The 285455-nt window shown below is 53.3% G+C and overlaps 1 protein-coding gene, 1 long non-coding RNA gene and 2 other non-coding genes across 9 annotated transcripts in view; 1 reads left to right on the forward strand and 3 right to left on the reverse strand.

Annotated features, from left to right (window-relative positions):
* Nucleotides 1-4219: 4219 nt before the first annotated feature.
* LOC132343885 (uncharacterized) lies at nucleotides 4220-127585 on the reverse strand. Of its 2 annotated transcripts, XR_009492895.1 has the most exons (5): nucleotides 126643-127585; nucleotides 97984-98138; nucleotides 95486-95764; nucleotides 36037-36147; nucleotides 4220-5416 (listed from the first exon to the last, which is right to left on the reverse strand). It is a non-coding gene; the product is annotated as an uncharacterized lncRNA (long non-coding RNA). The 2 variants fall into 2 exon arrangements; XR_009492896.1 differs by lacking the exon at nucleotides 95486-95764 and having other exon boundaries at nucleotides 126643-127569.
* On the forward strand, nucleotides 41176-41247 carry TRNAS-GGA (transfer RNA serine (anticodon GGA)). Its single transcript has one exon. It is a non-coding gene; the product is annotated as a tRNA-Ser (tRNA).
* Nucleotides 47700-47772, reverse strand: TRNAE-CUC (transfer RNA glutamic acid (anticodon CUC)). Its single transcript has one exon. It is a non-coding gene; the product is annotated as a tRNA-Glu (tRNA).
* A 26067-nt stretch (nucleotides 127586-153652) lies between the features above and the next one.
* The window catches only part of SDK1 (sidekick cell adhesion molecule 1), a 746454-nt gene continuing 614651 nt past the window's right edge, over nucleotides 153653-285455 (reverse strand). The window contains exons 18-45 of one of the 5 annotated variants that reach the window (XM_024985294.2): nucleotides 279001-279116; nucleotides 276610-276802; nucleotides 272134-272232; nucleotides 266667-266858; nucleotides 264058-264179; nucleotides 243458-243567; nucleotides 242394-242544; nucleotides 241598-241835; nucleotides 235550-235665; nucleotides 234147-234336; nucleotides 232205-232303; nucleotides 222606-222800; nucleotides 221101-221302; nucleotides 217242-217345; nucleotides 214934-215004; nucleotides 204255-204390; nucleotides 203026-203085; nucleotides 200968-201069; nucleotides 193539-193654; nucleotides 191495-191681; nucleotides 189660-189797; nucleotides 185279-185440; nucleotides 184475-184600; nucleotides 172887-173051; nucleotides 169822-169959; nucleotides 166980-167100; nucleotides 166526-166655; nucleotides 153653-157216 (exon numbers count right to left, since the gene is read on the reverse strand). In XM_024985294.2, the coding sequence (XP_024841062.1) occupies nucleotides 156971-157216; nucleotides 166526-166655; nucleotides 166980-167100; nucleotides 169822-169959; nucleotides 172887-173051; nucleotides 184475-184600; nucleotides 185279-185440; nucleotides 189660-189797; nucleotides 191495-191681; nucleotides 193539-193654; nucleotides 200968-201069; nucleotides 203026-203085; nucleotides 204255-204390; nucleotides 214934-215004; nucleotides 217242-217345; nucleotides 221101-221302; nucleotides 222606-222800; nucleotides 232205-232303; nucleotides 234147-234336; nucleotides 235550-235665; nucleotides 241598-241835; nucleotides 242394-242544; nucleotides 243458-243567; nucleotides 264058-264179; nucleotides 266667-266858; nucleotides 272134-272232; nucleotides 276610-276802; nucleotides 279001-279116 (4025 nt within the window). In that variant the 3' untranslated portion in view covers nucleotides 153653-156970. Of the gene's footprint in view, nucleotides 157217-157801; nucleotides 159618-166525; nucleotides 166656-166979; nucleotides 167101-169821; nucleotides 169960-170863; nucleotides 171083-172886; nucleotides 173052-184474; nucleotides 184601-185278; nucleotides 185441-189659; nucleotides 189798-191494; nucleotides 191682-193538; nucleotides 193655-200967; nucleotides 201070-203025; nucleotides 203086-204254; nucleotides 204391-214933; nucleotides 215005-217241; nucleotides 217346-221100; nucleotides 221303-222605; nucleotides 222801-232204; nucleotides 232304-234146; nucleotides 234337-235549; nucleotides 235666-241597; nucleotides 241836-242393; nucleotides 242545-243457; nucleotides 243568-264057; nucleotides 264180-264276; nucleotides 264483-266666; nucleotides 266859-272133; nucleotides 272233-276609; nucleotides 276803-279000; nucleotides 279117-285455 lie in introns of those variants that run through there. The other 4 variants (XM_059881629.1, XM_059881630.1, XM_059881632.1 and 1 more) reach the window with 4 other exon arrangements.

Genomic DNA, 285455 nt, shown 5'->3' on the forward strand with positions numbered 1-285455 from the left:
AATGCAAGTATCCCCAGGCTTCCTAACTGCTGCTTGCAACAGCCATGTAGCCATCAATGTGGTCCTCCCAGCAACCCTTGGACCCATTTTAAAGATCAGCAAATAGAGGCTCCAGAAAGGAGAACCAGGACTCAGGCTGCAGATGGGATCGTTTTTTCCACTGATGACAGCCCTCGCCCCCATAGCCCAAACTTGTTATGGGTTAAAGAGGCAGCAAGTGTGAGGTTTCAGTCAACTGTGGAGTCCCCCAGGGAATCGTGAGGAGTCCTTATTAAAATACGCGTGTCTGGGGCTTCCCTGGTGGTCCAGTGGCTAAGACTCTGTGGTCCCAATGCAGGGCGCCTGGGTTTGATCCCTGGACAGGGAACTAGATCCCAGATGCTGCAACTGAAGATTCCGTATGCTGCAACTAAGACCTGGTGTGGTCAAATACATAAATATTTAAAAAAAAAAAAAACAAAATGTGTTTACATCACACCTCATCTCGGAAAGAACACACACGCTTTGGCAGCCTCGCCTTCCTCAGTGGCACCGATGGTTGATTTTAAAACAAGACTCTTGGGGAGGCTAACTGCAGGGGATCCACAAGTCTCACCGCCCGCCAGCAGGGTGGGGAGGCCCAACTGTGCCCGGCGGTCCCCAGGATCCAACAGGAAGACTCGGTGTCCCTGCCGCGCATGACTTGTCCCCCTGCCAGCAGAGCGGAGGAACTGGCGGCATCCCAGATACCGCTCGTCCTGAGTACTGCCGTGAAGGTCTTGCAAGACACGGGGCCAGCGTGTTAATTTCAGGGCCCCAGACGTGGAGGCAGTTCTGCTGCTGCGGGAGCCACAAGGCCACGCGTGCTGCCCGTGACGCTAGTTCACTGTCACGGCAGACAGCTTCTCTGAAGCCTCTGTTTTTAAAGACTCCACGGTCCCTCGTCACCAAACCGTAATTTGCTCAGAATTTTTAAACTTTATTTTTGGCTCAGTTTCCTCTGGCAGTGTTTCACTCCCTCAAATCTGGAGAAAATCCAGGAACAATTTCAATATCAAGATATATTAGTATATCTATCTCTGGAATGTCCTGTATTCTTCATTTTTTTTCTGGTTTTAGAAATAAAAAGTCTACTACACACACACACTTAATAATCCAGGTTCCTGTACTTTGCAGAAGCAGTCTGATCATGCAGTAATAAACGGAGTTTGGTAACTGAACACGTGAGAACGTATTACAGGGTATAGGGTTGGAATTCTAACATTTAATGCAGTTAGAGACAAGCTCTAAAACAATAACACTCAGTCATACTGAGTGAAGGAAGTCAGACAGAGAAGGAGAAATATCGTAGGACATCCCTTGTAAGTGGAATCTAAAAAGAAAGGTTACAAATGAACTTACAAAATGGAAAGAGACTCACAGATTTAGAAAATGAACTTATGGCTGCAGGGAGGAAGGAGAGTTAGGGAGTTTGGGAAGGTCGTGTACACACTGCTAGATTTTAAATGGATAACCAACAAAGACCTCCTGTATAGCACAGGGAACCCTGCTCGATGTTCTATGCCAGCCTAGATGGGCGGGGGATTTGGGAAAGAACGGGTATATGCATATATATGGCCAAGTCCCTTCGCTGTTCACCTGCAGCTACCACAATATTGTTAACTGGCTATACCCCAATTAAAAAAAAAATAAAGCAACGACACTCAAAATGTTGTCTGTGGCCCACTCGTGGTCTGCCCAGTGTTTCCTGGTCCATGGCAAGAAAGCACAGAAATCGGAAATAAGTCTTTAGAAACCTCTTTAGCAACCTGACCTTCTAATGGCATCCAGAAATGGTTTCTGTAGGCCTGTCATCTGTTAATATTTTATAAAACTCAGTGGGAAGAAGACTCAAGTCTGGCCCTTCAGCACATGTAGAACTCACAGAAGACTGTTTTGTATATGACGTCAGCTCTACCTTACACCCGGTTTTAGAGAACTACCAGTTTTCTCATGGCCGTTGGGAAACTACCATACATGGGTAGGGGGACTTCCCTGGGGGTCCGGTGGCTCAGACTCCGTGCTCCCAAGTGCGGGGGGCCGGGGTTCAACCCCTGGTTGGGGAACTACATCTGACATGCCGCAACTAAGAGTTTGCATGCTGCAAGACCCAACGCAGCCAAATCAATCAATCAATCAATATTGAAAATAGAAGGGTGGGTATACAGCAGAAAAGAAAATCAATAGCAGCTCTATATACAAATAACACCTCCTTAGAAAATAGAAGATCCGTACGCTTATGGCTGATTCATGCTGATGCAGGGCACAAACCACCAGCATTGTAAAGCAATGAGCCTCCAATTAAATAAATAAACGAAAAAAACAGAGGATCCCTTTTACAATGGAAGACGAAACTTCCCAGGAGTAAACTAAAAAATGTGCAAAGTCTTTAGGACAGATTATTCTCCTTTTAAGAACTGGAAGACATGAGGAATTTTCTTGATGAAACTGAGGTGTTGTAGCTGATGAAGAAGGACCCTGACCACTTTGCAATAGACTGGAAGAAGAGGGTCCAAGAACTCAGCTTTTTGAAGACACAGGAAAACATGTCTGCCTCTCTGAATCTGCCTAGTCCAGATATATCATGTAATAGGGCTCCTGCACGGCTTTCTTTCCTGTCTGGCCTCTCTAGCTTGGCTCATAATGTTTGCAAGGTCATCCATAGTGTGGCGTGCATCACGCCACTCCATTCCCTTCTATGGGTGATTAATATTCCATTGTGTGGCTAGGCCACATATAGTTTATCCATTCATCTGCTGGTAGACACTTGGGTTGTGTCTACTTTTGGGCTATTGTCAGTAATGCGGCAATGAGCTTGCATGAACAAACATCTGATTCTCCGTTTTCAATTCTTTGGGGTAAACAGCTAGGAGTGGAACTGCGGGGTCATATGGTAGCTCCGTTTTAACTTTTGGAGGAACTGACAGGCTGTCGGCACCACGTCACTCTACGTTCCACTGGCAGCGTGCGAGGGTCCCGGTCCCTGCCCGTGCTCACCGGCGCCTCTTACCGCCCGCCAACACAAGGATATCGCCCTAGTAGGTGGCCCTAGCTTACTGATGCCGAGCATGTTTTCTGTGCTTGTTGGCTATTTCTGTATCTTCCCCGGAGAAAAAATTTCCTGTAGGTGTTAAGAAAACTATTAGCAAAATTTAATAAAATATTGATCAACTATTCTAATAGGAAGAAAAGCAGTTGGACTTTGTTTTCTGTTAGAATCACCTGGAGAGTTGAAAAAAAAAAATCCCTGATATGCAGGTTGTAGCCAACACAGATTACATCAAGGTCATTTTTTAAAAGCTCGGCGGATGGTTTCAACATGCAGTTGGTCTTAAGGACCAGGGTTCTTGAGCGGAGCATCTCAGACTTTACCGTGTCTGTGAATCCCCTGTGGATCTGGTTTAAATACAGATTCTGGTCCAGAGAGTCTGGGGTGGGGCCTGAGGCTCTGTATTTGTAACAGACTCCTAGGTGCTGCTGCTGCCGCCCAGATGGGGACAGCATCGTGAGCAGCAAAACCCTGCCAGAGATGCTGATGTTAGAGCCCTTGCACCACAGTTTAAACGTCAAGATGGACTGCTGTGTCAGGCCAGCAGCACCAGCATTGGCCATCTGCTAGAAATGCAGACTCCCAGGCCCCACCCCAGGCCACTGCCAAGGAATCTGTACTTTGCATGATCCTGGGTTGGTTGCCAAGCACGTGGCCCTGGGATAAGCCCTGGTCCAGGGCAGCTCCTGCCTTGGCCCCGCGCTCTCTCCCGCTTGTGGAGTAGGGGACAGGCGGTGGGTGTCACCACTGTACAGCAGCATTGAGCAAGTCCTTCTCCAGAGCTCTGACCTTCCTCGGATCAAATGCTCTGATTATGAGGGTGATTGTGCGGTTCCGGCCAAGCTGGCCGCACCTCTGATCATCTCAGAGTGCCCTGGTGCCCTGGAGATGGCACTGCAGGATGGGAATTGAACAGAACCAAGCTGAGAAAAACCCGCAGCGGCTCCTCCCCGACTTTTTGCCGATCGGCCTGTCTGTTACTGCCAGGACTGACCTGGGGCTCTCCCAGGGGGTCCTCCCCTGCCCTCTGGCTTCCAGGATAAATGGGGGGTGTGAGCCAGGCCAGCACCCCTCCCCAAGTGATCCTCTAACAGGACAGCTTGGAGAGACACTGGTGGGAGGGTCACGTATATTGGCTGGAACCGGAGAGCGTTCATTCAATTACTGGACCAGCCTTTATTGATTGATTGCTGTGTGACAGGCAGCTGGCTAAGTGCTGGGGACACAGCTCCAGGGCGAGGAAAACAGTTGGTGATAAAGCATCACCCAAACGCATGGAAACCATGAACAAGCACTACCGAGGAGAGCCACCCTGTGCTCGGGATGGACGGAAGGTGGAGTTCTGACCTTGCCTGGGTGGAGGGACCTCCGGGGTAACCAGGAGTAGAACGCCCTGAGAAGGGGGATGGGCAAGCAGCAAGCAAAGAGGCTGTGAAACAGAAGGCAGAGCTCTGCCTGTGTGCAAACCACAGACTCCTTAGACTTTCCCCTTCTCCCTGGTGACAGTCTTGGCCAATCCAAGCTGGAGTTACGGGCCACTGTGTCACTCAGAAAGTGCCGTGAGCTCTTCTGTTGGGATGACCCCAAACTCCCGGGCAGCACCTGCCTTTGAGACAACAGCACGCACTCCCCAAGGGTGTGTCTCAAGCAAGACGGGGCCCCGGGTCATCCCCAGAAGCAGCAGCTGGGCTCTCGTCTGCAAAGAGCCCCTGGTCTTCCTGCAAAGACTGGAAGCCAAGGAGAAGAAAAAGAAACTGAGCATCGTGGTTTACAGAACAGCCAACGAGGACCCGAAGGGTGGGGGGCTGTAACGAGGGCCCGGAGGGTGGGGGGCTGCTGGGGGTGGTTCAGAGGAAAGAGGGTGCTGAGAATGGGGTGGCCTCGTGGGGTGGGCAAGGTGGGGACACAGCGCAGACAAGAGGACTTGGGGGGGTGCGACTGACCCTGGAGGGGGGCTGGCGTGCTTTGTCTCAAGGGCACACGCCTGGACAGGTGCAGCTCGGATGGGAACCCAGGTATGACTGACGGCAGGGACCCCGTGCCACCCAGAACCCAACTGCTCAGTGGTAAGCACGTCACATTTGCCAAGATGGCGGGCTTGAAGGTGGTTGCTCCAAAGGGCTCTCGTAGACGGGAAGGGGCTTGGTGTTGGAAAACGTGGTAGGGCTCCCACTACACCCTTTCTTCCAGGACTCTGGTCTTCCTGCTCATGGAAGGTGTCCTCCAGGGGCTGCTCAAACATACCCGCTGATGGGGCTCCCCACCCCAAAGGGCCTCCAGTTCTTTTTTCCAGAGACGTTTGCTTGCTTAAGTCCTTGATCCTGAGCCAGCATCTATTTCTCAGTTTTTCTAAAAAAAAAAAAAAAAAATGATGAACAGGGTGGAGCTGAGAGGAGACGCGTGAGATCTCAAGACCTTCTTCCTGCTTGTCGTCGACCCATTCGTCACAACTCTGCATCTGGTCCATGAGCCTTCTCTTGAGTCTGTGTCTCTCAAACCCCCTCAGCCCATGGTGTCGAAACCCACCCAGAGAGGCAGCCAGAGCACCTCTGTCAAATGTTCGGCTGAAACCCAGAGACATAACATCTTCAGTCTTATCCTCCCAGGAAGGAGAATGCCCTTGCTCCAGTATGAATGGTCTCTGTGGATCCAAGCACTTTCCCAGGGACCAGCTATCCCTGCCTTCTTCTCCCAGAGCCTACGAGAATGTAGAAAATTTTTAAAAATTGTATTTATTTGGTTTTGGCTGCGCTGGGCCTTCTGGCTTTTTCTCTAGTTGTGGAGACTGGGGACTACTTTCCGTCACGGTGTGTGGGCTTCTCATCGCGGCGACTTCTCTTATCACGCAGCTCGGGCTCAAGGGCACACAGACTCAGTAGTTCCTCCGTGGCACGTGGGATCCTCCGGTGTCAGGGACTGAACCCACTGCATTGGCAGGTGGATTCTTTACCACCGAGCCACCAGAGAAGCCCAGAGTGTAGAATCTTTGCCCAGCCAGCCACCCAGCTGTGCAGCTTCCAGAACGTGCGTGTGCTTGCCTTTTTGTTTTTTCGCCAAGCTGGCCATCTGTACGCCTCTCCTCTCCGGGCGCCTCCCCAGTCCTCGGGGCTCTCTGAGGGTGCGGACTGCGCCTCCCACGGCCACTGCCTTGTTCCCCAGAGCCCAGCAAAGAGGAGGTGCTGGGTCACGGCGCTGTCTGCGCCAGACTGACTGGCTGCTGCCGAGTCTCGTTCCCCAGTTCTGTCCTGTCTGTGAGCGTCCTGATCTCCCAGATCCCCACCTGTCTGCTGCTGTTGAGATACATACACACCTATATATATAAAACAATTCTGTGAATGAATTAATGGTCTTTAAAAATATTTATTTATTTACTTGGCTGCGTTGAGTCTTAGTGTGGCCCTCGGCTCTTTTGTTGAGGGGCGTGGACTCTCTAGCTGTGGCTCGTGGGCTTAGTTGCTCCTTGGCATATGGGACCTTAGTTCCCCGACCAGGGACTGAACCCGAGTCCCCTGAACTGCAAGGTGGATTCTTAACCGTTGGACCACCAGGGACGTCCCTGTTACTACTGAAAAAAAAAACAAAACAAAAGCATATTCTCTCTCATAACCAGACGACACATGCCAAGCAACACATAGGGTCCTAAAAACAACCAAACAAAAATAATTCATAATTCAGTACTCAGAGGTGATGATGGCCAACAGTTTCTTCTTGACTCTGTCTGTGATCAGATTTCCAACTGCTGGTAGACTATTTCCATCAGGAAACATCTCAAGTCCTTCCTGACCCCAATCAACCTCGGCTTCTTCCCCACTCACACTGCTCCTGAGTTCCCCAGGTGGGTACAGAGCAGCCCCACGCACCACATCACCCGGGAGAGAAAGCCTGTATTATCTCCCTTTCGACCCTCCACATCCCATTATTCACTGAGACTTGCCCAGTCTAGCTCCCTGGAATGCGGTTTTGCATCATCACCCTAGTTTCCCTGGTCTCCAGAGCAGTGCCTTATCGCTGCTCATCTGAATGACTGCAACATTCTTATGGGTCTCCTAACTTTTAATCTCTCCCACCGGAGCAATCTGATCTCTACATGGCCGCTGAGACAAGACCCAGATTATCTTTCTGCTCAAAACCCTTCAGTGACACCCCATTTTCCACAGAAAGCTTCAGGATGACATTCAGAGCTCCACATCCTTTGGTACAGATCTCTATCTTCATCCCCATCTTCTACTCAAATGTCACCTCCTCCAGGAAGCCTCCTCTGATCTGGAGGCTCAAAAGGAAAACAGCCCCCTTTGGCTGCTCCCCCACGGTGCTCTGGTTGGGCGCAGTTAGCAGGTCTTAGCAGTCATCATGTGGCTTATCTGTGTATATCTTGCTTTCCTTCTAGATCTTCATTTATCTCCGTGTGACCTGAGAGAATCACAGTGCTTTTCAGGTTGGCTTCAACACAGGATTCTTCTGGGCACAGAAACTCTTAATTTTTTAAAGGAAAAATTAACTTAAAATTTATCTACTTAGAGACTTCCCTGGTGGTTCAGCAGCTAAGACTCTGCACTCCCAATGCAGGGGCCCAGGTCCCACCCCTGGTCAGGGAACTAGATCCCACATGCCCCAGCTGAGGCCTGGCACAGCCAAATAAATAAATGAAAATATTTTAAAAATGTATATACTTAAAAATTTAAAATATATGTTTCCCAGCTGTCCATTTTCTCTGATCTCACTTGAGGTACTGCCAATCCCTTTCCCGTTGGATGCAGTTTGGTGGAGGGAGGGTGGGGTGGGGAGTACAACCAGGAGTCTGCCATCCTCAAGCCCAAGGGTGTCTAGACCCTCAGGAGACCCAACCAGATGCGTCTTCCCCTGTAAACGGAATCTGGGGCAAAAGAAGAAAGAGGCCAGAAACGAGTGGAGTTCTCCCCCACCCTCCCCTGCTCCTCCTGAGGGACCTTCCATCTTAGGGTCAGGCCCCCACCCCTTGTGGGTTAGGTCACACTCAGATATTTCTGCAGATTTCGAAATGGAGCTCCCAGGACTCTGAAGGGCTCTGCCAGCCTCCTGTTTCCTGTCCGACAGCACGTGAAGCCGTTTCAGATTTCGCCGCGGTACTTGCAGTTCTGCTGGAGACCCGCTTCATCACTTGTTAAACATCCTGGACCTCTGAGCTGGCAAGGCTCACCCGCTGGCGATCTGGGCACAAGCAACTACCTACGGTTTACGGTTCAGCCGGGTGGAGAGATCTTTCGTGGTGGGGAAATGTGGGCACATGCACCCATTAATTCTTATTTTATTTGAGACACTGAAAGGGTAAATTTCTCTCTGGAACTACTCAAGAGTAAGCAAGCAAATCTCCAAAGTGGGACTTTTTGAAGGCAGATTTATAGACACGTGTGTTCTCTCTCGTCGTCCCAACCTATAGCTTTGCTTCCAGGAAAGGGTGTGTTTTGTTTTCAGAGACCGGTGACTGTTTGTTAACCCGCTGCTCCCTCGAGAAGGAGAATCATCAAGCCATGGTGCTGCAGTCATCCATAACTTTGTGTATGTTTCTTGCTTCTTAACTCTTGAGCTGCCTTGGTCCCTGCTCATTTCCAAGTCTGGTTCTTCAGATTCCTAGTGGTCCAGCGAGTGCTGGATCAGTTACAGATGAGTTTGCAGGCAGCAGCAAAAAGTGAAAGTGTTAGTCGCTCAGTTGTGTCCGACTCTTTGTGACGCCACGGACTGTAGCCCTCGAGGCTCCTTTGTCATGGGATTTCTCAGGCAAGAATACCGTAGTGGGTTGCCATTTCCTCTCCAGGGCATCTTCCTGACCCAGGGATCCAACCCGGGTCTCCTGCTTTGGCAGATTCTTTACTGTCTGAGCCGCCAGTGGCCTAAATGTTGGCAATAGACAGCCCATGTTTGGTCTGTGGCTCCACAGTCACCAATGTGCCAGACTCTTCCTCTGCTCCAGCCTTCCTCAGCATGTGGCCTCCATCCCCAAGGTCACATGCGGCCACAACTGCTGCTGCGGCACAAGCCATCACAATGACATTCCACAGAGCAGAGACAAGGAAGGGAGGAAGGTTGAAAGGACATTGCCAGCATGGCCAACCTCTTAAAATCTTTCCCAGAATTCCAACCCAGCTAGTTTCCGTTTCTATCTTATTTTCCATAACATGACCGTCCCCAGTTTTAAGGGAAGCTAAGAAGTGTAGTTTACTGGGACACATTCCTACCCTGCAAACCAGGCTTCTGCTAGGAAGGAAGAGGTGGAGAGCGGCTGTTGGGTGGGCAAGTCTTGCTCTCTGTCTAGTTTCCAACACCCTCCTTTCGTCTACATTAGTTTGAGTTACTTTCTGTGGCTTTCAACCAAAGAAGGCCCACACTATGTTTTTCTGATAAAAACAATGCATTCAGATTTATTGTGGGAAAAAGGGAAAACACAGGAAAAAGTGGAAGATCAAAGTCATTTGTGATCCCAGTGTGTGTGTGTCAGTCGCTCAGTCGTGCCCGACTCTTTGTGACCCCGTGGACTGGAGCCCGCCAGGCTGCTCTGTCCATGGGATTCTCCAGGCAAGCATACTGGAATGGGTTGCCATGCCCTCCTCCAGGGCATCTTCCCGACACAGGGATTGAATCCCACTACTCAAGAGATAAATACCATTAATAATTGCTGTTGTCCAGTCGCTAAGTTGCGTCCAACTCTTGGCAACCCCATGAACTGCAGCATACTGGACTCCCCTGTCCTCCACTATCTCCCAGAGTTTGCTCAAATTCATGTCCATTGACTCAGTGATGCTCTCTAACCATCTCATCTAAACATCTCTGCCACCCTCTTCTTTTGCCTTCAGTCTTTCCCAGCATCAGGGTCTTTTCCCATGAGTTGGCTCTTCTCATTAGGTGGTCAAAGTATGGGTGTTTCAGCTTCAACATCAGTCCTTCCAATGAACATTCAGGGTTGATTTCCTATAGAATTGACTGGTTTGATCTCCTTGCAGTCCAAGGGACTCTCAAGAGTTTTCTCCAACACCACAGTTCGAAATCATCAATTCTTTGGCGCTCAGCCTTCTTTACGGTCCAGCACTCACATCCGTATAAGAAAGAAGAAAGAAAGAAAGAAAGCGCTAAGTCGTGTCCGACTCTTGTGACCCCATGGACTGTAGCCTGCCAGGTTCCTCTGTCCATGGGATTCTCCAGGCAAGAATACGGAAGTGGGTTGCCATTTCCTTCTCCAAGGGAACTTCCCAACCCAGGAATTGAACCCAGGTCTCCTGCATTGTGGGCAGATGCTTTATGGACTGAGCTACATACATGACTACTGGGAAAACCGTAGCTTTGACTATATGGATCTTTACTGGCAAAGTGATGTTTCTGCTTTTGAATATGCTATTTTTGTCATAACTTCTCTTCCAAGGAGCAAGTGTCTTTCAATTTCATGGCTTCGGTCACTATAAATTCACCCTTGTAAAGTGCACGGTTTGGTAGTTTTTATTACATTTGCAAAGTTGTTTGGTTTGGCAACCAAAAGTTGCCTCTGTTTGGTTCCAGAGCATTTTTCATCACCTCCAGAACAAACTCCAGACCCGTTCAAGGAGTCACTCTGCATTCTGCCCCTTCCCCCACACTCTATAAGCGGTTTTATGCGTCTATGGAGTTGCCTGTTCTGGGTATTTCATTTCACATAAATGGAACTGTACGCTGCGTGACCTTTCGTGTCTGGCTTCTCCCACTTGGCATCACGCCTGCAGCTTTTACCCACAACACAGCATATGTCAGGATTTCATTTCCTCCCTTGGCTGGATCATGTCTTATCATGTACATACACCGCCTTTAGTCCATACGCTGTTAGGAGTGGAACTATGTGCTCCAGAAAAAGAAACCAAGTCCTAGCCTCTACTTCCTAGAAATGTGACCTTATTTGGAAATAGCTGCTTGCTGCTAAGTCGCTTCAGTCGTGTCCGACTCTGTGCGTCCCCATAGACGGCAGCCCACCAGGCTCCCCCGTCCCTGGGATTCTCCAGGCAAGAACACTGGAGTGGGTTGCCATTTCCTTCTCCAATGCACGAAAGTGAAAAGTGAAAGTGAAGTCGCTCAGTCGCTTCCAACTCCCCATGGACTGCAGCGCACCAGGATCCTCCGTCCATGGGATTCTCCAGGCAAGTGTATTGGAGTGGGGTGCCATCATCGCTGCCAAATAATTAGTTAAAACAAGGTCATCCTGGAGTGAGCCTTTAATCCACGATGACCCATGTCCTTATACATGGAAAGAAGGTGGCCATGTGACGACACAGGCAGAGAGTGGTGGGAGGCAGCTACAAGCCAAGAGATGCCAAGGGCTGCCAGCAAAACCAGAAGCCCCAAGAGGCAGGCAACGGTTCCCCCACAGGTTTCAGCCCTGCCGACACCTGGATTTCAGACTTCTGGCCTCCAGGGCTGCGAGACGGCGCGTTCCTATCGTTTTAAGTCATTTGCTTTGCCGTAATTTGTTTCAGTAACCCTAAGAAATCAAAACACCCATTCCTCATGCAATGGTTATTTGGATGGTTTCCACGGTACGGCTGTCATGAATCATGCTGCTACGGACGTTCGCAGGCAGCTTTTCGTGTGGACACGTGTTTTCAATTCTCTGGGCTTTACACCTTGGAGTGGAATTGCTGAGTCATACGGTAACTTCAGTTTAACTTTCTGTGTGCGCGGCAAAAGGCACACAACATAAAAAAAATCTCTCATTCGAATCATTTTAAAGCGCGCACTTGGGTGGCGTGAAGTAATTCACAATACTGCGCAACCGTCGCCGCCATGGGGTTCCAGAACTCGGTCAACGCCTGCCAGGCCTGAAACCCCGCCCCACGATGTACTCACTTCGCCTCCCCCCTCCCCTGGGCCGCCCAGCCTCTGGAAAGCAGGCATCTCCTTTCTGTCCCCATGGATCTGCTACTGTGGGTATTTCACGGACGTGCGATCGTGCCATGCGTGTCCTTTGGGACCTGGCTTCTCTCATTTAGCATTACGTTTTCAAGTTCAACCACATTCTAGCATGTATCAGCACTCGATTCCTTTTATGGAGGAGAAACATCGACTGTGTGACAAACAAGCTCATCTAGAGAAGGACTCCGGCTTCCAAGGGGGAGAGTGGGAGGGGGAGGGAGGGGCTGGGAGGCTGGGCTGAGCAGATGCAAACTCGAGTACACAGGAGGGACGAGCAGCGAGGACCTACTGTGGAGCACCAGGAGCTCAAGTCAGCACCCTGCAACAAACCGTAATGGAAATGAATATGTGTCTATAACTGAGTCACCTTGCTGTACAGCAGAAATGAACATGGCATTATAAATCAACTACACGTCAATCAAATAAAACAACCTACTGTACGGGCATGTCACATTTGGTTTGCCCACTCACCAACTGAGGGACACGGGTTGCTCCCACCCTTTGGCTGTGGCCAATAAGGCTGCAATGGAGATTACTACACACGATTCCATTTGATTCCTGTTTCCAGTTCTTTGGGGTGTATACTCAGGAGTGGAACTGCTGGGTTGTGTGGTCATTCTATATAAAGGCGTCTGCAGCCTTAGAAGAGGGGTTCCCAGGTGGCACGGTGGTAAAAGAATCTGCCTGCCAATGCAGGAGATGTGGGTTCAATCCCTGGGTCAGGCAGATCCCCTGGAGGAGGAAATGGCAACCCACTCCAGTATTCTTTCCTGGAGAATCCCATGGACAGAGGAGCCTGGAGGGCTACAGTCCATAAGTCCATGGCGCTGCAAAGAATTGGGCACTTCTGAGCACGCACGCAACCTTAGAAGACGGTTCTCACCAGAATTCAGCTACGCTGGCACCCCAATCTGGGACCTCCAGCCTCTGCTGCTGCTGCTAAGTCGCTTCAGTCGTGTCCGACTCTGTGCGACCCCATAGACGGCAGCCCACCAGGCTCCGCCATCCCTGGGATTCTCCAGGCAAGAACACTGGAGTGGGTTGCCATTTCCTTCTCCAACCTCTAGAACCTGGAAAAATAAATTCGTGATGTTTACAAGGCACCCCGTCCACGGTGCTTTGTTAAAGCGGCATGAATGGAGTAAGACAGCTTTGCCTGCCTTTGAACTTGATCTGAATGGGCTCTGGCCACACACAGGCGCTAACTTTGCTCAGTGTGGTGGGTGTGAGGGCCACACCTGTTGCAGGAGGGGGCTTTGTTCACTCTCACTGCTGTATCGCACACGCCACGTGCTGCTTCCCCATCCACCGTTGGCAGACATTTGTTTCCAGCTTTCGCCTGTTACGAGCAGAGCCGCAGTGACGCGCTTGGACGTGTTTCTGGGGGGCCCACGCCCTTCCTCTGCTTGGGAATGAGGGAGCTGGCTGGGGCACAGGAGCCATGTGTGACTAGCTCCTGCGGATGCTCCCAAACGGATCTCCCAAGCAGCTTGGGAGAGAGTTTACTTTTGCGCAATCTGGTATCGCACTGAGACCTTTCTTGGTGTGTCTTGGATGGTCAGTGCCGTGAAGCACCGTTCCATATGCCTGTGTGCGCGTGATCCGTCGCTAAGTCCGACTCTGTGTGACTGTAGCCCGCCAGGCTCCTCTGTCCATGGGATTCTCCAGGCAAGAGTACTGGAGTGGGTGGCCATTTCCTTCTTCAGGGGAATCTTCCCAACCCAGGGACTGAACCCACGTCTCCTGTTTCTCCTGCACTGGCAGGCGGGTTGTTGCCTGCTGAGCCCCCGGGAAGCCCCCCGTATGCCTGCTGCCCGGTGAATATTTGCGCGACGCTCGCTGTAAGGCTGAGAGGCTGGTGTCCTCGGGTCCGTGACCCAGACGGGGACGTCTGAACGGGAGGCCAGCGCCTGTCTGGGGGAGAGTGGCCAGGAAGCGCCAGATCCCGGGTCTGTTCAGATGACACACGGAGCTCTCGGCCCCCGGCCTGTAGAGGAGCCTTGGTTCTGGGTGAGGACACCTTTCTCTTCCCCCTCAGACTGGAGGAAGAGCGCCCGGACTCAGATGGGCGGCTGACAGAATCACGATGGGCGACGCAGGGGTTAAGAGGGCGCTTCGAGGCTGGCTTGGCCTGCGGTGGCGCGCCCGCTGATGTGAGCGGCCGCTGGTATTTTTGTGGGAAAGCGCAGCTGAGTTCCACGCCAGGGACTCGTCTCTGCTCCCAATGAAAACAGTACAACTTGAGCAAGGGCAGATCCTGGAAGTGATGACAAACTTGTTGCAAGAGACTCACTCTGTTTGCAGAAACCAGACCCACAGGCGAGTGTAGGGGAGGCAGGAGGTCTGTGTGCTGGGGCTCAGGTTTCCACTTCTCCCAGCAGTTGGAATCCATTCTCCCCTCCGTTTTAGTTCTGGGTCCCCAGAAACAAATTCTGAGATCAGAGTGTGTGTGCAGGGTGTTCCCGTGGGTCATCGTCCAGGGCAAGTCTGTAAGGGAGACCCAGAAGCCAACGCGGGGCAGGACTTCTGGGCTGCATTTGGCAATTTGGTTTTTAAAATGGCAACCCACTCCAGCACTCTTGCCTAGAAAACCCCATGGACGGAGGAGCCTGGTAGGCTATAGTCCATGAAGTCGCAAAGAGTCAGACACGACTGAGTGACTTCACTCACTTTTGGTTTTTAAAAAACAGTTACTATAAAGATATTGGCATATTCTTTTCTCTTTTTTTGACCAGATGGCATGTGAGATCTTAGTTTCCTGATCAGGGAGTGAACCTGCGTCCCTTGGATTGGAAGTACAGTGTCTTAACCACTGAACCATTGGGGAAGTCCCAGCATTGGCACTTTGAAAGCATCACTGGCCTCTTGTTTTCCAGAGGAAACCCAAACGCTGCAAGCAACCAATATCAGTTCAGATCGGTTCAGTCACTCAGTCGAGTCCGATTTTTTGCGACCCCATGGACTGCAGCACACTAGGCTTCCCTGTCCATCACCAACTCCCAGAGCTTACTCAAACTCATGTCCATCAAGTGGGTGATGCCATCCAAGCATCTTATCTTCTGTTGTCCCCTTCTCCTCCTGCCCTCAATCTTTTCCAGCATCAAGGTCTTTTCCAATGAGTTGACTCTTCGTATCAAGTGGCCAAAATATTGGAGCTTAAACTTCAGTATCAGTCATTCCAATGAATATTCAGGGTTGATTTCCTTTAGGTTGGACTGGTTGGATCTCCTTGCAGTCCAAGGGACTCTCAAGAGTCTTCTCCGACACCACAGTTCAAAAGCATCAATTCTTTGGTGCTCAGCTCTCTTTATGGTCCAAATCTCACATCCCTACATGACTACTGGAAAAACCACAGCTTTGACTAGACGGACCTTTGTTGGCAAGTAATGTCTCTGCTTTTTAATATGCTATCTACGTTGGTCATAACTTTTCTTCCAAGGAGCAAGCGTCTTTTAATTTCATGGCTGCAGTCACCACCTGCAGTGATTTTGGAGCCCAGAAAATAAAGTCTGTCACTTTTTCCATTGTTTTCTCATCTAATTGCCATGATCTTAGTTTTCTGAATGTTGAGTTTTAAGCCAACTTTTTCACTCTCCTCTTTCATTTTCATCAAGAGGCTCTAAATTTAGTTCTTCGCTTTCTATACCCTTGAACAATTCATCACCGCCTTGGGGCCTGATGAAGGTGATTTGTGATTCCAGCGGGACGGGCAGCCTCGCATCCCCCCTCTGAACTGGAGATGCCCGGGGAAAGCGGGGAGGTCAGCGTCTGGACCCCAGGTCCCTGAGCTCCCCCACATTCCCATGGTTCTTCCCAGCAAGGGATGCTTGGCTCTGGAACGCCTGCCCTGGGGCCATTCAGCCTGTGCGTGCAGACGGCAGGGGGTCTTCATCCTCCAGGTGAGCCCTCAGCCAAGCGCTGATGGGTGTGGGGCTCTGAAAGCCCAGCTCCCTTGCCTGTCGGGACAAACCTCGAGGTGTAACCTGCATTCCAGGGGCCTGGGACTCCACCTCAAAGTCCTGCCCTCGCTTGGCGGCTCTGTCTCCCTCGTGGATCTCCCGGGAGCCACATAAATGACCAGCACACAAACCCTCATCTCAGGGAAGCAAGGATTCCTGGTTCCCAAACCCTGTCCTATGCACCAACCCGTCGTTGACACGACCCGTCCAAGGATGCTGGCTTCCCCCAGTAATAGTGCGACGCCCATGACCCGGGCAGCCCTGGAGTGAACGTCGCACCTGGAGGCGCTGATGCCGGAACTCGGAGCTTTCCTCTGCCTCTCCTCCTCCAAAGCCCTTCCCTGCCCAATGCACACCTGGGGGTCTCTGCTGTGACACTCGTGTGTTGGTCTCGTGTGTACAGAAAGCGTACAGTGCACGAGTCGATTTCCCAGAGACCCCATCCACATCAGCTCTCTAATGCAGGAAGCGAAGAGGAGCTAAAAAGCCTCCTGATGAGGGTGAAAGAGGGGAGTGAAAAAGCTGGCTTAAAATTCAACATTCATAAAAATGAAGTTCATGGCATCCAGTCCCATCACTTCATGGCAAATAAAGGGGAAACAAAGGAAACACTGACAGACTTTATTTTCTTGGGCTGCAAAATCACTGCAGATGGTGACTGAAGGCATGAAATTAAAAAAAAAAAAGATGCTTGCTCCTTGGAAAAAAAGCTATGGCAAACCTAGACAGTTTACTTAAAAAACAGACATCACTTTGCCGACAAAGGTCTGTATAGTCAAAGCTGTGGTTTTTCCAGTATTCGTGTATGGATGTGAGAGTTGGACCATAAAGAAGGCTGAGCGTTGAAGAATTGATGCTTTTGAACTGTGGTGCTGGAGAAGACTCTTGAGAGTCCTTTGGACTGCAAGGAGATCCATCCAGTCCATCCTAAAGGAAATCAGTTCTGAATATTCAATAGAGGGACTGGTGATGAAGTTGAAGCTCCAATACTTTGGCCACCTGATGCAAAGAGCCAACTCATTGGAAAAGACCCTGATGCTGAGAAAGATTGAAGGCAGAAGGAGAAGGGGATGACAGAGGACAGAGGATGAGATGGTTGGATGATATCACCGACTCAGTGGACGTGAGTTTGACAAAGTCTGGGAGATAGTGAAGGGCAGGGAAGCCTGGTATGCTGCAGTCCATGGGGTTGCAAAGAGTCAGACACGACTTAGCAGTCAAACAACCACCACCACATCATCACCTGCAGGTCAAGCTCCAGAACCTCACCAGCACCCCAGGACAGTCCCCGAGTGCCCCTTAGGTCACCACCAGGCACCTAAGCCATCCTGGCTCCTGACACCACAGCTGATCTCTGCCTGCTGTTCGCCTTTGGTATGAATGAAATCCCCCAGGACACTCTTCTGTGGCTGCCTTCATGTACCTAACGTTACTTTGAGCAGATTTTTCTGTATCCTGGTTCGTTTGCATTGCTGTCTGGTATCCACCCTGCAGATACACACTTTATTCATTTTTTCCATTTCTAATAGGCATTGGACCTCTTTCTGGTCTTGGCTCTCGGAAAGGGCATGCCCATGAATGTTCTAAACGTTTCCAGGCACACGTATGTTCGTGTGTGGTTGGGCACACGCCTAGTGGAATTGCTGGGTCATGGGTATTTGTATGTCCAGTTTGGGTAGGTGCTGCTAAAAACTTTCCAATGTGGGGGTGTATCAATTCACACTCCTCCTGTCCTTCACCGTCACCCCCCACTGCCCCCGCCAGGGTAGTGCAATTTCTGTTTTTTCCACAACCTCACTAATGCTTGGTATTTGGAACTTCCACTTTGCAACCCAACCAGAATGGATGGGGTCTTCCATTGCAGTTTCCTCCCCGCTCAGGGCCGCTGCTGGTCCTTACACCTGCTCTGGGTGAATCTGAAGGAGGACACACCCCAGCCGGAAGACACGTCACATCCATCTGTTGAGACCGTGTGATGGGCTGACTTTGTCAGACTGTGAAATCGTACTGCCCTCTGCTGGACAACCGCTGAAATTTGCAGAACAAGTCTTAGCTGCCCTGGGACAGAAGAGGCCGCCTCTCAGGTGGGTGCCCTTGGGCAGTTCACGCTCAGGACAATCGTCCTGGTGACCCTGGCCACTCTCCACTTCCGTTCACACACACTGGAGGCGGTGGTGAGGACTGGCTGGAGGAGGCTCCATGAAGTCTCTCAAGGTGATGGCTCAGGAGCTGAATCTGGTCTGCAGTTATATTTTCTCTGACTTACAGTGTCCAAAAAAAAAAAAAAAACCAAACTGAGCCAATATTTTAAAATTTGGGAGAATTTATGCAAAAATATGAAAAATCAGAGCAACTAGAAAAATTGGGCCATCACCCTCAAATTACGACAAAGAGGCTACACAGGTCTCCGGCCTTAGCCTTGGTTTCCACCGTGCCCTGCTGTTCCCAGCGCCAAGCCTCTGTCAGTGGCAGCAACAAGACCAAAACAGCGAACCAGCGGTGTCAGGCCCCACCGCCTCCAAGCGTTGTCCCTTATTTATGGCAACTGCCTGGCTGCTCGGGGGATGTAAGTTTGTGATCACTCATTTTGACATTGATAAGGAAATAAAAAAAACCATCCCAAGGGACATCCCTGGTGGTCCAGTGGTTAAGACTGTGCCTCCAATGCAGGGAGGTGGGGGGCACAGGTTCCATCTCTGGTTGGGAAACTAAGATCCTGCATGTTCTGTGGTGAGGTCAAAAAATTAAAAAACAAAAACTATCCCAAGCTGATCATTATAACGTGAGATAAAATGACCCCCATCTTCTGTTTGCTGGAGTGAAAAAAAGTCCCGCCTGACAAGGTTTCAGTGGAACTGGGGGGTCATAAGACCGGAGTTTATTGGCAGCTCTGCCCGAAGAGGCTGACGCTTTATGACCTGGTGGCCAAGAAATGAAGCATCAGGAGGCGGGGGCAGAATAAGCAGGTGAGGGGTGAGCAGACAGCACCTAGAACTTTCTCAGCAAAGCTCTGGCGTCCCAGGAATCGGGGCTGGGGGCAGCAGCCTAGCAAGTTAGGGGGCCGAGACTGAAAATTCCACATCTTTATGTTACACAGTTGAACCAACTAGTTTATCTATTCACATATTATCAGTATATAGCTGCTCCTGCTGCTGAGTCACTTCAGTCGTGTCTGACTCTGTGCGACCCCATAGACGGCAGCCCACCAGGCCCTGCTGTCCCTGGGATTCTCCAGGCAAGAACACTGGAGTGAGTTGCCATTTCCTCCTCCAATGCATGAAGGTGAAAAGTGAAAGTGAAGTCGCTCAGTGGTGTCCGACCCTCAGCGACCTCATGGACTGCAGCCTACCAGGCTCCTCCGTCCATGGGATTTTCCAGGCAAGAGTACTGGAGTGGGGTGCCATTGCCTTCTCCCAGCAATCTTGTTTAATCCAGAGGCTAAATCAACTACTATTTTTTGGCCTGGTGCTGCAACCTGCCATTGGTGTTTTAATTTGCTGTGTTCATCATCTTGAATGAATGAATGAAAACTGGTACTTTTTTTGTTTATATTTTTGGTGGCACATGGGATCTTAGTTCCCCCCATCAGGGATCAAACCTGTGGCCCCTGTATTGCAATCATGGAGTCTCAACCACTGAACCACCAGGGAAGTCCCTAAATCAGCTACCTCTGAAGTAGCTGTCATTTCCGTTCCACGTGAGAGATCATAAAACGAGCCGTGTTTCGCGGGCACTTACTATGTGCCGGGTCCCATCACCTCGTTTGTTCTTCACAGGGACGTCTCTGCCCCAGTGCGGACGCTACCGTCCGCTCTGCCCCGGACACTTCCTTCGTAGACCGGCAGACTGAAGTTCAGAGGGGCTTTGTCAGTTCACCCTAAGACCGCCCTGGATGGGAGGGGCTGGGTTCGAACCCAGATCCCCTACTCAGATACCGTCTGACTCAGAAGCAGAACCTCTCCCTGCTGGCGCCAGATAAAAATCTAGGTTGGAAACCAGAGCTCTGTGATCATCACAGAAGTGACAGCATGCTTTCTCTGCCTGTGGGACATCTTTCTCGGAAATGTGGGTCTTTTTGATCTTTGATGGTGTGAGCTTTGAGGCCCCATGTGCTAGAAGCCACTGGGGTGCTACCCCACCTTCCTCTTACAGGGGTGGTCCCCCGTCAGGGAGGGGCTTACTAACACTCTGGACAGGGTCACTTGGCTCATCTGTGGGGTCGGAATTGGGAGCTTGGTTCCCGACACATGCATTTCTTTACTCCCCGCTCCAGCATCTCATGTTGAGTCTAAGAGTTTCCCAATCCAGCACTTTTCTCTCTCTCTTTTTTTAATTAAAAAAATCTTATTTATTGTTTATTTTCATGTTTGGCTGTGCGAGGTCTTTGCTGCTGCGTGGGCTTTTCTCTCACTGTGGCGAGCTCTGCTGTGGTGCGCGGGCTTCTCATCGTGGTGGCCTCTCTCGTTGCAGACCACGGACTCTAGGCCGAGCAGGCTTTAGTAGCTGTGGCACACAGGCCTAACTGCCCTGAGTTAGGGCTTAGACCCGGGTTCCCTGTGCTGGCAGGTGGATTCTTCTCCACGTACCAGCGGGGAGTCCCCAGAATACTGCTCTTTAGACGGAGGGACGCAGTTGACGTCCTCGCCAGCAGGACATGGTCTGCCCCTCCCGTGGAGAGGCCTTCGTCACACTGAGATGCCAGTGGCCTTCCTCTCCCCACCCACGTGGCTCGCCCGCCCCGGGGCCCCTCAGCTCCCGTTTGATTCCAGCCGCGGGAGGCAGCCCCCACCTGCACACTGGCTCCACCAGACTCACTCCCGTCCCCCGCCTCGGCTCAGCGGGGGGAGGTGGGGTACACAGAGGTGCTCTCTGCCCTGGCGGGGGTGTGGGAAGGGTCAGGGGAGAGCTGTGTGTCCCATGCTGGGCAGACCCAGAGCATCCTGAAGACAGAGAACAGAAGGGCAGGAGGCGGCGGCGGGCAGGAAGGTGCTCTGGTTTCTGGGGAGTCAGATAAGGGCCCAAGGCCCCTCCTGGCCCCTCCGACCCTTCAGGGGCTCAGGCTTCTGGGCTGAGCCCCCTGACATTTTGCTACTGCACTCTTTATTTGCATGGGAGCCTTCCGTGAAGACAGCTGCGGGGAGATCAAACAGAAGCTTTTCCAAGGCCACATAAAAGGTGATTATTTGCATCGTGTGTGAGTTGCCATCCATGACAATGAGAAACTCCCCTCTGAGAAGAGGAAGGTTGAGACTGGAGCCCTCGGGAGGGAAGGGGCTGCTGAGTGTGCAGAATCCTTCCGACGGGCCGAGGTCAAAACATGTTGGATGTGTTTACCTGTTTCGTCATTAGCAACAGCACCACCACCACTTGTTTATACGTAACTTGTCTTATGTGTGGACCCAACCCTCGGGGCCCAGCGTGTAGGCAGAGATGGACACTCACGTAGGGTACAGATGCCAGAAGAGCCGACCCTGCTGGGGAGGCAGGGTTTAGAATGTTCTGGAAACCAGGTGACGTTTGTATGAGGTCTTAGAGGATGTGGGAGATTTTCCCAATTGGACGAGGGAGAGGCTGGCGTTTGTGATGGAGGGACAGCACACGCAAAGGCCCTGAGGCGGGAAAGTGAGGGGCTTGGGGAGCAGAAAGCTCACCTGGGCGTAGCGGGGGGCTGACACCGGCTGTGAATAGCCTCAGACGCACGGCGGAGGGCCCCGTCCTGCTCTTTTCCTCATATTTCCATAGAAAGGCGGGTACTGGAACTTCCCTGGGGGTCCAGTGGTTAAGAATTCACCTTCCAGTACAGGCGACGTGGGTTCAATCCCTGGTCCGAGAACTAAGATTCCACACGCTGCAGAGCAGCTAAGCCCGAGCACCACAAGGGCAAGAGGGCGGAGTGCTGCGGCGAAGGTCCCGCACGCTGCGACTAAGACCCAACGCAGCCATAAAACGGAAGGAGGGCTGTTCATCTCTAGGAGGGCCAAACATCTCACAGGGTGTCATTCTCTGTGCCCCCTCACAGAAGGAGGATTGTCTTCTGATGTGTAGGCAGAGCTGAAAGTGAGAGATTTACCGCCCTGGACGTGAAGATAGATTATCTGGGGTTGGCTTCTGCTGACCTAGGTGGCACAGTGGTGAAAAACCCGCCTGCCAATGCGGGAGACGCAGGACACATGGGTTCGATCCTTGGGTTGGGGAGCTCCCCTGGAGGAGGAAATAGCAACCCACTCCAGTATTCTTGCCTGGAGAATCCCATGGACAGAGGAGGCTGGCAGGCTGCAGCCCGTGCGGTCGCAGAGAGTCAGACACGACTGCGTGACTGAGCATGCCGAACCCACCATGTTTTCACTCTCAGTCGCACGGAACGTGCGATTTCTTTTTCAGCGATGTCCTTCCATCTCCGACAACGCTCTGAAAGTGTCAAAGCGATCTTAGACATGGCATAATTTTATCTGCCTGCTGCATATTCCAGAGGCTTCAGGAAAGCAAGTATATGCTGTGGATTGTGGTGAAGAGGTACGGCTTTTCACTTAAGGATTCGAGAGGGGCCTGGACCGGACATAACGGGGTGGGGGGCGGGGGGGTGGCTCTTTAACTCGGGATGGTTCCCTCCTGCCCCAGAGTCCATACAAGCACAGGCCACAGGGAGCAGGCGGAGTGGGCGCCGATTCCCTCCTGGCACCTTTTGGGGACATCACCTCGGTGCTGCCTCCGGTTCAAAGCAAACCAGGGAATTTCTCTCCTGAACAAAACAGAAGGAATCTCGCTCCTAAAATGGAGAAGTAGAGTCTTTTAAAAATGTTTTTACTTTTCGTTTTTTTTTTTTATTTGGTTGCACCAGGTCTCAGTTTTGGCACACAGGATCCCTTAGTTGCGGCACGTGGGATCCAGTTCCCTGACCATGGATGGAGCCCGGGCCCCTGCATTGGGAACACAGAGACTTAGCCACTGGACCACCAGGGACGTCCCTAAAGTAGAGTCTTAAGTGTTTAAAATCTGAGTGAGGCTGCCAGGCGAGGTGCACGGGTGGTGCTCATGCTGAAGACTCCTGGGAGCCCCTTGGGCAGCAAGGAGTCAATCCTAAAGGGAATTAACTCTGAATGTCACCCTGCTTATTTAACTTACATGCACAGTCCATCATGCAAAATGTCAGACTGGATGAAGCACACACACGCTGGAATCAAGATTGCCGGGAGAAATATCAGTAACTTCAGATATGCAGATGATACCACCCTTATGGCAGGAAGTGAAGAAGAACTAAAGAGACTCTTGATGAAAGTGAAAGATGAGAGTGAAAAAGTTGGCTTAAAGCTCAACATTCAGAAAACTAAGATCATGGCATCTGGTCCCATCACTTCATGGCAAATAAATGGGAAAACAATGGAAATGGTGAGAGACTAATTTTTGGGGCTCCAAAATCACTGCAAATGGTGACTGCAGCCATGAAATTAAGACGCTTGTTCCTTGGAAGAAAAGCTATGACCAACCTAGACAGCATACTAAAAAGCAGAGACATTACTTTGCCAACAAAGGTCCGTCTAGTCTAAGCTATGGTTTTTCTAGTAGTCATGTATGGATGTGAGAGTTGGGACTATAAAGAAAGCTGAGTGCCAAAGAACTGATGCTTTTGAACTGTAGTGCTGGAGAAGACTCTTGAGAGTCTCTTGGACTGCAAGGAGATCCAACCAGTCCATCCTAAAGGAAATCAGTCCTGAATATCCATTGGAAGGACTGATGCTGAAGATGAAACTCCAGTACTTTGGCCACCTGATTAGAAGAACTGACTCCTTGGAAAAGCCTGGATGCTGGGAAAAATTGAATACAGGAGGAAAAGGCGACGACAGAGGATGAGATGGTTGGATGGCGTCACCGACTCAGTGGACATGAGTTTGAGCAAGCTCTGGGAGTTGGTGATGGGCAGGGAAGCTTGGCGTGCTGCAGTCCACAGGGTTGCAAAGAGTCATACACGACTTAGTGACTGAACAACAACAAAATGAATGAGTAAATAAGCCTAGACTTCCAAACCTGCTCAGGTTCAAGGGGAAGGACAGGGTCCCCATTACTCCAGGGGAGGAATGTCAAGCTGATGTTTTAAGAAGAGCATTTGGGATGGGAGATATGGCTACGGACACGTTTGGAGAACACAACCTGTGCCAGGCTGGAGGGAGGTGGTGACACTCGGGCGTCCAGAGACTCGGAAGGCCCCTCTGCCAATCCCAGCAAGGCCCTGTGTCCATGACTATGCCCAGGAAAGGCAGGAGAAGGAGTGTGGTCTGTGGTCCAAACCGCAGCTCATCAGCTTATTCTTGGAGTGACACTGGACCTGCATCCCTAACACCCGGCAGGTGTGCAGTGTCCCCCCAGACGGAGCGGACAGTCAGGGTGGTTGGGCTGCTTGTCAGCGTCACCACGACTAGTTCCAGGTGGTTGGCCTGCTGCCAAGCCCTCGAGCTGTGTGTGTGTGGTCTGACCCGAGGCGCACCACCTTGCAATAAGGGCTGACCCTGTTTGGTGCCGACTTGTGTGTTGGGATGACATAGAAGCTTGGCCGAAAAGCATATTCGTGTTTTTCTGTATGATGTTACAGAAACTCAAACAAAGTTTTTGGCCACCCCAGTATTTCCAGAAAGGAGGAAAATTTAGGACAGTTCAACAACCCAGAAGACTTGTGCTTGTTGAGACAAAGGCTTGGATCCAGTGAGCTACTGAGGGGGTGGCGGCTGGGGGAACAACGCCTGATGGTGGGACTTAGCATCAGACCAGCTCCTGGGCGGGGGTGGGCGGACTGTGTGCTCACAAACCCACCAACAGGGGACTTACAGAGGCAGCCTCTGGGTTTGGGGAAATCCCTGTACTTGTCTCTGAGGAAGCACTGTGTGCTCGTAACATTTCCATCTTTGGTTACTTTCCACCCTAACCCCCAGTGGATCCTTGTGTTCAGTGGGTGGTGGTGGGGGTGAGGGGGATGTGACTGTGCTCCACCCTGTAAGCAGGGCTTCCCTGGTGGCTCAGACGGTAAAGAAGCTGCCTGCAGTGCAGGAGACCTGGGTTCGATCCCTGGGTCGGGAAGATCCCCTGGAGAAGGGAATGGCAACCTACTCCAGTATTCTTGCCTGGAGAATTCCACGGACAGAGGAGCCTGACGGGCTACAGTTCATGAGGTTGCAAAGGGTCGGACACGACTCAGCACGAAAGCATGCAGTACAGAGAGATGCCCCATCCTGGCCCCCACCCAGAGGCTACACGGCTGACTCTATATTCTCCCAGGCCTAGAGGGGGCAGAGGAGATGGGGTGACAGGACCCCTCCTTCCTGGGGCTGCGGAGCTGAGCCAAGCTTTTGCTAACACTCAACACCATGCTCCTGACTAGCACCCCACACAACGTTCTGTGCTGGTATTTTCCCATCTGTAAAATCTCTTTCCCTCCCCTAACTACCTCCCGGGGATATAAAATGCCTGCAGAGTGCTTTCATGTTCGTCAGACAAAAAGAGCAAAAAAAAAAAAAAAGCACGACCGAAATAGAAAAGATTATTAAGACTGTAAGACTGTAAAAATGGTGGTCAGGGAATTGGGAATTACAGTGTGATGGGACAGCACACGGCAGTGAATGTTTTAGAAATAAAACACATACATGATAAAAGCATTATCAGAGCGGACTAATTATAGAACGGAGCTTATTAAGGGAATCAAGGAGAATCTATGCTGAGAGAAAAATGAGGAGAAATTGGTGAGCAGAGAACGTGGAAAACGGGCTGGGAGGGGAATATTTATGCTCGTCTTCTACACGAGCAGCATCTGCGATGTGACGGCTGCGAGGCGTAGGAATCGTTTGAGTAGGGAAAAGTGCTCATCACGGAACACGAATGATTTATCCCTTTTCTTTTTCTGGCTGCCCCAAGCAGGCGGCATGTGGGATTGTGGTTCTCCAACCGGGGATCGAACCTGTGACTCCTGCCGTGCAAGAGTGGGGTCCTGACCACTGAACCGCCAGGTAGGTCCCCGAAGGATTGACTACGCACTTCTTCAAACCAAAGGCGGTGCCACTGAGCTGTGACCGACGTGGACAGAAATCCGTCCTTTCTTGGTGTGCGGTCCTGTGAACTCGGACGGATAGATGGAGTCATGGAACCTCGCCCAGAATGCAGATCTAGAACATTCCGCCACTTCCGGAAGTCTGGGCTCCACGCCCTCTCCCGCACCCACGGTCCTCTCCCGTGTCAGTCGCCGGCATCCCCCTGGGGAAGGTTCTGCTCGTGGCCCGGACTAACTTCTTGACGACCAAGTTCAGGGGACACATGGGAGACGTTTAGTCGGTGGCAAGCGGTGTGGAGGAGGGGCGATGGAGGCGCAGGTGTGGGTGGGGGTCCAGGGGAAATGGCGGAGCACAGACCTGGGGGTCTCAGTCATCTCAGGGTGGGGGGCCAGCTCGTTTTCTCAGAGGGAGGGGCCTGGGGCGTTGGATGAGGGTCTTAGGGGCGCGGTGAGAACCAGGAAGGGTCAGGAGGAAGAGGAGGGAGGTTGGAACCTGTCTGCTGGCTCCCTTTACTGCCTTTGAGATGCTGGCATCACGGAGCCGGGGCAGACGGGGAAGGGGACGTGGTCAGAGGCCTGCAGGGGCGGGTGCCCAGGCGGTGGCGAGGGCCAAGACTGAGAGCCTCGAGGGCCGGGTTAGCTGTCCCCACCCGACCCCTGGCCGCCAGGGGCCTTGCAAGTGCAGCGGAAACAGGACTCGGCTCTTCAGACGCGCCCGACCACGGCCCTTGTTGGCTGTTCCAGATCTCCTTGAGCAAACAGTCCCGCCAACGGCTCCCTCCGCACCTGTCCCGTGGCCCCTGGGGGCGAGCGGACGTGGGCGCCCGGCTCTGACAAGGACGCATCCAGGGTTTTCTGTCTCCAGATCCGAGGGTCATCCTCCACTCTGGGACGGCTCAGGCGAGGCTGAGCGGTGAAGCCAGCCTTGGGCCTTCGTGTTCTGATGAATCTAGATTCCTGCCCATCCATCATTTTCTGAACCGTCAGGGGGGCTCCCACACCTGGAAGATCTGTTTTTCCTCCACGGTGTTGGAAGTGGGGAAAAAAATCACCCTGGCATCTGGTGTTGGCTCGCAGACTGCCAGGAGGATAAACCATGAGATACAGAGTGAATGATGGTCTGAGGATGGAGGCTGGGAACTCAGACGACCAAGCATCCCAGGATGATCTGTGGAGTTCTGGCGCGGGACTTGGTGAGAGATGAGGGTTGCTGTCGTGACTACAAAGCTTGAGAGCGGCTGGCTTCATGGGGGAACCAGGCAGCTTAGGAGCAGAAGTACTGAGTGGGGCCGGAGTCAGAATTAGATGCTGCCCTGCAGAGGCAATGCCTCGCACTCGAGTGACACAGCGCTGACCCCGGGGCAACGTGAGTATTAGGGAGACGGTGGGAGGCGCTGAGCCGGCCGGGCAGACAGACACGGGTGGCACTGGAGGACACAGTGGAGCGTCAGGACCTGGGGACCGGATTTCACCCGCGGGGCCCGTCTCAGTGGCGACGAGGGTGCAGCGTGACGTCGTCCTGGAGGAAACGGCTGCATCTTCTGGGGGCCCCACCTTGGCCGGCTGCTGTGGTGATCAGTGATCTCGAGGAGCGCTTTCGTATGCAAACCCACGCAGACGGTCCCGGATGAGGAGGAACGGGTCCATTTAAACTGAAAGCTCCAGGCTTTACTTCTTGTTGTGCTGGCGGCTCTGCACCAGGACCCCGCCCTCGCTGAGGGCTGGCGCATGCGCTCTGCCCGTGGGGGCGCGTGAACCAAGGTGTTGCGGTAAAGGGCGTTTCTCCAGAGAAGCCATGTCGGGCCAAGGCAGTGCGCGTCCTCGGCGGGGCTGTGGGGACCTGCTGGAGCTCGGCTTCGAGTCCTGGGGGTCCCGTCTGCGGAGGCGCCCCTGGGCCGCTGGAACAGCCGCCTTCCCACCCGCCCACCCACCCCCTCCCCCTGGCTGGCTTCTCCTGGGAGAAAGTCCTTGGTGTGTCCTCCCGGCTCGCGCCCTTGGCCCCAGAAGGCTGGCCTTTCCCAGCGCCCAGCCTGGGCCTTGCGTCTCCACGTACAGGCCCCGCCTTGGCGATCTCAGCTGCACTCAGATCAGACGTCTGTCCGGCCGGGGTTCTGTCCAATGCTGCTCCCGCGACCACCCCCACCGGGGCCTGTGCCCCCTGCCCGCGGCCTTCACCCCGCCCCCACCTGGCCTCTCTCCTGGGTCACTGCCACCCCTGGGCACCGTCCCTTTCCAGGCAGGTCTCTGTGACGCGGTCAGGATGGCCTCCCGTCCCGCTCTGCAGAGACAGTCCCCCAGGCGGCCGGGCGGCCAGGCGGCTCAGGAACCCAAGGTCGAGGTAGAGCTGCCCCTTTGAGGCTCGTTCGAGCCAGGGCAGATCCAAGGCGCCAAACCAACAAGCCCAACAGAGCGACTCCCTGCAAGTCAGACTTGGCGACAACCTAACTTTCCCAGCCTGCAGGTGTCTGCCAGGATACAGCGGTTTTAACTGCTTCTCACAGCCCGATGACTTAAGCTAGGAGCCGCTTTCTGTTCAGTTTAAAGCTGATTATTTCGTTTATCTGTAATTCAAAATATTAAACACATTCAGTAGCTGTCACAGATTCAAGAATCCTGTGCTATTTGTCCAAGGTAAGAAATACAGTATCACACAGGAGGATGGTCAACTTCACCTTCTAATTACAAACAGCTTGTGCTCAATGTAAGAGAGAAAAAAATCAAAACCAAACAAACAACCCACAGAAAACACACAGATTAAATATCTGGCTTTATGCTTTCTGCTACCCAGAGACAACCACTACTACTAATATGGTGATATTGACATTGTGGTTTAAAAATATGTACACACCCCCCCCCACACACACACATCAGTTATATGTACTTACAGGTTGCCCATGATTTACAGATAATTATACCATTATATATTCGTGTAAAACTACAAAATGTGCACCTTGACAAAATCAGAGGCATACTCATGAACATACTTGGGTGTCTTTTTCTCTCTTTGTGATGTATTATGAACCTTTCTGCATAACAAATTTTCTTCCTCAACATCATTTTCTTTTTTAGGAAACCTATTATGTGATGTGTCCAATTGTTTCCCACAGGCAGATTTTCTCGTGCATCCTTTCTATCCCCGGGCGCGTTCCTAATGCCTGTCTCACCTGATTCTCACAGCAGCTGGTAAGGAAGTCTCATCGTTTTGTAGGAGAGCCAGTCCAGCGCCCACTGGCCACGGTGGGTCGTGATAAGTGGTGAGCGTGTCTGAGCAGCCTCAGGGGAACTGGGACAAGCCCGCAGGGGCTGGAGCTGGGGTGGGCGCCGCTGCGGCCGTGGTGAGGATTCTGGACTGCGGCTCAAGAACAATGGAAGCCGTGGACTGTTGTAAGCTGGGGAGCTGGAACGATGGAGTGGGAAAGGCGTGTGCGGACCGTGGCCGGCCAGGAGGCTGCTGCGTCGGGTCAGGAGGGAGAGAAAGAACAGCCCGGGCCGGGACATGGCCCCCGACTCGCCAACACAGACGCCAAAGCACAGAGCATTTACGTTATCTCTGATGCCCGGAACTGTGTGTAAAGGCCGTGGTTCATCTCTCTAACGTTTGGGGACAGTCTGACTTCTGCTTGGATGTTGCGTGGCTGGATTTGACATTTCCCAGGGTGAAAGTTCATGAGACATGAAAAGTTAAATGCAGGAGATTGAATAATAGTCACATATTTCCTCTTGGGCTGTTAATAATAAATGAACGGTTTTAAAAAATTAAAGACCTTGCCGAGGTCACGCCCCTCGGAAGTGGCTGAGCCAGGCTGTGGACCTGGGGCCCTGCCCCTGGAGGCTTCTCCGCAAACTGTCCTCTTGACCGTGACATTTGCTAAATTAATCACAGAGTCTGTCGCCACCGCCAGAAGCCTGCATGCGCTCCAATTAGCGAGCATAGATTTAAAGGTGCCGAGCTCATCCAGCTGGCGTGGGGGTGATGCTGAAATGCAGGTGGACCATGTTTCCGAGTGACTGACCAAGGCCTCCTTTTTTTCTTTTTTCTCACTGGGGTGAAGCCCGCATAACACAGAGTAGACTTTTCCAACGTGTATGATCCCATGGCATTTGGAACATCCACAGCGTTGTCCAGCCCTCCCCTGTGATTTCAAACCGTCACTGGCGTTTTCTCATGCCTGATGTCTCCTTCGACCTTGCCTGTAGTGCCTCAAAGAAAGACTGCAAAGCAGAAACGTAGAGAGAGAGAAAGAGCCACGGCTGTGGTGTGGAGGTTTCTGTCCCCGCAAAATTGTGTGTTGAAACCCTAACCCCCAAGGTGATGGTACTGGGAGGTGAGGCCTTTGTGGGGAGGGGTCAAGGGTGGAGTCCTCATGGATGAGATTAGTGTTATTTTTTCTTTTTTTATTTATTCATTTGGCTGCACTGGGTCTTCATTACATCATGGGGTGGGGGGCGGGGGGGCAGACTTCTGTTGTGGTGCAGACTCTCGAGTTATGGCGTGCAGGCTTGTTTGCTCTGAGGTCAGTGGGAACTTAGTTTCCTGACTAAGGATCGAACCCATGCCCCTACATTGTAAGGCAGATTCTTGACCACTGGACCACCAGGGAAGCCCACGGGGATTAGTGTTCTTCTAAAAGGGACCCCACAGAGCTCGCCTGGCCCTTTCTACTACGTGCGGACTCAGCAAGGAGGCCCCAGCAGTGAACCAGGAAGTGGTCCTCACCATGATGCAACCAAGCTGGCCTTGCCCTTGGACTTCCAGCCTCTAGAACTGGGAGAAATAAACGCCACCCAGGCTGAGGGATCTTGTTATCACAGCCTGAACAGACTAAGATAAGTCATCTCATGGCTTTAGATTTCAGAAGCCTGGGCCTCAAAGGCTGAGAAAGTTCTCTCATATGCAGATAGAGATGGGGGAGAACAGGATGAAAAGGATTTAAAAAAAGCATTCCACACGTAAGACCAGAAAGGCTTCCCTGGTTCCCTGGCTGGGGAGAGTCAGCGTGGCGGGTGGGGGTGAGTGATCTAGGCAGGGTGGGGGTGGGGTGGGGGCGGAGGACATGTGAGGGGCTTCACGGAGCAGAACGTGACCAGCACGGCCGGCTTCTGGAGGCAGAATCTCCACCGCCGGTTTTTATTACTTCTCCTTCAGTCTCTGACTCATCAGAACCCTTGGCACTGGAGTCATCCCATGATGCAGAATTCTACTTGATCTCGTGGCTTGGCCAAGAGGGCCGGCCTGAGTGGGGTGAGCCAGGACTCCTGACTGGTGGCCCACAGGGTCAGCGGAGCTGCGAGGGGTCAGCCTAGACCAGCGAAGGCTGTGACCAGCCCGTGGCTGTGAGCATCTGGAGGCCAACACCCTGCAGGAAGATAAAGCTGGTGATCCAGGAGGACTAGTGCAGGGGGACGCAGTGGAGTGGCACGCACACATTCACCCACACACACTCACACACATATGTCGTCATCATCTGTTCTAGCTGGCCTCTATCTCCCACTCCTTCTGCCGCAGTCTGACCTCTGTGGCACCCCCACTTCTGTGCACTCAGTGACAACCCTAAAGGACATCCTCCTATAATGAGTCCAAACGCCCATGGGTCACCCTATCGAGTGAGCTACTGCATGCCAGGGCCCTTGCCTGGTCAGTGTGGGCAGTGCCATCTGTGTTTTCCGACCAATGATTTGAGCACCTTATTGCTTTCTGCCCTCATATTTCACAATCACACTCTCATAAATCCTGTACTGCTAACCCTAGTGCTAAGAAGAGCGTGGCGATGAGAGAAAGCACTGGGTGTGTGGAAAGTGGCGAGCTCTTCCATAGGTGGGCTCAACGGGGAATGAAAGAAAATGAAAGAACACGCAAAACGGTTGGACTGTAACACCGAGGTTGTCTCGACGGGGCCGCCCCCTTCAGTTCTGCGGTTATGCTCACAATTATGGTTTATTATAGCAAGAGGATATCGATGAAAATAGCAAAGGTAAGAGAATTGTGGGACAGAGTCCGTGAGCAGGCTTCCCACTGTCTTTTCCCGGTGGAACGGAACGGACGATTCTTAGTTCTCCTGATAATGATGTGCGATGACGCACATGACTTGGTGTCAGCCGGGGAGCCCGCCCGGGCCTTGCCTTCCAGGCGTGCTGCTGGGGGTCAGGCGCATAAGGATGGACTGTCCGTGTGGCTGACCTTAGTTGTTCAGTCTTCAGCCCCTCTAGAGGTCAAACAGGTGTGGTTCGGCCCAAGACCGCTTTCATGAGCCACACTGTCGGCATTAACAATCTGGTGTGGCCCACAGCCCCCACGGAACTCTTATCAGGCCGGAAATACCTTGACCTTCAAGGTTATCTCCCTGGAGCTGGTCGAGATCAGCCCTTTCCTCGGAAAGTGCAGGATATGGACAACTCAGTCCTGCTGGGTTGTCATTCAAGATGCAGCACATGGAAAAACTGGACAGCTACATGTGAAGGAATGAAACTAGAACATTCTCCAACACCACACACAAAAATGAACGCAGAATGGATTGATGACCTGAACGTAAGACCGGATACTATAAAACTCTTATCAGAGGAGAACATAGGCAGAACACTCTTTGACATAAATCACAGCAGTATCTTTTTTGAATTCACCTCCTAGAGGAATAAAAGTAAAAACAAAAAACAAATGGGACCTAATTAAACTTAAAAGCTTTTGCACAGCAATGGAAACCATAAACAAAATGAAACACAAGCCACGGAACGGGTGAAAATATCTGCAAACTTTACAATCAACAGGGGATCGATTTCCAAAGTATACAAGCGGCTCATGCAGCTCTATGTCAAAAAAACAAGCAACCCAATTGGAAAATGGGTGTAAGATCTAAATAGACATTTCTCCAAAGAAGACATACAGATAAGCCAAAAAGCACGTGAAAAGATGGTCAACGTCGCTAATTATTAGAGAAATGCAAACCAAGACCACAGTGAGGCGTCACCCCACGCCAGTCAGAATGGCCACCACCTAAATGTCTACAAACAACCAATGCTGGAGAGGGCGTGGAGCAAAGGGGGCCTCCAGCACTGAGGGTGGGAATGCAAATTGGTACGGCCGCTGTGGAGAACACGCTGGAAGTCTCTTAAAATAGAGTTACCATGTGACCCAGCAGTCACTCCTGGGCACATATTTGGGAAAAAACTATAATTCAAAAGGATACATGCGCTCCAGTATTCATAGCAGCACTATTGACAATAGCCAGAACATGGAAGAATCTTAAATGTCCATCGACAGAAGACTGGACAAAGAAGATGTTTTATATACACACACACACGCACACACACAGTGGAAAATTACTCAGCCGTAAAAAACAACGAAATAATGCCATTTGCATCAACATGGATGGACCTAGAGGTTATCATACTGAGTGAAGTCAGACAAAGAAAGACATATGCGACATCACTCGTGCGTGGAATCTAATTTAAAAAAATGATAGAGGTGAACTTAAACACAGACTCACAAATTTCAAAAACAAACTTATTATTACCAAAGGGGAAGTGTTGGCGGGAGGAATACATTAGGAGGTTTGGATTAACATACGCACACTACTGTATATAAAATAAATAACCAACAGGGACCTGCTGGATAGCACAGGGAACTCTAATCAATATTCCGTAGTGACCGTATGTGGAGTGGATATATGATCACCGAATCACTTTGCCACACACCGGAAATGAACACAACGTTGTCAATCAACTATATTCCAATACAATTACCAAAAAAGCAAAGTCCTTGATTTCAGTTTTGGATTTAAGATGTCCTTTTGAAAGAAGGCATGGGGAGTTTAGATCAACAGAGGGGAAACTATTTTTGCTCAGTGTCTTTTGTTTTTTTAACCTCGTTGCCAATTGTGGGGTTTCCTTTCAGTTTTAAGTGAAGCCTTTTCAATAGAAGTGTAAATAATAATTACTTCCTCTCTATTCCTCTGACTCTGAACAGATATCAGGGGGTGACTTTGTGGCAAGGCCTCAGCTGACTGCAGAGGCGGCTGCTCCCTTCTGGAGCTGCTAGAGGTTCGGTGAGCACGGGGGCGAGGTGACCACCCTCGGCAGACGAGGCGACTATTCCCTAAAAGGCAGTGGGAGGAGGTTTTACCTCCCTTCACCTTTTCGTCTTGGCTCAGTGGACAAAGCTGGGAGAACTGGATATATTTACACAGAATGGAGAAAATAAATATTTCTTTATCCACACCCAGTGATGCAGATAAGCTTGCTCCCTCTCAAAAACAGACCTGACGTATAGTTTATTTCTGTGATGGAAATACTCTCATCACCGTCAATTTCAAGTTACTGATGGTTTGGTGACCAGCTCACAAAATTCCTGAGTGTGTAGCAGTTGGTTCTAGAGTAAGAGATGGCACATTTACAACATACCCCAGTATCTCTATCTTCCATTTACACCTGTCTAGTCACTCAGTTGTGCCCAACTCTTCTACGACCCCAGGGAACAGCCCACCAGGCTACTCTGCCCATGAGATTTCCCAGGCAAGGATACTGGAAGGGCTATCTATCTGTCTTTTATTTATCATCCATCTTTATCATTCATTCATCTATCTCTGTCTTCACTCTATCTACCTACTTAGCCATTACCCATCTGCATCTACCGATCTATCTTCATCATCTGTGGATCTGTCTAGAAAGATAGAAGTGTCTCAGAAACCCCAGGCACCCCACTTCCAAGCTGTTTGAGTCTTTCCAATCCAGACATGTGAAGAGAACCTTTGGGATGACCCCAGCTCCAGCTGGAAACATTACATTACTGTACAATCAGTGTGACAAGTGTCACCAAAGCTACATTCATGAAGTGCCACCAGGAGCCCAGAGGAGGACGTCAAGAGGGGCTTCCTGGAGAAGGGGGCACATCACTTGCGAGGAAAGGACCCACCTGGTCATGCTCTCTGCCTGAGGACGTGGTGTGTGAGATTTGCCAGTGAACAGGGATGGAGTTAATCTCATGTCATAAAGAGCTTGTGCCCTGATGCTTTGAAGGACTTTTTGAAATATCAAGAAACATAAAGAAAAATGTAACCAGTACAATGCCCTATTTGTCAGAATACAGGATTTAAACCATTAAAATGTTGTCATTTTTATTTCAAATCACTATTTTTTAATATTTAAAGGAGCTAGAATAATATAATAAAGATGAAGTACCCTTTACATCCATCCCCAGTTTCAAGCTCCTTTCTCTCTCCCCAGGAGCAATATTATCATAAATTTCAGATGTATTTGTCTACTCTATTTAAAATAATTTTTCATCATGTTTCAGTGAATATATATCTCTGTATCATATCACTGGGTAGCATTTTATGCATTTAAAACTTCTACAGAAGTTCTCTGTTATGCATCACATAACATCCTAAAGCTTGATTTTTTTATTCCACATTATGCCTTCTAAGATATAGCCATCCTGATAAATGTATTAGTGTATTAATTTTAAGAATGCTGTAGTGCATTCTCCCGCTCAATGACTGTTTCATGATTATTTATACATTTTCCTATTGATGGACATTTAGGTTGCTTCCACTTTCTGGCTCTTCCCAACAACGTTGCAAGAAGCTCTGTTTACACATCTCCAGAGAGAAAACCGCACACATTTTTGGATTGCAGACTACCAGCATCCCACCAAATAATACCGCCCTGCTCTCCACAGCGGCTGAATCAGTTTCCACGCCCACCAGCACTTAACACATCTTCATATTAAACCCTCGGTATTGTCTGGCTTAGTGCTCTGCTGATGAGATGTGTGAAGCGGCATCTCATTGCCGGAACCGGTTTGGGTTACTCAGGAGAGCTGATCACATGCATCTCTTCCCGACTCTGGGTTCGGTGACGTCACAACGTTAGCTTGAAATGAACCAGGACGGGAGTATTTACACCATGGACAGTGGCGAACGTGGCAACTCAGGATTGCCCCTGCTCCCCCTGCAGAGAAGGTGTTAAACACTGACAGACACGTCACTGCTTACTCACATCAGCCCTACGGTCCACCCGGCTCCTCCACCTTCACTCACAGGCCCCAGGTGGGTCTCACATCACCAGGCGGATGTGGTTCTTACCGTTTGTGGCTGTGAGTCTTACACGGGGTGGTCAAGGAAACTGCTGCTACCGTGGAATTAACACCATCTTAGCTGTTCCAGGATGAAGCGGGCACCAGGCGAGAGGTTTTCCTGAAAGCAAAAAAGCAAAAAAAAAAAAAAAAGAACACGTGCATGTCAATGGTTTCTTGATTGAGAGGGCGTGCAAATACATATTTAAATATAGGAATACATTCTATTTGTATGATTTTTGGGCAAAATGTCTATTCAACTCTTTTAAGTATCTTCAGTTGGGTTATAGCAGGTCCCTATATAGTCTGGATACAAGTTACCAGGTGTATGATTTGCAAATCTCTCAGTCTGTGGCTTGCCTTTTTTCTTTCTTAATGATGTCTTCCCAAGAGCAAAAGTTTTTAATTTTGATGAAGCCTAACTTACCACCTTTTTTTTTTTTAAAAAAAGGATTGTGATATTGCTGTTACATCTAAGAAATTTCTGCCTACTCCAAAGTCAGACACACACTGAAGAGTGTTTTTCTTTGGCCGTTTCTAGGATCTCGCTCTTACATTTAAGTCTCTGACCCATTTTGGGTTAAAGTTTGTATACAGTGTGAGCCAAGGATAACATCATTTTTTCCCCGCATGCCACTTGTTCTGGCACCAGTAATTGAAAAGGCAATCTCTCCCTCTGGCACCTTTGCAGTGAATCAATGGACTATGCATATGCGAGCCTATTTCTGAATTCATTTCTTCTGTCTATATGTGTATCTTTTCAGTGGGCTTTTAAATATTCCTGGAGGTCAGTTCCGTCGCTCAGTCGTGTCGACTCTTTGTGACCCCATGGACTGCAGCACGCCAGGCCTCCCTGTCCATCACCAACTCCCGGAGCTTGTTCAAACTCATGTCCATCGAGGCAGTGATGCCATCCAACCATTGCATCCTCTGTCATCCCCTTCTCCTCCCACCTTCAATCTTTCCCAGGAAAGACTTTCCAATGAGTCTTTTCCAATGAGTCACCTCTTCTCATCAGGTGGCCAAAGTGGAGATATCACTTTAAAAAAAATGTATTTCTGTGGCTGCTCACTACCAAGCCTGCTTTTCTTGGGCATCTGGTCCAAGCCCTTCTAAGGGTCGGGTCAGGTGAGGTGCACCCCAGTGTGCAGGGATGCCCTCTGAAAGTCTCTCAGTTATTCTTCCCCTGCCCCCACCCATTCCCCAGGCCCCGTGTATACACAGGAACTTCTGTTTAAGAATGCGTTCCTGCCCCACTGCACAGTTTCCTAGGAATCTTAGGCCTGGGCCCGGCCAGGAACCCATTTGTTATCTCTCTGTGGAGCCTTCCTGAGCCCCTGATGGCCCCAAAGTTTCCCCCCAAATTCCAGGGACACCAGCCTAAGACCCTCTGCTCTGCTTATAACGGAGGAAGGAGATTCACCACCAAGTCACATGGTGTGTGTTTACACCCATCATAATCTCATTAAAACTTATTTTCTCTTGTTTTGGCGGCATGCGGGATCTTAGTTCACCAACTAGGGATCGAATCTGTGCCCCCTGCGGTGGAAGTTTAGAGTTCCCACCAGTGGGCCTCCAGAGAAGTCCCTATAATCCCATTTTAATGACATTCTATCTCCCAATAGTTGGGTCTTCACTCTCAGCCCCCAGTGGCTAAGAGAATGTCAGATACCCTCATACCTTCAGGCACCCTGCCCCACGCAGCCCACGTCTACTGGGGAGACACGTGTAGACAGGCAAACATGTGGCCAACACATCATGGAGAGGGCGGCTGTAGAGATCCAGGCATGATGAAGAGGGGGCCCAGAGAGACACCTGCAACCCTCGGAGCTGTCGCTGCTCCACTGCTGAGTCATGTCTGGCTCATTGCCACCCCATGGACCGCAGCCTGCCAGGCTCCCCTGTCTTTCACCACCTCCCAGAGTTTGCTCAAACTCAACGTCCATTGAGTCCATGATGCCATCCAACCATCTCACAGCATTTGAGTGGGTTCGGTCAAAAGATGGGAAAAAGCAGGGAAAGAACCCCAGGGAGGGGAAGCAGAATTGGCAAACCTCCCCAGGTGTAGACCTGCAGAGTATCACCAGTGGGTTAGGAATTCGGGTCAAACTGCAAAGCCCAAAGTGGGAGAAGAGGGAGGCTGAGGCCAGAGGGCTTGCATCCACTCCGTGACTTCACCCCACTTAAAAACTTTAACAATTGTGGTAAAACACGTCTTAACCGATTCTAAGCATAAGGGTCAGTGGAGTTAAGCGCATTCATGGTATTGTGCAGCCGGCACCAGCCTTCTTCTCTACAAGACTCTATCCTGTAACAGAATCACATGGATTTGTCTTCTCGTGACTGACAGTTCACTTAGCAGAGTGTCCTCAAGGTCCGTCCGTGCTGAAACAGGTGTCAGTGTTACCGAGCCGGGTTTGTTTTGCCCACTCACAGCAGGTCAAACCGCTGAGACACCCAGGTCCGCAGCATAGAGCGGGGTTATTGGCAAGGCAGCCAAGCGAGGAGATGGAAAACAAATGTCAAGCCTCCCTTCCCCATGGCAAGGGGCTGGGGGGTTTATGGGATGAGGAATAAAGAAGCAGGGTGGTTCACAGGCGTGGGAGAGATGGTGGCCAACTGCGTGGTCACGGTCCTCGGCCAGCCGGTGGCGTCTTCCTTACACATCTGGCCAGATGTGTTCTCTGTCGCTGCTCAGAGTCCTGACCCCACCCCTGCCAAGCCCCCCCGCCCTGTATGAACACTCTCCATCCACCTCCTGCAACCTCGGACCAGGACCGCATGTCAGACAGATGGACGATAAAAGGATGCAGATGAAAAGTCAGGGAGAACGAACTTAATCCTGAGCCTTTCCGCTGAGATCTGGGTCCTCCTGTCTCCTTTCTGTGTCTCTTTCTCTCAGTGCGCCCGTGTGAGCGCTTACCTCCCTTTCATCGGGTCAGAGGGCGGCGGGTGTTCTCGATGAGCTCATGGGCCGTTATAGGGATCAGATGAGATTAGGGATGAGCAAGCACTCGAGGCTGAAGTGCTCTGCCAATGTAGAGGATTATTATTAGTCTCCCATTGATTTCTTAATACAGGGAAAAAAAAAAAAACAAAAACCTTCTCCCGTGGGGTTTCCATGGCAAAGAGATGACTGTGCCTCTCATGTTTCCAGCCCCACCGCCCCTTCTCTGCTGGATCCAAAGTTCTGGCCTGGAAATTAAACCGCCCTGTGATTTATCACTGATTAGACCTCGCCATAAATCAGAGGTTTCACATCTTTTCTGAATCAGGTGCATACATTAGTTTTACTGGGCTCATTGTAGGTTTTAAAGACTTTTTTTTAAAAAGATGAGGGTTTTTTTTTTTTTGATTGTGGATCATTTTTTAGAAGTCTTTATTGAGTTTATCGGAATACTGCTTCTGTTTCATTTTTTTTTTTTTTAAATTTTGGCCCAGAGGCAACCAGGGATCGAATCTGCACGTCCTGCATTGGAGGGCAAAGTCTTCATCACTGGAGTGCCAGGGAAGTCTCGAAAAATTATCTTTAGTTGGCAATGTACAGAAACAGGAAAAATGAATTCAGGTTTCTGATTTTTGGGGAAAAGTCAGAAGACTTGGCTGACTTTCCTGGTGGCTCAGTGTAAACAATCTGCTTGCCAATGTAGGAGACCTGGGTTTGATCCCTGGGTCAGGAAGATCCCCTGGAGAAAGAAATGGGAACCCACTCAGTGTTCTTGCCTGGAGAATCCCATGGACAGAGAAGCCTGGCAGGCTACCGTCCACGGGGTTGCAGAGTCCAACACGACTGAGCAACTAACACATCCACTTTTTTGCAACCTACAAAAGTGCTCCTGCAGGAGCTCTGGGATCCAGGTGTGAGGCTGTAAAAGCTCAGTGCAATCCTAGATGGAGGAGAGGATTTTGAGAGGGAAAGCTCGTACCTGGCAAAGGAGCTGCTGACGAGGGTCCCAGCTACAGAGCCAGAAGCAGCTCTGTACCCCTGAGAACTCAGCCTCAGCCCCATATGGCTTGGTCCTGGCATGGCACCATATGCCAAGGGAGCTGGAGCCAGACCCAGAGTTAGGCCCGCCCACAGCTCAGGTGTCAGGCATACAGACCCGGGTCCTGCCTGTGGGCCCTGAAGCACCCGTGAACTGGCTCCAGCCCCTCTTGGCTGTGGTCTGGGAACCCCTGGAGGTAAGTCCAGTCAGTCTGTACAAAGTCAGACTGTAGATCCTGAAAGTACCCTCTAACTAGGCTCCAGAAACAGAAAAAAACACTAAAATTCAAGTGGAACCATGACAGATCCCTAACAGCTGAAACAATCTTAAGAAGAAAGAACAAAGCTGGAGGCATCGCAGTTCCTTTTTTTGGCCACACCTTGAGACTTTCAGGATCTTAATTCCCTGAGCAGGGGCTGGACCCCGGACTTCAGCAGCCAAAGTGCAGAGTCCTAACTACTAGACTGCCATGAAACTCCGAGCATCACACTTACTGATTTAAAACTTGACAGTAAATCTATAGCAGTCACACAGCATGGTACTGGCATAAAAACTGGGCTTCCCAGCTAGCGCAGCGGTAACGGATCCGCCTGTCGATACAGGAGACGCAGGAGACAGGGGTTCAATCCTCAGCCTGGGAAGATGCCCTGGATGAGGAAATGGCAACTTGCTCCAGTACTCTTGCCTGAAGAATCTCATGGACAGAGGAGCCTGGCGGGCTGGGGTCCAAAGGGTCTCGAAGGGTTGGACAGGACTGAGCGATGAAGCACGCATGCCAATGGAGGAGACACGGGGGTCTATCCCGGGTCTGGGAAGAACCCACACGCTGAGCGGCGGCGAAGCCCGGGCGCCACAACTACTGAGCCTGCGCTCTAGAGCCCGGGAGCCGCAACTGCGGGAGCCCGAGCGCCCAGAGCCGGTGCTCCGCAACAAAGGAAGCCGCTGCGGCGAGAAGCCCGCGCACCGCAACCAGAGAGGAGCCCCCACCTTCTGCAACGAGAGCAGAGAGCACACGCAGCTAAGACGACTCAGCACAGTCAGACAAATAAACAAGTAAAAATTATATAAAATGTATACAATGCGATATGTCAATTATATGTCAATAACTCTGGAAAATATTTTTTAAATCTTGAATTCAGTAGGGGCTATCTATACCCAGGGCTTCCCTGGTGGCTCAGAGGTTAAAGCTTCTGCCTGGAATGCTGGAGACCCAGGTTCGATCCCTGGGTCGGGAAGATCCCCTGGAGAAGGAAATGGCAACCCACTCCAGTACTCTTGCCTGGAGAATCCCATGGAGGGAGGAGCCTGGTGGGCTACAGTCCATGGGGTCCCAAAGAGTGGGACACGACTGAGCGACTTCACTTTCACTTTCACTTATCTATACCCAGGGTGATGAGTAAAACATTGATTCCGGACAAAAATCAAAACAAATCTTTAAAAAATTTTTGTTGTTTTAGTAACTTTCCTCTGCCTCCCAGTAAAAATTTGGCTAGCCCACAAATTTTGGGTTCATTTTTACAGGACAGGCATTCCCAGGTCAGTTTAGAAGCAAAAAACAATCTCAAATCAACTTGTCTGACTTGAGACATTATCAAAACTCCAAGCCTGTTTTAGCGTTGACTCTCCCTTCTGGGTTGGACTGTGCTGGGCTGGAAGCCTGCATTTAATAGTACTATGCCAATTTTCTGTTTCTTCTTGTGTCAGTTTTGGTGAGGTGTGGTGGTGTTCTATGTATTTGCCAATGTCACCTAAATTCTCAAGTGTATAACTTTGCTCCCATTAGCAAATTTGCTCTTATTTTTACTGTCTAAATATCTGTAGAAATGTTATCTTATTCACCCTTAATGTTTATTTATTCATTCTCTTTTCTTGCCAGAGAACCACTAATCTTACTCTACTGATTTTATCTTTTCAAAGATAGGACTTTTGGCTTTTTTATCCTCCCTGTTGTATATTTTTAAAAAATTAATTTCTTTTCTTTAATATTTCCTTCTTGTCTTCTTATTTTAGTTTATTTTGCAGCTTACTTTTTTTAAGTTCTTGAGATGATGGGTAATTTTTGGTCTCACTGAATTTTGATCTTCCTTTTTAATTTTGGACTAACGAGCAGATTTTAAAGTTATGTTATGAATTAGCTTATTGTTAAAATTATGTTATGAATTAACTTAAAGTAAAATTTCCATCTTATTCCACATATAGCTTAAAATGCATAGTAATTACCTGTTTTCTTAACGTTAACTAGAAGCCGTCTTTTTGTTATCTCTTTAATTGCAAACTTTCTGTGTCATTTGTCTCGGGTCATTTGTTTTAAATACACGTAGCGGCTACTATCTGATACGTTCTAAACAGTTTTTCCTCTTAATAGGAGAACTTTACAGGTTTTTACTTGTTGCTATTACCAATATGTTTTAATATTAATACATTCTCCCCATCTTAATTTATGTTTTATTTCCTGTCTTTTGAAGATTGACCATATCATGTTTATTATTTTTCCTCCAGTGGTTTGAAATTAAGAAGTTATACATATAATTCTATTTTTGCAATAACTTTTAAAATTTAAAACATGTCCAGAGTTAATCAGATTTTTAATTTTCTCTTCAGCAAGACAAGACTTTTCACATAATTTTACTCCTCTTATTTCCTACCAGCCTCCTTCTCTTCTTGCTAACACACCTTTCCCAAGTGGGATTCTTTAGGTGTTTTCAGCTTAAAGTTTTCAATGACACGTTTAAGACTGTTATGCCTCCTGAATTGTCAGACCTAATTTTTTGTCCCCTCCATTCTCTCAGCTGTCTACACGTGGAGCTCGTGAGATGACTGTTGGAGTGATTTAATTTTTTCTCGTATAGTTACTTGCATCTTGTGCTGCCTTCTTAAATTCATTATTTTTGTTTTAGTGGAGCAAATCCTTAACAAATTTGTTCAAAAGAGATTTATGGATGGTCAATGCTTTCAGTTCTGGTATGTCTGAAGTGTCTTGATTTTGATCTCACACTGAAGTCCTGCTTTTGGACTGCGTCTGAAATGCTGGATTCAGGGTAGTTTTATCCTCAGACTGTTCAGGTTGCTGCCCCTTTGTCTTGTCTATCCACTGTTGCCAATGAGAGGGCAGAACCTAATTTTATTCCTGCTCTTTCTCTTGTCTGCTTTGTAATCTTTTTGGACTTTCTCTTCACTCCATGGTTTTGCTTCTCTGTTTCATGCATTCTGATCAACTTACGGTGAACCTGTTCAACCCCAATACTTGTGTCTTTTAACTCTGGATAATTTTATTAATTTTTTTCCTCTCCTCCATTCTTTAATTCTCTACTTATGAAATTCATGTTAGATGGCTTTGGAATGGTTCAATTATTCAGGAAATAATCCATTTTTAGCTTTTTTTCCTTTTTTTTTGGGTGGGGGGGACTCACAGGGCATGTGGGATCTTAGTTTCCTGACCAGGGATTGAACCTGAGTCCCCCTGAAGTGGAAGCATGGTGATTTACCACTGGACCTCCAGGGACGTCAGGAAATAATCTATTTTTAGTTCTATCAATCTCCTACTCATTTGTTGAGTTTAAAATTTTCAGTATCATATTCAAAATTTCTAAGACCTCAAATTATTAAAAAAAAATCATGCACCCCATTTCTGCCATAATATCATTATACACTACTTTTCTGGAGCAACAAAATACTTTGTGAAAAAACAGAAACCCCGTCAGTGTTACCTAGTATTTTAAATGACTTGAGAAGTATGCATTCACAGTTGACCTTGACCTTGGTCAAGAACAGAAAGAACTGCAGAAAGTAGTGCATCTGGAAGTCATACTGTTGAAGACAGAATTAGCCCCGTCAAGGGTAAGATTATCCATCTTGAGATTCTTTGTAAACCAAAGCAACACGGACTCACTGTGGTCCCAAAAGAGGAACAAGCAAGCTGAGTAGACGCTGAAACGCTTTAGGAACTCTGCCACTGCGATTGTGACTTGTCATACAGCCTGATCTGTAAACCTAAATTTAGACTGTTCCTTGTTACAAAACCAGGACATTCCATTTCTGTTCAAAAAGGAATGAAGCAGAAGTCAATTCAGCTGCTTTTAATTCATGAAACAGATTTAAATTCAGCCAAGGAAATAAAGATGTCAATTACAGCATTATTTATAATAGCACAAATTGGAAACAACCCAAATGGTCAAAAAGAAGGAAAAAAGAAAATAAATCATAATCAACGTATATTATGTAGATGTTAAAAACAAAAGCTGTGAAGATTCAGTGACAAGATGGCAAATATGTTCAGTTCAGTTCAGTTCAGTCGCTCAGTCGTGTCCGACTCTTTGCCACCCCATGAATCGCAGCACGCCAGGCCTCCCTGTCCATCGCCAACTCCCGGAGTTCACTCAAACTCTCGTCCATCGAGTCGGTGATCCCATCTAGCCATCTCACCCTCTGTCGTCCCCTTTTCCTCCTGCCCCCAAATATGTTATATAAGGTTAAATGAAAAACAGGACAAAAACTTGTAGGCCTGCTTCTCTTACAAATAAGCGTATGTAAAATATACTTGAACATAGGAAAATGTAAAAGAAATGCTATTTGTGGTAATGAACCGGGATGCTTTTTTCCCATTGTACTTTATTTATTTTTTATTGTTATTTTCTTCTTTCCCATTATGGTTTATTACAGGACACTGAATATAGTTCTTTCGATATAAGTAGGACCTTGTTGTTTATGCGATGCTTTTTAGTGGGGGAATTTTTCTTTCTTCCTTTCTTCTGATCTTAGTTTCATTTAAAGTTGTTCTTTATTGGAGTGCAGTTGCTTTACAGTGTGTGCTAGTCTCTCTTGTGCACACAGTCGGCCCTCCCTCTGGGACCTCCCCTCCCACGCTCCCCAACTCCCAATCCCAGCCCCTCTGCGTCATCGCAGAGCACCGAGCTGAGCTCCCTGTGTGTTGTAAGTTCTATAACCTGTTGCTCAGTCGCTCAGTTGTGTCTGACTCTTTGCAATCCCATGGACCGCAGCACACCAGGCTTCCCTTCCTTCACTGTCTCTCGGAGTTTGCTCAAACTCATGTCCATCGAGTGGATGATGCCGTCCAACCATCTCCTCTTCTGTGGCCCCCTTCTCCTCCTGCCCTCAGTCTTTGCCAACACCAGGGTCTTGTCCAGTGAGTCAGCTCTCCGCATCAGGTGGCCAAAGTATTGTAACTTGAGATCACTTTTAAAATACTTACTTAGGCAAATGTTTGGCAGAGAGAAGGACTGTGAGGGAGAAGTCAGCGGGTGCAGCCAGGTGCCCTGGGCTCTCATCCCAGCTGTCCTGTGGGCTCAGAACATCCTTCAACGACATCCCCAGCTTTCCTGTTGCTTTTGGGCTACTGCTTTTGTTGTCTTTTCTCCCTCCATAGATCATGTTCTGTGTGCTTTCTAATCTTCAGAAAATCTTCTAGTTGGAGAGGGAAGGACAGGGAGGTTGGGGTTAGCAGATACGAACTATTATATAGAGAACGGATGAACAGTAAGGTCCTGCTGCATAGCACAGGGAACTAGATCTGATATCCTATGATAAACCATAAAGGAGACTTCCCCGGAGGTCCAGTGGTTGAGAATCTGCCTTGCAATGCAGTCGGCACCGGTTCGATCCCTGGCTGGGAACTAGGATCCCACATCCCATGGAGCAGCTGAGCCCACGCGCGCCAGAGCCCGTACACTAGAGAGTCCACCTTCCACAACGCAAGAGCCCATGTGATGCAAATAAAACCCTGGGTGCTGCAACTAGGACCTCAGGCAGCCAAATAAAGACACAGATAGATATTTGAAAAAACCACAGTAGAAAAGAGTATAAAAAAGAATGTATACACATGCATAATGGAATCATCTTCCTGTATAGTAGAAATCAGCAGAACACTGTAAGATCAACTACACTTCAATAAAATAAAAAAAAAAACTCTTCTACAGTCAGTCTAGTCCTATTATGTATTCACTCTCATTAAAACTACATTTTCTGCTGTTTTTACGGGGGTTGGAGTCAGGAAAGTGGTGCTGAGCCCAGCAGTTTGTTCTGTCTCTGTTTATTTTTTGTTAACTAATCGATAATTCTAAAGACACGCTGATTCACAACCTTTGTTCTCCTAATGTTACTTCTCCCTTAAATCTTTGTTTTTTAAACCAGTAAGTCTCATCTGATTGCTTTTAAAAACTTAATCCATGAGGCGGGCATAGAATATTATAGGTTAGTTTTAACTAACACTTATTTTAAGATTTATTTCAGTCTTTTAACAATTTCTTGCCTCTTAGAGTTAAATAAACTTCGTATTACTCATGGTATTGATCACAGATCTAGCATCCTGCTCTTTGCTCTCCTGAGCCAGGCTGGGAGGAGATGTTTAGTGCTGAGTACACAGTTTCGCCTGGAGAAGGGAATGGCAGCCCACTCCAGTATCCTTGCCTGGGAAATGCCGTGGACAGAGGAGCCTGGTGGGCTAGTCCATGGGGTCACAAAGAGTCGGACACGACTGAGCGACTAACACTAACAACTTCACATAACATTGCACTGAAGTCACAACTCATGGGCTCAGCTTTCAGCTGAGGCTCCAGCCTATGGACCGACTGAGCCTGTTTTATTTCACCTGATGCATACTTCATGACACCCCATTGCCCGTGTTTGCCAGGCTGGGTTCATTCATAAAACAGTGCCTGCGGGTACTGGGTGACTAAACTACACGTTATTAATATAGCAGTCCAATAGCTGCCCGCCTTGTAATATGTGGTTACCAGAAAATTCAAAATGATACCTGCTACTTATGTTTATAGCTTGGGTTCTATTTCTCTTGGACTGTGATGGAATAGAGAGCCCAGGAATAGAGCCATACATATATGATTAATTTGTGACAAAGATGCCAAAGCAAATCAGCAAGGGGGAATATTCTCTTCAACAAATGGTGCTAGACGGGCCTACAGACACGGAAGACAAACGCATGGTCCTGAAGGGGCAGGAAGGGGTTGGGATTAACATACAGACACTACTGTATTTGGATTGCTGCTGTTTAGTTGCTCAGTTGTGCCTGACTCTTCTGCGGCCCCATGGACTGTAGCTCGCCAGGAACACCACAGCATACCTAATATTAACTGAAAAAGGAACACAGACCTGGGACTTCCCTGGTGGCTCAGTGGATAAGAGTCCGCCTGCCAGTGCAGGGGACATGGGTTCAATCCCTGGTCTGGGAAGATAAACTATGTCTCGGAGCAACTACCTGTGCACCACAACTCCTGAAGCCCACGCGCCCCAGAGTCCGTGCTCTGCAACTCGAGAAGCCGTCACCGTGAGAATCCCCAGCATTGTAGCGAAGAGTAGCCCTGGTCGCCGCAACTAGACAAAGCCTGCACGCAGACCCGGTCTGTAGTGGAGACCCAGTGCAGCCAGAGAAACAGACCTCAACGTGAAAGCTCACACGACGAAGCCCGGAGAGGAACGCAGAGGGAGAAAACGTCTGCAGCCGAGGGCAGGCAAGAATTAATTTTTGAGATGTGCATTAGAAATTTAATTTCCAATCAGAGAAATAGCAAGAACAGTGAGACTTCATGGAAAATGGGGAGGTTTGGATACAGAAACTCCATCAAACGGGTAAGGAGGCAAATCACAGACCGCGAGGTGGGTGTGCCAGGTGCTGGGTTTTTTTTTGGCCGCACGGTACAGCCGGCGGGATCTTTAGTTCCCTGACCAGGGATCGAACCTGGGCCTTCGGCAATGAGAGCACAGAGTCCTAACCGTTGGACCACCAGGGAATTCCCAAATAACGCACCAGGTCCTTGCTGGCTGCACTCTGCATCGGTGACGTCATCCCAGCCTCATTCCCAGCAGCCCGGGGAAGGGTCACCTCTGCTTCACCGAGCAGACAGACAAGAAAACGGAAGCTCCCAGCATGTGACCTGCCCGCAGGGACCTCCCTGGTGGTCCAGTGGCTAAGACTCCCTGTCCCAGGGGGACTGAGGGCCCAGAGGGCTGTCTGAACACACTGGGAGGAGGGACCTCCAACTCTGATTTCCCTGTCGGATGTGCTGGTGGTTTAGTCACTACTAAGCTGTGTCTGACTCTGTGCGACCCCGTGGACTGCAGCCCACCAGGCTCCTCTGTCCATGGGATTCTCCAGGCACGAATCCCGGAGTGAATTGCCATTTCCTCCTCTAGGAGATCTTCCCCATCCAGGAACTGAATCCGTGTCTTCTTCACTGTGGGCAGATGCTTCACCGCCAAGCCTGTGGATACAGGTACCTAAATGCCCATCTTACCACAGGACCCGGGGGCTGGGGAACGCCAGGCATGGAGGGGGGAGGGGTAAACGTACTGTGGGGTTTATTTTGTGCGTCACTTCGGGGGCTGTTTTGGGATGAGATGAACGTTGAGGTTGGTGAACTCTGAGTTAGCAGCTTGCCCTCCACACTCTGGGAGCCGCATGCGGGGAGCTAGAGGGCGCGATGCCCTGCCGTTTGCTGCCACTGCTGACCGGTCAGGGTTATCCCGGGGGCCCAGCGCCCGGGCAGCCTCTCTAGACACTGGGCGCAGAACAGGCATGAGCATCTTGCCTAACTGGAGCCGCTGGGCTCCGCAGGGAGGCAGCCTCCAGCAGGAGGTCCCCTTTGGGGTTTGGGGCTTGTGGTTTTGATGTAGCTACTAGATAACATGGCTCGTGAAAAGCCGCTATCAGCTTGCTACCGAGCTCTTGCTGAAACCAAATGCCTGGCCCGCAGAAGCCTGGGGGGATGCCTTGTGAGGGGAGTGGGGGAGCTGAACTTTGTGAGCAGTGGGAAGGGCCCAAAGCCGCACGGCGCAGTGGGCCTGGGGTCTTGGAGACTGCAGTCAGCCTGGCCCCAGAGCAGCTCAGCTTTACAGGAGGAAGTGGCCACTCGGGTGTGATGGGGGGCTTCGCTGGTGGTCCAGTGGCTAAGACTCCACTCTCCCAAATCCAGGGTTCGATCGTTGGTCAGGGAACTAGATCCCACAGGCCACAACTAAGATTCGGCTCAGCCAAACAAATAATTTTTTTTTTTTTTTAAGCGGGAGTTCCTGGCTCTTAAGGGTCCTCCCGTCACCAATGTCCCCCTAAGCACCGGGGCCGAGCGGAGCTGACAATGACATTGTTGGCCCTGGCTTTCCAGCCTGCAGGGCTGAGGCCGGACACGCCCTGGTGGGGCAGGGGGCTGCAGACCCCCAGGCCAGGGCAGGCCAAGGACATTCCTCTCCGGGGTCATGAAGGGTGGGAACAGGTCAAGGCTGCTGCCCGGATGGTCTGGCCGTGGCTATGCGTCAGCATGTGGCCGTGACAAAGGCCGTGACCGAGGCAGGTACCAAGGCCGTGGGCACTGGACGCCTGCTCTGTGCTCCAGAGGGATCCCGGGAAGCGCGTGGCCGATGGGGCCTGAGACCTGTTTTCGGTTTTTCACAAAGTCATTCAGGGCACGGCTTATACACAAATGGGTTGGGGGGTGGGTCTGCTGCTAAGTCGCTTCAGTCGTGTCCGACTCTGTGCAACCCCATAGACGGCAGCCCACCAGGCTCCCCCATCCCTGGGATTCTCCAGGCAAGAACACTGGAGTGGGCTGCCATTTCCTTCTCCAATGCATGAAAGTGAAAAGTGAAAGTGAAGTTGCTCAGTCGTGTCCGACTCCCAGCGACCCCATGGACTGCAGCCTACCAGCTCCCCTGTCCATGGGATTTTCCAGGCAAGAGTACTGGGGTGGGGTGCCATCGCTTTCTCCAAGGGGGGTGGGTCTAGAGAGTCAGAACTCTTCAGACTGGGGGTATGAGAATTTCAAATGTTTACAGGGACTTCCCTGGTGGTCTGGGGGTTAAGACTCTGCCCTTCTGCTGCAGGGGGTGAGAGCTCAAGCCCTGGTCTGGGAGCTAAGCTTCCACAAGCCTGGTGGCCAGAAAACCAAAACATGGAACAGACACAATATTGTAATAAGTTTAATAAAGACCTTAAAAACGGTTCACGTCAGACTTTCCTGGTGGTACAGAGGATAAGAATCTGCCTGGCCAGTTCAGGGGTTCGATCCCTGGTCTGGGAAGATCCCACGTGCTGTGGAGCAACTGAGCCCGTGAGCCACAATTACTGAGGCCGTAAGCCACGATTACTGAGGCTATGAGCCACAATTACTGAGCCTGTGAGCCATAATCACTGAGGCTATGAGCCACAATTACTGAGCCCGTGAGCCACAATTACTGAGGCCGTGAGTCACGATTACTGAGGCCGTGAACCACAATTACTGAGCCCGTGAGCCACAATTACTGAGGCCGTGAGTCACGATTACTGAGGCCGTGAACCACAATTACTGAGCCTGTGAGCCACAATCACTGAGGCCGTGAGCCACAATCACTGAGGCTATGAGCCACAATTACTGAGCCCGTGAGCCACAATTACTGAGCCCGTGAGCCACAATCACTGAGGCTGTGAGCCACAATCACTGAGCCCGTGAGCCACAATCACTGAGCCCGTGAGCCACGATCACTGAGGCCGTGAGCCACGATCACTGAGGCTGTGAGCCACGATCACTGAGCCCGAATGCTCTAGAGCCTGTGCGCCGAAACAGGAGAAGCCTCCGCAACGAGAGGCTGGGTGCCGCCACCCAGAGCAGCCCCCATGGGCCACAGCTAGGGAAGCCTGTGTGCAGCAGTAAAGACCTAGCACGGCCAAAAGATAAATAAATGAAATAATTTTTAAAAACGGGGCACATCAAAAAAATCTTAAAAACAAAAAATGTTTACGGATGCTGATCGTCTGCCTTCTGAAGCAGGATACAAGTGACAGGAGTCCTCATTTCCCTCTGCTTTATAATACAGGGCTGTAAAATATGTTTTACTAAAACACAGAGCCTCTGGCTCTGTTCCATCACACCGTGTCTGTTCTGGAAGCTCCGGTTTTGTCCAGCACCTGAGGCACTGCTTCCCTCTGGGAAACACGCATGGGGCATCGAGTCTCTGAGGAGTGAGCACCCAGCCGGAAGCAAGACAGACCCACATCCCAGCGGCTGCAGCTGGGAGTGGAGGAGCCGCTGGATCAGCACATGGGATGGTGGGCGGGGAGCCGGGTGTGTGACCTTGAGACAGGATGATGGAAAAAGCCTCTCTAATGCGCCAATGTTTGAGCTAAGATCAGAATGAAGCGATCCAGATCAGAGGATCAATAAATGTGGACTAAGTGAGCTGATGCTGTATGTGAAACACTTCCACTTTCTGGCACTGCTTGGCCAGATCACCCAACTGGCCCCTGGTCACTACCGCTGACAGAGGGCCATGCCCAAGGACCGAGCCCTGACTCCGACTAACCCCCGGCCCCTTCAGTGTGGGTCGAAGATGTTTTCCAGACCAGGGAATGACAGGGCCAGTGCTGACCCGCTGTGCACACCTCTGGACTTGCTCTGTGCACAGCAGCCTTTGTCAGTCTTGTGACCAGCATGACCACCAGGGTCCCTGTCCAGAATCTAAACCCCGTGTTTCTGCTCAGCACTTTCCTGCTGGGACACGCGCCCCCTCTGTCTGCACCAGCAGACTCGCTCTGTACGTTTTGTCTAAGCTCTGAGATCTCAGCTTTGTTCTTTGACGGCATCTATTCTGTTCCACCAGTCAACCCTACAGGAAATCAACCCTGAATACTCCCTTGAAGGACTGATGCTGAAGCTCCAATACTTTGGCCACCTGATTCGAAGAGCTGACTCATTGGGAAAGACCTTGATGCTGGGAAAGATTGAAGGGAGGAGGAAAAAGGACGGCAGAGGATGAGATGGCTGGATGGCATCATCAACTCAATGGACGTGGGTTTGAACAAGCTCTGGAGATAGTGGAGGGCAGGGGAGCCTTGTGTGCTGCAGTTCAGATCGCAAACAGCTGGACATGACTGAGTGACTGAACAACAACAACAACATTCTCATCTAAATAAACCAAGAATATAAAGAGTCTAAGATGTCAAAAGGCCAGAAGTAATTTTTAACTTATCCATGAAGCCTTGCACGTGTGGGGATAAGTTTAATTCTGGTTTGTCTGTCATCTGTGGACTGTGGCTGATCCCCTGAAGATGTGGCACCCTGAAAGGCAATGCCAAAGAATGCTCAAACTACTGCACAATTGCACTCATCTCACACGCTAGTAAAATAATGCTCAAAATTCTCCAAGCCAGGCTTCAGCAACACGTGAACCGTGAACTTCCAGATGTTCAAGCTGGTTTTCGAAAAGGCAGAGGAACCAGAGATCAAATTGCCAACATCCGCTGGATCATGGAAAAAGCAAGAGAGTTCCAGAAAAACATCTATTTCTGCTTTATTGACTATGCCAAAGCCTTTGACTGTGTGGATCACAATAAACTGTGGAAAATTCTGAAAGAGATGGGAATACCAGACCACCTGACCTGCCTCTTGAGAAACCGATATGCAGGTCAGGAAGCAACAGTTAGAACCTGACATGGAACAACAGACTGGTTTCAAATAGGAAAAGGAGTACTTCAAGGCTGTATATTGTCACCCTGCTTATTTAACTTATATGCAGAGTACATCATGAGAAATGCTGGGCTGGAAGAAGCACAAGCTGGAATCAAGATTGCTGGGAGAAATATCAATAACCTCAGATATGCAGATGACACCACCCTTATGGCAGAAAGTGAAGAGGAACTAAAAAGCCTCTTGATGAAAGTGAAAGAGGAGAGTGAAAAAGTTGGCTTAAAGCTCAACATTCAGATAACTAAGATCATGGCATCTGGTCCCATCACTTCATGGGAAATAGATGGGGAAACAGTGGAAACAGTGTCAGACTTTATTTTTTTGGGCTCCAAAATCACTGCAGATGGTGATTGCAGCCATGAAATTAAAAGACGCTTACTCCTTGGAAGGAAAGTTATGACCAACCTAGATAGCATATTTAAAAGCAGAGACATTACTTTGCCAATAAAGGTCTGTCTAGTCAAGGCTATGGTTTTTCCTGTGGTCATGTATGGACTGTGAAGAAAGCTGAGCGATGAAGAATTGATGCTTTTGAACTGTGGTGTTGGAGAAGACTCTTGAGAGTCCCTTGGACAGCAAGGAGATCCAACCAGTCCATTCTAAAGGAGATCAGTCCTGGGTGTTCTTTGGAAGGAATGATGCTAAAGCTGAAACTCCATTACTTTGGCCACCTCATGCGAAGAGTTGACTCATTGGAAAAGACTCTGATGCTGGGAGGGATTGGGGGCAAGAAGAGAAGGGGATGACAGAGGATGAGCTGGCTGGATGGCATCACTGACTCGATGGACGTGAGTCTGAGTGAACTCCGGGAGTTGGTGATGGACAGGGAGGCCTGGCGTGCTGCGATTCATGGGGTCACGAAGAGTCGGACACGACTGAGCGACTGAACTGAACTGACACTTTTGGTGCCCTACACTGAGGTTGTGCCAGGAACAACGGCCGCAGGTGGACACTCACTCCCAGAGACTCTCACACAGTAGAAAGGCTGGAGAAAAATCACCTTGAAATTCAGGAAGCAAGACTGAGCTTACTTCCTGCAGCAGGTGAGCTGCTGGAGGGGTCTCCTGCCCTTTCTGCTGTCTTGTCGCTAAGGCTAGCGGGCTGCTCTGGACACTCAGCCAACAGAGATGCGTGAGCGGAAGACCTGAGCCGTCCCTTAGCAGCTTCTGTTCAGGATGCTGGCGATCACGCTTAACAGTTAATGCTGTGATTCAATAAAGACGTAACAGGAACATAAAAGAACTGTCTGATGGCTCGTGTTCTCTCCAAAGTGGCGTCCACAGTGCGTACTACACAGTAATGTCAATTAATATTGATGTGTTATATCCAATATAACATTAGCCAGAGGGTGATTTGGTTGTTTGATCTCAGTCCTGGATCTCAGTCCTTAAAGAGGTACAGCTTTCAATCACATGAAGCAGAAATTCAATTTGACAAATTCAAATGGTTAAAATAGCTAAGGATTGGGACTTCCCTGGTTGTCTGGCACTTACAAATCCACCCACCAATGCAGGAGTCACCGGTTTGACCCCTGGGTCAGGAAGATCCCCTGGAGGAGGAAATGGCAACCCACTCCAGAATTCTTGTCTGGAAAATCCCAAGGACAGAGGAGCTGTGGGGTGCAGTCCATGGGGTTGCAAAGAGTTGGCTACGACTTAGTGACTAAAGAACAAAAAATATATAAAAAAAAACAACAACACAAAAAACCCCCCAAAAGACTTCAACAGAAAGGAGATGTATCAGTTCAGACACTGGGAATGTGGAGGAACCGTCCTGGCTTTCATGACTCAAATGATGTCATTGGGGCTCAGTGTTTCCGGCCCCACTCACCACAAAGAGGAGGCTGGTTCCCTCACCTTCTCACTCCTGTGCTCCTGTTCTTCCCCGACAGGCCCCGTAGTGCTGGGGCACCTCCAGACCTCATGGTACAGATTCTCCCGGCAGCCTCGGAAGGAGCCCACCCTGCCCACATCTCGATCCTGGGCTTCTGGCCTCCGGAACAGGGAGACAACGCATCTCTGCTCTTTCAGCCATACGGCCGTCACTCTGTGATGACACCCCCAGCTCTCCAGCACTTGCCGCCACTCAGGGACCACCCATCCCTGCTGATGCTGTTCCCTCCCCCCAGCTCATCCACCACCCACGGCCCCCGGAAATGTCCCGGTGCTGGGAGAGGTCCCATCCCCGGGGTTTCTGATTCAGCAGGTCTGGGGAGGGGCCTGAGAACCTCCGATGATGCTCAGGCCGGGGGTCTGAGGACCCTGCCCTGAACCGCCCTATTTTCCAGCCTCCCTCAGAGACTCTAGGTTCTTTTCTTCACTGCTTTGTATTATTTCTTAAGAATGTCCTCGTTCCTCTCACCCGGCCATGTTTAAGCCCCAGGGGAATCCTGTGTGCTCCTCCTCCTTTGGGACACTGATTGCTAGCTGGTGTCCAGACTTGAGAGGAAAAGGCAGAAAGCCTCCTTGATGGTCTGTGTGCTCAGTCATGCCTGACTCTGTGCGACTCTATGGACTATAGTCTGCCAGGCTCCTCTGTCGTGGGATTCTCCAGGCAAGAACACTGGGGAGGGTCGCCATTTCCTCCTCCAGGGGATCTTCCTGACCCAGGGGTCGAATCCACGCCTCTTACACCTCCTGCGTTGGCAGGAGGGTTCTTTAGCACTGAGCTACCGTTGGTTGGTCACTAAAGGCTGCAGAAGTTCCCTCCCACCCACTCTTTTTTGCAACTTTCCTAACGTCGTTCGCGTTTGTGCACATCCCAATGTACAGTCCGTCCCCAGGAACCCAGCCTAATTGGTGACTTGAGAGGATGACACTGCATACTCTTTCCTTGAAGACTTACAGCAAGGAGTTGTCAGTGTGGTGCTGCTGCTACTTGACAACTCCAGAGAAATGGAAATACCCCTTGGCTAGCGCCATTAGAGCCCCGTGGACGGCCCTCCTGCCTCCCACTGTACCAACGGCCGTGTATGGTCTCACATGGAGAGGAAGTGGACGCAAGTCTCCCCTCAGCCCCCAAGGATGCTCTCTGTACAAGCTGGGAAGTCCCTTTGTGTCCCGACGACTAAGAGACAAGAAAAGACACGCCCATCCCAACCAGAGGAGTGCCCTTTCCCTGCAAAGACTTCCAAGAGAGTAAGAGCTTGGTCAGCTGAATCACTGGTCATGACTTCCTACAATGCACCCTTGCTGTGGTCTTCCCTGCCCCGTGGATGCTGGGCACTGGCTTTGGCTCATGGGATGACCCAGGCAGGGGGTGGAAGCGTGCCTGCAATGTTGGGTGTGAACTCTTGACCTTCTATCGTTGACAAAAGACAGGCTTCCCCTGAATAGTTTCTGTCTCTTTAACCTGGAACCTAAGTGAATGCAGAAGGCATGGGCTAGAGTCTGAATCCCAGAGGGGGAAGGCAGGGAGGGGCCAGCCAGACTTGTAGTTTGAAGAAGCAGAACCTCTCCAGATGAGCCCAGCCTAGATGGACAAACAGGTGTATTTTTCTGGTCCCTGAGATTTCTGTGGGTGTTCCTTACGCAGCAATAGCTGACTGATACAGGCAGTGGCAACACTGTGAGGAAGTTGGGGATGCGAAGTACACCTTTCTCAAAGGTGCCCACCAGGCCCTGCTCCCGTCACAGAGGTTGCAGGTCCACGCACGGCTTTCCCAAACACCTAATTCACTTTCGCCTCCCTCGTCACAATTTGCAGGATAATAATGCCATCAAGTAAATCTTCCCTGGTGGCTCAGATGGTAAAGCATCTGCCTATAATGTGGGAGACCTGGGTTCAACCCCTGGGTCGGGAAGATCTCCTGGAGAAGGCAATGGCACCCCACTCCAGTACTCTTGCCTGGGAAATACCATGGACAGAGGAGCCTGGAAGGCGACAGTTCATGGGGTTGCACAGAATCGGACATGACTGAGCGACTTCACTTTCACTTTTCACTTTTCACTTTCAATGCCATCAAGCAGTTTTAAAAAGCTCTCCCATGAGCTGGGAGATGGGGTCATAATCACACTTTGGCAAGCTTTCAGAACTGAAGGGGAGTTGTGGGGAGGGTTCATTTATAATAAAATGGAATGACTTGGAGATTTTAGTTTTCACTTAGGAAAGCTCGAGTGCCAAAGGCTCAGCTGTGCAATTTGGTTCTTAGCTGTTTTCAGCACTTGACATCTAAATACCCAGTCAGCCAACAGTCCTAATGGCGTTCTTATTACCTGCGGTGCTGTGTGTGGGGCTGTGGAGAGAAGGGAGAAAAACACTCTGGGAATTTATAACTTAGAGTACACATGAGCCACAAAACAGATCAATTATTCATTGAAATGCTGAGAGAAAACTTACCAACACACCCTTTGGCAACTTTATTTTCGTAAGTTACTATCATCATTTGTGTTTATTTTGAATAACTTACAAAATATATAAAAAAGAGAAAAAATAGGTTGCAAGTAATCCTAACATTCAAATAACCATTCACAGCATTTTGATGAATCACCTTTCGGGCATGTTTTTTAAGGTGTGTGTATTTTCACACACATATTTCTTTTTCAAACAGACGTACTACTCTGCTGCCGTTTTCATGGCCGTCTTTCCGCGTCAGTGAGTACTGAACTGCAGCATAGGTTTATGCCTGTGAAAGGTCTTCCTTTTCTGCTTGTGCCATGATTTGTTTCATCAGTTTTCTATCAACCGTCATTTAGGTTATTCTCTGATTTTCTCCAATACAAAGAGCAGTGCAGTTAGTATTACCATATACTTATCTGTGTCCGATGGTCCCTTTATGACTTAAGACAAGTTCGTACGTGTGGAACTTTCAGGTCAAAGGTACGCTTTCTGGATAAAGCACTCCGAGGGCTCAGGTAAACTGACTTCCAAAGTTGCCATTTTAAATGTCTTTTCCAAAAGTTCAGTGATTTTGGTAAGATGATCATGTCACCATTGAAACATGTTAAAGGCTATTCTTTTCAAGTTTGTAAGTTGGTTTTATTTATTTATTTTGTAAGTTGGTTTTAAAAGCTTGATGCCCGGTGGCTCAATCAAAACTCTGAATTCTGGTCCTTTCAACTCAGTGTTCCTCAGAGGGGATCAGGTACACATATGCAGGGGAAATAAAATACAAACAACAAACCGAGGCAGAAGACTCGGCTCCAACGTGCTGTGTCCGCGTGTACCTTACTCATCGCCCTACCCGCCGCCCCCGGCTACCAGCCCCACGACAGTGACTGCTTCCGACAAACCAGTGCCCGTCGCCAATCACCAGACGCCCCCCAGTGACGGGGAAATCTCTTCATAGGTGGGACCAGCACGCCTGCTCTCACAGGCCTCACGGATCCCCGCTGATTACGGCCGGTTGCTTCACTTACTTCCCCTGCTTCTCTGGCCCTACTGGGGAAAAAGGAAATGGCAACCCACTCCAGCATTCTTGCCTGGAGAATCCCATGGGCAGAGGAACCTGGTGGGCCACAGTTCACGGGGTCGCAAAGAGGTGGACACAACTGAAGCGACTTAGCATACATAATCCTTACACGCAACTCCAAAACTCAAAGTTCTGCAGACTGGAAGTTTTGGGGATTCTTTTAGCTGCAAAACCTGACCTGATCTGATGAGAGGCTATTTACAATCATTACTTTCCCTGCTTACTCTGAATATTCATATACTTTCCTGCAAAAATATTAATGGGTTTGATTACAGGCTGCTGCCCCGGGTCCTCCTGGGTTTTTAATGTGATAGGAAGCCCACGGGGTGCGTTCTCCAGGAAGCTGCGAAGTTCTGAATCTGAAAGCACGTTCCGCCCCAGTGGTGTTGACGAGGCGTGCTGGCCTCTCATGGCGATGGGCCACAATGCAGTCGTAGTTCAGTTTATAAGCACAGTGCTCGACTCCGGGTGGGGGAAAAGGTGAGGGGCTTGAGGACTCAGGTGGGCAGCACTTAGTGGGCATCGGGACACGAAGCAGAGGCGCTCGGGGCAGTTTGGGGAGAGAGAAGGGAACTGTGGGGGAGTTCCACTGAGAGAAAATCTCTAGTTTTTCCCAAAAGGGACTCCTGAGGCCCCTTCTGCTACAAGTCGCACTCACTCGCCTTGAGGCAAACGCTCCTAGTCTGTTGGTTTCCTGCCCCGCCGTCCTCTCCTCCTCCTCTTTTTCCACGGAGACGCCCTGTCCCAGATCACACGTGGTCTCCAGTTGGGGAAATGCCCTGTGCACACTTCAGACCTGGGTCTGGGGAGGACATGCAGAGGATGGAGGGCTTTCTGCCCCTCGGGTCTGGGGTCACCGGCTCAGGGGTTGACACTGGGCAGTGCTGATCAGGGGGTGCACGTCCAGTTGTTAGGACCTGTTGACCGAAACTGCCCACTTCGGGCAGGCGTGATGATAACCACTTGCATGAGTTGTCACACGACAGGAGGTCCTGATAAGAAACGTCGTGTTGCTGCCGAAAACTAAAGGGGAGAATTTGGGAGGGGCCCAAAAGAATGCATGAGATGCCAGCCTACAATATGTCTCGTAAAATTAACAGGGAGAATCTGAGAGGGGCTGAACGGAGGGACGAGACACTGACCTCCCAGAATCCTTCACTCTGGAATCCATCTTGGCTGAGTGATGGTCACACCACCAGCAAGGACCCTGAGTCAGACCATCTGTGGGCCAAGCAGGAAGACCGGCCAGAGACAACCCGGACAGGAACCTCACATACCCTGCTTGCTCTCCGTCGGGCGCCCCTTCCCAATAAAGGCTCTTGCTTCATCAGCGCGTGTGTCTTCTCAGACAATTCATCACCAAGAGTTAAATGAGAGCCCACTCACGGGACCTGGAAGGGGCCCGTCCTTCCTGCAATGCTCAGCCTGAGCCTGGGCTGCAAGGGAGGCTGGGAGAGTGCGTGTCTGGCACTTGGTCTTGTGAGCTGTCCCTACGCCCTCCTCACACCAAGCAGCTGTGGGCTCCTTGAGTGGAAAGCAGAAGTAGAAAACCAATGAGATTGTGGAAATTTCTAAACGATCTATCATTTGGCTTTAGTTTTCTTCCGTTCTCTCAGATGCCAATCTTTGCTCCCCATCCTCTCTTCTCACTTGAGATCAAATTAAGCTTTCAAAAGCTAGTCATTTTTAATGGGCTGATTGAGTGACTTCATTGACTTGAAAGAACTTTCTGCCAACTGCCTTTAATTGCTTTTTTTCCCCTTTAAATCAAAGGTGCTTATACTCAGTTCTGGATCCGCTCCAAATTAAGTGATTATATGTTGTTACCTCCACACTCTCTCTAATTTCTTCAAAGCAAATGGACTATTCACATCCCCGCTGAAAAGTAATGACCCATTCGCAGAGGGGGCACTGCCATGGTGGGTGATTGCTTTCCTGGGGAGAGGTGAATTTTCCCCAGCAGGCAACGCCCTCAGAATTCATATAAAAAAGAGCCAAACAAAAAAAGGAAAGGTAGAAAAAAGATAAGGGAAACAGTTGGTCTCCAGGAAGACAAATTAAGGAGAATTGTGGCTGTGATTGAGTTGCTTTGCCGGGCTTTGGATTTGATTCATTAAGACATGGGGAGAGACTGAACACCTTTTTTGCAGAAGCTTTTAGGACAGACCTCTGAGGCTTAGGGATGAGGACAATAGAGGGGAGAGGCCCAGCTCAAAGACACAGAGGTGGCCATGAAAAAAGGCATGATTGGGTCTATCTCTGGGGTCTCAAGAGGACATGAGGTCTCTGGACCCATGCCAGTTTTCCTATATTCTGTAGGAACAGCTTCCCACGGCTACAAACCTTTTGGAAATTCAGTTTCTAGGGTACCCCGAGAAGCAAAGATACAAGTTGCAATCATGAAATGGAATCTAGTTAGAATAAATTGCCCAGGCATGAAGGTGAATTAGCTACAGAGACGCTGACAGGCGGGGAAGGCTGGATTTGGTGATTGCCATCTGCTCAATTATCAGGGTGATAATTATCTGAAATGACCTTCCAGCCCGTCTCTGGGTTAGTACAGAAGAGTGAACGTGTTCCCCAGTCCACGAACTGTGGGTGTGCGTCATGTTTGTGTCTTTGTTCGGTTGGAATGAAAGGAATTCAGAACAAATTGAGGTGAGCATGCTTAGGAAACAAACTCCAACAGCTTTCCCCAGATGTGAGGGCTCTGCTAAGAGGGGTGCAGGAGAAAAGAACCTGGGAAGGCAATGCAGAAGGAATGAAGGACGGGAAGAAGGAAGGCAGGAGGGGAAGGAGGGAGGGAAGAAAGAAAAAGAGAAAAAGAAAGAGAAAGAAGGAAGAGGAGGGCACGTCCCTTCTCTGCTCTGTTTCGGTCCATCTCTACACAAGATCTTGGTGCCCGCTGCAAGCATCACCCCCCAGATGGCCTGGATATTTCCTCTCTTCCTGGCTGTAGACTTCACCAGAGGACCAATCTTGAATGTGAGCATTTTGCTGGCTTTCTTTCCCTCCAATGTTTTCAAGCCCCTCCTTCAGAGTCCGCATCTCCAACTGTGACCCCAGCCCCTGCTCTGGGTCCGCACTGGTCCGCTGGGCATCTCTCCTCAGGGACCCTGGCTTGATCTCAAAATCAACAGGTCCCGATAATGGCAAACGGCCCCTGCCAGCCCACTTCCTGTCCATGTGTTTCCATCAATGGAGTCACTATTCACAGAGCCTGGAAACCCTCCTTTTCCTGTCTGCTGACTTCTGAATCCAAATCACGCAGGAAGGTAATGTTTGCCTTCAAAATCTGTCATGAGTTCTTCCTTCTCTTAAAAAAACCCCCAAAACCCACATTTTAGTGGCGGTCTAACATACATGCAGTGCAATGTACTAATGTCAAGCACACGCCATACGTGTGTCCGTCTGTGCGCATGTAACCATCACCCCATGAAAAAAGCTTAGAACATTTCCACGTTCCTAGGACCCTAACCCTGGGGCCTCCGCCTAGTCCGTCTCTGACCTGCAGAGTGACCGCCAACCTGAAGTCTGTCGTCAGAGCTGGGTTTCACCTGTCTCACGCTGCTCATGCCTGGGACCACACACTGGGTCCTTTCTTGTGTCTGGTGGCTTTCAGACAGGGAAATTCTGTAAGTTTCATCCAAGCTATTATTTGTCATGATCTTTTTTTTAAAAACTGAAATATAGTCTTTCCCACTGAGCCACCTGGGAAGAATGATAGCTTTAGTAGACACTAAACAATTAGCCAAGGGGGCTTTGCGGTTACACTCGCACCAGCAGCGTATCAAGCTTCCAGTTATTTCCTGTGCTTGCCAACATATGCATGGCTTCACCAGTCTTTTAAAATTCTTTTTTCCTTAAAAAAAAAAACAAACCAGCCATTCTGCTGGATCTGTAATGGTATCTCATTGTGACTGTAATTTGCTCTTCCTGCTGAAGATGCTTTTGTCCACTGATGGAGTAGTTGATATTTTCTTTTGTGAACTGTTTGAATCTGTGGCCCATCTTCTAATTGGATTGCTTATCTTCCTCTTCTCACTTATGTTTACACATGGCTCCCCTGTCAGACATATGCAACGAGACTATCTCATCCATGTCTACGCATTGTCTGTTCCCACCCTTAATGGTGCTTCTGACAAAGAGAAGGCTTCAGTTTTAATGCAGTCTGCTGTCTGAGAGCTCTCTTTCACGGTAAGCCCCTTTGGCGTTGTCTTTAAGAAATCTCCACACGTGCCAGCGTCCTCACAATCATGGGTCACGTTGTTTTTCTGGTCATGTGTAGATCTATGACCTATGACCTACCTCAAATAAAGTATTTCTGGAATATGATGGTGAGGCAGTTGTCAGAATTTCCTGCTGATCTGCAGTGGTGTCCTTGTCAGGGACGAAGTGACCACCTAGGTGCGGATCTGAGACTGGACCTCTGCCCACGGACAGTGGTCCGCCTCTCTCCCCGAGTCGCCGGCGCTTTATAAACTTACGGCTATCGCTTTAGGCTACGTCTGTATTCAGATCTCAGTTGACCCAGACGACCTCGTTTTTCACAGTTTCTGTGAAATGATCTCTCTAGTTTGGCAAGGCCAACTTCTCTTTTTGTTTCTTTGCCTCATGATTTTTGCTTTCAGAAGTCAAAACAGAGGACTTCCCTGGTGGTCCAGTGGTTAAGAACCTGCCTGCCAATGCAGGCGACTCGGGTTCGAGCCCTGGTCTGAGTAGATCCCACATGCCATGGAGCGACTCAACCCGGGCGCCACAGCTACCGAGCCTGTGCTCAGAGCCCGGGAGCCACAGCTACAGAGCCCACGTGCTGCAACTACTGAAGTCCACGCACCCCGGGGCCCCTGCTCTGCAACAAAGGAGTCACTGCTATGAGAAGCCCACACACCGCAGCCAGAGAGCAGCCCCCGCTTGCCGCAACTAGAGAGAGGCCACGCAGCAATGAACACCCAGCACGGCCGAAAATAAATAAATAGATGATCGGATAAGGCAGAAAATCCCACGGATACCCACAGGTGAAACCACCAGGCCTTGACCTCTGCGTCTGGGGCTGGGGTGAGGGGGCAAGGCTGAAGCCCGGCCACATGGTCCCCCTCCCTGCTCCTCTCCACTCATCACTCAGTCATGTGTTTAATCCATATCTTCCTGTTGAGCACCTACCATGTGCCAGGCCTGTGCAATGTGCCCGGGAAACAGTGGTAAGCCAAGAAGCAGACATGGTCCCCTTAGAGCTTCCGGTTTAGAGGAAGAGACAGGTAAGAATGGAAACCACGCGTGAGTTGTGTAATTATATTGTAAACAGGGGAACAGAATCTGGTGAAACACACCAACAAAAGGAAAATGCCTTATAAAGGTGCTCAGGGCATATCGCGGATGAGAAGGAGCCCGCTCTGTAAAGAACAGAGTGTCCTGAGCAGGAGAAAAAGCAGGTTCAAAGGTCCTGAGGCCGCAGTTCACTGCTGCCCAGCATTCTAAAACCTGAAGGCAAGTAAATACGGTTGCAGTGAAGTTAAAAAAAGTTATTGATCCCCTCTTCAGTTATGTTTTCTTCTACTACATAATCAATTCCTTTTTTTTTTAAAGATTTTTTTGATGTGGACCATTTTTAAAGTCTTCATTGAATTTGTTACAGTATTGCTGTGTCTTATGTTTGATTTTCTGGCTGAAAGGCATGTGGGGTCTTAGTTCTCCCCGCAGGGACATTTCTTGCATGTGGGGTCTTAGTTCTCCCCGCAGGGACATTTCTTAAGTGATGGATTCATCTGGAACTGGTTTCTCCTTTGGTAGTTAAGTTCCCTGAGCATCAGGGTTGGGTCTGGTAATATTTTGGAATTCCTCAAATAATTTGCCGTAGCTGGGAGAGCACGGGGGCGATGGGGATGTGTTCGTGGAAGGGGACTGTCAACACCTTGTCAGAAACTTGAGGCCGTGACTTGGAAGGCTGCCAAGTCCACCTGTGGCTTTTCCCACGGGCAAATGATTTTTCTTAAGTGTCGGAAAGAGAAAGACATCAAATTAATAACCCCACAGGAGCCTGCCCCAGGCCTTATGGCTTATATTTAAAGATTTAATGTCACTCGTTTATCACAACTTCATTAATTTATGAGCTTATGGTGCTCTTAGTTACCTAAGACCCTTTTAGGGACATTGCAGGACGTGAAGAAACAAGTAAATAATCACAGTGATAATGTCGTCTGAACCGGAGGCCCGTGAAAATAAAGCCTCGGCTGACGCAGGCTATTTACTGGACTGACCGCAAACCACTGCTTCCTTGTTAATGAACTCAATCACGGAAAACTTCAGAGGCGTCAGAAATAAGACCCAGCACTTGGAGGAGAATTTCGTATAGTTAATGACATTATGTTGAGGCTTCCCTTGTGGCTCAGTAGGCGTAAAGAACCCGCCTGTCAATGCAGGAGATGAGGGTTTGATCCCTGGGTTGGGAAGATCCCCTGGAGGAGGAAATGGCAACCCACTCCAGTGTTCCTGCCTGGAGAATCGCATGGACAGAGGAGCCTGGTGGGCTACAGTCCATGGGGTCGCAGGGGCAGACACGACTGCAGCGACTGAGCGCGCGCTCAGCAATGACCCATGTGCCCCGGCGGTGAAACGGTGGACAAACGCACCACACACACGGTCGCGAGAGGACCCGATGCAGCGTCAGAGGCGGTCGCAGAGGCAGACACGTGTCTCCCACTCACCGCTCTGCCATCCCTGGCTGTCTGACTCGAGGCAGTCACTGAACACTCCCAGGCTCTTCATCCATAAAGGTATCATTTCAGTTACTCCCCTTCTTGGGTTGCTGTGGCCTTGAAATGCTTTAACAGGGCCTGTTGGCTAAACCTGATCTCTACCCATACAGCCTGTAAGCTAAAAATGATTTTTACATTTTTAAGTGGTTGGAACCCTGCCCCCCGCCCCCCCAAAAAAAAACCCAAAATAAAGCAAACAGAAGAATAATATTTCGTGGTGCACTGGATAAGAAGCCACCTGCCAAGGCAGGAGACACGGGCTGGATCCCTTATCTGGGAAGATCCCACGTGCCGCGGAGTAACAAAGCCCATCACCACAACTGCTGACGCTGGCCTGCCCTGGAACCCGTGCTCCACGACAGGAGAAGCTGATGCAGTGAGAAGCCTGCACTTCACGACTAGAGAGCAGCTCCCGCTTGGCGCAGCTAGAGAATAGGCCAAGCAGCAATGAAGACTCAGGACAGTCAGAAAAAACAAATAAAATTATAAAGAAATTTTCTGTGGCATGTGAAATTCAAATTTCGACATCTGTACATGTATTGCTGGCTTACATGTCATCTCTGGCTGATTTCAGACTACACAGCAAAGACGGGTATTTGGACAGAGACCACGTGGCTGGCAAAGCCTAAACTACTTTTTACCAAACTCAGAGGCCCTGCCATTTGAAGCTCCTGGCCAGCATCTTGCTGACACTTAAGCTGGATTTCTGCTGACAAATTTCCTTCATGCCACTCAAAGCTATAACCAACGTTAATGGAGAAGTCATCTTGTGAGTGTGTAATTATCATTGACCCGAAAGGGTAAGAATCACATCAGGGAATAAAAGATAAATTTTACAAAAATATATGTATGGATTTAAATATAAATTTAAATGTGAATTCCAAAATTTTATGTGTTCAATAAATCGAGTTCAGTAGGGTGTCTATTTTTCAATGGTTGCTCACTAAATGTGTATCTTGTTAATACAGTCATATTTCCCCCTAAATAAATCACAATGAAACATTCCATTGCATCAGGCCCGCCTTTCTAACTTGTCCTAATAGCTTACTTTTGCTGCATCGTTTAGCAGTTACCTGGTGCAGCTGCTGGAACTTGATCTAGAAGTTCCCTTCCAGGGTCACTAGATTTAGAGGTTATGAGGTAGAGACAGTGGTCGTTTCTGGTATTTTTTTGCCACAACTTTCTATTTGTGGGTTTTTCTTGATTTGCAGCAAATGCTGACCCTAAAGGACCGTCAAAGGTGGGTATCCCCAGGGTGCGTTTCTGTGATGCTCTCAACGGTGGCACCTTGCGCTAAGGCAGGGCTGGGACGTTTCTCCTCCTTTTCCTAAAACAGCGGTGTTGGGTAACTCGTGGGCTTCTGCTGGAAGTCTGAAATTCTATGATCCCAGGCTTTCCAAAAATAGGTTCACGGCCTTTGCCTTTCAGCAATCTTGAGGATGTGGGGTTCATTTTAAAGAAATAGTGGCTGTGCCACTCTGGACATTTATGTCCTAAGAAGGGTTATTTTCTTAAGGTATATGCTCTCTGGGGTTTTGGTACAGATAAGGAAGTCTTTTTAGCATCAAAAGATTTCTGATCAGCCAAACATGGTTATAAAACGCTCGTGGTTACATAGTTCAAGATGGTGGAATTTCTACTACAGAAGAATCACTGTCCTTTTTCCCACACGACTTGCAACTCAGAGGGAAAGAAAGGCTCTGGATGGGCTTTATCTTCAAGAATAAACTACGGAGTTGTCCCAGGACAGTGGCATGGAAGCCTGGCTGTCTCAGACAAATCAAAGAACACAAAGAGCACTCAACAAACTGTCGATAAAGAAGCACCCTGGGACTTCCCTGCTGGCCCAGGGGCTAAGACTCTCAGTTCCCAAAGCAGGGGCTGGGGTCCAATCCCCAGTCAGGGAACTAGATGCTGCGTGCCACAGCTAAGACATGCACGCATGCTCAGTCGCGTCCGGCTCTGCGACCTCGAGGCCTACAGCCCGCCAGGCTCCTCTGTGCATGGGGCTCTCCAGGCAAGAGTACTGGAGCGGGCTGCCATTTCCTCCTCCAGGGACTAAGGCCTGGCAGAGCCAACAAGTAAGTAAACGAGCAAGCATCACTGGCTTCCGTGTACACCGACGTGTTCAGCGCCTGGTAAGGCAGGGCTGTGCTGAATTTCTGGGACCTGGGACTTTGTTACCACACCCAGTTGGTTTTGCCCCAGTGCTCAGCAGGTCAAAATGCTGAGACAGTGAGGTTTGCAGCAAAGAGTGGGATTATGCACAAGGGAGCCAAGTGAAGGGGTGACCAGGTCCTAGGCCGGCTCCCTGAGGCCCGGGCGGTGGAGTAGTTATGGGATGAGGACTAAAGAGGCAGGGTGGTCAGGGGTGTGGGGTGCATGGGGAGAAGCAGTGGGAAAGGTGTGTTATGGTCGTTCTGTGCAGTGTAACTGAGCCATTCAGACCTCAGCACCTCACCCCGATGACAAACCTCACTTCACAAATTGGAATCTTTCAAAGGGTGACGCTTGAGCCAGCCCCGAAGAACACTCACCTTTTTAACTCCTGAGCTCTTAGCTCCTGTTTAATCCCTTATGAGTCACAGAAACAGGAATGAAAAACAGGAGTTCAGCGGTCAGGGCGCCTTTGTGCTGGGAGTATCAGACCCTCGCGGCTGTTTCCCCCAATTAGAACGTTTTCTGGACAGTCTGCTTGAGAACCAGGTCGTAACCTGTTCAGCTTTCTCCGTCTGAGAAAGCCCACTGATTCCGTGTCTGTGTTTCAGTTTTTTTTTTTTTTTAAAGTGCCTGTTGTATCAATTCAACTTTTGATTCAACTTTGGAAAGAGTGAGTTTATCCCGAGAAAGTTGTGTGTGTTGCTCAGTCGTGTCCGACTCTTTGTGACCCCGTGGATTGTAGCCCGCCAGGCTTCTCTGTCCGTGGAATCCTCCAGGCAAGAAGACTAGGGTGGGTAGCCACTGCCAGGGAATCTTCCCAACCCAGGGACGGAACCCGGGCCTCCTGCACTGCAGGCAGATTCTTTGCCGTCCGAGCCACGGGGGAGCCATAATCGAGAGAGGACGCAGCAGAACGACCTTGGTCTCCCACGTGTGCTTGTGGTTCACATGGTTTACTGCGTTCAAGAACCAACCAAGAGATCGGAGAGACGGAAACTGGCCCTTGATTTTTTGAAAATGATAAATCCACTGAAAACAAGAAGTACAAAAGTGGCACACGGGAGTTTTCGGGTTTTTAAAACCGGAGACGGATGGAGCCGTCCGGAGCTCCTCGGTGGGGCTCATCTCCAGCTGGCTTTGTGAGAAAGGTCCCGTTTTGATCAAGCACTGCTGATGTTTGTTCTGTTGGGGGAAGGGATGTTTCTCTTGCTGGAGAAGAACAAAACAAAACAACACAAAACTCTGTCCCAGATGAGAAATGATCACAGGGAACAATTTAGAGGATGGGGCTTGTGAACTCTACAGCTGACTGGGGCATCACGTTCTCTCTTTAAGGACCTGCTGGTCTCCGGGAAGGGGGTCTTCATGAGTCCAGCCCTCCTCCGCCAGCGCTCAGGCAGCACTGCCGGTACCCTTCCCGGGTCTCTCCTCGGCTTCAGTATTTGAGACCGCGTTCTGTTTTGTAAATGAGTTCATTTGGTCATTCTGTTTTTTTAAAGCTCTCCATATAAGAAATATTACGTGATATTTGCCTTTCTTGGATTTAGTTCATTTGGTGCGGTCATCTCTAGGCCCATCCATGTTGCTACAGGCGAGTATATTTCTCAGAATGTGTCTGAGAAACACCCCATTGTGTACCTGTACCACATCCTCCTTCATCCATCCATCGGTTGATGGACATTTGGGTTGCTCGCACACCTTGTCAGTTGTAAACACTGGGATGCATGTATCTTTTTCAATTATGTATAGTATGGGACGCTATACCCATTATTTTGTAAAAACCTATAAAGGAAAAGAATTTGAAAAGGAATCTATATTCAGTCATCTGTATATCTGTTCAGTTATATACAGGTATCAATATATATTAATTAATATTAATACACATAAAAATTTACTTTTCAAATTTTTATGTGTATGTGTGTGTTTTCCTGGTACTTCGATGGTAAAGAATCCACCTGCCAATTAAGGGAGACACAAGTTCAGTCCCTAGGTTGGGAAGATCCTCTGGAGAAGGAAATGGCAACCCACTCTAGTATTCTTACCTGGGAAATCCTGTGGACAGAGAAATCTGGCGGGTTACAGTCCATGCGGTCACAAAGAGTTGGACATGACTTATTGACTAAATAACAACAACTACACACACACACACATTATATATCCCATGGACAGAGGAGCCTGGCAGGCTGTAGTCCGTGGGGTTGCAAGGGTCAGACATGACTTAGTGACAAAACCACCCACACACACACACACCCCCACACACACACCCATAACTGAAGCGCTCTGCCGGTCACCCGAAACTAAGGCAACATTGTAAATCAACCTAATACTTCCAATTAAAAATAAATTTAAAAGTACTGAAAGGAGAAAAAAGGAAAAAAAAGACTGTGTTCTAATTGGTCTTCAGGAAATAATTACAGGGCCTGATTATGAACATGCCTGGTGGCTCAGACGGTGAAGAATCCACTTGCAACATGGGAGACCTGGGTTCTATCCTCGGGTTGGGAAGACCCCCTTTGAGGAGGGCATGGCAACCCACTCCAGGGTTCTTGCTTGGAGAATCCCCCACGGGCAGAGGCGCCTGGCGGGCTGTAGTCCACGGGGCCGCAGGGTCGGACACGGCTGAGCGCACTGTGAGGGCTGAACGCGTGTGCAGGGTAACCTGTCTTCAAGGGCTTTTCTCGCTCCTTGGGGAGGCAATGGCAACCCACTTCGGTGTTCTTGCCTGGAGAATCCCAGGGACGGGGGAGCCTGGTGGGCTGCCGTCTATGGGGTCGCACAGAGTCGGACACGACTGAAGCGACTTAGCAAGCAAGCAAGGGGAGGCAAGGCAGGGCCTCAGACAGGCACTGCACCAGGCGGCATGGGACACGCGTCAGCAGAAAGCTGTAAGAGCTGCGGGAGTTTGGAGAGGCAGCGTCCGTGTGGATGGAGACTCTTCCTGGGAGATTACAGGAGGGCACAGCTGAGCAGTGTGAAGGTATCTCAATAGGAGACGACCTTGAGGGCAGAGGGACAGGACTGACTGATGAGCCTTCACTCTGGCGTCTGAGCGATGGGAGGATGGCTCTGTAGTAACCAAGACAGGAACCCAGCGAGAGCTGGGTGTGGGGTGGGCCAGGAGTCCCGTTTTTCAGCCCCAAGGTGGGGAAGCCTGCTAGGCATCGGGTGGGGGGAGGAAGCAGGGTTCTGAGTCCGAGGGCTGGGAAAGGACGGGGCTGAGGATCTGTATACATTTGGGGCCATGGGCTTCCACCTGGAAGGGGTGATCACTAGGGGGCAGAGCCCCGGAGACTGGAGGGAGGGAAGAGGAAGCAGCAGCAAAGGGATGGGGGAGCAGGGGATTTCAGCCAGAGACGTGGGAGGGAAGCCCAGAGGGTCTGGCATCCTGAAATCCAAATGAAGCAAGTGGCTGGATGAGAAGGGGGTGATCGGCTGTACCAAGTGTTGCTACTGGAACACTGGTAAAGACCCTGATGCTGGAAAGACTGAGGGCAGGAGAAGGGGGCGACAGAGGATGAGATGCTTGGATGGCATCACCGACTCAATGGACATGAGTTTGAGCAGGCTCCAGGAGATGGTGAAGGACAGAGAGGCCTGGCGTGCTGCAGTCCACGAGGTCGCAAGAGTCGGACACTGAAATGAAGAGGATGAAGGCCGAACACTGGGGTGTGGGATTCAACAGCGTTGAATTCTTGCTGAAAGAGACAACGAGCAGCTGAGACGGAAAGGTCTGTAAGCTCTGACTGCCGTCTGCCGGAGAGATGTCAGGAGGAGGGGAGGGCAGCGCTTCTAGAAGCAGCATCGGGACCAATGGGTGATGGTTTTACACGAAAGCTCACAAGGCACCTGGGTTGCTGTGTCGGCTCCTCATCCACAGGGACCTCCCCTCCACAGGACCTGGTCCTGGGAAACTGGATCTGCACATCTGAGCGTGTCCACCCCACGAAGAGGGCTGCGTGAGACGACTCACCGGGTCACTCGCCACTCCAAGACTCCATCACTCACTCGGCTGTGGGCTCCCTGACAGTCGGCCAGGGTCACATTATCGAGCGAGTGAACGCACCTCGTTCCAGGGACAGCATCAAGGCAGATGGATGCTCCTGCAGAGGACTGCGCTTCTTCTCGTGAGTTCTTTTTCTTCTCACAATGGTATTTACATTCCTGGCTCCTCTTCTTACAACGCTGAATACAAGCCAAGTCCCCAAAGAAGTCCCAGAATTCTTCGTAGGATCAATAAGCAAAATTCAAAGAAAATTGTCTAAAAGAAACCTGCACGGGAAGCGGGGCCTCCCTGTGGAGAGGAAACACATGTTCTTAAATGAATAATGATCGTAAAACTCATTCCTAAATCGAGCTGTGCTGGGTGTCAAGAGTATAAAAGGCCTAGAAAACTTTAAATGAAAGGAACCTTCAGAGGAGTGGGTGAGCACCGTCTCGGGGAGCGGAGCAAAGCCACGTTGTTGCTTTCAATTAGAAGGCGACTAGATTTTTGAGAAAAGCGTTTGGTGCTCGGTACCATTTCTCACCAATGTTATTTTATATTTTGGCCAGAATGATTCACCTTTCTGGCATCACTCTTTACACGCTTTTGTTTTCTTCAAGGTGTGTGTGTGTGTGTGTGCATGCGTGCATGTGTTCGTGTGTGCTGTCCATTCAGTCCTGTCTGACTCTTTGCAACCCTATGGACTGTAGCCCATGAGGCTCCTATGTCCACAGAGATTCTCCAGGCAAGAATGCTGGAGGGGTTGCCATGCCCTCCTCCAGGGGATCTTCCTGACCGAGGGATCAAACCCAAGTCTCTGACGTCTCTTGCACTGGCAGGGGGCTTCTCCACCCCTCACACCACCAGGGAGACCCTCCAGGTGGGTACTGTGGTTCAAAATGATCCTTTTACTTAACAGCAATAGGTGTCTCGTCTCCGTTTCTTGAAGACTGAAATCTCCCGTCTTGTACATTGATTGATGGTTAACAGATGCTCAATAGGAGTTTGTTTACCAACCCTGACTTTCTGTGGCTGGGGCTATGACACCAACCTACTTCACCAGTGTTTGGGAGTTGCTGTGATCTTTGGGATGAACCCTAATTTAAATAGATGTTCAGGACTTCCCTGGTGGTCAAATGGTTGAGAAGCTGCCTGCCAATTCAGGGGACATGGGTTCCATCCCTGGTCCAGGAAGATCCCACGTGCCGAGGGGCCACTGAGCCCGTGTGCCACGGCTACGGAGCCCAGGTGCCCTGGACCCTGTGCTCCCACCAGAGGAGCCTCAGCAACTACAGAAACTAGCCTGTGAACCACAGCTAGAGAGCAGCCCTTCCTCATCGCAACTAGAAAGAGCCTGTGCACAGCAACGAGGAGCCAGTGCAGCCCCAGTAAATAAATGAATAAGACGGTCATTAAAAAAACAGACGCTATCAGACAACAACCATCTCCAGCTCCCTTCCTTTTTCCTTTCCACTTTGGAAAATGGAAAATGACCAGACGTTTGCTTTCCCACTTTTCTTTTTTTTGCCACAAAGGGATTGTCATATATCATAGTCCCAAGGGAACATGCTGAAAAACTTAACAAAGGCTTTTCTGTTGGTGATCATAAAAGAGAATCGCTTCAGAAAACAACCTTTTGCTACTGCACCCTTTGCTCCCTGCTTTTGAATAAAGCCGTGATGCCTGGAGCTGCAGCAGCCATCTTGGGACCATGAAACAAGCAGCATGAGATCAAAAAGCTCACATCGTGAAGGTGAAAGAAGCAAAGGATGGAGTGCTCTTGGATTCTCGACAACTCTTTAACGCTAAGGGCAGCCACCACCTATCTCTTTGCTAAGTGAGTAAAGCTTCCATGAGTTGAGTTTTCTGCTACTTGCAGCTAAGGTGTTCTAAATGATACCATAACGAGCACATCGCATCACAACACACTGGGTTTTCCAGACAGCTCCAAGGATGTTAATGAGTCACGTACATGGCTGATTCTTATCTTTTCTATGCCTAGGACCAAATAGAGAGAGGCACAAATGAGTTTACTAACTTGATTAAGTTCACCTAGCGAGGACTGGGACACCAGAACTTGGATTCAAACCCAAGTGTCCCAATTTCAAGACTGCTAGTCTCTCCACCCACTGGAGGGAGCGGATGAAGGCAGGGCAAGCCTAGTGGGCTGGATATACACAGACTTTAACGGACTTACAGGAGCTGCTTTTCAAGGCATGGTCTACTTAGTGACAGCTACCTGGAAGGCGTGTGATTTGGTGATAACATACACGTTACTTTTAAAAAATTTTAGAAGTGATAAATGTCAAAGAGACGTTTTCCCAAAAGATATTTGTTCATGATTAGCATTATGTAGATACCTGGACATGAACACTGGCTGGGCTTTGTTGTTGTTCAGTCGCTAAGTTGAGTCCGACACCCTGGGACTCCACGTACCACAGCACACCAGGCTCCCTGTCCTTCACTGTCTCCTGAGGTTTGCTCAAACTCATGTCCATTGAACTGATGATGCCATCCAACCATCTCCTCCTCTGTCATCCCTTTCTCCTCCTGCCCTCAATCTTTCCCAGCATCAGGATCTTTTCCAATGGGCTGGCTATTCACATCAGGTGGCCAAAGTATTGGAGCTTCAGCTTCAGCATCAGTCCTTCCAGTGAATATTCAGGGTTGATTTCCTTTAGGATTGACTGGTTTGATCTCCTTTCTGTCCAAGGGACTCTCAAGAGTCTTCTCCAGGACCACAATTTGAAAGCATCTGTTCTTCAGCACTCAGGTAGTCTTTGGTCCTCTAATAAAACATTCACTACTTACACTTTTATTTCTTGCTGATTGATTCTACAAAGGAAATATATCACAGTGAAATTCACATTCATTGGCATGGTATATGTAGAACAATTATTTAAAAGTTTATGATACACAATATCAGTTAGGATACTTTACAAGTAACTGAAAACTTGATTAAATAAATAGGATGTTTAGGACAATCAGGGGCTTCCCAGGTGGCACAGTAGTAAAGAACCTGTCTGCCAATGCAGAATACAGAAGACTCAGGTTCAATCTCTGGGTTGGGAAGATCCCCTGGAGTAGGAAATGGCAACTCACCCCAGTATTCTTGCTTGGAAAATTCCATGGACAGAGGAGCGCTACAGTCCATGGGGTCTCAAGATCAAATGCAACTGAGCTCACAGGCTCTGTTCAGAGCAGGACAATCAGAGTCAATGGCACAGGCACGTAGTCCCTCTCACTGCAAGACGTCCAGCAGTCAGTCATTCCAGGACTGGGTATTTCAGTGGAGCCATGAAGACATCAAAACTTGGGTCCTTTCTCTCTTTCTGATCAGGAGTCCTCAGCTTTCTTCCTTAGGTGATTTTCCTCCTGGTCACCACATGGCTACCACAGCTCCAGACATCACACCTTTACCCACTCATGTCCAAAAGGAGAGAGAGGACTTAATTCTCTCATGCCCTGCTTGACTGGGGACTTTCTTTCAGCAGATGTCCTCTGATGACCCCCTAGACCGGAGTTGGGCCAGCCTAGCTGCAAGGGAGGCTGGAATGCACGTGTTTTTCACTTTCAGCCGCTGTGATGGGAGGTGGGTTCTGCCCTCTGGGAGGAGGGCGGAGCACGGAATGACAAACAGTCTGCTCCAAGGGCTCACGGCACAGGGCAATGCTGTGAGTCCACATCAACATGCTGGGAAAGGAAGTCTTCATGAAACTGAATCTCATAATGCGGTGTGATCGCTCTCTCTCCACAGGATGGCATTGCAGGGAAATTATTCTTCATGAAATCTTTCCATCGTGCGCTTCCATTTGAGGCCATTGGGACCCAGTCAGGGACTCCTGCTGGTATCCTTATATATTTTTCTCCGTTCATTTCAAAAAAGGTTTTTAAGTTAAAATGAAACTTCCCTCCTGTCAATGTCTCCCAGTCCTCCTCCCTAGAAGCAGCCTCTGATACCAGCTCCCTGTTATCTTTTGAGAAATATTCTTCGAACTGGCAAGCTACACACACATGGACATTACACGATGCCTCTGTGTGTGAATTTCAACCATAATGGCTCTTAAAAGTTACAGCACTTAAAACACAAACCTTTCATTTATTTCTTTCAAGCTTTAAACTTTCTATTTTCTACTGGAGTATAGCCAATTAACAATGTTGTGTTCGTTTCAGATGAACAGCAAAGGGACTCAGCCATACATGCATCCATTCTCTCCCAAACCCCCTCCCGTCCAGGCTGATTCGTAACGTTAAGCAGACTTCCCTGTGCTGCACAGGAGGTCCTTGCTGGTTATCTATTTTAAATACAGCACCGTGTACTGAGCCTTCCCAAACCCCCAACTATCCCTTCCTCTCGGCTATCATAAGTTCATTTTCTAAGTAAAAGTTACAGCACTTTTTAAAAATATGACTCCTTGTGTGTACAGATGTGTGCACACAAGCGTCACGACTTTCTCATCAAAAGCACTCTAAATAAATATGCTACAAAGATGCCATATTTTGACATCAGTTTCAAGCAAGGACAGAGCACTTACTTTACAGTTCCTCACTGGAGAACGACTGTATAAACTATAATAAATTTTAATTGCATACCAACATACTTTGCTTTCCTGTATTCACCAGCTGAGTGGGATGGAAGGTCTTGTTTTCAACAAGCCTTTGGTGTGTTGTGTGGAAGCTGTATTTCCACATTTCAGCTTTGAACACTTCTCATGTTCTGCCTTTATTTTGCCCTCAAGGTGATTTTATGCATCATTACTTTATTTTTAAGTTCCCTTTGAGTCACCAGGCGCCCCAGAAGGTTGAAAAATCAGTGAAGGAAGTGCTGAAAGAAGACAAAAGAGCAAATACACTAAAACTTTATTACACACTTTATTTTGTGGACAAAATGTATCTATTTACTCTAAGAGTGTTACTCTTTATAACTGGGTTTTCCTTGTTCAATTTGTATTTTATCTGTGAAAACTGTTTGGATATTTGGGTCCAGGATGGAACACATCACAATTTTTACTGTGAATAGTGGAAACGTTAGTTCACCTAATAGCTTTTCACTCAGGGGCAGGGCTTTTCAGAAGTAAATGAAGATTGCTAAGTGAGGCCATGAAATTAAAAGACGCTTACTCCTTATGCAAACTAGCACAGCCACTATGGAGAACAGTATGGAGATTCCTTAAAAAACTGGAAATAGAACTGCCTTACGATCCAGCAATCCCACTACTGGGCATACACACTGAGGAAACCAGAAGGGAAAGAGACACGTGTACCCCAATGTTCATTGCAGCACTGTTTATAATAGCCAGGACATGGAAGCAACCTAGATGCCCATCAGCAGATGAATGGATAAGAAAGCTGTGGTACATATACACAATGGAGTATTACTCAGCCATTAAAAAGAATACATTTGAATCAGTTCTAATGAGGTGGGTGAAACTGGAACCTATTATACAGAGTGAAGTAAGCCAGAAAGAAAAACACCAATACAGTATACTAACGCATATATATGGAATTTAGAAAGATGGTAACAATAACCCTGTGTACAAGACAGCAAAAGAGACACTGATGTAGAGATCAGTCTTATGGACTCTGTGGGAGAGGGAGGGGGGGGGAGATTTGGGAGAATGGCATTGAAACATGTTTAATATCATGTATGAAACGAGTTGCCAGTCCAGGTTCAATGCACGATACTGGATGCTTGGGGCTGGTGCACTGGGACAACCCAGAGGGAGGGTATGAGGAGGGAGGAGGGAAGAGGGTTCAGGTTGGGGAACACAGGTATACCTGTGGCGGATTCATTTCGATATTTGGCAAAACTAATACAATATTGTAAAGTTAAAAAAAAAAAAAAGACGCTTACTCCTTGGAAGGAAAGTTATGACCAACCTAGATAGCATATTCAAAAGCAGAGACATTACTTTGCCAACAAAGGTTCATCTAGTCAAGGCTATGGTTTTTCCTGTGGTCATGTATAGATGTGAGAGTTGGACTGTGAAGAAGGCTGAGTGCCAAAGAATTGATGCTTTTGAACTGTGGTGTTAGAGAAGACTCTTGAGAGTCCCTTGGACTGCAAGGAGATCCAACCAGTCCATTCTGAAGGAGATCAGCCCTGGGATTTTTTTGGAAGGAATGATGCTAAAGCTGAAACTCCAGTACTTTGGCCACCTCAGTGAAGAGTTGACTCATTGGAAAAGACTCTGCTGCTGGGAGGGATTGGGGGCAGGAGGAGAAGGGGACAACAGAGGATGAGATGGCTGGATGGCATCATCGACTCGATGGATGTGAGTTTGAGTGAACTCCGGGAGTTGGTGATGGACAGGGAGGCCTGGCGTGCTGCGATTCATGGGGTCACAAAGAGTCGGACACGACTGAGTGACTGATCTGATCTGATCTGAAGTGGGGTATAGATATTGTGGATAGATATTGCTCCTTAAACCCACAAAAAGTACACGACATTTTACCTCTATGCTCTTAACCACTTGCTGATTTATTCACTCGGCTGAAATAATGCCCACCCCCCCAAACAATACTGACATCATAAACCTCTGACCGTTATTATTACATTTAGGTATACCATGTATTAATTAACTGTGTATAGAGCGGAGTTTGATTTTTTAAACTGAAGTACAGTGTTGTGTTAATTTCTGCTGTTCAGCAAGGCGATTCAGTTTTACATATATACACTTGCCCACGTTCTTTTTCATATTCTTTCCCACTGTGGTCCACCACGGGGTACTGAATACAGGGTCCTGTGCGGTACAGCAGGGCCTTGTTCTTTCACCGCCCTGCATCTAACAGCCTGCATCTGTTACCCACAAACTCCCAGCCCATGCCTCTGCCCGTGCGCCAGGCTGTTCTCTGTCCGTGATTCTGCTTCCATTCCATAGATGGGCTCTTTTGGGTTATTAATACGAGTCCACATGAGAGTGGTACCCTACGGTGTCTGCCCTTCTCTTTCTGACTCACTTCACTGAGTGTGATCGTCTCTGGTTGGTCCCTGTTGCTGGAGATGGCACTATCCCGTTCTTTCTCACGCCTGAGTGGCGCTCCACTGTGCACGTGGGCTGCATCTTCTGTGTCCACTCCTCTGTTGACGGGCACATAGGTTGCTTCCCTGTTTTGTCTGTTGTGAATCTGCTGCTGGGAACGTAGGGCTGTGTGTCTTTTTGGATTAGAGTTTGGTCTGGATGCACGCCCGGGAGTGGGACTGATGGACCATATGGTAGTTCTGTCTTTTGTTTTTTGATAAGCACCCACACTGGTTCCCACAGTGGCCGCACCAACTTACTTTACTACCAGGGGTGCAGGATACTTCCCTTTTCTCAGAGTTTGATTTTAAAGTCGTCATGCGCGGTTCGGTCAACGTTGTGCTTGGAAATGTCCCGTCTACGTGATGGCGAGTTTGATGTGTTCACCTGCAGGCCTGCAAGACCCAGGCATCTACGCAGACACAGATCCAGCTGTAGCTCCAGAGCTCTGGGAGGAAGTGGGGACATTGCACGGTCCGCTGACTTCTGTAAAGGCCATGATCCTCTCTATCAGCTGGAGGCCTAAGAGCACAAACTTGAGATTTCTTGGAGAAGAAGAACTTCTGCCTCAAAACTGTAGCATCAACTCCTGCCTGAGTTTCTGGCCTGCTGGACTCTCCTACAGGTTTTAACTTGCCCATCTCCACAGTTATGCCAGGCCATTCCTTAAAATAAGTATCTAAATCAATGTATCTTATACAATTGTAATTTGCATAATCAATACTTGCACACAGATATTATTTGTAACACTTTGTAATTGTAAGTATGTTAATTGCATTAGCTATTCTACAATGCATCTGCGTACTAATATACACATAGTTGACACAGAGTGTTAGGCATACACAGAGTGGTTAGAGTGCACAGGCTGAAAAGTAAGCGTCTATAAACGTGAGGATCACAGCCACTCACAGCTGACGACACACATGGTACCAAGCGGAGTGTGCGTGGGATGCGGCTACACTGCATCCCAACTTGGTCTCAACCATCTATTGAGTTTCCACCCACTTGTGGGCAGAGCTGGGCTCTCAAGTGTTACAGTGACCAAGGAGCAAGGGCAGGGAAAGCAGTTATGCGGAGGTTTCTAGGTAACAGAGTCAGGTGTCTTTGAGGCTTGGAGAGCCCCCAACCCAGGAATTCCTGCGACCCCTGGACCACACCTTAGACAAGCAGCCCCTCGTCACCCCCAGTCTGAGTTCCTCCACAGTGAGGAACCGGGGAGACATGAGGAGCGGAGTGCCCCCAAATCCTGCAGCCTGGAATCTTCTGGAAGGCTTTGCTGGAAATGTCCCTTGAGCTTATTACAGAAAACGTCAACTTCTAAAAGATATATGTGCCAGAGAATTCATTTTATCAAACTGCAAACCCAGTCTTCTGCAGAGCTACTTCAGGGACTAAATTAATATATGGCAGCCCTGAATCATTCTCACGCGTCTCTGTCCCCGACGAACAATGACAACAGCAACAGTCCCTGCCCCGTGACAAGTCACACACAGAGGGGCGCCCATCTCAGCCCGGCACGCAGAGAGAGAGCAGGCAAAGCGTGGGAGAAAAGGGCAGACACTCCAATTCCAGGCAGAGATAAACGCGTGAGCACGGGCTCCTGCAATGTTCCAGAAGCTGCCAGGATGTCAAAGCAAGCGGTGCTCCTTAAAAGCTCCCACAGGTTTCTCTTTCTAAAAAAGGCCTGTTATTTACTTATTGGGCTGCATCGGGTCTTGGTCTCGGCACGCGGGATCTTTCATCGAGGTGCGTGGACTCTAGTTACGGCCTTCGGGCTCAGTCACTGCGGCACGAAGACTCAACTGCCCCATAGCATGAGATTTTAGTTCCCCCATCAGGGACAGAACCCACCTCCCCTGCACTGCCACACAGATTCTCAACCACTGGACCACCAGGGAAGCTCTGACGTGTTTCTGACCAGAGAGGGAAACGGGCGGTGATTTGGAAATAGCTCATATGGAAAAAAATCTTAGTTTTTTTTTTTTTTTCCTTCTCGGTACAAACCGCCGCTCTCTTTTTATCTTGGACCTGTATGTGAAAAATGTTGGCCAGCGTGCCTCTTTCCTGTCTCTGGGCCACGTTCTTCTCTTCAGGAGAGAGAAGTATTTATACTCCTTGGGGTAAAGGAAACAGTCAGACAACCCAGGCTTTAGGTCACGAGCAGGTGATGCAAAGGGAGACGGGCACTGCACCTCGAAGGATGTGGAGGGAAGTGGGCATAGGGTCCACCGACTGCAGAGGGCAGCGCTTGCTGGGAAAGGGAGCGACCATAAACGGCGCCCGCCGCATCCTCAAGAAACCGTCCAGGCACAGGATGAGCCGGCGCCTCAGACTCTCACCTCCCCATTTTGCCAAGAAGCCTGCCATGGGGCTTCCCACCCGACGGGCGCCCTTCACCACGCTCCTGACCAAGTGGAAGGGCCCCTCCTCTAGAGCCTGGTCCAGCCTGGTGCAGCCCCCACCAGCGGAGGGCAATGGAGGGGATGCTCCATGACTCCCAAGGCTGCCTCACGAGAAGCCATCCTATCCTGAGGCCTCAACTTTGGAATCCAGCCGCCAAGGGTGGGAGCGAGCATATGGAGAGGAACCAGGACCCAGCGCCCACCCCCACCCAACCACGGCCCCGGCTGGGCTCCCTGCCAACCACCAGCCCCATGAATGTGCCATCTTGAAAGTGGATCCTGTGGTCCCCAATGAACTCCCCTAGCTAAAGCTCTTTGGAGGAGAGATGAGCTGTCTGAACCCTGTGGATTGTGAGCAAAATAAATAACTGTTATGGTACTACGTTTTGGGGTGGTTTGTGGGGCAGTCACGGATAATCCATTTTGAAATTAACCTCCCTCTTGCCCAAAACCATCTCTCATTCCATGCCCTCTTCTTACAGTTTGACACTGAGGCTCTTCATCAAGGCACAGGATCTATGTGCCCTCCCCTGGAATCTGGGTCTGCTTGTGACTAGGGCATAAGTGAGACTCAAAAGTGAAAGTACTGGTCACTCAGTCGTGTCTGACTCTCTGCGACCCCATGGACTATAGCCCGCCAGGCTCCTCTGTCCATGGGATTCTCCAGCCAAGGATACAGGAGTGGGCAGCCATTCCCTTCTCCAGGGGATCTTGCCGACCCAGGGATAGAACCCAGGTCTCCTGCGCTGCAGGTGGACTCTTTACAGTCTGAGCCACCAGGGAAGCCCCTAAGGGACACTGTTTGACCCCTGAGCCTAGGTCCCGAAAGGTGACACAGCTTCCTGCTGGTCCTCTGTGGGCACTCACTCCTGGAACCCTGCTGCCAGGCCATGAGGAGGCCCAACTAGCCCAGGCACAGTCCCCATGGCAAGGTCGCCCAGGCGGTCCAGCCACCAGAGCCAACTGCCAGATGCACGGGCAAAGCTGACCCCATGTGCTGTCCGACAGGGAAGCCAGTGGTCACAGGTGGTTATTCATATCGAGATTAACTGGACTTAAATACAATTTAAGATTCAGTTCCTCTGCTGCACTTGCCCCTATCTCAGGCTCCCAAAGGCCACACGTCCACGATTATCATCTAGAGGTTTTTCCTTCCACGCTTATTCCCATCTACATGTGGTAGGTGGTTTTTTTTTTTTTAAACAAAATTAGGATTATACTCCGTATCTAGTTGTGACCTGTTTCTCTCGCTTAAATACACATTCCACTTTCCATGCAATTTTCTTCTAATTCAAATGAACTTTCTAACCAGAGCTGAAGAAAAGAGGATGAATAGTTGATGTAATTTATGCTCATTTGCTGTTGAAATTTTTGAAGTTACGGCCTCTTAGGTGAGGGTCAAAGGATACAAATCTATTGCCTGAAAAGATGTTGTTAATTAGAGGATTTAAATAGGTTAAGTAAGAGAAAGAATTGACAATACATGTCTCTAAAGGATGCTTATCTGTGAGGCTGGGCCAATTCTAAAACAACTCTTTGAAATTAATGAAGAGTCACAAATTTAGCTGACAGAAGCAAAAGGCAGGTCTATTTATAGTAAATGTTATCTCCAGGACTTCTTTATTGCAACTGAGGAAACTTTGGCTCCCATGGGGTTTAGACCCTGGCATTTGTGGGCAGGGGAAGGACATCCAGGCTTCTCAGGTGACGCCAGTGGTAAAGAACCTGCCTGCCAACACAGGAGACATAAGAGACTTGGGTTTGATCCCTGGGTCGGGAAGATCCCTTGGAGGAGAGCACAGCAATCCACCCCAGTATTCTTCCTTGGGGAATCCCAGGGACAGAGGAGCCTGGCAGGCTACGGTCCACAGGGTCACAGAGTTGGACACGACTGAAGTGACTTAGCACACACACATGAGGGACATCCGTGATTAGCGGTTGCCATGGGCTGAATATCTGTGTTCCCCCTAGTTCATATGTTGAAATCCCAAATGTGATGGAATATGGGGACGGTGTCTTGAGGAGGTGATTAGGTCAGGGGATGGGGCCCTCGTGAACGTGATTAGTGCCTTTGTAAGAAGAACCGGAGATGGTCTGTTCCCTTAACGTCTCTCTCTCTGCCATGAGAAGACGCACTTAGAAGGCAGCCGTCAGCTCTCCCCAAGAGCCTGACCACACTGGCACCCCAATCTTCAACCTCCAGCCTCCAGAACAGTGAGAAACCACCGTCTCGTTTAAACCACCCCGTCTATGGCATTTTTGTTAATGGCGGCTGGAGCCGACTAAGACAGTGGTAACAAAGACCATGGAGGAGCAAGAGGACCTCAGCGCCTCTGGGTCTTGTATTCACATTTTGTACGTGTGCATCACAGGGTGCTGTGGCCCCATGCAGGTTCTCCCAGACCACCCTGGGGTCCAATGACTCATGAGAAGGGCTCACGAACCAGGGACGATGTTATGCTCACAGTTATGGTTTATTCCAGCAAAAAAAAAAGTACAGGTTGGAATCAGTAAAAGGAAGAGGTGCGTGGGGTAGAGCTCCATCCCAGTGGGGCCATGCAGGCAGCAAGGACACGTGAGGACATATAAGGAGCACTACCAACCAGGATGCTCACCCATGCCTTGGTGCCCTAAGTTCTCAGCTGTTGTTGTTCAGGCCCTAAGTCGTGTCCAACTCTTTGCAGCCCCATGGACTATAGCCCACCAGGATCCTCTGTCCCTGGGATTTCCCAGGCAAGAATATAGATGGGTTCCCATTCCCTTCTCCAGAAGATCTTCCCGGGGATTAAACCAGCATCTCCTGCATTGGCAGGTGGCTGAGCCACCAGGGAAGCCCTGTCCTAATGTTCTTATTGGTGGTCAGTTGCAGCGGTGTGGCTGGCCACCTGAGTCGGGAACCTGGTCTCGAGTCCTTCCAGTGGTCAAGCTGACACTGTGTGGTCCGAGGCCCCACCCTACATCCCATCACTGGCAGAGACTCTCCAGCACATTTTAAGGCCCCAGATAAACAGAGGTGCTTGTATCACCCAGGACACGCTAAAGGCTCAGAACAGCTCCCAGGAGCCAGTCAAGAGCCAAACCTGTTACGTGGAGGTTTGGGCAACCTGGGCTTGCTGATATAAGTTTCGCTGCCCAGGGTCCCTTTCACCAATGGTTACCTATTCATTTAAACTCTGGTTTAAACCCTGCTGTGCCATTCATGCCCTTGATCTGAAGTTCATTTGGGCTGAGATGAGAAAGAACACCCTTACTGGGATTTCCTCAGCTGCTTCTCTTCTCTAGTTTCTGAATCTAATGAAGAAACTAAGACGGGGTTTATTTATGACAGATGGTGATGTTGTGCCTGATGTGCTGATATGGAAGAGATGGATTAGGACAAAATGCTAGCTACATATGATGAGATAATCCTGGACTGTGATCAAAGTACAAGGTAACTATTCAGAATCTGATGCAACCATGTAGAATTGGTACTGTTCAGATCCCATAGGTAACTGTGTGGTTTAATGAATACAAATATAGGTTAATAGTAACAGTGAAATTTCAGTAAATGTGAAGGAATTGTGATGGTGGTAATCGGGATATCATTATTTATAACTTTAGGCTCAAATCATTATGAGGATCCCCATAAAAAAGCACTACTTAATAACTGTCATCATGAACACCCTCCTAGGGAGCTTGAAGAATTTTCCTTGACAAAAATCCTCAGAGTGAACAAAGACTCCCCCTACCTAACACACACCTTCCTAGACCACACACATGGACACATGACTTAAGGAATTAAGCATTCAATATCAGACTATTTTTAAAAAGACATCACTAGACAAAAGGCGTATGCAAACATGATCGACCGCGTTAGTAATAACGGACATGCGCTGAAAGTCACGCTTACCCAGGTGGCAGAACTCGGAAAAGCTGACTCCAGCAAACACTGGTGAGAATGTGAGTCAGTAGGAATATTCGTATACTGCCAACACAATGACAGCAAGACACAACAATCTTGGAAGGCCATCTGGCAAGACCTGGAGCCGTTAATGACACCCGCGCTCTGCCAAACAGCAATTCCGACTTCAGGTGCAGAGCCTGGAGAGAACCCGCTCAGACACTTGCAAGGATTTGGCTGAGAACATTCACAGCAGCGCTCTACAAAGACGAAGTGATGGGAACGACAGGCACACCCACCCCCAGGAGACCGCACCATGGTCCAGACACACCACGGATGCCAGTGGCTGGCCCTTGTGGGTGGGGACCCCTAGCTTCCAATGTACCCGGGAGCCCGATCAACCCTCATCCAACAGAGCTAGAAGTTCCGGGGTGTTAACAGCCCCCAGCCCCTGAGAGCTGAGTTCAATGACTGGTGGAACGTGGTGGGTAACTCACTCCAGCTCCATGACCCCGCCAAGACCTCTCCCAGATGAGACAAGGGTGGGGGAGGAGCCTCCTCCCCCAGGCAGTCTCCCAGCGTGGGAGGGAACCCCCTGGGCCCACGATGCTCAATGGGATATTTATTACTATTTAATATTGCTATCTATTATTATTATTTTTACATTTTCCTCCAGAAGAATGATGTGGACTCCCATCCTTAACTCAGGGCTAAATCCAGGCTACAACTTGGCTTGAAACAAGCTGTCTTTGGGAAAGTTCCTGAAATTCTTTAAAGTGCCCAAGCAGGCTTGCCATCCTTCCAAGGGTAGAAGCATGAGTCGCCTCTTCATTTTTTTGGGGGGGGTTTATTTTGTATTGGGGTTGTTGCTGTTCAGTTGCTCAGTCACGTCCGACTCTTTTTGAGTAGTGGGGTATAGCAGATTAACAGTTTTGTGATAGTTTTAGCTGAACAGTTTATGGCGAAGGGATTCAGCCGTACACAGAAATACATCCATTCTCCCCCACCCCCCTCTCCCATCTAGGCTGCCACATGACATTGAGCAGAGTTCCATGTGCTATACAACTGGCCCTTGTTGGCTATCCATTTTAAATCTAGCAGTGTCTACATGACCATCCCAAACTCCCTAACCATCCCTTCCCCCAGGCAACCACAAGTTCGTTTTTTAAGTCTATGAGTCTCTTACTGTTTTGTAAGTGTAAGTTCATTTGTATCTAAATTGTCTCTTTAATTCATTCATTTCTCTCAGCTGATTCCTGAACCCTCTTCTCTGTAGCTCAAGGGGAAGAGAGAAAGGCTCTGATCTCTGGGGCAAGTTCTCACTGGTTTCCCAAAAGATCAGCTCACTTACTCCCTAACTTCATGCCGAACAGTTTATTCCCGTAAAATGCCTCTGCTAAGTCTCAGAAGCTCCCGTTGTCCTTAACACACAACTCATGCCAGAGGACGCAAACAGATAAATGTCCGTTTCCCACTCTCAGACTTTGAGGTTCCTGAGGGCAAACTGGACTTGTTTCTGAACAAAATCACACAATTCCACCCAACTGTTTTGATAAAGGATTTTGTTGTATACTTGTGTCCCCCCTCATCATATTGTGGAAAGTCATACTGCTCTCCCCTCCCAGACTGGGGAGGGGTCCGATAACATCTGGATTGATTGACTTTCAAATTAAAAAGGCATACAGTAAGCTATCTGAATGGCACCTGAACATGGATGTTCTCTAAGCCATATTCATAATTTGTTTCCTGGTGGTAAGGAGTAGTCAGATAAATGATTAAATACGAAATCACATAAAACCTATTTAGTTTTCACCCTAAACTTATTTACCATAAAAGCTAATCAAGGTAAAATTATTCAAACTTGAAACTGGCCACCTCAACTAAAAGCAGGACAGACCCTGAAAAGAACTCCGAAAATCTTTAGTGAGGCCATGGCACCCCACTCCAGTACTTTTGCTTGGAAAATCCCGTGGACGGAGGAGCCTGGTAGGCTGTAGTCCATGGGGTCGATACAGTTGGACACGACTGGGCGACTTCACTTTCACTTTTCACTTCCATGCACTGGAGAAGGAAATGGCAACCCACTCCAGTGTTCTTGCCTGGAGAATCCCAGGGACAACGGAGCCTGGTGGGCTGCCGTCTGTGGCGTCGCAAAGAGTCGGACACGACTGAAGCAACTTAGCAGCAGCAGCAGCAGCAGTGATTTACTAATAATTGTAAGGTTAAAAGTTGGGATGTCCATGTCTTTTTATGTTGCCTTAGATCTACTCTGGGACAAGAAAGGTTATAAGATGAGGTAACCATATAACTTTTTCTGTCCAGACTGGAAAAATTTTGAAACTGGAAAGTGATGCTAAAATAGAAATAATTTTAAAATTATTTATTTACTGACTGACAAACTGGTTTCATGTATTGGTGCAGCTATAAAGTAATTCTTTAAAAAACATTAAAAAACTAACCAAAATCTACATGCATTAAAGGTAAAAGAATTAAAAAATCTTTATATTAATTAACACTAGATAATAACATAGGAAGAACAATTATTCTTGGCAGCTGTTCACATACTTCCTCAATTGTTTAGCCATCTCTACTTTAAATACCATCTCATTGGTATTTTTCTGAAAAAGGAAGGTTTTCAATACTGTTCTATTTTGTTTTTCATAAAATTGCCTGCAATCTTCCTCCAAGGTGGTTTTTATGACTAATGCATTTGAAATTGTTGACACCTTCCATTGATTTTTCCCAGTCAATCATAACATTTTAAGTTGCAAAAACATTCCTCTCTACAGGTGCTGAGGTATCCAGTAGACTCAGAATAATTCTGATAAATGGAGGTTATTATCAATTTTATTATTTTTGTGGTAAAATGTGTAAATATTTCAGTCTGAAAATTTATGGAGACTCTTTTTTTTTTTATTCCATTCAGAATACCTTCTTTTATTCAATGGTGAAAAGCGGAAAGCATTTCCCCTAAAATTAGGAACAAGACAAGGATGTCCATTCTCGCCTCTTCTATGCATCATAGTTTCGGAATGACAGTCCATCTAGTCATGACAATCCAAGAAGAAAAAGGAAGAAAAGGAAATTAAATCGGAAAAGAAGTTAAACTGTCATTCTTTGCAGATGACATGATACTATGCATAGAAAAAGATGCTAACAGAAAACTACCAGAGCTCATCAAGGAATTCAGTAAAGTTGCAGGATGCAAAATTAATACACAGAAAGATACTGTATCTCTATACACTAACCACAAAAGATCAGAAAGAGAATTTAAGGAAAACAATCCCACTGACCATTGCATCAAAAAGAATAAAAGATCTAGGAATAAATCTACCTACGGAGGCAAAAGATCTGTACCCAGAAAACTATAAGACACTGATGAAAGAAATCAAAGAGGATGTGAAGAGATGGATGGAAAGACTTACCATGTTCTTGGATTGGAAGAATCAATACTGCCAAAATGACTATTCTGTCCCAGGGAATCCACAGACTCAATGCAATCCTTATCAGATCATGAATGGCATTTTTTTTTTTTTTTTTTGCACATCTAGAACAAAAGATCTTAAAATTTGTATGGGAACATAAAAGACCCCAAGTAGGCAAAGCAATGTTGAGAAAAAAAATGGAGCTGGAGGAATCAGGCCCCCTGACTTCAGACTGTACTGTGAAGCTATAGTAATCACAGCAGTGTGGTACTGGCACAGAAACGCGGAACAGAACTGGAAGTCCAGAAGGAAACCCACACAACCACGATCAATCCATTTTCAACAAAGGAGGAAAGAGTCTACAACGGAGACGTTCTCTTCAATAAGTGGTGCTGGGAAAACCGGACAGCTACATGTAAAAGAATTGAATTAGAACATTCTCTAACACCATATACAAAATAAACTCAAAAATCGATTAAAGACCTAACTGTAAGACCAGATAGTGTAAAACTCTAAGAGGAAAACAGGCAGAACACTCTTAGACATAAATTGCAGCAGTATCTTTTTGGATCCACCTCCTAGAGTAATGAAAATAAAAATAAACAAGTGGGACCTAATTAAAAGCTTTTGCAGAGCAAAGGAAACCATAAACAAAATGAAAAGACAATCCACAGAACGGGAGAAAAAATTGCAAATGATGTGATCAACAAGGGATTAATCCCCAATATATAAAAACAGTTCATGAAGCTCAGTGTTAAAAAAAAGCAAACAACGCAATCAAAAAGTGGGCAGAAGATCTGAGTATTTCTCTGAAGAAAACATATAGATGACCAAAAGGCACGTGAAACGATGCTCAACATGACTCACAACCAGAAAGATGCAAACCCAAACTGCAATGAGGTATTGATTACTCACACCGGTCAGAGAACTCACTCAATATTCTGCAATAACTTACGTGGGAAAAGAATCTGAAAAAGAACACGTGTGTTTATGTGTAACTGAATCATTTTGCTGTACACCCGAAACTAAAACAACATTGTAAATAAACTCTACTCCAATGGAAAATAAAGACTAAAGAATTTCTGTGAAGAGAGTTTATTATATGACTCTCTTGAGTTTCACTAATCAAAGATGCTGTGAAACTGTAAGGACTGTTAATTTATCAAATTTAAAAATAGAGGGGCTCCATCTGAAGATTCTTTCTGCAAGTTTAGAAATTCCCAGTCACAATTTTAGAATTTCAAAATTAAATCCTGTACATGGTTTGAACTCATTTATTTCCTTGCTTACTTTCGTGGGGACAAATTTCAATACCTTCCTGATTACAGACTTTATTTTCAATAATTGCATTTTGCTGAGATCCTTAAGTTTGAAAGATCTTTTGGCATCCATGATTAATTAAAAATTTCCAATGTATTTGGGAAAAATGTGCCCTAAATTTGGAGGATTCATTTTTTAAACTTAAAGCAAACCCCACCCCCCCGCAAAAAAAAAAAACAAAAAAAACCCCTCACTGCCATTGTTGTCCACTCAGTCGTGTCCGACTCTTTGCGACCCCATGGACTGCAGCACGCCAGGCCGCCCTGCCCATCACCAACTCCTGGAGCTTGCTCAAACTCATGTCCATTGAGTCGGTGATGCCATCCAGCCATCTCATCCTCTGTCGTCCCCTTCTCCTCCTGGCTTCAATCTTTCCCAGCAACAGGGTCTTTTCCAATGAGTCAGTTCTTCACATCAGGTGGTCAAAGTATTAGAGCTTCAACTTCAGCATCAGTCCTTCCAATGAATATTCAGGGTTGATTTCCCTTAGGACTGACTGGTTTGCTTAAATGAAATAGTTTTTTTTTTTTTCCTCAACATTGAAACATTTCTAAAATGCACTGATGATGGGAAGCAAAGAGAGAAAGTTTGGAAATTTTTTCTTTTAAATTTAGCATCATCATTGAAATGATTTTGTAGTTGAGTTACTCTGTGAATACAAAGCTGTTTGCAAATGGTGACAGACACAGTTTCTGTTCCTATTGGTAGAATCTTGCTTCATATTTGAAACAATTATGTGGGTACCACAACCAGTTCCAACTATGCTTTTGCCGCACAGATTTTAATAATTTAGTAAGAGTGCTATTTCTACCTCAACATTATTCTTCATAAAATTTTGTATTATATAATCAGTCCCCCAAATCATTTTATCTTCAATGTTGAAGCTTTTAACTGAATTTTCAAAGATTCAGATTTGAAACTGAAGTTTCAAAGATTTTTTAAGAGGTTTCGCCTTCAAAGAGATGACTTCTCAAAGGCTTTACTTTGATTGTGTGAACTGGATGAAAAAGACCACACTAATACTGGACTGAACTGATTTTCTATTTGAAACATCTCATGGTGTTGATACAATACCAGCACCATTTAACTGTTTGTGAAATTCTTCTGATGAAATAGACATTTTAATAGCTGTTGCTTCACTTTTTATAGATACGCAGCAAAACTGGGGAGTAAAAATGAGCAACACTGATTGAGAAGTACACTCATTTGATCTAGATGAAAAGTCATGCTCCGAAGAGTCTCATGGAAACTGACCTTCTACAGCTGCAGAGGTTACGCTGTCATCTTGGTCATTTTAAACCCGCTGTGCTCAATTAACCTACGAAGTAGATACTGGAGTGTTTTCAGCAGGTGGCCTTTCTTCTGGCTTCCATGGGAGGACTGCCGTCCCCATGGCCCCCACTGTCGTTGTTCAGTCATTAAGTTGCCTGATGCCAGGCTTCCCTGTCCTCCGCTATCTCCCAGAGCTTGGTCAAACTCACGTCCATCGAGTCGGTGATGCCGTCCAACCGCCCCATCTTGTGCTGTCCTCCTCTCCTCCTGCCCTCAATCTTTCCCAGCGTCATGGTGAGCGGTAAATGTTGACATGCATTTTGTGTCCATTATGTACTTGTCATCAGCTTTCTACAGATGTGGAAATGCAGTCCTTAGTTTTTCTTAAACGTGCACTTTCACTTTTCATTTCCAGTTGATTGTTACTGTAAGAGTTTGTTGTAAAATAAAAAGGCGTTCAGTTCAGTTCAGTTCAGTCACTCAGTCATGTCCAACTCTTTGTGACCCCATGACTCGCAGCACTCCAGGCCTCCCTGTCCATCACCAACTCCCGGAGTTCACCCAGACTCACGTCCATCGAGTCAGTGATGCCATCCAGCCATCTCATCCTCTGTCATCCCCTTCTCCTCCTGCCCCCAATCCCTCCCAGCAGCAGAGTCTTTTCCAATGAGTCAACTCTCCGCATCAGGTGGCCAAAGTACTAGAGTTTCAGCTTTAGCATCATTCCTTCCAAAGAAATCCCAGGGCTGATCTGCTTCAGAATGGACTGGTTGGATCTCCTTGCAGTCCAAGGGACTCTCAAGAGTCTTCTCCAACACCACAGTTCAAAAGCATCAATTCTTCGGCGCTCAGCCTTCTTCACAGTCCAGCTCTCACATCCATACATGACCACAGGAAAAACCACAGCCTTGACTAGACGGACCTTTGTTGGCAAAGTAATGTCTCTGCTTTTGAATATGCTATCTAGGTTGGTCATAACTTTCCTTTCAAGGAGTAAGCGTCTTTTAATATCATGGCTGCAGTCACCATCTGCAGTGATTTTGGAGCCCCAAAAAATAAAGTCTGACACTGACTGGATGCCATGATCTTTGTTTTCTGAATGTTGAGCTTTAAGCCAACTTTTTCATTCTCCACTTTCACTTTCATCAAGAGGCTTTTTAGTTCCTCTTCACTTTCTGCCGTAAGGGTGGTGTCATCTGCATATCTGAGGGTACTGACATTACCCAACCATAAAATACATAAGTAGGTGTTGGTCTAGCCCATGTAATAAACGTCCAAACTGCTACAGCAAGAGTGCCCATGATTCTAACACACTCACCAACAGGGGCTCAAGTCTCTGTTTCTCATATAAATTCCACACACACCTACATATGTTTTCTTCCCCATTTCTCACCAGCTTCACCAACTGCTGGAATGGCAGCTTCACACATTCTGCAGGTCAAAGCACAGGCAGCTACACTGAATACTTCCCTTCAACCCAAGTTGGACTATAAAGAAGGGTGAGTGCCAAAAAACTGATGCTCTTCAACTGTGGTGCTGGAGAAGACTCTCTAGAGTCCCTTGGGTAGCATGGAGATCAAACCAGTCAATCCTAAAAGAAATCAACCCTGATGCTGAAGCTCCAATACTTTGGTCATCTGATGCAAAGAGCCGACTCACTGGAAAAGACCCTGATGCTGGGAAAGAGTAAGGGCAGGACAAGAAGGGGGCGACAAGAGATGAGATGGTTGGACGGCATCACCGACTCAATGGACACGAGTTTGAGCAAACTCTGGAAGATAGTGAAGGACAGAGAAGCCTGGCGTGCTGCAGTCCATGGGGTCACAAAAGAGTTGGACACAACTTAGCAACAGAAGCACCACCGCCCCCCAAAAATGGAGTCAGCACTGTGCAGCCTCTCCTGAGTCCACTCGTTTATCAGCAAGCCCACTGTTTTCTCAGGGGGTCCTCGACATGCTCTCTTTGAAACACAGGTGTCACTTTCTGTTGGAAATGTGAGGAAGCACAGGGTGGATGATCCCAGATTGCCTTTCAGATTTTTCTCATGTGAGTGAAAACTCCATCTCCTGCATGTACGTTGCACACACCGCCGGACAAGGTGAGGGCTGAAGCTCCAGGTACACAGAGAGTCCTTCCCACCTGGGCTTATTCTTCCACAGTGATTACAGCCCCGCGGAGTCAGAAATCAGAAATCTAGACAAATGCTGCCCTGGACAACAGGAATAAACGACTTCAGGCAAATCAGGAGATTGTGTCACCCTAGTGGTGATACATAGGAGACTGGCCTATCTGTGATAAATAGGTAAGTAATACATGATAGTCACACAGATGACAGATGATGATACTGAGTCCTCCTATAACCGAGTTCCTCTGATGAGTCTGATGAGTTTATGATTAACCCCTGCCTCTCCAAACACCTGTTCCCCTCTAGATACATTAAACATCTTTCTTGTCCAACACCTGTTTCCCTCTAGAGAGCGCAGAAGCCAACAAGAGGGTGACCGAAACCGAGCAGGACCCTGTGGGGCCCTCCTGGGCATTAAGGCCTTTCCGTGTTCCCCATTTCTTGTTTGTGGGACTTTCAGCCTCCTAGACCTTCTCTGAGCTCCATAGGGCAGTGCGTGCATGTGTGTGTGTGTGTGATTAGTTACTCAGTTGTGTCTGACTCTGTGACAGTCCATGGACTGTAGCCCACCAGGCTCCTCTGTCCATGGGATTTCCCAGGCGACAATCCTGGAGTGGGTAGCCATTTCCTTCTCCAGGGGATCTTCCTGACCCAGGGATCAAACCTGTGTCTCCTGCATTGCAGGCGGATTCTTTACTGCTGAGCCATTGGGGAAGTACCTCCAAAGGGCAGGTTCAGTTACTAACTGGAGACATGCAGAAAGATGCATTTCCTGACTGCTCCTCAGGCACATGGGTAACCATGTGATATGGATCACTGATCTCTTCTGCAGGAACCAAGGCAGAACCCCGTCCTGGTGGCTGAGCACTGCAGGCTGAGCACAAGCCTAGGGACCCCAGACTGGCTGATGACCGACATCCCTGTTCCCTCACCACCAACCAGTCAGGGGAGGGTCACACACCCTGCAGTCCTCCCCCAGATCTTGCCTAGAAAAACGTCTTCCCTGAAACTCATCAGGGACTCCAAGTCTTTTTTCTGTTTTTGGCTGCACCGAGGGGCGTGCGGGATCTTAGTGGAAGTCTGGAGTCCTAACCACTGGACTGCCAAGTGGATCCCACTTCTGAGTCTTCTGAACACAAGCCCCCATTCTCCTTCCTTGGTCCCGCAATGAACCTTTCTCTGCTCTAAACTCTGATGCTTCAGGTTGGCCCCACTGTGCGTCAGGGACATGGACCTGGGCTCGACAACAATGACAGCCGGGTGACATACAGATAAGTGATGATACACAGACAGAGGACAGACACGTGACGGGTGGAGAGACAGGCGACAGGCACAGAGAGATGATACATAAGGGTGGACGACAGGCAGATAAGTGACACACAGAGGATAGACACGTGACGGGTGGAGAGACAGGCGACAGGCACAGAGAGACGATACATAAGGGTGGACAACAGGTAAGTAAATGAAAGATAATACACAGATGATAGATGGTAACTCTGTGTGTGTGTATGTATGTATGTAGATAATAGATGATAAATGGGCTTCCCAGGTGACTCAGTGGTAAAGAATCTGCCTGCCAAACAGGAGATGTGGGTTTGATCCCTGGGTGGGGAAGATCCCCTGGAGAAGGAAACACCAACCCACTCCAGTGTTCTTGCCTGGATAATCCCATGGACAGAGGAGCCTGGCGGGCTGCAGTCCATGGGGTCACAGAGTCTGACACAACTGAGTGACTAAACAGTGACAGCAACAAAAAGGTGATAAACTCAGGATACACAGATGACAGATGGTGAACACTTATGTGACAGGTGATAAATGATGACAGACCAATCAATTAATCATTTTGCTGTCAATTACTATTAGAGCTAGTAATTGACCATGCTCGAGGGGTCCACTGATATTTGGTAAATTCACTATTTTGTGTAATGTTAAGCAGAATTTGGTCTGACTGTGTACCGAGAAGTCTCCTACTCAAGGAACTTAGAATTAGTCTAAGCTTTAGCTCCCTTATCTTTAAAATGAGGGTAACAAACACTTCTGGAGCCTAATACAAAGGTGTACTATTGAATAAGATGGTTCTGTGAGTGCACTTTGAAAACTGTGAAGTAAAAGCACCATCCTTTCATTAGAGAAGGGGCTCTGATGTAAAACTCAGTCACCACAGACCGCCTCAGCATTTCTGCCAAATCCATCAGGGAAGAAGAATGCGCGGTTTCCTCCGGCGAGATGAGAGGCGCGGAACAGTGATAGCAGTTTATCGTCCTCCGTGGATTTTCTTTTCTTCCGACTAAAAGATATCACCTATTATGTTCGATCTTTTAATTAAAAATATTTATCAAAGTATCATGCACATGTGGTTAAAAAATCAAACAGTATCACAAGGCTCATAAGGAAAATCAGTCTTCCCACCCCCAAGTCCTGTTCCTCACAGATAACTGCTTTTAACTTTTTTTTGTTGTGGTAAAATAAATGCACCATAAAACTGATGATTTTAACCGTTTATCAGGGCTTCCCTGATAGCTCAGTTGGTAAAGAATCCACCCGCAATGCAGGAGACCTGGGTTCGATTCCTGGGTCGGGAAGATCCGCTAGAGAAGGGAAAGGCTACCCACTCCAGTATCCTGGCCTGGAGAATTCCACGGACTGTATAGTCTGTGGGGTCACAAAGAATCGGGCATGACTGAGCGACTTGCACTTTCAACCATTTTCAAGTGACTGGTTCTGTGGCGGTGAGCACACTCACAGGGCTGTGCAGCCGTCACCACCACCATCTCCAGAATCATCTCATTTTACCAAATGGAGACTCTGTGCCCATTAAACACTAACCTCCCACCATCCTCCCGCAGACCCTGGTACCCACGAAATTTCCCATTTTCTGTCTCTGTGACCCTGACTCCTCCAGGGACCCCCCAGAAGTGGACTCGCAGTGTCTGTTCTTCTGTATCTGGCTTATTTCACTGAGCATCACATCCTCACGTCCGTCGGTGTTGTAGCAGCTGTCAGAATTTCATTGCTTTTTAAGGCTGAGTAATGTTCCCTCTATACAGGCATTTATGTATAAATGGAATACACTATTGATAAAATACCATATATAAAACGTGCAGACCGCACGCTGCTTGTCCGTTCACCTGCCACCTGGATGGTCGCCACTTCTTGTCCACCGTGACTGACGCTGCCTCGAACACGAGGCTCAGCAGCAAGTGCTGCGTCTGAAACCGTTCACGTTGGAGTCCACCCAGCCCCACAGACAGGATACCTGGTCTTCCCATCTATGCAGGATCCGCCGCTTGGAGACCCAGCATTGCTCCTTCAGCTGCCTCTTCAGGAAAACCTCCTTGCTGTGAACAAAGCCACGCCGTGGTAAATTAATCCTTGTCGAGAGGTTGGCAACATGGGGTGTGAATCTAAGTGGAAACTTTCAGTTGCTTCAGATGAAGAGATGAACCTACTGGTCACTGGTCTCTCTCTCAGGTGTTAGGGTGTCTCGGAGGCAGGAACCCAAGTGATGCTGTGACACTCTCTGCGGCCTCTCCACCTGCCGGAGGAGGGAGTGAGTGATGTGTCACGGGGACCAGTGAGGACCCCCCAGGGCTGAGTATGTCATCCTCCACTGGGAACACGGTCGGATGAAGTCTGCAGGACCACTCCAGCTCCAGACGTGGGGCTCAAAGGGTCTCGCCAGCCCTGCCCTTTCGCCCTCTGGTTTCTGGGAGCAGCCAGGGAAACACCACCGTCCACATTTCCAGAGAAAGCTCATTGGGCAGTGGTGAAGCCTTCCTGCATTTCCAAGAAGAAACCCCTTCACTGATGAGCTGGAGAAAACGGACTCTGAGAAGGGCAGGGAAGCACTGTGGGCAGTCTCGAACACCCGAGAGGACAGAGGTAGAGCTCCGTGGGAGGTGGGGGATGATGGACTCTGAGGATGGGGGGCAGGTGGGGCCAGGCTGGCGCCTCTGGGCATCAAGGGGCGCTGACCCCCCCAGCCAGAGCGTTCCCAACCCCCGTTCCCCCGCACGAGTGCTGCCCAGAGAGATGGGGACAGTGGATGCGCTTCCTCCTGGGAGCGTGCTCGTCTGTCGGCGTCTCAGCAGCACCTTCGCACTGCGCCTCTCCATCTCTGTGTGCCCTCGCCAGCTCCTCCTCTGCAGCTCACCCTGGAGATGTCAGTGTTGCCAGAGACTTAGGGCTTGGAGCTCGTTCCTTCTCCCCCTGGTTATGTAGAGCCCCATCCACCCCGGGTGTACCACAAATAATGAAAAGCATCCCAGGTGATATGAATGTAGGTGGGAATGGTTTTGTGCTATAAAGCCTATTTCTCTTGCAGGCCCCGACCTGCAGGACAAACACCAGACGCCTCCTGCCAGCAGCCCTCAAACAGCAACCCTCAGGTTATGTGCTTAGCTGACCTGCCGAGCCCGGGTCGGCCCTCGGACAGCACCCCAGTTCGGGAGTCTAGGTGCCCTGGTCCCCCTCTTGCCCCTTAAGATGAGCTGTTAGCATGTAACCCCTGCAGCATCTCAGGTGTGACCCCGCTCAGGTGTGGAAAGCAAGTGCAGCTTCTCCGCTTCCTGCCAGGGTCTCGCTTTCCTTATGAGGCAACCCCTCCCTGGTGGATGGAAGGGTGGAAGGGAGAGTTACATTTGCCCGGTCAGCCTCTGCCACCCCCAATACCACCTTCTGGGCAAACACTCAACCGTCCAGCCTTCCTGTTCCCCAAGGAGGCAGCTGTGGGCCCAGGGGCAGCCTCCTCCTCAGGGCACTGGGTCCAGGGAGAAGCCCCCAGCCTCACCCCTGCGGGTTTCCAACAAGAGGGGGCTGCTCTGCCCCTGGTTCTTGGCTCCTGTCCGCTGAGAAGTGGGCTTCCTCGTTCTGCTCCCGGGGGCTCAGTGGGAGCCTACAGCTCCTTCCTGGGTAACTGGGGTCTGTTTTCTTGCCCCCAAGGAGCAGCTTGGCCATTCCAGGCCCTGCCTCGTGGCAGTGTGGTGCTGACACCCCAGAAGTGTGGCTGAAACCCCACCAGATGTTGGATCCCAACAGCAACTCCCCCTGACGTCACTTGCTTCCAGAACTTCTTCACAATCAGCTTATCCGAATCACAGGTTCTCACACAGGCCCAGTCCAGGACATGTGACTGCTCAGCTGGACCAAGCAGGGGCTCATCAAACGGAGTGTCTTCCTCAAAACTCCCTCCAGCTCCTTCCTCGGGGCACCCATCAGTCTAAGCTGTTACTATGAGAACTTTGCCAGGTCCTGCTACGATCGCCTCACTGAAAAAGACCCACCATAAACTGCTGAAGACACGTGGTGAGCTGAATGGTGCTCCCTCCCCCACAAAGACATGTCCATGTCCTAATCCTGGCAATCTGAGAATGTGATCTTATTTGGAAAATAAAGGTCTCTGGAGATGTAATTAAGGCTCCTAAGATGAAGAGACCATCCTGGGTTATCTGGGCAGCCCCCAAGTCAGTGACCAGCATCCTTAAGAAGGACAGAGAGCACTGTGACAAGAGGCAGGGACTGCAGCGACGTGGCCACAGCCAGGAGCAGTGACAGCTGCCGGAAGCTGGGGGAGGCAAAGAACGGGCTCTCCTCCGGATTTTGGACTTCTGGCCTCCACAGCCATGAGAGGAGACACTTCTGCTGTTCTGAGCTGCTCAGCACGTGACAGCTTGTTACAGAAGCTGCAGGAAACGGACACAGGCCTGGACCTCAGAACCACACACATCAGCCCCAGACCCCTCACCCGAGACTCACCGTCTGCTGATGGACTGGGCTCAGGTTTAACCGCTGTGGGTGAAAACCCAGCGCTGCTTGGTCAGTGGGTGAATCGTCTTCCGAGGAGCTGACAGTCGGTGATGTTCTCATCTCAGACCCTTTCTATTCACCATCTTATAGCATCTCCCCAGACTCTGCAAAGAAAATACCCATTAGTGGTGCATAGGCCTGTCTGTCTCTCTCTGTGTCTCTATATCTCTGTCTCTCTCTCTCACACGCAAGAACGATCGCCTTAGGGTCATGCTTTTTCATAAGAATTCTCTCCTCGAAATATGTTTCATTTGTTCTGTGGCCTCTCGGTCCAGAAAACTGATGGACTAATTCACTTGTTCACCCTTTATGCATTTACTGGATGCTGTTTTGTTTACGTAATATTTTTTACCAAGGCCCTTGGGAAACAAGAGTTAGTACGGAAGAACAGTTGATGGTGTGTAGAGTGGGGAAAGCTGAAACCAAATAGAGAAGAGGGGAGAAAGCAGGCGTCTGAAACGCGCACTGTGAGCGCCTGATGCCCACCTCTGTGCTAGTGTGGCTGCCTCACTCGGGACGGAGCCTGCTCGTGCTAACAGCGGTTGCCCCAAACAACAGAAGAGTCGCAGTATGCTTAAGAACACGTAGGAAAGGAAGAAGATCACATTCAACAGCACTCGACATGAGGGCGACTGTAAACATCCGCATGGCACCTACATGCCACAAGATTTTACATGACAGCTCTGATTTCAAATATTCTGTCTTTTGGTCAGATTCCGTGTTATAATTTGAGCACCGAGCTATAGGCACAAGCCTCTTAACCATGAAAACTATCTGTTCATCTATTCAACAAACGGCTGAGTGACACAAAGTGGAAAATCACAGATTTTGGACTCAGGTACCATCTCATGGGCCTCTGCCCCCACTTCTTCACCTGTGAAGTAAGGATGGTCTCTAGCAGGGAGGCAAGAAGATCATCCGAGTTCTGGGGTGGGATTGTGGAGAGCTGACCACGTTCTTTCTCCTCTGTTAGACCCTCATTCATAACTACAGGGCCTCCCGAGCAGCCCTCAGCACAAGGGTGGGGGACGGCAGGGGCACCAAATCAAATCACTGAATCTTAAGTTCAAAGGAACTAAGTCCTAGACGTAAGACGGACTGAGTACAAGCTCTGCAGAGTCAACATTCCAAAACTGCACGTCACTCCCAAGGAAGTCCATCTCCCATGACTTTGTGGAGGAGAAGGGACTTGGAAGAGAACAGAGCTGAGATGCTGGTGAGGTTTCTGCCGCCTGAATCCCCCCACCAGGTGAATGCGAAGGTCGCAGGAAGCTGGGGCGGGGTGGTCTGCACGTGTGGGCTCAGCAAGAGTCAGTAGGTGAATGAACAAAGAAGACATTGATCGCACCTACTAAAAACTCCCACAGAACACGGAGATGTGAATTCTAGACACCACCTTTTCAAAGAGCTTACCTTGCCTGCACCATGGGAACACCTACCACGTATAACAGAAAGAATATGGGTCACTGGAGTCGGGAAAATTCGAGTTCAGATTCTACCTACAGCAGGAGATACTGTACCAGGCGGGCCTGGGGGACTGAGAACACGGCCAAAGCCATGGCTTGTCCTGTCTGGATCAGGTTATAGAAGACAGTGCAGTGCCCATCCTGAGCTGCCCCTCTCCGAACCCTCATGCTGCCGGGAGCCGGCTACTGTGTCTCGAGCAGCCCTTTGGAGGGGCTCACCCGGTGAGGACCTGATGGCCACATCTGGGAAAGTGGGAGCCCATCTTCCAGTCCGGTCAAGCCTTCAACTTCAGCCCTGGCTAACTTGACTGTGCTCATGAGACCCCACCCCGCCCCACCCCCACGCCAGCACCACCAGCCACACCCCTCCTGGGTTTCCGAGCCCTAGAAACCATGCGGGATAATCAACACGTGGTACTTCAAGTTTCGAGGTTCAGGGTAATTTGCTGCGTGGCTTCCCAGGTGGCGCTAGTGGTCAAGAACTCGCCTGCCAATGCAGGAGACACAAAGAGACGTGGGTTTGATTCCTGGGTCGGGAAGGTCTCCTGGAGGAGGAAGTGGCAACCCACTCCAGTATTCTTGCCTGGAAAATTCCACGGACAGAGGGGCGTGGCAGGTTACAGTCCACGGGGTCTCAGAGTCAGACACGACCGAGTGCCTGAGTACACAAATGCCAGCTACTACGCCACCTCTTCCTCGGAGAAGGCGATGGCACCCACTCCAGTACTCTTGCCTGGAAAATCCCACGGATGGAGGAGCCTGGTGGGCTGCCGTCTATGGGGTCGCACAGAGTCGGACACGACTGAAGCAACTTAGCAGCAGCAGCACACCACCTCTCCCAGCTCCTCCTGGGTAACCGTGGGCACCTGCCGCTCCTCGCTTCTTATCCATAAAGCGGGTCTGGGCAGTCACTGCCCGCCCACCCACATGCCTTGGACTCTCCTAGAGGTCCCTGCAAGGGGGTCTTATACACACCGCGCATCTTAGTAAGGAGGCAAATTCCCAAATGCTGAGTCCAGGAGTGAAGGTTGACTGGACGGTCAGCAAGCCCAGCGTCTGGGCTATGCCTCACACCCACAACCTAACATCTGGATTCTGACTGAATCACAGCCCCACTCGCAGAGAGCAGGCCCCGGGGCTCAGAGGTGCAGGTGGGCACGAGAACGAGGAGGGCGTGGTCTCACCCTGAGCCCAGCTCTGTCCACGTTCTGCGGGCTGGCGCCCTCTCAACTGAGCTGAACCTCAGATGCCTTCGACAAGTTTCACTTATTCCTGCTGGGAGCGCTGAGCACACTGAAGGGGTCAGAGGCTGGCGGAAGTGCACAAGGTGACCGGACCTCCTCTTGCCGCCTTGCTGGGGCACTGGTGCCCTGTGAGAGCAGACCAGTGGTGCCACGTGGGTTTCCGAGGTGGTGCTAGTGGTAAAGAACCCGCCCACCAATGTAGGAGACTTAAGAGACGTGGGTTTGATCCCTAAGTGGGAAAGAGCCCCTGGAGAAGGAAATGGCAACCCACTCCAGTATTCTTGCCTGGAGAATCCCATGGACAGAGGAGCCTGGCGAGCCACAGTCCATGGGGTCACAAGGAGCTGGACACGACTGAAGCGACTTGGCACGCACGCCTGGTGCCATATTAGGCAAAGCCCATTAAAACCATGACTACACTGACCCATGGTCAGTGAGACCCGGAGCCTCGTTCTTCTGCCAGTAATGATCCACGATTTACAGAGACATCTGCCCTCTTAAGGGGCAACCCCTTGGATCGCTGGCTTGGAGTTCAAGGATGGCCGGAGGGGCGAGCGGTATTCTTACAGTTCCCCCAGATACTGACCGCATAACACTGGCCTCGTTAGCAGCCTGCTGTAAGGATGTGGCCCAGACAGAAGCCGCCCTCAGCAAAACCCGGCCGTTACACGACCTGAGAAAGTGGCAGGCTCCTCTATTCCTCTCGGCAACACCTCTTAACACCAGTGTTTGAAAGAACTGTAACCGGTGTTGTTAACTGACTGTTGTGTACTCCAGGGAAGTTCACGCATTCTCATCCACTTAGCGAGGGTCTTTTTTACGGAAACCATTATAAACAATGTAAAAACAACCACCCTAAGTATATAAAGTTAAAACCTCTTCCTCTTTAAAGTTGATGAACAGCTTTGTGAATAGATAATGCATTTGTTGGTGTTTAGTCTCTTAAGTCGTGACTCTTTGCAACCCTGTGGACTGTCCGCCAGGCTTCTCTGTCTGTGGGATTTCCCAGGCGAGAATCCTGGAGTGGGTGGCCATTTCCTTCTCCAGGGGATCTTCCCAACCCAGGGATCAAACCCACGCCACCTGCATTGGCAGGCGGGTTCTCTACCTCTGAGCCACTAGGGAAGCCCTAGATAATACATTTATGTGGTTCAAATTTCACAAGCTACAAAATAGGATCTACTGAAACTCCTCGTTCCAGCCCGCCTCAGGCTACCTAGCTCTTTTCTCAAGATGCAACTGATCTCATCTCATCACACACGTGCACCGTCTGCCCTCTGCACCTGCGGATGCAGGAGCACAGATACAGGGGTGGGGGTGGGGTGATGCTGTAGGACCATCGACTATAAGGGGCTTGAACATCCTCGGATTCTGGTGTCTACTGGGGTCCTGGAACCCGTGCCCTGTGAATACCGAGCAGCAACTGTATATGTTTCCAGACATATTTTTAATGTACAACCAACTAGGTGTGTGCGTGTGTATGTAGGTCTACACACGTGCGCATACACAGCCAGCCATGTGTGCACACCGTGGTGGGCAGAGTGGATGCGCTGCCGCAGAGAACTGGCTGCGGGGAAGGAGGTCCTGATTGTGCGGTGGCAGAACGCTTAGCCAGTGGTTGCCATGGTAACATGGGAGCCAGGAAATGCTTGTAATGACCGGATGGATCTGGCTAAGATTTCCAGGTAAAATGGCCAAAGTGCCTGCTGGTCCTTTATGCTAAATTTCCTCGTCTCTGAACCTTCTCTTCATAGCCTTTGTCCTTAAAAACTTCTGTCACCAGCGTCTTATGAGGGAACTTAGGCCTTGAGATATGAACGGCAAACGCTTTTCTAAGTTTGTCGTCTGTCTCGTGAGTCTGCTTAGGGTGGGCTGTCGTGTAGAAGTTACTATTACTGCTATTATGTGATCAGATCTGCTTTTTTCTCTTACAGTTTCTGAATTTGTATCATGGATAAACAGTTCCCCAAATCCAAGATTATTTTATAACCCAACATTTTCCTTGATTATGTTTGTGGCTTTCTTTTAAAAATAATTTTGTTCTAATCTATTATTTTTGTGGATGTGGGACTGACTGCCCAGTTGTGCTCACACTCCTGAGACACCGACTTTGTCACAAACGAGTTTTCGTAAATGTTTGCGTCTATTTCTGGCCTTTTATTCTGTTCCGTTGACTTTTCTGTCTGTTCACGCGTAGGTCCCACAGCGTTTTAGAGAAGGTGGGTTTAAAATATGTTTTAATATCTGGTAGGGCTGTTCTTCTCTTTTTCAGACGTTCCTTTCTGTTTTCACCTGGTTTTCCACACCAACTTGACATCATTCAAGTCTATTGGACACACACACACGCACACACACACACTCTATTGGTATTGTGATAGGGTGATGGCAGATTTGGTTTTGGAAGTCATTTTGGAAGTGTGGGCCTCTCCTTCTGTAGATCTTCTGATGCAAGAAAGTGATATATGTTCCCTCTTATTCTAGACTGATTCTGAGCCCCCAGGAGTGTATTAAAGTTCCTTCATAATGAACCTGCATATTTTATTCTTCGGTATTTCACCTTTGCGGTTGGGCTGCCCCTGCCTTTTTAAGGGAATTACTCCTGTGTTGTATCTTCTATTAGTTGTGGTATAAGGTAAGCCATTCTTTACGTATTAGTACTGTTTCTTTTTCTTTCCTTCTCACCTACGGTTTTATACAAAGCCTCTCTTCTCTCTGTGGCCTCCACTCTGCCCCCACCCCACCGCGCCTTCTCACACCCAGCCTCCCCTTTCAGGGGAGCGTCTGACTCGGGCTGGCGTCTGGTTTATGCGGCTGCAGACTTGGCAGGGCCTTCTTCCGCGAGCAGTGTGCTTGCAGCCTTTCCCGAGCCATGGAGCTCTGCCGCTCAGAGGTCGTCTTGTTTGCAAAGACAATTCTAATCCACAGAGAAGATGACGTGGTAAATGCAGAGATCAGCAACGGAGCTGGGCTTGGCCTGACGACATCAATCCTGGACCAAGGGGAGGACTGCCCTTGGACTTCTCGGTCACACAAAGCAGCAAACGCTGTTTTGTATGAAACCAGACTGACTTGATCCATTTCACCCCCATGCCCAAAGCTTCCCCCCGTGACCCAGCCGATGACCTCCCTCTGTCCTCCCAGCCCCATTCGCTGAGCGCCACTTCGTGACAGACAGGTGTCACGGCCGGGGGACGTCCACAGTCAGATACTAGAGATTCATTCTGTTCTCTTGAATGAGTCCTGTCTTCTGATTCTTGGTGTTGCTTGTAGCTTTGCGCTGGTGTCTGCATGTTTGAAGAAACGGCCCCCTCTAGGTCTTGTGGACTGGCGTTGACAGAAAAGACCTTTGCCAGCCAGGTGGTAGGGCGCTGGGCCTCCGTTCCTCCCTGCCCGCACGTCCAGTCTTTTCTCTTGGTCTGGCTGCCGTCCGACGGGGAGGCGAGCTAGGAACCGGCCCCACAGGCCCCTGATGGCGACGGGAGCTCGAATGGCGGTGTCTGCCGCTCCGCCATCTGCTCTGTCACTTGCAGAATGACTCAGGCCGCCGAGCAGGCTTGACCACTATGAAGTTTTAAGTGGTTTTTAATTGTGCAATTTTACATGGTTGTCATCCTTAGCCATGGCTCGGAGCATACGCAGCCCAGACCACTATTCAAAGGTGGGAAGCATACTGAACTCTGAATTTTAAATACAAGTTAAATAGGAGAATAAAAAAGAAATACAGAGACTTCAAATTTGTCTCTAGATGACACTTGGCAGCTCTTTATGACAGTCATAAATTACCACTGCTGTGTCAAAAATGGCACACTGAGGTTCCTTTCTATTTTAAAAACTAGTGTTACAGCAGGAAGCCATGGCCCTGCCTGACTTGTCCCCCATCTTCCGGAAGAGTCTACCCAGCTCTCTCCCTAATTCCCTGTTTGTGCAGAGATGCTCACAGGTGGCGCTTGAGACCACCTCTCTCATCTTTTCACTTACAATAAAACACAAGACTTGTTTCTAAAAGTTAGTTTTGAAATTGAAGCTGCAAAAATAGCAAACATCTACCCAACTTTTGGGTAGACTGTAAGGAGTCCAAACCTCGGACTGCAAGGAGATGAAACCGGTCAATCTTAAGGGAAATCAACCCTGAATATTCTTTGGAAGGACTGGTGCTGAAGCTCCAATACTTTGGCCACCTGACTTGAAGAGTTGACTCATTGGAAAACACCCTGATGCTGGGAAAGATTGAGGGCAAAAGGAGAAGGGGGTGACAGATGAAGAGATGGTTGGACGACATCACCCACTAAATGGACATGAGTTTGAGCAAATCCTGGGAGACAGTGGAGGACAGAGGAGCCTGGTGTGCTGCAGTCCACGGGTCACAAAGACTTGGACATGACTTAGCAACTGAACGACAGCGTTTGTCCATGTGCCCATTTTTAGGACACAATGGATCGCTGAAATTCAAGGCAGATTTCAATATAAATTTTTTATTTTTAATTTTAAATAAATCTAGCCTTTTCTATGGTTTTGGAAAACCCTATGTATTTCCCTACATTTCATGAAATAAATGTTTATATAATTACTTGTGTTAAATATTCTTTCAAAGTTATGCAGACCCACATGAAGTGGTTTTAACTCTACTTCATGCATGCACAGTTACCTGATCACCTTGGCTGAGGCTGAGAACCCCATGTCTGAGTTCCGCCCTACAAGCTTCTGGATAGAGTTAGTGGGAAGAGGACTTTACAGGAGATTTGAGGGAGGGATGAGCAGCAGCTGCTGTTCCCGGAACACCCTGAGCAGACACAGGTGGGGGCAGACGCCAAGGGTCCCTGGGACAGTGGTCCCCATCACCCCCAGTCCGCCAGGGTGGCCAGCACACCCTCTGGGCTCCGAGTCACAGCATTCTCTCCTCTTTCCACCTGCAGACCCCTGGCCATGGTCCAGGGGGACAGTGGCCATCCAGGTGTCCCATCGTCCTCGCCATGGAGTCCCAGTCGCCGTGCTTGGAACCGCCGCCGGTGCTCGCGGTCCTGTATCTCCCCCGAGGACCCACCCTGCCCACTGCTCTGTGCTCCGGGGGAAGCGCTGAGTGACTTTTCTACGATCTCCCAGAACTACCCTCCAACCCTTCACTTCCCACGTGTGTAAAGGACCAGCGTCTACAGAAAACCCCTGGATCCAAAAAACTCATGGTGGCCCTGCTTCTCTGACCAAGAAGAAGCTGTGAAATGGTTAAATGCCTGCAGTGGTTCTGGTACGTGTGCACACTCAGTTGCGTCAGACTCTGCGATCCGAAGGACTGCAGCCCACCAGATTCCCCTCTCCATGGGGCTTCGCAGGCTGAATACTGCAGTGGGTTGCCATTTCCTTCTCCAGGGTCTCTTCCTGACCCAGGGATTGAATCCATGTCTCCTGCATTGGCAGGCAGATTCTCTACCACTGAGCTTCCTAGGAAGCCTTGTGATGGTTCCTACGATGACATAATACTGTGAAAGAGGCTGGTATTCAGAAAATACAGGGAAACCCTCAAGTAAATTCATAACTAAATGTGATTTTGTTTTTATTCCTTTGCATGATATTTCTCAAGCCCTGAAACCCAGAGCCAACAATCCCCCAGATCCCACGAAGCCGTATCTGGAGGAGGACACAGTCGCTGTATCTGCACCTTATCTTCTGGACCTGGCACAGACGTGTCACGACGACTCTGAAGTGGCTGGTATTTTCCACTCTCCGCTTTTGTGTGCCTTCTTGCCAGGGATTCAGAAAGCCTCTCCTAGTCTGACTCCTGATGCAAAGGCGGCTTTTGGATTCAGGTAGAATGTGGCTATTTGTGAAACCTCATCCTGGTGGCGAGTCCTTCCATTCCTCTTGGGATTTAAATGAATGCTCTTGGCCACTGGCTGGCAGTCAGGACTGAATCCATTTGGGGTTTTAATTTGACACATGCAGGGCTTTTTTTTTTTTTTGAACTTGAATTAGTTAACAGCTTTTACACATTAGATGACATCCCAGTAAAATCTTGATTTCTGACCCCTCCCAGAAACCAATCAGAACCATCAACATTGTGGGTCCTCAAACCTGCCAACAGGTAGGGAAGGGGCTCGAGCAGCAGCTGCCCTTTGGGGCTATAAGCCCTGGTCCCCACCAAGCCCTGCTGTCCGAACCCGAGCCTGCTGCGTGCATTCACTCGCCTGCCGGGCTCCCCTGTGGGCGGCAGGTCGGAGCCTCGGTCCTTCCCGGGACACCTCCCCAGGCACTGCCCCAGACATCATGAACTGCAAGGCGCTCTTCTCTGGCCGCTGGGTCCTTCACAGGCTGTCCGGCGCCCGGCCCTTCGAGCTCTCTGGACACTCACTGCTGTCCTAGGCAACGCAAGGTGAGCAGGGGACGTCTCTCCCCACGTAGAAACTTACACTTCAGTCAACTGACATTTTTTTCATTTTTTCTGTCTGGGAGATTTCAGCCCACTTCTACGCTTTTTATCCTCCTGTGTTTTTCTCCAATTCTTTGCTGCCTTTCAGAGCCTGTCAGTCTGGATGACATTATCAGTCTGTCCATATCAGGCACAGCTGCAAAGTCAGGTCTCCTCTGGAGGTGCCAGCACTTTCTAGGGTGGCTGTGTTACTTATTACGGCATGGATTTCACATTGAATTTTTCTTCCTCTATATCAAAGTCTCTCTCCTAATCATTTTCAGCTTTTTACACCAGATTCTTTCCAGAGGACTTTAGAAGCGGCTGTTGGGTCTGGTTGCAATGGGGTGCAGACCCCCAATTCCGGCCCCATGGCAGTCTGCCTGCCCCTAACATCCCATATGCCAGCCAGACTGAATGCCAGCAGACCCATGGGCAATGCACATCTCTCTTCTCTTTGCTGAAGAGCTCCTTCCCCTCCCGTAAGCTGCCTGATAAATCTCAGTTTGAGTTGCCTTCCCTAAGAAGGGTACCCCATCCTAATAGGGAAGTACAAATCCGACTCCATGCTGGATCTCTTTCTTTCACTTTAACCTTCTGCTACCAGTTAAGAATGTTGCCTATAAGGTGGCAGGGAGGTTCAGGAGGGAGGGGATACACACACACACACACACACACACACACACACACTTGTGGCTGATTCATGTTGATGTATGGCAGAAACAACACAACATTGTAAAGTAATTATTCCAATTAAAAATAAATTAAAAAAAAGAAAACTGTCTATAGCCTGAAATACACAGGGGAGCCCATTCTCAAGGCTCCGACTTTTCAGGTATAACACTTCTCCATTTACACAGAGGTAAACATTGGCAGGGGCTTCCCAGGGGCACTAGTGGTAAAGAATCCACCTGCCAATGCAGGAGATGCAAGAGACTTGGGTTCAATCCCTGGGTCAGGAAGACCCCCCTGGAGTTGAAAATGGCAGCCCACTCCAGTAATCTTGCCTGGGAAATCCCATGGACAGAGGAGCCTGGCAGGCTACGGTCCATGGGGTTGCAAAGAGTCGGACGCGACTGAGTGACTGAGCCCACAGCAAAGCCCCAGAGCTCTCTGTGAACAGTGACAAGCACTTGCTTTTGGCTCGCGTGTCTGCCGGGTGGTGGGGATTTCACTCATCTCCACTAGGTTTGGCTGTGTTTGGCCACAGTTTGCCTGCTCTGTGCTTATCTATGGAAGTTGGACCCCAGAGGCAAGCAGTGTGCAGCCCAACTGCACTGGAAGGGCACATTTTAGGCCTCAGCATCTCGCCTGCTAACCCCATATGAGCCAAAGCATGACATGCGGCCAAACCCAGTGTCCAGTGCTAAGAAAATACTCTGCCCTCCATGAAGCCGTGGCCAAGATATGGATGCGCAATAAACTACAGGGGAGGGAAGAAGTCACACCAGCGGTTCCGTCTGCCTCAGGGTACTTAGGATATTTATGGAATCAGCAAATATGGGCTGTTCAAGGAATTATGAAAGACTCCTCAGGCTGAAGCTGAAGCTCCAACACTTTGGCCACCTGATGTGAAGCGCCAACTCACTAGATAAGACCCCGATGCTGGGAAAGACTGAGGGCAGGAGGAGAAGGGGGCGACAGAGGATGAGATGGTGGGATGGCATCACCGACTCCATGGACGTGAATTTGAGCAAGCTCTGGAAGATGGGGAAGGACAAGAAAGCCGGGCGTGCTGCAGTCCATGAGGTCGCAAAGAGCTGGACACATCTTAACACCTGAGCAACAGAACGCTCATTGGCTGCATAGAACGTATCAACAGAATGGCACATGTGCCCACGTTAGGACCAACTTCGGGTGGTTGCTCCCCACAGGACTCCCAGCATCACCATCCCCCGCCCCCCCATTTCTAAAAGCAGCACTGACCGGTTCAAACCCACCTGGAGAGTAAGTGCCACAGATGGACAGCAGCCTTGCCTGGGACATTCCGTTCCCCATGAGCGGATGCACAAGGCTCCATCTGGGCAGACATGCCTCCAGTCCCCACATCCACCTCCTCGATTAATGTTTGTTCTTTTGATTACTTGAGGAATTTCATTACAGAAAATCAAGGGAGATGGGCCCTTTCCAAGATTCTGCCTGTGGACGTTAATCCTGGGGATTTTCACGCAATGTAATTTAAGTTTTTTTTGTCTGGTTGGTGCAGAATTTTCCTTTACCATTTGAAGAGAGGCAGAGGTCAGGAATAATATGCATAAATATTTATTTCCCAAAGTTAATTCTTACTCTTAAGATGATTTGGGAAAGTGGAGGGGAATAAATTTTCATTATGTAGCAGAAAATGTTGAATCATTTAACAGGCATTTTCAAATACCTACCTGTGAAATAAAGGCAAGGCACACAAAGCGAAGGAATGCCTGGGACTGTTCAGGTGGGAAATGTGCCCAGCACAGCGTGGACGGGAGAGGGACAGCAGCTGACAGAAGGGCGTTGTGGTCAGTGAGGGGCTGAGGGCTGCAAATCCCACTGACCAGGTTCTTACTGCTGAGGCTGGAGATGGAGAACGACACGCAGGCAATCGTGTCGCTAATCGCCGTGGACAGGAAGTCCTCACCACCTTTGTGGACATCATTCAACAGGGCAGCTCTCACAACTCGTGTACAGAGATAAGCTTTGCTGAGAAATGTCTCATCATCACTGTTTTCCATAAAAACCACGTGTGCTCTTCCAGGGCGCCCTCAGTTACAGGGGTAGCTTTTAGACTGTGTGTTTCTCTTTTCCAGGTTTCTCCACTTTGCACCATGGAGCTTCTTTGTTGGGGGGTGTTCCGTGCGCTGCCAGATGGTCAGCTGCATCCCAGGTCTCCACACTCTAGAGGCCAGAAGCCCCGCTCACCCAGCCTGACAACCAGAAAAGTCTGCAGACTTGGCTACGTTGATGCTGGAGGGCGTCCCATCACCCCTGGTTGAGAACCCCTGCCTTAGTCCCACCTACAAACAACTGTGTGCTTGCTGGCCAGGGAGATGCAGATGAACACAAGAATTCAGTGCTGCTCCTTCCCCGGGTTTGCAGGAATGGCACACTGAAGAACTCAGAGTGCTGGGAAAGAACCGAGGCAGGCTGTCCTAGCGGAGCGCTGGGACGAGGATTGTGGGGGCAACTGGTGGAGTCCATCCAAACTGAAAAGGCCCGTTTCCAGTGACTGAGACCTCTTGCAGCGTCCACTTGGCAGGCAGCAATCCTGGCGCCTTTACCACAAGGAAGTATTTAAATGATGTTTGTCACAAAATTACTTGAGTGAGTGAAAAATGGGAAACCTCCCACGTGCCCATCAACAGAAGAGAAGCTCATTAAACAGCTAAAAATAACGAGGTGCAACTGGGTGTGTGAACTGTGGACAACTCAGACAAAGCACTCAGAAGATGGAAAGCACGTTACGGAGTGAAAGGCCCGGAATACGGTCATTATGTCGCTCTCACTCCCTCCCTGCCTTCCATAAACGCCATGTTTTCTTCAGTGGCACGTTGGTGAATGAAAATAGAAGTACTTGGGAAAGTGTCTGGAAGCAGTCTTGGGGAGGGGCAGGGCCACTGTGACCCGTCTCCTTCTCCTGAAGGCCTGAGGAAGGCTTTGGCGGTGACTGGGCTGGGAGTCCTGGGGTGGGGGGTGGACAGAAGCCCAGGCTGGGGTGAATGGAGACGTGGCACAAGCCAGTGTCCGTTTCAAAGGCAGGGTGGCTGCACGCAAGTTCACAGCATCATCATCATCATTTTTAAAAGTCTTATTTTGTTACAATACTGCTTTTATGTTCTAGCTTTTGAGCTGCAAGGTAAGTGGGATCTTAGTTTCCCGACCAGAGATTGAACCCATAACCCCCTGCACTGAAGGTGAAGTCTTAACTACTGGACCACCAGGGACGTCCCCACAGCATCGTTATTTACAGTAACCAAAAGGCAGATCAACCCAAACGTCCAGCATCGGTAAACCCATAGAGACAGAAAGGATATTAGCATCTGTCATGGGGTGGGGGGTGCGACTGAAGGGTACAGGGTCTCTTTCTGACACAAAAAAGTTATAGAATTAAAGGCAATGGTTGCACAACCCTATGAATGGACTGAAACGCCACTGAACTGTTCATTATAAAGTGGGCAGTTTTACCGGATGTGAATTTCACCTCAACAAAAATACATTCTTAAAAAGCAGAGCGGCACTTATTTTGAGAACCAGGTGGGATCAACCATGAGCACCACCCAGATCTGTTCCTCCAGGAAGGATCTGGGTCATGACACCAGAGCCAGGATGACCCTTGATGAAGGACATGTCTGTTGTTGAGGACGTGGGGAAATGTTCACTCCCAATTAACAAAAGTCAAATACTCGGATTTGTGACAAAATGCTAAGGTAACAACTCCACTCGGCCAGACACTTTGTAGAAAAATGTGAAGAAGGTACTGACCTGGCCCTCAGGGCCTCTAGGGGTAGAAATGGTCACGAAAACAAACCATCATGTGATAAATTGAGTGCCAGAAGGGTGCTGACCATTTAGTGAAAACACAAAGAAGGAAATGACTACCTCCCTGAAATGTCAAACAAGCACACCTCCGAGTTGGGGGGTCCTTTAGGGTCCCCCTGTCATGGGGGGAGGAGGGAAACGCAAAAGGAAAGCGCCTGAATGCATCTTTAAGATGCAGATAAAAATGCCCATTTTCTAGCGTAGTGAGGTTAGATTTCCTGTATGCTCAGGCGTCCAGCTGGGCCGACCAAGGGCAAGGCTCTCGCTGCCCCCAGGGCCTCCCCTAGGCCCTCTCAGCAGCTCCCGTGTCCCCGATCCATGACTGTTTTGAATCTCAAACCCACCCCCCATTTTAAGACAATGACTTTGCATCCTTCTCCACCTGAAATGGAAGCTGCCAGTGTGAAAGCCTTCACTTTCCCAGGCTGCACCCACAAGTCTCCCCACATCTGGGCTGCCTCCTCCTTCCCTCCTGCTGCTCTGGGGCCCCCCAGATCAGGACCTGCTCCCCCCCACCCCCGTGCTCCAGAGCCCCTGCCTTCAAGTTCCCGTGCTGTTTCCATCTTATCAGTGTGGGACGTTACAACTAAGGGGCCAATACTGCTGCGCTGTCATGAACTGAGTCTATTGTTTCCACAACGGCTCATTCTTTGCATCTTACGACCTGCGGGTTGACAAAGGTATCTACCATGACTGTATCAGGCAGAGTCCTCTCACTGCCCTGAAAATCCCCTGTGCTCGCTTATTCCTCCTGCCTTCTCCCAAGCCCTGGCACCACCCATCTTCCACTGTCGCCATAGTTTCGCTCTTTCCAAAATGTTATACGCTTGGCAACACGGTCCATGAGCCTTTCAGCCTCGCTGTATTCGCTGAGGGGTACACATTTAAGGCTCCTCCATGCCTGTCCATGGCGTGACAGCTCATTTCTTTTCAGTGCTGAGTAATAATCTGCTTACCGGAATAACCATAAGTATCCCCGCATCGGCCGAGGGCATCTTGGTTGCTTCCAGTGTTGGGTGACTTTGGTGAAGCTGCTCTGAGCATCCGGGGGGCGGGTCTTGGCATTTTAACCCAGGCGAGTCTCCCCGCCGCATTCCCTCCCTCGCGGCTCCTTCTCCACCTCCTTCCCCGTCTCTCCCTTTCTTCCCTCACCTCCCACTACCCAGTCTCGCCTCCTTTCTTGGCATGTTTCCGAACCAGGTTTGGCGGGCCTGTGTGCGCAGAGCAGGTCAAAACGTGGAGACGCTGAGGTCTGCAGCACAGAGAGGTGGGGTATTTGCAAGGTGGCCGAGTGGGGAGACAGAACAGGTCTCAGACCAGCTGCCCCGAAGGAAAGGGGCTGACGGACTGTGGGATAAAGCCACGTGCTGTGGGGGGCTCGTGGGGTAGGTGATGTGATAAGGGGCGGGCAGGATAGTTCTGCGCAGGCGCAATTAAGCCAAGGCACCACCTGAGGGTGGTGTTTCCGCCCTCTGACGTCAACGTTCCTGGGTGCGCACTCGCGCATGCTCAGTTGGGGGGTCTTAACAGGCTCTGCTCCAAGTGTGCGTGGTTCAAGTCACTTCGGTCGTGTACGACTCTTTGGGACCACTCCATGGTGTGTAGCCCACCAGGCTCCTCTGTCCATGGGATTCTCCAGGCAAGCACACTGGAGTGGGTTGCCATTTCCTCCTCCAGGGGATCTTCCCAATCCAGGGATCGAACCCATGTCTCTTACATCTCCTGCATTGGCAGGTGGGTTCTTTACCATAAGCGCCACGTGGGAAAGCCCACAGCTGACTCCAAATTCCTGGACCACAACTCAGGCAAACAACTTGTAATTTAGGCTCTGTGCTGCTTGGAGGGTGGTGCAAGTTTTATGCAGACGACCTTTGATGAGTGAAGGCACATGAAATGGATTTGAGTAATGACTACCCAGGGCTTTGGTAAGTTTCACAAAGTGGTTCTCCAAGTCTGGTGTCTGGAGCAGCAGCAGCAGCAGCAGCAGCAGCATCACCACTTGAGAACTCACTAGAAATGCAGTCACTGGCCACCCTGGGCCTGCTGAGTCAGACAGGGGAGTCACGCTGTCTTCTGTGTTTTAATTTCCCTGCGTGATACTGATGAGCCTCCGAGTTTGAGAACTACAGCGCTAGACACACAGCCCAGGACGATCCTGGCATCTCTGAGCTTAACAGCACCCAAAGACAGTGTGCAATACCTTCTCACACCCTCCAGAACAGGTACATCCAACACTCTGGACAACAAGTGTCCACCAGGACGTGGAGGAACTGGAACCGTCACACACTGCTGGTGGGCACGACAACGGTACTTCCACTGCAGGAAAGCCTGGTGTCTCCGGGGCTGAACACAGTTAGCAACAACCCAGCAGTTCCAGTCCTACACACCCACGAGAGAGGAAGACATACACCCTCGTGAAAACCTGCACACCCAGGTTCCCAGTAGCGCTATTTACACTAGCCTAAAGGTAGAGGCAGCCCACATGTCCATAGATCAAAGGATAAACACAATGTGATCTATTCATGAGGGAATACTCTCAGCCATAAAAAGGGACGAAGAACTGACACACGTGCTACAACACGGATGAACCTTGAACACACAGTGCTCAGTGGAAAAAGCTAGTCTTGGAGGAAACCGCGCGCTGTGTGGTTCCATTTGCATGTGATGTCCAGAAGCAGCAAATCCAGAGAGACAGGAAGGGGGGGGGTGGTTGCCAGGGGCTACAGTGGGGGTGGGGAACAGTGGGTTGATGTCTACATCATCAGAGTATTGGGCCTCTTCTTGAGATGAAGAAAATGTCCTAAAGTTGACTGTGGAGACAGCTGCACGTATCTGGATTATCTGGAGAGCCACTGACACCGGACACTTTAAATAGACGAACTGTAGCCCACTCCAGTACTCTTGCCTGGAATATCCCATGGATGGAGGAGCCTGGTAGGCTGCAGTCCATGGGGTCGCGAAGAGTTGGACACAACTGAGCAACTTCACTTTCCTGCATTGGAGAAGGAAATGGCAACCCACTCCAGTGTTCTTGCCTGGAGAATCCCAGGGATGGGGGAGCCTGGTGGGCTGCCGCCTATGGGGTCACACAGAGTCAGACACGACTGAAGTGACTTAGCAGCAGTAGCAGCAGCAGCAGCTTAAAACACACACACAGCTCCCCACTTCTTTTAATATCAAGTCAGGAGTCTTTTCACCCACTCCAGTGATCTTGCCTGGAAAATCCCAGGGAGGGGGAGCCTGGTGGACTGCCGTCTATGGGGTCACACAGAGTCGGACACAACTGAAGCGACTTAGCAGCAGCAGGAGTCTTTTCAGCAGCCTACAATCCAGTCCCATCACTTCATGGCAAACAGATGGGGGAAAAGTAGAAGCTGTGGAAGAAAAGCTATGACCAACCTAGACAGCATATTAAAAAGCAGAGACATCACTTTGCTGATGAAGGTCCAACTAGTCAAAGCTATGGTTTTTCCAGTAGTCATGTACAGATGTGAGATTTGGACCATAAAGAAGGCTGAGCACCAAAGAATTAATGCTTTCAAACCGTGGTGCTGGAGAAGACTCTTGAGAGTCCCTTGGACTGCAAGGAGATGATACCAGCCAATCCTAAAGGAAATGAACCCTGAATAATCATTGGAAGGACTGATGCTGAAGCTCCAATACTTTGGTCACCTCATGGGAAGAACTGACTCACTGGAAAAGACCCTGATGCTGGGAGATTGAGGGTAGGAGGAGAAGGGGACGACAGAGGCTGAGATGGTTGGATGGCATCACTGACTCAATGGACATGAGTTTGAGCAAACTCCAGGAGATAGTGAAGGACAGGGGAGCCCGGCTTGCTGCAGTCCGTGGGGTCGCAAAGAGTATCACGTGACCTAGAAACTGAACGCCACCACAAAGCCCTGAGTGGCTGCAGAATGCCCCGGGGAGGCTGTCTCTCCACTTCGATGCTTGTGTTTTTCCTCAGAAGCAGCTCACTGGGGTCCCTTCCGCTCTCTCAGGGTGCTGTGCCTTCCCCTTCACCGTGCTCGTCAGTTTGTGAGCTGTCTTTGCTTTTGTTTCATTAGCGCCTGGTTCTCCCACGAGACCCTGATCTCCGCTGTGCCGGCACCAGGTCTCTTCTGTCTGCAGCACCAAGCACGGTGCCTGGCACAGAGCGGGCGCTCAGCAGACAGTAATCACATTAACTGATATTAACGGAAATGCTAATGAGCTTCCACACACCTGTGGGGAATGCATCAATACTCTTCAAATGCATGCAAAAATCATTCTAATTGCTTTTCTTCTTCGCTAAGCATAAATTTCATATAATTGCCCACCTTTGAGCTGGAAATAAACTTGGAGAGGTCGCTGTCATTGATTGCATACGTTAAAAAGCCCCTAATCCCAGCTGACCTTTTCATCTATCAACTCCTAATCTGGCATAGGGGGAAGGTGTGTGATTAGGTGAGAGGCTCTGTAAAAAGTCAGATGGAACCTGGGAGCATCCACCTTCATTATCCTATCTGAAAGACAGGCCTCTGTCGGAATCTTGACATAAATTTATCAAAGTTGTCCACTCACGTCAGTCTTGGGTTTCAAGATATTTATTATTTCTTGAAGGTTTGTGACAGGAAGGTCAAAGAAAAGCATGACAATGCAGACTGATGTCAGGAGAACAAGATTTTCCAAGGATGGAGTCGGGCGGCGCTTATCAGCGATGCTGACGGTCCACGGCTGCGTTCGCTTGTTAGGGCTCATATCACAGAGCACCAGGGGGCTTCCCAGGGGGCGCTGGTGGTAAAGAATCCGCTGGCCAATCCAGGAGACCTAAGAGAAGCGGCTCTGATCCCTGGGCCGGGAAGATCCCCTGGAGGGCACGGCAGTCCACTCCAGTACTCTCGTCTAGAGAATCCCATGGACAGAAGAGCCTGGTGGCTGCAGTCACAAAAAACTCAGACGTGACTTAGTGACTAAACAACAAAAGGAAATGCGGGCATTAGATAGTCCTTGGCTGGCATTTCGATCGCACGGCATACACTCTCTCATCACTGCAACAGGGTCACTTACTAAATACATCTAAGAGGAACTCTGACAGTCCTGAGAAATCTGACCACGTGACTCTGGCACAACACAGATGCTTAGTGACGACATTCCAGCAGGTGAGAGGTGATACTTCCCGTACTTGCCGTTTGCGTGTCCCTGATGGTCAGTCATGTGGAATGTCTTCGCATAGGCCTGTTGGTCATTTTGATGCCCTCTTTGGAAAAATGTCTATTTTGTTCTCCTGCCCCTTTTTAATTAATGTGTTTTTCTTCCTGTTATTAAGTTCTGTAAATTCTTTACCTATTTTGCATATTCTCTTATCTGATACATGGTTTGCAAAATCTTTTCCCCCATCCTGCAAGGTCTCTTTTCCTTTTGTTAATTGTTTTTCTGGGCAGAAACATCTGTCGGATGTAGTCCCATGTGTTGATTTCTGCTTCGCTGTTTGTGCTTTTGGAGTCGTGTTAAAAAAGAAAAAAAAAAAAAATTCCCAAGGCCAACACTCAGGAGCTCCTCCCTACGTTTTCTTTTAGGAGTGTTATGGTGTCAGGTCTTACATTTGTCTTTGATCTTTTAATGATTTAAAGATGTTTTTCATCAGCGGTTGTGTCATGCTACTATAAACAAAGACAGTTTCTCATCTTACTGGAGGGCTCCACGCAGTCCTGTGTTTTTTTCATCAGGTATCTTCATATACCTTTGGAGACAATTCCTCACCGTCAGTTTTCAGGGGGCAGGACTGAGTGGTGAGTGTTTTCAAGACCTGAAGGTTGACTAAGAGATATTTTTGGACAAAACACTGGTCCTGCCTCTGATCTCTTCTCCCCAAGGACCTACCTAGGAGCTGCCGTCATCAACAGTGCTTCATCTGGCTAGCGGCTGGGGCTAAGCTATCCTTGCTGACATGTTTGTTGGTTTTTTATTTAACTAACAAATATTTTTCCCCTAGCATTTTCCTTAGCAGAAGACCTAGGAAAACCCCATTTGCTCTGCTCAGTGTGATTATGGAGCCATCTGTGTGTGCCAAGCATGGTGCAAGGTGCTGGTTTGACTGGAACTTATCTTTGATTCTGGATCAAGTCTCTCCCTTCAATAATGAAAAATTTCTAGGTATTTCTCAAAGTGTGGTCCCAAAGATTTCTTCCCGTCAACTGGGACACTTGTTAAAAATTCAGATTAGAACTTACCTGGGGCTTCCAGGTGTTGCAGTGGTCAAGAATCTGCCTGCCAATGCAGGAGATGCAGGTTCAATCCCTGGGCTGGGAAGTTCCCCTGCAGGAGGAAATGGCAACCTACTCCAGTATTCCTGCCTGGGAAATCCCATGGACAGAGGAGCCTAGTGGGCTACAGCTAAGGAAGACACTTAGACGGAAAAAAGAATCCAAGCAGCCCTCAGATGTGGTCACAGCTGTTTGCTGTTGTTCAGTTGCTCAGTCGTGTCCTACTCTTTACGACCCCATGGACCATACGTAGCCCGCCAGGCCCCTCTGTCCATGGGATTCCCAGGCGGAATACTGGACTGGGCCGCCATTCCCTTCTCCAGTTGTCCCAGTTAACACTCTAAGAGCGAGAGAAAATCCTTACAATATCCTCATGGAAGGAGGTTGTGAGCCATGGTTTTATATCCAGCCAAACTTTGCTTGCAATGTACAGACTACCCACAAAGCTGTGTTTGACTAAGAAGACATCATCCTGTGAGACCTTCTCAGGAAATTACTAAAGAAGGCTGAGCCCTGAAGAACTGATGCTTTCAAATCATGGCGCTGGAGAAAAGATTCTTGAGAGTTCCTTGGACAGCAAGGAGAGTAAACTAGTCATTCTTAAAGGAAGTCAACCCTTGAATATTCATTGGAAGGACTGATGCTAAAGCTGAAGCTCCAATACTCTGGCCACCTGATGCAAAGAGCTGACTCATTGGAAAAGACTCTGATGCTGACAAAGATTGAGGGCAAGAAGAGAAGGGGGTGACAGAGGATAAGATGGTTGGACGGCATCACTGACTCAATGGACATGAGTTTGAGCAAACTCTAGAGAAGCCTGGAATGCTGTACTCCATGGGGTCTCAAAGACCTGGACTCGACAGCGAATGAGCAACACAACAGCCAAGCAGCGTGTGAACAGAAAAAGAAGAAAGTCTGTTACTTTCTTTTCTTGGGAAGAGCATAAGCTTGATATTAATACCTGACAGACTGCAGTAGCAGCATACATAGAACCGCCACTAGTTACCATGAATGATAACAGAGTGGATAATAATCCACTATCAGCCACTCTCACCCATGAGTGCAGATGCAAAATTTCTAAATAAAATACTGTACTAGTGAATGAATCGAGTAATGGTATCAAATACATCACAACCAAGAACTTTATTATGGACTATAAGAACAATTCAATTTGAGGAAATCTAATAAAATAACGTAATTCAATGGGAAATGAAAATATAATCATTTTATGCTGAAAGGGCATTGAAAAATTTCAGTATCCATTCTAATTTTTAAAAAAGGCACCCAAAGAAATAGGGATAGGATACATGGATACCCTATTCAAAGATACCCAATAAAACATATTTGTCCCTGCTTAGCACCCAGCATCATTCTCAAGCACTGTCGCTGGGGTCAGTGACGTGACAGTGACGGTGGCTGTCCCTGTTACTGTGACTTCAGACTACCGGAGAGTCTCGACCGTGCAGTGAGGAAGGGTGGACACCACATCCAGCATATCGTATCCTCCCAAAGGGATTAAACGTGGGTCTATTCAGCCTCTGGAGCCAGTCACCAATGTGCAGGAACTACAGAGACCAGGGGGTCCTGCTGAAGGGCACTGGGGAGACGCAATCGGCCAAAAGCACCTCAGATTTTTCTGCAGTAAAAGTGCAAGGGAAAAAGATGGAAGGGAAATCCTGAGATGGAATGAGACTTAAAAGACAACATCACTTTTTTAAAAAGTGGGCAAGACTGAGCTAGACTGTCCTGCGGAAGCACACTGGGCCATCAGTTTTTTTCCCCCAGAAATGCAAGAAGTCCATCCGAGGAACACACTGAAAAAACCCTCACCCATGAGCCCTGAGACAGACGCATATGGGGAGGCTCATTCCAGCACTGCTGGTAACTGCTCAGAGCCCAACAACGGGAGAACCGATAAAGGGCCTGCCGTTCCTTCTCCCAGTGAAGGCCTACACAGCATTAAACAGAGGAACTGTGGTCACACGCATCGACATGGATAAATCTCCGAAGCAGTCCAGGACGACAAAACCAGCCGAAAGGACTGTACAGAAGGTTAGCTTCCAGAGGGGCCTCCCAGGTGGCTCAGTGGTGAAGGACTCACCGGCCAGTGCAGGAGCAGGAATCGAAGGTTCAGTCCCTGGGCTGGAAGATCCCCTGGGGGAGGAACCTGCTCCAGTGTTCTTGCCAGGAGAATCCCACGGACAGAGGAGCCTGCTGGGCCACAGTCCACAGGGTCCCCAGAGTTGGACGCGACTGAGCAACTGAGCACACTACCTTCAATATAGTGAAGTGAAGCCGCTCAGTCGTGTCCAACTCTTTGCGACCCCTTGGACCACCAGGCTCCTCCGTCCATGGGATTTTCCAGGCAAGGATACTGGAGTGGGTTGCCATTTCCTTCTCCAGGAGATCTTCCCAACCCAGGGATTGAACCCTGGTCTCCCGCCATGTAGGCAGATGCTTTACCGTCTGAGCCACCAGGGAAGACAATATATGGGGCTGTAACAATGGAAAGAATACCCTACAAAATCCATGGAAATATCTCTGTGTATTAATAGCAAAACCCATAAAAACTAACTCTAACCCCTAACCTCAACACAAACCCCTAACCCTAACCCTTGACCCCGAACTGTGGCCCTTCGGGAGTGTGTGGAGGGGCTGCAGGCACTCCTGGGGGGCCTCTGGCAATGGCTGTCTGGGACTGCACTCGGGAGAGAAACCCCCCGTTCCCAGTGCTTCCTCTGCAATGGAGCCGGCGCGAGGGATCCGCTGCACCATGCAAAGTGGGGAGGCTTCTCAATCTGGCAAATGAGAGGGGGAAAAATGACAACCGTTTTGGCAAAGCTGAAGATCTTCATATTTCAAAATGCTACAGCACAGACAATGTGTTTTGATGACCACACGATCTCATTTATTTCGTGATCCCCGCAAATGCACTTTGTGAGGAAAGAAAAGAGCTGACACTTTTCCTCCCACTTATTTCTTCAACAAATATTTATCGAATCTGGCACGCTCTGGGTGACAGATCAGAGAATACAGAAAGTAAAAATTCCTGCCGGCCTGGGGTTGACACTCTAGCCAGAGACGCAGACAATAAACAAACAGCACACAAAGGAAGGGCAGAACGTGACGGGAGCGTTAGGGGGCAGGACAGAACGACGGGCGTGCCGGTGGTAGGGCAGTGTCTGCAACGAGTGGTCAATGAGATCTTACTGAGAAAGTGGACATCTGAACAAAGACTGAAGGGGGAGAGGTGTCGAGCCATCCTGCTGTCAAGGGCGAACGTTCCAAGGAGATGAAGTGGTCTGTGCAAAGGCCCCGGGGCATTCGGGGGACAGCAAGGAGGCTGGAGCAGGATGGATGAGAGCAGGTGAGAAAAGGGCAGAGACAGACCAGCCGGTGGACCTGGAAATCCAGCACGTGGAGGCAGAGGAAGGTTCTCAGAGTCTGGGTTCATACCTTCAAAGTGCGTGAAATTAAAAGATGCTTGCTCCTTGGAAGAAAAGCTATGACAAACCTAGACAGTGTATTAAAAGGCAGAGGCATCACTTTGCTGACAAAGGTCCAGAAAGTCAAAGCTATAGTTTTTCCAGTAGTCATGTATGGATGTGAGAGCTGGACCATAAAGAAGGCTGAGCGCCAAAGAATTGAATTGTGGTGCTGGAGAAGACTCTTGAGTCCCTTGGACAACAAGGAGATCAACCCTGAATATTCACTGGCAGGACTGAAGCTGAAGCTCCAATACTTTATCCACCTGATGAGAAGAGCTGACTCATTGGAAAAGACCCTGATGCTGGGAAAGATTGAAGCAAAAGGAGAAGGGGCCGTCAGGGGATAAGATGGTTGGAGGGCATCATCGACTCAACAGACAGGAGTTTGAGCAAACTCTGGGAGATGGTGAAGGACAGGCAAGCCTGGCGGGCTGTAGTCCATGGGGTCGAAAAGAGTCAGAGACGACTGAGCAACTGAACTACCCCCACCTTCAAAGTGGGAGCTACGAGAGTCCCTGATGGTTTGGCTGTGAAATCTTAGAGTCAAGAGTGCCTTTAAGGTTTCAGGCTGAGTGGCTGCAAAGAAGGCAACATCAGCTTGGAGGGGGAGGCTCTGGGTGTGGGGGCTTCGGAGGAAGACCCAGGGCTCAGCCTTGGACACATCAATGTGAGGGGACTGCCAGCCGTTGCACTATCTCCTGCCGTAACAAACGACCACAAGCCAGGGAGTTTAAGACAACAGACAACTGTGCATCCTCTCTCACAGCTCTGGGGCCACAGGGGTCATGATCCCTGGGGGCCAGTCTTGCTCCCTTCTCTGGGGCAAAGTCTTGGCGAGTGGTGAGGGTGGGCATCTTAGGCAGAGAGACAGCAGGTGACAGAGAGCCTCTGTGGCATCGCTGGTGGGACCTTCAAGGACCCTGCGTGAAGCAGGGTGGAGGTTCCCCACCCCATCAGCACAGGGACAGTACCATTGCCCAGGGCCGCTAAGCAGTGGCATCACATACTATCAGGAATGACTTCTTAGTTACACACATCATCACGAGACCTTCAGAGAGCTTCCCAGGAGGCTGTGGTAAAGAACCCGTCTGCCAACGCAAAAGCCACAGGAGACGCAGGTTCCATCCCTGGGCTGGGAAGATTCCCCTGGAGGAGGAACACTGGGAAGGCTGGGAAGATTCCTGGAGGAGGAAATGGCAACCTACCCTAGTATTCTTGCCTGGAGAATCCCATGGACAGAGAAGCCTGCCAGGCTACAGTCTGTGGGGTCGGAAAGAGTGGACACGACTGAGTGACTGCACATGCGCACACGAGACCTTCAGATCATTTGCTGGAACTCTTGAATTCTTAGGTGAGCAGGCCCAGAGACAGGAAAACGAGGATCTCATGGTTAGATGATGCGGGAAGGAGGGAGCTGGGTTTCAAACTCCAACCTCCATCTCTTCTTGGCCTCTCTGCCATGGTGACCTTCAAACCCAAGTGAACAACCCTCAGAGCAGAAGAGTGTTTGGACTGAGGGTTTGAGTTACAAGCAACAGAAACAGAATCTGGCTCAAACCCTGGAGGAAGCTTTGCCAATGACCACATCACAAACTCCAAAGAGCAAGGACCCCCTGTGCAGCACAGGGAACTGTACTCAGTAACTTCTAAGAACCTATAATGGTAAAGAATGAGAAAGAGTATGTCTACGGAACAGAATCACTCTGCCGAACGCCTGAAACTACACAAGACTGTCAATCAACTCTGCTGCTGCTGCTGCTAAGTCGCTTCAGTCGTGTCCGACTCTGTGCGACCCCACAGACGGCAGCCCACCAGGCTCCCCCGTCCCTGGGATTCTTCAGGCAAGAACACTGGAGTGGGTTGCCATTTCCTTCTCCAATGCATGGAAGTGAAAAGTGAAAGTGAAGTCGCTCAGTCATGTCCGACTCTTCAAGACCCCATGGACTGCAGCCCACCAGGCTCCTCCGTCCATGGGATTTTCCAGGCAAGAGTACTGGAGTGGGGTGCCATTGCCTTCTCTGTCAATCAACTCTACTTCAATTTAAATCATCAACAAAGCCCAGATTCACACGGGAAGACACTGCAGCCCCACCCCAGGCACCGCTTGGATGGCACACACTTGGGCTGCCTCAGTGGCTGGCTCCCGACACTGCACCCAGAAGCTCTGCCGTGGTCACTCTTGGCAGGATGGACCCACGAGGTCCCTTTTCCTTGAGCTCCTGGCACCGATTCCAAGACTGGAGAAACTGTAGCCTAGGGAACAAGCCCTTGTCCACTTTCCAGGTGGCCTGGCAGGATGCAGAGGCCATTCTGCTTGGTTCCCCAGACCCAGAGGAGAGGCTAGGGTACGGGGTGGCCAGGATTTGCAGCAGGGTTCACAGTGAGGGGCTGGAAGTGCCCCCTTGACACAGTGACAAATAACGATACTCCAAGAATACAGGCAGACCTCAGACTGTGGACCATTCCAGACCACTGCAGTGAATCAAGTCACCTGGATTTGTTTGTGATTTCCCAGGGCATAGAAAAGTTATGTTTTCACTACACTAACGTCTATTAAGTGTGCAATGGCATTATGTCTAAAAAACAACAGGCATACCTTAGTTAAAAATACTGCTATAAAATGCAAACCATCATCTGAGCTTTCGTCAAGTCTTAAAGTTTTTGCTGGCGGAAGATCTCCCCTCAGTGTTGGTGGTTGCTGGCTGATGGGGGGTGATGCTGAAATTTCTTAAAATAAGACAACAATGATGTCTGCTGCATCAATTGACTTTTCCTTTTATGAACAATTTCCCTGTAGCCTGCAGTGCTGTCTGATAGCATTTTACCCACAGAACTACTTTCAAAATCTAATCCTCTCAAACTCTGCCACTGCCTTATCAACTAAGTTTGTTATTTCTAAATCCTCTGCTGTCATCTCAACAATTAAGTTCACCATCTTACACGGGTACAGTTCACGACACCCCAAAACAATTCGAATAGTAGCATCAAAGGTTGAACGCAAAGGTGGAGGGGACATATATATATTTATAGCTGATTCACGTTGTTGCACAGAGAAACCAACACGACATTGTAAAGCGATTATTCCTCAATTAAAAAGAATAAAAATCACAAAAAATGAAAAAAGATTAATCACAGGTCACTGTAAGTATATTGAAAACAACAGTAAAACATTTGAAACACGGCCAGGTTTACCACACTGGGCGCAGAGACACGAAGGGAGCAAACGCCGTTGGACAAATGGTGCGCACAGACCTACTGGACTTGGAGTGGCCACGGACCTTCAATTTGTAAAAAGAAAACAAAAAACAGTATCAGTGAGCACAAGAAAGCAGAGCTTGTACCGTGTCGGCAGCGTCAGGCTTAGACTAAACTCAGTGCATCCCGGGTAATACACAACAGCGGCCGCCTGGGGCAGCCCGGTGCCTGCCTCCGCCCGGTCTGTCCAGGCTCAGCTCTCACTCTGTCACCTCCCACCCCCACTCAGTTCAGCAGCAACACACCGCATGCTCTGCAGACCCTCCGCCCATTTTCTGTCTGCTGCATGTGCTTCTTTTTCGGGTAAAATTTACATACAGTGAAACACACAAGTCCTCCTTGCAATCTGATGAGCATGGACAAGTGCACACAGCTGTGAGAGCCAGGCCCTCCTCAAGATCTAGAGCTTTCCAGTACCCGGTCATTCTCTCAGCACCCATGCCTAGAAGCAAATACTGACCCGCTTCCATCACGATGGGTTTGTTTTGCCTGTTCTAGAATTTCATACCTCTGAATCCAAGCATGTACTTGTGCCCAGTTCTATCACTTAGCAAACCGTTTATGAGACTCTCCGCGGGTTGCCGTGAACATTAGCTGTGAGTCTGTGACTTCCACTCACTATAACGGGATCAAGGGGTCCGTGTGGACCGCAGAGAGGCTGGGAGACTCAAGCTTTCAACAAGGATTCTTCTGATCCCTGAGGCTGGCAGAGGGAAGGGGGGGCCCTGAACCCACCACAATCAGGCTGGTTTTCAACTCTTTACACAATGACAATTTGGCTAAGATTGCATTTGGGGAGCGGAGAAGGCAGTGGCACCCCACTCCACTACTCTTGCCTGGAAAATCCCATGGGCGGAGGAGCCTGGTGGGCTGCAGTCCATGGGGTCACTAAGAGTCGAACACAACTGAGCGACTTCACTTTCACACATTGGAGAAGGAAATGGCAGCCCACTCTAGTGTTCTTGCCTGGAGAGTCCCAGGGATGGCCGACCCTGGTGGGCTGCCATCTACGGGGTCACACAGAGTCGGACACGACTAAAGTGACTTAGCAGCAGCAGCATTTGGGGAGAAGAAGACTTTTTTTCTATAGAACGAGCATCATCTGAGAAACACGGACTGTGGACGTCAGATCTGCTTGTTTTTCTCAGAATACAGCACATCCTCCAACTAGAGACCATTTCACAACCAACAGGCTGAGATTTTAGAAAATCAATGAACGAGTGTCTGGCTGCCCAGCGTGGGTGAAAGAGCCCTTAGACTCGGTAGAGAACTCGGGAGAGGTTCAGCTAACCGTTCTTGGGGCGCAGATAAGGGTGAGGGGAGGGGCGGGGTGGGGATAAAGGTGAGGGGAGGGGCGGGGTGGGGATAAGGGTGAGGGGAGGGGCGGGGTGGGGATAAGGGTGAGGGGAGGGGCGGGGTGGGGATAAGGGTGAGGGGAGGGGCGGGGTGGGGGGGAGGGGCGGGGTGGGGATAAGGAGGAGGGGCGGGGTGGGGATAAGGGTGAGGGGAGGGGCGGGGTGGGGATAAGGGTGAGGGGAGGGGCGGGGTGGGGGGAGGGGCGGGGTGGGGATAAGGAGGAGGGGCGGGGTGGGGATAAGGAGGAGGGGAGGGGTGGGGATAAGGGTGAGGGGAGGGGCGGGTGGGGATAAGGGTGAGGGGAGGGCGGGGTGGGGATAAGGGTGAGGGGAGGGGCGGGGAGGGGATAAGGGTGAGGGGAGGGGCGGGGTGGGGATAAGGGTGAGGGGAGGGGCGGGGTGGGATAAGGGTGAGGGGAGGGGCGGGGTGGGGATAAGGGTGAGGGGCGGGGTGGGGGTTAGTTTGGGGGCAAGGGTAGAGGTGGGGTGGGGGTTGGTGGGGGTAAGGATGGGGCGGGGGTAAGTGGGAGTGTGGGGGGTGTTGCAGAGAAGACATCTCTGAGTTACGCAACAGTTGAGGCTTTCTGGGTAAACTTTTCGGTGAGCTGGGCTCCTGGAAGAAATGCAAGCAGCAGAAGCTCACCGGAGATGGCGCAGGCGGAGCGGCGGCGGGAGACGCGCAGCTTCTGTCGGCCCTGGAGGGGGGGCCCGCTCACCGCATCCCCGCGGAGCCCGCCGGCACTGGCCTAGGTTCCTGCCGGCCCAGCCCTGGGCGCCCGTTCACACGACGGCTGAGCCATGCAGGGTGCGGGGGACGCGTCCAGGAGCCACAGCCCCTGTCAGCTCTCCTCACACCGCAGTCCTGGGGCGCCCGGCCCGGCTGCCGGGGGTGGGGGGGCCCCCGAGCCTCCGTGCACCGCTGGCACCCGGGAGCCAGCCCTGTGACCACACTGGTGGGCCAGCCTTCGGGGAAGACGGAGAGACGCCGCCGGAGTCCAGCACAGGAGGCTGCCTCGGGCACCAGCCGTGCGGCCCTCCCGCTCGCACCCCATTGGCCCCTCAGAGCCACGTGAGGACGTGGCGCGCCGTGGGGGCGGGGCTGGGGCACGCGGGCGGCCACGTGCTCAAGGATGGAGCTCTGTTAACACGTGAAAAGGAGAGACGGGACTTCGCTGGTTGGCCCTTGGGGGAGCGCGGAAACGTGTCAGCCCCTGGGAGGGCATTTTTCTCTCCTGCCAGAGTGGGGCGACTTCTCACCCAGTTTCTTTTTTTAAATTGAGTGAAAGATTCTTTAAATCCTACAGTGCCTTTCCAAAGTTTCACCCGCCTGATTTCATATCATCTCACAGTAACCCTTTTTCTCCTTCCCACCCCTATACTGCCCCACTTTCCCCTCTCCCCACTGGTAACCACTTGTATGTTCTTTGTGACTCTGCTGCTTTTTTGTTTTATTTACCAGTTGTATTTTTTAGACTCCATATATGAGTGATACACAGTATCTTTCTCTGATTGATTGCACTAGGCATAATGCCCTGGAGGTCGCTCCCTGTTGCTGCAAATGGCACACTTCATTCTTCTTTATGGCTGAGTATTACTCCCTTGTATACATATTCTATACCTTTAGCCACTCATCTGTTGATGGGCACTTGGACTGCTCCCGTGCCTTGGCTATTGTAAATAATGCTGTTATAAACATTAGGGTGCATTCTATTTTCAATCAGTGTTTTTTTACCAAGGTATACACCCAGGAATGGAATTGCTGAGTCATATAGTAACTAGTTTTTTTGAGGACCTGCCACACTGTTCTCCACAGTGGCTGCACGGATTTACACTCCCACCACTAGCAGAGGAGGCCTGCTTTTTTCCCGCCTCCTCTCCAACATCTGTCATTTGCGTTCTTTTTGATGCAGGCCATTCTGACAGGTGTGGGATCACATCTCATTGTGGTTGGGTTGCACTTTCCTCTTGTCAGACAGGCTTTACAGTCTGGCCTCCTCGTTTTCTCTGAACAAAACTCGTCCGAGGATGCTCCCCCGCCGCCTCCCACCCCGGCCCCCACACCACTGTTGCTGAACCCCTCATCTGAAACACAGCATTCCTCCCTGCCACTGGTGCCCCGCGTCCTTCCCTGCCTCCCCTCCTGTCGGGTCTGCTTTGTCAGTCTGCACACGTACTTTGAACTCTGCGGACTGTATCTATTTTCTGGTTTCCCCAAAAATAGAGTTGATAGGGCTTTGAAATTCTCCTTGCTCCTAATGCATGATTTCCAGGAGGAAACGCAGAAAAACGTTCCTATGCGGCCACGTTCATTCTGAAAGGCGATGGGACAGTTTAACGAGTCACTTTGTTCTGGTTAGAAGGAGCCAAGGACGCAGCCTCTTGAGACACGGCGGTAGAAGGGATTGCTCTGGGAGGCAAAGGGACTGCGGCAAGTAGCAATTTAAGCCGGTGACAGAAAATCTACTTGATGGACTGACAATGAGAGCGCGCAAGGAGGAGAGAATGCGTCTGGGTTAGTGCCTTCCTGACTGCCAGTCCTGACATCCTTGGTAATTCTGTCCCGGGCAAAATCTAAGCCAGAGCTCTCCACAGACAATGGGCCAGATGCACTTCGGAGACAGGTAATGATCCTACAAAAACAGGAAAAACTCCAAGGAAATGAATGTACAAGCACCACTGAGAAAATGGAAAGCAGAATCTCGGTGGGCGCCACCAACCCCTGCCGGGCATTGTAACTGCGGGATGGAAATGAAGCGATGAGAGAGCTGACAGCGCTGCTGCTAGGGCCGTGTCTGCCGCCGTGTGGCTCTCCAGGCGGATAAAGACGAGGGCCGCTCACTTCATCCTCTTGACCGTGACTTTCAGTGCTAAGGTTTCTCTAGGGCATCCAATTGTGGTGTTGTTCTCCCTTTTGAAGCAGATGCTGATCTCAGAGCCAGAACTATGAACATTTCTGGGTCCCCACAATGTAACCTGTCGCCAGGTTAATTCTAGACAGTGTGTGCTGTGTTTGGATAGAGGATGTGGCCAGGTGCCCTTCTGGGATTGCCTTCATTTGGGACGTCTTTCCACAGCTAGCCACCCTGCTGGGGACTGAGGACAGGGCATTGTTCTCAGTAGTGATAGGTGGTGTTGCTGCAGCCATTTTGTGACCCCAAGGCAAAAAACCAAACACGAGTTTGCTCAGATTCATGTCCACTGAGTTGGTGATGCTATCTAACCGTCTCATCCTCTGTCACCCCCTCTTCCTTTTTGCCTTCAATCTTCCCCAGCATCACCTGACTTTTCCAGTGAGTCCTCTCTTTGCATCGGATGGCCGATGTTATCGGAGCTTCAGCTTTAATCCTTCCAATGAATATTCAGGATTGATTTCCTTTAGGATTGACTGGTTGGATCTCCTTGCAGTCCACGGGACTCTTGAGAGTCTTCTCCAACACCACAGTTCAAAAGCATCAAGTCTTTGGTGCTCAGCCTTCTTTATGGTCCAACCCTCACATCCATACATGACTACTGGGAAAACCATGTAGCTTTGACTAGATGGACCTTTGTCAGCAATGTAATGTCTCTGCTTTTTAATATGCTGCTTAGGTTTGTCATAGCTTTCCTTCCAAGGAGCAAGCGTCTTTTGAATTTCATGGCTGCAGGCACTGTCTGCAGTGATTTTGGAGCCCAAGAAAATAAAATCTGTCACTGCTTCCACTTTTTCCCCTTCTGTTTGCCGTGAGGCTAAGTTGGGAAGATGCTACAAGGGTGAGGGTTTGAGGGGCACCTAAGGGGTGCTTCTACATAACATTTTGTGGCACGTGGGCCTCAAAGGTGGAGATCAGATTATCAAAGGGATCAAGGACCATCTCCGGACTCCCTGTGCTCTTTGGGCGCTGATTTCACCAACCAGCCTCTCTCCACAGCCACGGACAACAGACGTGGCTGTTTCCCTCCCTCAGCCCCGCCCTGGGTCTTAGTCCCGAGAGTCGGTACTTGGGGCTCACCTGGTGGCCTCTGTTTTCTCTCTCTTTTTTTTTCAATATGCCTATTTTTTTGTTAGGCAAAAATTCATGTGTTCTAAAATATATGCATTATACGTATTACTTAAATATATACATAGAAAAGCTTTTCTAATGCTTGATAAGGGCTTGAGGAAGAACATAAAAAGAAGAAATGGAGACATTGGCAAACAAACGAAACGAAATGGGACACTGAGTAGGAAACAGAAAACGTGCGACTAACTAGGTAGGCCCGTTTTCTCTTAGTGGCTGCTGCGGGAGGGTGTCCCTCGTGCCAGGCTGGAGTCGGGGCAAGTCCTCACGTCCACGAGCTCATGAGCGCACAGCACCACGGGGCACGTTTGGGCAATAAACAGCTGAAGTGCTGGGAAGGGGGAGGTGCCTACGTCAGTTCTCTTTCTAGAGACATTGAATCTCTTTCTAAAGAGACTATCTTCTCTTTAAGAGAAGGGGTTTGAGGTAGAGTTAATGGCGACCTCCAGGCGGGTTTGTGCCAAGGGGCACCTTCAGGGGCTGCCGCCGCCGGCGCCCCCGTCCCCATGGTGAGCCACTGCCGACCTCCAGCACGAGCTGGAAAGAGTAACGGCTGAGACACAGAGATACAGATGGCGAGACAACGTGAAAAAGGAAACAGAGATCAACCAAAGAACACCAAGGGCCACGGGCAACCAGCAGAAGCTGAGAGAAGAGCATGGAAAATGCTTCCCTTAGACCCGCCAGGAAGGGCCAGCTGTCTGAGAAACCTTAATTCTGGCCTTGTGGTTTCCAGAACTGTGAGACAATACATTTCGTTTGGTAAAAAAAAAAAGGGTTTCGGGGGGCATTTGTTTGAACTTTGCTCTTACTTTTGCGTACCTGGAGGCAGAGTTCTCTTTCCATGAGACGAACCATATATGGAATACATTCCCAGAAGACAGAAGACATTTAGCAGATTTCCAGGAGGGAGGGCTATTTTAAAACAGGAAAGGCATTTCACAAGAAAGGCACTGAGAATAAAGTCCTTCCATCCCTACATTAACTCTTGATTCTGAAGAGAAAGCACCACCAAGGTCTCCCCATCTCATCCAGACGGAGGCCTGGGAGCCGCGTGACTCTTGATTACAGACCTTGGCCAGATGAGGGGGGAGCCGAAATTCAAGGTGAAGGGAGGCCCGAGAAGGAGAGATACGTTTTTCCGCCATTGAGATCAGCTCTGTGTCGGGCCCCTGCTTTCATCTGGAGACATAATGAACGTCAGGGGGGAGGACAAGGCAGGACACAGCGAAGGAACTCGGCAGAAATGAGAGCTGGTCATTGACCTCAGCGCCGGGGAGAAAACCAATCAGGGAGGCGGGATACAGCCAGGAACGCAGGGTGCCTCCCGGCCCCCCGGTTCGTGCGCAGCCCTCTCTTGGGATGAGCAATTGTTAATCTGCGAGCAATAAAATAAGAACCGCACATAAACAATACTCAGTATCTTAAAAAATGAAGCCATTAGTGGAACTGCATATGCTGCTCATCCTTCCGCCCCCGAGACGTATGAAAAATCCTTTCTCCAGGGCCAATTAGGATCCTCCACCATTTGCTCAAGCAAAGCCACTTATTATAGGTGACAGTGTAATGCTAAAAAGACGCTTAGAAATAAAACCCAGGCTGTAATCGTTTGGCTGAATAAGACTCCCTGGTTTTGACGGCCTCATATATCTGTTAAAAATTCTTCTTTCCGCAAAGGCTACGTCTCCGTTTACTATTTATTTTGGTGCGTGTGGGGCTGGGGTAGGGGTGCTGTGGAGGGGGCTCTCCATCCACAACTTGGGTGTTTCAGAAATGTCCTATGTCTTCAGGGTCTTTACATCAGCTCAGGTGTGTCTTTGAGTTCCTGTCCTGCTTGGCTGGTGGGAACACGAGAGGGTTTTCATGACTGGCTCCCACCCTGGCTGCTTCTGTAAGTCAATCCTGGGATTTGGAGTTCCCGGTGGCGCAGAGAGCTGGGGGCTGCATGGGTCAGAGACCAGTGAGAAGACGGTGGCGCAGAGAGCTGGGGGCTGCATGGGTCAGAGACCAGTGAGAAGAGACATCCAGTACCAGCTCCTACGGACCCTCCAAGTCTGGAGCTCGCTTGTCTGCCCCTGAACCAGCTCTGGGGCGGTGGACAGTTCAGACTGAGATCCATGCCCCGGGGACATCATTGGCTGTCGCCTCTGAGGTCTGGGCACAGCGTGGGGCCTATAGGCCTGGCCCCGGCCCCGTCGTTGAGGGGGGCTCTAGCTCTTACCTCACGTGCCCAGGAGATGCTGCTTTTTCATCTGAGAGAAACTCCCTCTGCTTCCGTGTTGCCCCCAGAAGCTCACTTCTCTCAGCAAACTATATTCCCAATGAGCTTAGCCCTAGGGCTGGGGTAGGGAGGGAAATGGGCCTGTGTTGCTGTTGTTTACTCGCTAAGTTGTGTTGGACTGTTTGCGACACCATGGACTGTAGCCCACCAGGCTCCTCTGTCCATGGGATTCTCCAGGCAAGAATACTGGAGTAGGTTGCCGTTGCCTTCTCCAGGGGATCTTCTGGATCCAGAGATCGAATCCCTGTCTCCTGTGTCTCCTGCATCGAAGGCAGATTCTTTGCCACTGAGCCATCGGGGAAGTCAAATATAGTTGACTTACAACTATATTTTTATTAAAAAATTGTGTTTCAGGTGTACAGCCATGTGATTCATATATATGAATCAGTTATATACATGTATATAACTGAATTGCTTTGCTGTATACTTGAAACACAATTTTTAAATTGAAGTATAGTCAACTGTATGTCAATACAAATTTTTAACAAAACCACTGAATTGCACCCTTTAAATGGTAAATCTGAAGAATGAAATGGCAACCCATTCCAGAATTTTTGCCTGGAAAACCCCATGGACAGAGGAGCCTCATGTGCTATGGTCTATGGGGTTGCAAAGAGTCAGACACGACTTGGTGTCTGAACAATGAGAAAATGGTAAATTATATGGCACATGAACTCGATAAGCTGCTAAAGAAAAGAAAGATGAAGCACATGCCTCTGGCTGATTCTCAGGGTCTCTGTGTTGCTGCTGTCTTCAGCCTCACTGTTGGTGAGTGTGGCAAGAGCACAATGTTCTGGGGTGAGTTCTTGGCCAGCCCACACTTTGGTGTGAATGGTGTTGGCTTTGGCCCCACGTATTTATCAGAGTGGATGCCTGCCTCCATCACTTTGAGAGCCAGAGTCAAGCTCCGCCCCCCGCCCCCACAAACACTGCCCTGGAGATGCTCAGTGTTTGTGCCCAGTCTGGGTTACGGTCCTGGTCTTGGGGGGCACAGACAGGCATCTGGAGCAGATGGAAAAAATGCCGCCTTGCGGAGAGCTTGAAGCCCACCGATGAGCCACGAGACGAGCGGTGAGATGTGGTGGTCGCTGTGCTTTATCAGCTGTCTCTCTGCCGCCTGCTCTCCCCACAGCTGCTCCCCGGCTGCGTCCAGCCAATGACCCTGCCTTGTCCCCCATCCCGCCTGAGGAAGGAGGCTGAAGTCACCACGCTACTGAACATCTTCCCAAATATCCAGCTCGGAGACCATGGTTTTAGGGCCGTAAATATAACTCTGAGTGGAAAAAATCATCTTCCAGAGGAGGTGCTGGGCTAACCTGGGCAGGATGACTCTGGGTTCACAAAGCAGCCAGTTAATATGAATTACATCATTTTGTTTGGCTCAAAAATGATCCCAAGTCTTATTTATCATCTGTGTCTCAGCAGCTCCCCAAAAACCTTTCAGCTGCTCTCATCAACAGGTTAGACAGACCCACCAAAGAGGGTTTCAGGACTTTACTGTTACGCTCGTCTCTACTCCCTAGAAATCTGGGTCATTTTGTGCATTACTGAGGGCTTCCACTGCCTGTGTTCACTTGCTGTGATTGTGTTGGTGGCCAAAGGGTGAGAAGGAATCCAGGATTCTGCAAAGTCTAGTTTACGGGTGGAGCAAGAGAGGCCTCTATAGAAGGCAAGTGGCTTTGGGGGGCCAGGACCCCACTCCCCCGTGCTTTACACAGGTGGCCTCGGCCCTCTGATACGGTCCTGTGACTTTTGACAAAGCAACTGCAATCCCCACCTCTATGAGCCCGTAGTGACAGCCTGTTCTGATGAAAGGGATAGTCAATTATGAACTGGACATCAAACAATAAAGAAAACCCGTTAAAATGTTTGTGTTGTGGGTTACAATCTTGGGTTTTATTTCACACAGGGACAATGGACTGAAAATTCTCTCTAAATTCATCTGTTATAAACCTAAAGGGTAAAGGTACAGAGAGCGAGTTTCCTCGTCCAGCCCCTCTCTCCCCATCCTCTGTCTGTCCTGCTTTGGTCATGTGCTTGTCGTTCAGTCGCTGAGTTGTGTCTGACTCTGCGACCCCATGGACTGCAGCCCACCAGGCTCATGTGACATTGAGTGCCACCAGCTGGGGAAGCTCCCCCAAGCCAAGGTTTCCACTGGACGCCAGCGCTTGGCTTGGCCAACTCCGTGTGGCCTCTCTGGAGGTTAACATCCCCCAACTCAACATCCCCCAACTCAAAGCCCCAGGCCTATTTCACATTTTGACTATTTGCTGTGGCCCGAGATCCCCTGGAGGACGGCACAGTCACCCACTCCGGTAGAGTTGCCTGGAGAGTCCCAGGGACAGAGGCGCCTGGCACGTGTACAGGACCTCTGGCAAAACAAACACTTCTATCAGGCATGACATCCCCAGGGCTCTGAGATCACCTCCCAAAGCTGAGGGCAAGGAAGGGCCAGACTTCTTGGGGGCAGGTTAAATTCTTTGTGATGCTGTGAGGGAGCCATGAAGATGTAATACCTGGGAGTTTCACACCCCCACATTGCAAGGTAAACCTGTTACAAAATACAAAATACAGAATCATAGGACTCTGGAATTTGGGAAGAATTTTAAGAACCAACATCAGTGGCTATCAGGAAAACACTAATCAAAACCACAATCAGATACCACTTCACACCAGGTAGACAGCTAGGATCAGAAACTCAGACGGAAACAGGAGTTGGAGGACTTCCCTTGTGGTCCAGTGGTTAAGAATCTGCCTTCCAACGCAGGGAACATGGGTTCCATCCCTGGTTGGGGAACCACGATCCCACATGCCGCAAAGCAACTAAGCCTGAGCGCTGCAATGAATGGGCCCACGTGCCCAGGAGAGAAGCCTGTTCCACGAGCCACAACTAAGCCGGACGAGGCCAAAAACAAACAAATATTGAAAACGAACAAGAGTTGGCAAAGACGTGCAGAAATCAGAGCCGTCACCCGCTGCTGGTGGGGATGGGAAGCGGTGCAGATGCTGGGGAAACAGTCTGGTCCATCAGACAATGAAACACAGACTCGCCACTGACCCAGCCTTCCATCCTGCGTGCACACGCAAGACTCCTGGGCCAGTCCTCTTTGCACTAGAGCCTCCTCATGCTGGGGTTCAAGGTCGAGAGGGGGACGTCTCCCCACTTGCTACCGCCCGTCATCACCCCAGAGCAGAGAGGCAGGAGAGCCGTGTTTGCCGAGGACCACACTTAGCAAGCCTGTCTTCACCTGAGTCTTTGCCTCCGAAAGAAACTACAAATGAGGGAAAACTCCTTCAGAGGCCTGCCTGGGGCTCAGAGTCGGTGGAACAGGCCAAGGAGGGGGCCGGCCGGGCTCTGCAGGGGCCACGGCTGCTCTGACCATGGACAGGCTCTGCCGTCCCTGCTCCAAGGTGGACACAGAATCAGGTCCTGCTCTGCCCGACCTGTCCTGAAAAGCCATCTACTTAGCTACGTTCCAGGCGATCCCCTTGATTGTGACCCTGCGGATTTATGCAGAGAAGGACGCGGACCCGGCCTCCTCCCTGGGGGCCATGCCCGGGGCAGATCCGGCCACATCCTCTCCGCTCCGCTGTGTGCCTGCCTCTGACGCATCCTTCTGGGCCGGCCTCCTTCGTTAGGCTGCGACCCCACAGCCAAGCCGGAAAATGGCTTGCTCGTAACCACAGCTGGAAAATTAAATTTTATTTTTGACACATCTTTACCCTTCTTGCTGCTGATCTGTCTGGCTCCGAGCCAGTCTCCCCACGGCTTTGGTTTTAATATGTGGCCATAAACCCCTCAGAGTTACAGCCGTTCCAAGCTGGTCCTGGTGTCAGTTTCCTCAACACAGTTAATTAAATTCCGAGCACAGTGTGCACACGGATGGTAAAACCCCTCGGCTGAGAGAGTGGGGTGGATGCGTCCGGGCGAACATTCGAATTATCTTTTTACAACGGTGTCGGCACTGAGTGGGCGGAGGCCGTCTCGGATTGGCCAGAAAGCACCACGTCTGCGTTCCTTCAGAAAAATTCTACGATGCATCCACCTCTCGAGATCAGCCCCGGGGAAGTGGAGACGTGGGCCCCCAGAAGGCTTTGTTGAGAATGATGGTGGCAGCAGGGTTGGTTTTAGCCCCAAACTGGGGACAACTCGGGTGTCTGTGCCCGGGAGATGGCTAAGCATCCATACGAGGGATGATTTTGCGGTAACAAAAGGGGACAGATGACGTGAAAATACAGACTGGATGAGCCCAATTTCTGAAGGTCAGCGGCCAGCCAGACTAATCTACAGTCACAGAAGTCAGAAAGGCGGTTCCTCATGGGGGTGTGCAGCCCGGCTTGAAAGGGGCCCCCGGGAATCTCCCACGGCAATAAAACTATTCCGTGTCCTGAGTGGTGCGGTGGTCATGCTGGTATATGTGTGTTTTTTTTCTTTTAAAGACTTTTTTTGATGTGTACCATTTTAAAAGTCTTCACTGAATTTGTCAAAACATTGCTTCTGCTTTATGTTTTGGTTTTCTGGCCGTGAGGCGTGTGGGCTTAGCTCCCTGACCAGGGTTCGAACCTGAACCCCCTGCAATGGAAGATTTAAGTCTAACCACTGGAAGGGCAGGGAGTCCTGGTATATATGTTTATCAGAGCTCATTCACGGCGTGCTTATGGCCTGGGCATTTTACTGTGTATAAACTTATTTCCTAATCTACAGAAGTTCCAAGATGATACAACCCTGAGAATTACCAGGAATTTGAGTGTCCAGCCTGCTTACCTTTCAGAATTCAACTCCTCAGGTTCTGGTCTTGTGATCGGGGACCAGAACTCAGATGGGGGTCATCAGCAGTGTTCCCTTGGAGAGGGTCACCCCACAGATCTTCAGGGTTTTCTTACAGACCCCCTCGAGATGTTCCCTGGGGACTAGAGCCTGAGGGACTCATTCACCTCTAGGGGTCCACCTGCTGGAAAGAATTGTGTTTATTAAGTGGCTACTGAACGTGTCCAAGGCTGGATGCTAAGACAAATAACTCTGCCTTTCAGAATTCAGCTAGGGCACCTCTGCTTGCCCAGGGCCAGCGGAGTAACTATCGAGGACGCTGAGAGCTGAGGGTGAGATTGTGCTGGACTGTCCCGTATCTCGTTGGACGTCATCCTGTATTTACTGCCGAGTCTCTTGTGCTGGGCTGCGGTGGTCGGGTGTGAGACGGAGGCCCACTGGTTACTTTCAGGGCTCTTTTAGGGTTCGTGTAAAAGTGGAGATTGTGTTGAAAAGCAGAGACATTACTCTGCCAACAAAGGTCCATATAGTCAAGGCTATGGTCTTCTCAGTGGTCACGTATAGTTGTGAGAACTGGACCATAAAGAAGGTAGAGCACTGAAGAATTGGTGCCTTTGAACTACGGTGCTGGAGAAGACGCCTGAGAGTCGCTTGGACAGCAAGGAGACCACACCAGTCAATCTTAAGGGAAATCAACCCTGAATATTCACTGGAAGGACTGATGCTGAAGTTGAAACTCCAGTATTTTGGCCATCTGATGCGAACAGCTGACTCATTGGGAAAGTCCCTGATGATGAGAAAGACTGAGGGCAGAAGGAGAAGAGGGCATCAAAGGGTGAGATGGCTGGATGGCATCACCGATGCAACGGACATGAACTTGGGCCAACTTCAGGAGATGGTGAGGGGCAGGGAGGCCTGGTGTGCCACAGTCCACGGGGTCACAAACAGTCGGATACAACTGGGCGACTGAACAACAACAACAATCTTTCCTTTCTCAGAAGAGTCTGTGCCTAGGTGTGTATGGGTATCGGGGTCCACCCAGTGTCTCCCCGAGGCGGCTAACCCAACGTGGCCAAACTCACTTCTCTGTCCCCGTCAGACTGTTCCTCCCAACTCCCTGTCAGCGCTCCTGCCCTCTACCCAGTTGCACAGACACAAACCCTCAACGCTGCCCCTGACTCTCTGTTTTTAAACACACCCCATCCCATCCAGCAGCAAGTCTCATTGGTGTCATCCCCCGAATCTCTCAGGTCCAGGCAACGTCTCCACGTCTACTGAGCTCTCTCCTGCCGGGACCTCAGCCTCCTCGCTGGTCTCCCTGCCTCCATTTTCGCCCCGTGCGCGGGTCCCAGCCCATCACCCCGCTCAGTGGTTTCTCACTGCGGAGAACTCACAGCCCAGCTCCATCCCATCTACAAAGCCCTAAGGATCTGGACCTGCCCGCCTCCCCTGATTTTTCTGCACCCCAGCTACCCTGGCCTTCTCCCTGGGTTCACGGAGCCCATTCTGGCCCTCCACCTGGGACACTCTGTCCTAAGGCTGCCTCCTCCAAGGGGCCTTCTAGAACACCTGACCCCACGTGCGCCCTCCACGCAAGCCAGTCCCCAGCCTCTGCCCAGCGCCCGCTCCCTAGCCTGGGGCCCGCTGCCGTTCTCCCACCCAGTGTATCACCGTCTGCATTTGTCTTGCTGCTTTGCTGGTTGATTTGTTTCCTGCTCATCTGCCTCCTCCCCACCCAGGAGTATTTACACAAACCTGCCGGGCTTGGTGCAAAACGGAAACGCGGGCGCCCTAGTTCAAACATCAGTAAGACTTGCGATCAGAACAGGAGATCAAGGTGTGGCCCCGTGTGTCTGCTCAGGCCTCTCACCTGGGAGCCAGCCCGTCTCTGCCCATCACGCCTGGAAGGAGTGCATACTGAGGCCACAGACCTCGTCCTGCTCGTCAACGCTGGACCAGTGGCGGTGAAGGCAAGGGAACAGGATAAAGAACCCTATCAGGAGACCCCAGCTCAGGACCCAGCCCTGTGACGCGACTTCCCAACGTTCAGCTCCCCAGGGTCCCCCAGCCCTGCCCCCCACTTTCTTGCAGTCCCCCAGGGTTCCCAGCCCTGACCCCCAGCTTGTCCGCAGCCGCCGGGGTTTCCAGCCCGCCCGGCTGGATGGGCCTCCACACTTCACAGCCTGGCCAGCAGGTGCGTGGAGCTCACAGATGACCAAAGCCTGGGGCCGTAACTTCCAGCTCCATATCTTTTTATACCTGCTCTTAGTTCACGTGGGCTCTGAGCCTTTCAGGCCGTCCTAATAAAGTGCAGGCCGGGGAGGAGGCAGATGGGGCCCATCTGGCTTCACACGATGGTCTATAAAAGGGCGAAGAAAATCGTGGCTATTTACGCCCACGCTGCTGGACCAGCGCCCCCGTCGTCCACGTGCTCCAGCTCCTGGATGTGGAGAGACCCAGCTGCCGCCTCTCCCCTCCCTGGCGGCCGCAGACTCTTCTGCCCTCACGAACTCATCCCAGGCCCCTGCCCTCTTGATGTTTTGCAGAAGAAGGGCTCCCTGGCGATGGACGAGGGCAAATGTCTGAAGCACAGTCCCGGCCATGCAGCCTCCACGTGTCGTGTGGCCAGTGCCCACGGGACGTGTGGGTGCGTCTAGCACAAACCCTCTGTTAGCCAGAATTGTGGAAGCACGGGGGTGGATGGGGAGGGTTCAGGTGAATTAAAACAGCAGGAGATACTCTGATCCCTCAGATTGAGCAAGCAAAGTGAAAGTGAAAAAGTGTTAGTTGCTCAGTCGTGTCTGACTCTTCGTGACCCCATGGACTACAGCCCACCAGGCTCCTCTGTCCATGGGATTCTTCAGGCAAGAATACTTCAGTGGGTTGCCATTTCCTTCTCCAGGGCATCTTCCCGACCCAGGAATTGAATCTGGGTCTTCTGTGTTGTGGGGAGAGTCTTTACAGTCTGAGCCACCAGGGAAGCCCAGATTGAGCAAGAAAAGGACTTCTATTCCACGATGGGTCTAAACACGTTTTTGAAGCCTGAATTGACTTTCCTGCTTCTGCTGGTCCGGCCTCCAAATATAAACCTTCCTGGGGCCTAACGACCAGGTGAGCTGCAGCCGTCACTGTGCGGGAGAGGGGGCTGGTCTGGATCCTTGGTGGAGGGTTAGCGTGGGTGTGCAGGTAGGTGTCTAAGCTCCTAACTCTCCAGGGAACAGGCTGTGGTCTGGGGTCTTCACCACTTGCCACGGGGTGGGCCCTCTCGCAGGGCGGGCCTCAGGCTGCATGGGACATTCCTGATTGTCACCTGGGGCTGAGTGTGCCACAGCTGGCTCAGGCACGGGGCACAAGACTGCGGTTGCCCTCCCAGGGGCCCTTTCAGCTTCACTTCTAAGAATTTCCACTCTGTGTTCACTCTGCTGTCTTCTGGCCCTTTCTGCCTCAGAGGCGAGTGCAGGTCAAACACGAATGGCTGAGCAGGTGCCACGTGGGGCCTCCCCCTGCTGGGCTCTGAGTGGCTGGGACCTGCTGGCAGGGTTCCCAAGGTGTCACTGCCCATGTCCCAGGGGTGGGCGGGAAATGGGACAAACGAGTAGCCAATGGTAGAAATGTAGTTCATGACCAGTGGACAGGAGGGGTCTGCCCGGGACCTCTCACACCCCGTACGGAGGCCACCAGCTGGAAAAGGCCTGGAGTCTTACATAGGGAACCCGTTCAGATCCTAGCCGCCTTAACATACAGCTATTTTAACTTCAGCAAAGAGATAAATTGTATTTTGGGAGCCACCACGGGTGCAGGTATTTTGGCATTAACTTGTCTTCATGTTCTAAAAAGGACCTCAATTCGGAGGCAAATTTTCCACATCTTACATGCTGGCATGATTGCCAAGGTGCCAAACGGTATTTTTCAAAGCTATCCGAGTATGAAATGAACAATGAATATGAAAAAGGGCTTTAAGCCTATTAGCTGTGATTAATTTCTGTCTCGGGTCTAGAGGGAGGGAAAGGAAGCTGTCAGCTCGTGGAGGCTGTGTTTGACTCGCTTCTGGTCAAGAGCGCAGACAGGAGGAGCAACCCCATGTCGGGACCCACCCTTCGGCCTGGGGGACACTGGGCCGTCTCCTCTAGTGGATTCTGGGATTCTGTCTGCATCAGCTTCTACTTGGGTCCACTCATTTCTCAAGACTTTCCTCAGCTATCGCCCTGTCCAAGAAGGGTCTGGAAATATGAGCCCTAGCCCTGTACCTGATTCAGGGCCCTGCACATAGTTGGGGTTCAAATTATTGTTGCCGTTTAGTTGCTAAGTCATGTCCGACTCTTTGCAACCCCATGGACTCCTCTGTCCACGGGAGTCTCCAAGCAAGAACACTGGAGTGGGTTGCCATTTCCTTCTCCAGGGGATCTTCCTGACCCAGGAGGTTGAACCCAGGTCTTTTGGATTCTTTACCATCTGGGCCATCAGGGAAGCCCATCCAGAAGGAGCTCAGGCATTAATGGAAACCACCAGCTCCTGGCCAGTGAAGATCCCCATGCAGGGACAGGAAAAGCAGTGTCTTCAACAGCTGTCTGTGAGGTTCAACCTAAAAAGTCAGCACCAGCTGGCGCCTGCGTTCCAAACTCGTCCAAGAAGTGGGGCTGAGCCGCAGTGGGTGGATTTATTGTGGAAACAGTCTCCACGCTCCTGGCTGTGCCTCGGCATTCTCGGTGCCGAGACAGCTTTGGATGGAGATGAATGTGGCTTCCCCAGAGCAGAGGACAGATGTGGCTTCCAGGAAATGAGCAAAGATGGAGCCTGGAATTCCGGAGTTGTGAATCCGCCTGGGCTGGGGGCTTGGCAAAGGGCCTTGTTTCCTCCTCCGGCCAGGCATACCCTCTCCTCCCGTGGGGACCCAGTAACTGCCCCGGGTCCATGCTTCTTTCCTCTTCGCTTTCCTGACTCCATCTTTCTACTTCAGAGTGCCCCAAGACAGAGGACAAAAGAACCAGAATTAGCTGGACAAACCAAAGGGCCCAACTGCTGGGGGAGAATGACTCGGAAACATACTCACCTTTCAAGATTCCCCAAAAAATGTCCCACTGAGGGGTAGAGGTCCAGCAACAGTTTCCTATGACAATTATCCACCATATCCCAACCTGTGATGGAGAGAGAGAGGCTGTGAGTCAGGGTGCTCTGTCCATTACAACGTCCCCAACGATGGAAATGAGCCATCATCTGCGCTAGAATGGCGGGCGTTACCCACAAGTGATGCCGAACCCCCGAATGGTGACTGGTCTGAGGAAGTACATTTTAAGTTTTTAATTAATCTAAGTAGCCACATGTGCTGGGGGCTCCTGTACTGGACAGCACAGCTCCAGGCTGAGTGTGTCTAAGGGCGAGTGAGAGAGTAAAACGAGCCAAGACAGCCCCGCGGTCCATCTGCCTCCTCTCTTCCTTGGCAGGAGGAACTGGAGGGGGCTGTGGACATTCTACAGGGTCATGTGGTTGCTGAGGGATGGTGCAGGGTTTCAGGGAGGAGAGCCGGGTCAGCTACAGAAAATAAAGTTTCCTCACGGCCCCCCTCGTTTGCAACTACGACTGTGAAGCTCAAGCCTCTGTCAAGTTTACAATCCGATGGTGACCTTGGGGGCTTCCCTGGTGGCTCAGATGGTAAAGAATCTGCCTGCAATGCAAGAGGCCCGGGTTGGATCCCTGGGTCAGGAAGAGCCTCTACAGAATGAAATGGCAACCCACTCCAGTATTCTTGCCTGGAGAATCCCATGGACAGAGGAGCCTGGTGGGCTACAGTCTGCGGGGTCACAAAAGAGTCAGACACGACCAAGTGACTAAACAACAACTCCTAGTAGATGTGTCGGGGTGCCTCGCTGTGATTTTTAAAACTTACTTAAAAATGATTACAGATGCACAGGAAGCTGCATGAGAACTGTAACACACCTTCACCGAGTCTTCCCCAGCGGTCCTCGCTCACGTAACTACCGTATGGGAGCAAAACCAGGCAACTGACATTGCTGAAACGTGTGGCCAGGTCTCTATCACACTCAGGATTTGGGTGACCAGCAGTGCAACGTCAGCATGGACGCTTTGGTGCCCTCCTGCTGCCTCTTGTAGTGACACCACCTCCCCATCCCACCCTCCTGGCTCCTGGCAGCCACGAATCTTCTATCTCGATGTTCGTGTCACTTCAAGAACGTTATGTAAGTGGAATCATACAGTTTGTGGCTTAAAAATTTTTTTCTGATGTGGACCACTTTTTAAAGTCTTTACTGAATTTGTTTTTAAAATAGTATTGCTTCTGTTTTATGTGTTGGTTTTTGGGCCATGAGGCATGTGGGATCTTAGTTGTCTGACCTGGGATCGAACCCGCACCCCCTGCATTGGAAGGCAAAGTATTAACCACTGGACACCAGGGAAGTCCCCAGTATGTGGCTTTTCCAGATCATTTTAATTTATTTATTTTCACTCAACATAAAACCCTTGAGCCCCATCCATGCTCTTCACACCAGCTGTTCAGCCTTCTTATTGTTGAGCTGTATTCCACTGTATGGATGCACCAGAGCTGACTTAAACAGTCACTTACTATGGGATAATTTGGTTGTTTCAGGGTTTTTTTTTCTTATTTTGGCTATCACAAATAAAGGTGCCGTGAGCAATCATGTACAGGTGTTTGTGATGACGTAAGTTTTCATTTCTCTGGGATAAATGCCCAACAGAGCACTTGCTGGGTCATGTGTCAAAGGTCTTTTTTTAAAGTGTTTTTAAGAAACGGCCCTGCTGAAGCACTGATATTCTCACCAGCAGTTGAGGAGAGATCCAGGTTTTCTACATACTCACCAGCATTTGGTATTGTCAGTATTTTTATTTTAGCTGTTTTGATCGGTGTGTATTGATGGCTCATCATAGCATTTCCCTAAAGCTAGTGATGTTGAACATCTTTGGTGAACTGTTTCTTTATGCATTAACCCATTATTCTACTTGGATTTTTTTTTCTCAATTTTTATGAATATTTTACTGTTGATTTTGAAAGCTCTTTATATATCCTAGTCCTTGGCCAGATATGTGATTTTCAAATGTTTTCTTGTAGTATGTGGCATGTCTATAGTATGCGGCGTGTCTGTAGTATGTATGTGGCGTGTCTGTAGTATATGGCGTGTCTGTAGTATGTATGTGGTGTGTCTGTAGTATGTGGCGTGTCTGTAGTATGTATGTGGCGTGTCTGTAGTATATGGCGTGTCTGTTGTATGTATGTGGCGTGGCTGTAGTATGTGGCGTGTCTGTAGCGTGCGGCTTGTATGTAGTATGTAGCGCGTCTGTCGTATGTAGCATGTCTGTCATATGTGGCATGTCTGTAGTATGTATGTGGCGTGTCTGTCATGTGTATGTGGCGTGTCTGTCATATGTGGTGTGTCTGTCGTATGTGGCGTGCCTGTCGTATGTGGCGTGTCTGTAGTATGTGGCTTGGCTGTAGTATGTATGTGGCGTGTCTGTAGTGTGTGGCTTGGCTGTAGTATGTAGTGTGTCTGTCGTACGTAGCATGTCTGTAGTATGTATGTGGCATGTCTGTAGTGTGTGGTGTGTCTGTTGTATGTAGCGTCTGTCGTATGTAGCATGTCTGTAGTATGCATGTGGCGTGTCTGTCATATGTGGCGTGCCTGTTGTATGTGGAGTGTCTGTAGTATGTGGCTTGGCTGTAGTATGTATGTGGTGTGTCTGTAGTGTGTGGTGTGTCATATGTAGCGTGTCTGTCGTATGTATGGCATGTCTGTCACATGTATGTGGCGTGTCTGTCGTATGTGGCGTGTCTGTCGTATGTGGCGTGTCTGTAGTATGTGGCATGCCTGTCATATGTGGCGTGTCTGTAGCATGTGGCTTGGCTGTAGTATGTGGTGTGTCTGTCATATGTATGTGGCTTGTCTGTAGTATGTGGCTTGGCTGTAGTATGTGGCGTATCTGTCGTATGTATGTGGCTTGGCTGTAGTATGTGGCATGTCTGTAGTATGTATGTGGCGTGCCTGTAGTATGTGGCGTGTCTGTCATATGTGGCATGCCTGTAGTATGTGGCGTGTCTGTAGTATGTAGTGTGTCTGTCGTATGTGGTGTGTCTGTAGTATGTATGTGGCATGTCTGTCGTATGCGGCGTGTCTGTAGTATGTATGTGGCGTGCCTGTAGTATGTGGCATGTCTGTCATATGTGGCGCGCCTGTAGTATGTGGCGTGTCTGTAGTATGTAGTGTGTCTGTCATATGTGGTGTGTCTGTAGTATGTATGTGGCATGTCTGTCGTATGTGGCTTGGCTTTTCATCCTCTTTCACATGGTCTTTCACAAGGCAAATCTTTTTAATTTTGATGAAGTCCAGTTTATCGATTTTTTTTCTTTTTGTGCTTTTGATGTCAAGTCTAATTCTTTACCTAGACGTGGACCCCTAAGATGTCTTATGTTTTTTCTCTAAAAGTTGTATAATTTTATGTTTTACACTTAAATCTAGAATCCATTTTGAGTTCATGTTGATATGGGGTCTATAACCACTAGGAAGGAGGAGATACAGGTGAAGCTCAACTTTGGCATATTGCTCCAACTTTGGTCTGACTGCTTCAGAATTATTTCTGAAAAAGAGTTGCCTTTCTCCATTGAATTGCTTTTACACTTTTGTCAAAAATCAGTTGGCCTGGGACTTCTCTGGTGGGCCAATGGTTAAGACGTTGCCTTCCAATGGAGAGAGTGTGGGTTTGATCTCTAGTTGGGAACTAAGATCCCACATATCTTGTCGTCAAAAAATCCCCCAAAACATAAAAACAAAAACCAAGGCAAAACAAAACAAAAATCCCAGGAGCAATATTGTGACAAATTCAATAAACTTCAAAAATGACCCATATCAAAAAAATTCTTTAAAACAACCAGTTGGCCATACTAATATGGAGCTATTCAGTGCCATGATCTGTATTTGGTGCCATGATCTGTATCTAACCTCTGTCAATAGCACACTATTTTTTGTTTTTAAATTTATTTATTTATTTGGCTGCATCAGGTCTTAAGTTACGGCACTCAGGATCTTTCACTGTAATCAGGGTGTGGACTCTGTGGTTGGGGTGTGGACCCTGTAGGTGGGGTGTGGACTCTGTAGGTGGGATGTGGACTCTGTAGGTGGGGTGTGGACTCTGTGGGTGGGGTGTGGACTCTGTGGTCAGGGTGTGGACTCTGTAGGTGGGGTGTGGATTCTGTGGTCCAGGTGTGGACTCTGTGGGGGGGGTGTGGACTCTGTGGGTGGGGTGTGGACTCTGTGGTCGGGGTGTGGACTCTGTAGTGTGGACTCTGTGGGTGGGGTGTGGACTCTGTAGGTGGGGTGTGGACTCTTTGGTTGGGGTGTGGAATCTGTAGGTGGGGTGTGGACTCTGTAGGTGGGGTGTGGACTCTGTAGAATGGACTCTGTGGTCGGGGTGTGGACTCTGTAGTGTGGACTCTGTGGGTGGGGTGTGGACTCTGTAGGTGGGGTGTGGACTCTGTGGTCGGGGTGTGGACTCTGTAGGTGGGGTGTGGACTCTGTGGTCCAGGTGTGGACTCTGTGGGTGGGGTGTGGACTCTGTGGTCGGGGTGTGGACTCTGTGGGTGGGGTGTGGACTCTGTGGTCCGGGTGTGGACTCTGTGGTCTGGGTGTGGACTCTGTGGGTGGGGTGTGGAATCTGTAGGTGGGGTGTGGACTCTGTAGGTGGGGTGTGGACTCTGTGGTCGGGGTGTGGACTCTGTAGGTGGGGTGTGGACTCTGTAGGTGGGGTGTGGACTCTGTAGGTGGGGTGTGGACTTTGTGGTTGGGGTGTGGACTCTGTAGGTGGGGTGTGGACTCTTTGGTCGGGGTGTGGACTCTGTAGGTGGGATGTGAACTCTGTGGTTGAGGTGTGGACTCTGTAGGTGGGGTGTGGACTCTGTAGGTGGGGTGTGGACTCTGTAGGTGGGGTGTGGACTCTGTGGGTGGGGTGTGGACTCTGTAGGTGGGGTGTGGACTCTGTAGTCACAGTGTGGATTCTGTGGTTCGGGTGTGGACTCTGTAGGTGAGGTGTCTACTCTGTAGGTGGGGCGTGGACTCTGTGGTTGGGGTGTGGACTCTGTAGGTGGGGTGTGGACACTGTAGGTGGGGTGTGGAGCCTGTGGTCAGGGTGTGGACCCTGTGGTCGGAGTGTGGACCCTGTAGGTGGGATGTGGACCCTGTAGGTGGGGTGTGGACTCTGTGGTCGGGGTGTGGACTCTGTGGGTGGGGTTGGACTCTATGGTCGGGGTGTGGACTCTGTGGTTGGTGTGTGTACTCTGTAGGTGGGGTGTGGACTCTGTGGGTGGGGTGTGTGGTTGGGGTGTGTGGGCTTCATGGCTTTGTGGCACATGGGATCCTAGTTCCCTGACCAGGGCTGGAGCCCACATCTCCTGCACTTCAAGGTGGATCTCAACCCCTGGACCACCAGGGATGTCCTTCTGCTTCCCTTCCTGTTTATCATTGCAAGCAGACTCCACAGCTTACTTTTAATTATGCCTGCTGTTTATTCCTGGCTCCTCTTACTTGAAAGTCAATCCCGTGGGTGGACCATTGTAAAGAACTCAACACTGATGTCTTGAATGAATTAATGATTACTAAGAAATACTTAGCTTTCCTTTTGTTAGTGTTTTAAGAGTCGAGTACAATAATAATATTCGTAACTACCATTTTGTGAATATGACTTGTGTTTTACAGATGGGAGAACCAACTCCAAGTCATGAAGCCAATAACTACAGGGCTGAGGTGTGAATCCAGACACTGTTTTTTGCAGGCTCCACGGCAGTGTCCCCAGTGTGGGGCTGTTATTTCACACTGATGTCACTTTAGTGGGAAGCAAAGAGCCTATATGGCTGAAGAAGTTAGGGAAAAGAGGTAACTTTTGGTTGCAATTTTGAAGTATTGAAAGAATCCTATGAAAGCTCCTGTGTGGACCTCTGAACAGGCTGGAGAGGTGAGAGAATATGACTCTGGAAAACAGAGCTTAATATGCAGGTGTGTTTTGATTTAGAGAAATGTAAACAGATGCTTTTGAACTGTGGTGCTGGAAAATATTCTTGAGAGTCCTTTGGACTGCAAGGAGATCAAGCCAGTCAATCCTAAAGGGAATCAGTCCTGAAAATTCATTGGAAGGACTGATGCTGAAGCTGAACCTCCAATCCTTTGGTCACCTGATGCGAAGAGCTGACTCATTATAAGAGACCCTGATGCTGGGAAAGATTGAGGGAAGACGAGAAGAGGGTGACAGAAGATGAGATGGTTGGATGGCGTCACCAACTCGATGGACATGAGTTTGAGCAAATTCCAGGAGAGAGTGAAGGACAGGGAAGCCTGGTGTGCTGCAGTCCATGGGGTCTCAAAGAGTCAGACACGACTGAGCGACTAACAGCAACAAACAGATAACCCCCACAGTCCCAGTCTACATTATAATTAGCTGGTATAAGCCTGAGGTTCAGACAGCAGCTGATGTGGGATTTTAGCTCCAGGAGAACTGTAAGCTGGGAAGACGGCCATGCAAAGCCTGTGCCTCTGGGGGACGCAGACGACCCCAGAAGCCTTTGGATCCTGCTCAGCCTGCCATGACTTCATCCTCTATCAGCCGCCTCCTGCTCTTTCCTGAGGCCTGGCGTGTGAGCAGTCTCTTCCCGTCGGCTGGATGGAAGCAGCACATCAAAGAGCACAGACGAGCTGGCTGGTGGTGGATCTGGCAGAGGCGGCCCCTCTCTGGGAGCAGACACGGGCATCGGAGCCGTGCGGACCACGACCTCATCTACGCGTGGGCTCTCCCCACCCGCCATCCATCTCCCTGCTTTCCAATCATCTCTGCTAATAGCCACCAGGACTTGGTGTAGCCTCATTGAGATTCCAGTGCGTTTCCAGCATTAGTACAAGCTAGATTCTGATTCATTTGAAGGCAACAGAAAATTCAAACATGAAATTTAGTGGTGATTGTCCTTGATGTGATGAAAGACGATCAGAATTAAAGGCTACTCAGGAAGCCAGGACCAGGAGGACATAACGGGGCAAAAGACTCTGTAGGGGGTTTAGCCACTTAAGTTTTCAAATCTTGAGAGTTAGATAAGTATATATTTCTGAAACTTCAAAAATGGGTTGAAAAAATACATGATGCTTGTTAATACAGAGAGGATTCTGAATGACAGCTGGGACTCACACAAGCACTGTTTCTTTGCCAAAAGACCATAAGTTGTCCTGAAATGGAGCACTGCCCGCCAGTGCAATTTCAGTGTGAACTGGCTGAAGCCACTGCCCTGAGTTCTTTTTGGAACGGGGCTGTTTTTCTTCAAAGCCTACGTGCGGGCACCGTGTGGCCTGTCCCCTGCTCTTGTCCTCCCATGGACACCAGGTTGGCCTCCATTTCCTGCTCAAGGTCCCCTGAGATGGTGGCAGTGGTGACCCCAGGAATAAACCAACACCAACATTATCACCGGAGTCTGCAAACTGTCTTCCCGCCCTTTTCTCCCTTAAGCCTCACAATAACTGAGTTATATTAGAAGGAAAAAAGAGCAGAGAGGGCTAGTGTTTCCCCCAAGACCACACAGCTAGGAAGTGGCCCATGGTCTTCAATGCTTGCTGATGCTCGCTGCCCTGGGTGCTGGGAGAAGGCAGGAGCTGGGGGTGGGGGGGGGGTGGGGGGTGCCCAGTCGGCTCGGAGCTGCAGCCCCGAGCCTTTAACAGGAGAGGATCATAGATGCTCCTGGTGAGAAGCACAAAGGCCGCCAGGGTGAGTCTCCCTCCCCTGGCTCCTCTCCTTTTGTCCCCTCTCTAGAGCGAACTGTTCCCAAGTCCCAGGCATCTTTCCAGAGAGTCTCTCTACCTTTTGCACAGGTGTGTGTGTGCACGTGTGCCAGTGGACACACACATGCAGGAGCACACTTGTCTTGTGGAACAAGAACAGTGTAACTTGGGAGATTGCTTTGTACCCCTGTATGTGAGTCTGCCTCACTGAAACAGCTGCACTGTGTGGGCGTAGAAGGATTCATTTCCCACTGGGGTGACGTCTGGGCGGGGGGTGACCGGGGCGGGGAAGGCCTCATCTCTGGGCTTAATGGTGGGCGGGCCCACACTGGGAGTGGGGGTGGGTGCCACTGAGGTAGATGGTGAGGGGGTGCTCCCGAGATGCAGATGAGCCCCCCCTCACTGGGGGTCCCTGGGAGGCTGTGTGGCCCCCTCTCTCCAACAGAGATGCCCCCAGAGGTCTTGCTGAGCCTCTGGTTTCTGTCACCCGTCATCTCTGGAGCTGCAAACCCCCAATCTTTCAGCCTTCAACAATCTCAAAAAAACATTCCCAAAGACTGAGAGGGTGTAGGACTGTCCCTGCAGACTCCAGGACTCCACCAGATTTCTTCTGGGCTCTCTTCGGGGGTTCCATGGTGCTGTCTGGACCTCTCAAGTCAGTAGGTCAATTATGCCAGTGGCTGGTTGGAGAATTCCACAGAAATGTGTTCAAGATGCCTTAGAAATATGAATTTTTTATTAAATGATTTGAGTCTGGATCAGATTCAACCCCATAATGTCGTGGTTTGCTTAATGAGTGCAGAATATTGTCTTATCTGAGGAGAAGCGGGACGTTTTAAGACCGCAGAGTCCAGAATTAACAGCTTGGAATTCTCGCCCATGCTGGCTGTTAATTGACTCCAGCTATTAAAGGGAAAGAGACTTTGGCAAACCCTAAGGCACTTGTACAAGCAAAGCCGGGGACGTGTTCAAATCATTTTAAAACAGGCGTCTGGCGAACGGATCATGTTCGGAAAACGGGCTGGTTGATCAGAAGGTCTGTGCTTCTGAATGAAGGGTCTGAAAATGGTTCCACTTCACGGCAAAGCCAGGCCTCTAACACCATCTGTGAGCGTCACAGCAATCGGCAACAAGCACGCGGAACTTCAGCTTCCTCGGGACGTCCGCAGAGGCCTCGTCACCACCTCAGAACTGCCTTTTCTTGGTGCTGCGGGGCTCGTGTGCCCTGGGCCCTCTGCCCAGAGGACGGTGGTCCAGGAGGCACACTGCTGGGCTGAGATGATCACTGCCTCCAGGTCGGGGGAGGAGGGTGAGGTGTGGGGAGGAGGGGGCACGTGTACGCAGGGGGCCAACTGGTCCCTGTTACCATTTATCTGCTGCTGCTGCTACGTCGGTTGTCGTGCCCAACTCTGTGCGACCCCATAGATGGCAGCCCACCAGGCTCCTCTGTCCCTGGGATTCTCCAGGCAAGAACACTGGAGTGGGTTGCCATTTCCTTCTCCAATGCATGAAAGTGAAAAGTGAAAGTGAAGTTGCTCAGTCGTGTCTGACTCTTCGCGACCCCATGGACTGCAGCCCACCAGGTTCCTCCGCCCATGGGGTTTTTCAGGCAAGAGTAGTGGAGTGGGTTGCCATGCCTTCTCCTCCATTTATCTGAGCCACCCCCAAATGCTCTGGGTGGGTGGGCACAGCGATGCCAACTTAGGACACTCCTGGCTGGGCCATTTAAAAATAGCTCATGAAAACTAAAGTGTGGCCACGTTGTTGTTCAGTCGCTCAGTCACGTCCGACTCTTTGCAGCCCCATGGACTGCAGCACGCCATGGATCACAGCCTCGTCCAACTCAGTGAAATTGTGAGCCATGCCCTGTAGGGCCACCCAAGATGCACGGGTCATGTGGAGAGTTCTGACAAAACGTTGCCCACTGGAGAAGAGAATGGCAAACCACTTCAGTATTCTTGCCTTGAGAATCCCATGAACAGCATGAAAAGTTCCCATATGATCCAGAAATCCTACTTCTGGTCATACATCCAGACAAAACTCTAATTCAAAAAGATGCGTGTTCACAGCAGCACAATTCACAACAGCCAAGACACGGGAGCAAACTCCGTGCCCACTGACCGAGGAATGGGTGCAGAAGACATGGTGCGTGATACAGTGGACACTGCTCAGCCTCGAAGAGAGTGAAATGAGGCCATGTGCAGCAACGTGGGTCAACTAGAGAGGATCATACCATGTGAGGTAAGTCAGAAAGAGAAAGACAAACGCCGTACGGTACCACTACGTTACGATACCACCATGTGGAATCTGAACGATGACACAAACGCACCTACCTATGGGCCTGTGGTAAAGAATCCGCCTGCCAACGCAGGAGACACAGGAGACGTGGGTCGGGAAGATCCCCTGGAAAAGGAAATGGCAACCGTCTCCAGTACTCTTGACTGGAGTCTCCCACGGATGGTTACAGTCCAGGGGTCACAGAGAGTAGGACGTGACTGAGCACGCACGCAGTAACAGCGTAAGGGTACCAACGGCCAGGCTGTGCAGGTGAACTCCTGCCCTTTCTCAACGAAGGAGGCGGGCACGTGGGAGGGTGAGACTGGGGTTTCAGGCGCCTTTCTGTGTGGGCGAGGCCACCAGGCCGGCCCTGAGCTGCAGGCAGCGACCCTGCCTCCCGAGGCTGGCTGTCCCTGACGGGGCTGGGGCGGGTGTGGGAGGGGGACACTGGGGGAGGCCAACGTCCTCGGGAAGGCGGGCGTTCAGAGGTTCCACCCGCTCTGGGCCCTGCCACTGCCTCGTGTCCGCCTGGGGCGAATGGCTTCACCCTGGGCGTGTTTCTCCATGCCCGTGGGGACCCTGTGGAGCCCCCCTGCAGGGCCTGGTGGAGCCTGTGACGGGCGAAGGTCGGGAGTGCGCGAGGACACGCGGGGCGGGCCGGCGCCCTCCACACGGCAGCTGGGGCGTCCCCGACATGGAATGTGGGCTGACCTTAACTCTGCATCTATGGGGGGCAGGGCAGAAGTAGGTGGACAAGGTGTGAAGAGACAAAGGAGGCGCTCACCCCTGGCTGTCAGCACTGCTTGCTCCGTTGGTGGCTGCTTCTGGAGCGACGCCAGAACTGCGGTCCGCTTCTCCTTCCTGCCCCCGGCCCGGTCCTCCCAGCACACATCCTCCTTGGGCAGCATCAGCCCAGAAAACTGGATACCTGGGCCCGACTCCCAGAGAGTCTGTCCCCCCGGGCCTGGCAGGGGCGCGGGCACTGGGACTTTTGAGTGCCGTGTGGAGAACCGCCCTCTGCGGCCGGCAGGCCCTGAGGACGAGGGGAAGGCTGAGCCCTCCCGGCGGACCCGGGAACACACAGCAGCTGGAGCGGGCGGGAAGGCGCTCAGGCTGCCTGAGCCGGCGGGACCCTCACAGAGGGGACGGAGTGAGCGCCTCCCCCGCGTCCGGTCTGTGGCTGGCTGGGAGCAGTCTCCCTTTCGGCACCTGTGGAGCCTTCAGAGGGCATGCCGGGGGCAGGTGAGGGTGGCCGCTGTCCACTCCGGGGGGTGTGGGCCCCACGCCGCCTGCCTCAGGCCCTGGCGACCCGCCAGGCTGCTCCCGGGCGTGCCTCTCCCTGGGAGAGCTCCAGCTGAGCCCCTCCGACCTCACCTGCCCCCAGCGTCCACACCTGCCTTTCCGGGACGGGCAGGGCCGCGTGGCCTCCACACGGCGTGGGGCTGGCCTTTCAGCGTTCCTTCAGCCCGAGAACCCCCGAGTCGTTGCATGCACACTCACTGAAGAAAAGCACAGGCACACAAGGAACAAAATGATGCTTTTATTAAAAATCGAACCCATAGCACCTCTCTTCCTACAAGTGTTTTTGTTTTTAAAGGAGAACTAGTTTTCTGCACAATTTCAGAAAATGCGGCCAGGAAAAGTTCAGGACTGACCCAAGCCCCCGATAAACCAGCAGGTGAGGCTGACAGGGAACGAGGCGTGGCCGCCGACCAGTCCCAGGGTTCCCTCCTGATCCCACCTCTCGGACGGTCCACGTGGCAGATGCTGAGCCAGAGAGCGGCGTCTGGATATGCGGACCGACGACTCGCTGGGAGAAGCCACCCTAATCCTAACTACGCTGTGTGCCAGGAATTTGTAAAAACCGAAAACCATGCCATGAACCATTAGAACCATCACGCAAACATGCTGCGGTCCGGCCGCCGTCAAGGGCAAGGGCAGCATCAACAGGGCTTCGCGGAGTGTGTGCCGCCCCCCATGGTCTCCCCCAACGCTGCCCCACGGCTCGTTTTCCTCCGTGACGGCATGTACCAAGGGCTCCTTAAAATCATGGCTGGGGATGGGAGGGCCTCTCTTTGGGCTGATGTATTCAGAGGGAGGAGGTGCAGGAGATCCAGGAGACGTGCTCCATGGCCGCCAGGTGTGGGGACTGTCCACGGCCCCGCCCTGCCGCTCACCGGCCTGGAAACCTGGGAGCCCCGGCGGGGGGAGGGGGAAGCCTGGGCAAACCCATCTCTGCTGCTCAGGCAGAGAGCGCGGCCCTGCGGCCGCGGTCCTCACGGGAAGGGCAGCTCGCCTGTCCATCGCCGGGCCCTGGATGGGGTCCCCGCGAGGCCGAGCGCTGCACATCTGCAGGGCATTGCTGCGGGAGCAGGCAGGAGAGGACAAGCCTCCTGCCTCCGTTAGAGAAATGGTGCCTGTCCTGGGTTCAGAACCAGGATTACAATCCAATATCCATTTCCCTATCATGTGATTTTGTTTTTTTTCCCTCCCTCAAGAGGAGAGGTTAGGAACCCACGCTTCTCAATGTCACACGGTCTGGAAGCTGAAATCTAACCAGAAACACCCAGTTCTCCCTTGGGTCCAGCGGCTCCCACGCCCCAGAGCCCTGGGACCACGGGGCCAGGCACCGGTGCCAGTGCCATGGCAGCCGCGAGCCGCAGCCTCAGGCCCATGGCAGCCGCGAGCCACAGCCTCAGGCCCACAGTTCCGTCCCGAAGACTGGGCTCCAAGCAGAGAGAACAGGAAGTGTAACGAGCCTGGGGAAAAGGCGCTGCTGTCACAAAACCCCAGAGCGGGACACACACCTCAAACCAAACTGTCCTTGTGCCAGGACATTCCGGCACGCTCCCGTCAGCTAGGCAAGGCTCCGTATGGCTTAGAGGGCAGAGCACGAAGGCAGAGTGTATCCACGTTCTCTGTCCACTGCTTGTCTCCCAAGAAATTCGAGGTGCAGCCCCGCGGCTTCCTGTCCACTCCCCGTCTGGGGCCCGAGAGGACAGAGGCCGGCCTGTCCAGGGAGATGGGGGGCTAGTCTTTGCAGGGGGAGGCTTTGGGCGGAGCATCCAGGATTTTTGGTTTAGAACGTTTCCCCTCCACTCAGAGAAGGAAGGAGAGAAAGAAGAGATGGAGGGAGGGGGAGGGGGGCCAGGGGGAGGGGGATGGGTGGAGGAGGGGGGGGGGGCAAGAAAGGAACTTTTCCACACCTCCTACCTCTACTTTTGGAGAAACCGAAAAGGGTTTTTTATCCAACACAAAACTCTAAAACAGAAAAGGTGTTTTTTTTTTCCTCACACAGCACAAACTTTTCTTGGTCTCCTGGGGTCACACTCTGCAACTCCGAAAGCAGAGGGTCAAGATGGCCCTCTGCCCTGAGGAGGCGGGAAGAGGGAAGGAGAGACCCCACAGACCACGTGATACAGCCTGGCCCTGAGACAGGATCCCTACTGGCATTGGCCAGGCGCTGGCTCGGGGACAGGCCGGCCCCCCAGGAGGACGGACCGGCCCTGCTCCCTTGTGCTGGGGGGTGTGGATAGGCCCCTGCTGACCAGGCCGGTCACGGGGCCTTCCCACAGGCCCTGCGGCACACCCTGGAAAATTCTAGACTGGGACCAGGGCTGGGGCTTGACCACCTGCACCTCCCCTTCACTGCACAAAAGCGATGTGATGCGCTGGGGGCGGGGCTATGATGCGCTGGGGGCGGGGCTACAGCTTGGACTCATTTTCAGAGCAGCTCAAGCTACTTCCATTTAGCTAAAAATAAACGAAAACAAAATAATAACAATTACAGGGAAAAAAGGTTTCCAGAAAACCCGTTAAGGCTAAGAGCTGGCCGGGGGTCGGGGGCGGGACCACAGCGCTGCGCCAAGGAAGGGCACGGCCACCCGCACGGGAGGGCCTGGGGGGCACAGGGCGGGGTGGGGTGGGGGACTGGGGACCCCATTTTCTCAGAGCCGTTCTGCTTTACTTGGAGACGCCGCGGCTCTGTCTTTCCCGCGGACAAAGCTAAACAATGAACAGAAAGGCACTGCAGACAGCTGAGACCCATTCATTTCATGTGGCATATTTTAAAAAAAGATAAAAAGATTTAAAAAATACTCTGGTTAACAATGCACACCTCTTACACAACCAGCGATTCTGCGGCCGCTGTCTCGTTTCCTCGGGGCGGGGCAGGCGGGCCTGTGCTGTGCACTTGGGAGGAGCTTGGGGGGGGGGGCGGTGGCGGGGGCAGGAGGTGGCTCCCAGATGGGACGCTTCCCGCTCCTGGATGATGGGGGTTGAAAGAAAGGACCGAAGCGGGAAAGCCCCGAGTATTTCACCCCTGGAATGAGCCTTGGCCTCTGCCGCCCTGTTGCCAGGAACTGTGAAGCCGGCTCCTCGCCTAAAGCTGCCGAGTGAGGACATTTCAGAGACGGACACTCAAGGTCGGGAGGCCCCGGGCCCAGGTCAGACACCTGCTCCTCGCGCCGGGAGTCCCCGGTGGGCGCTGGTTCTCAGGCAGGAGGTAGAGCAGAGAGAGGAGAGGCCTGGAGGGCCCCCGCCCCCTCCCCCCAGCCTTCCCGGGCCGCACGATGGAGAAGCCAGGCCCCCAGGGCTCAGGCCTTCCCAGGTCGGGGTGCCGAGCCCTTGCACCCGGCGAAACACACCTTCTCGTAAAAAGAAAAGAAAATCAAAGAAACCTGCTTCCTGCAGCGATGTTACAAAAAGCCAGTTAAAAAAACGTTCCTAATTGAAATCGTGTTCACAGGGGGTGAAATCAACCATCAGCGACAGATCCTCTCAACCCAGCTCGAGCCCAGTTCCAGGAAGTGATTGTCTCGACACGGCGGCCGCTCAGCTCACACGAAGGACGAGAAGCCGGTGAGCGGAGTCCGGGCGCCGCGGGCCGCGGGCGCGAACACGGCGCTCTGCGTGGTGACCACCGCGCGCGGGGCCGGCCCAGCCTCCGCTCCCGCCACCGCCTCGTACCTGTGCGGGGCCGTGCCCGCGCGCCGCTTCCATGAATTGTAGTAGGTGGGGTCGCTCAGGTAGTGGTTGACGAACGAATGCTGGGGTGGCGCGTCCTCGGACTCGGAGTCGGTGACCTGTGGGCGGACGGACGGACGGAACAGGCTCAGCCAGGCGGCCAGGGACAGGGGAGGCCCGGGGCTCAAGGAGCGCGTGGAAGGGGGCTGGCGTGGGAGGGTATGCGGGTGGTCTTGAAGGGGCGGCCCTGGCGGGAGGAGCGGCCACGGAGAATGGGGGGTGTCGAGGAGGGAGGGGGCCACGGGGGAGGGGGAGGGCCACACGGGGGGTTGGGGCCGGGGGGGTGGGGGCCACGGGGGTGGGGCCACAGGGTGGGGGAGGGCCACACGGGGGGTTGGGGCCGGGGGGGTGGGGGCCACGGGGTGGGGGAGGGCCTCACGGGGGTGGGGGCCACGGGGCGGGGTGGGGCCACGGGGGGTGGGGCCACAGGGTGGGGGAGGGACACACGGATGTGGGGGAGGGATACAGGGGTGGGGCCACAGGGTGGGGGAGGGACACACGGGGTGTGAGGGGGCCACACGGGAGGGAGGGCCACATGGGGAAGGGGGAGGGCCACATGGTGGGTGGGGACTGGGGGCCACGGGGTAGGGGAGGGACACGGGGTCGGGGAGGGCCATGGGGGTGTGGGCCACGGGGGTGGGGGAGGGACACACGGGGGGATGGGGGCCACAGGGCGGGGGAGGGACATGGGCGTGGGGGTGGCCGTGGGCAGCAGGGCTGAGCGGAGAGGAGTGGCCATCTAAGGCGGGTGGCGCATCTCACCTGTTTGTCTCCCTTTTCTCTCCCCCCACCACCTGGGTGTGGACTACCCCAGGGCCCACCTCCACAAGACCACGGAGAGCTCAGCGTGTCCACGGGGGTCAAGCTGGGCAGCGGGAGCCAGCTCTTTCCTCCCAGAGGCTCTGCTCCCCTGCCTGTCCCTGTGCCTGAGCGGGTCCCAGGACATGAATCCACTGTACTCTGGCTTCAGGAGAGTCTGCACTCCAACCCCTCCCAGGACAGGTCTACGCAGCATCTCCTCTCTCAGGACAGGTCTACACCCCATCCCCTCCCAGGATAGCTCTACACTCCATTCCCTACAAGGACAGGTCTACACACCATCTCTCTCAGGACAGGTCTACACTCCATTGCCTCCCAGGACAGGTCTACACTCCATCCCCTCCCACAACAGGTCTACACTCCATCCCCTCCCAGGACAGGTCTACACTCCATCCCCTCCCGCAACAGGTCTACGCTCCATCTCAAGGACCAGTCTATACTCCATCCCCTCTCAGGAGAGATCTATACTCCATCTCCTTCCAAGGACAGGTCTACACTCCAACCCCTCCCAGGACAGCTCTACTCCATCTCCTTCCAAGGACTGGTCTACACTCCATCCCCTCCCAGATCAGGTTTACACAGCCCCCAGGGGATGCTCTGTGTTCTGTGGAGAATGCTGCAGTGCCCGGGAGTGTGGAAGGCCCAGGCACTGCAGACTGCCTGAGACTATGGCACAGGCCCCCAGACCGAGGGTCTGATGGTGAGCTCAGTCAGGGTGAGGAGACGGTGTCCTCCGTGGGACACATGCCACATCCATGCCGACCTCCGTGGGGAGGTTTCCAAGGACAGAGGCCCTAATTGAGTGTGGTGTCTGCTGTCCAATGTCCTGGGGCCCTTCCCTCTGCATCGCCGAGGGACCTGACCCCTCACCTCGGGGTCCCAGAGCAGCCAGTGGAGGAGGCGGGTGGCTCATGGACGTTCAAGGTCAGTGAGCCAATGGGAACCCGCCTTGGGAGTTTTCCCGCCGCTCCTGGAAGAGCTGAGTGCTTCCCTGGGGGACGGGGCCGTGGGCCCACCAGGTGGCCCCCAAAGCCACTGCTAAGTCTCTTCAGTCGTGTCCGACTCTGTACGACCCCATAGACGGCAGCCCACCAGGCTCCCCGGTCCCTGGGATTCTCCAGGCAAGAATGCTGGAGTGGGGTGCCATTTCCTTCGCTGGGACACAACAAAACCGTGGCACAGAATGGAGAGGGGAGACTCAGAGCCGTTCCTTCAGCTTCTCGCTGTTCCTCTAGGGAGGGGGCGAGTGCGCCCGCCCCATCTTGGGACACATGGGGCCATGGTGAAGGCCTCGGGGCTCCTGTTCAGGTCTCGCTTTCGCTTCCACGAGAAAGCACAGGATTAAAATGCCATTCCTTGTCCTGCTGCCTGCTCTGTTTATTGTTGATATGACATTATTATTTTTTAATGAGGATGTATTTTAGTGAGTTAGAATTATTGACAGAAAGGAAACGCTGCGGGGTCTTTTTTTTTCAAGTTTCCTGTGTGATGTGAAGTAGCGATGTGAGTCCGTTTCCCAGGAAACCGAGGAAGGCCAGCCTGTGATTGGATGAGTCTGCAGACCCGACCATGAGTTTCTAAAGGCGCGTGGATGCCTGGCAAGCAGCTAACAGAGATAATCCCAGGACTTCTGGTGCTGTGCTGGCAAGATGAAAGACTCCAATATTATTAGAGGATTAATTAAGTGAGAGGGGGCTGGTCTAAGTTGGCTGAAGCCAGAGAGACCTTGAAACCTGTTTCTGTGGATTTTGAAAATAATTTTTAAGATGTGATTTGAACAGTAGTCCTGATATAATTCGTAAGCAGCTGGGCGATAAAATGGAGAGAAAGCCCCTTATTTCTAAGTGGAGAAACATCAAGAGCCACAGCGTGTGTCCTGCGAGGCTGCTGGTCTAATTCAGAGCCACTCTGATCAGCCAGGTTCTCCTGCACCTGTGAGCCGGTTCTCAGAATTGTCACTCGAGTAACATTGCTGAAAACGGTTAAAAAACACCCCAGGGAGAAAATGACAGCATCACAATTTTTTTTTTTCTTTCAGTGAAGTATTAGCTTTGCAGAAGAGCTTTTCCGGCAGAGAGCTCACAGGGTTTTTGCCTCTGGAGGAGAGGGTGGGCAGTAAGGGTGGGCAGGGGACCCCCTACCTGGCTCGTCAACCAACTACCAATACAAAAAATACTTCCAGAATGGCCAGAAGGAGCAGCAGGTCTTCCCCACAGTAGAACAGTGACTTAACTGGGGGAAAATCAAATTATCAACAATCATTTAGAGTCCCTGGAAATGGTGCCAAGGGCATATAGCAAATGGGGCAAGATTTATTGCAGAAAATCTAAAACCACTAAGAAGAGCAAGAGTCTGAGCTGCTTGAACTCTGACCTGCTCCCCCACCCCCAGCTGGGGTGACGGAAGCTCCACTTGGGGAGGGGGAGGCACATGTGGCCAAGAAGCCAGGGCCCCTCCCCTAAGACTCCAGGAATTTGGTTTGACCTGGAGGAGGAAGCCGCGGGCATCTCCCAGCCAGCTGCTTGTCCCCAGCTCCACGATGCAGAGGTATTCCTGGAGGTGTGGTCAGAGAACTGAGCTCCCCTCCTCATCGGGGCTGCTGGGAGGCTGGCCAACGTGCACCAGGTTGGCAGGCTGCCTCACCCTCGTGGCTGGTGGAAGGAGCTCCATGCAGGGGGGCCCGGGCGCAGCCAGAAACCCGGGGGCGTCCATCCCCACCCAGTGCCTCACTGGTCACCATGGAGAAGGGGGCCGTTGTCCCCACCCCAGCTTTGGTGCTGTGACACAGAGGTCCCCATGGCGGGAGAGTCAGCCCTTCTGAACAGAGAGCTCCCAGCTCTGCCTCAGGGGAGTAGCTTTATTTGGACCATGGCATGCCTCAGGGCAGGTGTCCCTGCTGGCTCGGATGGTAAAGAATCTGCCTGCAGGGCAGGAGACCCAGGTTCAGTACCTGGGTCAGGAAGGTCCCCTGGAGAAGGGCATGGCTACCCACTCCAGTATTCTTGCCTGGAGAATCCCATGGACAGAGGAGCTGAACATGGACATGACTGAGTGACTTAACACTTTCACTTTTCATGCCTCAGGGCATTGCTGGAAACTGTGGAGGCCTCAGGGGCGAGAAATGAAGAGCTAAGTCCTTGATAGCAGCAAGTGGAGCAATAAATGCGCCAGAGGTTTAACGGGAGGACCAGGCAAAGAGACAGCTGACGGGAGCCCTCTTGGGCTTAGAGAAGAATTCAGAGATTAACAACGTCCTGCTGCTGCCTGGGCTGTGATTGGATCCAACTGTGGAGTAATTTATACCCTGGAGCCTTGTCGAAAATAAGAGAGCTGCCAGGGAGAGGAGGTTAACAGCTGGGTGTGATACCAGCTGTGTGGGCCTTCCCAAACCTTAGTGGGGAGGTCAGAACAAGAGACAAGGGGATGCCTAGTGGAGATCTCAGTCGTCCCTGGTTGTCATGGAAACCACATGCCTGCCCAAGGCCACACCTCGGAGGGGTGATGTCAGAGCGGACACGTTGCTGAGGACGTGGCTTCCCTAACTAGTCCAGACGAGTCACTGAACAAATAAGCCAACAACAATGACAACAGACAGAGGGGGCTGAATATGGGTATTCAGAGTGAATACAAGATGCTATTTAAAGTATGTTCTTGTTTTCAAAAAACAGCCAAGTGTGATACATACACAGGGGAAAAAAAGCAGGGAGCCTCAGATATTGGCAGGCAAAGAATTTAAAAGTAGCTATTATAATATGTTCAAAGAACTGAAGGAAACCATGTTTAAAGAATTAAAGTATGCTGACACTATCACACCAAGTGGAGAATATCAATAAAGAGATAGAAATGACTTAAAAGGACCGAATGAGAAGCTCCGGAGTTGAAAAATACCATAACCAAATGCAAAATTCACCGGGGGGCCTCAACAGTAGATCTGAGCTGACAGAGGAAGGACTCAGCGCACTTGGAGACAGACTGAGAGGCTGCTCGCCGTGGTCAGTCACTCAGTCACGCCTGGCTCTAGTCCAAGTGACCCTGTGGACTGTAGCCCATCAGGCTCCTCTGTCCGTGGGATTTTTCAGGCAAGAATATTGGGGTGGGTCATGCAACTTGAAAAACAGAGAGAAAAGAATGAAAAAAAAATAAACACAGACCGGAACACCTGATAAGCGTGACAAAGCTGAGCGCAGCAGCCTGTGCGCAACGAGAACACGGGGTGAGAAGAGAGGGAAAGCAGCAGAAAGACGGTTGAGAGTCACATGACTTAGAACTTCCCAAATCTGGTAAAAAAAAAAATCAAGCAAACAAAAAAAACAACTGCATACTTAACAAGCTCAATATACCACAAGATAAACGGAACAAGAGCCACACCGAGACACGTCACAGTTACAGCTAAAATTCTGAAAGACAAAGGCAAAAGAAACTCTTGAAATCGAAGGGAGAAAAATGACTCATCCAGCCCAAGGGAATTCAAATTACGCTAACAGCTGACTTCTGGTCAGAAAAAATGGAGGACAGGAGGCAATGGGCAGGTGTTGAAAGAAGACTGTCAGTCACGAATCTTTTATTTGGCAAAACTGTTTTCATAAATGAAGATGAAATAGGACATTCTGAGATGAAAACAGAAGAATTAATTGCTAGCAGACCTGCCTTATAAGAAATACTAATGGAAGATGGTCAGATTGAAGGCCAGTGACACCAGAGAGCAAATCAAATCCACACACACACAAAAGCAGCAACAAGATCATCACATAGGGAATTATAAAAGGCAGTGTAAGGACCTAGTCTCCTTTCTTCTCTTATCTGATTTAAAAAGCAATTTCCTAAAGCATTAGGTAATAATTATATTGTTGGGTCCATGATATAGAGAAATGTAACAATTATAGTGGAACACAAAGGTGGGGAGAAATGAGAACCAAAAATCGCAAACAGAAGGGTTAACGTGATAAGCTCCAATACTTGCTCACCTTTCTCCTCTCAACTTCTTTAAAAGGTACAGAATTCTGTACAGGTAGAAAGATGCATCCTTGGGTCTGTCACGAATATGGATGCGTATAATAATAAGCACAAATGGGGAGGAGAGAATAGATCTATACAAGAATAAAGTTTCTATATGTCACTGAGATTTAGAATAAAAGCACATACTAATACGAGGGCAATCACTATAAAAAGCAACTGAAAAAATATAGTAAAAGCAAAACAAGGGAATGAAAATATCCCCCGGATATACACTAGAAAGTAGGCGCTTAACAACAGCAGCAAAATGACAGTGAAGGAAAAACACAGAAGCAGAGATACGAGGCTGATGGACGGCAAGCAGCAAGCGGCAGGCGTAACTCTGGAGTCAGCAGCAACCACACTAACTGTGAATGGATCAAACAACCTGGTGAGCAGGAGGCACTGCAGGATGAATGAGACGGCATGATCCAACTGTATGCTGTCAACAAGAGACACATTTCAGATCCAAGGCTTCAAACAAGTTGAGAGTGAAGTGATGGAAATGATATGCTGTGTGCACCGGAACCAAAAGAGAGCCGGAGCGACTGTGCTGATGTCAGGCCAAACAGACAAAAACTGTGACTGGAGACCAAGAGGGACATACTATACTGAAAAAGAGTCTGTCCACCATGAAGACACCACAGTTATAGACAGACACGCATCTGCAAACAGAGCCCCCAGGTACAGGAAATTAAAGCTGCCGGAAACGGAGAGAGACATAGAGAATGTTGACAGTAACTGTTGGAGACCTCGGTACGTTAACAGATGGCGGAAAGATCGAGAGTGTGGAAGGCGTGAACGGCACGATAAATCAACTGGACGTGGCAGACACACACGGAACTCTCCACACAGCAACAGCAGAGCAACACGGCCTTTTCAAGGGGGTTCTTACAGCACAGGCCAGATGCTGCCCGCAAGACAAGACTCAATAAATATAAGAGGGCTGGAGATATACAAAGTATGTTCTTTGACCACAGCGGGATAAAATTAAAAACCATTAACAGCAGAAAATTTGGGAAGCTCATAAATGTGAGGAAACTAAAAACACACACCTAAATAGCCTATGTGGTGAAGACGTGAACTGTGCAGTGTGTGAATGACATCTCAGTCTGGTTAAGAGACCAGACTAGTTCAAAAGAAAGGCTCCCATCGGAGCTGGCACTTCCAAGACCCCATGAATCTGCCTACAACTCTCCCAGGTTGTAAGGTTCAAAGCTGGGCCCCAGGAAGACGACAGAGCACAGAATTCTGGGGGGGAAAGACGGGCCTCACTGCATCTACCCGAGAACTCAGGAGCAGACGGGGAGCCCAGGAACGTGAGTTCTTAGCCTGGACTCCCGGAGCCTTCACAGGAGGTGCCCGCCCACCACAGGCTTTGGGGGGCCTGGAACCCCAGGTTCAAGGTGACATGCCTTGGTAGAGACGGCGTCCGCACTTTTGATCAACTTTCTAGAACCAGAAAGTGTTAGGACCCGCAAAGCATCTGTGGGAATCCGGGAAGGAGCCTCTTCCTCCAGGCACAGGGCATGCCACGGCCCGCCCTCACTCAGCCATGCGTCCCGGGCTAGGAGAACTCGGCTGGCCTGGTGGGAGGGACGGAAGGGAGCCCGCCGCCTGGGTCTGCATCCAGGTCCACCCAGGAGTGCGTGTCTGGGGAAGACACTCAAAACCCCGGCAAGCCTCAGCTCTCCCACCTGTTACGTGAGGATCCGAACGGCCTCCTTGCAGGATTTAGAGTGCATTTCCCATCCCTCTCGCCTCCTACCCTCACCCGCTCCCTTCTTCCCTTCTTGCTGCCTCCTTCCCCGTGTCTGTGTGTGCATGAGTGCACACGTGTATGCATACATGCATGTATAGGCCTAGCGCCCACAGGCATCTAATGGTCCTCCATGCGAATCAGCTGGATCTGACTCGCAAAACGCCCCCGTGTGTGACAGGACAGACAGACTGGCCCGCGTTTAACCCATTTTGAGCATGCTTTTATGAACAAATAGTCAGAATCCATGAATTCCCAGTCCTGGCAATGCTGGGAATGGCCTCTGTGGCCCGGGTGTTGGGTGGGAGAAGAGGGGAAGGGCGGGGGCCAGTGGGCCCTGCAAGATGAGGGTGAGGGTGCATGTGTGGGGTGGCCTCGGCCTTAGGGGTGTCCTGGGGACACGGACGAGAACCGCCTGCCTCCAGGCCTGGCTGAGGAAGCACTCAGCACTTAGCCCAAGTGGAGCTGGAAAGCCCGCGAGGCAGCACAGGGTCGCTGTGAGCATCGTCCACGATGCTCTTCGAGCCCAGGAAGGTGGGGGCGGGCGCCGCCTCTGACCGCTGACCCGGGGAGCGCTGGACGGCAGCCCACCCCTTCCCGACGCGCCGTCTTTGGGACCAGTGGCTGGAAAAGGCCGCGGCCTCCTCGTCAGGAAGCTGGGCTCAGCGTTCTCGCTTTTCCCTCCACAGACAGCCCCTCGCGCGGACACAGCGCTCCTCCTGCACGCCGGCAGGGTGGCTTGCCGCTTCCAGGAGCCCACGGCTGCGGCGCAGACGGGCAGCCAGCGCCCGCGTCCACGGAGCATGGAGGCCGAGCGGCCCGGCCACTGGGCCCCCTGCCTGGGGGCTGGCCCGTGTGGGCTCCTACACAAACCACAGTTTGAAAGAAGCCGTTTAATTGAGCCTGAGGGTGCAATCAGTCCTAAACTCAGGTCAAAATGAAGGTGAGACTTATTTTAGATTAAATATTGATTTAGAGTGTGAATGCCAAGCGGTGGGGTGGGCCTGCGTGTCTGGCAAACAGCTTGGTGAATTCGTCCCTGTCGCGGCGTCTCTGAAACCCCGCGGTCAGGACTGGGCGCCAAGCTCCCTAACTGCGTCCGCTGGTTCGCTCCTGTGAGATGGGCTCGTGGGGAAGGGGCTTCCCCGTGGAAGTGGGGGTCCTCACGGCGCCCCCACGGCTCCCTCCAGGGAATGTCCCCTCCCAACACAGAGACCTTGCCCAGGACGGGCCCAGCCCAGCAGTCAGTGCCCAGGCACCAAGATGTGTGGGGCGGGGTCCTGGGGGTCACGGCTGGAGGCTGATACCCCTCGGGGGCGGGGTATCCCTGGTCCCGGGGCTCCCGCCCTGCTCCGGTGACCCCGGTAACTGACCCAGCGGTGCTGTGACCAAAGCCCGCGCTGGCGCACAGGAGGCTGGCGGGAGGGGAAGCCCCTGTCTGGCGTGGGCGGGGGTCCAGGTTCTACCAGTAGGGTGGGTTCGGGCCCCCGTTACCCCTCGGGGGTCCAGAGGCCACCACGTTCCCTGGTGACCTTCAGGTCGGCCAGGTCTCTTTCTGAGCGCAGAGCTAAGCAAGGAGGTTTGCGAACCCAAAGTCCACTCTGGACCAGGGACTGATCGGGGAGGTGGCCTCGCGCACCAGAGACGAGCATGGACCCTCCCCGTCCGGGAAGGGGCGCCCTCTGTCCCGGCTCTGCCTGCTCCGAGCCTGTGTGTGTGTGGAGACGCGGCTGAGACCAGGGCAGGGCCCCGGGGCGACGGGAGGGGCCGCAGCCCGCAGCAGGGCGCGGGCACCCACCTCGGACTCCGTGGCGTCGCCCGGCTTCTCCTGGAGGGCCCCGCTCTCGGTCAGCGCGGCGCCGTTGTACTTGTTGCAGAGGTCTTCGTCGGAGTAGTGCAGCCCGCCGGGGCTCGGCCGGGGCGGGGACCTGGGGGACGGCACACCAGTCAGCCCCGCCTCCTGGCCCGCCCCCTGGCCTCATCGCGGCTGCGTCGAGAGGAAAGCCATGCACAGCCTCTGGCACCGTTTCGGTGCCACGCAAGCAGTTCCCAGGCCGCCGACAGCTTCCAGTGACGCCCGGAGGGGCCGGAGGTCCCCCAAGACCAGGTCCCTACACCTGAGACCTGCCTCTTTATCTCTAGAAACGTCCTTAAACCATTGCTAGCACCCGCCCTCCTGCCCTGGGATTCGGGGGGACTCGTGGGCGTGGGCCTGGCCGGCGTGGGCCCTGGGGTGGGTGCTGCATCCCTACCTGGTCCCATTCTTCTTGGAGAAGGTGTTCTTGACGTTGAGGTGGCGGCTGTTTAGCTCCAAGGCGGCAAACCCTCCGTTGTCCAGGGTCACGGACTCCTCCGTGTTGGAGATGCTCTTACCTACATATGGGCGGAGGCGGCGCAGATGCGCGTCAGGAAATGGACGTCAGGGGTCCAGCCCCGAGCCTCGTGGAGCAGGGCAGGCTGCCCAGGGTGCTCCGGACCGCCTGCTGGACGAGCCCCAGGCCTGGCGACCCGAGTCAGCGCCCAGGGCAGGCGGAGTCAGGCTGGGGTGTACGGCTACACGTCAACCGTGGAGCAAAACGATATTAGCATTTTGGTGTTTCTTTTCCTTGATGCCAAAATCAAGTTGTTGTTGTTTTTTTATCAGTGACTTATTAAAGAATAGTCAGAGTGCATGAACCTTTTACACCATTGAGGATATTCAATAAATTTCACAATAAAGGCCCAGTCAGAACAAGGAAGTAAGTGGAGGGTAAACATATAAGGGGGAGGGCTCGAGCGTGCAGGGTCTTTTTCCTGCAGTGATGAACATGCTCCAGAACCAACTGTGGTGATGGTCACACATGTCTGTGAATGTCTGTAACTAAAAATCACTAAAAAATGAGTCCATCAGTACATATCAAAGCAGATTCTACAATCTGCTAGCCAAGCAAAGCCGTAAGTAACCAGGGGGACTGCAGAGCTCCCGGCGGCCCCTGCCTTGCTCGGCATGAGAGTTGGTCCTCACCGCTGTCCCCCTGCCCAGGCTGGCCTCCCCTGCCCTTCCCATCTCCCCCTGCCCCTGCCCAGGGAGCCCCTTCCCCCCACCCCCTCCTTCAGATCACAGCTCAAGGGTGGTGAGACCGGAGAGGACGTTCCGGAGCCCTGAGGTCTCCTCCCTGTGTCGTTTCTCCATGCGGTGCCCGTCACCACCTCTCCGTTTTGTCCTGAGAGGGGCTGGCTGGCTTCGTGCGGTCCTGTCTGCCTCCCCTGCTAGGCTGTGAGCTCTCGGAGGCACAGACCCAGGGATGCTCACACAACCTTGTTCTTGGTGAGGTCCCAGCCCCCGGGACACTGCCCGAGCACACACCAGGGGCTTCACGCATGTTTTGTTGAATTCACCAGCATTTCCTATCCCAAGGATCCTGTCTGCCGGGGACCCCACAGCCCTCCGCTCGCCTCGGTGTTCTGCTTGTGTGCAACGGGGAAAGCCAGCAGCACGCAGACAGCAGCAGATGAAAGAGGAAGTCGCCTGCGCGTCGGGGTTGGGGTTGATGGGAGGCAAGCAGGTGAATATTATACTCAGAGAGGAAGTCTGATCTTGTACAAGAGAGCGTGTCGTCCGGGAGGGGTGGAACGAGGCTGCAGCACAGTGGTTTGGGCTCTGCGTGTCTCCTGGGCGGGCAGGGAGACATTCTGGTGGACAACTTTTTTTTTTTTTTTTTCTTTTTTTCTGGGCATTAATGATGATGTTAAGTGAACGCTCCAGGGTGAGGCTGAGGATTGGAAGCTGCAGGTCAGATTGGACTCTGCGGTCTGCTTCCCAGATGGAGAGGGAGAGGAGGGAAGGCAGGGCGACTTTCTCTGCACCAGACGTGGGATTCTGTAATAGCATTAACTCGGGAAAATGACATGCCATTCATACACTGTAAATCCCGCAGGAATCAAATCTGATTTACGAACACTTGTTAGAAGTGAATTTACACAGAAAAAAATAAATCCTTTCCTGGAGGAATGAATGGCTCAACGTTACAGAAGCAAATGGCAGGCACTTTAGGGCCTCCTGGTTTTATTAACCCTCTTGGTGCAGGGACTACAGTGCTGGGGGCTGCGGTCGGGGCATCTCAGGGCCCCTTTCACAGAGGACCGTTTCCAGCACCCTGGAAGGTTCCCTCCCTGTTTATACTTCTGCACTAAGAACACCCACCATCCTGCCTTCTAGAAACATCCATTCATTAGGCTGCTCCTGACCTTCCTGTAAAGCAAGCCACGCTGTCTGTGCCCTTCCATGGCCGGCTCTGCCCACGTTCATTTGTCCATTTTTCTAGTGATGGGGACTCTCTCGGCTGTGGACACTCACTGAGCACTTGCTCCACGCCAGGCCCAGCCGTGCTGGGAAAACGGGGCCCAGGCTGCAGAAGGCTCAGAGCTGGGGTGCGGGCCCAGGCAGCACTCGCCCCATCGTGAGAAGGGCTGGACCACAGACCCGACTAACCATCCTGAGTGGCACCGAGGCAACTGAGCCGCACCCCGATGGCTGTTCTTGTGATACTGAAGGGGCCATTTCTCATCTCTTGAACACTTTCCACTTTTTTTTTTTTGAAGGTCCTAGCAGTATTTACATATTGCATCCATGTGTTTAAATTTACCAGTTAAAGTTAGCACACCTTTAAATCTCTGGGTGGAAAGAGATATGATATAAAAACAGCAATCAGTGAGTGCTCAGTCGCTCAGTCGTGTCAGACTCTTTGTGACCCCATGGACTGTAGCCCACCAGGCTCCTCAGACCATGGGATTCTCCCGGCAAGAATACTGGAGTGGGTTGCCATTTCCTTCTTCCACTTTCCACATTTTAATCATACTAAAAACCACTCCTGCATTTGAGCAGCTGCAGAAATGGGAACAGATTCTCAGGGGCTGAAGGATAAGGGACACGTGGCCTGCGTGAGGGCAGAGCCGGCCAGACGCCGGTGCCCAGAGCCCCGGTTTCCTGCCTCCAGAGGGACGTGTGCCTGTCTTAGGGACTGAAATGCAGCGTGGTGTGGGCACCCCAGACCCAGGAGGGACAAGCCCGACGTCTCGGCCCCAGGTCCCCGGGGGAGGCGGGGGCGTCCCCACCTGTGCCGCAGTTGCGGTACTTCTTGCTCTGGCCGTGCAGCAGCAGCGAGAACACCACCAGCAGGATGACCAGCAGACTGGAGAGCGCCATCACCAGGAGGAACCACCACTGCTCGTAGAAGGGCGTCTCCACCTGAGCTGCAGGGCGACAGGCGCACGGTTACATGGACAGAAAATCTGTCCCCGCCGTGACCGGGGTGGGGGGACCCCTGCCTGGTCTGGGTTGTCCTGGGCGGATCCACTGGTTTCCCGGAGAAGAAGCTCTGGGTCCACTGTCTCTCGGGCCTGGGGTCCCCTCGCCCCTGCTGCCCCCACCCCAGGCCTTGGCCAGCAAACTTACATTCTCCCAGTTTTATCTGTTGTCTGGGTTACAGGGAGGGAGGGACAGAAGTGCCCGGCCTTGCTCGTCTCTCCCAGTATGGGGGCTTTCTCCCGAGACACCCGCAAACCCCCTGGCCGCCCCTGTTCCTGCTGCCACCACCTGGTCTCACCACCTCCGCCTGCCAGCAGAACCCCCGCTGAATCCTTGACATCGCAGGGAGTTCTCGGGTGGAAAGTTGGCCCCTCCTGCAAGTGCTGCGCCCACGGGCCTGGGTGCCCTCAGTCTAAGCCTGTGAGCCTCACGACCGACCCCTCTGGGCCGAGAGCTGGACGCGCCCACACCCTCCCAGGAACCTCTGCTCACACGCTGCGGCTGGGGGGCCTGTCTGCTACCTGTTGGCCTCCGCCGCCGCACCAGGGCTTCCCGCCCACGGAAGCTGGGGCTTACGCTGCGGCTGGGGGGCCTGTCTGCTACCTGTCGGCCTCCGCCGCCGCACCAGGGCTCCCCGCCCACGGAAGCTGGGGCTTACGCTGCGGCTGGGGGGCCTGTCTGCTACCTGTCGGCCTCCGCCGCCGCACCAGGGCTCCCCGCCCACGGAAGCTGGGGCTCACGCTGCGGCTGGGGGGCCTGTCTGCTGCCTGTCGGCCTCCGCCGCCGCACCAGGGCTCCCCGCCCACGGAAGCTGGGGCTCACGCTGCGGCTGGGGGGCCTGTCTGCTGCCTGTCGGCCTCCGCCGCCGCACCAGGGCTCCCCGCCCACGGAAGCTGGGGCTCACGCTGCGGCTGGGGGGCCTGTCTGCTACCTGTCGGCCTCCGCCGCCGCACCAGGGCTCCCCGCCCACGGAAGCTGGGGCTGCGTTCTGTGCATTTTGTGCCCCCAGCAAAACTGAGAGTCACTTTGAAGGAGGATTGTCTTCTTCCTCATGTTTTATTCTGTTTACTAAGGAGAGAGAGATGGGAGTCGCTCTTTGCCAGGTGCCGGATGGCCCTGGGGTCCCCTCGTGCCTTCCACTTGCTTCCCTGTTGGGGGCATTGGATGTGCGGGACAGGACGGAAGCCCCAAGGTCTGCCGCCCAGAAGCAGAAACCCACCGGAAGGGTCTCAGCGGATGGACGTGAAGCGTGTGCGCCCTGCCAGCAAGCGGAAGTCCTCTCTGGCTACTGTGACAGTCCAGGGAGGAAGCCTTGGCAGGCGGAAGCGCTTTAGATCCGACACACATGAGCTGGATTTCAGAGGGATGTGTGAACCACGGTGCCCACAGCCCCGAGGACCAGGAGCCGTGTTCTTACGTAGGAACCAGCCTCTGCCGCCCCCTCTGCATGTGCGCGATTGCAAGCCCTGTGCATTTGGAACTGCTTTTTGTAATTTTTTATATGTGGTCAAGGGAGGCAAACCCTGAATTGCTGGATGGAGTGATGGGCTTCCTTATTCCATTCTCTCTACTTTGGGGTGTGTTTACAAGTTTCTTCATAAAGACGAAGTAGAAGAGGTAGATTTGGCCTTTCTGCCTATTTTTCATTAAACAAGTGAGTGGTGCCCAGGCTGTCCCTCTCACCAAGCGCCCCTGAAATCCACGGTGCTCCCAGACCAGGAGGCACGGGGCCCGGGTACCCATGGACGCTCCCCTCCCTCCAGGCCCACTCAAGGAAAGGATGAAGGATGTTTCCAATTTAAACAAGCGCAGTCAGCAGCTTAAACAGATGTGACTACGGGGATGGGGAACATATTTGTCTTGATTGGAAGGAAGGCTCGTGGTTTCTGGCCCAGAATCGGCTTGCGACCTCCAAACGTCTCTGCAGCCAGCTCCCTTCTCAAGTCGGCTCCAGGGGGTCGGCCTGCAGCCACCCCCACATCTAGAGCCCGGCTTGCAATCTCGGCGGCGTGGAAGGACCACCTTGGAGCCAGAAAATCATCAGGCCCAGACCCGTGACCCCCGTGACGCAACTGCTGTCCGGGGTGGGGCCCTGAACGACTGTTTTCTAACTGTTCCCGAGGGTGGCCCCTAAGGTGCAGCTGGGGTGGAGGCCCACTCCTCACCTGCGTCCGGGGCCCCAGGAGCGGGTCCAGGCCGCGTAACCAGCCTGCCCCACAGCTGGTCCCCCCACTGCTCCCCCCAGCCTCATGCAGGCTCTCCCTTCCCTGCGGCCATCCCCCTGCACCCTTCAAGACCCAGGCCCAGGGCCGTCACTTCCTCCCGGCGGTCACACCCCTCGTCACGTCACTGGTGAGGACGGGGTCTGTCGGCACCGACACTTGAGCTCCAGGTAAAGGAGCCTGGCCGCCCCCTCCATGTCTGTGCTACCCCCATGGCTGAGCCGGGGCTGACACTGGAGCCGGCAGCCCTTGGCCTCCAATCTCAGGCACCGGGGGCACCGGGCCCCTCGGCTGGCATCCCTCAAGGACGCCTGGGCTGACATCCCTCAAGGACGCCTGGGCTGACACAACCACGTGTCCAGGGCTCGCACTGTCCCCGATGGCGGCTGGGGACGGGCAGGTTGGTGCAATCTTGCTTTTCAACTTTCGGCTCAACAGTAAGGATGCATCCGCTAACAGAGGGTCTCGGGCTGCACTGTGCAGGGGACGTCTTCTCCCCTGGGGAGACCCTGCCCAGCTCAAGCTGAGGCCCTAGCTCTGACAGAGGGCGAGAGGAGCTCAGTGAGGCCAGGACATCTCCTCCAGGGATGGCTGTGCTCTGGGCCCATGCCGCCCGCCCACCCCCCGGGGTCCCCAGGCGGGGCTCCTACCTGACACGGCAGCGGAGGGGCTGCTGGGCTCCCCGTAGCCCGCCTGGTTCACGGCCACCACCCGGAACTCGTAGGTCACTCCTTGCCTGAGCTGGTCCAGGCTGACGGTGTAGGCCGTGGCGCCCCGCGGAATGTCCTTGGCAAACATGTCCCACAGGCCTTCGTCTGCGGGGCAGCAAGAACAGAGTTCAGGGTGCCCGTCTCCCGCACGGAGGCCCAGTGGGTGGACGCTGCCCGCCTTGCCCTCAGCTCCCTGCTCCCTCCCCAGGCTGGGGCCTTGCTCTCCTGAACGGACGCCGCCGAGGCTGCCAGATGGGTGGAAGCATCTTCCCTACGTCCTCCTGGCCTCTGGCTCTACCGTCTCCTCTTGGTGCAGGGCGCTGGCTTTTTCTGGGACGTCCTGCTGTCCCTGCCCACTGCGTGTCCCTAAGCCCCAAGTTCCCTCTATCCCGACTCACTGAGGACACGCGCCCCTGCCCCCAAGGGCCCAGAGGCCCCCACGCACACCAGCCTCCACTGAGTTCTCAGCCCCACTGCCTTATTACTGGAAATGACAGTCCAGCAGGTGGGTCAAAGAGAAGATGCTGAACCACAGCCTCGTGCACCAGCCAGCTCCCAGGTCTGGGGTGACGCTGTGACGCTGTCTACACTGTCTGGGTGGTCCCTGTGGTGTGCCTGGTGCGGCTTTCGATAATCGATAGCGGGTCATGTTCTCTCACGGGGCGATGGCACCGAGGGGCAGCTGGTACGGAGAGGCAGGCAGGGGCTCTGGGCCAACCCCACACGGGCCTCGGCCCCTCACCTGGGGACCTGGCTTCATCTCCTGAGCCAAACCCCTGAAGCGCCTTCCTTGAGTTCGAGCATCCTTTGGAGGGGCTTCAGCGCCAAACCTGCCCTAAGACCAGTTGTTTTTAGTCTCTTTCCGGGAGCTACTAGACACAAGCATAGATTTTAAAAGATGTACTGGATTCTGACTCTTTGCAGTCCATGGGGTCGCAGAGTCAGACACGACTGAGCGACTGAACGACAACTGAATTTTGAACTTAAACGCCCACGTTCACAGAGCATTATTCACAGGAGCCGAGAGGTGATGAAAGCAACCTGTGCCCATCGACGGAGGGATGGATAAATAAGATGGTCCATCCAGCCACACGGAGAAGTGCGATCCAGCCTCAGAAAGGGAGACATTCTCGCGCCTGCTGACACAGCATGGATGAAGCTCGAGGGTGTGACACCGCGTCACACACACACAGACGCTGGACGGGTCCAGTCTAGGAGGTTCCCCGAGCGAATCCACGGGGACAGAAGGGAGAGGGGTGGGTGCCAGGGGCTGAGATGTGACTTAATGAGGACAGAGCCTCAGTCCGGGAAGATGAACAAGCTAGGGACGATGGTGCACAGCCGCATGGACATACTTAATGCCGCTGAGCCGCACACGCACAGAAGGCTAAGGCGGCAAACATACATCACGCGTTTTACCAAATAAAAATAGGTACTGAATTTCTTTAAACCCTAACATACAGGAAAACGTTAACAAAACTGAAACTGAAGCCAGAAAATCAGACGCAGAGAGAAAGGAAGCAGCTAGACAGCCTTGGCGCGAAGCTGCCTCACCACGCGTGAGCTGTGTGACCTTAGGGAGAGGGTTTAACCTCTCTGTGCCTCACCAGAGAACGCGGGCAACATCTACGTCACAGGCGTGCCTCGGGCACTGAACGGGTCAGCACTGATGAAGGGCTCAGTAAGTGGTACATCCACTGAGTGTTTGTGAAATCCAGTCTCTATGGAGCTCGTTGGGTAAAAAGTGGGCTCCGGGCCCACACTGTTCGTTTGAAGCACTGATCCTCCGTGAATTATAAATTCTGTTATAGGAGCAGGTGGGTGATCTTTTACAAAGAGCAGGCGATCTGGAGAGGAACAGCGCATTTGAACGTGCATGCTTCACAGGGAGGACGCCTCTCTGGGAAGCAGCCTCGTCACACGCCTCGGAACAGCAGCGGCTCGAGGATCAGCCCACGGTCAACAGCAGATCACCCGTGTGTGAGTCTGTGTTTGCACAGGGCTTACAGTGTGCACCAGTTAAGCACTGTAGTCACGGGTTAACAAAGGAATGGATGCGGGCGAGACTTGAAAGGCACAGACCTCGGTACAGAGGGGGAGTGCGATGACTATTTATTTCTAAATGCTCACCAAGACACCCATTACCATTAACAACGTCCAAATGGCAAGTCATCGCTTAAGCTTCCTCTTCCTTCTGAGACCATTAGGGTTTGCACATTCGATTGTTCTCTGTGGTCGATTTCTGGTGTGAAGGCTGCGCTTTCCCTGCAGGCCCTGCTCCCTCGCCTGGAGGCCTCGGGAGGCCCTGCTCCCGCTCCACGCCCTCCCCCCACCGGCTCCATCCACAATCACTTCAGAGCTCTGCTCAGGCCCCGTTCCAGCCAACAGGGAGCCAGATGAGACTTCTGTTCTCAACGAGCTCCTGATAAATCTACAGGTGGGGGTGGAGGAAAACCAACAAGGTCATCTCACCCTTTCAGATTCACCTCCTGGAGGCCAGCCCTGACCCACTCCTGCACTCTAGGAAGAGACGGCAGCGTCCGCCTCTGGGCCTCCAGGACACTTCTCTACGTTTACCTGTCTGTCTGTACCGATGGGCTCGCGAATGTTTCAAGAGTTCAACAGGTATCAGTTGACATGATTCACTCCCCCTTTCTTACCTCTCCCTTCTTACTTCATTCCTTCTTTTCTCCTCTTCCTCCTTCTCTCCATCCATCTTTCCTTTCTTCCACCCATTCACTCTTCCATCTACCCATCCATCTGTTTATCTTTCCATCCACCCATCCATCCACCCACCCACCCATCCATCCACCCATCTCTGTACCCCCATAGCTTTTCACAGGGCCTGGCACAAGCAGGTTTTCAATAAAATAACCACCTCTATTTATTTAGTGCTTACTATGAGCAAGTCACTGTTCCAAGGGCTTTAAACATTGAAAGAATTGTGTGGTGTTTTCCCTCTTAGAAGATAGTTTTATGCTGTCAAAGAGACTAAAGGAAAAACACAGACCCTAATACACTGGATAGTGCCTAAACCCACTGTAATTAAGGGACTAACAAGACCGTGAAAGGTACTCCCAGACTGTCCTCAGCAGCTCGAGCACTCCTGCAGTGGGTTCTCTGAGTGTCTTTGGCACTAAAGTTTCTGTAATACTTTCCTGCTACTTGAAGAAAAAAAAAATGATTTCCCCTTCCTCTCCCGTCACCCAGAGGCCACATTTTATTTTAAATGCTCTGTCATAGCTCCAGGAATTATGTGTATTTTTCATAAAAATGTTTTAAAAACATTGAACAGAATCTCAACACAAAATGATTTACTTTACATGGAAAAATGCTGGGAGGCGGGAGTCATACCAAGACAATTTCCTTCTGAATTAATAGAAAAAAGTTCGTATTTCTGTCCTGCTTAATTCTGCCTTTCCAAAACCAGCATACTCAGCATTTGCAGCTCCACTTGTAACCCTCTGGGCTGTTTACCCACACTGATGTTCACGCCATGATCGCTGCCGGCAGAAACCCCTGGCGGCCGCTGGAACGTCCACTCTGTCTCTCCACTGCCAACTGTTTCCCTCATCTGTACTGGTCATTAAATATCTCAATAGATCAATGACGGAGAAAAGTATGTCTACAAATTAGGGGGGGAAATAACATTACAGAACTATTAAGCATGATGAGATTTGTGCAACTGATTTTCCACGCACCAGGATAATCCCTGGGCTTGAATGTCCATCTCGATCAACACTTGAGGGGTGTGCGGGCCCTTGTGTGTTTCTGGGGATGTGCTTGGCCCGCTCTCAGACCCTGGATGAGGCTACCCTGCCATGTGCCCCAGAGACCCCCGCCAGCTTCCCGTCCCGACCCTCGTGGGGAGCTCGGATCGGCCTGAGGGAAACAGTGGCCGTGTTTCCCAAAGCCACATCCCTGGGTGGCTGACGCCTCAGGCCTGAGGACCTGACCTTTGACCTCCCTGGTGGTGATGCTGACCTTCAGGCCAGGGCCACGTGACACCTGTGTTGGGGTGTTTGCGGTGTCTGCTGGGCCTGGCCCCCCTTCGGGGACCCCAGCACCTTCCTGGACTCCTGTTAATGAGACACTGCTGGGAAAACACCAGAGCGAGTAAGAAGGTGGGGCAGCCGCTGAGAAATGAATGCTGCAGAATGTTGCCGGATAAACCACTCTGGTCACACGCCTCCATGTGCGCTGACTCGGGAGGAGAGCTGTCCACCCACACAGTGTGGCCCTGCCGGCCGGAACCTCCTGGGCTTCTGTCAGAAGCTCTGGGCCGCCCTATGGCAGTGTTTGTTTCCTAAAACAGGAAGATGGCTAATTCTGAATGGCCGCAAGGAAAGCAGGCACCCTCTGTCCACATAGGCTGCCGCCCCGACCAGCTTGTTTCCAGGGAACAGAACAAGGCGACTCTTTGCTTTCGGGGCCAGCACCTCCCTCCTCGCCTGGCGGCGGCAGGAGGCCCATGTCTCGGGGATGACATCCTCAGCACCAGGAACCAGGAAGACCTCCCTCCTGACCAGAGCCCCGCCCAGCACAGGCACATCCCGGGCTCTGCGCTCCGTCGGTCCCCCAACACTCAGAAGCGCAGGCAGACACCAATACAAAAGTCTGATTTCCTGGACAGTTACACAGTCTCCACACTGAATGAAACTCATTCACGGCCCGAGATTTCCGGTGCTGCTAACTCACACGATGAACCGGGACGCCGGCTTGCAGTTCTGAGCCTGAAGCTGTTGACTTCTTGTTTAGTTGCTAAGTCGTGTCTGACTCTCTTGCGACGCCATAGACTATAGCCCACCAGCCGCCACCGTCCAGGGGGTTTCCCAGGCAAGAATACTGGAGTGGGTTGCCATTTCCTTCTCCAGGGGATCCTCAATGCAGGTCAGGTCTCCCGCACTGGCACATGGATTTTTCACTACTGAGCCACCGGGGAAGCCTGTTTATTTCTTGAATGCTGCCATTTCTCTTTGTATAAATGGTCTGGGTCGGAAATTTAACTGACATGGTGGGGATTAAATTTGAGGCTAAATACATCTGATTAAAAAAACTGTATTTTATCTGGTCCTTGTTTAAGGCAGGACACACGAGATGAATGTTGAAATGCAAAGGATGGCCTGTGGTGGGGGGGCTCTGCCCTGGAATAAACGTCCGCAGAGGCTGACTGGCTGTCACGGGGGGCTGTGAGGGAGACAGGCGTGAGCACAGGCTAGTGGCACAGTGGGAACTGTAGCCACAGCATGCCTGCTGAGGGTGCTGACTCAGCAACTTCCATGGATTTTTTTTTTTTTTTTAAACCTTTAGCAAAACACTGATGTTTTCCTTTGTTCAGCTGAAAAGTCCTGCAGTCAAAGACTGCAGTGGACAGAATGACTGGGGAGGGGTCTGGGAGGCTCCCAAGAGGACTGAAATATTTTGGGGAGGACCACCCCCCCCCACACCCAGGGACCAAGGACCATAATCCGTCTCATCTGCGCCCATCTCCGGGCTAAATCCATTATTTGTGAAAAAAGCAACACAATGTCTGCCTTGCATTCGGTACATCCTAAATATGTATATTTCACGGCTGCTTTGGAGAGGAAAATATATTTATAGCTCCTTCAGTGCCATTCCCGCCTATTGTGTAAATATGTAAATGAGGCTTCTTGATCTACACAGTAAAACGCCTCGGAATAATCTGTGTAAATAAATCAGCTGCATATGCCCACTGCACAGTTCCCATTGCCTTCCCCAGAGCTTAGCAACACCGACTTGGAGGAAACCTTCTCAAAACCCCAGAAGTGAACCTCCGGCAGAACTGTCCGGCGGGGTCTGGGACCGAGTCCATGCTCGCTGACCGCCCTTCTCCAGGACTGGGAGGGAGTCTGTGTTCTAGCCCCGTGCGAATTTCCTTAGTAGCTGTTCAGTTTGGGGTGTTCATGTCAGAGCATCAACAGAATTCGGTTCAGTTCAGTTCAGTGCTCAGTCATGTCCAACTCTTTCCGACCCCATGGACTGTGGCATGCCAGGCTTCCCTGTCCATCACCAATTCCTGGAGCTTGCTCAAACTCATGTCCATCGAGTCGGTGATACCATACAACCATCTCATTCTCTGTTGTCCCCTTCGCTTCCTGCCTTCAACCTTTCCCAGCCTCAGGGTCTTTTCCAATGAGTTGGTTCTTCACATCAGGTGGTCAAAGTATTAGAACTTCAGCTTCAGCATCATTCCTTCCAACGAATATTCAGGACTGATTTTCTTTAGGATGGACTGGTTGGATCTCCTTGCACTCCAAGGGACTCTCAAGAGTCTTCTCTAACACCACAGTTCAAAAGCATCAATTCTTCAGTGCTCAGCTTTCTTTATGGTCCAACTCTCACATCCATACGTGACTACTGGAAAAACCATAGCCTTGACTAGGTGGACTTTGTCGGCAAAGTAACGTCTCTGCTTCTTAATATGCTGTCTAGGTTGGTCATAGCTTTTCTTCCAAGGAGCAAGTGTCTTTTAATTACATGGCTGCAATCACCATCTGCAGTGATTCTGGAGCCCAAGAAAATAAACTCTGTCCCTGTTTCCATTGTTTCCCGATCTATTTGCCATGAAGTGATGGGACCGGATGCCATGATCTTCGTTTTCTGAATGTTGAGTTTTAAGCCAACTTTTTCACTCTCCTCTTTCACTTTCATCAGTAGACTCTTTAGTTCTTCTTTGATTTCTGCCATAAGGGTGGTGTCATCTGCATATCTGAGGTTATTGATATTTCTCCTGGCAATCTTGATTCCAGCTTGTGCTTCTTCCAGTCCAGCATTTCTCATGATGTACTCTGCATATAAGTTAAATGAGCAGGGTGATAATATACAGCCTTGATGTACTCCTTTCCCGACTTGGAACCAGTCGGTTGTTCCACGTCCAGTTCTAACTGTTGCTTCCTGACCTGCATACAGATTTCTCAGGAGGCAGGTCAGGTGGTCTGGTATTCCCATCTCTTTCAGAATTTTCCACAGTTTGTTGTGATCCACACAGTCAAAGGCTCTGGCATAGTCAATAAAGCAGAAGTAGATGTTTTTCTGGAACTCTCTCACTTTTTCAATGATCCGACAGATGTTGGCAATTTGATCTCTGGTTCCTCTGCCTTTTCTAAACCAGCTTGAACATCTGGAAGTTCTCAGTTCACGTACTGTTGAAGCCCGGCTTGGAGAATTTTGAGCATTACTTTGCTAGCGTGTGAGATGAGTGCAATTGTGCAGTAGTTTGAGCATTCTTTGGCATTGCCTTTCTTTGGGATGGGAATGAAAACTGACCTTTTCCAGTCCTGTGGCCACTGCTGAGTTTTCCAAATTTGCTGGCATATTGAGTGCAGCACTTTCACAGCATCATCTTTTAGGATTTGAAATAACTTAACTGGAATTCCATCACCTCCACTAACTTTATTTGTAGTGATGATTCCTAAGGCCACTTGACTTCACACTCCAGGATGTCTGACTCTAGGTGAGTGATCACACCATCGTGATTATCTGGGTCATGAAGATCTTTTTTGTATAGTTCTTCTGTGTATTCTTGCCACCTCTTCTTAATACCTTCTGCTTCTGTTAGGTCCATACCATTTCTGTCCTTTATTGAGCCCATCTTCGCATGAAATGTTCCCTTGGTATCTCTAATTTTTTTAAAGAGCTCTCTAGTTTTTCCCATTCTATTGTTTTCCTCTATTTCTTTGCATTGACCACTGAGGAAGGCTTTTTTATCTCTCTTTGCTATTCTTTGGAACTCTGCATTCAGATGGGTATATCTTTCCTTTTCTCCTTTGCCTTTCACTTCTCTTCTCAGCTATTTGTAAGGCCTCCTCAGACAACCATTTTGTCTTTTTGCATTTCTTTTTCTTGGGGATGGTCTTGATCACAGCCCAATCATCAGCAAAATTGGCTGTGGTTAAAATGCAGATACACAGGGCTGCACGGCCACCTGCCCGGGTTGTCCAGGCCTGCTGGCCGCCCTCCCCAGACCAGCCAAGTGGGTGAGCTCCATGCCTTTCAAGGCAAGATGGAAATGAGACAAGTGGGTGGACGGTAGGCAGCCTGGGGCCCCTGGGGCCTCCCCAAAATGGGCTCAGTCTTCCCAGACCCTGGGCAGCCTCTGAGAAAAAACTCCCTGTCCCAGGGACCCACACACCACAACCAAGCTCCCTTCAGACTCCACTGCCCTACAGAGGGCTCGGGGGGCCGCAGCGAGGAGGTGCCGCATTTACTCTCTGTGCAATGAGGCCTGTAACAGATGACAGCTGAGCTCCAAAGCTCACAGTACCGGCAAGAGTTTAAACACTGACAATCTGTAACCGCGTTTCATCTGACTCCAAGCAGCTGCGGGCCTCCATCCTGGAGAGCAGGGGGGCGTCCTTCTCGACTTTCAGAGGCTGGACGGTGAGCCGGTCAGCCTGCCCTGGTCCAGTCAGCTGCTGGAGGAGGGACAGATTTTCCATGGACAGGGCGGGGGTTGGTTTCAGGATGGTTCATGCGCGTTGCGTTTGTTGCACACTTTGTTTCTGTTGTGATTATACCGGCTCCACCTCAGACCAGCAGGCATCAGATCACGGAGGCTGAGGACCTGGGGGCCCCTGCTCGAGACCACGGCTTCCTTATCTTTTCTCGGTGCCGTGGACCCTCTGACAGCTGGCTGACTTTGAAGGCCCCCGTCTCAGAGTGGTTTCAGATGTGTGAAATACAACGGAAAAGGAAACGAGTCACACTGGTGATGCTAAGTGCCTGGCGGCACCCGGAGATGCACAGCCATGTCCGTCTCCAGGCTGCGAGGAGGGTCTGGGTACGTGGGTCTTCTCGGCGCCCTGGGTGAGCCATGCGGTCTTTGGAAGATGTGGTAGAGAAACGTGGATTTCCGTGACACCCTCACACCAGGGAACTCGGAAGTCTTGGCTTCGTCACGAACGCCTTGGATAAGGAGGTAGAGCAGGGTCTGCGGACGACGTAATTCCACCGTAAGGATGAGTGTGAAGGATCCGGGGGAGTCTCTCCACGGCTGGCACGTGACACGCATGCGGCCGTGACTCCTGCTGCCGGCAGCCTCACAGCTACTGCAGTGACTTAGGTGGCTTTTCACCTCTTGTCGTGGACTGAATTGCATCCCCTTGTCATTCACACCCTCGAGGCCTGATCCTCAGGCTCTCAGAACGTGATCTTATTTGGAAATAGGGTCTCTGCAATTAATTAAGATGCAGTCATGAAGGTGGGCCTCTGTTCCATATGACTGGGGCCCTTCTAAGAAGGGGAAATTAGGGACTTCTGTGGTGATCCAGTGGCTAAGAATCCACCTGCCAGTGCAGGGGACACGGGTTCGACTCCTGCTCTGAGAAGATCCCACCTGCCACGGAGCAACTAAGGCCGTGGGCCACAACTACTGAAGCCCGCCTGCCGAGAGCGCGGGCTCCGCAGCGAGAGAGGCCGCAGTGATGAAGCCCGCCGGCCGAGAGCGCGGGCTCCGCAGCGAGAGAGGCCGCAGTGATGAAGCCTGCCGGCCGAGAGCGCGTGCTCCGCAGCAAGCGAAGCCACCGCAACGAGAAGCCGCCTGCCGAGAGCGCGTGCTCCGCAGCGAGAGAGGCGGCCGCGACGAGAGGTCGCGCACCATGACTAGAGAGTGGGCCCCACTCTCTGCGGCTGGAGAAAGTTCACAAACAGCAAAGAAGACCCAGCACGTCCAAAACAGTAAATGAAGAAGAGAAATAAAAAGAGGACATTTGGACGCAGGCGGGAACACAGGGAGGAGGCCAGGTGACGAGGAAGGTCAGGGCCTGGGTGATGCTTCTGCCACAAGCCAAGGCACCGCAGAGGCTGTGGGCAACGCACCGGGAGCCGGGGGAGGCGCTGGACCGAACCCCCCACCCCCGGCTCGGCCTGCCTCGGGAACCAGCCCTGCCGACCACCTTGATCTGAGGCTTCCCGCCTCCGGAACCGGCAGACGGCACGTCTCTGTTATTTAAGCCGCCTGTGCTCGGTGCTCGGTTACAGCAGCGAAGGAAGCTGCCGTGTGTTTATCAGTGAAGGAAGTGCTGCTTTCAGTTAGAGGTTAGTGAAGATAAAAACATATTTTTTCCCATCTAAATGGTTGGAGCTCCAGAATTCTATCCATGAACACTGCAGGGGCCTGGGGAGCGAGCAGGGTAACCCCTGGATTTGAGGGGCAAACAGCTTGCTTCCTTTGGGTCAGCATGGCCTCCACAGCCTTGTTTGGGCCCAGACCCCAGGGGCCTTTTAGCCACGGTGCTGGCTGAGCCCGGCCTGCCACAGATTTGGGGCCCTCTGCTTCCAGCACAGGACAAACACCCTGCTTATCAGAAACTGGCCAGGTCCCAGGCTGGGAGCTGAGCATGGGTGTGGGAGCCAAAGAATCATTCACGTTTCATAGAAACCGTCTTGGTTTATGGACCAGGTTTCTCCTCAGAAGTTTGTAGAAGGCACTTCTCATTAGGAACCTCTCAGAACCAGTTTGCTGGGGAGGAGGGGTGCCTATGTCACTGTGGGGTCTGAAGCTTCAGGGCCCCTTCCTCCTGGTCTAATAGCTGCTTTAGACTGTAGTCTGAAACACGCCCAGAGCTGGACCCCATCTAGCAGGAGGGACCTGGCGATTTGTGCTCTGAGTGTGGCTCTGGCCCACGAGGCCTGCTCACCCTCAGAGGTTCATGCTGAGCTGTGCAGCCAACTGAACGTGCAGTGCCCCTGTGTGGGCGACACCCCCACCCCTGGCCGTAACACCAGACTTAACCCATCAGAAGTTCATTTTCCAATAAGTCCTTCCTAAAAGCTGAAGCTCCAACATTTGTCCACCTGATGCAAAGAGCCAACTCATTGGAAAAGACCCTGATGCTGGGAAAGATTGAAGGCAGGAGAAGAAGGGAGTGACAGAGGATAAGATGGTTGGATGGCATCACTGACTCAATGGACATGAGTTTAGGGAAACTCCAGGAGTTAGTGATGGACAGGGAGGCCTGGTATGCTGCAGTCCATGGGGTCGCAAAGAGTTAGACATGACTAAGCGACTGAGCGACAACAACAAAAGGTATTAACTGAACAGAAGGAAGGGGAGAGCCCGCTCAGGGCGGACGGGGTCGGGTGGATCTCAGCCTTGCTCTCAGCAGGTGACGTGGGTTCCTGGCAGGAAGGCTCACAGTGAGGGGTGAGCAGAACGCGGTCCACCAAGACCCTCAGCCTGTCTCTGAGCCACTCGCGGGTGTCACTGGTGAGCCGAGAGCGTGTGTGAGGGGCCCTAAGTCCTCAGCATGTGTATCTGAGTGATGGTTACCCTCCCCTAAACCCGGCTCACGTGGCCACCTTGTCGTGGGGCTGATGCCCGTGAGGTTATAAGCACAGTCATGGTTATGAAAACAGAGGGTGAGGGAGTGAGAGGGAGGCTCTCATTTCAGCATCACTCCCTCGGTCCCCTTGTCATCAGGGAGATACTGCCAGGCGGGCCTGCGGCTTGGACACGTCCCCCCTTGTACAGACGCACGGACACGGTTTTGGGGTGGTGCCCACCCTACCTGAGGGTCTGGCCTCGATGACGTAGCCCGTGGTGGGCGTCCTGCCGGCCCGGCCCTCTGTCCAATGCAGGGTCAGCTCAGAGGTGGATTTGGTGACCGAGACGTCTCGAGGGGAGCCCGGGGACCCTGTGGACAGAGCAGAGCAGGGGGCTTTGGGGACGCCTCGCCCACAGGGGCTCTCCAGGCAGGGCCACCACGCTCAGTCTCAGGTTCCTCCTCTAGAAAGTGGGGGTGGGGTGGGGCCGACGCAGGCCTCACAGGGTCCCTCGGAGGATCAAGAGAGGTGAGGCGTGGGGGTGCCCCCTGGGTCCGCTGCCCCGGCCTCGCCTCCATAAGCACCTCCGTAAACAGAGGCCAAGGTCGTTTGTGAAGTGGAAACCTTGGCTCAACCTCACGTGTGGAAACTTCAAAATTTTCTTGTGTATCTTGAATTGAATGCACTTACTCTGTCTTAATAATTTTCCCAGAAAAGAAATACAAACTTGACATGCCTAGGAATTTGCTCGTCTACACTGAATGTGCTCACGTTGAGACACTTGCGTTAATACGCGCTTTTGAAGACAGGGTCAAGAGATTCCCCTGGGGGCCCGGCGGTTAGAACTCTGCGCTTCCACTGCAGGGGGCCCTAGGCTGATCCCTGGTCGAGGATCTAAGGTCCCACACGGCATGGGGTGCAGCCAAAAGTTAAAAAAAAAAAGACAACGGGACCAAAAGAGGCCTGAGCTGAAGCCAGCTCTGAGCGGCCACAGCGGCTCGCTGGAGTGCAGACAGACCCGGAAGAGGACGAACGGGGCTGGTACTCACCCTCGGCCGGCCCGGCCGTGACGTTGGCCTGCAGCTCGGGCCCGTAGGCGATGGTCCGTGCCTGCACACGGAAGAAGTAGGTGACTCCCTTGGTGAGGTCCCGCACCTTCAGCCAGCGCGGCCAGTTCCCCTTCACATCCACGGTCACCACTTTGCTGACCCCTAGAGCCGCAGGAATGGGGAGAGGGGTGGATTCAGAGGGGTCCTGAGCCCCGCCTGCCTGCCCAGCTCTGATAACAATGGCGGAGGCCCCTTGGTCTGCTAAGGAGGTATTTCTTACAATTAGGAGGCGTTTAAGTGGTGATAATGGCCAATTTTCAGCACAGATAAGTGCAATTAGAGTCTAAGCTTGATAAGCGGGTGCTGACAAGGGAAGAAGCACCCTGAGAACATGTGGGAGGAGGCGGTCAGGCTCGCTGGTCAGGTCAGGGGCAGAGACCTCTGGCGACCAGCACCACCCGGAGGGCAGGGCCTTGGGGTCTGTAGGGCCCCTTCCCACAAAGTCTTGAGTCACGTCAGAGGCGACCTCGGGTTTCCCGACTCAGTCCTGGAGGAGACTGTGGGAGAGGAAGACTCAGGAAGACTTCTGGGGGTTAAAGCTGCACCCCTTCCTCCGCCCAGTGGGGACCACCCTGTGGTGTGAAGGCCTCGGCCACGCACGACAAGCACAGCTTCGCCCGGGACTTGACGCGAGGATGGAGCACCTGTCACCACAGACAGCGGTGCCTCAACCCAGAGACCGGGACGGCCCGGGACCCTCTCCCTCAGGCATGGGGATGGAGCGCGCGTGATGCTGGCTGCACGGTGTTTAATTAGAAAACAGAGCTTCAATATTTTGGGAGGAAGATACATCCTGAAAAATACATAAATGCAGCCTTTTCCAGAAGGGAAAATAGAGTTCTCTATGACGTTTGAAAACGAAGCGTTTGAACAAAAAAGCTACAGAGCTCTAGACTGCGGGACTTCTCAGAGCCTCCCACCCGCCGATGGCTGTCGGGCACCTCTGTGTGGGGCGTCAGGCTGCGGTGGGTCGGTCAGCAGAGGGCGTGTGGACACGCTGCACGTGGTGCCTGCTGTCCAGGGTCCAGAGTCTGCCCCACTGCGTCCCCCACACAGAGGACTGCTGGGCTTCCCGAGACCGTGGGCCTCCTGTCTGTGCTCGCTGTGAATGGCCAGTGTTCTCTGCACCTTGAGTGCAGAGAACTCAAGGGCGGCCTTGACCTCAGAAGAGCCCAAAAAAGCGTGTCCTTGTGCAAAACGGGTCCACCTTCCAAGTCGCCAGAGCAAATCCCTGCAGTCCTGCAGGTCCCAGGGTCTCTCCTCGTGGCTTACTGCGTTCACATCATGCCTTTTATCAAACACTTGACCAGCTAAGTCATTCTCTTCCCAATTATTTCAGAGCGATTCTGGGGGCTTTTGCCTGGTCAGAGCTTTTCACTGGAGAAGCAGGGCTGTTTCTGCCCAGCAAAGCTGCCCCTCAGGCCCATCGCTCCAGACGGGGCTCCCGGGGGGCACAGCACGCACACATGGAGAGCGTCCTCAGCTGATGCTGGGGGTCCTGTGGGATGTATAGTTTTTGGCAGAGCAGCATCCCTGCCCCCTTTTTTTGTTGTTAGAAAAGAAATACCTTCTCCTTAGAGTAGAACCAACCCCGGGCACAGATTTTGTGAACTCTGTCCCCCCAACCCCTGTCCCATTCCAACCCCCCATTCCATCCCAACCAAGGCAGAATCTTGTTCGTTTAGTCCATTTTAAAACTGTGCCCTGCGCTATAAAGCCTCATGGTGCAATTCCCTAAAATACTTCCATTTAAAACATTTTGTTGTTGATGTTCAGTAGCTCAGCCATGTCCGACTCTTTGCGACCCCATGGACTGCAGCACGCCAGGCCTCCTGGTCCTTCACCGTCTCCTGGAGCTTGCTCAAACTCATGTGCATTGAGTCAGTGATGCCATCCAATCATCTCATCCTCTTTCGCCCCCTTCTCCTGTCTTCAATCTTTCCCCCATTTAAAAGACATTTTTAGAAAACATAAAAACAGCTCTTCCATGGAATCAGATTCCCAAGATCAGGGCCTGGCGCTCCGAGGGCTGCTCTGCTGGGCTCCGGGGTCCACAGCACTGGGTCCACGCTGGGCCCCCCGCTCCCTGGGCTGAAGGCAGCCCACCAGGTCTGGGCCTGGGGCGGGGCACGCAGGGTCAGCCGGGGCGAGGGCGCTGCTTCACAACTTCTGTTTACTGTCTTCACTGCAAGCGTGCGTGTGTGCGTGTGTAACGCACATATCACATCCTTGGTGGTCTTCATGGGGAGCCAGCTGCCACAGAGAGCTGACATAGAATGAAGACACTCGAGGGTCCCCTGTGTTTGCAGCCATGTCTCCGGGAGACACCGGGCCCTCTGAGACACGTGAACGCATCGAAATTGTCCGGAGCCCCCGTCACCACTTCCATGGTTCCCTGTGGGAATCCCGGATCCCACAGTGAAGGGGGCCAGGCTTTTCCAGGAGACCCCCACTCAAGAGGCCCGCACGCCCATCAGACTGGCCGGCCGCCTTAAGCAGGGGGGATACATAATCCAGGAACTGGGGGGCCCTGGTGAGGGACAGGCCGAGGTGTGGGGACTCGTGTGCAAACACTTCCTAAGCCTCCGCCTGCCCAAGGTGGCTGCTGTTCTGGCGTCAGCCAGCGCTGGCCAGTGCGAGGCCCCCAGCTGAGCCCAGAGTAAGGGCTTCCCGTGCGAGGCCCCACACCCGTCACCAGCAGCCCTGCCCCGCCCTGGGCATGGCCTCCGTGCAGCCCTGCCTGGCAGACCCCACCTTCCTGGGCCGCGGGCCGTGGAGGCTGGAAGGGCTCGGGCCCAGCGTGTGACTGAAGAATCAGGGGTTTGGGGAGCGGCTGTGGTCCAGGCAGGCTCCGGGTGGGATCCTGAGAAGCGGGCCTGGGTTGGTGGTGAGCAGGGCGCGTCTGGAAGGTCATAGGTCACCAGGGTGGCACTCAGGCAGCGGGCCTTGAGCTCTGCCCCTAGGGATGGGGTGTGTGCTGGTTGCCGGGGTGGCTGGGGCAGGTGTGAGGCCTAAGGTCAGCCTCGCTCCTGCAGGAGCTGGGCCAGAGCTGTTGGGGGGCAGGTGGGCCCGGCTCAGGGCAGCTCTGGGGGTAGAAGCGGCCCCAGGGCTCCTCGGGCCGGGCTGGGCACTGCCAGTCACTGGTGCTGTCACGGTCAAGGGCAGCAGCCCCAGCCCTGGACAGGGCACTGGACAGACGAGTGGGAGTCAGGGTCTGGGACGTGCTGGTCAGGAACCTGGGCTCCAAACAGGAGCCGGGTCAGTGGCTGTGTGACAGAGCGCCAAGTCCCCGCCCCCACTCACATGGGCGAGCAAAACGCTGGTGTCCGGTAATTCTCGGCCCTTCCTGGCCGCTGGACGAGCAAGATCCTGGCCCATCTCCTCCAGGGCCTCTGGGGCTGTGACCGCGACTCTGGCCAAGCCCAGGCCACCTGTCCCCAGACTGAGCGGGGCTGAGTCGATGTGGCCCCGGCCTCTTGGCCGTTGGACAGCCTGTGTCCACACGCCGCCTCTCCTGCTATTTACCAAAGTTCATGAATTTTCTGAGACGCGTGCCCCTCACGCGTCCATGTCTGATCTGGGATGCAGCTTGGGACAGTCGCTGCACACGAGGCCTGGGCCAGAGTGCATTGGAGGCCCTTTTTCCTCCTCAGCACTTAATAAAATTACCATGCATCTCAGAGCCCACGGCAGTTGAGATGCGATGAAATAAAATCTAGGGCTTAACTTTTCTTCTTCATATCAACTCCCTGTTTTAGTTGAATGTGCTTATTTTTATAAAGGAAACATTTATCGCGGCGCTTTAAGTGGAAAGCCAGGATCGTTAGACGTGTGGGTGGTATCTTTCCCTCCTAGACATTAAACAATCCGTAACTTTTACAGTCTGCCTGCGTCTATGACCAGGGGCTCCCCGCCCTCCTCTGCACCACGGTCCTGGGCACACAGAGGGGCACAGAGAAAGGCCCACTCAGCCCTCAGTGTGTGCTCTGGGCCCTGGGGCTCAGCTTCAGTCTCCTGTCGGGGAACAGCCCACGGTGTGCACCCCCTAAAAAACCTTCGCTGAGTAAACGTTAGAATGAAGGGTGGCCGGAGGAGCAGCTGGGGGCAGCCTCTGGGCCCAGTGTCCCCTCTGGCCACGTTGCCCACATGGTTCTGGCTTGGAGTGCCTGGGTGGGATGGACCCTGGGGCCTCAGGAGCGGCAGGCGGTGAAGACCCGGGTCGGGGCCCCAGGAGGGCGGCTGTGCGAACGCGCCACGCGCTCGGCCCGTTCACCGGCCTCTTCTCGTGTCGACGGCGGGCGCCAGGCCCTGCGAGGCTTACCTTGGACGGGCGCGAGCGGCTCGTACACCACTCGGTAGCCCTGCAGGACGCCGTTGGCCGCCACGGGCTCACCCCACGAGACGTTCAGCGTGGTGGAGGTTATTTCCGAGAACGCCAAAAAGCTGGGGGTCCCGGGAGCTGGAGGAACAGGACAGGACCTTCACTGAAGCTCCTTTTATAGCAAGAGATCATCTACATATGTGTCCACGCCTCCACCCGGAACAGAGATGTTTATTAGATGTTATTTTCTACTTGGTGCAGGCTCAATACCACACGCTGTATAAAGGTGATTTACTGAGCATCCCCAACCTCCCAGGATCAATCGGAAACTCAAACCCTCCCGAGAGGAGCAGAGGAAACGACGGTGTTCAAGCACAAAGGAGCCTGTGAAGCACGGTGACAAAGGTGTAAAAACGAATGAGAGAGACAGGAAGCGCAGCGCAGACGGCACCGTCAGCTCCGGCCTGCGCCTCTGGGGGCCAGGCTCCGGGGCGGGTGGTGGCTGAAGGCTCTGCCCTCCTCTCCTCTCCCTCTGCAGGGCCTGAAGGCCCCAGAGGACACCCCCACCCTCGTCCTCACCTGGGATCCCCTGGTGCCCAACCATCTCACGGTCCCCCTTGGTCTGGAGATGGGGGAGCTCACAGGCCACCCTGAGTGGGGAGATGCTTTTTCCTGGCAGACGCAGAGGCCGGCTGGGGGTCAGGGAGCAGGCTGATCCACAAGGCCCCTGTCCACCTGGACTGGAGTCCCCAGCTCCCCTCACCGTGTGGGGACTGACGTGCCCCCAGCCCGGTTCCCCTCGGAGATGAGAAATGTGCACTAAACCAGCCCCTCCTGCCCCTCTTCCACCCTCCCCCGCCCTGGGGGTCCTGTGGTCCCACGATCAGCTGGGCCCACCGTGCCCAAGGGTCTCCGCCTCCCACTCTCAGCTGCACAGCTCCACCCCTTCCCTCTGAGTCCACGATGGCCCCTTCCTGGCCTTGCAGGGACTGCTGGACAGGCCCCGGGGGCACGGCCCGTACAATCTGGCTGTGGTCATCTTGTGCAGGGCAAAGCGCTTGGGAGCCCCTGCTCCCAGGAAGACTGAACCCACAGAATGTTGGGGAACCCCGAGAGGAGGGTCTGTATCCCATGGGCTCCCGAACCTACTTTGCTGGCCTGTGACCCTCTGGATCTCATGAAGCCCCTCGGAGCTCCCGGGACCCCAGGCCCAGCCTCCTTTCCCTTGGGAGGCCTGGCTGGCCTCACAAAGCCCCCCAGGCCACAGGGGATTCCAAGAGTCACCAGGACAGTGAGCAATCAGCTCAGAATGCACAGTGGGTGAGGAGAGGAGGTCACGGGCAGTGTGACCCCCGGCAGGGCAGTCCGGGCATGCTCTGGGATCTGCCTGGGGCATGTGCCTGAGAGATGGCAGGCCAACCGCTTCTGGAGGGCTCTGCAGCTGAGGCCCCCGGGGGGCCCACACTGCAGCCCAGGCTCAGCAGGTCAACAGACAAGGGGATCCCTGCTCTGGGAGCTGGACCTGAGAGAAGCCCCCAGGGCCCTGGGGTGAATCCTGCCTGTGAGGAACAAGGCCTCGTGCAGTTGGAAGCCTGTTCACCTGACACCCTGCGTGGCTCACAGCAGGCAGCTCCATGCAGCGGGCCCAGGCTGGGGGCCGGAGACACCACGTGGGTCAGACCCAGAAATCTCCGGCTACACGGGGCTGGGTTTGAGGACCAGCAGAGTGGGGAGCTGGGGGAACTGGAGCGGGGGTGGGGGGCAGCAGCGGGGCAGGGGCAGCGATGGGGCAGGGGGCGGCCTGGGCAGTCGGTGGGAGGCTTGTGTGCTCCTACCTGCCTGGTGGGTGCAGCCCGGCTGGGGCTCGCTCCGGGGCCCGTCGCCCGCGGCGTTGAAGGCCGAGATGCTGACCAGGTACTTGGTGTGGCTGGTGAGGTTCTTCAGTTTGGCCGTGGTCTCGGGCAGGAACAGCACCCGCATCTTCTCCGTGTCATTCTGGCTGTCTGCCTCCCAGTAGTAGATCTGCCGGGAGGAGCGGAGGCTGGAGGCCGGGAGGCTCAGAGGGGTGGCGCCCTGTCTCAGCCTGGGGACAGGCGGCCACCAAGCCGGGGCGGGGGACCCCAGTGCTCCTGGTGGGGGGTGAGTGCGCCTCTGCAGAGGCCAGGCCAGGAGGATGGGGCCTGCGGACGGGAGGTGACTGCCAGGAAAGTGCCTTAGGACCAGGCTCCTGGACGTAAGGGAGACCAACCCAGCCCCTGCTCCAGCCTGTGGACGGCCCCAGCCCCAGCTTCACTAGAGGCTCCTGCATTTTAACCCTGACATGCATCGAAGCCTGCGATTGACGTGACCCAATACTGTGTACGTTAAAACAGCCTCAGATGATGAGCAGAAGAGCCACCCTGGGCTCAGCGCTGCCGGGGGGCCCGTGTTTCTCGGTTCTGTTTCCTCGTGTCTGGTTTACATGTGCTCGTGAGCAAACGTGATGCCCACACACGGAGGTTTGTAAGGTCATCTGAACTGTTTCCCTTGATAGCTGGCAGAGAACCACAGCCTCAAGCTGGTGCCAGCCAGGCTGCCCAGAGACAGCCCTGGACCGTGGATCTGCCTTGGCTCAGTGGGTGTAACCTGGGCCAGGCAGTCAGAGCTGTTGGCCCACGTGCGGAGCAGCAGAGTTCCGTGTGGGGCCGGCTCTCCGGTGTCCACACGTCTGGCCGGGCCAGAGCAGCCCTGGCGGGTTAGCTACGCTCATTCCCTCCTGTAAGATGAACTCCAGCTTCTGCGCCCTGAACTGGCCAGTGAGGCGCTCTGCTCGAAAAGGCCGCACTAACCTGGACACTGAGGGCAATACCCACGTCAGCGTCTGTTCAGGACACCGTTATTGGGAATTATTAATAGGGAACGCGCTTTGGACACACACACACAGCACCTTGCCTCCAGGCTCAGGGGACTTGCTGTCGCCTCATCAGTCATTGTTAACAGCCCTGCCATGGAGGAAGGCCTTTCTTTTCACAAAACAGCTACAGAAATCATTCTTAGAGGAACATTTACTCGGCCCAATAGTCATCATCAGGGCAGGCGAGCCCACAAAGTCTGAGGACTGATCAACTTGAGGCTCATCAGACCAGACAAGGAGACTCATCCTGAGGGGAGGATGGGGGTTTGCAAGGGACGGCCCTGGGCTGGTTACCTCAGGAGGGTTTTGGCTGACCTCATGGGGTTCCAGCCCCGTCTGCAGGGGTGACCTTGGAGGTGGAACCCTGGGAGGGGCTCCCTGCCCCCCACCAACTTGTGTGACTGTTCATGCCCGATGCTCTTACGGGAATGGTCTGGTGCCTTCCTTCCATCCCACTTCTGGAATATTCAGATGTGGGCTCAGAACAGGTCAGTGTTGGGGTTCTCAAACTGAGGTCCCCAGGAACCAGGCCCCTGGGGAGCTTGTCACACATGCACATTTCTGGGCCCCATCCTGGACCTACTGAGTCAGGACTCGGGAAGCATCCAGTAGTGACACGGGGTGGAGCTGGGGGCTAGGCCTGGTCTCCCCTCCAGCACTGTCAGCAAAGGTGGTGGAGGCTCCCCGAGGGGGCGCAGGGCAAGGAGAGGCCAGCCTGGGAGGGAGGGGCTGCTGGCTCCACCATGAGCCTCCCCGACCCCCAGGCCCGGGGGGAGGTGGGCCGAGCCGGTCCAGCCCCTCGGTGATGCCCTCGGGTCCGAGGGTGAGGGCCGCCGCGTGCTGGCGCAGGACGCAGAGGGCCGCCGTGAGCTGGGGGGCCCGGGCCGCCGGCCCTCGTCCCCAGGTGGCCGGGAGGGCAGACCGCGCCTCGCGAGGGGTCGTCCCCAGGTGGCCGGGAGGAAGACCGCGCCGCGCGAGGGGCTTGCCTTGTAGCCCTGGATGATCCCGTTCTGGCTCTCGGGCGGCGGCGGCTCCCATGCGACCTCCAGCTGGCTGGCCGTGAGCGGGTTCACGTGCACACGCTGCGGGGCCTGGGCAGGGGCTGTGGGGCAGAGAGCGGAGGGTCAGCCGAGAAGCCCGCCCCCGCGTGCGGGCTCCCAGGCCCCGCCCCGGCCGGGACGACCACGGACCCTCTCAGAACCACGGTTCCCCTTGTGGGCTCCCGGGCCCCTGCGGCCCCGCCCCTGCAGGCCTCGCCCCGGCCAGGACGACCACGGACCCTCTCAGAACCACGGCTCTAAGTGCACACGGTGAAATCTGGAGAACCCCAAAGAAAAGCGATTATACACAGACACAGGGGCGCTCGTGAGAACAAAGGTGAGACAGTAAGCCACGCGCCTATGACTGAGCTGTGAGGCTGCCTGGGACAGGCAGGGACGGCTCAGCAACCTCCAACCTCGCTGCATCGGGTTGGGGAGGGCCCTGTGGCTGGGAGATCAGGCCCTGCAGACCTGTGCTGCTGGCTCTCACGTTCATTGCCGAGTTGCTGCAGTTGTTCAGGCGTTAAGTCCTGCCGACTCTTTTCCACCCCAAGGCCTGCAGCACGCCAGCCTTCCCTGTCCTTCACTATCTCCCAGAGTTTCGCTCAGATTCACGTGCACTGAGTCGGTGATGCTCCCCAACCTCTGTCGCCCCCTTCTCCTCCTGCCCTCAATCTTCCCCAGCATCAGGGTCTTTTCCAGTAACCGCAACCGAGGGTAGTGCTAAAGTCCACGTGGAACTCGGAGAAAACAAAGGCCATCTGTGGGAATGGCCTGGCGGTCCGGGGGTTAGTCCTCTGCCTTCACTGCTGGAGGCCCAGGTTCGATCCCTGGTGGGGAGCTAGGATCTCGCACAGCACAGTGCAGCCAGAAAAGAAAAACCAAGGCGTGTGTGATCCTGTCTGGGGTTCAGGACGCCGGGGTGCACAGCCCCGCTCCTGGGGGAGGGGCTGGCCTCTGCGCACCCGTGGCTACCCCTCCTCTGGGACAGAGCACAGAGGCCGCTGCCGCATGTCCCCTGGGGAGGACCCACCCCTCTGGTCCTCCTCCCACCCTGAGGGCTACCCCCGCCCCACTGTGATGGGCTGGAGTCACAGGTGCAGGTGAAAGGTGAAAGGTCACTGGCAGGGCCCCGTGGCCGTGGCCTTGCAGGCAGCCTCAGGGCAGCTGGGAACAACGCAGACGACCCATGTTTCTCCCTGCCCGGCAATCCCGCTGGCCGGTCTGTCCCCTGCCCGCTGCGGGCTGCTCCCTTCACCCCCCTGGGTACCCCCCATCCCGGCAAACTCCATGATGGGCTGGACCCCGGAGCTGTCAGGGGGGGTGCCTGGTTGCGGGGGGCAGGATACCAGCCCAGCGCCCTCACCCGCTGCGGCCCTGCCTGCAGCCCGGGCACTGCCTTTGGGCTCAAGTCTGTTTACGGTCACAAGTGGAAGGAACCAAACGGACAGTCACCATCGGGGGAGATGGCCGGGCACTCGGTCCCTCTGGAGGGGGCCTCCGCAGAGAGGACGACCTTCGCGAGTCGCCCCTTCCCTGCTGCCCCCCAGCGCAGAATAAAATAGTAATTAACACGCACTCAGCCTGACACCACCTATTCATTCTGCTCTAACTGTGCGGCTCGTGTTACCACGGCCCACCCCGCCGCTAATGGAAATGTTAATAACCCTTACCAGGTTGTTGTGACAGATGCTCGGCCTCATTATCAGAAATTCTTATTTACCGCTCCATTAAACAACAGAATCACACAGAAAAACAATTCAATCAAAACTAACTGGAGGAATTTTAACAGCCGCATTAATAATCCAAAACATAAATAAAGTTAATGTCTTTGCATGTTTGCCATCGGCGACTCTGTTGCGAAATGACCGTGGCACAGTTAGACGGGGAAAGGCAGAGTGGGACGCTGCTGCCACGCCGGTGGGGTCAGGGCCGTGTGCGAGTGTCCACTGCCCCGAGTTTCCTCCTTGAAGACGTTGCAGAGCCAGGGCCCAGGGCGGCTCGGGGGTGGACACGTGCGACGCAGAGCTCCCCCTGCCTGGCCCGGTTCCATCCCGGGCGGCAGGCCCACCTGTACCGCTGTCCCCGGGCGGGGCTCCCCCGGCCCCCAGCTCGTCCTGGAGCACAGTGCCTCCCTGCCCGTAACAAGGACTTCCCCGATGAGGACACAGCAGGGGAGAGGGAAACTGATGTAAACACAGAGCAAAGCGCGCTGGCTTCTAGACTTGTTTTTGGCTCCTAAGAGCCTCTGGGCCTCCCCAATGACTTGCAGGCAGATGCCCCGTTTACACCCCACAAGGGATCCTCACTCGTCACGAAGGGTTCGGTTTGGAAGCTGCTGGGGTGTCTGACGGGCCGTGATCTCTTTGTTCCCCCACTTTACAGTCTGTGGAGGACGGTGCATGTGAGCATCAGCTCAGAATGCCGTGTTAACACGCATAAAATCAGTTTTCAAAAGCCCGCTGGCCTGGCAGCCTGGCGTTAGCTGATACGTGGACGCCACGGACGGTGCTGGAGGCAGGGTCCGGGCTGGGGCGCGGAGCAGAGGTTCCCCTGGGCGCCTCGGCCGGGCAGATGATGCTGCCCCACGGCCGTCACCCACCAGCCTGCAGGGAGGGCCGACCATGGCGGCGACAGAGATGGTTCTGGACTGTGGCAGGCTCCTTGTACCCAACAGTGGTGATGGAACACCAGAGATTTCTGGAATCTTCTGGGATTCTGGCTGAATGCTCAGGAAGCCCTGCAAAGCTGGGAGCTGCAGGCTGGACTGGGCGGGCAGGTCCCAAGAAGCAGTGAGACCGGCACTTTGTCCAGCTCCACTGGCCCCTGGACAGGCGTGCTGGCCCCGCAGTGACCATGCAGCGTCAAGGGAAGACAGCAGCTGCCCCTGGCTTTGCGTGGACGTGCTGGTGGAGGGGGTGCTGGCTCCCAGGCCCTGACTCTCGGACTCCTGACTGCATGTCTGGCAGACCCTGGGCAGCCCCGGGCTCACTGGGGCCCCGCAGCAGAGCCTTTCAGAACCTCTGCTGCAGGGCGGCGGCTGGCCGGCCCCCGTGTGCTCACAGCATCTGCAAAGGTGTCTGGCAAACGGCCAGGGCTGGGGGCACGGGGGCTGCCCACCGCTCGGGCAGGACTGCTCACCAGCCAGCCCCTCATCCCTCACCCTGCCCCACCGTGGGGTGGCGACCACCCTGTGGACAGTCTCCCGGAGGGAGCTACACGTCTCCCCCTGGAACCAGTCTGGCCGATGACCCGTGGGGCATTTCCCAGCAGGAACGTCCAGTGCGTTCCATGGGCTACAGTCCATAGGGTTGCCCAGAGTCGGACATGACTGAGTGACTCAGCACGCAGGCTACAGCAGCGGGAAAAGCAAGGCCCAGAGCAATCCAGCGACTCTCCAGGGGTCACGCGATCATCAGGCATGTGGACTCTGCTTTGTGTAAACCCAGGCAGCCTGGCTCTGAGCCTCTCTCCTTCCCTCCCTCGCGGTGAGGTTCCGGGGGCCTGGGGAGGGAGAGAGGGGAGGCGGGTGGGGAATTCAGCCCTCCACCCCTCGCCGGCCCAGCACGTCTCGCCCCTCGGGGCCCCGGCCCCTGCCTCTCGTCTGTCTCCTCTGTCACCTCCCTACTCCTCTTCACCTCACTGCTGAGCCAGAACCAAACACAACTCCAAGGAGGCTTAACGGGAAGAAGCGGGAAACTGGTCACAAAAACCAGTTTCCAAAAAACCGATGTTGTGCTCTCCAGGCTGCAGGAATGGGGGCTGGAGGCTGCGGGGAAAGCCCTGCACGGCGAATCCAAGCCCTGGGCTCGTACGGCGGGATGTGGGGAGTCTGTCCAATCCCTGAGCGCCGCTTCGCTGTTTGTAAATTGGAGAAAATGTGGGACGTGAAGGGTCTTGCAGCTGAAATGAAACGGGTGGTGTGAGAGCAGAGAGCACGACCGGCAAGGAGCGTGGGCAGTGTCCCCAGGCGGGTCCCCGAGGTGACCTTGCCTGCGGGCGGGTGGGGCGTTGGTCCTGTGTGGGCTCTGTCCCCATGGAGACGGAGGGCTTCTGGGTCACCCTGTACTGATGCCTTTAAATGTCCATCTCCCCTGGGGGTGCCCATGTGACCTGAGAGCCGCCCAGAGGTGTCATCACGGACCTGCGATGCCCTCCAGGGACCTGCTCCTCGTGCTCACACCTTCATGCCATCCTTCTGACAAGCAGGGTCCTGGGGGTGCTTCTCCCTCTGGGGTATGCCCCCCTTGGGGGACTCCTGGGGAAGAGGTGTTTCCTTCCTGTGGGAGCAAGCGCTCTTTCTGCTGCCTGGAGCCACGGGGCCACCTTGACAAAGAGCCTGCCTGAGACAGGAGTGAGCTGAGAGGAGGAGGAACCAAGAGGGGGCACAGGGACAGCCTGTTAGCATGCTGGATCCAGCCATGCCTGAAGCTGTGCCCAGGCTCTTCAACTTCTCCGTAACGTGAGTTAATGACAGATTCTTTCAGCTTAAGCCTCTTTGGGTTTCTATCTCTTGCAAGCTGTATTTCTTACTAGTGTACTATTTTTTACCAATTTGTAATGCTCAATGACTCAGAAATCAATCTCAATGAGAGATCGCCTAAAGGTTACCCTTTCTCTCTGAGATTAAAAGGATTTAAAAACTACATATTCAGGCTAGAGGAGACCCAAAGATCATTAACTCTCGACCTCTCGCTGTTCTGTAGGACGAGACCAATCAAGAACCTGCACAGGGTCTCAGTCACTCACCACTTACTGACCGGCCCTGGTCTAGGCGTGTCCTGGACATTTATCCTGCAGGCAGGACGGGCGAGCTGGGGGCAGGGTCGGGGTGAGGACCCCCATCGCCTCACTCCCAGCCTGCAGCTTTTCCCTCTGCACCATGGTCCTCAGGGCCTGAGCTCAGAGAGGTGGAGTGACGGGCCCAGCATGACAGAGCCGGGGACCGGCGGAAGTGACCCTCAGACCTGCAGGTCTGACTCGGGAAACACACTGTTTTCGGGCAGTTTTCACACAAGTCTGAGTGTTTCCTGCCGAATGGTCAGGATGGTGAAGCATCCGGCTGAGTGAATGGAAACTGCCCCATTTAGCTTTATTTTCTGCAGGCCTGAGAGCAGCTCAAAGTCAGGAGGAACACGTTACAAGGGCCCCTGGGCTGCGAGAGGCAGCGACTGGACGGCCAAGGGTGCGTGGCAACAGTGCTGGAAGCATGGCGTCCTCCTTCCAGAACATTCTATGCGGCGTGAACACGGACGGCAGAGCAACGCTCTGGGGCCGAACATCCACCCGACCTGTGGGGGCAGCCTGAGCGGGGAGCCTGGCCTCTTTCTGGGTTCTGCCTCTGCATCCCCGACTGGAGGCTGTTGGAGGCCGCCCACCCACAGAAGCAGCCGACGGACACCCTCCTGCCACTTGGGAGAAACTCGTGGCCCGCCCGGGTTCACAGCAGCCCCACCGCAGCACCCAAGACGGGGAGACAGCCCAGGGGTGCACCGAGGGACTGCCAGCGAACGCGGAGTCTGCACCCAGAGGAGAGTCCTCCCCCACGAGAGGGAGCGAGTCTGACGCCTGCTGCAGCTCGGGTGAGCCCGGGAAACATGCCGGGAGACGGGAGCCAGGTAAAGCGGTCAAACGCGGCTCTGGCCCGTGTCCATGAAGCCCCCGGAGCAGCGAGCCCACAGACAGGAAGCAAGTCAGGGCCGACGGCGGCTGGGGGAGGGGGCCTGCCCACAGCTGAGGGGCGTCTGTCTGGGGAGAAGCCGGGGCTGGGGGAGGCGGGCGGCGGCCACTCGGCCAGTGGACAGGCTCCCTGCCCCTGGGCTGGACGCTTGCCGGTGACAAGGACGGCGTGTGTCACGTCAACCGTGCTTTACCATAAAACGAACAACAAACAGCCACAGACCCAGGACGCAAGCCCGGAGGCGGGCAGACGTCCACGGCCGTCTGGCTGGCTGCTATGGCCCCGGTGCTCCCGGGTCTCCCCCCCGGGTTCCAGCCCTGTTCTCCACACGCCTGCACCGGTCCTGGGATGCAGGCCCTGTCCGCAGCACCTGGGCCCCGCCGCTGGTCCTCTCGCTGTGGTGCAGGCTGACGAGTGGGCGGGTCAGCTCCGTGGGTCCTGGCCAGCCGGCCATGTGCACCCTGAGCTCAGTGGCAGGGCTGGCACGGCTGCCTGCACGACGCCCCGCCAGGCTCCAAAGCCCCTGCTCTCACAGACGGTGTGTGCTGCGTCTGCCCCGCCTGTGTGGGCTCTTCTGTGGCCAGGCCCAGGCCCTCCTGGAGTGCCTGGCCCCCAAGTGACCTCCACCCCTTCCGCCGACAGACTCCCGGGCAGAGGCCGGTGGCTTCCGCTGTCTCCTGTGGGGTCACCTGGTTTATCCTTGTCTATGTGAAAATGCCGTGTGACTCTTCCAGAAAAACCCTGCTAAGCCAGAGACCCTCAGTGCTGGCTCGTTTCCGACAATAACCTCTCCAAACTGCACAGTCGCCTGACGTGTCCTGTGGCCGGCCCAGAGAATTCAGCCTTTGTCCCCCGAAAGCCTGGGTCCCCGTCCCCAGGGGCATTCCAACCCCATTCACCCTCCTGACTCTGCACCCGCAGATTCGAGCAGAACCTTCAGCCACGTGCCGAGATCAGAGGAGACAGCCGTCCGTGGTACAGTGTGTGTGTGTGTGTGTGTGTGCGCGCGCGCGCGCGCGCGCGCGTGTGCCCGCGGGCAGCGGGGGTTTCTGTGGGGAGACGGCAGGCCGTGAGGCAGTGTGTGTGTGTGTGTGTGTGTGTGTGTGTGTGTGTATGCGTGTGCCCGCGGGCAGGGGGCGTTTCTGCAGGTTGAGGGCAGGCGACTCCCTCCTTCCAGAGCAGCGGGGGGCTGGGTGAAGGCAACACTCCGATCTCAACGTGGGATACGACCTCTCCCTGTGCGTCAGCCCCACGGAGGGGACAGTTCTTAAAACAAACCCAGGGGCCAGATCGTATCTGAAACGGGGACTAACGTGGATCTGTGTGGCTTTCGGAGACGGGGGAGCGGCTGTTATGGAAGGTCAGGCTGACTCGGGGCCGGGACCAGCGCTCAGGCCTGGCCAGAGACGGTGGGTGACAGCAGTTCCCCTCCCCCCACCCAGGACCCCGCACTCCTGGACCCCCACGGGGACGACAGCATGGCTCCCCTAGAGCATGTCCTGATTAATCCGATACCTCCAGACCTTAAACACCCCTGTGTCTCTAAAGCAAGACTTGATCACTCCCGGGGCCACCAGGACACCCAGCCCTTGGCCGAGGACTCTTCCCAGCATGACCAGAAGCCTCCTGAACCCCCATAACCTGACCTTCGACGAGGGGGACGCTGCTGGCCCCTGAGCTCCAGGCAGGACTCACCGGCCTCGCCAACGAAGACCTCCACAGGCGCGCTGGCCGGGCCCTCGCCGATGACGTTGTAAGCCGTCAGGACCACTTCGTAGCGCCGGTATTTCTTCAGATCTGCAAGGGCGAGGGGACAGGGTCAGCAGGCAGGAGCCCCGCCGTTTCTTAGAAAGCTCCCTCTGTGACCAGTGCCCCCTGGGGGGACAAGGGAGCCCTTTCTTGCAGAGAGAAGCCTATGGGGGGCCAGCCACCCTCCGTCCAGCAGTGCCCCTACCCGCCCGGCAGTGCCCCCTACCCGCCCGTGACCCTGGTGAGGCAGTCACGGCCGTCCTGCATTCGGGGCAAGGTGGCAACCAGCTCCTCATCTAAGGGAGTGAGTCCAGGACACAGAGCCTGACCTGGGCCTGCCTTCTGGTCCCGAACCTCTCCTGGAGAGCAAGAGCGGACAGAGCAAGACCCTGGCGCTGCGCGACCACGCGGGCCAGTCCTTGACCCCTTCTGTGACATGATGGCGGGAGGGCCTGGGGGTCACATTCACTGACCTCTGCAGAGCGGGGTCCTCTCTGGGAGGTACGGTTTGCAGGGACCATGCGCTCAGGCGGTCAGACACATACGTGGGGCCTCTGGACAGTCATGTGACTGGGAGAACCTTCCAGAAAGTTCTGGCTTAAAAAATCAGCTGTTCCCGCCACACCGAGTAGTGCAGAGCTCGTGTGTGGCTGCCTGGCCTGCACGATGCACTTGGCGTCTCATGCCCTTTTCTTCCCAGGATGTGGCCATTCAGACCTCACGGGCCTTGGTTTGCCAACATAGATACATTTAACGGCCAAGATCCTGCCCCCGCGGTCAAGCTCTGCTGCTGAGAAACCACCAGATGGCTTCATCTCAACTTGGGGCCTCGTGTGATTGCCAGGAATCCACAGAGACGCACCAGAGTGGACGCCGGCGTGTGGCCCGGGCGCCCCTTCCATGCTTCCTAACCCGAGACTGAAAGGCCTGGGCGGAGACCCAGGGAGGGAGCCCTCGTCACTGGGGCCAGCCTGCACTTGACTCTTCACCCAATCTCTTGGAGAGGCCACCTCTGGGAGATGCCCGGCCCAGGAGGGACTCGGTGGAAAGACAAGGAAGCAGCGAGGCGGGGAGGGGCAGGCGGGCCGGCCTGTGATGCATGACGCAGAGCTTTAGGGGGAGGGCGTGGCTCCGGGAACCCCGCCCCCGCTGCCGGGCTGGTTGGCTGTCCCAGGTGGTGGCCGGGGTGATGGGGGACAAGCTGGCAGAGCGCTGGCACCCGCGGGGCCTGGCAAGCCTGGCTCTTCTTCCCCTCCATTACCCGCTTTCTGATCCAGCGACCTCTGCACTGGACTGAACTGCAGCTTGGTCCCTGAGTCTTGCACTCGGTCACTGAAACCCACCCTGGCCGGAATCCAAGGGGCAGCACCATGATTTGATAAGAAGGAGAGAGGCTGGATGGACAAACGCTGGACATGTGTGTGCAATGTCCGCCCCCCCACCCCGAGAGGAGGGAGACCCCGACGCTGCAGTGAGGAGGACGCTAGGCCTGAAGCCAGCGGACACAGAGGGGCCCGCTGGGCGAGTCCCCTGCTGCGAGGTCCCTGGAGGGGCCGGGGTCACAGAGACAGGAAGGTGGGGGTGGGCGCCCGGGGTGGGGCTGGGGGAGATGGGGGGCGTGCGTGTTTAGTGGGGCACTCTCAGGTTGGGGGCGAGAGGGTTCTGAGGTGGGCGGTGGGGACGGGCACACGGCAGTGTGTGCACATAACAGGGTGAAGGTAAATCCACAGCTAAAAAAGGGGGCTAAAAACAAGCCGACAGTGTCAGAGAAGAGCGCTGCCCTGACTTTCTGTCCCAAACTCTGAGAACGGCTGTTGGGAACCCCTGCCCAGCCTGTGTTTCTAGAAACTCCCTTTCGGTGGTTCTGGCCCATCACGCATTTTAGTGGGACGGGGTGGGGGGCTCCAGGAACGAGAGCTGGGAATCCGAGCTGGTCTTCACTCGGTCCGCCGAGAGGCTGAGGGGCACTGCCCAGCTGCACCAGCTGAGCGCAGAGTCACTCACGTGTTAACTCGTAGGTTGTCTCGGTGGAGCTGCTGTTGACGGTTTTGAAGCTGCTCTGGGCTGTGGGGGGCAAGCAGACAGGCCGTCAGTGTGGGGACAGCCAGCGCCAGGACGGGCCGCAGACATGGAAGGAGGCCTGGCCGGGAAGCTGCTCTGCCTCCAGAACAGCCACCACACGCCCGTCTGCTCACCGGGACCCCCGCAGAGCCTCCTGATCCAGCCAGGCCCCCGGCCCACAAGGGGGAGGAGTGTCTCCCCTCTGATTAAACGGATCTAATTGGCATCTGGCAGAATGTAGTGCAAAGCGGCACTGGGGGCCACAGGACTGGCTGGTCCCGGGGCAACCGCGTCTGATCACGTGCTCAGGTGAGTGCCCCAAGCCAGCGGGGACGACCAGCCAACAGTGAGCAGGTGCACAGACCCTCGCACCCCCTTATTCCAGGGTGTGTGTGACTCAGCCCAGAGGGACAGTCACGGCTAGCTGGGCATTGGCAAGGGGCACCGGGGGAGACGCTGTGAGTGCGGGTCTCAGCGGAGCCAGGTCCTCCCCCGGTGGGGTCGGGGCCAAGCTGTAGCCCCTTGCTGACCCCAGAGGGGCACCGGGGGCTGAGCGCAGTGTGTGTGACCTGCACGAAGAGGCCCAGGCAGAGCTGGACCCGGTGCCCTGGCTGCCCTGCCCCCGCCCCCACCACGCGGGTGCCAGGGGCCCAGGTGTCTTCTCTGATGGTTCTGGGGGTCATCTCTTAGCCTTCCCCCAATAGAAAGCAGAAGGGGACAGTGGCTCAGGGCAGATGAGCAGGGAGAGGGAGGCCGGGTCTCCACAGGCCCCAGCACCCCGGGCCTGCTCCGCGTGGGGCGGCACCGCTGTCTCCGGAGGCCCGACTACTCCTCCTCCAGGGCACACAGGCCCCTATGGCTTAGCCCTGCCCTGGCCGGCTGACCCCTGCCTCCCCCCACTGAGCTGTGCCGGGCCCTGCGTCACCCTCTTCCTCTCACGTCCTCCGTGACATCCTTTTTACCCCGACGGCCCCCTCAGATGGCTCCTCCTCCAGGCAGCCTTCCTGGGTGCCCTTGCTGTGCCCTGGACCTTGCACACTGTCGGGATGCTGGGGAGGGGGCAGAGCTGCACCCCCTCCGGCCCCCACGGCTGTTCCCAGCAGGCCTGGGGTGGGCAGATGTGGTGGTTATGGGAACCTCCCTGCCGTGGGGTCGGGGGGCAGGGGGCTCACCTGTGAGCTCGGCCCGCAGAGCCGAGGGCGTCTTGAGTGTCTTGGACTCGGTGGCGGGGGCCGCCTCGTACTCCAGCTCGCGGTAGTAGATCCGGTAGCCCTGCAGGAGGCCGTTCAGGCTCTCGTCCCTTGGGGGCTGCAAAGACAGCACGGTCAGGGGCCTGGCTGCATGCTGGCTGGCTGTGTGGACAGGTGGGGCGTCACTGGTTCAAGACAACTAGAGGGGCCTCGGTTGTTGGCAAGAGGACAGGCAGGTGTCCCACTGATGAGGAATGACGGGGTCCAGGGATGGAACCCAGGCCTCCTGGTCCTGTGTGCGTGGACATGGCCGTGTCTCCCTGTCCAGCCTGGACACCCGAGCCCCAGGGCCGGGGCTGGAGACTGTGGCCCAGGTCACAGATAGAGAGGAAGCTGCCCATTCCCGGCAGACCCAGAACCGAAGGGGGCCGTGGATGCGGCCTAGCCCTGTGTCGTCCACCGCTGACCCACCCTGTCCCTTCAGTCCCCGACCCTCCCGTCCACCCGGGCTTATGGCCGTCTCGCTGGGACCCTCACTGACCCCTCTGCGTGCCAGGTGGGCCCCCTGCCTGACAGGCGTAGGGCTAGAACACCCACTGCCACCTCAGCTGGCGTGAGAGCGGCCGACGGTGGGGCAGGGCCTGACTCCTAAGAACCCAGCGGAAGGCGGCTGACGGGCGGCTCAGAGACAAGGTCGGACGGTGGGGGAGCCTGAGCCTGTGTGTGAGTCCAGGACCTTGCGACCGCTTCCCCCTGCGTACCGCTGCCGCTCAGGGAGGGCCGGGCCTGACTGCCCCTCCCCCTTTGGCTGGTTTCTGTTGATTAGTGAGCCTGGGGAGGGCATCCCCAGCGGGGTGACAGGTCTGTCTGTGGAAGGAAGGCCATCCCACTCCACTTGGAACCCCAATAAGGCCACGACACTCACCCCAGTGCTGGGGGCTACGGGCTCTGCTCCCCCCTCTACGGTCCTCAGCAGGTCAGGACCGAATCTCCCAAACTGCAGCTGGACAGATGGACCAAGAGCGTGCTGGTGCCCGAGTGGACGCCACAGCTACTGTAGGAAAGCCCCCCTGTTGTGGGTTAAACTGTGCCCCCCTAGGAGACATGCTGAGTCCTAACTGCTGGTCCCCGCAAAGTGACTTCATCTGGATTTGGGTCTCTGCAGACGTAAGCAAGTTAGGAAGAGGGCACCGGCGGAAGGGAGCACTCTACGGCGATGGCAGGCTTCCCAGAGGGCGGTTCCGTTCTATTTGCCCAGATCTTTAATGCAGCAATCACGCGTCCAGAAACTGACCCCACATGGAATCTCAGATGTGCGCGGTCCTGAGACCCACAGACGTGAGCCTGGGACTAACTCTCCCCCACCCCTCAAAACGCCAAGACCAATCCTCTCCGGGTCTTTTCAATGCCACCAAGACAACAGGATGGCCTTCGAGCTTGAAGGGCTTGAATCTTCGAGCTTGAAGATTGCCTGCAAACAAATTGGCAGACCTGGGGCTCGTGAACACCATCGGGTGATGTGATAATTGATTCACACGGGCACCTAGATGCTCAGCGTGATGGATCGTGAAGACAAAACACATTTTAAGAGGCAATATAGAATCTAGCAATTATTTAACAAATGCTGAGACTAGAAAAAGACCCAAAGATTCTTATAAGATGAGGACATTTGGACACAGAATGTCACGCGAAGGCAGAGGTCGGGACTGAAGGAAGCGTCTAGAAGCCAAGGAGCGGTAAGGCCTGCCGTGGCCGCCAGAGGCTGGGAAGAGGCAGGCAGCAGGCTTCCCTGTGTCTGCAGTCAGCTACCACCTTGACCTTGGACGCTGGCCTTCGGAACTGTGGGAGGGCAGGGCGCCCGGTTCCAGGTGCTCTGCTGTCCACACTCGCACCCTTCAATTTCAGTCCCTGAACCCGGGCGGCACCGGGGGGACCCGGATGCTCAGGGAAGTCTGTTCTCCGTGACCTCTGGCTGGTCTCGGTCCCAAACTCGGGACCCCTGCAGGAGGGGACAGCTCTCTGCCCTCACTCGCCAGTGGGCAGCGCACACAGCAAGGGCGCTTCCTCCCATGAGCGGGAATCACCACGTTTTCACCACGAGAGCCCAGGGGTTTGCAGGGCAGGTCTGCCGCAGCCCCCAACGTGCTCTCCCGCCACTTCTGAGTCCTTGGACCCCCCCACCCCCCATCCCCGTGCTGAAAGCGCCGTGGCTGGTCATTCTTCCCATCAGACGCAGACACTCAAGCCTGGGAAACCAGAGTGGACTCGCCACATCCCCAGGATCCACGTGCATCCCTCTGGTCAGAGGAGCCCAGCAAGCCCACCCGGATGACACTGGAGTACTAAGCATCACCTTCACAAACACTGAGAAACCAGACAGTCGTGTGAGTCGCTTTACTGCCAGATTCTCTCTCCTGTGCGGGTCTGGGACTGGACGCCATATTTCCAGGGTATCAGTGCTCGCTCCGCTCTCCTGATGCCCACAGGTGGAGACATCTTTAAACTCACCTCACGGTTGTAGAACTAACGATCTGAGAGTGAAGGTGGACCTGCTCAGATGCCCGCGTCGCCAGGATGGGGCAGGTGACCGGCCAGGCACGCAGGGTCCCCGAGGCACAGGCCCGTCCGGCCGGGCCCCGGGCTGAACCATGACACTGATCACTTCCTCCAGCAGCGAGCCTGCGGCCCTCTGCCCCCACCGTTCCCAAAACGAGGCCTCAACTGACCAGAGTGCTAGGAACTCGGGGAGCTGTGTGCTGTCAGGAAGGGAGGTGAGGACAGGGCTGAACCCTGGGAGCCTGCCTGGGGGGCAGGAGAGAGGCTCTGTTTCTTGTTGCAGTTTCTAGTTTATTCTGCCCTTTTCTTTCCTACCGATTTTGATGGACAGAACCTCTGTACCCCGCACTGCAGATTCAGGGACACCCCTGAGCGGGGCACGCCCTGGCATGCTGGGCGGTCCCTATGCTTCCTGCCCAGCCCCGGCCCTGGAGCCTCCCCGCCCTGAGGACGGCAGCGTTTCAGATCCTCTGATACACTTTTTTTTAGATCCCTCCCCTTTGAGTTCATAGGATTGGTTCAGATAGCTTTAAGGGTTTTTGTTTTGCACGACCCTCTGCTATTTAAAACTAGGTTCCACGCGGTAAAGGCAGACACTGTGCAGCGTTTACTGCTAATCGGTGCCACGTGCAAGTCATGTGTGAGTCTGTGTGTGTAATGCACGCAGGCGCCATCTCCTCCTAAGGACGGACGCCCACCGTCGGCCACTCCGACCCTAGCCCTGGGTTTCTTACTGGCTACGGCTGAGACAATTACAGTCCTCACCCCTAGGCTTCCTTCAAGCACAGCTATCACAACACGTAAGAAAAAGTTTATTTCACCCCCTTCTTAAAAAATACAACAGATGGAAAAGTCTACCCGTGAGAATAAAGAGAGACGTTTTCCCACCTGACACCTAAGCCGTGCAGGCAAGGTCCAGGTTCAGTGATGCGCTCTCCACCGCCCTTCCCAAGTGAGGCTCAGCGGTCGCAGGGCCTCTGACCCTCTGGGTCCCAGGCTGCCCACAGCTGTGACCCCTGAGGGAGGGTCCTGAGGCCCCTGCCCCACAAGTCCCCCTGCAGTGAAGGCGCCCGGCTGAGGCCCCCGGGAGGTCAGCGGAGCTCCTTGCTGCAGATACCTGCCTCCTCCCTGCCTGCACCCCAGCCCTGCCTCTAGAGCCGACCGGCTCCGCAGGTTGATGAGGTGCCCTGAGCTGCGACATAAGCGTCTTAAGTGTTTCACCCTCCCTTCCGCAAATCGGAAATTCCACCAGCCGGTCCGCAGGGGCCCAGGGTGTTTTTGCAGTTTTGGAAAAGAGGCCCTTGTTAAAGTGCCCGTGACCTGGTCGGAGTGCATTGGCCTTGACCCCCCACTCCAGCGGGCGGGAAGAGGACAGAGAGCTGGGGCTTCTCACCATGAACCTCAGTCCTGGCCGAGCGCCAGGGGTCAGGCTGGGACCAGCTCAGTGGGCCTTCCCAGACAGGGCGGGCCGCGGGTGGGGGACCCGGGGCTGGGGAGGGCCCACACGGACTCCCTTCCCAGACAGGGCGGGCCGCGGGTGGGGGGACCCGGGGCTGGGGAGGGTCCACATGGAGTCCCTTCCCAGACAGGGCGGGCCGCGGGGCGGGACCCGGGGCTGGGGAGGGCCACACGGAGTCCCTTCCCAGACAGGGCGGGCCGCGGGTGGGGGACCCGGGGCTGGGGAGGGCCCACACGGAGTCCCGGGTCTCAGGGTGAGCCGGAGGCAGAGCGGGGCTTCCACTGCCATCGTCCTGGGGCCCGAGCCCGGGACTTCCCACCACCTCTGTTCCCTGGAGCCCAGAGCAGGGGTCCCTCTGATGCCTGCTGGACTGAGTCCATGGCTCAGCGGCACGGGAGGCCCTAGAGAACCAGCTCCAGGCGCCTGCCCTTGAAGCCCAGCAGCTGTCACACCTGAGCCTGCATTCCTGTGGACGTGCCACTGGATAATGACCTGCCTGCCCTGACGGGTGGGGGCGGGGACCGGCCATCCTGTCACCTCCCACCTCCCTCCGGCCGCTGCCCTCCTGTCTTCTCACTGAGGCCTGTGGACCTCACAGCAGGGAAAGGAGGCTCTGGGTGCTCAGAGCCTGGTGCCGGAGCCAGTCCTCACAGATGACAGAGCGGGAGGTGAGAAAGGAGCAAAGGCCAGGATGTCCCAGAGAGGCCAGGCCCCCGTGTCCCCTCTGACCGGAGGCTGCACCGCAATCTTAGGAAGGGGCCCTGCACAGCCGAGTCCCCCTCCCCGAGTCCACTGCACGTGATGCAATCTGTCCCTTAGGACGCTAATTTTGCTAGAAAACAGCCTCAAAATCCACTCAGAGAAGAGGGGACCAGAGAGGAAATGCATGTGAGTCACAGACTGTGTGACCCGCTGGAGGTTTCAGAACAGCCAGCTGAAATGTGATCAATTCAGAGACATGAATGCCCAGTATGAGCTGCACTCAGTGTGAACACAGAGCCACTGCTGTCCAGAATATACGGACAAATCCTCAGATTCCAACAGCACCGGCCCTCGAAAGGCACAGATTGACCATCCCACTCAGGTCAGTTCAGCTCAGTCGCTCAGTCGTGTCCAACTCTTTGTGACCCCATGGACTGCAGCACGCCAGGCCTCCCTGTCCATCACCAACTCCCAGAGTATGCTCAGACCCACGTCCATCAAGTCGGTGATGCCATCCAACCATCTCATCTTCTGTCTTCCCCTTGTCCTCCTGCCTTCAATCTTTCCCAGCATCAGGGTCTTTTCAAATGAGTCAGTTCTTCGCATCAGGTGGCCAAAGCATTGAAGTTTCAGCTTCAGCATTAGTCCTTCCAATGAATATTGAGGACTGATTTCCTTTAGGACGGACTGGTTTGATCTCCTTGCAGTCCAAAGGGCTCTCAAGAGTCTTCTCCAACACCACAGTTCTAAAGCATCAATTCTTCAGTGCTCAGCTTTCTTTATAGTCCAACTCTCACATCCAGACATGACTACTGGAAAAATCAGTTTTGACTAGATGGACTTCTGTCAGCAAAGTAATGTCTCTGCTTTTTAATATGCTGCCTAGGTTTGTCATAGCTTTTCTTCCAAGGAGTAAGCATCTTTTAATTTCAAGGCTGCAGTCACCATCTGCAGTGATTTTTGGAGGTGCAGTCACCATCTGCAGTGATTTTTGGAGCCCAGGAAAATAGTCTGTCAATGTTTCCATTGTTTCCCCATCTATTTGCCATGAAGTGATGGGACCGGATGCCATGATCTTAGTTTTTTGAATGTTCAGTTTTGAATGTTGATCATCCTACTAAGAGGAATCAACTCTGATGGACAGACCATTCAAGTGGGTCAGTGGCCTTGGAATTACAGGCAGTGCTTGCGTTTTTAAACAAATTACTAAAAAAGATTTACAGGTGAAGCATTTTGTTTGGAATGCAAATCTATATTTAAACGTCGTCCCTTTGTTCCCTTGGCTCTGATTCAGTGAATTACTCATAATTTTAATTATACTTCAACTGCCTGGCAGTTGACAGGCATTTATTTCCACAGTGCATCATACTGACCACCTCCTGCTCAGGCTTCTTGCGATTAGTTTCTCCTGCTGGGCTCTGAAGGGGGACAGCTGATGGACAGGCATGCCCAGCACCTTCCGTGCAGCTCTCCTCGCCTCACAGGGCGTCTGGGACTGAGCGCTCGCAGCCCAGGGGCTGGAGGCGGGAGGGCTGGGTTGACAGCCAGCACTGCAACCACAGCTGCCTGTCGAGAACGGCTGAGGTGCAACAGTCCCGAGCTCAGCTGGCTACGGGGCAGCCAGACCCACGTCTGAGACCAAGCACGTACCCGGCAGAATTCAGCACCACCCAGAAGACCGTCTGCTCTTGGTCGATTGTGTTAGTGGAGAGCGGGAACTGGAAGTGCTTGGAACCTTCAGTTTCCATGTTGAATGTTCCCCATCTCCCACCAGAGATCCTGATGGAAGTCAGGGGTCTAACGGGCCTTGGATCAGAGACCTCACGGTGGCCTCAGAGGGGACCTTGTCAGGGGTCTAACGGGCCTTGGATCAGAGACCTCGCGGTGGCCTCAGAGGGGACCTTGTCAGGGGTCTAACGGGCCTTGGATCAGAGACCTCGCGGTGGCCTCAGAGGGGACCTTGTCAGGGGTCTAAGGGGCCTTGGATCAGAGACCTCGCGGTGGCCTCAGAGGGGACCTTGTCAGGGGTCTAAGGGGCCTTGGATCAGAGACCTCGCGGTGGCCTCAGAGGGGACCTTGTCAGGGGTCTAACGGGCCTTGGATCAGAGACCTCGCGGTGGCCTCAGAGGGGACCTTGTCAGGGGTCTAACGGGCCTTGGATCAGAGACCTCGCGGTGGCCTCAGAGGGGACCTTGTCAGGGGTCTAAGGGGCCTTGGATCAGAGACCTCGCGGTGGCCTCAGAGGGGACCTTGTCAGGGGTCTAAGGGGCCTTGGATCAGAGACCTCGCGGTGGCCTCAGAGGGGACCTTGTCAGGGGTCTAACGGGCCTTGGATCAGAGACCTCGCGGTGGCCTCAGAGGGGACCTTGTCAGGGGTCTAACGGGCCTTGGATCAGAGACCTCGCGGTGGCCTCAGAGGGGACCTTGTCAGGGGTCTAACGGGCCTTGGATCAGAGACCTCGCGGTGGCCTCAGAGGGGACCTTGTCAGGGGTCTAACGGGCCTTGGATCAGAGACCTCGCGGTGGCCTCAGAGGGGACCTTGTCAGGGGTCTAACGGGCCTTGGATCAGAGACCTCGCGGTGGCCTCAGAGGGGACCTTGTCAGGGGTCTAACGGGCCTTGGATCAGAGACCTCGCGGTGGCCTCAGAGGGGACCTTGTCAGGGGTCTAACGGGCCTTGGATCAGAGACCTCGCGGTGGCCTCAGAGGGGACCTTGTCAGGGGTCTAACGGGCCTTGGATCAGAGACCTCGCGGTGGCCTCAGAGGGGACCTTGTCAGGGGTCTAACGGGCCTTGGATCAGAGACCTCGCGGTGGCCTCAGAGGGGACCTTGTCAGGGGTCTAACGGGCCTTGGATCAGAGACCTCGCGGTGGCCTCAGAGGGGACCTTGTCAGGGGTCTAAGGGGCCTTGGATCAGAGACCTCGCGGTGGCCTCAGAGGGGACCTTGTCAGGGGTCTAACGGGCCTTGGATCAGAGACCTCGCGGTGGCCTCAGAGGGGACCTTGTCAGGGGTCTAACGGGCCTTGGATCAGAGACCTCGCGGTGGCCTCAGAGGGGACCTTGTCAGGGGTCTAACGGGCCTTGGATCAGAGACCTCGCGGTGGCCTCAGAGGGGACCTTGTCAGGGGTCTAACGGGCCTTGGATCAGAGACCTCGCGGTGGCCTCAGAGGGGACCTTGTCAGGGGTCTAAGGGGCCTTGGATCAGAGACCTCGCGGTGGCCTCAGAGGGGACCTTGTCAGGGGTCTAACGGGCCTTGGATCAGAGACCTCGCGGTGGCCTCAGAGGGGACCTTGTCAGGGGTCTAACGGGCCTTGGATCAGAGACCTCGCGGTGGCCTCAGAGGGGACCTTGTCAGGGGTCTAACGGGCCTTGGATCGGAGACCTCGCGGTGGCCTCAGAGGGGACCTTGTCAGGGGTCTAAGGGGCCTTGGATCGGAGACCTCGCGGTGGCCTCAGAGGGGACCTTGTCAGGGGTCTAACGGGCCTTGGATCAGAGACCTCGCGGTGGCCTCAGAGGGGACCTTGTCAGGGGTCTAACGGGCCTTGGATCGGAGACCTCGCGGTGGCCTCAGAGGGGACCTTGTCAGGGGTCTAACGGGCCTTGGATCGGAGACCTCGCGGTGGCCTCAGAGGGGACCTTGTCAGGGGTCTAACGGGCCTTGGATCGGAGACCTCGCGGTGGCCTCAGAGGGGACCTTGTCAGGGGTCTAACGGGCCTTGGATCAGAGACCTCGCGGTGGCCTCAGAGGGGACCTTGTCAGGGGTCTAACGGGCCTTGGATCAGAGACCTCGCGGTGGCCTCAGAGGGGACCTTGTCAGGGGTCTAACGGGCCTTGGATCAGAGACCTCGCGGTGGCCTCAGAGGGGACCTTGTCAGGGGTCTAAGGGGCCTTGGATCAGAGACCTCGCGGTGGCCTCAGAGGGGACCTTGTCAGGGGTCTAACGGGCCTTGGATCAGAGACCTCGCGGTGGCCTCAGAGGGGACCTTGTCAGGGGTCTAACGGGCCTTGGATCAGAGACCTCGCGGTGGCCTCAGAGGGGACCTTGTCAGGGGTCTAACGGGCCTTGGATCAGAGACCTCGCGGTGGCCTCAGAGGGGACCTTGTCAGGGGTCTAACGGGCCTTGGATCAGAGACCTCGCGGTGGCCTCAGAGGGGACCTTGTCAGGGGTCTAAGGGGCCTTGGATCAGAGACCTCGCGGTGGCCTCAGAGGGGACCTTGTCAGGGGTCTAAGGGGCCTTGGATCAGAGACCTCGCGGTGGCCTCAGAGGGGACCTTGTCAGGGGTCTAACGGGCCTTGGATCAGAGACCTCGCGGTGGCCTCAGAGGGGACCTTGTCAGGGGTCTAAGGGGCCTTGGATCAGAGACCTCGCGGTGGCCTCAGAGGGGACCTTGTCAGGGGTCTAAGGGGCCTTGGATCGGAGACCTCGCGGTGGCCTCAGAGGGGACCTTGTCAGGGGTCTAACGGGCCTTGGATCGGAGACCTCGCGGTGGCCTCAGAGGGGACCTTGTCAGGGGTCTAACGGGCCTTGGATCGGAGACCTCGCGGTGGCCTCAGAGGGGACCTTGTCAGGGGTCTAACGGGCCTTGGATCGGAGACCTCGCGGTGGCCTCAGAGGGGACCTTGTCAGGGGTCTAAGGGGCCTTGGATCAGAGACCTCGCGGTGGCCTCAGAGGGGACCTTGTCAGGGGTCTAACGGGCCTTGGATCAGAGACCTCGCGGTGGCCTCAGAGGGGACCTTGTCAGGGGTCTAACGGGCCTTGGATCAGAGACCTCGCGGTGGCCTCAGAGGGGACCTTGTCAGGGGTCTAACGGGCCTTGGATCAGAGACCTCGCGGTGGCCTCAGAGGGGACCTTGTCAGGGGTCTAACGGGCCTTGGATCAGAGACCTCGCGGTGGCCTCAGAGGGGACCTTGTCAGGGGTCTAACGGGCCTTGGATCAGAGACCTCGCGGTGGCCTCAGAGGGGACCTTGTCAGGGGTCTAAGGGGCCTTGGATCAGAGACCTCGCGGTGGCCTCAGAGGGGACCTTGTCAGGGGTCTAACGGGCCTTGGATCAGAGACCTCGCGGTGGCCTCAGAGGGGACCTTGTCAGGGGTCTAAGGGGCCTTGGATCAGAGACCTCGCGGTGGCCTCAGAGGGGACCTTGTCAGGGGTCTAACGGGCCTTGGATCAGAGACCTCGCGGTGGCCTCAGAGGGGACCTTGTCAGGGGTCTAACGGGCCTTGGATCAGAGACCTCGCGGTGGCCTCAGAGGGGACCTTGTCAGGGGTCTAACGGGCCTTGGATCAGAGACCTCGCGGTGGCCTCAGAGGGGAACTTGGAACCCTTGTTTTACAGAGGAGGAACCTGGGGTCAGAGAGGCTTCTGGGGTCAGAGTCTTGCTGTGGCAAACTGGCCCGCAGGCCGAGGCCAGGCCCTGTCCCTCTCCCGGGGCCCAGAAGGCCACTCAGCCGTGGCTCCCCCGGGACAGCCGTCAGAGCCCAGCTGAAGCCTCCTGGGTCCTCATCCAGTTTCAGCACTCCGGGGAGGCTGGAAAGTGCAGAATGCCACAGCAGTGAGCTCCCAGTTCACCGGGAGGACACTTGGAAATGTCTTCTGTTCACACTGAAAGGTTCCCGTTACCCCAAGGAGCTGCCACTTAGCGACACAGAAGAGGGGAAGTGGCCTGGGATGACTCGGTCACCGGACGGGCTGTGCGCTGGGCCCACTGGCCGTCCTGCTGACCGCCCCCCACCCCAACACACCGAGCTCCGGTCCACTCTGCAGGTCACCACGGCGCTGGACTTCCCCCCTTGGAGGTCACACTCACACCACGGCCCTGCATGGTGCACCAGCCGGACTCTCCAGCCCAACCCAGGGTCGGCCGGGTGCCCGCTGAGCAAGCTTGCTGCTGCAGGAGCGGGGTTCACAGAGTACCGTGGGGTCCCCGGGCCTTACCTGCCACTGGATCAGAACAGACGAGGTGGTGCGTGGTGTCACAGACACAGAGCGTGGGGGCTCCCCGGGGACTGGAAGGAAGAGGGAAGCAGCACGGGTTAGACGTCGAGCTTGGCCCGGCACTCCTGGGCCCGGTCCCCGCCTGCTCTCAACCAGCCAGCACGCGGCCCCCTCCTCCCTGGGGACGCCCTTCCTCCGCCTGCCAGCCTGTGTCCAGGAGAGAGGGACCTCATACTGGACCGCCTCCCCGACCTCACCTCCCACGGACTTGCCCCACTGGACGCACGCAGAGTCTGGGTCTCTTCATGGCCGAGGCGCCCGAGCGCCCCTGCAGTTCCCTGATCTCCCCAGAGGAGGAGGGGTGTCATTCTTTTGGGGTACGTGGGTCAGAGAGACTTCTGAACAGGACACATGAGCAAGCCAGGCCCAGGGCCCTTGACTCTAAACACGGACGTGACTGTCAGGAAAGGGGCGTGACTCCGGGGGCTGGGGAGACCTCTGGCCCGGCCTGGGTCCCGGTGGTGGCCCTGTGCAGCTCCAGTTTGACCCCACCCTGCTCTCTAGAGTGTGTGTCACGTCCAGCAGGCCGTGCCCCACTCTCCACCACGTCTGTCCCTGCCGGGCCTGGGCGTCCCGCTCCCAGCAGACCGACTGGCCTTCTCACAGCGGCCCCGCTGTGACACCCCGACAGAGTCAGTGTTCAGAAACGGGCTTTGAGCAGAAGGATTTAGGGCCTCTCCCCACCCGCCCCATCTGTGTGCCCTGCACCCCCAGCCTGCTCCCCACTCTGACTCAGCTGCTCCGAGCGACCCCTGCACCCTGCAGGCTTCCCTGTCCTCCGGGCCCAGACCAGGGATGGGCCCATGCTGGCCACACTCCAGGCCCCCTGCCCCAGGGGCCGCTCTCTACCCTGCCCCTCTGACCTCTGGCTGTTCCAGCTCAAGGCCCTGACCCAGCGTTCCTGCCCACGTGGGGCGGGCTCAGTACTCTCGGGATAAGAGACCCTTTCCCAGCAAACCATCTGCATGCTCCCAAGCCCCTCGCCCAGCACTGGCCCCAGCCCTGGGGTCAGCCTGGCCTGTCCTCTCCCCTGAGAGCTGGACTCAGAGTCACGGGACGAAAACACAAGGCCAACCCATTGCAAAGAGAAACTGGAGTCTCGAAAAGGAAGATGAAAAGGTGATTTGAACATGAAAGGGCTGAGAGAGGCCCCCTTCTGACCGACCTGTGAGCGGCAGCGGGTGGGCGCCCCTCTCCCGCAGACCAGCTGCCAGGTTTTTTCCTTCTAAGAACTAACTCTCAGGCAAGGCGCTAACGCAGGAATACAGAGGACGCCACGGGGGACAAGCACTGCTTCTCCAGACCCGGGGCCGCCCTTCCTCCCCGGCCTCCTGCCTACGGGGTCGGGGGGCACCTCTCCAGTCAGGATCATGGGGCCCTGGCGGCCTGACCTCGGCGAGTTCAAGAGCCAGCAAGGCCCTGGACCCCACGGCTGGTCCCTCAGGGCAGGAGGCCCCGACACCCCGGGCTACAGAAGAGCAGAGCTGAAGCCCGGAGGCCTGGTGTGATCGTGGGGATGGGCTGGTTTGAAGGCGGCTCCACTGCTGAGTTAAGCAGGGAAGGGGGAGCTCAGGGCGGGCCTGGGGATCGTCACAGAGCACCGCCCAGTGAACTGAGGGTCCAGGTCCGTCGGCTGGGCTCCGAGCCTCAGCATCGTCGTGCAGTGGCCGTGCTCTGTCCTGAGCGCCTGCCTGTCTGCTGGGTGGGCCTGAGGACCCCGCCTCCCTGTCCTTCCGGGCCTGGCCTCACTGCCGATGGCCAAGCAAACTCACAAGGGATCTTCAGGCCCAATTCCTCTGAGCAGAACCAAGCAGGGGTGGGGGGTAGGTAGGGACCTGGAGCTTTCAGGGGGTCTCTCTGCCACCACTTCACTGTGCATTTGTCAAGCGGCAAAACCGGGATGGCTCATGAATGAGAAAAATGGGGAAAAGCTCTTACAATCCAGCTACCCCATGGCATCTATCTTTAATGACCCTATAAATTATTCAATGTCAGGGATGCTAATGGATCATTGGGTTTGGAAGCTAATCAAAGAAACGTCCCTCCGTTTGGAAGCCCTTGAAGTCTGATTTACGGCCCTGAGCTGTGCAGGGGCACCGGCTTCTGCTGCTAATTGAACCCCACTGCCCATGGTCGCTCCCCGGCTCCCTTGGGTGACCCCTTCCTGGTTCAAGGGGAGAGCGGGCCTCTCTAGGAGCCCAGGTTTCGGGGTGCACAGGCAGCAGCGGGAAGTGGGCCCGTTGCTCACCATCCTGCAGCGTGGTGACCGCCTCTGTCTCGGCGCTGAAGTCACTGTCTCCAATGTCGTTGGTGGCCTTCAGACGCAGCTTATAGGAGGTGAAGGGCCTCAGCCTGAAACAGAAGAGACCTGTGACCATGGAGCCCCTACCTGGGGGGGCCCCCAGGAGGGGGCGTGCTGGGGCTGCATCCCCCAGGCAGCAGTGAGCTGGCCCGGGACTGCTGGGGAGCAGCCCCCAGCCCCCAGCGCTGGCTTGATGATCAGTCTAGGGGGGACAGGAGATTCAGGGAGGGGGAGGAGGGGGCGCAGAACTCCCGGTGGGGATGGAGCTTAGGCTCAGGGCTCCTGGGGGAGGAAGCCACCTCCTGTAATTAGAGACACTTTTGTGCATGCACAAATTGCTGCTCTCCAAGGAGCTGGAGGATTCCTCCAGAGGCGCTAATTACCTCGAGCTCTGGCCCACTCCCCTCCCCGCTCCCCCAGGGCTCCCGCCTGCAGCTCCCGTGACCTGGGGCTCTAGGGTCTGCCCTGGCCTCCTCCCTCCTTGACTGAGCCAGCCAGGGTACCCAGCGCTTGACCAGCACGACCCTCTCTAACCCCCAGGGTGGCTCTACAGAGTGGAGCCATCAGGATTCCCAGGTCATGAGGAGGGGACAGAGGCCTCTGCCCTCTGCAGAGACTGGTCAATGGTTGGGGTGGGAAGACGACTCTCCTTTTAAACAACCCTAAGTAAAACGGGTCGCTAGGAGTCAGACACGACTGAGCAACTTCACTTTATTTTTTCACTTTCATGCACTGGAGAAGAAAATGGCAACCCACTCCAGTGTTCTTGCCTGGAGAATCCCAGGGACAGGGGAGCCTGGTGGGCTGCCGTCTATGGGATCGCACAGAGTCGGACACGACTGAAGTGACTTAACAGCAGCAGCAGCAAGTAAAACCAAGATGATGTCGACTGCCCACAGTGAAATGATGTCTCCCCTCGGCCCATGGATGAGACTTTAGGGACACGAATGTACTTCTTGGTGCCACCACCTCGGGCTTCCTCTTTCCCTTCCATCCATCCACCCACCCAAGTTATCCGGATCCACGGGGGTCTTGTGTGCCCAGCACAGAGCCACACCAACAACCAAGGCTTCAGATGGACTCGCCTGCGCCGAGGACACACACACCTTCACCACGTCCCTGGGGACACCTCCCGCTCACCCCACTCAGCAGCTGCTGCTACTCCTGCTCACGAGGAGCCGATGTGGACCCCGCCTCCCCCTTCCCTCTGCCTCAGGCGGTGGCCCCGTCATCCTCTCTGTTTCCTGGACCCAAACATCCCAGGTGATTCTAGGTGCTCCCTCCCTGTCCCTTAGTCCAGACCGCCTCCAGGTTTGCTCACCTCGGTCTAAGCACAGCCCTCCTGCCTCAAACCAACCCTGCCTTCTTGCTTCCCATCTGACCTGTAAACCATTGGTTTTTGAACTGAGGACCAAGGAACCCTGAAACTCTAAGGAACCCTCTGGGGGTCCAGGGTCTCCACTCCCCCTGTGTCAACCAACAGCTGCTCCTCATGCATCTGGTTGGTAATGGCTTCTGGGAAACACTTGGTTTAGAGAAAGGATTCTGCTATCTTGAAACACTGAGGACCGTTTTTGGAAGCCGTGATCAGAAAGCTTTCCTCTCCCTTTGTTTTCATATCTTCTCCTGCGTGAGACCTCCTGCAGTGGCTCTCTGTGAGTTCACACTTGCAGGGATGCTCTTGCACCACTGGCCGGGCCTGGTGCCAGGCGGTGCTGAGTGAACGCTCGCTAGAGGGACGAATGCAGGGGGACATTATCTGCCCCGGAGGTTTCTCGGGAGGGTTGAACAGAGGACACATGAAAGCCAGCGCAGGCTGGGGACGTGGTGGGGGCCCCGGAAGCGACCCTTGTGTTCAGACGCAGCACTTCGGCCACCTGTGTGCGCGTGCTCTGTCGCTCAGTCATGTCGGACTCCTCGTGACCCCGGGGACTGCGTCTAGTGTGCTCTATTTGGGACACGGTAGTGCACGTGGCCTACCACGTTACATTCAGCACTTCGCTCTTCTCTGAGGATTTTGGGAACTGAGGCCAAAGAGCAGGCTCTTTGAAGACCACCCTTTCTTTCCTGAACTCCGGGGTCTCAGGGAGTCGGGGGCACATCACGGGCAGTGAAGGATGACTTGACGGCTGGATGAGCGTGCCCGGGTCTGAGACGGACGGGCTGGGGCCAGGGGACCGGGAATCAGAGCTCCCAGCCTCGCCCTGCGCTGAGCAGACTCCCTTCCTCTAGAGGACCCACGACTGTCCCTGGGGGCCACGGAGCTGCAGGACTTTCTGTCTCAGCAGGAAAGCCCTGCCTGGCACCTGGAAATAGGCACAGAATGGCTCAGAAGCCATGAAAAGAGCAGCCAGCTCATTACCCTGGAGAGGCAACAGTGGCTACAGAGCCCGGACAACTGGTCTACCCTCTGCCCCGAGCACTTGTCATCACCACCTCCCTCCTGCCCACTCGCTCCTGCCGCCTCCCTGCTGAGCACAACAAAACTTCCAGGACCACTTGGAAAACCGAGGAGGAACGAACCCTCTGATTTCCCCCAGCTCTGCTCTGTTCACTCCCCCAGCCCTCCTCCAGCCTTGGCTTTGAAGAGGGCCAAGCGGGAATTCTGATTCTGGCCCCACCTCTCCTAACTGGGGCACCGCATTTAATTTCTCTGGAGTCTCACTCGACTCATTTCTGGAAATGGAAGTGATGGTATCTGCACTTCCAGGGGAAGTTCTGTTGCACAGCCTGCCTCGAGAAGTCTGGTCACACAGCAGGCACTTAATAAATGTTCCTTTCTCTTTCCCGTCTCCCCATAGGCTGCTGGAGAGGGCTCGTTCAGAGGAGCAGCAGGGCCCGTGGTCGCTGGGCATAGCAGCCGTCACCGGAGCCCAGGCGGTCACCGCCCTGTTCCTGAGGGACACCCAGCTGGATGGGAACGTAACCCAGCACCCAGCACGGGGCTCTCGGGAGCCAGGAGAGGAGCCGTGGTCAGCTAGACAAGCAAGGGGCCTCCTCTGCCCTCCTAGGAGGTCCTGGCGAGGGCTCTAGACCCACAAAGACAGGGGTACCCACTGCTGGGCACCCTGGAGTGTGAGTCCGTGGAGTCAGGGGGGGAAGGACAGAGGTGATGTTGGGCGTCTCCCTGGGGCCAGCCTGGACCACCGCCAACCCCACAGCCCAGGGCTTATGTCCCGGGGGACCGTCACTCCCCAGGCCTGCCCATCTAGACGGTTCCATCTGGAGGAACCTGGCAGGCAACTTAACGCCCCACAGCCCTCACCTCCTCCACCACAAAGCGGTGCGGCCAAGAGAAGAGGCCGGGTGGGATCAGGACAAAGCGAGCCCAGGGCCTCCTCCCACCCAGCGGTCACCAAATGGCTGGCTCAGGGGCAGCCCTGCTCCTGCCGTCAGCCGTCACTGCGGAGCCACGGACGGCAGCGGGCTGAAGAGGTGTGCCTTGCTGACCCAGGCTGGGGCATAGAGGAGGGTGGTCTCCCTGACCGTGACACTGGCCTGTGACATGGTGCCAGGGGCAGGCTGGGCCTCCCTCTGCCTCGGGGACTGGGGGGGCCTCCGCCCCCGTCACCTCGTTAGATCCTGGAGCTCGGGGGCGGGGGCAGGGCAGACAGAGCTCAGAAGGACAGGCAGGAAGAGGCCGGGGTGGGCCTTGGGACTCCTGGGTCCCAGCGTGGGAGGGCCAGCCAGAGGGCAGATGCGGGCTCACAGTGTGGGTCTCCCTACTGGGAGGGTGGGAGCTGGCGGGGGAGCGCAGGGCAGGGCCCCCAGGGGCGGGGCAGGGCCCTCCCCACCCTCTTGGTACCTTTCGACGACACAGGCCGTGGCCTCGTGGCTGATGGACGAGGAGTAGGTCTGCCACTGGCCCCTGGGGAGCTCGCGCAGCTGCAGCGTGAAGTACCGGATCGGGGAGGCGCCGTCGCTGCCGGGCACCCACCGCAGACACAGGCTGCGCGCCGTAACGTCGGCTTGGGGCACCTGGAGCTCCCTGGGGGGCGCGGGCCGCTCTGCGACAGAGAGAGGACGCCAGGTCAGGGCCGGGGGCACCTCGAGTGGTTCTGGGGGGGCTTGGCGGCTGCCCAGGGTGCTGGCTGTCCAGCTCAGACAGCCAGCAGGCCGTCATCCACAGCCATGTGTGGGTCCCGGACTCTGGCCGGACCTGACTGGATACCCCCGTTTAGTCCCAGAATGCTCCACTCTCAGAGCAGAAACAGGCAGGCTGGGGGCCCGCCACGCTCCCCGGGAGCACCGCCAGGCGCAGGCACCCTGGACAGCGCTGGGAGCTCCCGGCACCTCCAGGTTTCTGCCCACGATCTCCCTCTTTCCGATTTTGGGTCAGTGCCTCTTTAACCCTGGTTTGTGCTCCCTGGACATCGACCCGGGCCTGAGACCATAAAGGTTGTGGAGCAGGTGGCCTAGGGGCTGCTCTGAGCCTCTGGGGTAGGGACTGGGGTGCGGGGAGCAGGGCCGGGACCCGTTTCTGAGTGGGGGTCACTCGCCTGTTGCCCAGTCTCCTCACCCCATTGACATCAACAGAGAAGCCCCATGGGGCAGGAGTAACTGTTGAACTGTGCATCGTGACGAGTGCGGGTTCTGATCAGGACATGTGGGGTGAAATGACGCTGCAGCTGATTGCCGGCCCCAAGGGGATGGCCGCTAGGGACCCGGATCTAACTCCCTTCCCTGAGGCCCACGCTGCGGCCTGAGAGCCCGAGTCCCCTCCTGGGCCCACGGGAAGGGGCCTGGCTCTCTTGGGCCCCTCGCTGAGCCACGGGGGCTGCAGGGAGGCAGGGGCACTTGGGGGCTGGAGGGTGGAGAACAGGGCTGCTCCTGAGGGAGTTCACGTCTGCGCCTCAGTTAAGTCACACCAAACCTTGAGCAAACCTGTCCGTTTCCTGCTCCTTCAGCAGGGGCTGCGTGGACCCTGAGGAGGAAAGCAAGAATCGGGGCCTGGGGCTCTCGGTTGCCTTGTGGTGGGAGCTGGCCTAACTGCTTCCCGGGGGCGGGGGTGGGGGGCGGTGAGGAGCCGGCAGGGGGCTCTGGCACCTCTGGTGGGAAGGAGGGGAGAAGGGGGAGGGGGAGGAGGGGCAGTCTCTCTCCTTGAACCCCAGACATCAGGGCTGAGGATGTAGGCCTGTGGTGAGTGTCAGGCTGTGTGGACAAGCTGTGTGTCCAGCTCCAGGAAGGACTCAGGAGGTGCTTAATAAACTCGCAGTTCACACAGCCACCCCCCACCCCCTACCCCCTGCCCAGGCACACCAGGCCTCTCCCCACTGCTGGCCGACACTGAGTCGGGCCTCTGGGTCTCACCTCTCTTCTCGGTGGTGATGACCGTGGCCTCCAGCGGCTCTCCCCAGCCCTGCCTGGTCTTGGCCGACAGCCGGAAGACGTACGCGGACTCGGGGGCCAGCTCGGTGGCCGTGAACTGCCTCACAGTGGCGCCGACCTCCACGGTGGTGAAGGTGTTGGGGCTGCTGCTGGCCAGGCGGTAGGCGATCTGGTAGCCTGGGGGAGCAGGGCACGAAGACTGCTGGTCAGCCGTACCCCCCTCACAGGGAAGCCCCCAGCCCCCACCCGGGACACCCCACCGAGCCCCGGGTTTCTGCGCTGTCTCCCTCTCCCAGGCCGGCATCTGAGCTGCAGGCCGGGCCCTTGAGAGGGAAGCCAGGCCCAGGGATGAAGGGGGCCTCGGGGCGCTAGGCCCCCTCTGCATCCTTTGCAGAACTTGACTCGAGCACAGCTACCTCCTCCCCGTGGCCCGGCCGGAGGACGCTCAGGAGCAGCACAGAGGGCGGTGCCTTCTCTGCCCCCACCCCCACCTTCTAGCAGCTCTGCCCTCGACCCCCAAGGGTCTCCCTGCCTGGAGTGCCCCTCTCCCCGGAGCAGGCCGCCCTGGAGGTACTCATGCCTGTGCTCAGGCCCCGTGTGTCTGCTGTCTGTCTGTCTGCACACCCCTCTTCCTCCTGCCACCCCAGCGCTCCTGCTCCCCAGAAGCCTCACCCCCATGGCTCTGAGCAGGTGGGGTCGGGGGCTCCCCCAGGGACAGCTCTCCCCGCAGTCAAGGAAGCGGGAGGGGGCTTGCACATCAGCTCCAGGCGGGCCCTCAGCTCAGACCGTCTCTCCGAGTGCCCTGATCATCACGGGCCCATGGCTGCTCAAAGTCACGTCATTAAGGACCACATCATTAAGGACCAGGCCTCTGCGTCTAAAGCGGCAGAGGACTTGCAGACCCAGCTCTGAGACACCCGGACACCTGGTGTCTGGAAAAGGAGGGCAACGTGGTCAGCGTGCCCACCTGGGCGAAGCCCTCCTCCTGCACGCCCAGCAGTGAGCGCCCTCTTGGTGGGAGCACCACCCTCCCCCTTGCTCCCTCAGCCCCCCTTGCCTGTCACACCGTCCTGATCAGTTACGTCATTGCTCTCCTCCCCATTACTCTGTAGAACATGTACATCTCTTCTCTGTTAACCCCCAGCTCTCTCCTGAAGCTCAGTCACTGCTGCCAGTGACGTAAGCCGCCTTCCCACACCAGCTGCGACCTCAGGGCTTCTGCTCCAGCCTTCATGTGCCGTATTATTATTTGTACATTGTCGGGATTTGCGAGGAGACTGAGGCGCAGGGTGAGGCCTGTGTTCAGCAGATTTAGAGGGGCAACCGGGGAGATCAGACGTGGGGGGCGGGCAGTGCCATCCACGTGGGCACATGGTTCCACAGCAGCTACAGCAGGTCTCATAGGGGACGGGGGGGTCTGTGATGGGACACAGCCAATGACCCGTGTCCACCTGGCCACTGGAGGAAAGTCAGCCTGTGCCCCGTACGAAAGTAGCTGAACTACGGCAAGGAATTAAGGAAAGGTATTCTGCAAAGAATTGATGCTTTCGAACTGTGGTGCTGGAGAAGACTCTTGAGAGTCCCTTGGACTGCAAGGAGTCCAACCAGTCCATCCTAAAGGAGATCAGTCGTGGGTGCTCATTGGAAGGACTGATGTTGAAGCTGAAACTCCAATACTTTGGCCACCTGATGCGAAGAACTGACTCATTTGAAAAGACCCTGATACTGGGAAAGATTGAGGGCAGGAGGAGAAGGGGACGACAGAGGATGAGATGGCTGGATGGCATCACCCACTTGATGGACATGGGTTTGGGTGGACTCCAGGAGTTGGTGATGGACAGGGAGGCCTGGCATGCTGCAGTTCATGGGGTCGCAAAGAGTCAGACATGACTGAGCGACTGAATTGAACTGATTCTGCCAAGACAAACTGAACTTTATGACCAAACGCAAAGACTACAGAGGCAGACACAGAACACCAAGAACATGATCAAACATAATATTTTAAAGACCTCAAGAGGGAGGCGTGTCCCCAGGGTGAGTGGGCTCGGCCACTGAAGAAACACCACGCCTCGTGAAGAAGGGACTCAACCCTACCCTCTGCCCTCAGAGAGGCAGAAAGGAACTCTGTGTTAAAAACAGGTGAACATATGCACTCCTGGCGCCTGGGCCCTGTGTGTGTGCACACTGAACTTCTGGGCAGCTCTGGGTTGACCAGGTTTCTTTTGCAGCTTGTGAGAAGGCATGGCTACACCTGAGACGGCCGGGGGAGCAGATACCACCTGCCCAGCGCCTCCCAGGCACGGGGCCCGCAGGAGACACTGCCGTTAACACGAGGCATCCCAGGGCCCCCCACCCCTCACGGCGCCCACCAGCCGGCAGTCGGGCCCTTCACGTGTCCCTCTGTATTTCAGAGAGTCACGTGTGATGAAGACGCCTTGATCATTCAAATCACCTTCTGCCGGTGAGCCTGAATCAATGAGGATTCAGATGTGGTTACTGATGTGCTTTTGTTATCGTTTGTTCTTGATCACATTTCACTTCTGCTCAGATTATCTGCTGCTGGAGTTAAAAATCCTGGGGTGAAACCGAGATTTTGTTCAAAGGCACGTCTTTGTGAGCTGCGATCCAAACGGGACCCACTGATTGCCCCCTGGGTGGGCTCAGGTCTGCCCTGCACCAAAGGCTCCACCCCTACTCCCCGCCCCGCCCCTCAGGGCACGACCCCGGGGTGACCCTCGACCTCACCCCCACCTGCCCGTGTGGGCTCCGTCACACGGCCCCTCACTCACTCCTTGTCCTCTGTCTCTTTTGGACTGATGGGGCGTTTCTGCCTAGCCCCGAGGGCTCCAGGCGACCCCGGAGAACCACGCGAAACCTGGGCTAGTCTCTGATCCAGGTCACAAGGAGCACCTGGGAGAAAATGCCTCCGCCCTGGAGTCTAGGAGCACCTTCCTCTCTAGGAGCACCTTCCTGTCCTTTGCCCTAGAAGAGGGACCGTGTCCCTGCCGTCCTGTTCTGCGGTGCCGTGACCATGAGGATGAACGCCCACACCTCACCTCAACACAGGCTCGATGAGCAGGAGAGAGCCTTCTGTACAGGAGCAGCCAAGAGCTACCGCGGAGCACTGGCCCACACACTCGGGAACACGGATTGGGAGCGAGGCAGGACGGGGGTGTTTGCACAGAAAAGGCTCGTTATCTGGTCCCAGGTCCAGCAAGCTCAGAAACAGGAGCTGAGCCTCAGCGACAGGAGGTCAGAGGGTGCAGCCACACGAGGAAGGAACGGGGATCTGGGTCCCTGGGCGGAGAGGAGAGGGCCGGGGGCAGCCGCGGTGGAAGGTCCCCGGGGGGAATTAAGAGGGGCCATGACCACGTGCGGCCCATGGGGATGCAGGGGGAAAGCAGTGGGCTGCAGAAGCCCGAGCAGCTCGAAGTCACCCGGAAGATGAGGACACGTCGCTCGTCTAGAAAACCAGGAGGGAAAGAGGCGCGCGCCACAGGCTGGAGGGTGGGTTCCGGGCCACCCGCGGGGGAGGCCAGGGCCGGGAGAGAGTTGGAGAAGGTGCAGCCAAGGACGGGGTGCCTTTGCAGGGGGTGGGAGGGGGGCATCTCGGTCAAAGGAGCTGACTGTGGAGAGACCCCAGAGCGACTCTGGAGAGTCGAGGGCGGACCTCCTGGGTGGTGGCGAGGCCTTCCCAGGACTGGGTGGTTCCTGGGTAGCAAATGGTGTCTGCTTGAGAGTTCCGTCCATTGTCTGTTTGGGGACCATCCTGGGCCCCGAGGCCAAGGCTGTGAGGAGGGCACAGGGCTGCTGACCCCCTTGCAGGCACTGTGGGTGGCGATGGTCCCACAGCGCCCACTCCTGGCTCGGGAATTCACAGCGGCTGAATCTCCCAAGGGGGAGCGGGCAAGCATCAGCCTGGCCCGGACGCTGCCTGGGTCGCTGGTTTTACAGCTTCTCCGTGTGAGGCTGGGGGTCAGACAAACCCAACAGAGCAGCAAACCACGCGTTTGCTAACACAGATCCTATTCAGCTGAGCCCCTAATTCTCAGCAGAGTCCCGCACACCCTCGTGTAACAAGCTTAAGGTCAAGGTTCAGCCCCCATGGGCAGGCTGACTTCTAATTGCATGGAGGTGGGATCTGGTCTGTCTGGAGGGACAGACCCTCCCGGTCTGAGGAGCACACGCGTCACTCGGGCTTCACAGCATCTGAGCGACTGTGGATTAGCTGCAAACGAGGGGGGACGGCTGCTCTCTGGTGGCTCCCACCGCACCCTCCAAGGAAGGCTCTAAACGCCTCGAGCTCTCCCCGTAAAATATTTACGCAAATAAGCAAGTGTTTCTCCCTGTAGGCGCCTCCAGTATTTCACGCTGCTAATCTCTTTCGGAAATGAAAGAACATGTTTTGATACAGATTACAAAAGCTCTCGCCGCAGAGGTGTTTATACGCTCAGAAGGCCACGCCGCCGGAGTCGGGACGCCGACTCTAGGTCCCTGCACGTAAAGCGAGTCTCGCAAAAAGATGTTTTCCTTCCTCCCCCGTGAATGCCAATCTGAATCTTTAGAAACTGTTTTCCCGTCTTTCCGCAGCATCTACAATTTGCTGCGCTGGTGGTAATAATATCCGGGTGACAGGTTACCCAGACAATGTTTGTTACAATTACCGCTACACGCCTCACAGCCCCGGAGGGCGTCGGGGGAGGTGGCGAGCTGTGTTACGCAGCCTCGGAGTCCCACCCCCTCCTGACCTGGGGTTTTGTGATTTTCAAGGACCCCTGGGGACTAGAGCTCTACGGCCAGACTTCTCAGCACCTCGGGGGCATCCCGTAACCTGGCCCAAAGGCGCCTCTCAGCAGGAACCTTCCGTTGTGGAGCCGCCAGGGCGATGGAGAACGAAGCCCCGCCACTCGTCCGTGATGGACACAGAGAAATGCCGAGTGCAGACACACAGCGATGCGGAGGAGACCTCTCTGGTCCGAGAGCAGGGAGGAGGCGCTGAAGGCCCACAGTGCCCAGCTGGCGCTGACCCGCACTGGCTGTTCTGGGTTTCCGGTGCCCTGCACGATACCCGGGAGGTCTGATCACCGGTCCCCCTGAGGTGGGCAGCCCTGGCCCAGAGGGACTACGTGACTCCTGGGAACGGAGCGAATGGGCTGCTGAGTTACCCTCCCCGCCCAGGCTGTACGCAATGCCTGAGGCTGGACCTCAGGCCGCCTTACTGAGAATCTGGGGAGAGGGATACAAAGGGGAGGGGAGGCCAGTCACTTTAGAGCAGGAACAGAGGGGCCCTGGTGGGCTCTGAACCCCGCCACCAGGGCCTGTCCGCACGCGACTTTCTTGACTTTGCTGCTGCTGTTGTTCAGCCGCTCAGTCGTGTCCCACTCTTTGCGACTCCATGGACTGCAGCATGCCAGGCCTCCCTGTCCCTCACTGTCTCCCGGAGCTTGTCTGTTGAATTGGTGATGCCATCCAACCATCTCATCCTCTGCCGCCCTCTTCTCCTTTTGCCTTCAATCTTTCCCAGCCTCAAGGTCTTCCCGGTGAGTCATCAGGTACTGGAGCTTCAGCTTCACCACAGGTGTGTACCCATTCATGACAACTGGTCGTGTCTGCAAGGTTTTCATGTGTGCAGAGACATCTCCGGGCCGTGTGGATGCTTTTGCAACTTGTTTTTCCGCAACAGATGTTTGTGAGGCTTTTCCGTGGCACCTCCTGGAGCACGCGTTCGTTACTCTAACGGCCTCTGTAATTTCTCTGTGAAAATAGCCCCCAGTTTGCCTTCTCACCGCCTCACTGATGGACATTTGGGTTGTTTCTACTTGTTTCTTTTCTAAATTTCCTGTTATTTAAAGCAGTCTGCCGTGACTCTCTGTGCGTTTGGCCCTCTGAACAGCAGGGAGGGTTTCTCAGAGTTAAGGCCTTGGAGGGAGGCGGCTGGGTGGGGGTGCACCCGCCCTGGTCATCCCCTCTGCAGCTGCGCTTGCGCTCCAGGGAGAGCGTGTGAGGCTTCTCCCCACCTCCTCACCTCTCCCGGGGACCATCAGACCTTCTGTGCTTCTAAGTCTGAGGACTGTGAAATGATATCTAGATTATCTGCATTGTGGTCTGAATCATCATTCTACATGTTGCTTTCACGATCAGAAAAAGTTAAAGACCAGTAAAAGTAGGGCACATGATTCTAAAGTGAGCGCTGAGCTTCTGTGGACAGGGGACTCGTGTGGTGACTGTGGGCGCAGGAGCTTTGGGAGCCAAGAGGAGACCCCAGGTGGGGATGGGTGGGGAAGGGAGGCAGCAGGCAGAGGCGCCCTCTCATGTGGTTCTCAGAGCAGGAGTGGCACCTGGGGGTGATGGGGGTCTTTCCTGGCAGGGGACTCGGGAAGGGTCACCGCCAGCGCTGGCTGAGGCTGGAGCCCCGCCGGGGTTTCAGGGAAGTCCTAGGAGAGGCAGCTCAAAGTCACGGTCACAAAGCAGAGCACGTGTCTGTGTGGGCACAGGGAAGGGCAGGCCTTCCTCTGCCCACTCCGCGGAGCGCTGCTGTCAGAACCGGTTTGCACTGGCCTGGGAGGGCTGTGGAGAGCGCGGAGATGATCACAGACCCGGGACCACCGGGTCTCAGCAGAGGTGGTGTGTGTGTGTGGGGACCCCCGGGGGGCCGGGCGGGGGGACTTCACCTCTCTGCTCCGAACGTGCATCTTGTTTCGCAGCACGCTGGGGCTCCCCCGGGAGTGGGCGGTGATCAGACAGTTGGTCCTGCTGCTTCCATGACAGGCTGCCGAGAGGAGGGCAGCCCTGCCTGCGTGCGGGCTCCGGGCACCTTGAGAGCCTCGTCAGCTCCACAGACCACTCCCGCCCCGGGGCCTGAGAGCAGCTGCCCGGGGCCTCTCAGCGGCACAGGGTCTGAAATGCACACGGCAACAGAGGCTCCTCGATGATGGTTGTGGTTTTAGTGGCCAGAAACTGCAGGTCCTTGGTCACTTGGCTCAGAAGCGCCGTCCTCACACATAGCAGCGGCTCCCGGGGCCGCAGAGGACAGGGCCGAGCTGTGCAGGTGGCGAGTGTGCCCCGGGTGTGTCTTAATGAAGCCGGGGCTCAGCAAGTATCTGCCTTGCTGTTCGTCCTTTCACGGCTGCCAGTTATCCGGAAGACAAATCTGATCATATCCCTTAGCTGCTCAAGGTCCTTGGGGGACTCCCTTGGCACAGATTTTCAAACTTTTTTTTTTTTTTAATGAAGTGAAACCCTTTTTCAAACAAAATCTTACAGTCCTCACCTGGAGAGCAGGTGTAAGTGGTACGTTTTACTGCATTAGGGTGTGATTGTCAAATTACCTGCAACCCGAGCAGACGTATTTGGGGTCTGCGGTGGGTGAGGAGGAGGAAGGACCGTATTTTTCAGGGCCAGCCTGGCCCCAGGAGACACACCAGGCCCTCAAAGGCCCAGGTGGGAAGGTCTGGGCCGCTGGCCCCTCCTGCACACGATGCCTTCCCAGGGGTTCGCAGCCCGGCCAGCCCACACCCCCCAGGGATGATTATGCTCCCGCAGGCGGAAGGCAGCATCGGTTCAAGACTCTGGAAACCACCCGTGTGACGGAGCAGACCCTCTGGGTCTTCCCGGGACAGCCCCCTCCCCGTGTCCTGTGCTGGGGCGCCTCTCTGAAGCACCCGGGAACAGTGTGTGCCGTCCCTCAGTTCTTCCACAGATGCTGAGACCCCCACCGCAGGGGAGGCGGTAAGCGCTGGATAACCGAATGACCTTGAGCACACAGCGCCCAGGTCTGCGGAGCCTGAGGAGTGCTGGGCTAACCCCTGTGACCCCTCCTGTCACCTTGCCGTCCACCAGCCACAGTACAGCGCATGCTGATCACACCCCCCACCAGACTGAAACCCACTGGGGAGTTGGGGCGTTTTGAGCACCAGCTGCCCTGACGCCTTGCGTGTCGCCTGGCAGTAAACGCTGCAGAGTTCGTGTCTGACTCTTTGCGACCCTGTGGACTGTAGCCCGCCAGGCTCCTCTGTCCATGGGCTTCTCCAGGAAAGAATACTGGAGTGGGTTGCCATTTCCTTCTCCAGGGGATCTTCCCAACCCAGGGATCGAACCCGGGTCTCCTGCACTGCAGGCAGATGCTTTATCCTCTTTATCCTTCTCCACGGCCCGGTGTCAGGAGACTGGCTTTACTGCCTGCGGGTGAGTAGACCCAATGTTTTGTTTACCAACACTCATCCTCAAGCTCCAGGCTGAAAACACCGTCCAGCCCTGAGCCCCTGATCCAGGAGACGCTGCCCTGCAGGGCATTCTGTGGAACCTCCCCGCATCGAGGGCTTCCCGGGTGGCTCAGTGGTAAAGAACCTGCTGCCCAAGCACGAGATGCAGGGCAAGCAGGTTCAGTCCCTGGGCTGGGAAGATCCCCTGGAGGAGGAAATGGCAACCCACGCCAGTAGTCTTGCCTGGATAATCCCACGGACAGAGGAGCCTGGTAGGCTACAGACACGAACGAGTGACGAGCACGCACGCACACCCCACAGTGAGACCACGCGGTTGTGTCACTGGTTCCTCCTCTTCGAGGACCTGCCCCGCCAGCGTCTTACTCACTCCTTACACCCCTCCCCCTCCCCTCCCTCTCTCTCATCTTCCCCTCTCTCCCCTCCCCTCCCCCCTCTCCCCTCCCCTCCCCTCCCCCTCTCCCCTCCCCCTCCCCTCCCCCTCTCCCCTCTCCCCTTCCCCCACCTCTCCCCTCCCCGCTCTCCCCTCCCCGCTCTCCCCTCCCCCCTCTCCCCTTCCCCCCACCTCTCCCCTCCCCGCTCTCCCCTCCCCTCCCCTCCCCCCTCTCCCCTCCCCCTCCCCTCCCCCTCTCCCCTTCCCCCCACCTCTCCCCTCCCCGCTCTCCCCTCCCCCTCCCCTCCCTCATCTTCCCCTCTCTCCCCTCCCCTCTCCCCCTCTCTCCCCTCCTCCCTCTCCCCTCCCCCTCTGCATGAGGCCTGGCACATCAGAGGCTCCTGATTCGTCACAGTGAAAGAGTGAACAAATCAACGGACTGATGACCTTTAAAAATAAAACCTGCTGCCTTTGGGAAAACTGGGGCAAATTAAGACTCTTCATCAAAGTTATCAGAGCTGGCCCCCTGAATGCCAAGTTCAAAGCAAACCGCTTCCCTGGGACCCAAGCACGCAGTTCACTTGGGAAACTTCCTCAAAGGATTGGGTGCCGGGCCTGCAGCAGCAGAGAGATGCTTCTGGGACCTTGGAGCAAGGCCCGCATGGGAATCTTCTGTGAAAAGCCAGCCCGCTGTTTTCCAAACACACATCAAAATAACTGGGTTATTTCTGAGCAGAGGGAAGGTCAATTATAGATGGTACTGCCGTGAACCGTGAACAGAGAGATTCTGGGCGAACAGAATGTAAATTTCATTCTGCGAAGAACCCCTTAGAGCAGGAGACACAGGGCTGCGGTCTCTCGGCTCAGAAAACGCCAGGCTGCTGCAGATGGGATTTTTTTTCTCTAACCTTTTAGACATCTAATAAAAATGGATGAAATCAATCTAATTGTCATTTCTCTCTGAGCTGTGGTCCCCGCCGCTCCCTTACCTAGAATAATGCCGTTGGGCTCCTCTGGAGGCTGCCACACGATCCGCACAGACGTGAGCCTCACCTCCGGGAACACGAGCCTCACGGGCGGGCCTGGGGCTGAAGGGGGAAAAAAAAAGACCCGAGAATCAGGCCCCACTGGGGATGTCACTCGGGTACACGGCGGGGTTTTGCAGGGTCCTGTGGGCTGGCCAAGGATAGTCATGACTGCTGACGACACTGCTCACGGGTGAATCACTCTGAGTTTTGGGAAGGTGACTTTTGCAGTGCTCATGAACCACGCTGGGAGTCCTGAGTGGTGCCAAAAGCTGGCCACTACAGTCACTAAGTAGCATGGTAGAGGGTACATCAAGTCAGACTTTGCCAATCTGAGCTGACTCCTCTCCCAGTCTGGACGTCCATACGGCAGATGAAAGGTGAAGAAGGTGGCTGAGTGTTGCTCCCAACTTCCAGTGGAGGTTACAGTGATTGACCAAATAACACGGCTACAGCAGTGGCCTTTCAGACACACGAGCCCTCTCCTGCATCGTCCCAGAAAATCAAGAGGCGATGTCCACAAATGAGTGTCATAGTTCTTCTTCATGGTCTGGTGCACCAGTAATTCAAAAACTAGCTATGTATGCAGGCACCACTGAATAATAGGGTCGTAGACGCTGTAAAATATATTTACTTAAATGGACAACCTAGTAAACGTGTGGCCAGCGTGGGAACTTCTCATTGGAACTTAAGAGCTGACTCTTCCCAGGTAAGAGGCAACAGGCATGGAACAATCGATATAGAAATAAAATGACGTGCGTGACAGCCACTCCAGGGCTGTGAACTTTGCCTCGAGCTACTTAGCTGAGAACGGTATTTTAAATTATAAACTTGTGCTCTGACCCCTGCGTTTGGGTGAAATAAACTGAAGGAGACCACGGGCTCACACGCCAGGACCGACTCAAAACGGGAAACTCTGACGTCTGGTCTGTCTTCCATGGCTTCTGCCCCTCACTGTCCCCAAGGGTGATTGCTTGCATCGCGATGAAATGAGGGGAAGGAGAAACAAGTTTATATCATGATTGTGGCCGAAAACAGACGGCGGTCCATGACTCCCCTGCCTGTGCGTTGGGAAGAATACCCTCCCCAGTTTGAGGAACCATTACTAAACACCCCTGTTACTGTTCATTCAGGTGGTCCTGGACACAACATACAGTTTTGCAAAGACATGGCCTTCAGGCCACAGGGTCCCTTTCAGACGCTGGCTGCCCTGAGACCAGCCCCTGAGGAAGAACGATGCTTGAGGCGCCCCCTCATCTGACCCAGGTGAGGCCCAGCTCCCGGGCTGTCTCCCAGCAGACGGGGAGGAGGGTGTCATCTCAGTGGTTAGAGCACTTTCCAGGCTGATTTAATTCCTTCAGTAAAAGGGTGAAGAAAATCTCTGGTGCCTTACTTTCAGCTGAATCTGAGCCTGGGTTTTTTGGGGGGGAGAATATTTGCCACAGTCTGGTTAACAAAGATCATGTACAGGAGCTAACCTTGGGTGGCTGACATCTGCTAAGTGGAGAAACATGGCTGAAAGTTTAGACAATCATCAAGAGGTATTTGTTTCTGGGGTTGGGAACCTGGGCACCTCAGCCCCTCAAACATGCCCTCTGAGGGGGCCACCCCAGGGAACCTAGGGCTTCTCAGCAGCTTTGTGCCAACGCCACCAGGAGTGGCCTGAGGCGTCCTGGCCTGGCCCATCCGGCCTTTCAGGCTCACCCCTAACCTGTAAACACTCACTCTGGCTGAAACTGGCCGTAGGGGCACTCTGTGGTCAGAAAACAGCTTTGCTTCATTTTCCTCTGCTGAACCGAGGGGAGAAGGAGTGTTCTGAAAATTAAGTTGAAGATGACCACCGTCCGAAGGGTATGGATGGGGACAGCAAACCTGGGGGGAGGGCGGAGGCATGGCCCCGACGTACCGTCGTCTTTGGTGCGTTCCAGGATGGGGGGCACGCTGGGGACGCCGTTCCCGATGCGGGTGAAGGCCAGCACCTGGAGCTCGTAGAGCACGAACTTGCCCAGGCCCGCCAGGAGCGCCGACTGCGTGTGGTTCCCGCGCACCACGTGGCTCCGGGGCTCGGGGTCCAGGTCTTTGGCCCGGAACAGGATCTGAGCGGCGACACACGAGGGCGGGGAGGGGAGGCAGTGTGTGAGGAGGGGCCTGGGGGGCTCAGGACCCGTCCTCCCCCAGGGCAGCTAGTTGAGGACGTGGGGATCTAATTCCTAACCGCTGGCACTTTTGGGGAAAGAGGGAAGTGCAGCAATTTCCTGGAGACTGGAAGGTGGCTGCAGCGATGACCCAGCCCTCAGCTGGCTGGGTGAACCAGACGCTCAGCTGTAACTGACAGGATTTGAGGTCCCCGGCGGCAGCCCCTAAAACCAGGGCTCGACACAAACACAGAGACATCCCGCTTCTTTTAAAGGAGCCGGCGGCCACTCGGCTGCATGGCTGTTAGGAGGCGGGCCTCCTGCCTCGGAGGACCTGGGGACCCCTGAACCAAGACCCCGCCCCGGGGCTGTTCACTGCCCTCACTGCAGCCGCAGCCGCACTGAGACGGTCCCTCCACGGCCCGCCGGCTCCTCACTCCCAAAGCTCCCCCCGCCGGGAGCTGGCCCGCAGGAGCAGTGGCCGGAAGGCAGTGAAGGGCGGGGGTCGGGAGGGAGGGCTGTCCACGGCCAGGTGGGGCTGTGGGCGCTGCTCTCAGAGCTGGGCTGGGGGTGCTGCATCCAAACGGGCCAGAAGGGAGCTATCAGGATGCCCCGGGGTGGCGGTGGGGCGTGAGGATAGGAGGAAACAGAACGGGATGGAGAAGATGGACGGCCCAAGGAGAGGCCACAGCACATGACATGCGCGGCCTCACGGTCAAAACCAGGAAGGTCCGCCCTGCTGCTGGGGGAGCGGACGGCACAGAACAGGGGGATTTTGAGGGCCTGGGTAAAAGCAGACAGGGCTGGCCCAGAAAGGTCTCCCAGAGAAGCCGGGAGGTGCCAAGCCTCGACGCCAAGGCCAGCCCCCAGGACGGACACGGGTGGTGATGACACCTGCAGACACATGTGTAGGGGCCTCTGGACACGTCCTTGGCATTGTACAAAATCAGCCACCATCGACTAGAGGGAGCAACCGCCGTTCCGCCCATCTTAGGCTCAGAGCGCCTTGCGTGGGCCTGCGTGACGAGGGTGGAGTGACCCTCACCCCAGACAGTGACGAGGGAGATGAGAGGAGGAGGGTGAAGTCCAGGAAACAGGCCAGAGCCAGCGATGCACAGGCCATGCGAGCTCGCCAGCCGGGGAGGCAGGCGGGGAAGGTCACCCGAGCACGTACCTTGTAGCCCAGGATGAGCCCGTTTTGGTCTGGTTCGGGGACCGAGGCCCACGTCAGTAAGATCTGGGTGGAGCTGACGGCCTCGGCTGACACGTTTTCAGGGGCGGCTGAAGGAACTGCAAGGAATGAGTTAAAGAGATTGGCTCCGGAAGTCTAAAGGCTTCTACAAATAAAGGTCTAATTTTTACCCTTCTAATCAAGTTGTCCTTGAAATAGCAATGCACTCTGAGCGTTTTTGCAGTGATCAGATTAAACCTGCAGGGGTATCATGGAAATGTAAATCTCCTTAATATTAGCAACAAATTCCATAAATCCCGGGTATTTAGGAGCTCCATGTTACCCGAGTCCACCCAGAGAGAAAATAAGCTTGTCTGATTCTTATATTAACTGGTGAGAACTGTGGCTTTTATCTCAGACGGAATCCTCACTTTCAGACACAGTTCATGGACCTCTCTAAACGCGGACTTTGTGGGGGACAGGCAGGCGGAGAGGGGAGGAGGGGAGGTTATGATCTGCGCCCGGGGTGGGGGCAGGGGAGCCTTACATGGTGCACCTCTCTGTGGGGAGGGGGTGACAGGAACGACCAAAGCGAGTGTCAGCACCCCCAGCACCTCCTCGGTCGAAAAGGAGAACACGTCAAGTTCACGAAACTCTTGGGCACAGAACACGTGATGGGGCTGTGACACCTTCTCAGTGACCACCCCCAGGACCAGCCTGCCGACTGGCTCACTCGTCCACCCGTCCATCCATTCACTCATGCATCCATGTACTCCCTCACGCGTCCACCCCCTCGCTCATTCACTCACTCACTCGTTCACTCACTCACTCACTCATTCATTCACTCGCTCACTCCCTCATTCACTCGTTCACTCACTCACTCGCTCATTCGCTCATTCACTCATTCGTTCATTCACTCGTTCACTCACTCACTCACTCATTCATTCACTCACTCACTCGTTCACTCGCTCATTCACTCATTCATTCGTTCATTCACTCACTCACTCATTTGTTCCCTTCCTCACTCACTCACTCACTCACTCATTTGTTCTCTTCCACACTCACTCATTCACTCCCTCATACATGAGCACTTCCTTCTTTCTGCTCAGCCATTGTGAAGGCTCCTCTGGTAGTCAGTCTGAAGACAGAAAGTAACGTATTTTTGCACGACGACACTGCTCCCCAACTCTGCTTCCTAGAGCTTCTGTACCAAAGCAATGTGGTCTTTGCTGTGGGTTGAATTGTGCCCCTTCAAGCTCCCATGCTGAGTCCTGACCCTCTGGGCCCAGAATGTGACCTTATTGGGAAATATGGTCCCTGGGATGTAATGGGTCAGATGAGGTCACATGGGGGTGAGGTGGTCTCTATTCCAGCAGGACTGGCATCCCTGTGAGAAGAGATGGACGTGCACGTGGGGAGACCCCCAACCCCTGGCAGGACTGGGTTTGTACTGCCACAGCCGAGGAGCTTCCAGAAGCTGGGAGGGGGAAGGACCGCCTCTCCTGGCACCTCCAGAGGGAGCTCAGCTCTGCTCACATCCCTTTCTCCACCTTCTGGCCTTCAGAGCCTCGAGAGAATACATTTCTGCTGTTTGAAGCCACCACTCTGGGGCACGTGATTACAGCAGCCCCAGGAAACAAGGGGCTGCTGTAATGAAGTCTTTAAGAAAAAAATGACAGGACTCCTGCAGGCCCTGGAGGAGATGCTCTCCGTTGTTGGCCAGCTGGTCCCAGGTGCTCCGCAAGCGGCAGGTTTGGGATGGAGGCGGAGGGGCCAAAGAGGGCCCAGTGGCAGGCCGGGCCTCGAACTAGGCCTGGAAGCACGGCTTTCCTGGCCTGACTGCCTGGGAGGCGGGAACCCCCCAGCCCTTGCCCACTTGCGAGGCTGACTGATGGGCCTCGGAGCCTGACTGATGAGGCTGACTGACGGGCCTCGGAGCCTGACTGACAAGGGGCTGACTGACGGGACTTGGAGCCTAACCGACGAGGCTGACTGACAGGCCTCGGAGCCTGACTGATGAGGCTGACTGACGGGCCTCGGAGCCTGACTGACGAGGCTGACTGACGGGCCTCAGAGCCTGACTGAAGAGGGGCTGACTGACGGGCCTCAGAGCCTGACTGAAGAGGCTGACTGACGGGCCTCAGAGCCTGACTGAAGAGGCTGACTGACGGGCCTCAGAGCCTGACTGAAGAGGCTGACTGACGGGCCTCAGAGCCTGACTGACGAGGGGCTGACTGACGGGCCTTGGAGCCTAACCGATGAGGCTGACTGACGGGCCTCGGAGCCTGACTGACGAGCCTCAGAGCCTGACTGATGGGCCTCAGAGCCTGACTGACCAGGGGCTGACTGACAAGGCTGACTGACGGGCCTTGGAGCCTGACTGACGAGGCTGACTGATGGGCCTCAGAGCGCAGGCGCGAACCAGCTGCCACGTGGGTTGGCCAACGCCCCCACAACACACACACACCGCTGTTGGAGCCTGTCTGTTCCGAGCATGGGGTCCTCCTTCCTGACAGTTCTGGAGAGAAGACGCTGGCCAGCTTACCTGGTCGATTAACTTTTTCTTCCCAACTACGTCAGTAGAGGGTCATTCATTCCATCATTCAGTCATTCAACAAAACACTATAATTCACTTGAGCAGATTTGTGTCACAGGGAGAGAATCTTCCTGGCTTCCAGTGAACTCAGCCCCCTGAAGGGAGCAGGCCGGCCGCACACACCACTCCGAGTCCCCCACCTTCTGCAGGGGCTCCCACGGTGCCACTCGTGTCCTCCGCCCATCAGGGGCTCCCCCTCGGTGTTGTAACTGCCAAGGCAGTTACCAGGACATTGCTGACACATATGCTTATTTAATTAAAAAAAAACAACTGAGCGAGAAGCTGGCACCTTGCGTCAGTTGTGAATTAAAGGTGTCACTTATCATTCAAAGAGAAGGTAAACCTACAATTTTCCGATTTCATTTTCCACTTTATTTAGAGCCAGGTGAGAGGAGCAAGTATACTGTACCCAGACACTAGTGTTAAGTTCTAAATTTCCATTTCTCTGCAAAGAGAGAGGCCATCATCATAGCAACGCAAACTGGCCACCTCTCAATCCTTAATTGTCTCCTGCGGTTCATTTTGGAGACCATAAGTGCCCAGTTCTTATGTAGACCTACATGTAACAGATGACTTCCTAAGACGTGGTAACATGTGCCACCACACACTGGCAGGCCATCCATGTCCCCAGAGAGTGAGGGCAACTGGGCAATTGTGGCAGCTCAGCCTTGGTGCCCAGAATGCAGCTGGGTTCCCAACGAGGAGACAGGCTGAGCAAATGGTAGTGTTCACGATGAAAATTTCAGCCCATTTGAGTCTTACCAGGGAAAACTGCCATTTAGTTACAAAATATTTATGTTCTTAAGATTTTGGGAAAAAACCTTGCACATTACATAAGTTGAGGGAGATTCAACTCCTTTCCAACCTGGTATCTTGAATTTTGAGACAATCCTAGAAACTCCCCTTTCATTAAAAAGAGTACCATTTAAAATGCATTTCCTTCTTTTCTTCTCTCTCCTCTGCAGGGCTTCCCTCTTAGCACCAGCTGTGCCTCATGTAGTGTCTTTGATTTTAAGGGCCTCATTTACCCATATGATATATCATAAGATGTCATGAAACCAGCTCAAGTGCCCATCAAAACCGGACACTTCATGTAAATGTGGCTTGAGTAGTTCTGCGTGGTGCTTCCACGGCTGGCTTTCAGCATGTCTGTGCACAGAGCTTCTTAAAGCATGGACATACAGCTATTGTCACGGAGGTGCTGCGTGTTCCAGAAGGGACCTGCAGGCTTCCTCTCCTCCCAGCTCCCTCCGACCCCATCTGACTCCATCAGCAGCTGTGACTCTCCACCAGCGTGCCCTGGAGACCCCTTCACCCTCTTCATCAGATGCCGTGATGACCTCTGACCTCTGACCACTGTTTTTTGTTGTTGTTGTTCAGTTGCTAAGTCGTGTCTGACTCTCTGTGACCCCATGGACTGCAGCACGCCAGGCTCCCTGTCCTCCACTATCTCCTGGAGTTTGCTCAAACTCATGTCCATTGAGCTGGTAATACCATCCAACCATCTCATCCTCTGTCTGAACACTGGAAGGATGGCTGGAAAGATTTTTACAAAAAGATACTCTCAAGACAGTCATTTTGCCATTGGTCATCTTTGTTGAGTGTTCTTTAAAAACTTATCCCAAAATATTATTTTCCATTTAAAAATTCACTTTTTTCACCTTCACATGATATTTCATTGTTTTCTGAACAAAAGGCTGTGGCTAAGTGCAGAGCTTGAGGTTGAGTTACTTTCTTACAGTTCCTTCAAGATTATTATTCCATTGTCTTCTACCCGCTGTTGTTCTTGAGAAGTTGGTTTCAAATGGTCTTTGCAGGTGAGATGCCCTGGGTCCAAATGTTTTTAAGATATTCTCTTTGGCTCTGGTATTTTGCAGTTGTAGGGCAGTGCAATTTGGTGCAGATTTATTTCTATTTTTCCTGTTCAGGAGTCTTCAGTCTGATACACAGTGTCTTACCTCAACTCTGTAATTTCTGAGCCGTAATCTCTGTGTGTTTCCTCCTCTCATTGCCCTGCCCCTGCCCCTCATCCTTTCTGAATCTCACTGAATGTATGTTGGGCCTTCTCAGTCCAGTCTTTGTCTTTTAACTTCTCTATCATACTTTCAGTGTCAATGTCTCTGTGCTGTATTTTGAGATTTTCACTCATTTTCAGCTTCCAGTTTGGCAATTTTCTCTTTCGCAGTGTCTAACCTACTTATTACCTCAATCATAGTGTTTTACTCAATGATTGTGTTTTGTTTTATTTTTCCCTAAGAAAAACTGTTTTAAATGGTATTTTAATCTCTACTTAGAGTTTTAATGCTTTCTTTTAATAATGAAAGACTTTAATATTTATTTCTAGCTTTAGAATCAACGTTACGTAAACAAGTCAACGTTAGATATGATTTGTGTTTAACACCGTGTAAGATTAAGGTATACGACATAAGACATGAAGAAGACAGGACTCCCCCGGGCTCAGGAAGCCTCTGGGGAAATAGCTCAGTCCTGATGCAGCTAGTTTCCTGTCTCAGACTTCCCACCTTGGTCTCAGCCCTCTTGGGTGGAGGTCAGGAAGGTATTCAGAGCCCGACTTCTAACAGCCCACGTGGTCTAGGGTAACCAGTTCCCTGATACATCAAGTGCTGAACAGCCTGGGTGGGGGTGAGCTGAAGAGCAGAGATGGTCTTTCTTTTCAGGAGAAATCCTCACTATTTCAGACCTTCGGAAAGAGCTGGTTTGTGTGTCTTTAAAGAGTGTCAGCAACACTCTTTTCTGTGTTTCTACAAGCTCAAACCAGGCCAGCAAGGGTCCTGCAAACTGCTGTTGATCAGTCTGGCCATGGAACCTAGAAGATAAGCATTCTGCCAAGTGACCTCTGGAAGCTCTCCTCCCTTCCTGGCAGTAAGCAAAGGGTTGTGAGCTGTCTCCGGGTAGGTGTCAAGAGGCAGAGGCGCCCACCCTTTGCTCATCTCTCCCCTCTGGCCACTGGGTGAGACGGCAGCTAGTCTACAGGACGGCAGAGCCTGGGTCCTCAAATCACCCCATGGAGTCACTAACAGGAACACCCATCTTACGCTGTAAAGAGAAACTCCCATTGTGCGAAAGCAACAGACTTTGAGGGTCTATTTCCTGGGGCAGAGGAAAGTGTCTCAGCACACCACACGCACAACTGTCGGGAGGAATTCCTGAACACTGTGCGTCAAAAAGATCCCATCAGTCTCCGTACGCTCCTACTTCCGAGCACTGGTGGTGAAATCATCCCTAGTTAAAAACAACAACGCAAGTCCAGCCCCTGGGAGAATCCATCATCAAATGCAAAGCAGTGTCACGGGCTCTGAGGCAGGTTGACCTAATTACTCAGGAAAGACACAGTAGGGGGTGTGGGGTGGGTAAGGATGAGTCAGTGAGATACCACCGAGCCTGGGCCCACTCCTCCTCCAGGAGACACGGGAGGGCCCGGAGCCCCGACTCACCCGACTCCCGGGTCCGGCCCCGCACGGCCGCACTCCAGGGCCCGGCACCGATGGCATTGAAGGCCTGCATCTGCAGCTCGTACTCGGTCCACTCCTCCAGCCCCTCGACTGTGAACTCCCGCTCCAGCCGATCACTGATGACTTGGGTCAGCACCGCAGAGGGCAGGTCCGGGCACCAGTACTTAATCCTGTAGCCCACGGACTCGGGGTTCCCGTTGTACTGAGAGTCTGGCAGTGGCTGGAAGCAGACAACAGTCTGTGGTGGGCCCCCGTCTCGGAACCACCCCCCATGAGGGTCCCCAAGCACCAGCCTGTCTTATGGGGCTGAGTCCATGGAACAGCTACTCTGGGGTGAATATTCTTGGACTTTTTCTTTTTAACTTTTCCCTGGAACTTTTCTTCTGTTAATTACAGGAAGCCTTGTCAGTAACTTTAGCTGAACTTAATTTCTTTTAATATATTGTGGCTTAATTTTGTGAGCAAATGTTCTGATTCGATATCAAGCTGGCTCTCTTACAAATACTTCAGACCCCTTCCGTGTCGACCAAGCTTAAGGACTTATAGGTCGAGCCTGTGGGATGGTTGACTTTCTTCCCTGAAGAATATGTCTTGGTTCCAAGAAGCCAGTGGGTAACGCTACTAATTAATAAGACAGCTGGGGATGGTTTGAGATCCAACACTAATTATAGGGTGCGCTACTTCTTGGTTTAATGATGAGATTAGCTTTGACCTGGACAAAGGCAGGAGGAAGCGATGACTAGGCTCCGGGCTCCCCCCAGCACCGCCCCCGACTCACCACCCAGCGGAGCCGCAGGCTAGTCTCGCTGGCAGTACGGACAGTGATGCTGGTGGGGGCCACATCCGGGGGGGCCTGCAGCGTCTGGATGACCCGGGAGGACTGGCTGAAGGGGCCGGCGCCGACGACGTTCGCCTGCCTCATGCGGAACCTGCGGGGAGGGGACGCGGGAAAATGGGAGGAAACAAGGCCCCGCGCCAGTTTCACATGGCACATCACGGGCCTCGGCAGCTCACTTTACGCTGAATGTTTCCCCCTAAAAACGAGTGAATCTTGATTCATCTGCTCTAAACTAGGAAGGATGTTAAAATGAGCGTAGGTTCAATAGCACCTCTCATTAGGTTTTTAAAAAAAAAACCAAAAACCCTCACTTTGGTATTATATTGAAACGGTGCTCTTCACAAAGATATAATTTCCCCTTTTACTCCCTGAATTAGTCATTCTCAGTCTTCTGTTCCCCGGTCACATGAAGTGCATCCATCCTGGCAGAACAGTGAGGCTATCACACCCAGCATCCGAGATAACTGGAAATCCTCTCTCTCCCCTCAATCTTACGGGAAGTCATGGCATCTCAAGCAGCCGCCGACACTCTGTCCTTTGTTTGGGCCAAGGATTTACTGCCTGGATAAGTTTCAGGGTCAAGAGGCAAAGGTTAAATGGCACGTTAAGTGCTTGATTAGTGAAACCCACGCCTCCGGGACCCGGGGAGGGTGAGGCAGGTGTCTCAAGGACGTCTGCTCTTCACACACACAGCACCCTAACAGCCCCAGAGGTGGGGTTCTGTGGAAAAAAGAAAAAAAAAAGACCTACATCTCCAAGCACGTGGGTCTTGGCTACGGAGCCTGATACACCAGCCATGCCTGCTGGCTGCCCGGCCAGCGAAGCTGGTGGAAGGGACGCTGCTGGCCTGGCAGCAGGGACAGTCTCTCTGGGAACGACACTCAACAGCATCTCGTGCCTGGAAAAGCTCAGTTTACTGCTACGGTGGCTGGAAGCGTCTCGCTCGCACGCGTGCAGCTGGGTTTCACCACTGAGGACAGAGGGCCCTGGTGGGTGGCTCTCACCGGTAGTGAGTGTAGGGCGTGAGGTCCGGGATCTCCAGCATCTGGGCATCCGGCTCGTTCTCCTCCTCGCAGAGGGTGACCCACTCCTCCTCGTCCCCGATGGCTCCAACCTGCAGGATGGAGGGCCTGGGACCCGCTGGACCATTTGGGGCTGAGCCCACTGGCCAACCCCTCATGCAGGGGGCATTCAGTCCCGTGAGCGCACACCCCCCACCCCCCGACCTGCGCCTCTGAGCAGGGACCCCTCTGTCCCCACCACTGGGTCTGGGGGTTTCAGTCACCAGCTCGCGGTCAGGGCCTGGGCACACCTGGCCCCGGGGACTCAGACCAAGAGCTTGGGACAGGACCTGCCTTCAGGTCGCCTGTGGACAGGGGACCAGCTGGCAGAGAAGACCTGCCCAGCCCCACGGGGCCCAAGTGGCTGGGTGTCCCCAGAGAGGGTCCAGAGCTGTTTCCCCTGCTGCGCCTCCTGCTTCCACCCTGACCCCTTCTGCCCGAACGCACGCCGAAGACGCCACCACTGGCTGGGCCTCTGGAGGTCCCTGTGCAGGGGACCCGGCTGCTGCCCTGGGAACTAGCTGAGGTGGTAAAACCTGCCTTGGAGCACAGCTGACCCAACACCTTCTGTCCTGAAGCCCGCCTGTCCCTTGTCCTGCGCGATGCTCTGCTGCTGCTTTTAGTCCCTGTCCGTGAGATCCCATCCGGTCAGCTGCCCAGGCGGTGCTCTCAGCCCTTCCAGGACCACCCGGCCTGACCCCGAGCCACACCTCTCCCGATGCCCGTCCTCGTCCGAGTGGCTTCTAGTCCTGCCCGAGCCAGTCTGACCGCCCTGCTTGTGCTGCCTGCCCTGTGGACCAGTGGACCTGACCCCGCAAGACAGCAACAGTGCGGGTGGGGGGCACTGGTCACCAGCTGCCTGGGAAGCCCCCCGCGTTCTCTGCAGGTCCCTGCACCCCGTCCAGGCAGGTGCTGGGCCTGTGCAGGCCTGGGGGGTCGGGGGCCCGGGGACACCTGCAGATGGAAGGCTGTGGGCACGGAGAGCCTCAGGCCAAGTAGGCGGTGCCGAGTTGGGCCGACCAGGGCCCCGTGCAGGCGACACCCCACAGACGGCTTCAGGGACAGCACAGGAAATGCGCTCGCGACGTCTGCAGAGAAACCAAGCTGGCAGGCGGTCACGGGGGTGGGGGGGGGGGATGTGTGTGTGGCATGAGGATTTAGAAGGACCTTGGTGGACTGGAGCATGCAAGACCAGAAGGGGACAGCAAACATGGGTCCGGGCGGCGCGAGTCCCAGAGAAACGAAACACAAAACTCTAACCCTCTCCATTCATAGCGTGAAAGCGGCTCGGCAGGTCCTCCAGCAAACCCAGAACCACCATGCGACCCAGCAACCTCACTTCTGGGTCTACACCCCGAAGAAGTGCAAGCTGGCTCTCCAACCTTTGCGCACACACGTTCATGGACGCTCTGCTCACAGCAGCCCGGCGGGGAGCACGCAAGTGCCCGTCCATGGTCGACAGGGAAACAGTGGTGCAGCCCTAGGACGGACGCTGCCCGGCCACGGAACGGGCGGAGCGCTGACCCCTGCTGCACCGCAGGCGGGCCTTGAAGGCGTGATGCCGAGAGCAACCAGACCCGGAGGCCCCACGCCGCGTGATCCCATCTCATAAAATACCCAGGACAGGTGGACCCGCAGGAGCAGAAAGCAGACGGCTGGGCGCCAGGGCGGGGGAGGTGGGTGCGGCATTGCCTCGGGAGCCTTGAAACATCTCGGCCCAGGTGGGGGTGGAGGCCGGAGTGGAGGCACCAATCCGTGAACCGTACACTTCGACGTGGTCAACTTTATGTTCGCCACAAATTTCACCTCAATGAGAAAACATCAGAAGTGCAAAAGGCGGTGACCAGCCAAGAACATGGTGGGGAAAAGATCCGGATGTCAGAGCGGGTACTGAGCTCAGGGGGCAGCGAAGTGGCGAGCGGCTGGGGGGCAGGGACGTCGGGAGGAGGGCGGCCGGGGTCCAGGGCCTGGCACTCAGGGGCCCAGGTCTCCCCGGCCTTAGCCTGTGACCCCATAGGAGGTGCTGTGGTTTGGCTGTGGGGCTTTAGTTCTGAAGAGTGTAGGGCTGGGGTATCCAAGTCACACTTCCCCTCCTGTCTACCGCTCTTTTTTAAAAGACCTGGATTTGAATGGAGGCCACATCATCGGGGCTCAGGTGGGTGCTTCACGGCCACGTGGACCCGTCGGCCATTCTCCCCATGAGCCCATCTGTTGTGACTCGAGAGCATCACACAGTCTCAACACCCGAACCTCCCCAAAACACGTGCGCTCTCTGCTCTTCTCCACAAAGCCAGCGACGTCCTTAGAATCTGGACTGAAACCGGGCCTTCGAGATGAAGTCCTTGGAATCTGGACCGAAACCAGGCCATAGGGACACCTCCGTGAACAGGACCACGCCGCCCCCAAAACTGGCCACAGAAGGCGACGCCCTAATTCCATGCCCTCCGGCACCTTCCGCGAGCCCGATGCAGGGCTGGTCACGCCCAGGCTCGCTCAGACACGTGCCCGGCAAAGGTTCCCAGTGCTTGCGGGTGAGGGAGCGGCGGGTGGTACGGGGCTCGGGGAGAGCACCCGAGGGGCAGTCTGGAGCCCAGAGAGGCAGGGGGGCCGCGAGCAGATGGCTGCGTCGGGCGTGACGCTGGTCAGAAGGGTGACGCACGGGACCTCCAGGCCTGCGGTTTCTGCAGCTTTGCACCTCAGTTGACAGCGTCTGGGCCGGACCCTGCTGAGCGAGTCAGACGCCATCAGCGGCCTTCAGACAGAGGGGCCTCGGGCGGTGCTCACTCACAGGCCCTGGCCTGCCTCCCGCTCGGGGAACGCGGCGTTCCCGGGCCACGGGTGTGGGCACGGCCGGCCCCGCAGCGGAGCCTCGCAGCGGCAGCAGAAGCCACCTGCCGCACAGTCCGTGTCCTCACTGTCCGCCCACCCTGTCCAGCCCCCCGCAGCGGAGCGTGCCCCACCCCCACCCGCCACCGCCTCCTTCCCGAGGCGCCTTCCCCGCTTGTTGTCCCTCGTCTCACGAGCCCCTGAGAGGGGTTCAGGGTCTGGCTCACCACCAAAGCCCCAACACCCCCACCGGGGTCCAGCCCAAACTCAGGGCCCAACTGGTTGGCTTATTAACATACGGATGAATGTGTTAATACAAACACACGTGCACGATTTCAAAATCAGCGTTGAGACGGGCTGCCTAGCGCTGAGCTCCAAGACCTCGGGGGTGGGGGGTCGAGATTCCGTAACAAGCGGTTTACACGTGGAGTAAAGAGAGGGGGCACTTCTCTGCCAGGAGCCAAGGCCTGTGTTTCCTGCTGGGCTCCTCAGGCTCTCTGCTTAGATTCCAAGACCGTCAGGAAGGAGCGTTCTAGAAGCAACCAGCGCTCACTAATGATAGATAAAACAATCAGAGCTCAACGGGGAACTGGGGTTTTGACAATTTTTTTTTTTGTTTGTTTCTTTTTCTTTTAAAGCTAACAAACAGCACTTTGCAATACTTAGGACGAGAGCAGATATGCCATACATCTCAAATGCTGCTCAGCGGGGGGCAGCCGTGAGCATCCACAGGGAGCCCTGCGTCCTGTGCTGCAGCCCCAGGAGTCGCGGCCTCCTGCATCCTCTGGGTAGGGCTCTGGGCTGCTGTCCCCAACCCCGGCAGGCACTTGGCACCCACGACCCCGGAGGCGGGGCTCCTTCAGACCCGCCTGCCCTTTGAATGCCTGGGGTCCCAGACCCTCCACCCCTGCTGAGTGGGTTTTTCATCAGGGTTGCCAAGTTGCCTGCCCTGGGAAGCCCCTGCCTCTGAGAAGTCAGGTGGAAACCAGCCCGCCGGGCAGAACCTCTGGTGTCCCCGCCACCTGCGGCCCTGATGAGCTCAGCATCCCAGGGGCCGGGGATCGATGGCCACTCAGAAGAGAGGCATTAACCTCATCCACAAGGGGACGGAGAGTGGAGAGGGGGCACGTGGAGCTGAGCTGTGGGCAGGGAGGGGAGAGGAGGAGGGGGCCCTGTTCTTATGCAGAGTGGAGGAGAGAGAAAGCTCCAGAATCCATGCCATGGAAGCCTGCTGAGCTGAACCCCGGAGTCAGCAGGAAAACCTGCCTGTCCAGCAGCCTGTGGTCTGAGCGGCGTCCCCACACCCAGCTGCCCACAGGGGCAGCTGGGGGCATGGAGGAGGTGGGGTCAGATGGGCCGCCCCGCTGCAGCACGACCAGGGCGGGACTCAGACCTGGAAGGGACTCAAGGCCAGTTCCCGAAGCGTCTGGGCAGCCTGCGACCCTAATGAGCTCCCCCGCCCACCCCGCACTGCCCGACACCAGCTTGTGCCGAGGTTCCTGCTGGGAAGCAGCCCTAGGCTGGCTTCCTCCTGACAGTTGGTGATTCATTTACTTTTTAGCTATTTCATATTCTTTCTGTCTTCAGAAGCAGGAGGATTGTGATGTGACCGTTCCAGAGGCTCAGGGCTTTGTCCCCAGCCCCCGCACCAGTGAACAGCCCTGGCGACCGCAGATTCCAGCCCGGCTCACTGCCCTGGTCCCACGGATGGCCCAGGGCCTTCTCCGCTGCCCAGCCTCCCTTCTCTTACTTCCCCCGGGTGCTGGAGTTTCTACCACTTTATTCACACTCCCTCTGAAATATCCTCCTAGGAACCAGTTTTCCATAAAGTTCCCCCGTCCCAAGAAGAGGCTTCTCCTGGAAGCCACTCTGGACCCAGGACTGTCCCTGCACTGGGGGCCCCTGGGGGCCTGCCTTCCTTGAGTCTGTAGACCCACTGTGTGTGGCCTGAGCCCCCCACCCAAGAGCTGCTCTATGACTCGGGGTGGGGAGGGAGGTGTGGGACCAGCCTCAGCCCTTCCCTCTGCATCTCCCTGGAGCTACCAAGGGAGCCGGGCACCCAGCTCCCACTCAGCCCTCACGTGAAGCTGGCTTCCCACCGTCCTCCACGAGCGTTGGGGGGATGGTTCTGTGTCCGTCGCTTCTCTCACTTACACACCCCCTCTCTAGGGCAAACAGGACTGCCCGCATCTCCATGCACTCTGCGCGGTGTCGTACCACTTGCTAAGACCCCGAGATGCCGGCGAGGGTTGGGCGCCATCACTGATGAAGTGCGGTGGGGTGGGAGTCTGAGGGGCTGGGAAAGGGGTAGGAACCCGAGAAGCCGCGCCTCCTGCTCATGTGATGCGGGAACCTGGCCTTGGAGTGGCGACCACAGGACAGCCCCGAAGGCCCACCGGGAGACGCTGATGGGGCAAGCATGCAAAGTGCTGGGACACCCTGGCTCGAGCTCAGAGACCGGGAAACTCAGGTTCTCAGGAGCACAGCCCCCTCAGCAAGGCCTTGCAGGCCTCACATCGGCTCCCTCCTCCCCTCCGGTGCCTGCTCCCATCACTGCCTGCTCAAGCCCAGCCGCCCAACCACGCTGCGGCTCAGCCTTCCCCGCGTGTACCAGCCACAGCTCTCGCTCTGTATCGAAGACCCGGACACTGGGGCCTTGCCGACCCTGCAGGGACCGCCCCTCCCCAGGCAGCTGGGTCCTAAAGACAGTAAACAGCTCAGCCGCGAGCACACCTCCCTGTGCAAACCAGCCAACCCAGAGCCCGCCGCCCACCCCTCCTCCACTGGCTCCCAGCCTCTGGGCCACCATCCACCTGTCCTCTCCACCCTGGGCAGGTTTCACGCAATGGGGACGGGCCCTGTGCCCTGGAGCCTGTGGGAAAGATACAGACCAACCAGTCCTCAGCTGCCCACCCCGCCTTGTCCACTCCACCCACAGAAACCTCAGTGAGGTCTCTGGTCCACACTGACCCGCCCTCCCTCTGCCTCCAGCCGCCCTGGGGTCTCCCCGTGCGGCCCTGCCTGGCATCCGTGCCCCCTCCTCTCGGGAACTGTGAGTAACAAACGATCTTTCCAGGCAGACATCTCCTGACCCCTGGCTTCACTCTACCCAAATAATAATAAAATTTCCATTTTAGAACAACTGGGGGCCATGCGCCTGTCACTCTGCTATTTTCTCTGCTTGGAGTGTCCTGCTCCCCATCAAACTACAATAAGTTCACCTCCTACGTGGAGCCCTCCTTGATTATCCCACTCTGTTACCCATTTTCTTTCCAAGGCTGTCTTGGCAATGGTTTTTTTTTTTTTTCATAACAGTTCTCACAAGCCTCATTTTATTATTACATCTCAATCATTCCTCATACCCCCTCCCCCAGTTGTGGGTTTCTAGAGGTGGGGACTGAAAGCTTTCCGTCTTTGTAATCTAGCATGTGGCATGAGTCTGGAGACCAATGTGACAGGAGGGGCTCAATACGTGTTTGCTGGATGAATGGATGACTGGAAGAAGCAAATAGAAAACCTAATGATGGGAAAAATGAAACATATAGGCAAATCTAAAATCTCAACAAGAGAATTAGGATGAAAGAATCTGAGCGGTTCTCAAAAAGAACAGGAAAACATAACTCCCGTAAAACTTAATTCAGTCTGACAGGGGTGATTTATACGGACGTTGACCTCTGTTTCTTGAAAGTGACGTTTGTCGTAAAGCGCTTCCCTCGGTCGTGCTTGAGTTGCCCCTTAGGCTGCAGTGTCTCCTCCTCCTGTGGTATGTTAAAAAGTCCCGTAATAGGAACTAAAAGCACCTGATAGACGTAACGAACAAAAAGCCACTTCAAACCACTCATCTTGTGCAGTCTTCCCACACAAGTCGAGGAATAAGAGCAAAGTCCTCACAAGGGTGTTACTATGGACAATCAAGCAAACAATAAACACTGTGAAATACCCGCGTGTGCACGCCATTGCCACCCATCCCCGCGGCACGCACGCGCTCGGGCAGAGGCGTCACACCGGCACCGAGCTGTCCCCATCTCGGCAACTCTACCTGATGGCCGAGCCACTCCTGAAGGAGCCGTCAGTGACGACAGCCCTCGTATGCACACGTGACAGACTGCTCAGGAAAAATGCTGCTCTTTTCCTTCCTATTATGAGAAAGAGACTCCACCACAGTGAAGGCTTAGACAACTGAAATGTTGCAGCCCCTTGTCGGGAGGGCCGCAGACAGCACTGACACCACCCATGATGAGGGAAGGAGGAGATAAAATCAGCGATTAGAAATCCCCAACTCCAGAGCTCGAGGGGATGAGACGAAGGACATCTGACCTGTGACCCTGCCATAGACAGAGCACGCCGTGGGAGGTGGCAGGCAGCCAGGTGGATGGATACACAGGCAAAGGATGGACAGTCTCCTGGGCCGGATGTGGCCTGGTCCTGGTTCCATGTGAATAGACTCCTCCACGAGCTCCTGGACGCTCTGGACGCTCAGCTGACTCAAGCCGGGCCGGCTTCCGGCCGCGGGAGCTGCTCCTCCCGACCAGCACCCCTCCTCCCCCGCCAGGGACGCGGGCCACCTCGGGTCTCTGACCGGAGACCATGGAAGTCCAGCACCTCCCGAGCCGAGCGTCAGCAGGACGCTGCCCTCGGGTGGGCAGGTGGGCCTGGCCTGGCCTGGCAGCTGGCTTGACGGCAGTACTTTCCGGGCCGAGCTGTGCATTCTGCACAGCCCATCCCGGGAGCACTCCCAGGGCAAGGACAGTCGTTCCTTGGAGCCACGCTGCCGCAGGCTGCTCTCTTTGAGTCCAAACACTTGCCTTGACTTGCACAGTTTTCTCATCTGCTTGTGTTTATTAAGTGCTCAGTACATACAAGCAGGCATGGAGGCTCTCAACGCGGTGTCCTTCTCCCAGCGTTATCCTGAGGTAGCCAAGCCCCCGAGGCCACAGGACTCGTCTAGCTTTCTCTGGGGAAGCGTGTCGGCCATCAGGAGAGGAAACAAAGCCTGGATCCACCTCGGGGGGGGGGGGGTGGTAGGGGGAGACAGAGCCTCCGTCCAGCCCCCACCTTCTTTGCGGGAGGAAGGTGGGTCTCCACCGGCCAGCCCTGTGCCCCACCGACTGCCTCGGGCCTCTGCGGGCACCCTGCCCGGGGGCCCCAGGCACCGGCCCTCCACCCCAGCTCCTCTTTAGTTACAGAGACCAGCACTCAGAGGCCATGCTGTGTTTTATGAGCATATAACGCTCCCTGAAACCGTTCCCGTTGAGAAAATGGCTACTATTATGCACAAATACACACTAAGTGAGCTTTTTTTTTCTTTCCTCTTTCCGATGGAAACAGTTTTTATCTGCACCCAGGCGCTACCACCAGCATCTTCATGGCAGAAAACCATGCTCAGAGCAGGCTTGGGAGCAGCTGGGGTGACTCTGGCTATTAGAGCTCAGCCCACGGCTGTGATGGGGGGTGGGTGCAGGGGCTCCGGGCGGGTGGGCAGGCGGGCGCGGGAGCAGGGAAAACACGTGCCGTCTGCAGTCTCTCCTCTCCTGGTGTGCCGTGAAAATGTGGGAAGAGAGGTTGTGCTCACTTTCCAGTCAAAGGTTACTGATTAAGTGAAGCATTACAGGGCCAGAGTTACCTGGGAAAACGGCTGTTTACAATTTTATTAACCCACATCTGGGCATCAGCTTATTTCAGGGCCTTTCAAGGGGGCTCCTCCCCCTTGATGATGACCCCAATGATGAGGGTCTTTGATTCCACAGTTCACCGGCAACAACCCCAAGGACGCAACCTTCTCGGCACACTTAAAAAACGGTCAGAATTCAAAAGAAACTTCTGCAAAGATATGGATCAGAGGAAGAAGAGCAGAGGCTGTCCCATCATGAAGCGATTGGCGTAGCCTGGTCCTTGCTCCCAGAGGCTGCCCGGCTGCCCTCTGCCCTCCCTGGCCAGCAGCCGTGGTCCCTGTGGGGTGGGCCAGGATGCCATCCCCTCTGTGGACCTCCACAGCCACCTGAGTGGACTCAGGCCTCCTTCCTCAGCCAGCACCCTGAGCAAGCCTCTATAAATCACCCCCCTGCCTTCCACGCGATGAATCGCTAAGTGGCCCACCTGCCCCTGAGTCTCATTACTCCGGGGATCCCAGCCCGAGGCCAGGCACAGGGCAGGAGGCGCTGACCGCTTCTCAGATGAGCAGCTGGGTGAGTGCAGAGAGCAGCTGCCTGGGCTTGACCCACATCCATGCGAAGGGAATGAGGTGTGGAATGTTTCAGAAGGCTTCATATACCCCACTCATGGTCTCCAGGGCGCCAGTACGCTGAGTTTAGGAAGTGTGGAGCCTGCCTGGGCCAAAGAATGTGCCCAGACATTCTCAGAGGAATGGCGGGGGTGCACCGAGGCTTCCTGGGGGGCAGTGTGACGTGGACATGGGCTCCCCCTGTCCTGAGGCACTGACGGGCTTCTCAGAGGAGACTCTGCTCGTAAAGTCTCGTGTCCACAGAACACGGAGCCATGCACTTCCAGGATATGCAAACATGCCCACACATCCCGACGCTCCAGCAGCCCGCGAGACGGCTGCTGTCAGTCCTGCTCTGCCACAAAAGCACCTGAGCAGACGACTCACCAAGAGCCGCCCAGCCGGGAGGGCGGAGCGGGGGCTCCAGGCCCAGCCTCTCTGGTCCCGAGGCCTGTGCTGACAGCCTCTGCATCACCAACAGTGTCGTTCTGCACACCATGTGTCCTCGGGGGCCTTGTCCGCGGCCCCTCCCCCGGGGTGAGTCGGAGGGTGATATGTGGAAGGTGATGACGGCCAGGAAGGCGGTTCTGATACAGGAGAGGGGTGATGGGGCCTCTCGAAAGGTCTCAGAGGCTGCGGGTCTGTTCACTCCCCGGACGGGGCCACGTGTGTATTAGCAGATGAGCAGGGTGGGTCAGAGTGCATTCTGCCTTCAGTCTGAGATAACTGAACACCAGCCTAGCAATGAAGGGCCTTCCAAGACCTTAAAGAGATGCCTATTCCTTCATTACTATTATTTTTTTTTCCCACTGTGCTGGGTCTTCGCTGCTGCACGGCTTTCTCTAGTTCTGGCGAGTGGGGCTACTCTCTAGATGTGGTGTGTGAACTTTGCGCTGTGGCGGCTTCTCTTGTTGTAGGGCATGGACTCTAGAGCATGGGCTTGGCCCACAGGCTTCGGTGCTCCGCAGCATGTGGGATCTTCCCGGATCAGGGATCAAACCCACGTCTCCTGCATTGGCAGGCGGATTCTTTACCCCTGAGCCACCAGGGAAGCCCCCTTCATTGAGTTTTGAATGGACCCCCTGCTGTAACATGCCTTCGAGGCTACTTAGGAGCAGTTCATAAATAAATGTAGGATTCGTTTGCCCCAAAGTGGACATCCATGCTAACCTTTGCCACATCATTGTGAGATTTTCTTGGGATAACTTAGTATATGAATGAAAACCAGTTCTGACTAATTCAATCAACAGGATGGATGAGCACAGCACACACCCGTGGCCGTCTGCTGACGGAGTCGGTGCAGAGGATTGAGGAGCGTGGTGTCTCGTCCGCCAGGCAGGAGGGGCATCACAGAGGCCGAGTGTGTGTCAGCTCTAGGACGGGGGTGGCTCAGGGCGCCCCAGGCACCAAGTGATGAAATGTCAACACTTATCCTCCAGTCTCCTCTTGGCCAGGAAAAGTCTGTAATCCTTTCCCCTGTGGGTTGGATCCAAGTTTCTTTTTATAGATGAACATTTACTCGCTAGGAACATTGAAACACAAATGGTTCGGATAACGAGTTTCAAGGGAAAACATTTCCTTTCTGCTTTTGAAGTTCCAACCGTCTGTACTACCAGAATTTTCAGACTTGCTGAGTTAATATTAAAATATTTTAGACAAACTATTTTGGAGGGACTTCCAGTTCTGAAGATTCGGCAGACAGATAACCTCCCATCTGAGAGCCAGAGCAGAGCTGGACAGAGTGTAAGAGACACATGAGCAATGCACAGCTGAGCGTACGGGGGAGAAAGGTATGTGCCTGGAGGCCAACAGAGTGGGAAGTGAGGCAGCGGGCACACTGGCTGTGAAATCTAAGCAAGCGCTGACTGTGGGAAAAGATGCCAATAGGCATCACAGCCTTTGGAGATACAGGAAAGAAGGTGGGACTGAAATGCTGGGCACAAGTATGACTCCACTGGAATTAAGAATTTTAGAATCTTGTATCACTGGGAGGAAGAGAGAGATAATGGCTAACTTTAGATTTTGATAGCTTAAGTTTGCAAAGGTTTCAGGGCCGCCTTCACTCTTCCTTCCAGAAGCATAGTGCAAAGGAGCCCAGTCAGGAAGGTGGGCAGAGAAAGTGTCCAAGCAGGGTGGTCATCTCAGAGGATCGGCCACACACGGGGGATTCAGCAAGAAAGTAAATAGAATGAGAGCACCGGGGGAAAAGTCAGGCTGGCGGCAGTGTGGGAGTGGATGAGTGAAGGGTGGTGCTGAACTGCGTGCATCCCTGGTGGCTCAGATCACAAGGAATCCGCCTGCAATGTGGGAGGCTTCATCCCTGGGTCGGGAAGAGCCCCTGGAGAAGGGAACGGCTGCCTGCTCCAGTATTCTTGCTTGGAGAATCCCACGGACAGAGGAGCCTGGCGGGCTACAGTCCATGGGGTGGCAAAGAGTTGAACACAACTGAGCTACTAACACTCACACGTGCGCACGCACACACACACACACACACACACACACACACACACACACACTGAACTGTATTTGGAGGTGCTGCTGTGAGCCAGTGCGTCTCAGCTTATGTAGACAGACACACAGACCCGGGGGCAGACCTGTGAGCAGGGTCTCGGAGAAGTGACACCCCAGGAGCCGTGAGCACATCCAGCGCCCAGGTCTTGGTTTCTAAATACCACTTTCTGCAGAAAAGATCCAAAGTTCCTCAGATAAATGGCTGAGAAAGAAAAGGAAGGAGTGAGATGAGCTAGAACATCTCGTGCCAGAAAGTAAGGAGGGCCTTGGAATAACCGGAACTTGTGAAAAGGACACAGAAGCCAGCTGGAGGGAGGGCCTCGCGCACTGACAAAGTAATGATCGAAACGGATTATAATCTGTCATGTAAAATAGGAAGCCATGAGTCCACACTGAGGTAAACAAACAAGTGAGATGAGAAAGCTTAAAAAAAAAGCAAAACAATAAAAGTCCAGTCAATAAATGTAGAAGAAACGATTGAATTAGAAAGGTCACAATTGGGTGCCTCATTATACTAATTAATTCTACAAGACCTAATCAGGGAATGATTCTCTAGGAGGTGAGTGGAACGGAGAATGAGGTTTTCACACAATCTGGAAGCATCTCCCACAGAATACTCACTCATCGTGCAGGGGAGAGAATCGGGTGGGCAAAACCAGGTCCACCACAGACGGGCCTTTCCACGTCCCACTACGCACAGCAGGGTGCAGTGCAAAGCGTCAGCACCACCTTGGTGACATTCTGACCAAAGGTGCATAATCTGGGTCTAATCGTGAAGAAATACATGGATCCAAATTGAGCGATATTCTAGGAAATGAATGGCCTGTGATCTTTGACAATGTCAAAGTCAAGAAAGTCGAGGAACGACCGAGGAACTAGTACAGGTGACTGGGAAGGACGGACAGGGCAGCCAGGCGTGGCGCACGGTCCCAGGCTGGGGCTTGTTGCCACCGAGGACAGACAGGACAGCCAGGCGTGGCGCGCGGCCCTGGGCTGGGGCTTGTTGCCACCGAGGACATTTAGGCACAACTGACAAGACTCAGATGGAGAGTTTGGGTGGGTGGAGGGCTGTTTCTTTGTGGTATTCTAGCAACTTTTATGCAGTTTTGAAATATTTTCAAGGTGAAAGGTAAACATGAATTCAGGGCAGTGCCAAACTTTTAAGAAGTGGCTACAGGCTGATGGTGAGCTGGCGGTGAGCACTCTGAGCTGTGGACCTGCCCTGCTGGGGCTGCTCTGAGATGCTGGGTGCAGCCTGGGGAAGCGGCAGGGAGCCTGCCCGGATCGTCCTCCTCAGGGAACCAGAGCCTCAGAACCTCCAGGCAGAGACCTGAGAAGAGGCTAGATCACTGACACAGCCCCTCCAGGCCCCGCGCAGGGGCCCCCAAGACAGGACCCGAGCAGGAGACATGGTAGCTCTTAACCTGCTGTGTCTCCCGGGGGACCTACATCATCTTGTTCATGTACAAATGGGAAGGTGCCTGGACCTCAGGCCTGGAGATGCTCATGAAGTGATTTGTGTGTGTGTGTGTGGGGGGGGTCTGGGTGCTAAAATCTGCCCACCCGCTAATGCACAGCTGGGATGGAGAACCCCAGGAATCTTAGGAAGATGATCTCCAGGTTCCTGTCTGTGCTGGCGAGGTCGGGGTGTCAGCACCCCTGCCTCTCACCTCCCCCTTCAGAGCAATCACAACATTATTTATGAAAACTGGTGAGAAAGTAAGCTCGATTTTCAGAGCCAGACCAACAGCCAGAAAAGGCCAAGTTCACTTATGAACATGGACACAAAAATCTTAAACCCAAATTGAATCAAACACTATAAACATCAAATTGTGTTTATCTCAGAAACACTGGGACTGGCGAACATTAGAACATCAACCTAAATCATCTTTCCAACAGACAAAAGATGAAAAAACACGAACAACTTGATAGATGCAAGACACAGTTTGACAAAATTACACTTCTTTATGATTTTTTTTTTAATCCCAAAATTCCCCAAAGCAACTCCTAGCAAAGCAGGATTAGAAAAGAATTGTCTTAACCCAATATAAGCTAGCTGTAAAAACAAAATACCAAAAATTCCCCACAAAACCAACCATAAATGTTGTAAATGTCAGGCTTGATAATAAAACCTTAACCGAATTTCTTTAAAGTTAGTAATAAAACAAAGGTTGTTCTATCACTGCTGTGATTCAATATGATACGGGGGATCCAGACCGTCCATTGAGAACAATCAATAAAAAGAAACAAAACAGAAAGAAAGGATATGAAGGTTTCAAAGGAAGAAATAAAACTGTCAGTGGTAGCAGGTGACGTGACTTCTTTACAGAAACGACCGAAGAATTAACAAACTAACGAGAGATTCTGGGAGCTTTGGGTCGTGAGGCCCTAATGCTGGGCTGGGCTAGGACACAGCCGTAGCCTCAGGTCAGCACCGGGGGCCAGGCAGCTCGGGCCGCCTCCGTTCCTGGGCTGAGCTGTGCGATTCAGTCCCTCTGGTCTTGTCTGCAGGAAGGGGTCACAGTGACTCCTCACAGTCAGTACGAGGATTAAATGAGTGAATGTGGAAAAGCGCTCAGAACACATTTGTTTTGTCGCTCAGTCACGTCTGACTCTCTGCGACCCCATGGACTGTAGCCCGTCAGCCTCCTCTGTCCACGGAGTTCTCCAGGCAAGAATACTGGAGTGGGTTGCCATATCGTCCTCCAGGGGATCTTCCTGACCCAGGGATCAAACCCACAGCTCCTGCGTTGCAGGCAGATTCTTTACCATCTGAGCCATCAGGAAAGCCCACGAATACTGGGGTGGGTAGCCTATTCCTTTTCCAGGGGATCTTTCTAACCCACCCAGGAATCGAACCGGGATCTCCTGCATTGCAGGCCGATTCTTCACCAGCTGAGCTACCAGGGAAGCCCAAGAACACATGAGAGTTCATTAAATTAAAAAAATAAAATTCCAAAATCAACTGTGATCCTACAGGCCAGCAACAGTCAGAAAAAGCCATTTCAGATGCACTGCTGCTGCTGCTAAGTCGCTTCTGTTGTGTCCGACTCTGTGCGACCCCAGAGACGGCAGCCCACCAGGCTCCCCCGTCCCTGGGATTCTCCAGGCAAGAACACTGGAGTGGGTTGCCATTTCCTTCTCCAATGCATGAAAGTGAAAAGTCAAAGTGCACAGACGCCCATTAATCCTCATGCCGGCCTTGCGATGGCACTGCTGACCCTGTTTATAGGTGAGCACCCTGAAGCTGGCACAGGAGTTAAACATGCCCAGGACCCCGGAGCTGGGAAAGGGGGCAGGAAAAGGGGGCCAGGGCGGCTGGTACAAAGTCCACATTCTTCCTATCATGGCTTTCGGGGCACACTGATTTCCCCCCAGCTGCCCTGCCTTTTGAGGAGCAGAGTGAAGGTAAGAAGAGAGAGCCCAGTGCTTTTCCTAAGAAGGAAACACCCGATGAAAACAGACGGATGGTGGAAAGACATGCTGTGTTCGTGGATGGAAAGACTCGACGTCACGAGACGTGAGGAAGGTGAGAAAAACGCCACCTAAGTCAGGCAGTGTGCGGGCGTGTGCGCGCGCCTGCGTGTGTGTGATGGTGGGGGTGGTGAAGACCTCACCACACACTGAAACACATTTTGAAGTCTTGCTAATTAAACAATGTGCAGCTACTTCATGAACAGCCAGACTAATAGAACAGAATAAAGATTTCAGAAACAGACCCACGTGCTCATGGGAATTTAATGCTACAAATGAGGAGGGGGGAAAAATGGACTTCTTAATAGACAGCTTTGAGACAATTACACAGCTGCTTGCAAAATCATAAAATATGGATTCATATCATTCATATAAAAGAACAAATTCCAAATGGATGGAGACCTAAATGCAAACATGAAATCACAGAAGTGGTGGTAAAAACTGGATGAATTCCTTTATGATCTGAGAATGAGGAAAGCTGTTCTATCTAAGGCCTCTACGTTCAAATGCTTGCAAGAAAAGATTGATAAATTAAACTTCAATTTTTTTTCGCATGGCAAAAAATTCTATACATAGTTGACAGAAATGCAACATGTATGATCTGCAGCAGAAAGCTTTGGTAACGTCTAGAAAGTTTACACTCCCTGTTGGTCCCGAAATCCCATTCCTAGGGATGGAGCCGAGACTCAGCCGCATAAACACAGAAGGAGTGTGCGAAAGTCTGAGAGCAGCCTTTAGGTGGAAGAAGGCCCCCTGCAAGCGTCTCCCCTAACCCGGAGGTCCACGCCCTGAACCCTGGGGCCTGCAGGCAGGTCACCCCACATAGAGGGACTCTGCAGATGTGACTAAGGTTAAGAGCCTTGAAATAGGGAGATTATCCTGGATTATCTGGGTGGGTCTAATCGACCCTGAAAATGCAAGAGAGAGGCGGGAGAGTGGGTCAGGGAGAGAGACGAAAGAGACAGTGGCAGCCTGAGAAGGACCTGCCCCTCCACCGCTGGCTCTGCAGGTGGAGAAAGGAACGTGGGGACTCTTGGAGCTGGGGATAATGATGCCTGGCTCGTCCCAGGACCTCAGCAAGTGGGCGCTGCCAATAGCCTGGACAAGCGAGGGGAGCGGGGAGATGGTGGTCTCCCAGAGCTTCTGGACAGGAGCACAAGCTGCCCACCCCACGGGGAATGGAGCCAATGTTTTATAATAACTGTAAGTGGAGTATCGCCTTTAAAAATCACAAATCACTATATTGTGCGCCTGTAACTTATGTAATACTGTACAGCTACTACACATCAATTTAAAAGAAGAGGAGCAGAGTAGCAGGCATGAAATAAGTAAGATAAAGGATTTAGTGTACAGCACAGTGAATACAGCCCATATCTTGTAATAACTTTAAATGGAGTATAATCTGAAAAAATCACTTTGGCCACCTAATGTGAAGAGCCAACTCACTGGAAGAGACCCTGATGCTGGGAGAGATTGAGGGCAGGAGGAGAAGGGGGCGACAGAGGATGAGATGCTTGGATGGCATCACCGATTCAATGCACATGAGTGTGAGGAAACTCGGGGAGATGGTGAAGGGCAGGGAGGCCTGGCGTGCTGAGGTCCACGGGGTCACAGAGAGTCGGACACGACTGAGTGACTGAAGCACGAGACACAGCACAGTGAATGCAGACAATATCTCATAATAACTTTAAATGGAGTATAATCTGCAAAAATAGTGTACAGCTGAAAGGAATATATATTGTAAATCAATGATACTTTACTAAATTTTTTTAATTGAAAAAAAAAACAAACAAAATACTGCTCCAGCGATAACAGAAAGAGGAACCAGATGAATGTAGAGAACAGAAGAGGTGAGTGTGGGTGAAGGGTGTGTGGGAGCGCGTTCCGTCTGGGCACGCTGAGAATGTTTTATACTAAAAACACAAGTATTAATAGGTCTGTTGTAGAAAGAAGCATAACGTGCATGCACTTTATGTGCAGAGAGGTGCCATGTGCTCACCCATCACCTTCTCTCCATGGACAGAAGAAGGACCCCTCCCTGACCCGGAGCCCGTGACCATCCTGGCGAGCGGGCCCCGGCAGCAGGAGCAGGCCGCTCCCAGGGCTGGCTCCGGGGGCGCAGGACGCAGGTCTCGAGCAGAGCCAGCAGAGGTGCATCTCCACTCCCGCCGCCCAGCCTGGCCTGACGCCCACCCTGAACAGCGTCTGCCCTTTGTGCCTGGTGGTACTGCTGTCCAGGAACAGTAAGGACGGGCTCCTGGCTTCTGTGCTCCTTGGAGTGCGTGCCTGGCTCTGTCTGGCCGACTCTGTTCCTCTGCTTTCCAGGAGGGACCATGGTTTTCCTCCTTTATTTTCGTTGATGCGTTTTCAAGCTCGCTTTTATTGTTTCGGTTTTCATTTCCCGGGGATGTATTTTTTCAGTGATCCTTTCCTAAGTAATTAATTGTTCCAGCCACACTGATCAATCGGTTCCAACTAGCTGGCCCACTGTCAGGATCCTGCAGAGGCTTCCAGAAACTGTTGGTTAATGAAAGTTTTGAAGACATAGATGAATCCATGCCCTGATTTATGGCCAAGTTTCCAGGATCGAATTGTCTTGCAACAGAGCACAAGCATAGTCATGAAAACCACCAGGGTCTTACTGCTGATGTTAAGGGTCTGGAAACTTACGCTCTCGGAATGCGGCTTGGTGTCAGCTTGTTCTGCTCTGGGTGGAACAAGGTGCCTCGGGGCAGGTGGGATCCATGGAGGCCGGTGGGACCCTCCCCCTGGCGCATGAGCCCTGTGGGTCCTGCTCTCTTGCTATCGTGCTCTGAGTCACGTGCAAAGTCCTCCTAAGAAGGACCCCCGGGCTCCCCATGACCTTCCCCCAGCTCCTCCCTACACCTCGCACTCCAGCCATCTGTCCCCCACAGAGAAAGTTCCTGTTCCTTTCCCAGCAACCTGAAAGTCCTTCCCCTGAGACAGAACCTTCCTCCCTGAGTGCACAAATGGCGTCTGTTTCTGCTCACCGCTGCGTTCCTCATGCCAGACTAGGGCCTGGAGATAAACACATGCTATAAACACTGTTGAGTAAACGCAGGTTCATCCATTCAGACTGTACCAAACAACCGTCTTAGTCCGTTCTGTTGCTCATTGTGATACAGAATTAAAGGAAAAATCGCAACCAACGACACCATCAAATCGGTGGAACCTATACCAAACCACTGCTGAGCTTTACAAACTTGCTGGCATACCGAGTGCAGCACTTTCACAGCATCATCTTTTAGGAGCTGAAATAGCTCGACTGGGATTCCAGCACCTCCACTAGCTTTGTTCGTAGTGATGCTTCTTAAGGCCCACTTGACTTCGCATTCCAGGATGTCAGGCTCTAGGTGAGTGATCACACCGTTGTGGTTATCCTGGTCATGAAGATCTTTTTTGTATAGTTCTACTATAGTTCAACTGTATATTCTTGTCACCTCTTCTTAATATCTTCTGCTTCTGTTAGCTCCCTACCATTTCTGTCCTTGATCGAGCCCATCTTTGCATGAAATGTTCCCTTGGTATCTCTAATTTTCTTGAGGAAATCCCTAGTCTTTCTCATTCTGTTGTTTTCCTCTGTTTCTTTGCATTAATCACTAAAGAAGGCTTTCTTACCTCTCCTTGCTATTCCTTGGAACTCTGCATTCAGATGGGTGTATCTTTCCATTTCTCCTTTGCCTTTGCTTCTCTTCTTTTCCCAGCTATTTGGAAGACCTCCTCGGATAACCGTTTTGATCACTGTCTTGATAACAGTCTTGATCACTGCCTCTTGGACTGGAAAAGGTCAGTTTTCATTCCAATCCCAAAGAAAGGCAATGCCAAAGAAAGTTCAAACTATCGCACAATTGCACTCATCTCACACGCTAGCAAAGTAACGCTCAAAATTCTCAAAGCGAGGCTTCAACAGTACATGAACCGAGAATTTCCAGATGTTCAAGCTGGATTTAGAAAAGGCAGAAGAATTGTCGACATCCGCTGGATCACAGAAAAAGCAAGAGAGTTCCAGAAAAACATCTACTTCTGCTTTATTGACTATGCCAAAGCCTTTGACTGTGTGGAAGGCACACAGTCACAACAAAATGTGGAAAATTCTTCAAGAGATGGGAGTACCTGACCCCCCGACCTGCTTCCTGAGAAACCTGTGTACAGGTCAAGAAACAACAGTTAGAACTGGACATGGGACAATGGACTGGTTTCAAATTCGGAAAGGAGTACATCAAGGCTGTATATTGTCACCATGCCTATTTAACTTATATGCAAAGGACATCATGTGAGATGCTTGGCTGCATGAAGCACAAGCTGGAATCAAGACTGCCGGGAGAAATATCAATACCCTCATATATGCAGATGGCACCACCCTTATGGCAGAAAGTGAAGAACAACTAAAGAGCTTCTTGATGACAGTGAAAGAGGGAAGTGAAAAAGCGCGCTTAAAACGCAACGTTCAAAAAATGAAGATCATGGCATCTGGTCCCATCACTTCATGGGACATAGATGGGGAAACAATGGAAACAGAGAGAGAGTTTATTTTCCTGGGCTCCAAAATCACTGCAGATGGTGACTGTAGCCATGAAATTAAAAGACGCTTGCTCCTTGGAAGAAAAGCTATGACCAACCTAGACAGCATATTAAAAAGCAGAGACATTACTTTGCCTACAAAGGTCAGTATAATCAAAGCTTTTTCCATTTAGTTCAGTTCAGTTGCTTAGTCGTGTCCGACTCTTTGCGGCCCCATGGACTGCAGCACCCCAGGCCTCCCTGTCCATAAGTCATGGTTTCCCAGTGGCCGTGCATGGATGTGAGAGCTGGACTACAAAGAAAGCTGAACTGATGCTTTTGAACTGTGGTGTTAGAGAAGACTCTTAAAAGTCCCTTGGACTGCAAGGAGATCAAACCAGTCCATCCTAAAGGAAATCAGTCCTGAATATTCATTGGAAGGACTGATGCTGAAGCTGAAGCTCCAATACTTTGGCCACCTGATGCAAAGAACTGACTCACTGGAAAAGACCCTGATGCTGGGAGAGATTGAAGGCAGGAGGAGAAGGGGACGACAGAGGATGAGATGGTTGGATGGCATCACCGACTCGATGGACATGAGTTTGAGCACGCTCCAGGAGTTGGTGATGAACCAGCAAGCCTGGTGTGCTGCAGTCCATGGGGTCCCACGGTTACACGACTCACATGACTGAGCGCCTGAACTGAACCGAACCGTGACTCCCACGTGCGCCCCCGCCAGCCTTTCCTCCGTTATCCTGTAAGAGTCCAGTCTGACACCCTGTGTCCCCGCTTGCTCCCACGTCTGCCCCGGGCGCCCCAGCCACTCCAGTCTCCGTTTCTCCTCCTCCAAACGCCACTGCCCCCCAAAGCATCCAAGGCCGCCCCAGCCAGGGGTCATCTATCCTGCGAAGGCATCACTGAGCTGCCTGTCACCTCCAGGCCCTGCACCACTCTACGGGGACTGCAGCTCTCCGCTTCAGGGTGACCATACCTGTCCCTGCACGATCCACCTGGAGATGGCTGTCTTCCCATCGTACCCTGGTCGGAACTGGAGCGTGGCCGAGCGAGGGCTGATGTTGGAAATGACCAGATTGGATGGAGCACCAGGAAGTTCTGGACACAGAGGAGAGAGGGAAGGTGAAGATTTAAATCCTGCCACAGCTCAGGAAAGGTCACGTCAGCAGCAACCACTTCCAACACGCCTTCATACCCAGACAGGGTTGATTTTCACAACTGCCAGAGCGAGAAACACAGTGTTTCCTCCGAGGCTCCTAGAAGAACCAAAGGGCTGAGTCTCCCTTCTGACAATGCCCTGGTGCCTTTGAAAGAGGATGGGGAGCGGGCATGCACCCCGAGTAGCTCCGGGCAGCTTGAAGCGGGAGGTGTGCGGGTCCCAAGCCGTGGGCTTCTTGGCTCTGGTTTCCAAGATAACCGGACTCAGGTGAAAGTGCAGAACTCACCCCACTCTGCCCAGGCTCTGTTGCTCTGGCAACTGAACAAGGGCAGGTGGGCTCTGCGTGTGGCCCCTCGTCTGCGGCCACCTGTGGCTAAGCCTCCTCCTTGAACAGAGGCCCTTCTGCAGGTTGATCCCCCTGGCCCGCCCCCGGGAGCCTGTCCCACTAGAAAGTGAGATGCTGTGGGTTCATAGTGAGAGCTCTGACATTACTGGGCAACTGAAAAATGCTCGAGGAAGACCGCGGGATGCAACGAAGGCAAGAAAGACGTGACACCGGTATCAGGAAAGGCTCCCAGATGCGCCGTGTCCAAGGGACGACTTCTGGACTCACTGTCTCTGGGGTGTTTAAGACCAGGTCTCGCACGGGGGCAAAAGGACCACTCTGGTGATGGTTCAGGGCTGGCACACAGCACATTGCTGGGCCTTCAAGGGTCCTTCCCACCTCACGTTTAATGAACTTGAAGAGAAGACTATTTAAATCGAAGGACAGGTGATTCTGTATATCTGTCAGCTCTCTGGGTTCTTTAGCTGGTTCTCCAGTCACGAATGGATGTAAACTTTGAGCACCGCAAACAGATTGCAGCCCAGAGTGATGGTCATCATGTGCGTTTTCTTGGTGTGTCCCAGGATAGACCCCTGGGTCCTGGGGACCTGACCATCAGGGAAGCAACAGCAGCCCCCGGCCTGCCCCCAGCCAGGGTATCAGGCCCACTCAGCGTGGCCAGGCCCAACTCCCGCAGCCCTTCTCTGCATCCGGGGTACTGCTGCTCACAGTCATGCTGGGGCTGAGGCCGCTCAGAGGTGAGGCCAGCTGGCCACTTGGCCCCGGGTGGACGATGTCCAAACCATCCAGGGAATAAGCTGGTCGCTCAGGGATGCTCCGTGTTACCCTGGCCACTGTCCATTAGCCGGTTCTAACGAATTAAATCACATGGCATCATCGCCACCTCATTGTCACCAGTTACTAAGGTCCTAACCACGTTTTGAATGTGTGCTCTGGGAGCTGCTGTGTGTGTGGAATCCATGAACCTCTCTGGAAGCCAAAGACTTCCTTCTTAAGAAAGGACACGTGTCTTACGTAAATGCCTTGCTACGCTAAGTCGCTTCAGTGGTGTCCGACTCTGCGCGACCCCATAGACGGCAGCCACCAGGCTCCCCAGTCCCTGGGATTCTCCAGCAAGAACGCTGGAGTGGGTTGCCATTTCCTTCTCCAATGCATGAAAGTGAAAAGTGAAAGCGAAGTCGCTCAGTCGTGTCCGACTCTACGTAAATGCCTTAGAGAAGACATCTGATCGGCTCAAGTGTGGGCCCTGGCCAGCAGCGTGGGCGCCACCTGGAGTGCGTCCTGGGGCAGGCTCTGCAGCCTTGCTCACATCCAGGGGGTGGCCACGTGGCAGTGGGCCCAGCACAGACTCGGGGCGGGGGTCGAGATGGATGCACAGGACAGTGTGAGAAGCCCTGCCCGAGAGAGTGGATGGTGGTGGCTGTGCGTCAGGGAACGGACAGCCTGCCACGGGACCCCAGGCTCCTGGCTCCCCGAGGAGAGGGCTGCAGGGATGACCACTGGCTTCACTCTCGGGGGCTGTCCTGCTTTTCTTAGAGACCCAAAGGAGGCGACCGGACGGCTTCTGGAGAGCACAAGGTCTCCGATTTAGCTACAGAACTGAATCGATGGCCCCACAATGTTTTCTCACATCTGTGTGTTGGTGAATTCCTGGGAAAAACGCTTTCATTTTAAATGTAAACCTTGGAGAGAAACAGTTGAGTGCAATTTCTGAGGCTGGAATGAGTGTGAACGTTTAGGGAGATGATCTGACTTCCAGAAAGGCCCCACGGAGAGTGGGGCCACTGGGCCCCGCCGGGGGCGGACGCGCTCCCTGACCTTCACTGAACCCCGTCTGCCCGCTTCCTCCCCACCTTCTCCTCCTCACAGACCCACACTTTTCCTGATAGCTGAGAGGATACTTTTGTGCTTCTTAGTCTTAACTGCAATAATTCACTGACCCCGACCATCCGATGCCAGGGCTGACACCCCTCTTTCAAAGGCCCCCAGTGACTTCTGCACGAAGATGCCCACCAACTCAGAGCAAGAGCGAGGCCCAGGGGACATGGCTGCGGGGAAACTGGGGCGCGAGCGTACTGACCTGGGGGCACCCCGGAGGAGATGGTGGACGAGGTGGGCACACCGGCGCCCGCGGCGGTGACAGCTGCCACGTCGATGGTGTAGGTGGTGAGAGAGGACAGCCCCTGGATCTTGTACTCGTGCGTCGAGCTGTTGAGGGTGAGCGTGAGCCTCGAGGTGCTCTGCCCATACACCTCCCAGGAGACCTGGTAGCCTGGAAGGCAGGCGGGGCACAGGGTCAGTTCTGGGGTTCGGGGAGCTGGGGCGGAGGTGGGCGCCCCCTGGTCTTTGCGGGGCTCTGAGAACAGTGGGGAGCCCAGCGGGGCTGCCAGTCCAGGGCCCATGGGGACGAGACCCCAGCCACAGGGGGCAGCAGGAGGATGGGGCTGGGGTCTTGGCAAACTCCGTCCCCGGGGCAGGATGGAGGGGGGCCTTGGGGAGGATGGAGGAGGGGCTGGGGGAGGAGGGGGAGGGGCTGGGGAGGACAGAGAGGGGCTGGGGGAGCAGGGGGAGGGACCCGGGGAGGACGGAGTGGGGCTGGGGGAGGAGGGATGGGGTGCCTGGGGGAGGATGAGGGGCCGGGGGAGGACGGAGGGGCTGACGGAGGAGGGCTGGTCTGCCGTCCTCTGTGCAGCCTTCCCTCGTCAGATGATGCACGCGCTTCATCCGCATTTCCATTTTTATAAACCCATATTTTCATCACCCGGCGCCCTAAATCAGAGGCTTGCTCCTGGCTTGCAACTAATTTGTGGAAACGCTGCCGCTCTTCCCTTATAAAATGATTGATAAAGCGCTTTTTGCGGTAAAGTTTCTCCCCCGCCCACTAGCGTTGCTCCCAGCCCTCCTTCCCCCTTGAACCTGTTTTCCTAGCGTGACACCAGGTCCCCCCCACCCGTGCTCAAGTTCATCCGTCGGGGCCTCAGGATCACAATTCATTCAGCCTTGGGTCCCATCGCGATCCGGGGCTCAGAGAAAAAAGACCCAGGCAGCCCTGAGTCGCTGCCTTGCGGGGGTGTGTTCTGTGATCAGAGAACACTTCGGAGCGCCCCCCCCCCACCCCCGACGAGGGAGGCGCTGATGGAGGGGCCCGGGCCGGGGCGAAGTGCTGAGAGCGTTGTTCTTCTGTCCTCCCGGCCGAGAGCGTGGAGAGAGAAGTGCTGGGAGGCTCTTTGTGCTCCTTCTCACTCTGATGAAGCAATAAATCGAGCGAGAGACTTGCACTTGCAGGTAAACAAGAATTTAGAGGAGAGTCTCGGGACTTCAGGACTTTGGAGAAAAAAATAACGCTAGAAGCCTCTGCCCGTCAGCTGCCCCGCAGCCTGGCGGCCTCCGCGGGCGGGGGTGTGGGGGTGGGCGTGGGGCGCGGCCCTTGCGGGGGGCGGGGGCGGGGCAGCAGGCCGTGGAGGACAGGGGGGCCCTGCCGCACACGGCAGCCCCCGCTTCCCTGAGCTGCACTTCCGGCCGCGGGGTCCCCACCACGGGCCCACGTGAACCGAACCGCGGACTCGGCTGCCTCCCGGACCCCTCCCCTCCCCGTCGTTCTGCGCACAGAGGACGGTGCTCACCCCAGACCTGAGAGGCTCCTCCCGGCTTCCCGCCCTGACCTGCCCTCCCTCACCCTCAGAGGCAGGAACACCCCAAGGCTCTAAAATCCATCCGTTCTTTTTTTTTTGCCGAGTCAGACTTTTGGGACTAAGTGTACAGTGAAAAGCAGACCACCCAGCAGGGCAGTGAGGACCGGTGACTTCACACACGCCGTGTCCATGACCTGTGATGTCCTGAGTGCCCCATGCGCTTGAATTCACTCAGCCTCGGACGGAGCTCTGAGGCTGCAGCATCACTGCCCCCGCCTCACGGAGGAGGGCACCAAGGCCGCGGCTCCTCACCCTCCCAGGGAGCGCCCTCCCAGCCCGCCGGCTCTGGGGAACCCTGCTGCGCCCAGGAGGACTGGGGGTTGTCCGAGGGACCTCCACTCTGAGAGGCTCGAGTTGGCCCCGCACGCACCGGACAAGAAGGGTGCTGTTACACACTCGTGTTCTCATGCGTGCCGTTAACATCACCACCTTGTCCGCCAGACAGTTCTCTTTGTTTAAAAGCTGTTCTTCATCAAGCTTTACTAAAATATAGCATCTTGTTCTGCATGGCAACCTGGAGTCCAAACACAGCGCTTCCAGCACCCTCAGCAGAAGAGGATGAGCAGGGCTCCATGGCACGGCAACAGTCTGGTGGGCGGCCGTTGTGGATGCAAATGAAGCCAAGCGCACAACGGAAGGCCCTCACACGCTCGGGAAAGGACGCGGCAAAGGCCAGCGACAGCAGCGGGCCTGGATGCTCCGCACAGAGGCATGGAGCGTGGGCACGTGGTGGGCAAGGCCCCTGCAGGCAGGCCTGGCCGGAGTGCTCCTCGGGGCCCGGTGCGGGAGGAGGGAAGAGAGAGCCCCCTTCCCAGGGTGTGCCCTACCTGCTCCAAATGCTGCCTAACTGAGACTAATGACCAGTGGGGCTTCAGAAACGATTCCCTGTTGAGCTGAAGTTCATTCTCCACGAGAGAGCAGTGCATCCAATCGTGAGCTGTCTGTCCGTGTCTTCCTGCTCATAAATCAGCGTTTGGGGGGGACCGTGGGGAATGCTGCCTGTACAGGGGCAGCGCGGGCGGAGTTCGCTGGGCGCCCCGCGCCCCTGCCATCTCCCGCTGGCTCCTTCTGGGCGCTTCAGGGGAGCTCCCAGCACCCAGTCTCCTACGGGTGTCTGGGCCACAGAGCGGCCCGTGCGCAAGACTGGATGTTGTGGTGCCATCTGCTCAGCAGCTTCTCTGACGGGCATTGACGGGATGGCTTGGGAGGGATGGTGGCTGGTGCCCTGTAGACGCTTCCTGAAAGGGGCTTTCGGAGGCCAGGTTTGCCCACAAACACAAACACGGTTTTCTTTTGCTGTACTTGGTGGGATTCTCTCCCTTCAGCCTGTAAAAGGCCTTTGGGGTGTGGCTGGCGTGCCCCACGGGAAACCAAGTCCGTCTGGGGGTGCTGCCCTGCATGTCCAAGTGGAGCATCCAGGGCAGGGAGGGTCCCACAGAGGGCAGGGGTCCTGGGGGGTGACTGTGGGGACACTGAAGCCGGGGTCTGGCCTCTGGGAAGGCCCCCTCTACCTGCAGCTCATCTTACGGAGTTGAGGGGAGAGGTGAGGCAGAGAACAGACCAGGAGGAACAACGTGCCCCCGAGGGAGGCATGGTTGGAGCGGAGCGTCTGCCTGAAGCTCTGACCCTCGGAGCTGTCACTGCACACCTGCTTCCAGCCCAGGGCAGGGCGGCCGGCTCTGAACAGCGCGAGCTGCGAAGGCCGAGTTCCATGACAAACAGTAGCTGTTGCTGGTGACTGCAAGTGTTTGTTTAATAAAACACGAAATTGGGTTCATTAAGCCCTATTAGCTGCAGGAATTGATGGTCATCAATCAGGAGTGTTGGCTGCGGGTGCCCAGCCTGGGGAGGTGGGCACCACTCGGGGGGGTGATGCCCGTGGGTTTCCCACAAGGCTGGACACTGGAAGGGAGAGGCGGGCGGTTGCTGGGAGGCCTGGGAAGGGCCGAGGGTGCGACTGTCAGTGGGAGACCTTCCAGTGGAGTCTGTCCACCGAGGCGTCCTGGCCAGGTTTTTGAAACGTACCCCCTTTCTGTGTATCCTCAGGGCTGAGCCGATGAAGGCGAAACGTCTGCCTGCCCCGCGGCGCCCCGGCCCCCTGAAGTCCGTGGCAACTGCAGCTCTCACTCACTCTGATTTGGGCCACAGGTGTCCCCATAGGGCTGAGCTGGAAGGACTCCCTCCACGTGGGGGCCGCTGCTCGGCTTTCAGTGCTTCTGAGTTTGCTTCCCTCTCGCTGGTCGTCTGATTTCCTCCCTTTGTGCAGCTTAAAGCCCCAGGAAGCTGGATTCCTCTGGGTGACCGCCCTTCTCTGCCACACCACCCCCGCCACTTGGTCTCATTCCTTCCAGGTGTCTTCCCTACACATGCGGCACTGCGTCCTCTGCCCAGAGGCCTCAGAGTGTGAGCAGACTGGGCTTTGGAGGTCTGATTTCCGTAGGGACTGTCCCCCTTTCCTGGACTTAACATCATTCACAGCTTCTTGAGGGCAGATCTAGATTCATGCATTTATTTAAGAGGGTCAGAGGCGGCATTGGCTCAACGGTGCCCCTAGTGGCGCCTCCCGGATCGGAGCACTCCCCCTGTAGGGGGTCTGGTTGGGCGAGGTGAGCAGAGGGCACCTTCCTGAGCAACAGGAGAGAAGCGGGGAGCTCAGCATAGGGACAGACCCCGGGCTGTGTGTGGGGGGCTGTGTCTGAGGCCCCGCGTGAACCTGCGGCTGGAGCCAGTCACAATCCCGGGATCAGAGCATGCCGTGAGCCTTCGAATGCACCCTGTCTCCGCTGCGTTCCCGGCGGTTACAGAGATAAGGACATGGAACCGTGTGAACACCACGTGGGGCAGGAAATTCGGGAGGCGGGCGGGGCCCATCGGATTCCAAGCTGGAGAAGCTGGGCAGTGCCCGTGGCGCACACATCTCACTGGGAGCTAACTGGTTACTTAGGAAGGAAATGCAGACATTCTTCTTTCAATGAACGCATCTTCGTCTTTGAAACGGCTGTTCAGTTGCCGGGATATAATACTTATAAAAGCTGTCTGCACCTAACCACTGAGGAAGCGGAATCGCCCGGCCTTCCCCTGGCCAGCGGCACAGGCCCCAGGAACACGTGGAGCGAAGCCCCGGCCCTGGGCGGGGAGCCTGGGCCAACCCCTGTGCTGCGTGTGGATGATGCGATTTAAATGGAAATTCAGCCCTATAATCTGGAAGGTTCTTCAAAAACCTCTTCTACAAAATGAAATCATTAAAAGTCCTACCAAAGTGAGCCGTTCCCCTGAGACGGCACTGCAGGAGAAGGAGGCGGCCGACGCGCAGCCTGGGGCCCTGCTCCCTGGACGCCCCTCACTTGCAGTGCCCCCCGGGTGGCCTGGCATCGGGGCAGGGGACAGGCGTGGCCTGGCCGCTCTCTGGGGTGGGGCCAGGGGGTGGGGGAAGGCGGGGGCAGGGCCACCCCATCACGGTGCCTGTGTTCGGCTCTCCCTGCCCACCCGAGCCCCAGCCTCCTCAGCTGTAACACTGCCGTGATCTCAGCTGTCAACTCCCTCCACGGCCACAAGATTACGGAAGAGAAATAGTGGTGAGAGGACACACCCGGAGCACGAGTCTCCTGGGCATGTCAGGGGCGTGTTGAACACGCCCAGGAGACCGAGCCGGCACGCTGGGAGGCTGCAGCCCAGCCAGGAGGCGCCCACACGAGGCGAGGCCCCGGGACAGGTCTTCCCCCCACCTTGGCCCTGTGACAGTCACCCTGCAGGCCCTGGGCACCCGGGCGCTGCCAGCTCTGGCGCCTGGAGCTGTGTCTGTCCCTCTGTGTGTGGCAGACTTGTTTTGCCTTTTCTGACCACAGAGACCCTTACCTGTAATGATGCCGTTTTTCTCCAGGGGCTCCTGCCAGCTGACCTTGAGAGACGTGTCCAGAATCTCAGTGAAACTCAGGTGGCCCACGGCTCCCGGTTCTGGAAATGAGAACCAGAGACATCTGTTAGCATGCAGCCTGATTCTCTCCAGACGGATTGGTGGGGAACGTCTGTCTGTGGAAGGAGGCAGGAGCTGGGACCAAGCCTGCCGGTCAGAGCCCTCAGGAAAAGCCAGAGAAAACCCAGAAGCACAGGGTCTGAGATGTTAGAGGGACTGGGCTACGGTCACATGAGTGATTTCTGTCGGCCTCACCCCGGCCTCGTTGAGAACTGCAGAGACCGGCAGTGGGAGATGCGGACGCAGTCCCTGCTCTTTCTCCTCATCGGATCTAGTTGAACAATCGGGCGGTTGGACCCCGCAGGCTACTGCTTACTCCAGCGTCCCTGACGCCCCTGCATCCGTGTTGTGTGTCTGTCTCGTGTGGGGCCGCAGCCAGGAGCCCTGGCCAGGAGGCCGGGCCGGCCATGCCTGGTCGCTGGCCGATGCCTGCCAGCCTGATCCAGGCTGTGACCTGCACTTACTCTCCCCAGGGAGCCCAGGGGCAGGGCAGGCGTGAGAAATTTCCAGCAAAAATTGCATGTTTCCCTTGAATTTCCCTGACAGTAGCCTCCTCCTAAGGCAGGAGGGCAGCGCAGCAGAGCTGCAGTCGCTTCAATGCTGGGCTTGGCTGGGCCGAAGCCTGGTCCCTGCTGGCCGGCTCTGTGGTCCTTAGAGTGGCTAAGCCTTAGTTTGCTCATCTGCGAAACAGGGAAAATAAAAGTAACTCACGCTGCAAGGTAATTGTGAGAAAAACATGTAATAAAACACGGAAGCGGTTAGCACGTCCCCGGCCTCACAAGAACGCTGACTGACGGGCTGCTGTTGTCAGTAGCTGTCAGTTATCACGCCATCAGAACATGGAGTCGTTTCTAAGCTGAGCTTACTGTCGGTTTGCAAAGCGCCGGAGAGAAGAGGCCTGAAAGGCCAGCACGTGAGCTAAACAGGTCCGGACTCTCAGACCCAGAGGGTCGTCAGGAGTCCGCTCTGACCCTGCCCCGGTTCTCTGGCTGTAGAATTCCACGCCGGCTCAGAGCAGGGATGCGCAGGGGCCAGCCTGGAGCTGGGTCCAGCACCCAGGTCTCCTGCCTGCCCTGGAGGGACTGCGGGGGCCACCAGGGGGCTCTGAGCCCACCGCCTGCTCCAGCTCCTCCAGGCTGAGCACTCCAGCGCCCCCACACCCGGTGCCCTCAGGGCCGCCTCCCCAGGAGGTGGGAAGAGGTGACAGGTGACTGTGCCCACAGTGACGGGTCACACGTGCTGGTTAGGTCCCCTCTGTGCCGCGTGGCGGGGGGGCAGGTGGGAAAGGAGACCCTGGAGAGGAGGCGCAGTGGTCAGACGGGGCGGGGGCTGGTGAGGCGGGGGGAGAGGAAGAGAGTGGAGGTCCCTTGCGTCCCAAGTCCCGAGCCGGGCATCGTGGGGCGCCTGGCGGCACCCCTTGCACCCGCAGTTCACCAGCCCTGCTCCGCGTGCCTCTCTGCGGTGGCACCCCCCACATGCACCCCTCTGCCCTTTTGCAGGAGAAGTGCAGGGGAACGTTAGGGGGAGGAAAGGGAGGAGCAAAGGCAGATTCACAGGGGAGACAAGTGTGCTCCTTGCTGGGTGGGGAACCAGGTTCCCACTGGCCTCCCGTGGACACCTCTGGGCAAGGGCACACAGAGAGCTTCTCACAATAACAAAGCATAGTTTCTTCAGCCTAGAACAGGAGAGCATGAAGTCAAGGGTCCCTGGTGTCCATCCTGGAGCCGAGCTCAAGGATTCCAGCTAACCGGCCTCAGCCCTGTTCTGCCCACTGTCAACCCTGTAGAGACAGCAGGATTTTAAGGCGAATCCCACACCTGGTACCCAGTTGGTACTTGGACAAAGCCTCTGAACACACCTCATGATTTAAAAAAAAAAAAAAATGATAACAGCCTCAGCAAATTCACTCATCTGGGCGAAACTTTCAAAAGACTCTTTATGGATAAGCTCATACACTCTGACAAATTTCACTCTCTGAGTGTGGAACACCGTAAAGCAGGATGGCTGTCAAGACCGTCTCGTCCTCCTCCAATTCTAAGATTCCAGAAAGACACTCTGACGGATTTTTGAACTGACTTGTTCTTTTTTTCGATCGATAGAATAGCGAAGAAAGCTTTTTGCTCCTTTTATGTTCTCAGTGTTTCTGCTTCCTGGATTCCTGCCCAAATATGCTTGTCCTCTAGCTCTGCTGGAACCAGCTGGCAGCGTCTCGGCTGAAATTTATATTCTGTTTCCTCTCTGCTGCGCTGCCCCCCCTCGCCCCCTCCCCACAGTTCTTATTTCATCAGAGCTTTGGAGAAGGAGGTGCGCTGTGTGTGCAGAACTGACCAGGGCGCCATCTACGTCGTCAGTATGGGGTGATGGGGGCCATTTCGCTGGCACGCAGAGCCCCAGGTCCTCTTTTAAAGGCTGCACCCCCAGAGCTGACAGCAGCCCTGTGCGTGCTCAGTCGCTCAGTCATGTCTGACTCTGTGTGACCCCGTGGACCATAGCCCTTCAGGCTCCTCTGTCCATGGGATTCTTCAGGCAAGAATATTGGAGTGGGTGCCCATGCCCTCCCCCAGGGGATCTTCCTAACCCAGGGATTGAACCCGCATCTCTTATGTCTCCTGCTTTGGCAGGCTGGCTCTTTACCACTAGTGCCACCTGGGAAGGCCAACGGCAGCCCACCTCCCACCTCTCAGGGAGACCGTCCACGCCCACGAGGATGCTCTGTCTTTCTAGGTAGGACCGACAGGCTCCCTGTCTATCAAAAAATGGTGGTTCAGTTAGAAAATTCTAAAAAGATGATGTCACTGCTACTCTTCTCAACTCTCAAGAAACTTCTCATTTCTCCTTCTTACTGACGGTGGACCTGGGGCCCTGAAGGCCCTGCTCCCTGGCCGCCCAGCACGGTGACGTTTCTCCTTCTTCCTGACGGTGGGCCTGGGGCCCTGAAGGCCCTGCTCCCTGGCTGCCCAGCACGGTGAGATGTTCCGCATGGCCCGAGTCTGTCTTTGTTGGTGTTCACTCGCTCAGTCGTGCCGACTCCTGGTGACCCCATGGACTGCAACTTGCCAGGCTCCCCTGACCTGCACTGTCTCCTGGGGTTTGCTCAGTCGCATGTCCACTGTGTCTGTCTAACTGGCAACAATAGAGCTTTTTAAGTCAAGAGTTCAGCCGGGAGTCTTCTCTCATTTATCTGAAGTTCCCTGCTTTTGGCACTTGTTATTTTTAGTAAGTGTCCTCTGGAAAGTAATACCCAGTGTCCAGTTGGACCTGCTGTGGCTGGAGCTGAGATGCTGCCCTGGGCTCTTCTCTCAGTAATGAATGGAAGAAAATGCCCACATGATGAAGAGCTGCGAGGGATGCCTGAGGCGCTCCGAGAATTCACCGCCGCCTCCCTCAACTGGGGGTGGGGGGCTTGCCTTCCCACTCGCCTGCAGTCATAAAGGAGTCAGCTGTATTTCCTTCAGGGCAGTGGAGAAGGGGCCTTCCAGCAAGCAGAGCTCCTCCTCTTCCAGAGCCCCCTCACCCCGAGGCCCCCTGCTCGCCCCTCTGCACACAGGCTCCAACCAGCCTCCTCGCACACGGCAGGGCCAGGGCCTAGCCAGCCTCCTGCTTCTCTGAAGCCCCCTGATCCCAAAGCTACTGCACCCACTTAGGTGGTTTAACTGCTAAGGGCCTCATACTCAGACGCCCCGAGGTAGCACTGATTTCAAGCATTTCCGTCTGTGGTGAGACTGCACGCTTCTGTTACAGCCCCAGCCTTTCCTGGGAGAACACGGTCACAGTCGCTAAGTGCTGGACTCCCAAATCTGCTTCTTCAGGCCTGCTGCTGCCTCGACGTGCGCGGGCCCCGACTGCGCCCCGCGTCCCAGCCCTGGACCTGCCTTCACATTCTGGTCACGGCCGTCACCGCCACCCCGTCACCCGAGCCGCACTTTGCAGAGTCATCCTGGAGAGTCCCTTCTGCCCACCCTGGCCCTGGGCCCCGCCAGCCCTGGCCCTCTGTAACACGCCTCTGTGTCTCCCCTGTGCTAGCCCCGCGTCCGGGGCACAGGCTCTCATGATTGTCCGCCTTCTCCCCAGACTGCATCACCTTGGTCTCTAGTCCATCACCACAAAACCTCCAGACAGAGCTTTGAAACCACTCGAGCCACAGCCCCACGGGAAGTCCTTCCGTGGTCCCGAATGCCTAGACGGCTCCTACTACGAGTCTTAACTGAGCCGTTGAGATCCCTCTGGTCAGCTCCCAGCTTATTTCTCTAGGGTCACCCGCACCCCATAGATACACGAAGCTAAGCTGGACAGGACAGTGGCCCAAGCCTCTTTGATGACTAAGGGGTCTTGAGGAGACCCTTGGAGAGGGGACTCACTGTCTTCATGCGTCCGTATGAGCTGCGGCGTGCTCGGGGGCCCGTCCCCGGGGGTGGTGAAGCACAGAACGGACGTGAAGTAAGCAGTAAACTTCTTCAGGTTGGTGATGTACCCGTGGTGGACTCCGTGGAAGTCTGGGGCAATGGTGACGACAGTGACAGCTTCGGGGACGTCATCTGGCCAAGCCAGAAGCTGGGATGGAACAGGGTGAAAACGAGGTTTAATTTCATGCTTTCAGCCTCAAATCTGCACCAAAATTTTATTTTGTGATAATATGTCTTCGAAGAATGCAAAATCATGATCAAGAAATTTACTATAGTCTACATTTTATAATCTCGCTGAAAAATATGGATTTTAAAAAGATATCTCACAGACTACTTGAGTACAAATATGTATATTTATGGGCTTCCCAGGTGGCGCAGCGGTGAAGACTCCGCCTGCCAATGTGAGACAGGCAGGAGACGTGATCCCCGGTCGGGAAGATCCCCTGGAGAAGGACAGGACAATGCACTCCAGCATTCCTGCCCGGAGAATCCCACGGACAGAAGAGCCTGGCGAGCTACAGTCCCTGGGGCACAAAGAGCTGGACGTGACTGAGCAACTGAGCACGTGTATATTCCTATATGCATTTTATACACGTGTATATAGAATATCTACTGTAACTCACATTGGGAAAAAAGACACTTCTCAAACTTTCACTTTCTCTTCACTTAAACTTGTTGCAGAACATACATATATTTAACATTAAGAAGTAAAGATGACATTACCTGTTATTTGAATGGATCAGTACAATGAAACATCAATACAAATATTTTTCTGGATGGGCACCTACTCTGACTCAAAAAGAAGTCCTAAGTTCAATGGGAACAGTGTTAATTATTTATAATTTATCTCATGCCGGTTTTCTAAAAATGGATTTGGGGAGACTGATTATGAAAATCGAACTGTTAGTTGCTCAGTCATGTCTGACTCTTTGCGACCCCATGGACTATGGCCCTTCAGGTTCCTCTGTCCATGGGATTTCCCAGGCAAGAACACTGGAGTGGGTTGCCATTTCCTTCTCTGGGGATCTTCCTGACCCAGGGATCAAACCCGAGTCTCCTGCATTGCAGGCAGATTCTTTACCACCTGAGTCACCAGAAATACAGTATATATACACATTCCAAAGGAAGTTATTTTAATGTTTTGGCACATTACTGTATGAATGTGACTTTTAATTCCTCTGACATCAAACATTTCTAGCACTAACTAGGTCTGAAAATTGACACACCACAGGACAAGGAGCGTGTTTATGTAGAGTAAGGTGACAACCAAGCCACTGAATGAACGCCCTGGTCTTGCCAGAAAGATCTTCACTGATCAATATGATTTCAAAGAAACTTCTGTCTGTAGCTACCTCTGGGAGAAAAGAAAAGACAGGACAAATTTCCAACTATGCCTGTCTTTCTAGTGAAAAACAAGTGTTTTAATAAGTTGACTCCAAATGGCAGGGGCGGGGAGTGAACTGCGTTCTGAGGAAATAACACTCTCTGAATCTGAAATTATCAAGTTTTTAAGCAAACTAGGTGGAACCCCTGAGTTGACCTGCTCCTGCACAAGATATGTGAACACATCACACTGTAGATGAAATGAAGGCGGGCTCCCTGCCCCAGCCAGGAGATGCTTATCCAAAAGGAAAGCAGAGCTGTGCTTCTGGAAGCTGCATGCAGGCACAGCTCTGAAAGTCAGAGGCTGGTGCTCAGACCCGGCACAGGGCAGGCAGGAGTGCGTTTTGTGTCTGCTCAGTTCAGGTAGGGGCCCCGAGCCAGCAGGTCTCGGTTCCACACACAGAACTTGTCCTGAAGCAGTGAGGGGGCACCTATTCATCGTTACTTGGTAGAAACCTCACTCAGCTGTGCCCTGTGCCCTCTGTTCCGAGTCTGCACTCCTCAGAGAGACCCCCTTCTGGAAGGAAGCATTTGGTACGCCTGCTGATTTTAACCTGCCAGGCCGGGTCTCCCACCGGTCATTTTAAATGGATGGCCTTCTCATAGCGTTGCTCAGTCCTAGCGGAACCAGCCTTTTCTGGTTTTTTTTTTTTTTGGCTGTGCGGGATCTTAGTTCCCCACCCAGGGATTGAACCTGCACCCCTGGCAGTGAAAGTACAGAGCGCTAACCCCTGGACCAGCAGGGAATTCCCAACAACCATCCTCTCGACGACCAGTAATTAGAGTTTATGAGTCAGTATGGCTGGTGATAAGACTGCGGATGAAAGGAGACCCCGCCAAGGTCAACATGTCTGTAATGGATGCCGTGGGTTCCTCACGAAAAGAGGTGCGGGGCCCCTCCCTGATCATACGACCGCGCCGGCGCCGAGACGGCCCCCTCCCTGGCTGTGGCCCCAGGCGTACCTTGTATCCCTGGTTGATGCCGTTGATGAACTGCTGAGGCGGAGGGTTCCACAGGAATTGGATGGTGGTGGAGTTCACGGCTTCCACCTGCACATTCTGCGGGGGCGCGGTCGGCACTGCTCCAGGGCGGGGGCAGCAGGAGGCCGGCAGGAGGCACGGGGGCGGGGAGAGAAGAGACCCTGAGCCGCCGCTCTCCGCTCACCAGCACGCTCAGCGCTGCGAGCCCGGAGGGTGCTGCACGGTTTTGGAAGCGAATCGTGATGTTACAACAAGAAAGAGCTGGGCTACTCCTCACTTTCTGTTGGAGAATTCTTAAAGGCACAGGCAGAAGAGTGGACCAGGTCATCTCAACCCACGGTGAGCCTTTCCTAGGGGGTCCCAAGATAGACAGCAAACAAAAGCTTTCTCTGATTTTTTTTCAGTTAGCCAGTATTTGAGATCAAGGCAAGGTTTGATCTAGGCCTCTGCATCCCCTGTTACATATCATTCTGTTTTCAAGCCCAGTTATCCTTTATATATTAAAAAAAATCCCTTTTCATATGTACTTACTTATCCATTCAGAGGCTAAATTTCTCTTTGTCTGCCATAGAAACCACCAATAAAAAAATTTCCACTTTCCATTTCTTTTATTGAAGAGCTATTGAGCCCAATTATGTGCCTGCCCAGAGCCCTCCAAGGAAGTCACATTCCTGGGGAGCGGCTCACTTTCAACTTGAATTGCCCCAGGCAGCTCCCTCCGGTGCACACACAGGTGGAACCTCTGTGCCAGGTGCGTGCGGAAGGCTTCAGGCCAGGGGACACCGCACGAGGGCTGGGAGAAAGGGCAGACCTCCGAGGGTGGAAAGGCCTTGAGAAAAGTGTTCACTTCGGGTAAAATGGAGTCAGCAAAGGCAAGCGATTATGAGAAGCCTGGTGAGTGGTGAGAGAATGATGGGTGTGGCTGGACATGGGGTTCTGTGGGAGGAAGGGGCTGAGAAGGTGGGCGGGTCACTGTGGGGATGGCCCTGGACGCCGGCCGCAGAGGTTGAGAGCGTACACGGAGGGCAGTGGGAAATCAGCGGGCTTCTGGAAATGGCAGAGACAGGACCCGGCCGGCCTCTGAAGGACGGCCTCTGCAGAAGGGGCAGGCCGCAGGCTGTGCTGTACAGCTTTCTGCGGGACACATGGGAAGGTCTTGGTTCTTTAGGAGCTTGTTTCAAGGGAAAGACAGCGGATCCCAGAGGATCCTTTGGCTCCAGGAACAGAAACAGAGACACGTGTCTCTTGGCACAGAACACGTGAGAATTCAGTATGGTCCTGTTAAAAATCACCGCAGCTTTCATTACGCTCTTCTTCAGAATCTCACGTCATCCGGCAGAGATGAGAAAGACACACGGTATCCTAGCCCTCCCCTCCAGACTCCAAGCCGCCCAGCTGCTCCTGTCTTCTCCTCCTGCGCTGTCTCTGGCCCCTCCTTCCATACCATACCAGGAAGACTGTCCTGCTCACTTCCCGCTCAGCACCATCCTGAAGTGGTGGACTGAAAACGGCCACAGGCATCACTGAGCCGAGGGTCTGGGCAGCTGGGAAGCACGGCACAGCCATCAAACACGAGGAAAAGCTGAACAAATGAAAAAGTCTTACCCTTTTGTGAGCCCATAAGGAAGCTGAGGCCACCGGGCCACTGTGTCCGAAATACAAGAAAAGAGGGACCCTCCCCCTCTTCTTAAAAAATAGCTTAAAAGTAAAAGAATGGGAAAAAATACTCGAAAACACTAATTAAGATAAACCTGGTGTCATTACATTAATATCAGAGTAAATATCCTACCAAACAATAAACCGATGATAAACCAGCTCGTGACATGATGATGGCGTGCTCTGTCCCTCAAGAAGACCCAACAATCCTGAATGTGGATGCACAGAGCTTCAGCGTACAGAAGGCAAAACAACAAAACTGACAGTAAAACTACACAAAACTCCCGGGACAAGTGGAGACCTCAACACTCCACCCAAAAAAACAGGCAGGCCAGGCGTCTCAGTAAGGATCTCCGAGGCCAGAGCAACACCACACAGAATCTGACCCACACGATATTTACGTAGAAATCTACCCAAGGGCAACAGACTACACATTCTTCTCAAGCACATGTGGAACTTAACCGAGATGGACACATTTGAAATATATACGTCATGCAAAACAAGTCTAAACAAGTTAAAAATAACTGCAATCACAAAAAGTGTCTTTTATGACTCAACAGGATTAAACTTGAAATTAACAACAGAAAGATATGTGGAGAGTCCCTAAAAACTTGTAAATTAAGGAACACACTTCAAAGTAACCCATGAGTTAAAGATGAAATCACCTGGAAAATTAGAAAGCATTTTTAGTTTAATAAAAGGGAAAAACACAACATACCAAAATTTGGGGATTCAAAAGTGCTGGATCATCAAAAAAGCAAGAGTTCCAGAAAAATATCTACTTCTGCTTTATTGACTATGCCAAAGCCTTTGACTGTGGATCACAACAAAATGTGGAAAATTCTTCAAGAGACGGGAATACCAGAACACCTGACCTGCCTCTGAGAAACCTGTATGCAGATTAAGAAGCAACAGTTAGAACTGGACATGAAACAACGGACTGGTTCCAAATAGGAAAAGGAGTACATCAAGGCTGTATATTGTCACCCTGCTTATTTAACTTATATGCAGAGTACATCATGAGAAACGCTGGGCTGGAGGAAGCATATGCTGGAATCAAGATTGCGGGGGGAAATATCAATAACGTCAGATATGCAGATGACACCACCCTTATGGCAGAAAGCGAAGAAGAACTAAAGAGACTCTTGATGAAAGTGAAAGAGGAGAGTGAAAAAGTTAGCTTAAAACTCAACATTCAAAAAACTAAGATCATGGCATCTGGTCCCATCACTTCATGGCAAATAAATGGGGAAACAATGGAAACAGTAAGAGATTTTTTTTGGGGGGGCTTCAAAATCACTGAAGATGGTGACTGTAGCAATGAAATTAAAAGACGCTTGCTCCTTGGAAGAAAAGCTATGACCAACCTAGACAGCATATTAAAAAGCAGAGACATTACTTTGCGTACAAAGGTCTGTCTAGTCAAAGCTATGGTTTTTCCAGTAGTCATGTATGGACATGAGAGTTGGACTATAAAGAAAGCTGAGTGCCAAAAGACTGATGCTTTTGAACTGTGGTGTTGGAGAAGACTCTTGAGAGTCCCTTAGACTGCAAGGAGATCCAACCAGTCCATCCTAAAGGACATCAGTCCTGAATATTCATTGGAAGGACTGATGCTGAAGCTGAAGTTCCAATACTTTGACCACCTGATGTGAAGAACTGACTCATTGGAAAAGACCCTGATGCTGGGAAAGAGTGAAGGCAGGAGGAGAGGGGACAACAGAGGATGAGATGGTTGGATGGCATCACCGACTCAATGGAAATGAGTTTGAGAAAGCTCCGGGAGTTAGTGATGGGTAGGGAAGCCTGGCATGCTGCAGTCCATGGGGTTGCAAAGAGTTGGACATGACTGAGCAACTGAACTTAACTGAATAAATAGCCTTTAGATGTTTATATTAGAATCTAAACTTCAACTGTAAGAACCTATAAAAGTAAATTAAAAAAGAAGGAAAATAGTGAAGAAAAATACCAGAAATCAGTGAAATAAAAATAAACAATAATAGAAAAAAAAACAATGAATCCAAAAGCTGTTCTTTTAAAAATCAGTAAACTTCTAGCCAGACTGATAAAAAATAAATAGAAATTGCAAATTACCAACATCACCAATAACAGGAGACACCTCTATAAACTCTACTGATGCTAAAAGAATAAAAGGACATTTTGAGTATCTTTATGCTCATTAACGGAGAAGGCAATGGCACCCCACTCCAGTACTCCTGCCTGGAAAATCCCATGGATGGAGGAGCCTGGAAGGCTGCAGTCCATGGGGTTGCTGAGGGTCGGACAAGACTGAACGACTTCACTTTCACTTTTCACTTTCATGCATTGGAGAAGGAAATGGCAACCCACTCCAGTGTTCTTGCCTGGAGAATCCCAGGGACGGGGGAGCCTGGTGGGCTGCCGTCTATGGGGTCGCATGACATGACTGAAGTGACTTAGCAGTATGCTCATTAATTCAACAACTTAGATGAAATGAACAAATGTCTTTAAAGAAACACACTTCCAATCTACTCCAGAAGAACTAGATGACCTGAGTAGTCAAATAGCTATCAAATATTTGAATATAAAATTAAACACTTCCAAAAAACAAAACTCTTAAGCATATAAGGTTCAATGGTTAATTTTACTAAGCATTTGAAGAAAAAGGAAATAAAAGACATTCTAAAGCATTAAGCTGACACCAAAATCAGAAAAAGGTGCTGAACATAAAAAGAAAGAAAAGTAGACTATAGGCCTGAGAACATAGATGCAAAATCCTTAATAAAATATTAGAAAAATAAAATTTAAAAATATGTAAAAATCACAATTTATCCTAATTCAAGTAGGGTTTATCTTACAAACACAAGGCTGGTTCAACATTTGAATATTCATCAGGGTAATTTGCCATTATCAATAGAATTTAGAAAACATGATCATCTTAATCGTTTTAGAAAATCGTTTAACAAAATTGAACCTCCAATAGTGATTAAAGGAAAAGTGAAAGTGAAAGTCGCTCAGTCATGTCCACCTCTTTGCGATCCCATGGACTCCATGGAATTCTCCAGGTCAGAATACTGGAGTGGGTAGTCTTTCCCTTCTCTGGGAGATCTTCTCAACCTAGGGATCGAAGCCAGGTCGCCCGCATTGTAGGCGGATTCTTTACCAGCTGAGCCATAAGAGAAGCCCAAGAATACTGGAGTGGGTAGCCTACCCCTTCTCCAGTGGATCTTCCTGACCCAGGAATCGAACCAGGGTGTCCTGCATTGCAGGCAGATGATTTACCGACTGAGCTACTAGATTAAAGGAAAAACAACTCTCAAAGTAGGAATTAAAAGGAGCTTACTAAACTTGCTAAGCACGCATGCCGCATGCTAAGGCTCTTCAGTCGTGTCTGACTCTGCGACCCCATGGACTGTAGCCCGCCAGACTCCTTTGTTCATGGGATTCTCCAGGCACGAATACTGGGTGGGTCACCATGCCTTCCTCCAGGGGATCTTCCCAACCCAGGGATCGAACCTACGTCTCTTAATGTTGCCTGCACTGGCAGGCGGGTTCCTTACCACTAACGCCACCTGGGAAGCCCAGGCTTGCCAACAGGCGTCTGTAAAACACCTACAATGAACATTTTATTTAAGATGAAAGACGGAATGCCTTCCCCTAAGACGAGCAGCAAAGCAAAGCTGTCTTTCTTACCACTCCTATCCTGGAAGGCCAAGCTGGAGTAGTAATGCAGGAAAAGGAACGGAGGGCATACAGATCGAAAAGGAAAACAAAGCCAAAAAGCCTCTCTATTCACTGACAGTATTACTCTCCGTGTAGGAAATCCCCGCGTTTACTCAGAACTGAGATTAGCAAGATCACAGGATACAAGATCAAAATATTTTGAAACACAAGCTATGGAGAACTGGAAACTGAAATTAAGAATTCAGTATCAGTTACATGGCAGTTAAAACATGAAATAGATATAAATTTAACAAATATAGGCAAGATCTGTATGCTGAAAATTGATGAAAGAAATAGAAAACTCTTGAGAGTCCCTTGAGCAGCAAGGAAGGAGATCAAACCAGTCAATAAAGGAAATCAACTCTGAATATTCATTAGAAGGACTGGTGCTGAAGCTGAAGCTCCAATACTTTGGCCACATGATGCGAAGAGCCGACTCACTGGAAAAGACCCTGATGCTGGGAAAGACTGAGGGCATGAGGAGAAGGGGACCACAGAGGATGGTTAGATATCACCGAGTCCATGGACGTGAGTTTGAGTGAACTCTGGGAGACAGTGAGGGCAGAGGAGACTGGCATGTTGCAGTCACGGGGTCGCAAAGAGCTGGACACAACTGAGCGACTGAACAACAACAGCAGCAAACTGGACATACCTCCAAAGCCCTTCAGTGGCTGGAGAGGAAAACCAAACCGGCCCATCCACGGGATGGACTGTGGCCCGCGGTGAAAGGGGAGGAGCCGCTCACTCTTGCCAATGACGCGGACGGCCTTAGTGCCAGACACGGGGAAGGGCCAGACGCAGCCATGGCATGCTGGCTTTTCCCATTTCTATGATTCCTGTGAAAGGGAAAGCTAGAGGAGGGGAAACAAGAACCATGCCAAGGGCGGGGGTAAGGTAAGTAAGTTATATACCTCAGTAAATCTGACTTTAAAAAGGCTGCAGAAACCTTGATGCCTTTTCTCATGTAGAGGTGGTGTCTGAGGCAAGCGGTGTTTGAGGCACTTCAGTGCAGACTCTGTGACTGTTCTGACCAAGAGAATATGACCCAGGCCTTAATAAACTAGAAGCTTCCACGCCTT

This window comes from Bos taurus, chromosome 25, assembly GCF_002263795.3.
Source record: "Bos taurus isolate L1 Dominette 01449 registration number 42190680 breed Hereford chromosome 25, ARS-UCD2.0, whole genome shotgun sequence".
Lineage (NCBI taxonomy): Eukaryota > Metazoa > Chordata > Mammalia > Artiodactyla > Bovidae > Bos > Bos taurus.